At 32.6% G+C, this 272828-nt stretch overlaps 7 protein-coding genes across 13 annotated transcripts; 5 read left to right on the forward strand and 2 right to left on the reverse strand.

Moving 5' to 3' along the window:
* The first annotated feature begins 34431 nt into the window (after positions 1-34431).
* LOC143068903 (solute carrier organic anion transporter family member 4A1-like) lies at positions 34432-55083 on the forward strand. Its single transcript, XM_076243261.1, has 15 exons — positions 34432-34610; positions 37089-37175; positions 38268-38342; positions 40542-40591; positions 42945-43261; positions 43717-43914; positions 44365-44470; positions 45462-45583; positions 47201-47286; positions 48056-48194; positions 48635-48833; positions 49455-49590; positions 50215-50396; positions 52034-52098; positions 53053-55083. The coding sequence occupies exons 1-15, from the start codon at positions 34602-34604 to the stop codon at positions 53289-53291; spliced, it is 2010 nt and encodes a 669-aa protein (XP_076099376.1). The 5' UTR covers positions 34432-34601; the 3' UTR covers positions 53292-55083.
* On the reverse strand, positions 54983-74354 carry LOC143068902 (solute carrier organic anion transporter family member 4A1-like). The gene is made up of 14 exons (XM_076243260.1): positions 74284-74354; positions 67552-67593; positions 67302-67351; positions 66617-66933; positions 65101-65298; positions 63716-63818; positions 62725-62852; positions 62107-62231; positions 61420-61558; positions 60788-60992; positions 60210-60342; positions 59494-59654; positions 57979-58043; positions 54983-56718 (listed from the first exon to the last, which is right to left on the reverse strand). The coding sequence occupies exons 1-14, from the start codon at positions 74287-74289 to the stop codon at positions 56348-56350; spliced, it is 2043 nt and encodes a 680-aa protein (XP_076099375.1). The 5' UTR covers positions 74290-74354; the 3' UTR covers positions 54983-56347.
* Positions 74355-89060: 14706 nt separating this feature from the next.
* On the forward strand, positions 89061-102439 carry LOC143068904 (cholecystokinin receptor type A-like). 6 transcript variants are annotated; one of them, XM_076243267.1, is made up of 2 exons: positions 89061-89085; positions 101170-102439. In XM_076243267.1, exon 2 carries the CDS (start codon positions 101200-101202, stop codon positions 102379-102381), a length of 1182 nt encoding a protein of 393 aa, XP_076099382.1. In that variant the 5' UTR covers positions 89061-89085; positions 101170-101199; the 3' UTR covers positions 102382-102439. The 6 variants fall into 6 exon arrangements, with proteins under 6 accessions (XP_076099382.1, XP_076099378.1, XP_076099381.1 ...); XM_076243263.1 differs by lacking the exon at positions 89061-89085 and adding an exon at positions 89439-89581; XM_076243266.1 differs by lacking the exon at positions 89061-89085 and adding an exon at positions 90040-90125.
* Positions 102440-116380: 13941 nt separating this feature from the next.
* Positions 116381-120643, reverse strand: LOC143068905 (perlucin-like protein). The gene is made up of 5 exons (XM_076243269.1): positions 120501-120643; positions 119041-119129; positions 118436-118523; positions 117053-117254; positions 116381-116622 (listed from the first exon to the last, which is right to left on the reverse strand). The coding sequence occupies exons 1-5, from the start codon at positions 120547-120549 to the stop codon at positions 116523-116525; spliced, it is 528 nt and encodes a 175-aa protein (XP_076099384.1). The 5' UTR covers positions 120550-120643; the 3' UTR covers positions 116381-116522.
* Positions 120644-127599: 6956 nt separating this feature from the next.
* On the forward strand, positions 127600-133576 carry LOC143068906 (uncharacterized). Its single transcript, XM_076243270.1, has 4 exons — positions 127600-131861; positions 132276-132376; positions 132737-132871; positions 133331-133576. Exons 1-4 carry the CDS (start codon positions 127890-127892, stop codon positions 133509-133511), a joined length of 4389 nt encoding a protein of 1462 aa, XP_076099385.1. The 5' UTR covers positions 127600-127889; the 3' UTR covers positions 133512-133576.
* Positions 133577-157306: 23730 nt separating this feature from the next.
* Positions 157307-164134, forward strand: LOC143066797 (uncharacterized). The gene is made up of 9 exons (XM_076239605.1): positions 157307-157334; positions 157502-157768; positions 158872-158970; positions 159392-159526; positions 160683-160781; positions 161898-162015; positions 162691-162767; positions 163306-163492; positions 163981-164134. Coding segments are annotated over exons 1-9 (1011 nt in total). The 3' UTR covers positions 163982-164134.
* Positions 164135-177208: 13074 nt separating this feature from the next.
* LOC143066563 (interferon-induced protein 44-like) lies at positions 177209-207794 on the forward strand. 2 transcript variants are annotated; one of them, XM_076239450.1, is made up of 9 exons: positions 177209-177334; positions 181202-181284; positions 181762-181953; positions 190240-190534; positions 191478-191539; positions 195177-195386; positions 196692-196844; positions 199127-199292; positions 206221-207794. In XM_076239450.1, the coding sequence occupies exons 2-9, from the start codon at positions 181231-181233 to the stop codon at positions 206547-206549; spliced, it is 1461 nt and encodes a 486-aa protein (XP_076095565.1). In that variant the 5' UTR covers positions 177209-177334; positions 181202-181230; the 3' UTR covers positions 206550-207794. The 2 variants fall into 2 exon arrangements, with proteins under 2 accessions (XP_076095565.1, XP_076095566.1); XM_076239451.1 differs by lacking the exon at positions 177209-177334 and having other exon boundaries at positions 181182-181284.
* The last annotated feature ends 65034 nt before the right edge of the window (positions 207795-272828 follow it).

Consider the following 272828-nt stretch of genomic DNA (forward strand, 5'->3'; position numbering starts at 1 on the left):
CTCAATACAGTTTATTTATACTTGTAAATAAAAGAAAGTTTAGGTTTTTTTTTATTTATTGTCAACGGTAATGTATACTCATTTTCAAAAGTTAGCCTTAAATCTGTGCTTTTATTTACAAACAGCGGAACGAATAAATAAAATGACTGAAAAGACAGAGATGTTCTAGAAACCTCATCAAGACTTATGAATATAAAGGGTAAATAGCTTTTTAAAATCTGACGCCATTATGATATGAAAAAAGATGTGGCATGGTTGCCAATGAGAAAAATCCCTATTGGAGAGAAAACGACACAGAAATTAACAACTATAGGGTCACTGTGTCATGTACGACTTCATGCAAAAGTGTTTTTTGGGCTTTAAGAAAAGTACTGTTTCTATAATAATATCAATTCGATTTATATTTGAATAACATGTGATTGATTTTCTTAAAACTGTAATCTCCTCCTCTTTTATGATACTAAACGTTAAATCTGATTCTTTTTTAAACCGAGAGGGAGCTAATATCAAAGATATAAACAATTCATCATCATTTTGTTAGAACTAGTGATATCAGGATGTAGTTATTGTGTGGTGTGTTGACGACAGACAGACGGTCAGACAACGGCAAACCACAATTCGTCCCGTCTAAATCACAGTCGTATAAAAAGATGTCGAAGTTTCGATTCCAGAAACGTGTCCTCCAAGTGACATCTTGGGAGGAGGGGGGTTCGTGGGTTTTGGAAGATCAATGAATATGGATGGGACATATCGCTGGACCCCCTTTTAAAAACAACTGGATCTGCCCCTCCCCTTTTACACATTTTATCAACAGTTCAACCACCGTATAACAGCAATGGAGACTTATAAACTGTCAGATATGTTTTATTCCATCAAAATAAGTTATCTTGGATATTTAACACAATTTTTATAAAGAGCAACTCGAAGAAAGATAGAAATAACGTCAGATCCTTGTTTTCTTATTCTCTACATTACTTAATATTTGGTTAATGCTTGTATTATGTTGTTTGAATCTAGATATTTAATAATATTCAGTGGATTAGCAAACTTGGTCAATATAACCGAAAGCCTGAGTATTAAAATCATTTCGTCACTGTAACTTACAATTCAGGATTGCACTTTTTAAAAAAGGTTTTGAAATATTTTCTCTGTGATTTATATAAAACATATGTTTACAAGTTTTCATACTTATAGGAGACTCTAAAGATTAAACGTACAGATAATATACTGAAAAGTACACCAAAAGTCGGAAAGAGAAGTTATTTCATATTTTAAGCAGACTCAACGACGAAGTCGCTATTTAAATAAGACATCAACATAGTTTTTCTTCAAAGAAAGTTAGTCAAATAGATTCTTATATTCTTCATATATGGATTATAGCTTCACGTCATTGTAACGAATATTCTATAGCAAATCAGAGCGAAAATATTATATTACAATAGAAGAGTTTAGAACCCTCTTATATGTCATACTTTCTACAAAGTAAACAATTGAGAACGTGCGTATCCACCCAACGTTCAGCTAGCTGACACTGCTGACCCATAGTGGGACAGCCAAGCTTTAATCTACACTTAAGTTTTCAGTCTTGTTGCACAAAAAATAAATCACGTTAATATATCGATAACATAGTAAATCGTAAAAAGTTGACTTAATTCCAAGATGAGATCTTTATGAAAATTCATTTAACCATAATTTCAACTGATGACATCAATTTTAATGTTTGCCAACCCATTGCAGCTGTTTAAGTCTGTTCACAAAACAGGCTACTTCCTATTAAGCAGTACAATCAAAACTATCAACTTTGATCGATTAACCTAATTCAAGTCATTTACTGCATACACATGCTATCATGGACCCTTTTAGTGCAACTACATTACCTTTTGCATTTAATGACAAAGAAAAAGCAGAAGTGTCATCCCTTGACAAGACATTTATCAGCTGAAAAATGAACCTCATACACATCGAGAAAGGAGACAACGATTGTATATCTTTGTGTATAAAATGAGCCCAGTGATCATCCAGAGATAGTTAAACACACAATTGAAAAAAATACATTCAAGATTTGAAGTTTCATCTCAAAACATATATATGGCCATGGTGGGAGTTGCAAAGACATACAACAATTTTGCAAATTAAAATCCGAATATTCTGAGCAGTTCAATGCCCCGTTGATTGGCACGTATTGAAAACGTGATTGGTTGATTGTTTGTTGCTTAACGTCCAGTGGCAAATATTTCATGCATATTCGGGACGAGAACAACTTCACAATAAATACAATAGGTAGGTCTTGTCATAACCGAGGCCATTAGGGATGATGGTCGGGGAAATTTGTACTGCCACTGGAAAATGAGGGTATATTGGATAGGGACAGTAAATTTGCCTTGCAACAGGCCACCTACGGGCCCTCAAAGCGTTGTTGCAAGGGTTCTTAACGTGCAAAGAGCGTGGCACTCGCTTTACACGAGACATCGGACTTAACGTCCCCATTCTGACCTGACGTGACTGCGAACTTAGTACATACCGCACAGTCAAACGGACGCTACACTTCGGCAAGCATTTTACTGCCGGTCGAAAGAAGACCAAGTGACCATATTTCTATTCCTCAGTCACCCAACACAACCTGTTATAAACTTTAAAATATATTTTGATGCTGGCCACCGTGAAATTGCTAAAATTACACATACAGAAGATGGTCTGCTTTATATTTTACAAAAATGTACAAACTTGAGGAAGAACCATACTTTTCTAATGCATGACTGGGAAAATTTCAACAGATTAGAATTAACACTTCTAATGCAGGCCACAAAATAGTGTTTTATTGGTGGATTAATTTCTTATCAAACACAATGCAACTTAACATACGATAGCTGAACTTTATAATAAATATGAAAATATTAGGGGAATACAAGTCGGTGTATTGGTTATGGATGATGATTATGGCAATCTTTCACAAGTAAAGGATGACTGGGACATCCATTGGAAAAGTTGAGTGACATTATCCATTCATGGAAATCGGTTGGAAGCTCAATGTACAATACACTTCAGAAGAAACACAAAACTTTAACTTCTGCTGTCAAAAAATGTTTCAATATAAATGCTTTTCATATACAACATTTCAAACTTAAACCAAGAATATTATAGCTTCAAATCCATTCCTTGTGGAAAACCTTTATCTGGTGTCCATCTTTAAGAAGATGTTGGGTCCCTCAGTGGTATGTTTGCGTCAAAAGCACAAAGAAGAATACGTGATAGTGCCAGTGAGAATTAAGACAACAGAGTCGCTACAGTCGCACAGAAAAACATTGTAACTATGATCAACTACTATTATTAAGTTGTAGTTGGTGACGTGAAGTATTATGATATTCTGAATAAGCTTAAATCAGAATATGATAATGCACAAGATTGGGTTTTGTCATACCACGTCTTATGATATCCCAATTAAGCTTAAATCAGAACCTATATTGGGGTTTGCCATACCCAGGAGATTTGCATATTTTGAGGGAAAAAAACCCGCTACCAGTGTTAGTTAAAATATACTATGATGGTTGCATGAAAGAGCTAGCTGTCAAATTTCTCCATGGGACCACTATAAAGATAATGATATTCCAAATTAAGCTTAGATCAGAATTTGATAATACCCTAGATTTGGGTTTGCCATACCCTGGAGATTTGCATATTTTGAAACACCTGCTACACGTGTTTATAAATATATACTATGATGCTGGCATGACAGAACTAGCTGTGAAGTTTCACCATGGGACCACTCTAGAGATAATGATATTCCCAAATAAGCTTAGATCAGAATTTGATAATACCCTAGATTTGGGTTTGCCATACCCTGGAGATTTGCATATTTTGAAACACCTGCTACACGTGTTTATAAATATATACTATAATGCTGGCACGACAGAACTAGCTGTGAAGTTTCACCATGGGACCACTCTAGAAGGTATAAACAGAGTGCACTAGATTACCCATGACCATCAGTTTTATCACGTTTGGGTAGACCTGTTAAGATATAAGGTGGAATCTTTCGTGAGGTCTCGCAGGTTGCTAGGTGTTGCTAGTTTTAATCATGTCAGTCATTTTGGAAAGTGCTGACAGTTCAGTTGGAAGTGACTGTACTGGAAATCTTGAAGGTGATATTGGTATGGTCTTCTGTTTTGGAAGAGAAGGATCGGTTTTCTTTTATGATGCATGGTGTTCAGGTCGAATTCAATGAATAAGGATAGCAATCAGGCGAACAAAACGAGACTTTCGTTTTTAAGATATTTTCATTCATGACTTCATAGCTGTCGCAAATCACGAAGAAGGTGATACACGGTTACATGCGTCTCAGGCAGCTGCCAGTAGTTATTATTTAATATCCAGACACTGACAGTTTGATCATTGCCCGATTGTTAAGTCAGTTTTTGTATAGACAAAGGAAACTCTCTGTATAAGAAGACTTTTGAAGATATACAGAGATTCCTTTCACTTTTTTCTCTCTCTGCAAGGTATGCATGACCTTGAATCATGCATTCAGATGTTGTATAATTGCTGTGGTTGTAATTTTTCTGTCATTCGTTCATGGTTGTAGTAAGATAGGATGTTTAGCTAACTTTAACCAGAATGCAAAATGCAGAACATAAAACAATTCAAAAGAGAAAACCAACGGCATAAATAATGAACAAAACATGTAAAATGAATGAAAAAATGTGTAACACAGCAACAAACGACAAACACTGAATAAACAGTTTCTGATTAGCAACCTGCATTTACATAGTACATAATGTGGCGGAGTTTGACATGTTAGTGGAAGGCCAAGCCTCCCCTAAACTGGGCCAGTGATGGTGTAGTAAAACATTAAACCAAACAAACAATCAGTTGGAAAAACGAATACAGATGAAAATACATTGGACAAAAATATCCAGTCGACGTGGCGTGGTACTTGTTCATCCCAACAACAAAAAGACAGATCCGAGAAAACTGGCAGTTACTAACAACTTGTTCGAAGCCAATCATTGCAATAGCATTCCGTATGAAATAAGTTTTGTACAGGTCCAACTTTAGGTGCAGAAGGTAATAAGGCACGAGGGTTATTTGAGTGAGATGTGTGCACAGATGAAAGGCAAAATTAAATCCAGACCTTTAAATTTCTGATTTTTGAATTTGACGACTGTCATCAAAGTGAGAGGGTTAGCGCTATAAAATCAGGTTTAATCCACCATTTTCTACATTTGAAAATGCCTGAACCAAGTCAGGAATATGACGGTTCTTGTCCATTCGTTTTTAATGTGTTTTGTTATTTGATTTTGCCATGTGATTATGTACTTTCCAAATTGATTTTCCTCTGAATTCAGCATTTTTGTGAATTTACTTTTTAAAGTTTAAATAATTGGTTCTTCACACCAAAAAAAAAAAAATCTATCCCAAATTTGTATTTATATGTAATGAAAAAGGCGACTATGCCACAACAATTGATGGTGGCAACTCTTCAACTACTAACAGTACTAATATTTCTTATTTTAAATAACATGCAGAATATGAATTAATATATTGTTAAAAAGATATGATGGTCAATTAAACAAAGCTTGAAATCTGAGACACAATACAGTAATTAAAGAGTTCATCAATTCTAGGTTATCATGCCTTTAACACAAAACATGGGCAAAGATTTATTTCAGTGTTTTGTTTTTGTTTATTTAATCAATCATGTAATTTATGTTTAATATTTATCATTTTCTCTCAAATTTCAGAAATTTGAAGAAATGAAAAAAATATCGCTTGCTACAAAAGAAATTTATTCAAGCCAAAGAAATGAAATGGACTGAGGTGGTACTATGATTCTTCGATGGAAATGATGAGGAAGCAGAGAACTCTCTTCATCCTTACCAAAGGTAATACCATAAATAGTAGTGAACTTTTCTCTTGATGATTTTTTTAAAATAAATTAAAGAAAGTTATAATCATATTTGTTTACGGGTCAGATGTTAGGTTAGTTTTTTTTTCTAGTTTAAATAAAATGCTGCCTCCAGTTAATTAATCACTATTAATTCTTATTCAATTTGGGTTGTTTGTACCAAAATTTGATATATTAGCTTTAAACATATTAGAAATCTCTTCTAATTATTTATTTCAAAATGACATCTCATAGATATCTATTTATTCATTGTATTTAATTTGTTTTTTAATGAACTAGATACTTATTTGGGTAATTTATCAAGAGTTGAAGCTTGAGAAATAGCACGGTGACCCATACTTTATATCAATTTTTTGAAAAAAACATGGAAAATATTCATTTAGGCAAAATATAACCAAATTCTATCTTAGGAAATATATTGTTGATCCACCTTAACATTTGTTATACAATGTTTGTGTTAGCACATACATTTTTCATAACCTCAATCACTCGTGGTCACACTAGTCAATCAAAATCAGCATTACAAATGATGTAGAATAAGAATTAATATCCATTTAGAGTAACGTTTTCGTATAGTACAGGCAGAAAGTTTAAAAAAAATTATAAAACAATTATGTCATATTTATGATATAAAATATTTCATCTTGTCGCAGTCATTGGAGTTTGTCAAGATCATTAAAAAACTGAATGGACAGTGATGAGAAGAGAAGCTGTGTAAGTTTGTGGCAGTTAAAGAAAAAAGAGCGGCTGATTTTATCTTCCTGGCAGAAGATGAGGTAAATCCTTGGAAAAATAGTTTACAATCCGGACTACTATTAAACACAAAAGTCCCCAATAACAGTAGAAAATTCAATAAAAAAAAAAAATCGGGAAAATTTCCCGAATTTTTCATTGTACTAATGAACTCAAAATCGTTCAATTTTTTTTATGTCATGTTTTGAAATCCCGGACCTGCGCAGAAATGTACAATGTACTTCCTTTTTCCGGTCTCGTTTGTATGAAACTTTGAGTAAAATATATATTTATCAGTCTAGTATAAAATAGGAAGGAATGCGCAATACCAATTTCATTTTTAATAATTCCTTGATATGAAAAAACGTTACCTGATGATAGCGTTTCTTTGTTTACATCAATCTCCCATACAGACAGAGTTATCGTCCTTTCCTCCAGGAGGAAAGAACGATAACTCTGTCTGTATGGGAGATTGTGTTTACATTGCATATGACGTCATAACTTAAATAACGTCACAACTAAAATCCCTAACAAAAGAACCAAAATCGGAAACGTTACGGTATTTCCGTTTCTTTTTCTTAACAAATATATAAATGTAAGTTACAAAAAAATAATTCATACAGACTTCGTCCCCATTTACAGGTAATGCCTGCCTCATATTAGAATTGGGAAAGGAAATGGGGAATGTGTCAAAGCGACAACAGCCGAAGTAGCCACCAAGATATGTTAAACTAAACTGCAATTAAATAGTTAAAGAAGATTTCAAATTTAGAAAAATGTTCTCAACAAGTGACCAAACAAATCATTAATTCATGAATGTGCATATCAGTCAAGAGTTGAATATTTTTCTATATTTGAATTCTTCGAGTAGGTATTCTTTTCATTACTTCATTACGGTTGACAAAATCAAGGAAGAACCTTCGCGTTCACATTTTGTTCAGATGCGACGTCACCAATAATTATCTTATCAAGCAGATCGTGTTAGTGCTCTAATTACAATCTTGAAAATCATACAAATTCAAACAACGGTTTCTGTTTGTGTTACATTTTAGTGTTGTGTCGTTGTTCTCCTCTTATATTTAATGCGTTTCCCCGAGTTTTAGTTTGTTACCCCAATTTTGTTTTTTCTTCATAGATTCGAGTTTTGAACAGCGGTATACTACTGTTGCCTATAATTCAAAAACGCACGCAGTTAAAGTATTTACGCAGATGCGCATCTGGAAGGAAATAGTTGTCAAAGGTACCAGGATTATAATTTAGTACGCCAGACGCGCGTTTCGTCTTCATAAGACTCATCAGTGACGCTCATATCAAAATATTTATAAAGCCAAACAAGTACAAAGTTGAAGAGCATAGAGAATCCAAAATTCCAAAAAGTTGTGCCAAATACGGCTAAGGTAATCTATGCCTGGGATAAGAAAATCCTCAGTTTTTCGAAAAATTCAATGTTTTGTAACAGGAAACCCAGTCGCTGCTATGATTAGCACCCGTAGATTTGATACTCAACATCGACAATTATTTTTGTGTTTTTAAACTTTTGAAAGTTATTTCAGGGTGGAAATTAACTATCTAAAATACTAAACCTCCGAGGAAAAGTCGTAACGGAAAGTCCCTAAACAAATGACAACATCACATCAAACGAATGGAAAACTGCCATATTCCCGACTTGGTACAGGTATTTTCAAATGTAGAAAATGTGGAATCACTTTGAAGTCGATTTTACAGAAATACTTACGACTATGATTGATCGTAAATTTACTGAATTGTCCATGACTACGCGACAAAGAGTCGTAAGTTTCAAGTTTTAGTGTAACCGATTCCTGCTGTTAAAACCTTTTGACCTTTCACTTTAAAATAAAATAAGGTAAAAAGGAATATAACTAAAATACTGAACTCCCGAGTAAAATTCAAACTGAAAGTCCCTAATCAAATGGCAAATTCAAATTATAAAACTCATCCAACAAACTAATATTCCTAACTTAATACAGACATTTTCTAATATTCAAAATGGTGGATTAAACCTGGTTTTAAAGCTATCTAAACCTCTCACTTGTGACAGAATAGTACACACGACACAACATAGAAACCTACAGACTAAGCAAGACGAACCCAACCAAAAACTGAGGTGATCTCGGGTGGAGTAAGCAGATCCTGCTCTTCGTGTGGCATCCGTCGTTTTGCGTGTGTTATTACACACCTGTTAAATAGTCTAATTTGGTAGGTCACATCTGTGGTGAAAGGGAAGTCGATCGTAGCTACGACATAAACAACATATCCGATATCATCTGTGAAACGGTTATTCCATAACGGTCAACCAACTCGTGATGGCGTCCGTAAAATTTACGAAGGAATGAGTTGTAAACAGAACAATAGAAAAATTAGGTAAAAATATTAAAAATAGGGGTACAGCAGAGCCACGTCATTTGTAAGAAACTGATAGGTATCCCTTGTGGGGCGTCCGATTGTCTGTTCGGGATGCCTCTAGAACGCAGCCAAACCTGGTCGGGTTGGCGACCATCAATTTGATGCTTCGTGTAGACAGAGTGCCAAACTATCTGCACGTTAAGAATCCTTCTTTATTTCATCGAGGGTTCTTTAGGTGGCCTTTTGTAAAGCATAATGTCCGTCACTATCCATTTTACCCTCATTTTTTAGCTGTGGTTTAAAATTTCTCTTTAAAGATTTTCTATGGAAAAAAACACAAATTTTACAATGTTGCACGTTTCTTTTCATTAGAGGAAGATAAATGGGGTCACTACAGATCTTCATCGAACCAGTGGTAAAATTCTTGCCAAATAAAAGCGCTCTTTTTGTATGTGCTGGATACACAAGTAGTTTATTTTCTATCTATGAGTTTGATTCTCCTTCTGGTATGTTTCGTCCCTCTTTTTTGACCATGTCCAGCTTATAATTTCTGTTCTGATATAATTTAGCCTCATAATCTAGTGGCAGTCTAAATCAAGGCAACAGTAGAAGTATAAGAAATGACAGGTGTAGCTTTATTTTTGAAGTAATTGGGTATAGTTTTTTGTACAGATTTTTGATAGAAAATATTGCTAATATTTCCAGCATCTAAACCTTTATTGGCGAATTCTACCTTAAAAAAATAACGTTTTTCCTCATTATTGGATGTAGTCGATACGGGTTTGAATAGTCTATGGTTAGCAATGTCCATTATTATTGCAACTTATCTATACAGAACGAGAATCAGTAACGGAAGTTGTTTGGGCCTCTTGAAATAGTAAAGAAAGTTTTGACAATAGAATGGAGTATAATTTAGTTCTGATATGATGAATTCCTAAAGGTTTTTGAACGGACGTTAACAGACTATCAATTGTCACGGTGTGTACAGCAGGTGATATATATTTTCTGTGACCATGACTTCTATTTCGTCGAGTAGAAGTATTAAATAATTGTAATGTATTGACAGTACTACACATGGGACTAGACAAAATACCCACATCATCAATTTTGTCATTACATTCATAGGGAATAGCTGTTCCCAAATCTTATCCAAAAGTCTTCTCTTTGTAAACGATATGGTGTACTCAATATGGGGTCATTTGTTGAATGACATTTTCTCTATAATCCGGAATTTCATTGAAACCATAGAATGGTCAGGCTGATTGAAATGTTTACAGAGAAATTTCCCTGACGTGGATCAATCCACAAAGAGTACATTAAATACCGTGCACACTATTGGAAGTGGTGCAATTCAAATCCTCATTACTGTGTGTATTGTAACTTTTTGTGGTTAAATCACTTTGAAAGTGGGTATCAGTTATTAGTACATCACAGGTTTTACAATTTTTGCGGCTACATTTGGAAATCGAGCAATATTGGTGGTTGTCATTAAAATCCAAAATATCTGAAAGTTAAACAGTACAGGGCCGAATGTATACAAAAGTGTCTGAATTTTTATAGTACAATGAGGATTCTAAAATTTCCATGAACTTCAACCGTGACTTTTACGACATACCTCTTGTATTAATTGTCAATTTGTTATCATCATAACAAGCAAAACATATAAACTGAACGTTTAGCAACCATCATTTCTTCCAAAATATAAAGAGTGGCGAAAGGTATCAAATGAATATTTAGATTATAAAAACTAAAACAAACGGACAGTGCAATGGTCAAAACTACAAAAAAAAAAACAGTCGGCTAAACACAACTTATTATTCTAGAAACTCATTTTAAAACCGTGGATTATCAGTTCCATTTATTAATGCTGTGTATCTATTTTGAGTGGCTCTGTACTATCACTTTTGGAATAATGTTGGTTTTCTTGTCTTGCATCTTTTCTAATTTCCTTTGTCTTCATGCCCTTTTGTGTTTCAATGTTACACATGCCGTGGCTCTGTACTTATTCATCCCGCATAGTGCTTAGGTATAGTTTGTACTCGCGTCATTCGTTTGTGATAATGTGCGTTATCCACATGCCTTCTTATTTTTCTTTGATACATATTTGTTTGTTTTATCGTAGCACAGTGTTGAGTACTGTCTTGGTCTTTAGATTTCTATGTTGTGTCTTCTGTACTACTATTTGTCTGTTTGTCTAATTATTTGTAACCATGGCGTTGTCAATTTATTTTCGATCTATAGTTTGACTATCCCTCTGGTATCTTTCGTCCCTCTTTTCTGTACAAATATGTTTGCCTATTGTGTCTTTGATTTGTTCCCACATCGTTGTCCATATTTGATGAGTTATATTTTTTGATTTTATTATTTGATAACAGACTTCTGTTTATGAATTTTCCTCGTGAGGTCGGTATTTTTTGTTGTTCAGTTTTCCTTATGTTTAAAACGCGAACGCTAAATCCAATTTTAAGTATATTCTATACTCTTTATTTCACCTGACGGTGGAGTGAAATCTATATTTGTACATGAATTCGTCCAGTAGAGCGGGTAATTACATTTTAATGTTGTGTCTTTGTTCTCCTCTTATATTTTGCAGGTATATTTGTGCTCCTATTTTTTTATTGTAATTTGGTTCCCTTGACAGAGCCAATTACATTGGGGAAGCCTGCTTTTTCGTAGAAACCAGTTTTTGTTGCATTCACCTTATCGGGCGTACTAGTGTAAGACAATTTAATAATCTGGTCCCTCTCTGCAATTAACGCATCGGTAAATTTAGTTAAGACCCTCGACAAAGTAGCGTTGTCATGGCCCATTGTGTTGACTATTACGTGGAGATGTGAGCCACTGAAAAAGTAACTGAGAGAAATCATCACCTGCTCCTCAAACCTCATTGCTGTGCACCTTATAAGTCGTGCTTTGTAGATTATCTCTGATCAAGTCTGAAATGTATTCAATGCTCTCCCTTCCAAAACTTAATCTTTGGCGCAACTGCTCATCCGAAAAACATATTTGTAGGGGATCTGCTACACATAGGTTCTAAATTCAATTAGACAACATCTGCCATGTTGTAATAAATGAGGTGATTAATATTTAACGCAACGATAATAGGTGTTTTAGTTTAATTACAATGAAGTCAAATGATTAAGTTAATCACAAGTTAAAATTCCGAAAAGTTATGCCAAATACGGCTAAGGTAATCTATGCCTGGGATAAGAAAATCCTTAGTTTTTTCAAATATAATCTCAATAAGATAAATTTTAGTTAACTGAATAAGTTTCTAAAACGTCAAAAATTGACTTGCTTTCTTTCCAAATTTTTGCAAGGATTCGTTCCTTTAAAAATTTTATCTCGTCTAATGAGTGCCAAAAATCATTTAAAAAACTGAAGGAAGTTTTTTTGAATTCAGAAATTATGGGATGTCCTTTAGGCAAGGTTTTTTCTTTATCTAGATACAGATGCAAGTGATTTTGCAATTACTGCAGTTTTGAGCCAAATATTAAGCTATAGCTATAAGCCCCGAAAAGTCAAATGTAAAACTATTCAAACATGAAAATATTAAGTCGGTTGGATAGTTACACGATCCCTCGCATACAAGATTGCTTGGATAATTTGAATGGATCCACCAGTTTTAGTACTAGCGGGTTAATCGGATCCATGTGAAGAAAGAATGCATCCACAGGACTTGAGTTCGTGACTAAGAATGGTATGTTTGAATATAAAACTCTCGCCTTTGTTATTTGTAATTGACCTTCCACCTGTCAAAGACTCATGGAACTAGTATTAAATGATTTACCGTGCCAACTTGCCTGATTTACTTAGACGACTTCATAGTCTTTTCTCTTCAACTTTGTACTTGTTTGGCTTTATACATATTTTGATATGATGAGTCTTATATAGACAAAACACGCGTCTGACGTACGAAGCATGATTAAGTTTAATCACATGATAACAAAAATTTAACGCAGTGTTAGTAGTCGAACACCAGAACCATGAATTTATGCACATGGGTTACAATCAAGAAAATTAAAGGACTTTTAACCTCTTAATGCCAAGGCGACATAAGTCGTTCTAGCGTTAATGCCAAAGCGACATATATGTCGTGCGGGAGTTTGATGCCAAGGCGACAATAATGTATACCTATAATACTAACCATGTGTCAATTCAGTATACGTTGATGTAGTGACGTAATAATTACAGCGAAAATTGGGTGTGCAGTTTCTGAAACTGTCGTTTACAGAAGACGGCAACCGTGATGTTGATATGTCTGACTTAAATGACACGGATGTTGGAGATTTCGAAAACGAAATTAATTTTTTATTTTTTATTCATGAAATGCACATTTATACCCCTGGGGGTTGAAGGCATATACAAACAATACAATACAATATACACAATGGAAAAATGAACATATTAAACATCATATATAAATGATAAAACAGTAATATTTATGCAGGCGTTGTGTCCACTCCCCTCAGTGCAAATGACTTTTTAATGAACGAAACAGTAAGCTGCATAATATCAAATGAAGATAGAATTAATTGTAATCTATCTGTTTCAGACAATGTAAAGTATTCTGGACATATATTATTTATATCTTTTTCGAGCTGATTACGTAAAGATTTATTAATTTTACATTTTAAGAAAAAGTGGGTTTCATCTTCAACCGCATTTATATTACAATGTTTACATATTCTATTTTCTCTTTGAATTCTTTTATATCTACCCCTCTCTATTTCCAAGAAATGGTCACTTACTCGCATTTTACATAATAATTTTCTATTTTCAAAACTATTTTTAGAAATGTATTTGTCTATTTCATATTTTGTTTTTATTTTACTGTACAAGAATATTTTACTGGTTTCATTAGTTAATTTTAATTTTTCAAAGAAAATATTTTCAAAGCTATCTTTTAGTTCTTTTTTAATATTTTTTGAGAATGAACTCTTCTCTTGTTTATAGTTTATATCCTGTATTTTATTTATGTCTAATTTATTTACATTGGCTATATTTTCTACATATGAGAACCATGAAAATATACCGTTAGTGCTAAGCCATTTAGATAAACAGAAAGCATCATATAATAAAGGGTTATTTTCATCACTAGAAATTCTTGCTAAGTACTTCAATGATTGTACTTTAATAAAGACATCTATGGGATACTGAGCTAGTTCTGCTCTTGCAGCTATATTGACAGATTGTTTACTAAGCCCCAGTACATTATAGACCGGGGTTTACAGTTATAGAGCCAAATTCTTTCAGTCTAGATGATGGTCCTGTTGGCTTCTGGACAAATTTACCCCCCCCCCCCCCCCCTCAAATGAATATTGATTCATGAAGATGATATAATAGTTTTTTTTTAAGTTAAAGTGGAAGAAACAAATATGTATGCTACTAGCACATTACACGCTAGTGCTATAATTCTACAAGCAAGAGAAAACCAGTTTCCAAGCAGAAAATAAGTGCTTTGATTGGTTTAATGTTAGCAATGGAATTGTAAGGCAACCTTCCTATACATCGTATTGGGCAAACGGAAATTTTGAGGATTCTGAATTGCAATGACAATGGTTAAGGTTTAGCAGTTGAGAGAAGCCAAGCTGGATAGTACCCACAGTTGCTAATAATGTTTTAACAGAACGTTTTAGGAAAATTACACTAAAGAAAATTATAATTCATCCAATCAATGTACGTTTTGAGATTTCTTTGACAAAATATTGCACATACGTCTTCAGAATTGTTTGATTTTAAAGTAGATTGGCTTTGACTAGCTGTCAGTAACTGTGAATACTCTCATATCTGTACTATAAATGTTACAGTAATTCGCCACATCCACGCTGTGTTTTTTCTTATATGTATTTCTATTTGAATCTATCTGTTCTTGTGGTATACCGTTACACCACTGTCCCAGGTTAGAGGAGGATTGGTCACCCGCTCAAATGTTTAATCCTGCCACATTTTTTATGTTCCTGTCCCAAGTCCAAGGCCTGTAATTAAGTGTTTGCCGTTTGTTGCTGTTTTACATATTTGTTTTACGTTCATTATTTTTAAGTTATAGGTCGTTTATTTTCTCATAATAATTGTTTTACAATTGTCATTTCGGGGCCTTATATAGCAAACTATGCGGTATTGGCTTTGCTTATTGTTGAAGGCTGAACGGTGACCTAGTTGTTAATGTCGATGTCTTTGGCCTGTTGTGGGTTGTTGTCTTAGTGGCAATCATACCAAATCTTCTTTTTTTATATCAATACTTTCAAAATAAACATTTTGTTGTGAATATGAAAATCTTATAAAAAAATAAATATCCCTGTAAACTTTATGGAAAAACTTTCTTTTATGTATTGGTTGACATGTGTAAAGATAGTTATTATGTATCCCTTATTGAGAGGCCACATAAATACTGTAATTGCGTGAAATCGTTCTTGTCATTAGCCAGTGAAACACCAAATAACATTTTTTTTAAATTATTTAAAATGTCTGTATGTTCCAAGAAAAACAAATTAATATACAGTAACTATTGATATACATCACAAAACGACATACAAGCTTACTTTTTAATCAAATTGTCCCTCCTCCCCACCCTCACATAAAAAAACCAACATGTGCATGTTTTGATTATCAGCAGGCCAAGTTTACGAGCATATTCCATCTACGCCAGGGACTTACAAACTTACGACTTTTAAAGGTGCGCCAGAGGGTTGCATCCTGTTCTGCAAATCATGTTCTGCTAAATTTAGATACATTTATTTATATAGCCAAAACGAAATAGTAAATGTTGAAATTCCTAGATACGTATGTCGTTTGAAGGCATCCATTTATTTTAAAATAAAACAAGTAGAGAATAAGCATTAAATTACAATCCGGCACATAAAGAATAGAATTTAGAAAGTAAAAATACATAACAATTTGCAAATTCAGTTAAATATTCATAATCGAAAAATAGAGGAAATAAACAAGTAAAGTCAAGAAAGTTGTTTTGATATCCTTTTCACTCTTCATAGTTCGTACTATTACCATTTTTACAATTCATTGGTAATCCTTTAAAAAAGGTAAAATAAAGTAAATGTAAAGTAACATTGTTATCATTGGCAATTATCAAAAGGCATGCATTATACACAAAAAACATGTAGTGCTAGATATGAAAACTTTATGTGTCTTTAAATGTTGTGTCGCTCCATTCTTTTGGTTTTGTTCTCTGTTTATCTGTGTTGATCTCCTGAATCTTTGAACTACTAGACACACAATTTATGTTCTTGATCAAATTCTAATTGCAAATCTTGAAGAAGCAACAATATATATATTTTTTTAATTTAATATAAGGGTAACGTATACTCCTTTGAACAAAAAAGACATTATTAATGTCTTTTTGTTCTGGGGATGTATAAGTACCCGTCTACGTCCTCTCTGTGTTTTTGTCCGATGTATTTCTATTTATATCCATCTGATGAGTTTAGCCTTTTTCGACTGATTTTTATAATTTATTTTAATGGTGTACTATTAACGCACTGCCACAGGTTAGGGGAGAGGGTTGGCGCCTACAAACTAGTTTAGTTCCGCCACACTCTGAATGTGTCTGTCAGAAGATTGTAATTAAGTAGTAGTGCCGTGTTATATATTTGTGTTCCGTTCATCATTTTGTAAACAAATTAGGCCGTTAGTTTTCGCGATTAGATTGTTTTACATTTGTAATTTCGGGTCCTTATATAGCTGACTATGCGATACGGGCTTTGCTTATTGTTTATGACCATATGGTGACCTGTAGTTGTTAATTTCTGCGACATTGGTCTCTTATGGGGAGTTGTTTCATTGGCAATCACGCCACAATCTCTCTTTTTTTTTTAATTTATATCATAACAGCGTCAGATCTTTAAAAAGCTATTTACCTTTTATATCCGTAAGACTTGATGAGTTTTCTAGCACATCCCTGACTATGGCAATCTGGTGGTGAAGGTGTTCGGCTCTTTTATTCATACGTTGAGCTGTTTGTAAAAAAAATACAGATTTAAAGCTAAATGAGTATACATTACTATTAAGGGGAGTGGACAGCCTGCATAAATATTACTGTTTTACCACTTTATATATGATGTTTAATATGTTCATTTTTCCATTGTGTATATTGTATTGTATTGTTTGTATATGCCTTCAACCCCCAGGGGAATAAATGTGCATTTCATGAATAAATAAATTAACAATAAATATGAAGGATCATGTACATCTGTACGTACAGAGTGCTAATAGATAAGCAACATGCATTTTCCATCTAATAAAAAATCTAACTTTTCTTTTAAATTTTTTTATAGACATATAAATCGTATAGAGATTTTCACAGAAGACACCAATTTTATGATATACATACAGAACATTTCCGTCAGTTTTAAGAACTTTTGGTAACTATATCTAATGTTTAAACATTCCAAAATCTTTACATCAAAAACATATTAAACAAGTTAAATAAAGGATTAGAAATTTGATATTGTCATTCAAAAATGAACCAAAGAAAGATACATTTTCCATGAATTTTATATTGGCAAATACTTCAACAAAGCAATGACAAAAATACCAACACTTCCCAGCGTATAGCCCAGTTCGTTGTATTTTTGTAACTGAAGGATTGTTCGTCCTTATTAAACAGTGCTTTGTTTAATGTTCTGAGTTTTCCTGTGTTGTCAGTTATTGTAGTTTTTCCACATGTCAATTTCCTCTGCTAACTTATTTTCAGCGTCATGTCTTGCATCTTGTTTATGATAAATTCGCTCTAAATCTTGTAGTATTTTTAGAATTCTGATGGTACTTTTTTTAAAGTCGCCAAATTAGAGCTACAAGTTTAAGCAGAAGGTTGACAGAATATAAAATATTAAAAGAGTGTTTATATATATATATATATCTTTATTCTCACAAACCAAATTACAAAGGTATAGAGATTACGACGTTCCTAAGTTTGTACATTACCATTGGCGACGTTGGCGACTTCGGTGACGTCGCCGTGGGCTCTTTGAGTTGTTATTAAAAGTTATGGCTGAACAGACGTATTTGTTATATTAGCGAAAATATCCTACTTTTAACCTCCACATTTATGGTACCGTGACCAATGGATTTAAGCAAGCTCAAATCGATAAGATCCGGGAACAGAAGTGCTATTACAAAACTTCTTCGGAAGATAGATGCAGCAAAGCAAGATACAGATTTCGATCCAGAAGAATTGACCGCAACATTTGAAAACCTTCTTCAGAAGCAAAAGATACTGAACAATTTGAATGAACAGATACTCAACCTAGCGGAAGCAGAAGATATTGAAAGTGAAATTCTAGACTCAGATGAGTATTGTATTACGTTAGAAACAAAAATAAGACACATAAGAAATGTTATTCAAGATACTCCTACCACATCAAAGACACGTCAGAGTGAAACTTCATCGCAAATATTAAATGTTGAACATCAACCGTTCGTCTCAGCAAACCACACAGAAAACTCATGCACGCAGTCGTCCCAAAATCAGTTCTCTCAAGCTAGTAACACAGTGAGTACTAATATAAATTCGTATACATCAGCAAGCAGTCATAATCACTACTTACCCAAACTCTCACTTCCGATATTCACAGGGAATATATTAGAGTGCCAAACTTTCTGGGATTCGTATGAATGCGCCATACATTTAAACCCTTCATTGACCGATGTCCAGAAATTTAATTACCTCAAAGCCCAATTACAGAATGAAGCATTACGCACCATAGCAGGTTTTGCGCTCACTAATGCAAACTATGCGGACGCCATTATTTTATTGAAGGAGAGATTCGGACAAACACACAAAATCACGCAAGCATACATTCAAGCATTATTAGAAATTCCATCACCACGAAACCATCTTATCAGTTTGAGACAATTCTATGATCAAATGGAAACTTACGTCAGAGGGCTAGAATCTTTGGGCCAGTCACAAGACTCGTATGGAACATTACTTGTACCAATTATTTTGAAAAAATTACCGGGAGAAATTAAAAAAAACCTTGCCTGTGAACATGGAACAGAAAACTGGTTATTACGAGACCTCCGGAAAAGTATTTGCAATGAAATAAACATAATTGATGCAGGACAAGACACTGAAACTTATAACAATTTACCAAGTACATCATCTTTCTTTACCGGAACTAAATCAACAAAACCCCGCCAAAATCAAGCTCTAAAAACAAGAAATGTACGCTACAATTTGGACACTAAACCTTGTGTATTTTGCCACGATGTACACGCACCAGCGCATTGCGCGAACGTATCTGATCCAGCATCACGCATGAACATTGTAAAACGGGAGAAATTGTGTTTCAACTGCCTTGGAACACATCGTATAAATGAATGTAAGTCAAAACATTTATGCCGAAATTGCAACAAAAGACACCACACAAGTCTGTGTACTGTACGCCAATTTAACAACAAGAACCACGATAATGACACTAGGAGTAGACAAAGCGTGCAAAATACAAATTACAACCAACAGCATATGAATTTTCATGGTAGCAATGGACAAGCTAATCAGACATCTGTACATTTGGTAAATTACACGAATCAGAAGGAAGAGGACACGTCAATTTTATACTCATCGTCAGTCGAGGTACGTACAAATGTTCTTTTAAAAACTGCAGTAGCACCTGTATGGTCAGACCACTCATGTAGATACACCCATATACTTTTTGACGAGGGAGCACAGAGATCATTTGTGACCGAAGATTTAGCAAGAAAACTTAATTTACATTCAGAGGGAACTGAAATTCTACAGTTATCATCATTTGGAGATAGAAACAAAAACGCAAGACATTTAGATAAATCGACAGTGTTCGTAGAAACAGATGCAGGACAGAAAATACCGATACACGTTCTAATTGTATCAATGATTGCCGTACCGTTGCAGAACAATATTCGCAACATCAACAGAGGACTGAATTATTTACGGGGACTTAAGTTAGCACACCCGGTAACACAGGAAGAGTCTTTTGAAATACCGTTATTGATCGGAGCTGACTACTACTGGGACTTAGTCGAGGATGAAGTCATACGGGGAAATGGTCCAACAGCCGTGAGGTCAAAGTTAGGTTTCTTACTTTCCGGTCCAGTAAGCGACAAGAGGGATAACTCGTTGATGGGTACTAGCATTTTTAATATTCTTGTTTCTCATAAAACGGAGGAGCATGATATAGAAACATTTTGGAGATTGGAATCGATTGGTATTAACTCGAAGGAAACAGACGAAGACGATACGGATTTTTTGGAAACATATCAAGACACTTCGATTGAACTCAGAGGTAACAAATACTTTGCAAAATTGCCATGGAAACAGGAACATTACGAAATACCATCAAACTATACAGTTACAAGAAGAAGAACAGAGAACGTTATTAGGAAACTTAGTCAAGATCCTAAACTACTAAAGAAGTATGGAGATATAATCGCCGAACAGGAACGCAGAGGATTTGTTGGGACAGTAGATGAAAAAGAACAAAAAGGCGGGAAAATTCATTACATTCCACACCACCCTATACACAAAGAATCTAGCACAACTCCTATACGAATAGTATACGACAGGAGTTGTGGTCAATCACCAAGTCATCCAAGTCTAAATGATTGTCTGATGGACACACCACCAAAATTAAATGATTTGACAAAACTCCTAGTACATTGTAGAGCCAACCAGTTTGCTACATGTACTGATATTGAGAAAGCTTTCTTGCATGTTGGATTGAGCGAAGAAGATAGAGACGTTACCCGATTTGTATGGCTTAGTGACCCTACAAACCCAGGAAGTCAGCTGAAAACTTATAGGTTCAAAGCAGTGTTATTTGGAGCGACGTCTTCGCCCTTTATACTCAACGCCACAATACAGAAACATTTGAAACAATTCGGAAACAGTGAAACAGCTAAAATTCTAGAAAGAGATATTTACGTTGATAACATATTGTCTAGTATGAACAAAAAGGAAGATTTACTTACGTATTTCAAAGTAGCAAGGAGCTTGATGGCTGTAGTTGGGATTCAACTTGAGATCATGGAGTTCAAACAGTGCTAAATTACTAAAATTAGCTAAAGAGGAAAACGTCCTAGATACGGATAAGTATACAAAAATACTTGGAATGTTGTGGAACAGTCGAAGCGACGAGATCTTTTACCCTAAGCGTGATATTCCTACACCGGAACTACTTCAACATGTTACTAAACGATAAGTTTTGAAATATTCTTCAAAGATTTATGATCCACTCGGCTTACTTAGTCCGGTTACAATTAGAACGAAAATCCTGATACAAGAGTTATGGAAATGTGGATTAGATTGGGACGAACTTATACCAGATAATTTAAAGACTACGTGGATAGATTTGACCAAAGATTTAGAAAAGGCAATACAATTCACTATTCCTCGATATTATTTTAGCAAGCCATCAGCATCAACAGAATTAGTACTTCATGTATTTACAGACGCAAGTCCAAAGGCGTACGGCGCAGCAGCTTATTTGAGTAACGAAAACGAAACAACTTTAGTAATGGCGAAAACCAGAGTAGCACCAGTCAAATGTTTAACCCTCCCACAACTTAAACTTATGGCAGCAATCATCGGCGCACGACTAGCTGCACATCTTCATTCAACACTTAATTATCCAAAAATTGTATTTTGGTCAGATAGCAGCATTGTTCTTCATTGGCTAACATCTACGAAGACTTTGAAACGTTTTATAGCTAATCGAGTGAAGGAAATAACAGAATTGAAGCATCCATACAAATGGCGGTATTGCCCTACTGATAACAACCCGGCAGATCTTCTTACAAGAGGACTTACAATTGAACAATTTGACCAGAGTATACTTTGGCGGAAAGGACCAAATTGGTTAACAGATAGTACAAAATGGCCAGAACTAAACAGCGCAAAAAACACCGTTTTGACGTCACTGGTAGATGACAGAGAAAAGGAAGAGGAATTGGACAACTTGGATATGACACACCAAAAAAGTCTAGGCAGTATAACAAACATATTGGATATTTCGAACTATGGATCTTACATGAAATTATTACGTATTACCGCCTATGTCATCCGTTTTATCCGCAACTGTAGACGGGATAGGATTTCCAGAAAAAGCGGACCACTGGAGGTCAATGAAATTCAAACAGCAGTAAATACTTGGATTCTTGATTGTCAGGAGTCTACGTATACAGATGAAATGTCATATTTGAGAGGAGCACAACACAGAAACACAAATAAAGTACCCAGAGTCCGACAATTGGGACTTTTCTTAGACGAATCCGGTCTTATCAGATGTAACGGGAGAATACACAACGCACCAATACCAGAATCAGCGAAATTTCCGTACCTTATACCGGCAAATCATCCGTTAACTAGACTAATTGTATTGGACGCACACGAAAAATTACTTCATAGTGGAATGAATGCTACAGTCACCTATATTAGACAAACGTTTTGGATACCAACTATTCGACAGTATGCAAAGAAATTACTCCGCAAATGCGTTATTTGCCGCAAAGTGAATGGAAAATCGTACGTTGCACCAGTCCCACCACCTTTACCAAAAATCAGATTACAGGAAGCACCCCCCTTTACAGTCACTGGAGTGGACTTTACAGGAGCATTACTTGTAAGAGACGAAAATAGAATTTTAACAAAAGCATATATATGCCTGTTTACCTGCGCTTCTACCAGAGCCGTTCATCTAGAGGTGGTACCGAACCTAACCGAACATTCGTTTGTTCAAGCTTTTATGCGTTTCGTAAGCCGCAAATCAATACAGGTCTAAGACACTCATATCAGATAATGCAACTACTTTCATTGCAGGAGCAGAGGAACTTAAAAGATTATGTGAATCGGCAACACTAAAAGAAACGTTGTCTATACGAGGAATAGTATGGTTCATACCAAAACGCGCACCTTGGTATGGTGGATTCTGGGAGAGACTTATTGCGCTAACAAAGACAAGCTTGAAAAAGACACTTGGACGAACTCAAGTTAGTATGGAAACTACAGACTGTCGTGACAGAAATAGAAAGAATTTTAAATGACAGGCCACTTACATATTTTTCATCAGATATCAGAGATTGCGAGACGTTAACCCCCGCTCATCTTTTGTATGGTAGAAGAATATCAGCGCTGCCATATCCACAAATAGACATAGAGGAATTCAACGATCCAACCTATATGAATCATAAAGAACTCAACAAATGTGCACACAGACAAACTTTATTAATACAACACTTCTGGACAAGATGGAAGTCCGAATACTTAACTTCATTGCGCGAATTTCACAAAACTTTAGGAAAAAACGGAACAATCTATTCAAATTGGGGACATAGTTCAAATACACAATGAATCGCCTAGAGTTAATTGGAAACTAGGTATAGTAAATGAACTTATTAGAGGCAATGATGGGCATGTACGAGCAGCACGGATACAAACAAGCAATAGTGAGACATCCCGACCGATCGTTAAACTATTTCCGTTGGAGGTATCGGGGACACATTCGAATGCTACAAGCGATCACACTGACGAGCAACATGAAGACACAACGCAAAGAAGTGCTAGACCGAAACGAAATGCGAGCATCAAGGCCCGGGAGAAAATACGAAAGTGGATAACCAATGTAGACGAAAATGATGAAGAAGACTAGAACTTTAACAATTTTAAAAAGGACTTTCGAAGTTAATTCAATTTTTCATTTATGTGAACAAGAACTTAGTTAATTCAATTTAGTTCATTCATGGAGATAGAGAGTTTTTCAATTTGATTTATTTACAAATATGGACAGTTAATGTGAAATTTAAGATAATTTGCACTTTTTGCGGCCCCCAGTATGTCGAGATTACCGCGGGATTATATATATATATCTTTACTCTCACAAACCAAATTACAAAGGTATAGAGATTACGACGTTCCTAAGTTTGTACATTACCATTGGCGACGTTGGCGACTTCAGTGACGTCGCCGTGGGCTCTTTGAGTTGTTATTAAGAGTTATGGCTGAACAGGCTATTTGTTATATTAGCGAAAATATCCTACTTTTAACCTCCACAAAGAGTTATAAAAATGTGATTGTTTCCCACATGTCTTTTGCAATACTTAAACACTTACCAGTTTAATGGCGAGTCAACCATTGAAATATTTATTCATATTCATATATTCATGAAGCTCTCTCCAACTAACTATTTAACGTTTTAAAATTCGTTTACAAAAGGCGTAAGGAGAACGTATATGCAAATTCATTGTGTGCATGTACCAAATCCTATTACAGCTAAGCATGGTTTTGCACATTGATAACGGCCTTTCGGTGACCTACAATTGTCCAAATCCACGTCAGTTGGTCTATGGTGGATAGTTGTCTCACTAAGAATCATACGCTCATGACTACAAACTTAAATGTAGCACGCTTAACTTTTGTTGAATCTAAATTTAGAGGAAAATGTGTGAGACCACAACTATAAAAAAAAAAAAAAAAAAAAAAAAAGATATTGTATGATTGCCAATAAGAAAACTCTTCACAAGAGACAAATGGACACAAAAATAAACAACTATAGGTCACCGTACGGCCTTCAACACTGATCAAAGCCCATACTGCATATTCAGCTATAATGTATCTGTTTTGTATGTTTTACCTGATAACTTTATATTCATTTCGTCAATAGATTCATCAATTTGCCATTGTCCACGTTTTTGTCACTTTGTGTAAAACTCTCATTTCTACAAATAAATCAAATTAAAACAACTTCAAAGTAATTGTCTTTTGATATTACTGCACGATATCTTTGACCGATGTAGTTTTGTTATTCGTTAAAAAAGATAATACTCCGCAACACCGCATCTTAGTTTGTTTTTTCAAATGTTAAAATGTTGACATGTAGCCGATAATTCCATGTATTAATACAGGTACTAGGTTTACAATTATAAAACTATATTCTAGCCATACAAACCTTTCAGTAACTTTTAGAGGATCAACTGTTCCTTTATGAGGTTAAATATAAAATATGTGGCCAGGATGCAGAGCACATATTGTAATTTGCCAAAAACACCGAAGCTGTAGAACAGAAATGGAAAATGTAAAAAACAAAAACAAAAATAATACGCAAAGCTACACAATATAATGGTTTGTTTTTCTTCAATCTTGGTTTTTCAAAATTCAATTACTACTATTTATCAAGAAAAATTAGTAAAAGTCATGTATCTTTAATTTATATTGATCAAGAAAACTTAACTAATATACCGTAACAAGATTAAGATTTTTTCCCATTTTCAAATACTTAAAATTAGAAACTCATTATTACTTCAATTCATTCACAGTATTATATCAATAAATTGGTAGAAATGTATGTATTCACAACATATTAAATTATTTCAGACTTTCGCAAAATGTTTGCATTGATGAAAGAATGATTTGTTTCAAAGGCAGTACATTGCTAACAAAAGAGCACAGATGGGGTGTGAAAGCATGGGTTCTTGCTGAATCAGGCAGTGGAAACACACACATCAATTAGAAATACACAAAGGCATCTCGTCATCCTGATGGACAAGGGTATGATGTTGAAATTATATTACTATATTATTATATTTCCGAAGGATAATTCAAGTCTTCAAACGATTGACTTGGGCATTCGTATTTTTGTTTACATGTACCATCATGTCAACACCAGTCAAGCTTTTTCTCGAAAGCTACACGTAGCATACAGAGAGTCGAATCATCTTATATCGCACTCCGGTTTTCAAAGAAATAAATAAACTAACAAACACACGAATATATAATTATCCTTTACATCTTAAAAATTTGTGACAATTTAATTTCAATTTAATCTTTAGTAATATTAAGTCCGTTGCAGATTTATGAGGAACAAAAACACTATAACCAGCTGATCTATCCTGGATAAAACGGGCAAGAAATAATACATAGGAATTACATGATGAGTTCTTTTCGTTCTTTATTTGAATTTATAACTTCTTATATGAAACAAGATGTGAAATCTTTTGTTAATCTACAAATATACAACAGCTTATCTTGACTTACATCTAGAAATTGACAATGAGGTTCGGTTGAAAACAAAACTACGACAAAAGAGATGATTTCAGCTTCCCAATTGTGAACTTTCCATTTCAATGTAGCAACTTTCCAGCAACGCCTGCATACGGAGTGTATATCTCCCAATTGATACGATATTCCCGGGCTTGTATTTCCTATCATGATTTCCTTGATAGAGGATTGCTGCTCACCAGGAGGCTTATTAAACCAAAAATTCCAAATGGTGAAGTTGAAATCATCCCTTCGTAAATTTTACGGACGCCATCACGAGGTGGTTGACCGTTATGAATAACCGTTTCATAGATGATATCGAATATGCTCCTTACGTCGTAACTGCAATACACTTCCATTTTCACGATTGTAACCTACCGTACTAAACTTTTTACCGGATTTGTGATAACATAAGCAACACGACGGGTGCCACATGTGGAGCACCCGCGATCATCCCCAGTTTTTGGTGGCGTTCGTGTTGCTTCGTCTTTAGTTTTCTATGTTTTGTCTTCTGTACTATTATTTGTCTGTTTGTCTTTTCATTTTTAACCTTGGCGTTGTCAGTTTATTTCCAATCTATGAGTTTGACTGTCCCTCTGATATCTTTCGTCCCTCCTCAATTCTCAGCAATAAAAATATCTACTGGTAAGAATTGTCACTTCTTTTATCAATGAATATGGCTACGCAACTTTCTAAATAAATTTTTAAAAAACCTTGGAAACAACTACATTAAAAGAATTCCTCACTGGCGACTTCAAAATGTTAAAACCTATTATTATGCAATATCTCTTGTAACGTTCATTTTGATTGGATAACGTTACAAAAATATGCGAGACGACGTAAGGCATATTTTAAATGTATGATTTTACGTTGTTTTCTGTCAGTTTCATTGTTGGTTGACCGTTATGGAATAACTGTTTCACAGATGATATTGGAAATGTTCCTTACGTCGTAACTACAATCCCCTTCCCTTTCATAAATGTGACCTACCGAATTAGACGATTTACCGGATTTGTTATAACAAGAGCAACACGACGGGTGCCTCATGTGGAGCAATATCTGCTTACCCTTCCGGAGTTCTTGAGATCATCCCTAGTTTTATTTTTGGTTGGGTTCGTGTTGCTTATCCTTTAGTTTTCTGTGTTGTGTCATGTGTACTATTATTTGTTTGTCTTTTTTCATTTTTAGCCATGGCGTTGTCAGTTTTTTTTTCGATTTATGAGTTTGACTGTCCCTGTTGCATTAGAATGGAGATAACAATATTGTATGTTTAGCTACGACGGCATCAATTGGTGATTTGATGGTCGAAAATACCTGTTTACTGTCTCCGCTAACGCGTCGTCAGAAAACTTAATTTGCGACCATCAAATCACCAATTGATGCCGTCGGAGCTTAAAATACAGTTATCACCTTACGTCATAACGTTGATTATTTTTTAATCTGGCATCAACAGGGTTAGGTTTTTTCTTTCGTCAGTAAAGAGAGGATACCATATTTTGAAATTTTTGATTAATTTTAATTTGCTACGAATGTGATGTTAATGTTTGGGAAATTTAAGGAAGCGTGACCAAGTTTGACTAATTAACCCTTTTCGAAGATAAATAAGATAAATAGAATATCTACATATTCTAGTTTTTTTTTAATTAATCAACTAAATAAACTCATCATAGATACCAGGATTCAAATTTTATATATACGCAAGACGCGCTTTTCGTCTACAAAAGACACATCAGTGACGCTCGAATGAAAAAATGTTAAAAAGGCCAAATAAAGTAGAAGTTGAAGAGTATTGAAGACCGGAAATTCCTAAAAGTTTTGTCAAATATAGCTAAGGTAATCTATTCCTGAGGTATAAAAGCCTTATTATTTAAAGAAAAAAAAAGGGCTGATGATACCTCGGTAAATGATATATATCTCCATCAAGCTAGTGCAAAGGACATTATGCACTATGCACATGTGAAAATTGATCAAGCTTTTACATGAAACTAACCTTAACCGAATATACGCACATTTAAATAAATGAAAACTCGGGTTTCAGTCGCTCTGAAAACATGCACTATTCACTATTCAGATCACCAATAACGACATAACCTACCTGTTTTTATATAGGGTAGATTCTAATTTTTACTAGTTTAAAAAAAATACATTTCAACAGAATTGAACTTAAGCTGTTTACCAATGAATTAATCATGCACATGTCACGATGGTTATATTTCAAATTTAAATATTAACCTGAATTACATCCCCAGTAATTAAATCCATAGGTATAGAGTAAAAATCTACCTTGATGTATATGATAATATATGTATCTGAAATGTATCGGGGTATGTCGGGTGAATAACCTGTTCATATACATATAATATGAACAGTTCGAAATAAGTTCAAGGATTTACATATTTAATGCAATTCACAACTTTGTATAATTTATGTTAAAGAGATGATGACTTTTCTTGATTGTCTCGTCGGCTTTGTTTTGATTGGGGGACATATTTTTGAAACATAAAAATGTTTTACAGTCTAGAAATTTTCTCAAGTCGCTTGGGTATGTCAGACATATAAATATAAATGCATGAATCTTCTTTATAACTATTGATTTTAGTTAGCTAACATCCTGGTGGTTATTGGTAGACATATACTAGACATACAGGAGATATACCAATTATCCAGCATTTGTTTGACTAATCTGGTCAATGTTTGAAAGTTGAATAATCTTATTGTATTCTAAACTCAAACAGCTTATACAATAAAAATTGTTTTTTTGTTGTTGTTTTTTTTCATATATCCGTGATGTTTCAACGATATTTTGGTGCTCCTCTATATATAGTTATATTACAGAATGGTACTGAAGGCGATTGTTTCACAATATTGCTAAGAATTATCGTAAAAAAACCATAAAATACTTGTATTCTAAAAACATTTTAGTGATGACACAAATTTGCAGAATTCCGTCCTGCCTCAATTTTTAATAATTATCATTTGTGTAACATCTGTACACAGATGAACCTGTCATACCTTTAAATTCAGGAGAAATTGGACCTATCTTTTAAATCAAATATATCGGCTAGCTCAGTTCTGGAAAAAAAGGTTTACGAGTAAGAAGTACCTGAATTGGCAAAGGTATAATCAAAAGCTCAAACCAATGGATAACAACTGTCATATTCCTGACTTGGTACATACATTGTCTTATGTAGAAAATGATGGATTAAACATGGTTTTATAGGCAAAACCTTTGATTGGAATGTCAGTCGCATACAATTCCATAATATTGACAACGATACGTGAACAAAAGAAACAGACATCATAGATAAAATGTCAAAAATAGGAGTAAAGCAGTCATCATTGTGGTATAAACTTAATCACTACAAAAAACAAGCAAATATGTAACAAAGACAAACAAAAAAGCTTAGAGATATAGCATACTAGCAAAAATGTATGACAATACAAAAACTTTTACCATAAGACAACACAATGACGGGATGTACAAGTACCGAGCCACGTCAAATAGGTCTTGCCGAAAATAGGCTTAAGAAGTAAAAGTTATAATTTACAAAGAAAAATAAAAGAATACCATAACACGTTATTAAAATAATAAACAACGTCATGGTAGCTGGAATCTATACTTCAAGAACATCGTGTATTATTTATTAGGTTGATACGGAGTATTAATAAACAAGGTGTTGGTATCTTCCGATGAACTTTTATAGACATACCCTGTGTTCATCAACGTTTCTACTCAAGACACTGGTGACGTTTAACCAAGTCTGAGAAGAAGTTACAAGAAGGTTAAAATGGTATTTTGCTACTAAGGTGGGGGAAATGGATAATTTCAAAATTATAATTGTCTCGTTTGTCATAGATTATAGTACTGAGACGGCCGCTTATGTCAAATTCGAAGTACAATTCAAAAAAAGAGGCAGATGAAGAAGCCATGTTGTTTCTATAAATTCTAGTTTAGGAGGAATTATCAATGTAACCCAATCAGAAAAGTTTGGATTGTTAGTGGTAAGAACATCATCAATATATCTGAAATGTGAAATTTAAAGATCTGGATTCTTTGATATCTTGTTTTTTGACAAGTGTCTGAAGAAACTCTGACTCGCGGGAAAATAAGAAGAGGTCGGCAAGTGAAGGCGTACATTTCATTACCTTGGGAAAGCCGACATTTTGTTGAAAAAGTCCACCTCCTAATTCAACAATTATGTTGTCAGTAAGAAACTTCAGCATATTGAGAACTTCCTACTATGTGTAGCAAGTTTAACCTTTGTGTTCACCAAAGTAACACATTTATAGCGTATGCTACCATTTTCATGGTGAAAAGCATTGTGGTCATTGTGGATTATTTCTTTTTGACAATTTTTTAATTTCACATAGGGAATGGTGATATACAGTGTTACAAAACCAAAAGTTTTGACAGAACTAGTTTCGGAAAAAGATTGAGATTTAAGATTTCTTTACAATTTTTTCGGAATCCATAAATGGTTAGAAACGTCGCACGATACTGGTGTTATTTTAGTGAAATTGCGGACAAGACACATTCAAGTCATTAATTAATAAACATTAAAAGTGATCTTCTAAAGTGTTATATATTATTTTAAAGCTTTTAAATTCTACTTTCAGAATATTGCAATTTTGTATATGTAACAGACTTTTTTCATTAAGTGAAAATCAATTAAACCTTCATTTTTTAATATTATTTCCTTGTCCCGCGTGACACTTTAAGTTTTGGGAAATTCAGAATATTGTGAAAAGCATATAAAAGATTCCACCAAACGATATAAAAGTCTGTCTAGAACAAGCACGACATAATTGGTCGATGATGTAATGTCGATTTTTTCTTTGAAAAGACGGAATTTCGAGAAAAAAGGATCTAGATGATACAAATTATGTGTCACATGTACAAAAAATTGCCGTCATTTTTCTAAATTGTCCAATTAAAAAGAGACACCAGAGCAATCACCATGTCGTAAGTAAATTAATATTATACTAGTATTTTGTACAAAGCTCACACTTTTGCCTCATGCAATAATAAGGGATTTTAATAACAAATTCTTTTTATGCGAGTCGAATATCAATGTCCGACAATTTGTCCCCTTCAAACCCAATTGACGTAGGGTTACGTTTTTCTGTTTTCGTGATATTTATGTAATACAGTGCTATTCGCTACATAAAATAAAATATAAGGGTAAAAAGTACAAAAAGTTATCTCTGTTTTGATAGTAAATTCTCATAAATTTAATCTAAAATACGAGATATCGGATAAAACTATAATGTCCGATACAATGTCCCCACATACGATTTTAACGTTATGTAACAAAATATACAAAATTTACGTCAATTGTCATTATTGCGGTTTTCACAGACGTTTCAGAATACGGGTAATTTTTGTTGCTTGTTGAGAAAACTTCAAATGTTTTAAGTAAAAGCTTAATACCGATTCATGGGAGGAGGCAATAATTCCTCGCGGAACTGCATGAAGAGTTTTCCGGAATTTATAATGATCGACAGGACGATCCGCTACAATACAAAATCATAGAAAAGAAAGCAGCTATTGTTCCCGCTGATTCCTTTGTAAATTGTATATATTTGTGCAGAACTTAATGGCACTGTCATGCTATATATACCGTAGACCATTCGCCTCGACATTCTGCAGTGTATAAATGAGTGCTTTATCCATGTTAGCAGTGCGTAGTGATTTAAAAAAAAAATCGATTGCTTTTGTAATTAAAATGTTTATCAAACAAATAGTTTCAATTCAATTTTTATTTGTTGATAAAAAGCTTAGTATAGTATCTAAGAAAACACGAATCTAAAGTTCATAAATTTCGCTCATAATATCCGTTAATTTTAGAAAGCCATCTGAAAAGCGTGCCTTCTAACGTTTTTATTTTGGTTAACGTCTTCCAGTGTGTAACGTAAGGTGACACCAGTATCTTGCGACGTTTCAAAATACCACACCACGAGTAAACAGTTTCACATTATTTCTAAAGACCCTTTTCCACTGCGGACTAGTTTAACTAAACTCTTCTTAAACGTGGGATGGGAATTTAAGGTTCTTTTTTCGAGAACGCGTTTGCATGTTTATATATTGCGCGAATACGGGTGAACAGTTTTCGTAATGTTTGAATTTGAAACTCCAACTGCCACAAGACCACTTTCGAGTTGTATCATTTATCGGAATAGGTTGTCTATTATGCGCCTCCATGTTCATCAACATGCAGGATAAACTATAATCGATACCACTGCTAGTGGAGTTTTATTTTCCCGAGGGTATCACCGGCCCAGCAGTCAGCACTTCTTTGTTGACATGAATAATCATTGATATGGTCATATAGTTGTTATTGGATTTGAACTAGCTGTCACTTAACTGCGAGTACTTTCAGATCTGTTCCTAGCGTCTTTTTGTTGTTGGAATGTATAAGTACCCGACCACATCCACTTGTATTTTTGTCAAATCTGATGAGTTAAGCCTTTTTCAACTGATTTTAATATTTCGTTCTTATTTTGTACTGTTATACCACTGTCCCAGGTTAGGGGGAGGGTTGGGATCCCGCTAACATGTTTAACCCCGCCACATTATGCATGTATGTGCCTATTCCAAGTCAGGAGCCTGTAATTCAGTGGTTGTTTGTTTATGTGTTACATATTTGATTTTCGATCATTTTTTTTTATGTAAATAAGGCCCGTTAGTTTTCTCGATTGAATTGTTTTACATTGTCATTTCGGGGCCTTTTATAGCTGACTATGCGGTTTGGGCTTTGTTCATTGTTGAAGGCCGTATGGTGACCTATAGTTAATTTCTGTGTCATTTTGATCTCTTGTGTAGAGTTGTCTCATTGGCAATCATACCACATCTTCTTTTTTATATAACTATAAATTAACTGTTTACAAAAGTAGAATTTTTGAAATACTAAGGATTTTCTTCCTCATGAATAGATTACATAAGCTAAATAGGCAAAACTTTAAGGAATTTTTTTGTCCTTAATGCTCAAACTTACTTCGTAATTTAATTGGCCTTTTTGTTCTTTTTTATTCGACCGTCACTAATGAGTCTGGCATAAATACAAATCCTAATGACAGCATTGCTGATAATCAATTATGTATAAGAATTTAATTTGTTGAATAATTCTTGCAATATTGCTTTACATTTATTAACCGCTCGCTTAACAAGGGTATGACGTAACAATGCTTCCTAAATGCGCGAATGATGTTAAAACATAAATCTGGTCTATTAAATCGTACAAAATGGAATCTGTAAAACCCACTTAATATGGAAAAGGAAAATCATTTATGACAATTTTAAAGGGCTTAAACGCTTCATGCAAAATGTGCCTCTTACGACGCTTTTACACTGCAATAACACTTCAAATAGAATCATTCAATTCTAAATAAACTCATTAAAGATACCTGAATTAAAAAAATATTTGATAGACGCGCGATTTGTCCACAAAACGCCCACCATGGACGCTTTCATTGAAAGCGTTTAAAAAAACAAATTTAGTACATGTGTTCTAAGTTGAAGTGCATTGAGGACCAAAAAAAATCCAAAACTACACGAACCACACTCAACCATATTAACCTTTATTCTGCAATGTTTTCTTTCACATATTTTGAGTTGGCCCTAATTGTATTGACTTTAGTAGTTCATTTTGATTTGACATTCTTTCTTTTTCTAGTTTGTCCAAGGTATTCTTTGTTCTTTGTCGACATAATTTAATACATATATTTTCAACTATTGATTTAAAAATTCGAATATCACATGAAATATGAATATTTGTATCAGAAAACAAGATTTAAATTTTACAGTTTAACATTAAACCTCAAAATTAAAATATATACCAATAAAACGTATTTTTGAACTATACTACCGAATTAGACTATTTACCGGATTTGTAATCACATAAGCAACACGACGGGTGCCACATGTGGAGCAGGATCGGCTTACCCTTCCGGAGCACCTGAGATCACCCCTAGTTTTTGGTGGGGTTCGTGTTGTTTATTCTTTAGTTTTCTATGTTGTGTCATGTGTACTATTGTTTTTCTGTTTGTCTTTTTCATTTTTAGCCAATGCGTTGTCAGTTTGTTTTAGATTTATGAGTTTGACTGTCCCTTTGGTATCTTTCGTCCCTCTTTTCTAAAATAGAACAAAGTCTCTTAAATTCTTTAAAAACTTGTATCTTTTTTCTACAGATCATTACTATCCACTCTAAAGCAAATACAACAGTACAATGAACTCTTAAAAAAAACTAAATTAGTTTAAATGTTTAAAAATAAATTTATTTCATTTAAATTCTGAGGTCATGACACTTTTTACCTGACGGTTTCATTTACCATGTCTTACTTATAATTTTCTTTCATAACAAAACATCTTTGTACACCTGGTTTACGAACAATCGACATCAAACTTATCACACCTCGGTATATATATAATAATATGATCACTTTAAATTTCTCACAATGTGGTCAGAAGTAGTAACTCTGGACAAGTAAACATTAAGGTCTTATAAGGTCAAAAGTCTGGTAAATAAAATATATAGAATTCACCGAGGCGTGACGAGTCTGTACCGATACACAGTAGCTATGAAACAGGTAAGAGATATTTTATTTATCCCGTTATTTCTGATATGTATAATTATAGATATCAATTCATCACAACATCTGACAAAGAAATCACACAAAAATGCTTTTTAATAAAGAATATTTTTTATAATGTATATGTAAAAGTATTCTATATTATGATTTGTATGATGCTTTTCGGTATTGGTGTGCATGTACTGCTAACACAGGGAGGTCTGCCATAAACCATGCACGTATTGAAATTTTAGGGATATATGAATCAAATGGAAAAAATAAACAAGAATGTGAATATTTACACATGTAGGTAAAAAAAAGTGTTATAAGTTGAACTGCATCAATGAGACATATAATATTAATATTTAAGTGGTGATACTTTATTCATGATGAATAACCATGCAGCTCATCTTTTTGGTTTTAAATGTACATGTATGTACGTCTCATTGCAAATACCGATTTGTTCCATTTACATAAAATAATGATGACTTGACATTTTTAAAGATGCTAAGAGAGTGGTTAGTAAGCGGTAAATCGGAAAATGACGGACGTAAGGCCAATTTCCCCCTATTTTGTTTCACTCACAGGATTTAAGGTAAAAGTTGCCAATTGCTTTTATGGAATTGGAATATTAAAGAGGCTACAAATAAAACTTAAAATATTTTCATTAAATTCCCATAATTTAAAATTTTATCATTGCTTCATGTTGGAGTTTTTGGTGGGTTCGTTTTGCTCTTTCTTTAATTTTTAACGTTGTTACATGTATATAACTGTTGTTTGTCTTTTGTTATTTTTCTTTTTTGACTTGGATTTGATTTTCGACAATTTAGACACATTAGAAAAACTGTGTGAAATGAATTAGGGGAGGGTCGTTTGATCATGACGGTTGGATAAATGCGAAGACACGTTTATCCGAAATATAATTATTAAATCCGATGCTTTGTGTAGGAAGGAAGTCACGATCTCTGTATGTTAAAAAACCACGAGAACTTCTGACATTGTGCATTTTTTTAAATTCATTTCCAATCCCAAAGTTTACTAGGGATCAGAAATATAACAACATTGTATATGTCGGTTTAATGAGTTCGGAGCATCGAGTTTCACATAGAAAGAACATCAAGAAGTATGTTAGATAACTCTAGTAACAAACAGTAAGAAGAAAAACCCCATTTACAATTCAATTCATTTTGAGTCATTCAATCTATTTCATCCGCCAGCCAGGATGACTGGATAATAGAAATATGGTCACTACAGGTCTTTCTTCGACCGTCAGTGAAACCCTTGTCAAAGTGGGGCTTCCGTTTGGCTGTGCGAAATGTATAATTACGCATTTTGGTGGTCTGTTACCAGGCTATACTTCTCTCTCTATCCAAAATACCCTAATTTTCCCGTGGTAGTCGAATATTCCCGACTTGCAACCAAACTGACCTCTATTACCGGACCTACCTATCATATTCATAGCTAATTTGTTTTCGTCCTGAACATGCATGAAATATTTGCCACTGTAATACAATATCTACAAAATTAGTTAAAGATGTTACTTCAAGAACATAACAAATGGAATGTTACATTATACCGAAATATTTCGAATATCATGGTAAACAACGAAACCTTGTATTATGAATCTAAGAAAAGAAATGGGTGATTTTATACATTGTTATATACGAGGTCGTTAATTTCAATCTCGAAATACTGATAATTTTAAATATCTAAATATACATCATTTTATGGATTGCAACACATATCTGTACTTGTTGATATTTGATAGACGGGAACGTGAATTATAATTTACTGTATTATTAGACCGAGCAGATTTGAAAGAAAAAAAAAGCGGTTGATAAAGTTTGTAAAGGATGAAGAAAAAACAGCATTAATGTCATGTAGATGAAAGTTACGTAGGTAGTGCAAGTTCAAGGCACAACTTTTGTATTTATGGAATATATGGGTTAAATAATGATAGTTTTGATGTAAATACTACCTGTAGAAAAGCAAATACATAGCGCATATATTTATTGGTAAAATTAGAAGTCCTTTTCTAGGACATGGACTTTTAATAATAATTACAGCTATTAGATATTGTATATATATATAGCATTATGTTGAGTGAGTTAACGGTTCTTGAATACACATATCTACAGGTCAGCGGAGTAAACTTGGGCTGTTTTCTGCTCTTTATCGTTTTTTTCTCTCTTTGATACATTCCCGTTTCTATTCTTTTATCATTATACAAAAGTCAGAATTCTGTTTGAAAATACTCCCAAAAACAGTGTCCAATTGTAGCGCCCCAAAGAAGAATTCCTTCATGTGAATAGGTATATACACATTACTAAAAATGATAAACAATGTAACAATACTTATTCTTCTTATAAATAAGTGGGAATTTGCCGATCATATCACGATTTTGCAGGTTGCTGTCAATGTACTGAAATCAAAGCGTGTTTATTACAATGAACGGAGAAGATTTGATAGCTGGTGAAAATTTCTTTTGTATTTCAGTCAAATGGAAATGACAATAAAGCTTTTGAAAGTGGTGTCGGATGTAATGATGTCACGGTGGAGGTAAAAACAGATACCAACAAAAAGGTAAAAATATAAACGAATAAAAAATGCTATGAAAATGAAAACAAAATATATTTGAAAAAATGAAGAATGGGGATAATCGAAATTTCAGAGACAATAAATAATCAAAACTATTTAAACTTATGCACGAAGACGTACTGACAAAGACATAAACAAAATCCAGAACGACAAAAGAAAAAAGAAAAAAGGGGTTCCTATAAAAACAGATTTTAAAACTAATCATGATGTTTTTTCTCACATTGATGGTTGTCCATACAACTTATATAATTATGTTCACAATACGTGTAAACCTGATCTACATTTTGGATAAAGACCATTATTTCAATAATGGTATAGTTTGGTGTCACCCTTCAATGATAATTTTGTAAAAAGATTTCAACCCATTTCTATTTCAACAAACACCATGATCATCCTTACTTTTAATTCCATAACTTACACAATTGGGCAATTACGAAATGTGATAGCATAAAAATTTGAAAAACCGGGTGGGAAAGAATTTGTTTTTTATGTTTTATTTAAATCGTGCAAGATTTTATTACTGGTTTTATTACTGCTTCCAAGGTCATGTAAAGTTTAAAATGTTTTGAAAAATAGTATCATTAATACAGTAACACAGCAGTGCTACAGAGTTCCAAACAGTTTACAACTGAGTGAAAATAATATCGAAGATTCATGCAATAAGAACTTTTAATTCTCTCAATATCAACTGATCCACACACAGGCAATTTGTTTGAAAATTAATGCGCGGGATATACAAGTACGTAACCACGTTTAAGGATAATTCTATACTTGTACCTGAGACTACTATGTGTTATAGTAGTCTCAGCTTATACACTCAATTTGGAACCACTCTTTTAGGGGTTCGTAGATGGCCAGCTGCAATAAAAAAAATCTCTGATTTGTTTGATCTGGTATATTGAGAGGTGACGCGCACTAGAATATATAATCTCCTCATGCATTATAATAATGGAATCAACCACATTTAGGTATCTTATAGACCTCACTCTCATTTCACATGAAATTCTGTAATTTCAATGCTAAAAAAAAAAGAATGATATGATTTTGTGTAATTGAAATGTTTATCTGATATTGCAGAATGGAATTCCTTCACATGACAATGGAACGCTTTCAACTTATACCAGCAAATCGGAAAACATGAAAAGTGATAAGGTATTCATGTTGATAATTTCCGTGTTAATTAAAAGTACTAAAGTCTTGTGAACTTTAAGTTCAAGAGAGTACTCTATGGTCAGCGGTGGTCAGTGCTTCGGTACGGACATGATTTATCACATATATTTCCAAAACTTCCTGTTTATAAATTACGAAATACGTCGAGACTAAGGTTTCACCTCCCTCAGGCAATGTTGACCTTAGATGATTTGAAAATTCTTTGTATATACCTCTTGTTCGTATGACTCCTAACGGTTGTATATATTTATACATCGATACCTAGATTTCAATCATTTTGGTTTTAGCGTTCGATGCTGTAAATCTAGAAAAGTGTGCACGAAATTCATAGTGTATTTCATGAAATGATTGATCCGAAGATAACATATGAAAAGGTAAAAATAAACAATGAGTAAGTTTTATTATTTGAATTATGAAAGATTTTGGACACTTTTTAAACACTTCAGTGTGTATTTCAATTGATTCAATTAGTTTATGTGAAAGATTTTAACTAATTTAGTCATTAAAAACGCTCCGATTCAATCTTAAATATAATAAATCTATCAAATGTGCCAAAAAATGTCACTTTTCAGATGGTTTTTGTCAAAAATGAGTGGCCACATTCGTGTTCATCCTCAATCTTTATATATATATATATATGTGATTAATTATCATCAAATAAACTTACATTTTAATATTAAGAATGAACACAAATGCGACCACTTTCATTTAAGACGAAAACCATCTAAAACTGAACTCAAATGCTAAAATTGTGAAGATTTCAGTAATTTAGCATGACTTAATGATGCTAGTACGCGATATATGTGCATTGTATTGTCAAAAACAGCCCATATTTATGTAGAAGAAGCATTCTACTTTCCAATAAATAACTAAATATTTATACATTTTAACAATTTTGTAAAAGTGCTATACTTTTGGGCCAATAAAGGGGTCTTACTGAACCTACTCCTTTATATTGCAAAAAATGATGACAAAAGTCGGCACTTAATTTCGAAAATGAGAATAAGGTATTCAAAAATCTGCAGAGGCATTCAAAATTTTAAGCAGACTATTTTAAGTTTAAAAGTTTAAAGTTCTAGTATCGATTTTTGAATTTTTGGATGAAAATGCTATTTTTTAAATAACAAAAAATCCAAAAAATGTTTTTCGTGTTTTTGTATTTAGTTAAATCAATGGGTTTCATGAGAAAACACTTAAAATATAGGACAGACGGACGGACGGGTCAAACACATTATACCCTCCGCAACTTAATTAAACTAAATTACAGCAACTATATACCTAGGTACAGTGTATTCAATGTCATTATATATGGAAAATATATCGCCTTGTATCGTTTAATTTGTTGACTGGTATATATATAGAAACGATTAACCACACTACACATATCAATATGACTAGAACACACCCGTGAAATCATATACAGCTTATGAACTGTTGTATAGGATGATTTTTTTGTAAAAGATATTATGTATGGAGAATTTCATAAAAGGTATCAAAAGCCCTCTCCGTTTTTCCAAAGTCCGGTATTTGTTTTCTTTCTGTTAAATTCAATTATTTTTCGTGTTTTTGGCCTCAGACCACAATTATTCTTCTCCTTTGCTACAATGTATCTTTTGGTAAAAGTCAAATTGAATTAAAAATTTGCACCGTTCCAAACATGAAATAAATGTAACTGCTTATATATAGACCATTATTAGTCGATAGAAGAGCAGCTTTAGCATTGTTTTCATTGTCGTCTATGTATGAGTACTATGAGCCCAAAAGATTAGCATTGCCATACCCTAATTGAAGCTTCAAATTGCTTTATATTTTTGAACGGAGGAAATAAAATGGTGCAGATTAAAGTACATGATACACTATCGCTGAATAAGCCAAATCAGATGACTGTTGACCGCATATACAATTATTATAGATTAGATATGGTATGACTGTCAATCAGACTACGACCCTCAAGAGACCAAAAGAACGTAGATGAAAGCAACAATAGCTGCCAAGTATCTATCAGAAGATAACTTAGATCTAGAAATTAGTAGTTGTGAAGTTAATAAAAATTAAAATGTAATTATTATTTAGAAAATATGAAATGATTTACAGTTGTTCTTAAAAGTTGTAAACATTCCTTCATTTTATTATATTATTATTAAATTTAAAGCTATTTTGATTTAAAATTTTGTATTTTAGGATGATATCAGTGAAGATCTGGCTTGGGGTTATGGTCCATTTAGGCCTAGGTACATTTTAATATATTATGTTTGGCGAGACGACAGTATTATCTATTACTATATCTTGTGATTGAGTTATGAAAACTATTCAATATACAAATATTTTTATTTCCATTAAAAAACACACTCTCATATATATGTTCCGGACCATATGAGTATTCGCACCATACGCGTATGGACCATATGCGTATAATCATATGGTCCGACCATACGCGTATGGTCCGACCGTACGCGTATGGTCGGACCATATGAGTATAATACTCGTTTGGTTATTAACGGGCCAGACCATATGAGTATTTGGACCATAAAGTTTCAATAATACAAAAACTTTATCTAAAAAAAACAATGATGGTTAAATGACAATGTATTATTTTATAATTCAAATACTACGTAAAAATTAAATATTGATGTCATTGTTAGTTTACATCGCTAATTACATTCTTGCATGTAGGCTTGGGGTGACATTTACTTCCACACGGTATCATAGCTTTTTTGCAGTCGCAAGTCTTGGTTGTGCATGATCCTTTTCATTTACATCTTTTGTGTACGAGTGAAAAGCTAGCATTTTTATAGCTGTGAACAGTGATACCGAGGTCTTGGGCCATTCCGATATGTCAACGGTGTTTTTAAGAAGCTCTAGATCTCAAATATCGTTACATTACTGCAATACACCATATTCACAAGACAACTTAAATAAACTATGTTACTTTTCAGTGACCAATTGTGTATAGTTCATTAAGAAATTTTTGGAATCTATTTCTTTAAGTCGACATATTGCTATTCACCCGTAATAACAAATCGGTAATGACCATCGATAATGACCATCGGTAATGACCATTTGTAATGACCATCGGTATAAAATATGTTTATTATAGTTTTGACAAGTAAGTAAATTTAACTATGTGAAACTTCTAATTTTTATTTAACTCATCTTTTTATTATAATATAATAATAAAATTACCTCTATGATAGCGTCTTTTTGATATGAAGAGTTTAGAAGTATTAAAAGTAAACTGTAACAGAGTGTTAATTACCCCGACCATACGCGTATGGTCGGACCATTTAAGAATTGAATGTTTCTTTTTGTAACTTCATTGGGGTGTAAAAACGTTGACCGAAGTACATTTTGTATGAAGCGCGGAAGCGCTTCATTCTAAAAATGTGCGCACGGTCAACGCTTTTACAACCCTATGAAGTTACAAAAAGAAGCATTGAATTCTTATAATTACATTTAGCTATGATCATGAAAACACGAATTTTATAAATTTTCTTATTTAATTCAACTGTGCACATTATTGTGGGACCACGTGTTATCATGAATGAAATTGCTTAAGGAATGACACGTGATGTGCAGTTAGCTAATCAGAATAAAGTATTATAATGAAACATACATCTAATGTAATTATATGAGAATATACCCATATGGTCATGACCATACGCGTGGTGTTCAAATATTCATATGGTCCGGAACATATATATATTTCTTTAACCAAGAAAAGGAAATAACTAAAATATCAGAGACGTAATTAAAAAGACGTTACTTTTTTTTAAATTCTGTAATTCAGCTACTTTCGAGAAATGACAAATATGTCCAGAAACTTGGAACTAGACACAAATAGAAAGTAACGACAAAATTCCTATTAAGGTAGCACAATACAAATATTTTTCATCCCCAATCAGACATCTCTAAACTGATGTAATTCCACTCATCTTTCTTTAAATTTTATAAATGAGGTACCAAAAGACAGAAGAAGGATTAATCTTTCAAATTGTGATAATTTCATTATGACATAATTATTACATAATTAATTGTTATGTAATTAGTTGCCATATTGTGATGTCCATACTTGAATGAATTTAGCTTCTTTGTTATTCATATCATCCCTAAATATTTTATAGATTCTTGCACAACACAGTTTGACCTCCAAAACCATGTCTCAGATTTTTCCTATTGTATTTCATTCTCTCATAAATCTTCAATGAAGTTTGCAACACCAATTCAAAAGAGACCACTAAATTCAATTGGGTATAAATTTGTTCTATTGATGTTTTTGGAAATCTGAGACAAGCAAGTGGCTACTAATTTGAGTCTGATCAATATCTATGATATTTCATTTCAACATAGAACCTTAAGCTTTCGACAACGCAAAGGTTAAACTATAACTTGAAAATAATTGTTGAATAGTTCTTGTAACACAATGGTCTTCTTTGTCATCATCTTGTCTATATTGTCATTACGAAAATGGATACGACTACACGCTAGATATTTTAGTTTTAACTTGACGACCAAGAATTTAATGTACAAAATGACTTATGGTTTCTAATTATTGCAGCTCGTTACTAGAAAAATGTTTTATTTCAGGTGTTTCCAAGTATTCAACAAAATGCATTTTTATATTCTCTTCGTCTCCATTATGTGCTTCATAGAAGGATTTGCAGTAAATGGGATAGCGAACTCGGCCATACCATCATTAGAGAGACAATTTAAACTTCCGTCAACCAAGTCTGCACTCATCCCTAGCTCCATGGACATAGGATCATTGATAGTGGTGTTGTTTGTAACTTTCATTGGCGGACGATATAATAAGGCGGCAATAGTAGCAGGCGGGACTGTTGTCATGGCACTGGGCTCTTTTGTATTTTTGATTCCACATTTTATAGACCAATACACTTATGTTGGTAAATACTTGTAACTGTCAGTCCTCTAAAAATTATAAAATTGTTGTAACGGTCACAAGACGAATCATACCAAATAACGATAACAAACATTTCTTTTCATTCAAACTCAAAATTAAATGTATGCACAGTCATGATAGATGTAGTAAATAGTTGTACTGGTATGCATTTTTATGTCTTGTTTTACTTTTAAAGACACATGTAGATAAACTTTCTGTTTTGCTCTGCGGAATTTATGAATACAATCAATGATGAATTTACTAATTTTTACTTGCAAAAGAGAAGACAATGTTCGGGAAAACAAAATTCTTACTGTAACTTGTTCCTCTATCTGTTTTATCGCCAGCTTATTTATGAAAACCTACAAATCGAATAATATGAAAATAGCTGAACCTTTTATCGATTATTTTCCATTTTTTTCGATGTCAAAGGTATCTGATACTATTGTTATCTTGTAGATTATGCTACTGAGTACACATACAACTGTTCTGCCGGAAGTTCCTGGTCATCAGAATGTGACCCCGTTGGCAAATCGTATTTAGCTATATTTATGATAGCTAATATGCTTCATGGAGTTGGATTTACAACAATGTTTACATTAGGATCAGCATACATAGACGACAACGAAGATAATGCTAAAGCTGCACTACATATTGGTATGTGTAGTTTGGTTTATATATGTTTTTAAAAAAATCATTATTGCTTTTCAATATAAAGTTATTAACAAAAATACCAAACTTTAAGGTAAATTCTAAAAGATGGAATAAATAGCAACACTTCTGTTATACTCGACTTGGTGCAGGCATTTTCCAAAAAAATATTAATTCATATTTGTTGATAACCAATCGCTTCTTTACCGCTGTGAGCCAGAGCAAAATTTAACAACCATGCAACATTTGAAAAAACCTAAATCTGTAAAGCAATTCCTTATTTTTCATGTTAAATGTAACCAGTTTCGAAATAACATGATGCCAAATCGACACACTTATCTGATATATCCATAAATAAATTAAATAAAAAGGTTAAAATTTTAATTTTTATGATTGATAAAAAAATGTTTTAAGAAAGCAAATATACAGTGTCTATAATCTTATGTTTCATTTCAGGTTTGACGTTTTCTGCATCAGCAGTGGGGACTGCAGTCGGATTTTTATCTGGTGGAGAAATATCACAAAATTACTATGTAGAATTCGACAGGGTTGATGCAGACAGGTAATACCAACATGTACCATTATCTTTTTCATTAATTATACTCTGAGATTTTGATGCATATCTTTTTAAGTTAGCAATTTTGAGGCAATTTTTAAAGTTAATTTTGACTGGTCTATTAATTTTGGATTTTAAAACTAGCGATCATATCGTTCCTGATTAGAAACACGCGTGAAACAACTAAATTTAATAAATTACAGTGCATTTCTTTCTAACACATACGATGCAAACGGCTAAGCGCGCACATGTTTTGATCATTTGTTTCTAACATATATATACACTTTGACAAACTATGCACTCGCTAAGCGTCAACAGTTTGTCGTTCATCGTTTGTTAGTACAAACGCTACATTTGTTTCTAACTTCAACTTTGATTAAATGATTCTTTGTTTCTACTTTTGTAATACGTCTGTTTACCAACAACATGTGCATGCATTATTCAAAGTTCAAACAGGGTCAGTAAACACTGATTAAACTATGTATTTGTTTCTACTTTTGTAGCGTTTAGAAAACATTAACAAACGCCACACAACGTCTCCAAAGTTTAGTTAGAAAGAAATGCACTCTTATTTGTACAGAATAATGCCAGATGTATGAATCATTAATCTATATGCTTTGATTTACTACTTTAAAAAAAAGGAGATTAAGATTGGTTGGTTGTTGGCTACTAAACATCCAGTGGCACATATTATGTCGATATACCGGACGTAACATGTTGAATAACAAAAGTACCGAACTCCGAGAAAAATTCAAAATAGAAAGTCCCTAATCAAATGGCAAATATCAAAAGCTCATATACATCAAACGAATGGATAACAACTGTCATATTCCTGTCTTGGAACAGGCATTTTTTTATGTAAAAGGTGGTGGATTAAACTTAGTTTTATAGGTAGCTAAACCTTACTTGCATGACAATCGAAAGGGTTGAAAAAAAAACATGCTTATTTAATGCATGGAATAAAAAAAAAAAAAAAAAAAAACTCTGTTATTTTCAGTATCGGCATAACGTATATTGATCCACGGTGGGTAGGAGCCTGGTGGTTAGGGTTTGCGATCTCTATAGTAGCATTTGCTATCATAGCTGTACCTCTCTTTGGATTTCCTAAAAGACTTCCAGGTAATACATTATAATGTTTACTTAAATTTATTATAATCAGATTATATGAGTTCGTATGTGTTTAATGGAAATTGTGACGTCACAATGCATTCCTAATAGCACGAAAACCCATGAGACGAGGATATATTTTCCTGAAATGTTTTCTTATATACGCTTCTATAAAATTTAAAGTCCATAGAATGGTTTAGTTATTTGGATTATTACTGTATGAAACATTCGGAACACATTCACAAAATCATAGTTGCTTATAAGGAATCTATGTTACATACTGAATCTGTTTTCTGCGATGTAATGTTGATTTTGTTTATTTACCTTTGAACTTTTTTTTATTCATAATGTAATCAATGAAATCCAGCGGACTGTCACGGTGTTATGTATCATTCATATGGGAACCAACCGTTTTCTTCTTCGTAATAAGTTGTTTCTTTGTTCCTATGAGGAAGAATCAGACAGGATACATAAAACGATGATGTGATTGTCCTTAACTTCCATATATATGATGTCCTCCTTTTGTTGTACACATCAATCCGATCGAACTTGAATTACAGAATTCTTTGTATACAGATATTTAAAGTGTGCCTCAAAATAAGGGTCGGTTTAGAATGAAAAAAATAAGACAAAAGGGATGATTTCAGCTTTTCAATCGTGAACCTTCCATTTTTCTATATTAATATGTAGCAAAATTTAAGCAGCGATTGTATATGGAGTTAATGTAACCCAATTTATCAGATACTTCAGATTTTGCGTTTGTATACGTCCGTTTACGGGACGTATTATGGTATACCGTTGTCAGTCCGTCTGTCTGTCCGTCGTCAACATGTCGGACATTAACTAAATAAAAATTAACCAATTTGAATAAAACTTTGTTGGATTGTTTATATCTATTGATGTAAACTCTCTTTCGTTTTTTTTTTTTTAATTTTAGATTTTACATTTTTGAGTTCTGGGATTATATTCATTAAAAAATGAGGTGATTTTCCAGTTTTCGGACAATAACTCAAAAATTCTTGCAGCAGTCCTCATGAAACTTCAGTGAATTGTTTATATCTATTGACGTAAGCTCTCTTTCAATTTTCATGAATTTCTGATATGACATTGAGAAGGGATTGAACGTTATTCTTCGAAAACGCGACGGGTGTATCATGCGCTCTTGGTGCAGCTGTTTATTTAGCATGGTTTTTTTTTGTTAGAATGTTACTGCTTAAGCTATTGTACCAAGGTTTACCGAACGTCATCACGATTTGGTTGACCGTTGTTGAAAATGTGTCGCAGATTATTACGGATATAAAGGTTATGTTGTTGTTTCAACAACAACAAAAAAAAAACCCAAAAAAAAGAGTTCTAATTTAGCATTTCGTTGAACAAAAAACGTTACGAGCAAAATTGACCAGTAATAGACACTTCCTTTAATTCGTACAAATTTGTGTCTGTTGCAGTTCATTGTTTCTGTTGTTCAGTTATTTCCCCTTATAGTCGATGTGTTTCCCTTGGTTTTAGTTGCAAAACCAGATTTGTTTTCTCTTGATTTATGTCTTTTGAACGCCGGTATAATACTTTTGCCTTTCTTCTAAGAAAATAGAAAGCAATAAAATGTATAACATAATAATTATTTAACAGGTGTTGCTAAGCGGATAGTTGGAAAAGAATGCGAAAACTCTTTCATGTTCAATGTGAAGAAATTTTTTGTTGTTCTGATTAAACAGGTTAGTCAAATTGTTTCCTTTTTTTCTGAAACATGCTGCTATCAAATATAACAAAAGATTTCAGCAGCACCAGTAAAAGAAGTTGAATTAATGTCATTACCAATTAAAAAAAAAGCCTTCACAAGGACATGTATTAAATTGTGTTTGTCCTCTCTAAAACATATTAATAATGCATGCTGCAGAATGTCTATATATTATTCGGAAGTGACACCTGTTTCAATATTTACTAGATACACAGTATGGAGTACCGTGTGGTTGTTTAGATAAAAACGTGAAAGGGTTTTTTTTTGTGGAAAATCTATTTCTCTCTTTTAACAACATACACGAAATACAACTAGTGACTTTATAATAACATTGGCCATCGCTCTTGTAATATACTTTATCAAGAGTTCTGAATTTGTAATGGTAAAATATAACGCAAAGTATCAAACATAAATGGAAATAACTGAGTTTGTTTTCTTGTGCTTTAAAATAATTGCAACTTCGATAAAAAAAAAATATTTACTAATAGTCTATCAGTTCACAAAACGCTACAATAGTTGGTAAATGTATACAGTATACTGACAAGTACTTAAAAGTAAAATCCCAAAAATACTGAACTCCAACGAAAATTCAAAACGGGAAATCCCTGATCAAACGATTAAACAACAACTGTCATATTCCTGACTTTGGTACAGGCATTTTCAAATGTAGAAAATGGTGCGTTTTTAATTAAACTTTCAGATTAACATCATAAGATCCAGAGTATAGTAAAACATATCTTTTACAGATTAAGAACCCTATATTTATGATGGTAACGTTTGCTGGAGCTGCTAATACACTTGTTGTATCAGGTGTCGGATCATTTGCTTACAAGTTTTTAATGGAGCAATACAATCTAGATTACAAAACAGCTGGATATCTCTTAGGTAATGTTCCTGATTTAGCTATGTTATGTGGTGGACATCTTAATTGTTTGATTGATTGGTCGACACTTAACATTCATTGCCAAGTATTGCTTACCGAGTTTGATTGGCAGACAACAATCACGACGTGATCCACCATTAATCACGTTTTATTTCCCAATAAAATGCAATATTGCTTGTGATTTCCATGACAATGTGTAAACAATGGCCTTCGGCTGTTGTCTGCTCTATTGTCGGGTTGTTGTCGCTTTGACACATTCCCCATTTCCATTTTCAATTTTATTAAAAATAGACCAAAGTGGGTAATTAATTGGTATCTTCTATGATAAATTCTAAAAAAAAAAATCATAAATGTTTTTCCGAATTTTATGTTGCTTTGTTAATCTTATAATTCATCGATCTGCATTTTTTTTACTTAATCCTTTCTTGTTTATGTGTTGTAGCCGGTATGATTTCAATTGGTGTTGTTGGCACGTTCGGTGGGGGTGTAATTATAAGAATATTTAACCTTGAACTACGTGGAATGCTAAGACTAGCTTTTGTAAGTTGCTTGATATCATCTTTAATGGGCATCAGTTTCATAGCCGGCTGTCCAGATGTGAAGCTAGCTGGGCTTGAAGTTCCCTATCACAACAACCAAGAGTAAGTATTAAGTAAGATTACTTATGAAAAGAATGACACGGAATGTTTTAACAAATCCAAACACCACTTCCTTACTTCGTAACTACAATACCCTTCCCTTTCATAAATGTGACCTACCGAATTAGACTATTTACCGGATTTGTTATCTCATAAGCAACACGACAGGTGCCACATGTGGAGCAGCATCTGCTTACCCTTCCGGAGCACCTGAGATCACCCTTAGTTTTTTGGTGGGGTTCGTGTTATTTATTCTTTAGTTTTCTATGTTGTGTCATGTGTACTATTGTTTGTCTGTTTGTCCTTTTCATTTTTTGCCATGGCAATGTCAGTTTATTTATGAGTTTGACTGTCCCTTTGGTATCTTTCGTCCCTCTTTCAAGGCTGTTTGACATATTAATTGGATTGACAATTTTTATTTGAATTGAAGTATATCTCTTACGAATATTTATATTTAAAATTTATGACTTTTTTTAGAATTGTAACCATAATTGTAAAATTATTATTGCTGTCTTATTGACTTATTATATACCAAACATATCTTTTTATACAGCCACTAGATGATATGCAAGCAAATACCGATAAATATTTTTATTTTTATTGATATTGTACATTGTTTTTCAGCATGACAAATGGATACTCAGACGCCTGTCAGACACCATGCAAGTGTCAGTACGAAACTTTTACTCCTGTTTGTGGTATAGATAATGTGGTGTATTATTCCCCTTGTCATGCTGGATGTACAGACGTTGCAGGAATGGTAAGTATCACAATAATACATTTCTTTTTATCTTTCCTGTCTCATACAATTTAAAAGAAAGCAACTCGATCTTCGTCGTTATTATTTTAAGAATTTTATTTGTAGTGTAGATTTTATTTGCTGCAACAATACCAGCATGCCAAGAAAGATTTTAATCGATACTTTGGTAATACAATTTTGGGGCAATTTCCAAATCATAATGGGTTAAAAAATATATATTTCTTCTGAAACATGCTTATTTACTATGTGTTTTTTTTATTCCACATTGGTTGAGCTAGAGGGAACGGGTTGAAAACTCGCATCACATGTTTAACCCTTTCGTATTTTTACGCATGTATTAAGTCTGGAACCTCTAGCATTTGTTATCTTTGTGTGTTTTGGTTCATTTGAATGTTTCAGTTGGGTTTCTATTTCCATATACATTTTTGTTTAGGCCGGCATCAGGGTGCGGGATTTTGCTCGGTATTTTGGCGGAACTTTTGGTTACTTTGGATGGAAATCTACTCTTTGGTCGGGTTGTTGTTTCTTTGTTACATTCCTCATTTTAGTTCTCTTTTCTCTTTTCTAAATTATTTTATACTTCCTTTTAAATTATTTAAAAAAAGAAACATATTATTATTACAGGGTGTATGGGGCAACTGTAGTTGCATTGCGCAGAACTTGAATGTAAGCCAGGCCGATGCTGGGGCCTTTTATGGACGGTGTGATGATAACTGCGATAAACTATACTACGTCGCACCATGCATATTTTTGGCAATCATCTTTGTACTAATATCAACTACACCAAACTCAATGTGTATCATGAGGTAATTGTTAATTAAATAGAAAACAAAGATGGCATCTGGTTGTAGATGCTTACATAAGTTATCTGTGCTCACGTATGACAACGCATAATTCCATTGATAAGCGTATCGAAGTTGGACTGAACAGAAATGGTTAGATGTTGTTGTCTTAATTTTTTATACCGTGTTAAGTTATTCCAAGGTAAATTAAAAAATGTAAAGTCAATAAAAACGGATCAAATCAAACGTTTTCATTTGAACGAGTTTATGATAAGTATAATATTAAAGGAAATTATTGAACCACTGCATAAATATATATAAGACTAACTCATGTATAAATGTTTTAAGAATTTAATACGAACCCACAACGTATAATCGACAAAAACAATATTTCATTCAGTGATTGATTATCGCAAACTAATTTTCGGTTTTGATGCCAGACTTAGACTTTGATAAACACTCATCCCAGAACCATGGAATACGTAAAAAGTATGTGAGTTGATAGGTGGTAAAATTTTATTTCATATTTGCCATTCGTTTCTTTTTGTTTGTCGAACATTGTCACAACAGTTGTTCAATGATTTGGTAAGAAGATTCAAGGGGGTATCCTATCTTTTACAGGTCAATATATTTGATTGAATATTCTTAAACAAATTCATTGCACCAAAATAACAACATTTGAAAATTATCATTTTTATTTTATTATTTTGTATGATCTCGAAATCTGATAACTAATGAATATATTTGTTCTGTTTCCAATAAGTAAAGGTATTGAGGGTCCTTTCAGATAATCATGGGTAAAGGTTAAACAGCAACATTCAGTATTATGAAAATTAATGAAATTTGTACGACAGGATTTTTTCAATTGTTTCTACAAAATATGAAAAAAATGCGATTTTTACATATGTGTGAGTGGAAAAAAGTACAACAAAATGAAAAAATAAATGGAATTTTACTACAGAAAAAAATATTCAAGTGGTATTTCCATAAGCGGGTCCAGGAAATAAAATGACTCAAATCTATTTGCTAGTCATGAAAATAACTCGGAATTTTCCATCACCGCACAACAAATTATATTATGGCATTATGGAAAGCAATTTACCTGGGTTTTGTTGTTGTTGCTTAAACAACTCAACTTGAAAACGGAAATAAATATTGATCAAAATTTTAACTTCATTGCAAGTAAATAATGATAATGCCGATATTGTACATTGTTTTTTATTGGGATCGATATAATTTATCGTAGAAAAAACTCATGAAAGATACCAATCGTTTAACATGCAAAACTTGATGCGCAGTTCGTCTTACAAGACTCGTCAGTGGTGCTTAAAATCAAGCACAAAATTGAAGTGCATTACAAGCAAAACAATCCAAAAAAGTGTGTCGCAAACTTCTAATGACATGTCTTGGTATAACATAACTTTTCTGAACAGAAAAAAATATCATTAACAGAATTCATTGAAAATTACTTAGATATAAGAAGATGTGGCAATGAAACAACTCTCCATCAGAGACACAATTTGTAAAAGAAACCATTATAGGTTGGAAATACAATAAATTAGCAACAGTCTTTGACTAAAGAGTTGGTTTTGGCTTTTTTATTCATTATATTTTAAACATTATGTTTGTGTCTTTTAATGAACGATTTAAAACCATTACAGAGTTGTAGATGAGGACGTTAAACCATTTGCTTTGGGTGTGGAGTGGGTTTTTATAAGGCTTCTTGGTAAGTGTGATTTAATCATTGACAGTATGCAAACTATCTTTCAATTGAAAAATTATTCTGATAATCAAATTTCTTTTTTTCTTATCGCTCTTACTTCGCTTTGAATACACAGCCATATTCAAATACCAGTTAAGCATGGCGTTCGCGTCTTTGGAGAAACAATATGGTTTTCAACTTCAGTTCAGTTTTTTTTATCGACCCTTAAAATCATTATGAATATTTCTACGAGAGAATCTCGTCATGAATTTTATTAAATCTTTATTTATTGCATTGTAAAATGATTATATTTCCAGAACTTTTATACTTTATCAAATCATAATGGTTGCCTTTTGAAAGTGTCCTGTATGACCGCTTCGAGCAAGATAAAGTTCTGAATTTTCAAATTAAAATTAAAAGAATTCTCTTAAATCTTGCTGTATACTCTTTTTTTTTACAAGGATGGGCATTGCATTTGACCTTTAGTTTACACATCTCTTACTCTATTTACAAATATTATGACGGCTACCAAAAAGAGCATTATATAAAAGAAATTAATTCATTGAAATGATTGACGTTTTAAAATATTGCGGTAAAATAAAAGCTGGATCGAATTTAAACGACTCGAAGAAGAATTCACACTAGTATGCCCAGTCCTTGATTTTTCGCTATTGCAAACATAATCTATTTTGACGAAGCCCTCGTAGATCACTGTACATCCCTTTTTCACTGCAACATCAATATAGAAAGCATATCACTTTTATTTAATACATGTTATTGTATACCAAAGGAAATGAACTATAGTTAACGTCGTTTGGATTGGTTTTGTAATTGTAGTTATACAACCGGTTCAATTCCCAACAGTCGAATAATGGTGGTTAAGAGAACATATAGCTGCTTACTCTTGTATCAACCATGTCTGTTTCAGTTTGGATGTCTTGATAAAAGTGATGTATACCTTGTAATTGTATTTTTCAGGAACCATTCCAGGTCCACTTCTGGTTGGTTGGGTTTTGGATAACGCATGTTTGATATTTTTAGACGGAACTTGTGGTAATAAAGGGAACTGTTTGTTGTACAGCCATGATGATATGGCTTCAGGGATATTGATTTGGTGGTTGATTGTGTCATTGCTATCGGCAGTATTTTACCTGTTGGCAATTTTGTTTGAAACCAGAACTGGGAAAAGTGATTCGTTCGAAGTAACGTCAAATTAGATATATGCTTCGAAACTTGGGATTAATGTAAAAGCTGCATTTGTGATAATCATATGTGACCTTTTTAAAAAAGAAAACTGATTTAATGTTAGTAATCAAACGGGCCTAACTTCTAATTCTTTATTTTGTTATATTCAATTAAATACTCGTATGCGAGTGAGTCGGGTATATTTAAAAACACTGCATACTACTGTAATACTAATTATGACATTTTTATAAGGAACATTGGATGGATATAAAACATCATTCCGTTGGTATACTGTTGTATAACCTTATTTGAAAAGGATGATTTTATTGATTTTTCAACAAACCTAATTTTTAGCTCACTTGGCCACAATCATCATTGGGGTATTTAGTTTTAAAAATGTGTCCGGTGACCCGGCCAACCGACCAAGATAGCCGCCATGGCTAAAAATAGAACATAGGGGTAAAATGCAGTTTTTGGCTTATAACTCAAAAACCAAAGCATTTAGAGCAAATCTGACAAGGGGTAAAATTGTTTATCAGGTCAAAATCTATCTGCCCTGAAATTTTCAGATGAATCGGACAACCTGTTCTTGGATTGCTGTCCCTGAATTGGTAATTTTAAGGAAATTTTGCTGTTCTTGGTTATTATCTTGAATATTCTTATAGATAGAGATAAACTGTAAACAGCAATAATGTTTAGCAAAGTTATATTTACAAATAAGTCAACATGACCGAAATGGTCAGTTGACCCCTTTAGGAGTTATTGCCCTTTATAGTAAAGTTTTAAGCATTTTTCGTAAATCTTAGTATTTTTTTACAAAAATCTTCTCTCTAACTACTGGGACAAATTAATCCAAACTTGGCCACAATCATCTTTGGGGTATCTAGTGTAAAAAATGTGTCCGATGACCCGGCCATCTAACCAAGATGGCCGCCACGGCTAAAAATAGAAAATAGGGGTAAAATGCAGTTTTCGGCTTATAACTCAAAAACCAGGTGAAGATCTATCTGCCCTGAAATTTCAGATGGATCAGACAACCCGTTGGTTTCAAGGAAATTTTCCGTTTTTTGTTATTATCTTGAATATTGTTATAGATAGAGATAAACTGTAAACAGGTATAATGTACAGCAAAGTAAGACCTGAAAATAAGTCAACATGACCACGATGGTCAATTGACCCCCTAAGGAGTTATTGTCCTTTATAGTCAATTTTTAACAATTTTCATAAAACTTCGATGAAAGCAACATGAACCAATTGAAAACTCTTGAAGAGTAAAATTCTTTATTTTTTGTGATACAGGTAATATATGTTGAACTACAACTATTTGGTGAATAGTAAGTGGTTAAAATGGTTATCAAGCATATACTTATTATCTATATATTTGACAACAAAATTTGGTTTGCAAACGAGGACTTTTTATTAACAAAATATGGTGCTATAGTGACTAATTCCATAAAATTTCGAAAGATAAACAATAACCATTGTTATGCTCTGAGAATATTTATCTTTCCTTTCAATATTCTAATGACATTCTATTTGCAATTATACAAAACAAATCAAATCTAATTACTATTAGCATCATGTATCACAAAGAAGTATCATATATCATATCACAGAGAAGTATCATGTACTGTATATATTATTGATATATGTATGTTGTCCTTGCCTTTTGTCATGTTACATGTAAGTGTTTATAGTGCCATATGTACATTTATTTATTACATTGTTTCATTTTTTATTTCAATACTTATACAATGTACATGTATCCTCATATATTTATTATGCATATATTTACAAGAATGAATAAAATTCAACAATTCTTTATTTGATAGTGCTCCAACAATATAGTATTTACTCTAAAAAAAAAAGGACGGAATTATATAGACCAATTTCGAGTTATTTCCTACACCGGAAAAGTTCGTCAATTATGTACTCAATCATAATTCCATAATGACAGCAGTGCTGATCTAATCGAAGAATTTAATTTGCCGAATAATTCGTGCAATTTTCCATCATATTTCGCTCGCTCAACATTGAAAGGAAGTGACGATGCACCTAAATGCATGAACGATGTTCATAAAAACGAAAGTGGATTTTTTTTTACGGAAATGCAACAAACCCTTAGGTGTTCTAATTAAAAAAAAAGATATATGAATATGCTTGTTGAATAACAATAAAATCACGTGACTAGACAATAAAATAAAGCACAGAATGAAAACAAAAAAGTACACATATCTGGTTATGTTTCGTCACATGGTATATAATAACAAGCCAAAAGGTTACATCATGTACTATTATACTTCTAGAATTGCGCCATCTTCTAGCAATGATTTAGAAAATGATTTAAAACAAGTGATTGTTTTTACATTGTCGAATTATTGGGCCATTTCGTGGCAGTCAGTTTTTTATTGGTGGCGAAGGGATGCCCTGAAAGAACCACTGACCCGCAGTAGGACCAATAATTATGCGTTTACACGTTAACTATAACTCAATGCTGACTATGAACTATGTTTTGTTTTTGTAATAAAAGTTTTATCTACAAAATTCTTAATTTTTGCTAATACAGACACAAATTTAAAAAAAAAGATGTAATTATAAAACCTTGGAATTAAAATTTTAAAAATAACCGATACGTTATCTTTGATAATTTCCCCCGGTAAATTTAAAATTTTGTAAGAAACAGGGTATATTTTGTCTCGATTGAACAGTCATTTGAGGTCTACATTTTTGACAGTTATCCACAGATTTAAGTATTCAAAAAAGAAGTTGTTCTTCATTTATCAAAAAAAAAATCAGGGAACACTGTACGAATTCCCATCCGATTACCCCAATGATGTCGAATTACACAAAAATCGCTGGACACTAACAACGGATGTTGTTTAGTTAATCGAATGGAAAATTGTATCGTATCGTAGAAGCTGACTACGATTTACCTGGTCGATGGTATCAAATATGAAGGAAATTCGTATCGCCTAAACGCACCTTTATAATGCTTGTTATGAATAAATTAGGTAGAAGTAACATGCAATCAAATTAATCACAGCTTTTGCTCGTAGATAATGCATACATTAAAAGCATTAAGTATTGCTCATATATGTGTCGACAGGATAACATTATTATTGGAGGTAGATGGTGGCGCTTCACTTGACAAATATGCCATGTTATCATACGGCTTCTTGTGTTTAAAGTTGACGTCATAATCGCCATTAGGTACATTGTTTGTTTCAATTGGCGGTTTTATGTCCAAGGTGGTCCGTGCAGGCGCCTTGTATAATTTACCACCAATAAAGAATCCAATTGAACTTGCTACTTTCACAGCGCACCACCAGACAAAAAGTTTCCAACTCATGTCCATTCGATCATAAACCCAACAGGAACCTTTGGTGCCACACGTGTCTTGCCAGACTTCACAAGAAGTATCCAGTACAGAACCAGTCAAGACAGGTCCAGGAATTGTTCCTTAAAAATAAACAGTTCAATCATGAAAATAATATCATGTTGATTTTTGAAAACATAGATCAGGACCATATAAACATTTTCGAATTTTAATAGAATCAGAATTGAGTTTGCAGTTAAATAGTTTCAGTTTTTTCTACATTATTAGTTGACAGATGTAAGAATTTCGATTTCACACTAAATTGGTTAATATTATAAAGGTTAATTTGTTTCAAACGTGACATCTGTACAAAAAAGAGCAGATACTATCAACCCTTCACACATACATAATACAAATCAACACCATATTTCTATTAGATTGTGATTTTCGAATATATTGACCTAAATCTTCACTAATTAGACGTTAATTGTCGAAGTACACATCTGGGGCCTTAAAAATTGAACTGTTTATTTCGACAAGAAGCTTATTATAAATCCCGATTTCGGAAATAAAACATGTTTTGACATTTTTTCTTACACGGCATAGTACTAGTAGTTTAGGGTTTCCGTTACGAAAAGATTTAAACTAATACACATAATTTTTCACAGACATAAAGATGACCAAAACGTTTGATTTTACGTCCAAGATCAGATTTTGGCTAACAGTCTCAATGGTTTGACTCCGAGCCGAAATGCTTTTAATAACTTCCTCATGTTGCGTTCTTTTCCGGAAGACAGAGGTATCCTTTGGTATTACCCGGTATGCGAACTCACGGACTAGGTTAAGAGAAATCGAACCAAGTATGTTTCAATTGGGACTACCGAATCTCGTGACACTTTTAACACCCACTCAAACAATAACATTAATAATGAGACAACCTCCATTTTAAAATAAAAGCAGATGTACGGTACGCAAAAAAAGAGACATACATAAAAATCCAAATCAACCTCTTTAGAACTAACAATTGGTAAATGTCAACAAAGTATGGCAAACCAATCCTTTAAAGGAAGTCGTTACAACTTTTTATAGGTCAAAACAGCACAAATAAATTTTTGGTTTTACCATATACACTTGTTCTAAGGGTATTTTAAATATATTATTGTGAACAGATTTGAAGCATATTATAAAGACCGTACAGTGACCTATAATTTCTTACATCCACTTAATTTAGACTGGAATGGATATTTGTTTCATTGGCAATACTATCACATTTCCTTATGTTTATGTAAATGTTGGAATCAAGGTCACATCCGATGTAAGAATACATCTAGAGTACAACTTATCAAACCATAGTACATATTTAAAGATATCACTATATTCATTTTTTATTCGTTACTGCTTACCTAAAAGTCTCAGTAAAACCCACTGTAAACCAAGACCAACTGCTCTATGTTCATCAGGTACACACCTGTGGTACAAATAAAAGAATGTAAAGGTGCATCAATATTTGTGTCAACAATGCGGAAAAGACGAAAGGTTAAGCTAGCTATAAAACCTGGTTTAAGCCCCCATTTTCAACGTAAGAAAATGCCTGTACCAAGTCAGGAGTAATAGTTGTTGTCCAGTTGTTGTCCATTCGTTTGATGTGTTTGAGCTTTTGATTTTGCCATTTGATAAGGGACTTTCCGTTTTGAGTTTTCCGAGGAGTTCAGTATTTTTGTGATTTTACTTTTTCACATAGATACTAAAGGACATACCATTGAATACATTTCTGAACGAATTCACGTAATTCATTACTTGCTCGAACTTCACTTTTTGATTTCTTGGCTGTTTTCCCTTTTTTTTTTTTGTTCTTTGTCAAATTTTTTTTAACAATGATTGTGTCTTTCTTTAATCTATGAATAGTGTAGTTATCCGTTGGTATATGTTTAACCTTTTGTAAGCTAGAACAATACGTGTTAATTTTGTAGATGATATGCACTTTGAAGCTACTTGACAAATTAATCCTTCGTCTATTTCAACATTCTTTTACTGTGGTTAAGACTATAACATAATGTTGACTGCTGTACATAGTTATCAAAGATACCAAGTTCATAATTTTATACGCCAGATGCGCGTTTCGTCTACATAAGACTCGTCAGTGACGCTCAGATCAAAATAGTTAGAAAACTAAACAAGTACAAAGTTGAAGAGCATTGAGGACCCAAAATTCCAAAAAGTTGTGTGAAATACGGCTGAGGTAATCCCTATTTTTGAAATTTGTACCTTTCATGTCTGTTTGTTCTGTTCACACATTGTTGTCAATAAATTTGAAGCAACTTTCATACAAGGGAAAGGTTTAGCGAGCTATAAAGCCTAGTTTTATCCACCAGTTTCTACATGAAGAAATGCCTGTACAAAATCAGGGTCAAAATAGGAATAGGACAGTTGTTTTCCATTCGTTTGATGAGTTTGAGGTTTGTTTTTTTTTATAAGTGACTTTACCCGTCACTTCATTTTAAATTACCTTTGGAGTTCGGTATTTTCATTATTTGGTTTATACTGTAATTTTCAAACAGAAATCGTTCGTTCTGTAGTACTACATATAGTTAAAAATCAGGTAGACAAAAGATAAAATGTTTTAAGTAAAGTAGAAAACCATGTCAACGACGAGCACATTTCCAAATAAACATTGTCAAAGCGTGTCACTATGAAAGCATAAACTGCAAATCCTTTCGAAGCATCGCGCTCACGTGGAAAAGGGATGAATGTTGTACATTTAGGTTTCCATGTTTAGGTTGTTTTGTAGACTTTATTTTCCTTTTCAGCTTTTTTTTTACCATGGTGTATGAACTTTTCGAATGTTTTTTATTTTTTTATTTTTTTAAATTAAACCCGTGGTATCTCTTTACTAGTGTGATCAGTATATAGTTACAAACCTCAAAATAGCCATGGATGCAGGGGTAACCGTCGTAAATGTAAATAGCATGGCAAAAAATAAAAGAATAATAAACACTATGTAGATATTACAACTACTTCCACATTCTCCAGTTATCGCTGTACCATTACCATATATTCCAACGCAGCCACATTGTGAAAACTAAAATTATGTATGAGAGTTATTTGACTGATATGTTAAAACATTTTAAAAATACCGTATTTTAACTTTTGTCCCCGAGTTTCTGGCAACCATTATTTACGTTTCATAAATTTTGAAACCAGTACCATATTTTTCATTTATTTTGATGAAGTGATCAATATCAATAAAATTTGGATTCACCTCTCTTTGAAAACTGGTTTTATCGGTTATAGGGTCCAGAGTTATGGGATGTTCGTATTGCTCTATCTCAAGTTTCTCTCTTTTTATAAAATCAACCGTTAGTACTACGATAGATGATTATTGCGGGAACCCTTGATGATAATAATTAGTCATGTGTCTTCCATGACTTTATTCATTATAAAAATACGTGCATGAAATTGTAAATTCTACCCTTTTAATAAAAACTAATTGCAGTGAAGTTATTGGACTACATATACATGTATAATGTCGAATAGAAAAGGTTTAACATATACTTTTAAAGGCATCAAAATCCGATTCAAAGAGTTAATTCATAGCAATATTGTTTGTGTTGCTAGCTATAATAATTATATTTACATCTGTATCACTAATATAACACCCAGCATGACAGGCTGAAAAGTAAGTAACGGAATCTGATCCACATACAGGTTCAAATGCCGAAGTTGTACATCCACAATCCGCATTACAAGTTGATATGATATTACCTACACTAATATGGAAAACAAGGATATATGATTAAATTGTTTGAATATGTATTTTTTATTGAGAATATTCAAAATAAAAACAATTGATTCTACAAAAGCGACACTTTAAAGGGCTATGAACTTCAAGGATTATTTCCCATCTTATTCAGTGTTGGGAAGTGGTGTTTTTTGTTCTCAAGAAGAACGAAGAGAAGCCAGGTCTCTCCTTAGTTTAAGGAAATTGCAAAATTACAGTGGTAATATATGTAATGCTAAAAAGGTTGGAAGTATATCACATCTTTAACGTCATTAGTTTTAGCACTCCACAAATTAGTGTGCCTGTCCCAATTCAGAAACCTGATCAGTGGTATATTTTATTTTTACATGTTATGTTTTTAACATTTCTGAGACCCTACATATAATTCTTTTATAAATGTTTTAAAATAGCTAATACGTTTATATGACAATTACCCTAAACTTCCGTCTGAATAGGAAGATGATAAACCAGCAAACGATTTTTCTTCACAGTTGATAAAAAATCCTGCTCCGATTGCTAGTGATAATAAAGCCATCAAACAGCACAACCTTGTCATGCCACGCACTTGCAGTTTAAAGCATTTAATTAAAACACCGCCGAATACCATACCACCTGCCCCACCTAACAATGTCACCGCACCTGTAAATCAAAGTTGTTTTCTATTAGAGTGGTATCGTCTATGGCGTAAACAAATAGACATTCGAAACCATTATACAACTGTTAAAGAACGACCATTAATCTTCCAGAGGAAGGGTGTTTTTGAGTTTGGTTGATGGTTTTAGACATTTGTTTTTTATAAGAAAAAAATAATCTTAATCTTAGTTTTAACTATTCCAGAGTCTTTGTGTTAATGATAACTGTCAAAAAAATATATTTTAAGGTTTTGTCAAGTTCTGTTACATCATATCAAAGATGTTCGTCAACAGTTAAGAGGTAGTTTTTGTCTTCACTAATTTTTGGGACAAATAGAGAAAACTCCTAGATAAAAAAGCAAAGGCTAATAATTAAACAGCATTTCACACAATAAAGATAAAATAAAATTGCAATAAAAATAATTGTGTTTTACCCATTATAAGTCCGGCATCACTGGGAACGACATCAAACTTCTCCTCCAAGATTTTTGGTGCAAACGCTGCCAGACCTCCTATGATCAATGTCTCGGCACATGCAGCCAAAGTAATAATAACAAAGCATGGTATTTTAATCTGAAGAAGAAAAAAAAACAGCTTAATTAATAGATGAGAAATTTTGGTTATATAATTTGTACATGTAGCAACCGAACATAACTTGATTCAAAGGAATACAAATTTAGAACTTAACATGTGCATACAGTTTTTGGTAAAATTTAATTTAAAAATAAGGAGATGTTGTAACGTTTTCAGTGGGACAACTTGTTCACATATACCAAACGAAATGCACGTATCATCATGAATGTAACATTTCATTTTGGTATGATTCAAGGTTAATTTTTGAATGACGCGCGACTATTGTTAGCCAATACAACCAACGGTTCTCGTAAAACATGCATGTAATGTTATTATATAAACTTATAGTGGATTCGTGAAGTGTTAATTTCGGGACTAACAATGTCAGTTGTTTATAATTAAACGGAACATGAAAAATGTTTTTTTTTTAATATGGGAAAATGTTCAGACTTGTCTATAGTTATCAGTTTGAAAAAAACTCAAACGCCGCCAGCGTGAAAAATTGCGGAGATAGTACAATACTTTTCGGCACGAATCCTAATACTTACAAGAATAAATATTGCTTTTGGAAAATCTAGTATCTTTAATTTTAGAGGTCTTGTGTCATTCTTTTGCTTTGATATTCTGACTCTATCTTCCTCAGTCAAACGTGCAGCTCTTATAGCAGCGCTTCCTGCAATGAAATGGTATAAATTTAGGCTGAAACTCAATCGTTTAATCTACACAGGAAAATTTTAATTGGAAGGAAATTCACTTTGCAATTTCATCGATAACTAAAAACCCAATTATAAATAAACAGTAATCAAATTTAAGTTTAGATTTTTGTTTAAAGAAAAATTTAACGTTTGCAAATTTGCTATTTTGCCTAAATCTCCATATCAAAACATATTTAGATACATGTATATAATAAATTAAAAAAAAGGATCAAACGTTTGTTTTTTTTTTTTTTTTTCTTTCCCTGTATAAATAAATTTCAGTTGTGTTGGAAAAAACTGATCATAATTTGCAATTATAATTTTAAATTATGTGTTTACTTGTTTAAATAAATTTCCGTTACAATTATGTTTGCCCATGTGAAAGGTTGGTACATATTTTCTTTGATAATTTATAAGGAAAGTCCATTTCAAAATATAATATTGAACATATAGCAACTAAGTTTATATTACCTGGCAAGTTTTTCGGGTAGGCAAACATTGGTATAGCTGACAGGAAGAAAGTTACACAGGTTATGATAAAACCAACCCACCAAGCTCCTACCCATATTGGATCCATTGGTGTGAAGTTGTCATAAATACTGCAAACATAAACAAATTTTGTTATTTAAAAAAAAATTTGGTTTTGTGAACAGTATGCAGTCTGGATGAGGGAAGGTATCCTTTCTGTAGAAGTAAATATGTATTCCTAAATGCTAATATTCTCAATTCTTTATATTTTAGCTCCACATTTCATATCTTTTACTTATTGGTATTTTCTTAGTATATTTTTCTGTTATCTATATGTCTTAGTATATTTTTCTCTTCTTTATTTCTTGGTGTATTTTGTTTTGTTTTCCTTATTTCTAGATATGTTTTTTTCTGTTTTCTATATTTCGTGGTATGTTTTTTTTCTGGTTTTATTTTTGTATTTATTTGTTTATTTTGTGTTTTCTTGAATATTAGTCTTTTTTCTGTTTTCTTTATTTGTTGGTATTTTTTTCTCTTTTCTATATTTCGAGGTAGTTTTTTTTTTCGTTTTTTTTTTTGTATTTATTTGTTTATTTTGCGTTTTCTTTTATTTCTTGGTAAATTTTCTGTTTTCTTGAATATCAGTCTTTTTCTGTTTTCTTTATTTATTGGTATTTTTTCTGTTTTCTATATTTCGTGGTAGTTTTTTTCCGTTGTTTTTTGTTTTTTTGTATTTATTTGTTTAATTTGTGTTTTCTTTATTTATTGGTATATTTTCTGTTTTCTTAAATATTAGTCTTTTTTCTGTTTTCTTTATGTCTTGGTCTTTTTTCTGATTTCTTTTCTTCTTCATTACAATGCAAACCCCTCAAGCATGTTCAAAACATAATATGTAATTTTGTCAGAATTAAAAAAAAAGTTGAAATTTAAATTACACTGTCTCAAACGCATGCGTTTATATATTTTCAAGGAAGGCATTGAATTTAAAACATACTACGTGGTATCCACTCTTTCAAAATCTACCCAAAGTGATAGAAACTGTCCACCGCCCATGTATCCAGCGGCAACGCCTAATGCTGTCAGTGCATAGATCAAACCTATAAAATATAAATATGTGATATAAAAGTAAAATAACAAAAAACACCGAACTGCAAGGAAAATTCAAAACGGGAAGTTCTTTATCAAATGGCAAAATTAAAAGTTTAAACACATCAAATGAATAGAAAACAACTGTCATATTCCTTACTTGGTACAGGCATTTCCTAATGAAGAAAATGGTAGATTGAACAGAAGCCAACACAGTGGACCATTATCTTTTATTTGCGTATTATGTTCTCTAGTTCAAGAGTTGAGTAACGATATAAAAAGAAAGGTTAAAACTTAAAAACCAAGATAATTAGCATTATAAGATGTTACATTCGTTCATATTGAATGTTTTATTTCGTTGATTTAAGGGGAGTGATAAGTAAATGTTAAAGAGACAGCATCCGAAAGAAAGAAAAATAACCAAAAGACACATACATACATGTAGTCTTCATCAATATATATGATTGATTGATTGTTGGTTACTAAACGTCCACAATAGATTTGTGTCTATACATAAAGCATTGTTATTTGGTAAAACTTTTCTGAATTTCCGGGTTCTTTTGTGCTTTTGGATTTTATATTTGATTTGACCTTCCAACAGTTTTGATTCGAATGACACTGATGAGTCTTATGTAAAAGCTTCGTATCTTTCATGAATGTTTACATGTATGTGTCGATACTTAAAGGCAATAAATATTTCAAAGTTTATGTGATGAATAGCTGTCATAAAACGCACTTAAGTTTTAACCTGTTGAACCCTAAAAAGTGCTTCTATCTATATATATTGTATAACTCTTTTCATAAATCAACAGACTTGAAGTTCTTTCAAGGTTGTTTTTTATACAGAAGTTTGCATACATGTTGAATATTTAATTTCTTTTATAGACGATATTTTTTTATTCGATGCACTTCGTCTAGTGCCTTCAATTCCGACTCAACGTGTTGGTCTATAATATGTACTTTACATTAAAATATTATATAAGCCAAGAGAACGCATTTCGAAAGTCATCTGCTAAGCAAATGTTTAATTGTTTTTTTTTAATTTGTAAGTTGGCTTTACCACAAACAACAATGTCATTTTGTCTTATTTGACCTACAGTATTAAACTTATCATTAGGGTTGTACTTAACAAAGCAACACGAGACGGGTGTCACAAGTGAAGCAGGAGATGCTGCGTAAACCTTTCTGAACACAACATTCACACAAACACACACAAAGCAATTAGCGTTTTATTGCGTATCAGAAATATGTAATTTTTAGGTTCTCATTTTATATAAGTTATATGTATATTACCCAGATAAATAGCTGTTGATTCTGTTTTAGCATTATCATCTACGTATGCTGTTCCAAGTGTAAACATTGGTGTGAATCCAATACCATGTACAAACTGAGCCAACATGAAAACGTATAAAAAGCCACTACCAGACTGTGATGGTGCGGTACATGTGTCATCCCCGCCGATCTCACATATCTGACTCGTTGAATTGACATCTATAAATGTTTAACATTAAAAATAAAATTAGCATTTATTTATACATTGCGAATAATTTGGAATCTAATGAACAAAAACGAATAAATGCTTTTTCTTCATTTGTTAATAAAATACTAACCGATAGATATCAATTATAGTTTAACACGAGATGCTTACACATTGGGAACATCCAGGTACACCCCGCCATGAATTTATTATTTTTTCAGTATTTATTTTCTGCGTAGTGTTTTTCTTCGGTTTATGGGTTTTAACCGCTCCCATTGTATCTTCTCCCTTTGTTTCCAAGAGAAAGTTCTTAGACTATTAAAAACATTGTAAACGTTGCCTATTTTCATTAAATTAGTCTTTCTTACATGAAGTAACTTAAATTTATATTCAGCAAGAATTTCAAGGTCAATGTTAATCTGATTTTATTGATCATAGTGTTTTACTTAGCTTTAAAAAAAACAATTATGATATTGAAAACTGTGTGCTAAATTCAAGTCAGTTACGGTGTCAACGTATATTTGTTCCACCTAACAGAAGTTCCACTGGAAACTTTGTTATAAACAATGTCATAACACCTATTCCTGTTGGAACAAATATTCTATATTGGTACCCATCCGGAGCACCTGAGATCACCCCTAGTTTTTTGGTGGGGTTCGTGTTGTTTATTCTTTAGTTTTCTATGTTGTGTCGTGTGTGCTGTTGTTTGTTTGTCTTTTTCATTTTTAGCCATGGCGTTGTCAGTGTGTTTTAGATTTGTGAGTTTGACTGTTCCTTTGGTATCTTTCGTCGTCTCTTTTCTATACCATTTATTCCGTTAGGAACTTGTACTGTAATATTTATTCCTGTGGAAATAATATTCCAGAATATTTCTTACTTTTGGAACTTATATTATGAAGGAACTTCTATTCTGTGACAACACAGGTAACTAGCTCTGCATAGTTATTACATATTTACGAAATAAGAAATCTAAACCTGTCTTAAATTGTCCGTTTTAGAACAGATAAATTTAAAAAAAATAAGAAACTTAGGTTTCAACTCCTTCCGTTAAAGTTGACTTGGATGGTTTTGACTTTTATTCTTATATCTATTTTGGTATATATAAAGCTATTTAACTGTTTCGGTTCTTTAACATTTTTGGCTTTTAAATATTCGGCTTTTGGTGTTTCTGAAGAAGGTAAATTCAGACAAGTGCATCGGACACATGACACTTTTTTTAAAAGTGTTGTTTTCATTATTGAAATTTTTTTTACAAATCTGTTTAAAACATCTTCTTTATATAATTAACGTGAACAAAGCATATTAATGTATGTAAAAAGATATATCACTCACTTGCTCCTTGATAATCGTACGTGTCTGATGCAAAATGTGGAATCAGAAAAAGGAAGGAACCGAGTGACATTATTAATGTTCCCAAACCTACAACGACAGCACGGTTCTTCTTGGCACCATAGAAACTAACAAACAGTACAAATATAACAGCACCAATATCTGTTGAACTGACGATCAGGGCTGACTGGGAGCTTGGTAAACTAAAACGTCTCTCTAATGTAGTTAACACTATATTGGTGACTCCATTGACTGCAGCTCCCTCTATGAAGCCGATCACACACAACCAGAAAACTATCCATTTTATATTTAAACAGCCCCTGAAAAAAATGAAAATATTATACTTAATTTTTCGTAGTGTTTTTTATTCGAACTAAAATTTTGTTTTTACCTCAATTAATGGAGCAAAGTTTTATAAAGATTTGAAGCTTGACTGAAAGAAAACGTCAATGATTCCAAATGTTGTGCGTGCGAATTTTCTTTTGAAACAAAGTGAACATGTCTCTGTTACGAAATTAAGTATACATGTCTCTGCTATGATTTTTTTTTTTCTATCTTTGAATGCTTGGATATTTATTTCACAATAAGTTATTGTAACGTTTTTATATATTTATCTGAAACCAGTGTTATCTTTTATTATAAGTAACTAAATAAAAGCAAAAAAAGCGAAAATCAACAACTAACTTACTTTGGTCCAAATCGACACTTCAAATTGCTTTCATCTTCTACCTCGGTAACCTGTATTTAGAAAAAAATGTTACGGCGCAAGAACTGGAATAAGAAAAACTTGAGGAAATTTATGGATATTTGTCAAATAACAAATCTATACAATTGTGTGTCGAAAGAGCAAAGTGTGAGCATGTAGATTTCTTTACTCAGGAAAAAACATTTTAGTGACATTTGCATGATAGCAGATAAATAAAAGCATTTATACTAACCGAATATTCTTTCTGTTTGTATGCATCTCCGTTCCGAGTGCCCTGGAATTATAAAAATTCTCATTGAATAAATTGTGGAAGTTATTTCAAAATTAGAAGACCATATAACGTAACGCAATGATATTTTATGTTATAAGAAGTTATATAACAGTTTCTTAAAACTGCCTTTGAATTGAACCTAGCAATTGTTTCTTCTTCATTCCAGTCCTGATTTTTGGTAGTTTTATGTTATAAGAAGTTATATAGCAGTGTCTTAAAATTGCTTTTGAATTGAAACTGCTATATAACTTTCTATAACATAAAACTACCAAAAATAAAAACTGGAATTAAAAAGAAACAGTTGCTAGTTTCAATTCAAAGGCATTTTACAGAAATTGTTATATACAGTTTCTTAAAAATGCTTTTGAATTGAAACTAGAAAAAGTGTCTTCTTAATTCTAGTTTTGATTTTTGGTAGTTTTATGTGATAAGAAGTTATATAACAGTTTCTTAAAATTCCTTTGAATAAAAACAAGCAACTGTTTCTTTTTAATTACAGTTTTGATTTTTGGTAGTTATTTAAGTTATATATGCATTCGTGATAAACGGTGCACATGTGTTGCATCAAAGACATATGTAACAAATAATTTCATTATTTTAATCTGGCTGCATATAATGTTTAGACCTATATCGACTGTTATGTCATGCCATCTCAATGTTCAATGAATATTCCAAAGGTTGTCACCGTCAATATAGTTAACATTGGTCTACTTATTTTACTGCGATCTCGTCTTGTTTTAGGATCTGTGAAAACAGTTTTATTGATGCATTACACAATATCAGCAATTTAGTCTTCTTTAATTGTCTTTTTATTTGCCGATCTATGATAGATCTCAAAGTTTTATTGTTGAAATACTTACTTTCAAGTAGTATTATATAATTGAAACGCACAACGCGTATATAAGAACCTTCACAAGGACAAAAATAATTGCGTGGTCGTTATATATCAATGCTACGGTGGCAGAATGAGGGACCGAGATAACTATCTTGTGGGAACGACATAGTATCTTGAGGGAACGACATAGCATCTTGAGGGAATGAGATAACTATCTTGTGGGAACGAAATAGCATCTTGAGGGAACGACATAGTATCTTGAGGGAACAACATATTTTTTTTTTCTTTCATGGCCGCATTCTGCCACCGTACAATGCACCAAAAAAAAAACAAATGAACTGTAAATACACACTTGATTACGGTTGAAATTTATAAATGAAATTAATGACTTTTTACAGAAATAAAGAGAGTGGTATGATTGCCAATGAGACAACTATTCACCAGAAGTCAAATGAAGTGCATGTAAGCAATTAACGTTATCCGAAAGGCCTTCAACAGTGAGTAGATCTATGAAAAGTAGTATCACAGTGCACAGTTGAAATTGGTCTTATCGTCCTTCCCTCCGCCTATATCACCCTGCTTTGTTGCTCCGTAATTCTCGTATCAAGACTTCAAAACGAGACCAGGCATTATCAGCGACGTCACAATGTGAGAGGAGAAGTTATCAGCGACGTCACAATGCGAGAGGAGACGTTATCAAGCTTGCTTTTGTCAAGTGTAAAACTGTCTAAGGGAGAATGAAACGACCAGCGATAGAACGATAAAAAGATAATCGGGTTTTCTTCGTATAGACACAATACTCTCACTCGCCAAAAAGGTTCACATAGTGGCTCGCGGCTGATATTTTACAATATCAATGTGTAGAAACCCCGATAATCTATACGTATCAAATTTTCTGGCGTTCCAATAATCGCGATTCCGAGTCGATCTATTATAACCTAATGGAGTTCACAGAATTATGAATACTAGTATAGAAAAAGAATTTGTGAAAAACACGACTTTTCTTAAGATGGTGGTGTGGAATACCATCAATAAATTCGAAAAGCAGACAAAATTTCGCACATTATGCTTGAAAATAAATAAATACAAATATAATAGCAAACAAACTTTGGTATTCAGAAGGGTTAGCAATGTTGATCAGTGACAAATCCTTCTGTCAACCTGTAACTGCACAACACTAGCTATAACACACTTAAATATCATTATTGGAAAATGAAAATTATATGTAACCTAAAATTTATAAGTCATGTTGTATATTGCATTATTTTTCTGCATTTACCCCTCGATACAATTGTCAGGTGGTAGTGTATGGGATATGTAAATTCCTAACTATTGAAAAACAAATACAAGATCATAAAAGAACACCTTCAAAGACACATATATTACAAGAAACAGTGACCATAAAAACTATAATCAATCATTGGAATAATATTAAAAATATTCCATTGAATGATTCTGTGCTGACATGTAAGCCTTTGATACAGTCATTTACTGTAAATTTACTGTTACTAAAACTTAAAGCCATTCAACATATTGACATTTCTACACTCAAGTAATGGACGAGCTTTTGTCATTTAAAAATGTATGGCTTTCAATAGACTTAATTGATTTAACATTCCAACTGTTTTAAATTGAGCGCCACTAATAAGTCCTTTGAAAGCGCGTCTGGTAAATAAGGTTAAAAGCAGGGTATTTTTGATGTGATATCGAAATATATGTATATATAATTAAATGTTGATGTAACGCGTCTTCTGATTGACTGAGGTTATTTTGTTATGAGCCCATAGACATAATTTAGTCATGTGACTGTGACGTCATCAACGTTTTTTCATGGTTTTCTACGGTTTAAAATGGAATTTAGAATTAAATTATAAGAAATGACTGTAATATTTTTTCTGTCTATTCGAAATAACATAAAAAATGTGGTGCACACTGTTAATAACCCGCTACGCGCGTTATTCAGTGTGCACCAAATTTTTTATGTTATTTCTTCATAGACAGAAAAAATATTACAGTCATTCCTTAAATATGCATGATCATATGCAGACCATATCCTTCCTGCATGGTATAATGATATTCAGTCTGGTTAAAGAATTGTTTACTTATATATAAAACAACACATAGAAGTACCAAGTTTATTTACTTTAAAATAATTACTATGTACAGAAGATGTCACTCCTTACTAGATTTAACGTTACCTTAAAGTAGACAGTCAAGTTTATTGCAAACAAAATTCTGTACAAGAACAGAGCACAAGTTAGAACGATCAAATTTATGGAGAATAACAATTAAATTTGAATAAAAGGAAAAGTTGAAATTCAAATTTACTATATCCGATAATGAACAAATACTATCTACTATATAAACACAACAGTAATTAAAAGGTACTAAAATATGCAAGGTAAATACAGATTTAGTCATGAAAATGTGTCCCATGCCTAAATATAAACATAATATTTTAGGTAGATTTATTGACTGTTTATTGCTTAGCATTCAGTGGCAAATGTTACATGCATAATCATAGCAAGAGAACACTAAATACGCGCCTTCTATAGATTTGTATCAGGGATTGATAAGCCTCATCCAGTCTGTTTAATTCTAGTGTTAAGATTATGGATAATAAGTCCGTGTAACTGGGAACATGACTGCTATTTGTAGTAACAACCAAAAATCTGTGATCAAATTTAATGTTATCAATAAAATGGCAGTTTGATTCTTAGTCATATTTCTATAGCATTTACTTTTACTTTTAGTTGTTGTCTATCTTTAGTCATCTAATATTTAGTAATAACTAAAATTGAGAATCGAAATGTGGGAATATGTCAAAGAGACAACAACCCGAACAAAGAGCAAAAAACAACTGAAGGCCACTAACGGGTCTTCAACACAGCGAGAAAATTTAAGACCCGAAGGCTTACTTCATCTGGCTCCCAAACAAAAATGTGAACTAGTTCAGTAATAAAATAGGCTATACTAAACTCAAAACCATATAAATAAACTAAAATTAAAAGCCAATGTATGGAATAAACTTTATATGCCAATAGTTGAAAGGACATTATCACAAAATAAATCGACGACTAACATACACGTCAACTGTTTTCATTTGTATAATTAAAACATTTTCTAGACTTTGTTTTACGATTTAATTTATGTACGAACTCTTTTATTTTATTCATTTCAAACATTTAGTTTCGTATAGTAATTGTAGGTGTTAAACAACGTTACAGTGCTATGTCTTGCTTTATTGATAAACACCTTTTATCAAATGTCGTGGGCCCATATCTCAAACCACTGGTATCGGTAGCCATTGAAATATATACGTAGAATAAATGTTCTTATTTTATCTAAATATATTTACACATGTAAAAAAAATCTGAAATTAATTTTGAGAAAACTTATATCAAATAATACAAGTATATATTAAGTCTGATCTGAAATTATCTTCTGTTTCTTTTTGCAGCGAGACATTGTCGTGGGCGTTGAAAGATCTTCACCTTTACTTTTAATCTATTATAGTATTCATAGATAGTACTATATGACCATCGACTTAAAGCAAGAGGGTTTCACTATCAAGCGGAAACTAAACATATCCTTGCAGCTGTATTGACAGTGATTATTATCAAACTGAAATATTATTAAGCCTTAGCAAGTAGATACTACAAAAACAGTCAATTTATGAAGGTTTTTTTTCGAATTAATTTTACTGTTTTCGAGAAAATTGCTTTATAAATTAATCGATTCAAACTTTTGAAGAACGTATAAATGTCAAGAGATATGATTTAAAAATAATTTTGAATTACAAACAAATTAACAATTAAATAGTAAACTTAGATTAACTGGATATGTATAGAATATGGTAAGAATGGGGACGTCAGATCATATACCTCGAGAAGAGCTAGTGTCATGCTCACTGAACCTTATGATCCTTTACAACAGCACGTACTTGTGATTGTAAGTGACCTGTTGCAAGTCTATCCATATCCAATATACCATCATTGTCTAATGTCGAGCCAAATTCCACCACCTTAATTTGATCAAAGAACATACATATTATCTGTATTCGTTAGGACTATGCATGAAATATTCGCTACTGGACGTAAGGCAAACAATAATCAATCGATACTATTTCTATGCAACGTAATCATTCATAAATAATGTGGCATTATTCTATAATTATATAGTCATTATTTTGAAAATTCGGATTGGTTCAGGTTTTTTTTCCGGTTATCCTTAGAATGGAGATATAACTTGAGAGGATAAAAGTTGATTTTCTGAATTAATTTGACTCTGATTTCTTTAAAATGATTATATTTTAACTTTTTATTTTTATGAATTTCGCCTGTAGCTTTTTTGCAGATAGGTCAGTGTGACCTTAAAACCACTTCAAGCATACACAGCGGTCACACACATCTTCGAAGATAGCTTTTATATACAGAAGCAATGACCATGTCATTGTTTAAATATTCAACATTGTGATAGTAAGGCACATATAGATTGATAATTGCTCTTGAACATAAGTGGTACTATCATTTATGATTAATCTTTATTTATGATATACTTAAAAATGATGCTTTGAAAGTTATTTAAAAAGAGTTTGTCAGAATAGAAGAAGGGGTCACTAGTATGACAAATGAAACTGTGCTGGATAGTTATCTCATTGGCAAGCATTTCACATCTCCTTATTTTTAAATTGACAATAGCAGATAATTATACAAAAAAATACATCTGTTGCATTTGCAAGCCCTATTTGATCTAATCTTTTCTGTGAAATATTTATACTTCTTTATTGTGAGGTCTCTCTCATAAACGTCACATGTAAAACTAAGAAAATGTGGTATGAATGCCATTGAGACAACTCTTTACCAGAGACCAAGTGACATCGAAGTTTACAACTTTATTTCACCATAGGACCTTCAACAATAAGTAAAACCCATACTACATAGTCAGTTATAAAAGGCATCGAAATAACAAATGTAAAACAATTTAAACGCGAAAATATATCAATGTATAGCAGAGAAAAAAGTACTTTTAGCAGGAACACAGGTAAATTGGACCAAAAAGAATATAAATCCAAATTGATAAATTATCATCTTATTATTCCAACGGTTTTGTCACAAGTATTTAATATTTGTAATTGATAATTATAACAGACTACTAACACAAAGGTTTTTGGTTCAATCGCCGATCCGGGTAGTAATTTCAGGGACTGAATTTTTGGCTCTCCGTTGGCACAATTTGCAAGAATGGTCTTGAGAAGCGATGATAGTCCGTTAGAAGGGGACGATGAATGGCTGACCCGTGTTTAAAGAGAGCCATGTCTCTTGCACGTAAAAGACATCCTTGTAGATTTCGAAAAAGAGCAGGCTCATTCAGATACAATTCAGAACTCGAACACGCAAAGGGGAAAGGGATCAATATAAGTTGCAATTACTTGTCTCCCAATCCAGTATAAATATATATTTTAACCTCATTATAAAATTTTAAAAATGAGGAGATGCAGCTAAGCTAAATTTGTGTGTCCTTAAACACACTAGAGTTGTAAAATTGAACAAAAATAGGACAATTAGTAAAGAATATCTGATTTTAATTTTATGAAAAAAGCATGTTATTTCATCAATCATAAAAGCTGTTCTAAACTAAAATTATGTAATTAAATGTTAAAGATAAAACGCATTACTTGAGTCATTTTCTTTTTAGTATCATACCATTAAGTTATTTTTTCCTAATTTTTAGGGCGCATTAAATCTTTAGTAAAATAATTCCGAATTTCCAATGTAATTCTATATTTTTTTATCCGGATATGTAAACATAAGAAATATCTGATGCTCTTCAATTTTTGTAAGAAAAATAGGTCTTACCTTCATCGTGACGTTTCAAATTACTATTTGCCAGGTATCACAGGTGAACCTTGTAAGTTGCCTCATTTGCATACTTATACAAAATTCAAAAGGTACAAAATAGATAAATACTTATACGGTCTTTAGTATATTTGTACAAATATTTTATTTTCATCATTTAATTACAAACCGATGTCTTTAGGAATAGCCTAAGTCCATAAAAACTTTAATTCCAAAGTAAGATTGTCAATATTTGATTATCTACGTTTAATATGCACTGTAGCATTTTAAGTGGACAAACAATTTGGTTTGTTGACAAAATATAATTAAATGCCCATATGATTTTGGGAGGCATTTATATTCCAACAAATAAAAATCTTTATTATACAGATTCTAAAATTCCTTTATATACTCAGGAATCTGATTCTCTCAAAATAAACACTAGTCAAAAATAGCTATATATACATGTATATATAGGTCAGAAATGTTTGATATTACTCGTTTTCATTTTATATTTTCCTGCTTTATTTGAATTTTGTGGCATTTCAAATATTAAAGTTATACATTAATATTATTATATGAATTTATGACATCTTCAAGGATAGACTAATTGCTTTAGTGTTCTTTTCACTTTAAGCACATCATTGGCTTTAAAAGTTTTGACTTTGAGCGTTCCTGGTGAAAGTAGATCCAGAAAAGCGCTTCGGAGACATACAACTGATTTAGTGTTAATTTCATTTTTAGCCAATATTCATATTCAGTTTCACTTGTGCTGGAATTCGATAAAAAAAAAACATACAGATAAACAGTTGGATACATAATATGCTGCATTCGTAATTTTCGAGAGGATTATTCATTCAATGTTAGATGATTCGTTATAAGCTAATAAACAGTATTTGCTCAACGAGTCAAAAAAGGATGAGGCACAAGTTTATGACTGTCATACAAGTGAGAGGTTTATCGCTATAAAACCAGGTTCAATCCACCATTTTCTACAATTGAAAATGCCTGTACCAAGTAAGGAATATGACAGTTGTTGTTCATTCGTTTGATGTATTTTATTATTAGATTTTGTCATTTGATTAGGGACTTTCCGCTTTGAATTTTCCTCGGAGTTCAGTATTTTTGTGATTTTTCTTTTTTTCATCTGTAAACATAATATGGCAATGACAATCATTTAACAAATGGAACAGAGGATAAGCAGTTGTGTAGGTATATATCAAACCGGGAGAAAAACACACAATGCGAAAAATCAAGAGTAAAATGAAATAAAGAAATAGGTTTCTTTGCACGGGGATCATTTTTGCTTTTATTTTTATCGGCTATAAATTAAGAATTTTCATAATTTGGTTTTAATTTAAGGTTATGCACTTTATGTCCAGTGGCATATGTTTCATTTCTATTTAAGACAAAAAAACAAATATTGTTACAAAAAAGGTAGGATCTGAAAAGTAGTTTAACCGGGAAGAACGCCTTGAAATTTGGACAGCAACTAGAAAAGTAGATGTTGCTGGATTAAATCTGCAATCTTACCTCGCTTCGCCCCCCTTAGAGAGTTATTGTAAGTGTCATTTGACGTGTAGAGAGCATGGTACGCACTCGATGCGAAACATTGATTTTCAAGTAGTTCCAGTTTACGCAGATTATGACTGTGTATTTATACCCTTGAGTACAGCCTAAGTTAGTAAGGATATTCCGCGGGACAGCTAAATTCCAAGAATACCTATCTTTTTATACCCCCAGTCAACCCTTCATGTTTGAATGAATTTATACTGACCTTAATTGTTCGACTTGATATGATTAAGAGCTTAATACATTATATTGACACCTGTCTATTGTGGAAGACTGTATAAATCTGTATCTACAGGTAACCTGGTTTTGGGGTGTCGTTGTTTTGCTCTCACTGTGACATTTAATTCCATTCTTGTGTTCCTGTGGTTTATTATATGTTGGTCTTACATATTTTTCTATTTGCTTTGGTCTTTGGTTATGCTAATGATTTTTTGGCATGTTGAATTGTGAATTTAATACAATATATCAGAATTTTAAGTAGGTCCTGTTGTAACAATACAAACAACACCATGTTTCAGGATACTTGATATTGTCATTTGAATAGTGTCTGTGAAGAAAGTATACGGATACTCAAAGTTGCCAACACTCACTGGGGTAAATGTGATCTCCGTAACTGCAGTTACGTATATCCAAAGATGGCGGACGTTGTTTCTTGTCGCTATTTCTTTTGTCAATTCTGTAAAAAATCTGTATACTTCTTCGTTATTTCGTGTCTTAATGAAAGTATTACTAAGTTTAAAACTGAAATACAAAGCTCCTTTTTCTAGTTCAACCGCTAAATGGAGATATCATGACTTCAAAAAATCACGAGGATGTGGGTAACTGTTTAGACTGATATCCGTAACTGTAATAAACGTTTAGAGAAGGATATCCGTAACTGTTGAGTTGCGTTGTTTCTGCTTCATTCATTATCTTCGATTTAATAGTTCGGGCCATCATTTTTTTCGGAAATAAAACTGTCATAAATTCGTCAAGATAAATGAAATCATATATAAGGATAAAAAAAAGTATGCCCAAAATGTTATAACAACATTTGAAAAATTCCACTGTTTATGACATCTTCACACTAAATCATTCGGATGTTGGATGTGTAATAACTGATAACTAAGTCTTAGATGCATGATTTGTTTTTTATAAGTTTTTATTGGCTTTGAACTAGCTTTCATGGTACTTGCGTTACTCTCCAATCAGTATTTAGTGTCTGTGTGTTTAGGGATGTACAAGTACCCTCCCACGTTTACTTTGTGTAAAATATATTTTTATTTGTATCCATCTGTTGAGTTAAGCCTTTTCAAATGATTTTTAATCTGTTCTTATATTGTACTGTTACACTACTGTCGCAGGAAAGAGAAGGGTTGGGCGCCAGGTAACATGTTTACTTCGCCACATTCTGTATTTGCCTAAATCAGGAGTCTGCAATTCTGTGGTTGTCGTTTCATGCTGTGTTACATATTTGTTTTTCGTTATTTTTATTTTTTTGTACCTAAATAAGACCACTAGTTGACTTGCTTGAATTGTGTTACATTTGTCTTATCGGGCCTTTAATTACAGACCATACCGTATAGACATGGCTCACTGTTAAGGACATGGGTGACACACAAACGTTAATTTCTGTGTCATTTGGTCTCTTGTGGAGATATGTCTCATTGACACTCGTACCACCTCTCTTTTTATTATGTATATGTTCAGGACGAGAAAAAGTTAGTAAAAAACATAGATACAGTAGATAAGTCCTGCATCAGATAAAGGTCGAAAAAATTGGACTGCCACAGGAATGGCAGATTTGATAGGGACGGAAATTTTTCTTTGCAACATGCCATCTATGGACCTTTCAAAGAGTTGTTACAAGGGTTAATAATAAGAGAAAACAAACGACACAACGGAAACACAACGTTAAAATGTAACAAACACAGAAATGAACTATAATATAACAATGGCCATATTCCTGACTTGGTACAGGACATTTTTAAAAGAAAAAATGGTGGGTTGAACCTGGTTTTGTGGCATGCCAAACCTCCCTCTTTTATGGCCATGTGAAATACAACATTAAAATGACAACACAACATTACAAGACTACAATATAAATAAAAAGGAGAACACAATTTACAAAGAAACACACGAATAATAGCTAACAAAAGGCAACAAGTTTAAATCTTTTTTAATACGCCAGAAGTGCATTTTGTCCACAAAAGACTTACTAGTGATGCCCAGATACAAAAGTTTGAAAGCCGAAACAAGATTTAAGTTGAACAGCATCGAGGACCAAATTAAAGTTGATTATTGGTGCGTGCCGGTTTGTTTTTTTTTTTTTTTTATTTCCTATAAGCCCCTCATTGATTTGTCTATGGATTGTGATTTTCAAATATTTCTGTCTCAAGCATCAACTAAGGTAAAATAATCGTCCTAATGCGCATCTGGTGCAGTAACATTAGTACCGTGAAATTATTACATACACAACGTTGCGCTTTCATATAAATTGAATGATAACACAAAACCCACCGAAACATATACCTTTATAATGGTTAAAAGTACGTCTGAACTAGTGACAATTCTACAACAGATTCATCCATCGGATCACCAGCAGTGATGGTGATACATGGCTGTGTACATTCCGTATATACAACTCGTCTAAACATCAACCAAACAATGTTAAATCTCTAAATTTGCTTTCGCAAATTTTTTGTTCTTCCCTCGCCGGATTCGAACCCATGCTACTGAGATATCGTGACACCAAATCGCCTGCACTGTAACAAGTGCGCTAGACCACACGACCACATTGGCTTCATAAAAATGAAGCTTTCTTCAAAACTAATGCTGGAGTAAATACATTTTATGAACATTACTAGTGCTGTAGTGTTGCCATAGTAGAATATGCAATTACCTTTAAACTAGCATGGTACAATAACATTTTTAACGTAAATATTGTTTTCAATTTTTTTACATCACTGGGTCGATACCTCTGCTGGTGGACTATCAGTCCCCGAGGGTATCATCAACTCAGTAGTCAGTACTTCGGTACTGACATGATTAAACAAACTTTTCTGAAATTGTCGGTTTATAAATTTTGAAATTATTAAGAAACTAAGGTTTTAATTCCCTCAGGCAAAGTTGACTTTTAGATAAATTTGGCTATCAATTTTAGGTATTTTTGTCATATAGCTCTTCAACGGTTTCGGTACTTATACATTCTCGGATTTCAAATGTTTGGCTTTGAGCGTTCCTAATGAAGGTACATCCAGAAAAGCGCTTCGGACGCATTGAAATTATTAAACGTGTTGTTTTTAATTTTAAAAAAAAAATAAATTCAACTATAAATTAAACTACATCCAAGACTTAGATAACTTTAGACAGTTTTTAACGTTTCTGATTATTCCTCATTTAATTTTGGGTAGTGTACTCTACCGTTTTTTGGTTTGTTTCCGCGGCCAAATTGGTCTTGAGCTTACTTGGTTAACATAAAAACAACCGTGCATATCCCAATGGCCTGTCCCGAACTAGGAGACTGTTGTTCTTGATTGTCGTTTGATTGCTCTTTGTCACCATATTAGTTTTTATGTTATGAACTTAAGCCACTCCGTTAGCTATCACGTTAGAATTGTATTTCGACAAAACATGTCGTTATAACGACATCGCTACGTCGTAATTACGACATAATTTTTTTTTTTTTTTTTTTTTTGAATGGCCCTCATCGGCTTCCGTAGTAGATACCATAAGTGACATACAAAATTCAAATTTAGGCGACAGCCAAATAGTTTTTTACATCCTCGTTCTTTGTTTATGGTGGGACTGTTTGACGAGATAACCACACCTTTCTATTATACGTATCGTGCGCAACGAAAATATCAGTATTACACCTTCACTTTATAAATAGTGTTTGCAGTCCAGAATTTGACTTTTCCACTTTTCAGAATTTCTCTCAAAAACAACAGCTACTGTTCAGTTGGAACTAATATTTTAATTGTTTCAAAATCTGAAACTATCACTATGTAAATAGTATTTTTGGTAAATACAATTTTCGGTAACAAGTACGGACATTTTTTGTTTAAATTGCATGGGTTCAAACGAGAAAAAAACTCTTCTTAAACTTCGTGCGTCCGAAGCGCTTATCTTAGTATCGGTCATCTTAGACTACCTGGCAATATTTAGGATCGCTCAAACTAATTCATATGAGATCAAAGACGAAGATAAAAGTAAACTCTACAGCAAGCTGCAGAATATTACCATACATGTAGATATCGATTTGAGGTTAACTTAACCTAGGTACTGTAACCTTATTAAGTCATATCCAAGTAATTAACTGATTGCACAATCCAAAAAAACAGTCGTTGTTATACGAGTTGAAATATAATTTTGAAATAAATCAAATAATAACCAAATACTAACAAACTTTAATTTTAGGAAAAAAAATTACAATAATTACCTCTGTGTTCTCTTCATCAGTTGGACGAACTTGGGATGAGGACATTTCGATGATATATGTGAATTGTATCGACAAGCATAAACCACATATAAATGATTTTATTGTGACGACCACATCAATATAATTTTATGAAAGAATTATATGAAGTGTTGACAGGTTCAAGGGATCACTGACCTGTTTGCACATTCTTTTCAAATTGCGAATTCTAGATCTGTCTTTCCCTCCCTCTCTTTGGAAAAATAATGATCTATGTTTGAAACAGATACCTGCATTGCAACGGTGCAATAATGACTTTATTGTAATTCTTCTGCCAATATGGTATTTGTTATTTTTTGTACATAAAGTTTTATTCATAAAAATCAAACAAAAAATCTGATTGATAGAATATAATCGTAAAATAAAATTAGCAACAAAACTTTGTAGACGACAAAAAAAATACCCGTTATGAAGAGAAGAGTGGAATGGCAATTATATTCCATAATAAATTAGATTTAAAAACTCCACAAGAGATATATAAATGAATTACTGTATGGGACCGACACTTTTTACAGGGTGAATGTTCAAAGGCTTCAATCTATAGATTTTTTTTTAACAGAAAGATGCTGGTTAAAGAGGGAACACAGTCACATTGGGCCATTCCAGTTAATTTCTGACAGGTGGGGATGGATGGGGAGAGTTTTTTTTATACGTTTCAGAAGAAAACATCATGAAAAACTACCTATCAGATTTAAAAATTAAGACCTATCAGATGTATAGTGTCTGTTCATATTGGGTGGATGGGCTTTCATGGGAAAAAATTACCTATCAGATTTTTAATACAATACCAGATAATGCATGATACGAAACCGTCTACATTTCAAAGCACCCCTATGGTCTAACATAGCCATTTTTGTAACCCCTAAGATGTAATTATTTTTAGATATTTACTGCTGCAAGACCCCCAGAAGTTTTCACCCCTAAGATATATTAAATTTACACCCCTCAGAAAGAACCATCCATCCCTCTTGAGCAGAACTGGAATGGCCCATTTCTCGACTGCTAGAATTAAAACTATATATTTGCTATCAAAATACATGTACTTGCCTATTAATATTCTGCTATTATATAAACATGAATATCTCTTTGAAACATTTGCTATTCAAATTATTGTACACGTATGAGGGTGGGGAGGGGGTCCTTCATTTCTTTATTCTTTTATTATTTTTTATGCCATTTTTCTCTATATTTTAAATTTAAGCACTTCTTTATTCTCTTTTCTTTATTTTATTGGTTCATTTTTCTCTATTCATTATTTTATATCCATTTATGTCTATTCTGTAACCCCCCTCTCCCCCCTACACACACACACACACACGCACATACACCCACACCCAAAAACCCTGAAAACGGAAAGTGGAATTAACTTCATGTAGGAAGGTAATCAAATGAAATATTTCGGAGCATCAAAATCGTAAAGGACATAAACAGAACTACCAAAAATCTTCGAAGGTCAACTTTGAGTGCGGACGTACGTTTCAAACTGAATAGAAATATTTTAGCCTATATTAAAGAACAATATCACTTGTACCTTTTAAAATATGTGAACATTTATAACGGTAGCAGAAATTTTTGAATTTCTATTTTTGAATTTAATTTCTCTAAAGCAAACAGTTATGCGCATTGTTTGTTATCATAAGTAGGAGTGATTTTATTTCTCCTTGTGACAAGAGCACTAGGACACATCTCCTGACACTTTTATTGTTCTTATGTTTATGCAGTAGCTAGACACAGAAGATAATGTATATTTTAATACGTACTATAAAGATAATACACAAACATTTATTATCATAACTTTTAAATAGGCAAATGATAATTGGAATTTAGTAGAACAACGTACGTGATTTCGAACTTGTATATCAAATTATCAAACGAAACTAAAACACCAACCAAATGCATCCGTACACAGGAATAATCTACCAATGCCGTGTTCTATTAATCTTGGGAGAAGATCCGTATATTGCTGCAGCCAAGGAAGAGATGGGATGTTTACCGTTCGTTTTTGGATATACACATGTGTGAACTAAATATCATAGACCATTCATGCTACAATGCATAAGGTATAACAAATGTACTAAACATCAAGGTTACTTTTCTTAAAAAAAATGTCTTTTATGTGCTGATTTTATAAAAGTCATCCAAAGTTACTTATTGTGAGAATATAAAAAAGAAGATGCGACCATGGTATGATTGCCAATGAGACAACACTACAAATGACACAGAAGTTTACAACTTTAGGTCACCGTAACGCCTTCAGCAGTTAGTTATTAACAAAGTCCGGATTTAGTACATTTACTACCAAATGAAAGTGTTTTGTTGTACCACATTACACAGTGCACAAAACCTATCACTTGAAATACTGCAATTTATGTTCAAAATAATTATGCTTTCCTTATGAATCTATGTTCTCAATGCGGCGTTGCTGTGTTTTTAAACATCCAACAACTCAAAACGAATCTCCTCAACAACTATAGCAAAACATATGCATGTCGAACACTTTCACATTTGTATATTATTAGACATCATACATCATTTGGTTTTCTGGAAGTCTTTTTGTGTCACTGAGTTGCTGCCACATTAAAGTTTTTTATTCATAAATGACATTCTGAACTCTTATATAAGTTCTGTGACGAATTCCGAGCTTTGAAATACTATGCTTCCAGATAAGAGCTATTTTCGAAAAAAAAAATATGCGCAAGAAATATAATGTTCCTCATAATATTAGCTTGGATCACAAGTTAAAAGAAAACACATCGAAATTTCAAAACATCTATGTATAGGATTTGCGTATGGCACTTGATGCCAGGACCCTTGATTGTGAACTACAAATATCCCAACTACATGCACTTGAACCTAATATTAAATTACGGGTAAGCACATAATTGCATTTATCTAGAGCGGTTATGGGGAGATATTTTTGGTGACTTTAAAAGATTGAAGTCAATATATTAATATTTTTGATAATTTACAGCTTCCGAGTTCTAGTTCTAAATTGTTGTACATTAAAATAAACATTTAAGCTTACTATACGTTACTAATTTTGTTTATTGTTGATTTTAATAGTTGTTCAAATGCTTGTCACACATGAAGTATGAACAATTTTAGTGTTTGTAAATTATGTTTGACTCAGATACCTGTATGATGCAAGGGAGAAAAACTATATACAAAAACATGCCACAAAACAAGGATCAACCCGACATTTTTTTGTTAAAATGCCTGTACCAAGTCAGGAAAATGGCCATAGTTATATTATAGTTCGTTTCTGTGTGCGTTACATTTTAATGTTGTGTTTCTGTTGTATCGTAGTTCTCTTATATTTGATACGTTTCCATCAGTTTTAGTTTGTAACCCGGATTTGTTTTTTCTCTATCGATTTATGAATTTCGAACAGCGATATACTACTGTTGCCTTTATTTAAGAGCATTTCAAAAAAAGCAATATAAAGATCCCCTTAGCGCATTTAAAAAGAGGAAACAAATGATTACTTATATCATCACATACGAATAAAAGTCACAAGAAATAACGTTTTAGGAACAAAAGATACAGAAAAAATCGTGACATGGTCACATGAATAAAAAATTACAGAAAAATATCATAATTACAGTTTTTAATTTTTTCAATAATAATATCAAGTAGAAAATCTATAAAAAAAATTATGACAATCGTACAAGCCTACATGTACATGTAATAATTTTAGCTAAATAAGACAGAGGAAAAGTATCAGTAATATTTGAGTCGCCCTTTAAATAACGCTTTGTAACTGAAAAATTCTGACCGAGAACAGATAACAGAATTGTGGTATTTGAAAGATATGTGGCATTTTTGGATGATTTTTACCAGATCTGAGAAAGCAAATTTCCTGAAGATGCCTTAACAGGAGTATAGCTATGGATAACAAACTAGTAGAAAACATACAATACTCATAAAGTTACTCAGTAAAATAATGTAATCACAAGTTGAAGCTCGAATGTAAACAAGCCTCGGTGTAGAGTGACTCTAATCGCTCTTTTGCTCAATAGCATGCTCTGAAGACATTTATATCAGGAAAGACCAAGAAGGGGTGACCTAAAAGTCTTTTGATAATGGGTATATGCCGTTTGGTAAGTTAATACACTCTCTGTTGAATTATAACTAATGAATGCGTTGCATTTCTGGCCATCTGAATCTTAGCACATTGTAGATATTGATCAGCCATATATGGAGCTTCATTAATCTTATACTAAATGACATTGATACTAAAAACTATAAGTATGCCATTGATTAGATTTTTTATTTTTATTTCCGCATATGATAAGTTTAAGCGTGTGAAATAAACTCAATTGTTTTCATTGAACATTATTTCCTGTAAAAATACATAACAGTATACCCTACCAACCAATGTCTATGCGAAGTTCAGACATACATTGCTAAATGTTGTTGGTGGAGTTCAGATGGTGTATAATGTGGAGTGAGTGAAAAAAATCAAATAAAAAGCCTGTTTTTGATTTTAAGAATAGTGATATTAAAATATGAAGTATGATATCTGTGAATTGTCTTATATGAATGATTGTATAGTTTTTATGGATTATGGAGAGTGATTCAGAGCCTGAAATGCTGTATCGAAAGTTTTTTTGAAGACCGCATGTTAACCATCTGAATTTATGTGTCGTTGGACACCTGTCATATTGACACATGAATACGTCTCTTTTTGTTCCTATAACCCACTTCAATTCATATCAATTCGTATCCCCACAAGGGTGACTGTGAAATAAAAGTATGGTCACTTGATCTTCTTCCGACCGGCAGTAAAACGCTTGCCAAAGTGGGACGTTCGTTTATGGTGTGCGGGATGTACAAGTTTGCAACCACGTCCGGTCAGAATGGGGACGTTAAATCCAATGCCACGTTATTTTCAACAACTCTTTGAGTGTTCCGTAGGTGGCCTGTTGCAAGGCAAAATGTATGTTCCTTCATCCAGGATGGCCTCTATTACAAGACCTACCCATTGTATTTATTGTTAACTTATTCTCGTCCTGAACATGCATGAAATATTTGCCACTGGACGTTAACCAACCAATAATCAATCAATTCATATCTAGATAGTGTTATAAATGAGAACAGTCGAGGTGGATGCAACATGGACAAAGGGAGACAATTCTATATTTTTTTTTACCATTGTAATCGTAATGGTAGAGTGGTAAATTAAATGCATCTTCCTGAAACCTAAGGCTTCTAAATTTGTAATAGACAGCCACGTTTAACCGTAAACGTGCTAGTTAACAAGATAGCAGTTCAAAAGGAAGTCATGTGACATATTTAACCGATTATAAACAAAAAAGTTAAATAATTTTTTTACCGAACTGCATACGTATCACATAACCTACACCTAAAAAGAATTACTAAAATAAGCATAAAAAAGAAATATGACACATAAGTAATATACAACTTCTTTAATGCAAAAGCATAAAATGGATATGGTCTTTTCGAGTTTAGTTATTTTTATACGATTTATATCTTCCTGGTAACTTGTTTCAGTTTTCTAAGTTTTGGTGTAGAATAAAGGTCATCTAGAGTGTACCCAACACGAAATAGAAAATCTCCTTTTCAAACAGGAAGGACCAAGTACTGCATGCCTTATCCCACTATCTTCCACAATTTAATTGTCGTCCAAAGATTATAACTTTAGTTTCAATAAGAACATGCTCTTCTTGGTAGAATTGCATGGGTTTGACTTTTGAATTTTTTTCTCATACATACTATAAAGCGTATGCAATTTATTTCTTAATATATTTTTCCTTCAACTACGGCAACTTTTGTTGATTTTGTCTTGTTTATTTCTTCAAACAAAGCTGTCTCATGAATGTCAATGTCTTGTAAATAAGGATTCTCCGTCATGTCATTTTAAACACTATTGATTTCAGCCCTAAAATGTTATTAAAAACCCACCACATTTGTCTAGTATTCGAAAAAAACATCTTCTAGAAACTTGTTAATTTGGTGCTTCCGAAAACTCCCTGTTCAAGCTAACAATTAAAGGAGTGATGATTCATAATCCCATTATCTTCCACAATAGTATTGGAGCCCAAAGGTGTACTTTATGTAAGTAGAAGTTAGTTTTTACTTTGAAATATTTTCTCAGTCTCTGACCGTTTTAAGACAGTCTTGGTGTAGTCTTTTGTCGTATAATTCTGACTATTTGAATGTTTGCAACACATTTGGGACCATCTATACGAAAAACAATGTTCCTTATACATGAATTGTCAGTTTCTTGTGCTAATGTTTTGACAGAATATTCAGCATTTTTGTTTTCTGTCTCTGAAATCTCCTCTGGAGTAGTTTTGTTCAATCTCATTTTGTTCAGATTCATTGAATCTGTTGATTACATCACCTGGATCCTGTCTTCCCATTCTTCAGACTCATTGCTGTCAAAATTGTAAATACATTCTTTCATTTTTTAGGCCTCATCTTTGGATTAACATGTTTATTTCGTACATGTTTCTGGAGATTCTTGCGTATCGGTAATGAAAAAAGTCTTTTCATCTTTCAAAATATCTTTGTACTTACCTTACACTTAAAACAGTGACGTGTTTGTTTTTTTGTTTTTTTTTGGTAAATGAAAACTTACAACACACACATTCTCTTTGCTCCGAGATCCTTTTCATTGCCTTTCTACCTTCAAATAAATGAAAATACTAATACATGTACATAATATAAAGCCTACGCAATTTATTTGTTAATATATTAACAACGCCTTTCATGACTAACAAAGCTATCTCATTAATGTAAATGTCTTGGCATTAAGGAATCTCTGTCGGATAATTTTTAAAACTATTGTTGACAGTGCCCCTGACTACTTTAGTATATGCAGACTCTCTGTATTCTGTCTACTGTTTTCTTTGAAATGTTTACTATTTAAGGGGTCATACCAGTTGCATATAAATTAAAATAAGTAAAACATGTGGAAACAAGAATGTATAAAAAAAAAAAAGATGTGGTATGATTGCCAATGAGACAACTGTCCAAAAGAGACACAGACATTAACAACTATAGGTCACTGTACGGCTTTCAACAATGAGCAAAGCCCATACCGTAAAGTCAGCTATAAAAGTCCCTGCGTTATATGTGTCCATAATGCACGCATGTCACATTGACACTATATTTACTTAGTTTCGAATTGATTGGACTTCAACTTCATCAATAAACTACCTCGGCCAAAATCTTTAACCTGAAGCAGGACAGACGGACGGACGAACCATCGAACGAACGCACGGATGCACGGACTAGAACACATTATGCCCATAAATGGGGCATACAAATTTATTTTTGAAAGTTAAAGTAATAATTTAGCAAAAACGAAAGTCCTGGTAGAGATTAGAGGGAGGCAGGACCTTTTTCGGGACGTCGGGGTGAGGTGTTTTTAAGCTCGGGATTTAGGGATTGATCCTTACGTGATCCGTGAGTATATTTTTCGATTTCGGGATAGGAATTTCTTTAAATTCTGCATTTCATGTTTTTAAGCTTGGGATTTCGGGATCAGAACCCCTCCGACCAACCCTCAAATTAGCCTTAGTATGTCTTAGTCATTTATATAAGATTCATATCCTACCATTGGCATGATAAGGCTCCCAAAAGAAAAAAGCAGTGATGGATTGTCCTAGAAGCATATATCATTAGAATAATAATGGTCTATATATAAGCAGTTACATTTATGTCATGTTTGAAGCGGTGCAAATTTTTTATTTAATTTGACTTTTACCAAAAGATGCATTGTAGTAATGGAGAAGAAAATTTGTGGTCTGAGGCCAGCAACACGAAATAATTGAATTTAACAGAAAGGAAACAAATATCGGACTTTGGAAGAAGGGAGAGGGCTTTTGATACCTTTTTTTGAAATTCTCCATTCATATATTATCTTTTACAAAAAATCATCCTACAACAGTTCACAAGCTGTATATGCCTGTGATTTCGCGGGTGTGTTCTAGTACAAAATTAAACTACTAATTGATCCGAATGTTGAAGTTATCTCTTCCTATGTTTTCGGCAAAGGATTTATTGGGGTTTAGAATTATGGTTATCCATTGAACTCTCCTTATTCGGCAGTTAAGCCCATGCTAAAGTGCTGCTTCCGTTTTATTGTACCATGGTACAATAAAATGTCCAGGATGTATATCATCTAGTTTTGTCAAATCAAACAGTTTCGCCAAACCGGTTACTCGAATAATCTTTCGACCAATTAACCGGTTGTTATGTCGACGTTTAAAGGCCTTATTTATAATTACAACACACGTGTACATTTTTATCCCCCACCTAGGGCCAATATGTTTTTTCGGTCTTTGCGTCTGTCTCTGGTCAATCAAGTTTTTGTTGAAGTCGAATTCCAATCAACTTGAAACTTAGTACACATGTTTCCTATGATTTGAGTACCAAATTGTGTTTTATCCCAATTTCACGAACCACTGAACAAAGTAAATGGTAGTGCGAGTGGGGCATCCGTGTACTATCGACACATTCTTGTTTTGTATACAATAGATTGAAGTTTATCCTTGGGCAGTATAAAGCATCCATTGTGATCATTTACTTTTAATTACGTCATGAATTGTTTGACCATTCTGGAGTTATCGTCAATGATGACAGAAATGTTCGATTTTTGGTGCACATTGACTTAGCTACAATCTCGGTGCTGTTTTTTCTCGTTGATAACGTAACCGAGTGCAATTTTTTAAGCGGGGTTCCTTGGCATAACAGATAAAAGAAGGATCTGTATATCTTTTTTGGAGTACCTGTGTTTACCACCCCCATCTGCATGATATGTAAAGGTTCGTTTTGTTCAATCTTATTTATCCGGTGTTGTGTGTTGCGAATTTGTATTAGTCTTTGTTTTTCTTTAGACCGTAGTGTTTGCTGTCTTTCGTCGTATTATGTTTGACCGATCAAAAACAAAAACAAAATGACAGATAAGATGTGTAAAAACCCAAATAACACTTATAAGAATTACGTACACTCCTGGTGACCTGTATCGACTTTAAACTAGATTACATTAAAACCGAACCGATTTTTAATTTAAAAATCAATTTTAATCAAAATAATGAAGTTAACCTTTATCGAAGTCTGGACCGTGCATTTGTATGCAATGTTTTTTTTTTTTTTTTTTGTTTCTCTTCCTGTAGAAAAAAACAAACTAGGTCACACAAATCAAAGTGTGAATGTACGATGTCTTGCTCGCCAAGTATTTACGGAAATATAATATTGAACGTAGTATCCGGTGAATGTCGTCAAAACATGGGTTGATGAATCTAAACAAAGTAAACAGGGGTAAGTGGGGTAGTTTAAAATTTAGAAAATCTTCTGTACTTATGAATTAAATGAGGTATATAATCTGCATTCAAAATACTGTGAACGAAATATTAATTTCGATAAACAAATAAACTCTTGCAATAAAATTTCATTCTAACGGAAATCGGATGATACACGGGTTTATTTTTTTACTGTATATGTTCGTAATTAGTATAAAAACAATGGACCTATCACGAAACAATTGTTTCCGGTCGCGCTATAATGATCCTTAAATAGATACCAATTCATTCATACCAATTCATTCATAAAACAAAAATACGCCTGTATACGTTGACAATTTAAACAAGGACAAAGAACCTTACACAAACAAAATTACAATTGGTCAAAATAATTCTATTCATAAACTTACAATACATGTCAAACTTAGTAAAGACGTCAAAAAATGTAACGTATTATCTTGCATTCATATCTCAATAACAAAACTTTTGTGTACTAAACCGAGACTGGTTACATGTACATGTATTAATAGATTATAAACAAATATGGTATATCTCATATACAGGTTGGTCTTTATTTAATATGTTTAACTTCTTTACATTTTGCTCTTTCTATCTTCATAGTTTAGATTGAGATTAAACCATCTTGACTTTTTCGAACGAAAAGAGGCCATCCGAATGTAAAATATAAGTATTAGATATAACTTAAGTCAAATATCTTATGTTTTGGTCGAAATTAAAGCTACACAAATTCGAAACCATGGTTGTTTCCAAATTTAGCTTTTTTAATATTTTAGGTACAATACTTATGAATTAAAATGAATAATAATAATAAAACAAAATGGTGACACTTTTGACATATACAGTACACAAGATAATTTAAGTACATAATACTTGTATAAGGTCCAAAGTACGCGTTGGTCGTTATTCGAAGGAACAGTGTAACCTAGCCCTTTAAAAAAGAAATTAGATTGTCGAAATTCTCAGAAAAAAATCGAAAGGGGGTGACTATATTTCATAAGAATAAAAGAATGGGATACGTTTTTTTATATAGTATTGTAACAGTATTAACTAACCCATAACTACGATAGCTAAATGCGTAGGTGATTAATAACAGGGTTTTGATTGTTGTTAAAATATTTTTTGGATTTCTTTTGTGTAACAATGTATAAAGTTTCTTTAATTTATTTGGTCTTTCGAATCTGATCGCTAACTTTTCTTGGAATTGGTGTGGTCTCGGAGATATTAAAGCAAGACGTAATTTAAATATTGGCTTAAAACGATATTTAGAAAAAAATACAGTCAAATTTGAAAAATATATAATAAATGCCTTTCAGAATTTAGGGAACCAATCATCGTCGAGTGAGTATAGTCATTCTATCAATATAAGGGTTCGAAGATTGACGAAAGCCCCTGCAACTGGAAGAAGAATAAAAATTTGCAGTGTTGTAAATCTTACAGGAATAACAAGCGATGAGAAAAGAAACACACACAATAGCTGTTTTCTCATTATAAATACCATTCGTCTCAACTCGGCCGATTCCGTACCCTCATCTAAGGAGGAGGTTAGCGGATTCTACCGAGGATTGCCGAATGTATAAATACGAGCTAAATGTGTAGAGCTTCTATTTAGATATTTCTTTCTAAGGTATTAAAGGTTGTCTATTACAATTTATCTAACTTCTTTTTTTTTCAAATCTGATATTAAACGATACATCCGGATTCAGTGTGTAACTAGAGGTCTTATTAATATTATGAAACCCCAAGTATGGCTTTAATAGTGTTATCATAATAACTTTATATACAAATGACATAAAGAGACAAAGCATTTGTCGTTTTTAGTTCAAGAAAAAGATTCACTGGAAGCAGGAGAGTCATAAATTACTGAATTCGACCCAATATTTTAACAAAATTGAAAAGTTTATATGAATTGCGACTTTCTAAAGTTTTGCCTGACACTGGTGACACGTTTGACATATACACTAGAAAATATAATTTAAATACATAATACTTGTGTAAGGTCCAAAGTACGCATTGGTCGACATTCGAAGGAACAGTGTTATTAAGTTCGTTAAAAAGAAGTGGATCGACCAAATTCTCAGAAAAAAAATCGACAGGGGGGGGGGGGGGGGGGGGGGGGTGACTATGTATTATACGAATAAAAGAATGGAATACTTTTTTATATATATATAGTATTGTATTAAATAACCCATAACATGGGATACTTTTTTTTATATATATACTAGTCAACAAAAGAAACGATACAAGACTTTTTTCAAATTAAAGGTAAAGTTTTCCGTATATAGGACCAATATTGAAGGAAGTAATAATTATCATTATGGAAATATAAATCCGTTTGAAATAAAATATATTTTTGCTTTCGTGACGTTTTTGGCGATTTTTTTTTTTTACAAAATTTACATAAAACGACAATTTCAAAAACAAAAGTTCCAACTAATGATGCCAACCTCTCATTTGAAGGTAAAGACAATGTTTGCCATCAATTTGTTTCTAAAAATCATACAGTTTCTTCGTTTATTTGTTAAGCAAAGTTCGGCCCCACGAGAAATCGTTAAAATGTATATATTATCAACTGATTTACCATAGACAGTATGTGTAAAGTGATATTAAAAAAGCGGTAACAATCTTAAAACTTATCCGAAAGGCAAATTGCAAAAAACACTTTTTCCCCAAAAATTAAAAAAAAACCAATATTTCAACCAATAATTTACAACATGAACATAACTTGATTAGCATATTGAATATTTTTAAACAAATTTGAAATTTTATTTAGTACTTAGTAAATTGTATGTCGATTTTTTATTCAACTTTCCGCAAAACTAATTTGCACCCTATGTTCGTTTACACAGAATTTAGATACTTCCGACAAGTTTTGATTTTCATTACCACATGTGCATATGTTCCAGACCGTATGAGTATTTGGACCGTACGCGTACGGTCTGGACCGTATGCGTACTTTTTCAAAATACTCATACGGTCGGACCGTACGCGTACGGTCTGACTAATATTAAGAAGTTGGTGAAGTTTATTAAATACAAATGCATATAACAGATCAACATAACGTAACTCTCAAATTGTTATAAAAAAAGTGCAATTGTAATTGAAATAAAAACTTTATATTTTAACTATTTAACAGATTCACACTATTTAAATCTGTTAATCTCTTGTATAAAGTATGTCGATCAGTAATAGTTAACATGAATTGAATAAGATCACTGAAATTGAAGATATCGGAAGTAAACATAATGTGAGAGAACAACTGTTTTCGAATATTTAGCAACTTTACCAAAAAATGTAAATGCAAAGGAAAATGCATAAACTGCAAACATTTAAATGTAAAAAATTTACGTTACTTGTGGAAGCAAGCGTCACCTTGGGTGAGAGTCCCAAAATATATAGGATTCAGATATACAATTAAAAAACTATTTAATTTCAATAGTTCGTTTGTTCATTTAATCCATCTAATTGTAATAATAACAATTTGTAAAACTAAAAAAAAAAAAAGATTGTGATAAACGTTTGTTTAAATTTAACCCATATGATGACATGTATGGTTAGCTCGTACTGGACCATACGCCGTAATACTCATACGGTCCGACCGTACGCGTATGGTCGGACCGTACGCGTATACGTATATGGTCCGGACCGTACGCGTACGGTCCAAATACTCATATGGTCTGGAACACATACATTACCAATGACAGCTTTTTAAAATAGTGTATCTCATTTTGTTTTATATTTAATAATTTTGGAAAAATTTTATTTCAAAGTCGTGTATCGTTTCTTTTGTTGACTAGTATAGTATTGTATTAAATAAGCCATTTTTTATATATATAGTATTGTATTAAATAACCCATAACTACAGTAGCTATAAATGCGTAGGTGATTAAAACACGGTTTGATTAATGTTAAAATATTTTTGGATTTCTTTTGTGTTACAATATTAATGTATTGAGTTTCTTCAATTAATTTCGTGGAAGGAATCCGATCGCTAACTTTTCTTGGAATTGGTGCGGTTTATGAGATTTTTAAACAAAGTATTTGCTAACTTAAATACAATCAAATTTGAAAAATATATAATCATCGACTTTCTAAATTTAAGGAACCAATCATCAACATCGAGTGTCTATAGTCATTCTATCAATATCAGAGTTCGCAGATTGACGAAATCCCTTGCAAATCTTACAGGAATAACAAGCGATAAGAAAAGAAACCCACACAATAGCTGTTTTCTCATTATAAATACGAGCTAAATGTGTAGAGCTTCTACTTAGATATTTCTTTCTAAGGTAAGGTTTTCTATTAAAATTTATCTAACTTCTTTTTTTTCAAATCTGATATTAAACGATACATCCGGATTCGGTGTGTAACTAGAGGTCTTAATATTATGAAACCCCAAGTATGGCTTTAATAGTGTTATCATAATAACTTTATATACAAATGACATAAAGAGACAAAGCATTTGTCGTTTTTAGTTCAAGAAAAAGATTCACTGGAAGCAGGAGAGTCATTAATGACTGAATTTGACCCAATATTTTAACAAAATTATTTTTTTTTATATGAAGTGCGACTTTCTCAAGTTTTGCCTGACATAATAAAGGTAATAAGTTCATTTTGGTATTCTATTAACTGTTTTCCTTCACATAAATTTTATATGAATCTATTAATAAAAGAAAAAAAGGTCATGTTTTCTTATACACACGTGACACTAGTCTACATGTCTGGTTTGTATGGTGTACCTCAACGTATCAGTCCTTTACATGTTTTATTAAGGAATCGTTAGAAAGTAATTACAGTGTAAGTGTATTTGTGTTGCAACGAAATGGAATGACCTAATGCCGCCTCCCTCAGGCAATAGTTGACCTCTAATGAATTTGGCCTTTCTGTATACATGGTATAGGTCGTATATTATCAACCGTTGCTACGTACATTTGTATTTAAGCAGGCTTTAAACTATTCTGGTTTTTGCGTTCCAGATGGCAAGAGCTTCAATCGCGCGAAATTTAAAAACTATACATACAATAATATCTAAACTGCATAATACACACTTTCTGTATTCTCTTTCCTTGTTAAAACGAAGTTTTAATGGGAAATTTAATGTTGAGATATAGAAATTTTACAAATAAAGATATCTGATTGTGATCCATAATACTGAAATATTTCTTAAACTTCAAATCATCCTAATAACAAGCAGTAATTATAATTTAATGCTATACACATTGTTGATTCCTGTATGCTTGTAAGCCAATTTTATTTGAATTGATCTATAAATTTCTGTTTGAGGATTACATGTAACCATGTTTCGTTAACAAAGAATATGATTTTCCAAAGTTAGCATAAAACTAGCCACACGTGTATAATTCTTACCCTATAAGCATTGACTAAATTACATAAAATAACGGGTAACTTGTCGGGGTTTCAAATAACTAACTTAAACCACTAATAAATCACACGTTACGGTAATTTGATTGAAAGTTCTAATGGATATCTACCCAAATTCACACAGAGCAATTCACCATAAACCATTAAATGCGGGTAAGACTTTTAGTCTGCAAACAACTTTAAAAATTTTATGTGAACCCTTTCGATGAAAGAATTATTTTTAAAGACCACAAAATTCACACCCTTGCAGTACAATTGGTTGTGTTAGACATACATTTTCTTGCGATCGACGGACAATAAAGTTGGCCTTAAAAGTTTGTTTTTTTTCAAATATGTACTCACCTTAAACGATTTCAATGAATTATTGAAATCCAAAAGACTCAATTTCGCTAATATAATAAAATTGAGAATGGAAATTGGAATATGTCAAAAAGACAACCTCCCGAACAAAGAGCAGCAGAAAACAGCCGATGGAACACGTTTGAACAAGTGGAGGTCCTAAGTGAAGGTTTTAAATGCGCATTTTAAATAAAGTTATTTTGTTAATTATGTTTACGAGTAGACATTGCATCATCTGTTCGCTACATACGTAAACACTACGTTGACCTCTGATTATGTGCCAATTTATACGTCATTTGGTTTCTGGTTGAAAGTTGACACATTGGCAATCATACCGCATCTTCTTATTTTCTGTGGCTAATTGCTGTAAATAGAAATAAACCGGTGAAAATTCTATTATTAACAGCAAAAAGAAAACAACCATATGATGCAATATATGATAAAAAATCACGACTTATTTCTATTTTATAAATAAAACGGAAACATATACTTTTAACATCCTAAGTTTGATCATGCAGACTATACACAAACTGAGGTTACGATCAAAATCGAAGCCGGCGTTTCCTTTTATTGAAACTGTTGTTTGATATCAAGATTTCTTTAAAATAGATTACAATTTCCATAATGATGTTTAAAATTTTATTTTCTATCAAGTTTTAAAAATGCTGTAATCGGCGGAACCTTCGGCTAAAAGACTTATATAAACATATAAAAATAAAAACACAATGTTTATTTCAAATTACATCGGACATAAATAGTAGAAGCAGTTTATAAATACAGGTAGCTTGATTTCCCCCTGTCCGCCATTGTTATACTTCCTAAATGGACAAATGTGTCAAGGGGAAACATTAGCTTTGTGTGCAATTGGAGGGTGGTATTGGCCTGATACAGGTTTCCCCCATCACAATGAGGTGGAAGAGTAGGATCATGCCAAATTTTTCAGTGAAAAAAGTTGAATCGACCCAGTCCCCCCCCCCCCTCCCCGGAAAAATTGGCATGGGGAAAGAATGGCTATAGGACACCAGCCCTTATTTGAAATGCATGAAAATATTGTCGAAGCACGATTCCTTATATCGTGTAAAAAGATTTGAAAGTTTTGGTCAAGCGACACGTAAAGTGTACCCGAAACTAGAAATATACATTCCTCATATCATGAAGGGGAGAAGTTTTAAGGGTAGAAGTCCTCGTCGTTAAAAAAAACTTTATTTCAAAATATTTCCCTGTGCTTTGCAACAACTCACTGAACAGCCCCATGTAATCTTTCACAAAGCGAAGTCTTTGACCTTCGAAAATGATGGGGGATTCTAAGTTACCCGGCCTTTCATCGACTTTATCGACTTTAACAAGATAAATAAAATGTTGTTTTCAAATAGTTTAAACATATTTATTTATAGCGGATTGGGAAACAAGTTATTGCAACTTATATTAATCCCGTTCCACGTTGCGGGTACGAGTGCTGCCTTGTATAGCGGCATCAGCATTCAATTTTTCGAAATCTACAAGGGTGTCTTTTAAGTGCAAGAGATATGTCTCTCTCTTAACACGGGTCAGCCATTTATCGTCCCCTTCCGACGGACTATGATCGTTCCTCAAGACCATACTCGCAAATGGTGTCGAGGGAGAGCCGAAAATTCGGTCACTGAAATTTTCTCACCGGAACGGGGATCGAACCAGGAACCTTTGTGTTAGTAGTCCGATGCCTTAACCACGGCTCTCCTCTTCTCTTTTCAAATGCGTACATTACACCAAAACGTCATTCAATCGATCCTGTACTCTGCATTTCAAATACACAAGTGGTTACAGTATCCATCGTGAACTAAAATGGAAGATATCAGAAACCGACATCTTTAATTACAAAGCTTTATTTTTTTGAAGTGTCGAAGTATTTTAAGTATATTTTACTTATATCTTAAACATGAAGATTCTTCCTTTCAGTTGCATCCCGATACAACACAAACTGTACTTGTACAAGTAGGTTGTTTGCTTAAAATATAACAGAATATTAATTTTACTTATTTTGTATAAAATTATACGCAGGAACATGACAGTTGTTTTCCTTTCGTTTGATGTGTTAAGGCTTTTGATATTGTCATTTGATAAGGGACTTTCCGATTTAAATTTTTATTTGAGTTCTGTATTTTTGGTATTTTACTTTTCTAAAGGGTATAAAAATGAAGAATAAATTATCAGGTGTAAGCATATTTTCATGCATACATGTGAGATTCACGAACATTATGAAAAAATGTTTAATATTCAAAATTTTACGGCAACATTTTTTTTCGCAGAAATAATCAGTGGAAAATGTAACTTTATATTCGAAATTTATCAACCAAATGTCTAATTATTGATTATATATACAGCCGAAGATTGTGGTAAAGTTTACAATTATATATCCATCTGTTGCTTCTAGATGTATACATATATGTTACTTTCTATGTGGAAGAACCTAACATTATGTATAGTATGAAATTCAAAACAGTGTAGCTGTGGCCATTGATTGACCCATCAAAATCATCCATTGACTGGGACAATTTACGTGAACGTTTGTCTGTAACAACCACTGTTCATGACGTACCTACGATAGACATTTAAACTGTGGGGTCAACAAAGGTTTCTTAACGCCTTTAATTATAAAATAATTCGAAAAATTAATCAGGAATAACCTTTGTGTTTTGATTTATATAATTGATATAAATCAAAATATCGTGTTATTTCTGATTAATTTTTCGAATTACTTTATTTAGGTGTTGAGAACCTTTGGTGACCCCATAGTTTAAGTGTCTTTAAAAAGTACATAGTGAGCATTGGTCGTTACATACAAACGTTCACCTAAATTGTCCCAGTCAATGAATGATTTTAATGTGTCAATCAATGGCCACAGCTACACTGTTTTGAATTTCATACTATACGTATAAACAATTAAGAGTGTATAGGTTAAGTAGGTTAAGTACATGTAATTCAAGCTTGTTATTAGCTGCAAGCGTTCTTTGATCCGGTTCAATGTATATTACTGTTTGTTTGTTCTTATGGTTTTGTTAAATCTATTACAATATTGCTACTATACAAAAAATGAAAACAACTCGTTATAATTCCATGCGTCCGAAGTGTTTTTCTGAGTGAACATTCATAAGAAACGCTAAAAGCCAAATATTTAAAAGCCATGGATGTACAAAATTACATATGTAACACTTTTCCCGTTTTTAATTTGTTTGAGAATTTTTATGCCCCACAGTCGGCATTAAGTGTTATCATTGAACGTCCTTCCGTCCGTCTTTCTGTCCTTCCTACTCTCATTTCCGCACTTTTACTTAAATTGCCTCCTACACAATGTCAACAACCATTAACCTTGCAATTTATTTTTATTTTGTTTTCGCAAACTTTTTTTAAGTTTAAATCGCTAACATGTTATGGCATTCATACGCAATGCTGAGAAACTAATACTAGCAGAGTTCGAATTTCGTTTACGAGTCTTTTACCGTTTTAGAGTTATGCCCCTTTTCAAGTTAATGGATTGCAAAGCTCGAGCGAGAATTTTCGTGTCCTAGGATATATTTTTTTTTATCTTATGTAACATTTGCATGTTAAGGGTGAAAAATACACACACTCACGCAAACACTTTTGTGTTCCCAGGGGCGGATCCAGCCATTTTAAAAAGGGGGGTCAACCATATGCTCTCATTCAAATGCATAGATCGTCCAAAAAAAGGGGGTTCAACCCCCGGACCCCTCCTCCCCTGGATCCGCCACTGGTTCCTATCCTAATAAGTCAGGAAACACGACAGTTATTGTCTAATATTATATCTTAACTTTTCTAGTCTTTAACAGAACTTGTAATTGATCGAATATATTTGATTGTCTCTGATATATATTTTTTTGCATCTATTTTTCCCGAATCATAGTGATTTAAGGATGTTCGCTTGTCATATTTTCGGAATCCTCTCAGGTTTATCCATTTGAATGCCTTAAAAAAATTTGCCCATTGACCCCAATTATTTTATAAATCTTTTATATGTATAAATATAAGCCATCTGTAAAAGTTTTATAAAATCCTTGTTAATTTTTAATAGTTTTTGAGAACTTTAAGTTCTCAATGATAAAGCAATTGGAAAATCAAGAGAAAACATTTTCCCGCCAAAATTGCAATGGCTAATATCTCGACCTATATATTATTTTTTTTGCATTTTTGGTTCCTTTATTAAACCCCTTTCAATATATACTAGACGAAGTGTTAAGAAAAGCTTGTTATTTTGAAACTGAGTAGCGAACTTCCTAAAGGCTTGACATAGACGAAATGTCTTTTGGCTAGTTGTCCCGTCTCTTTAACGTATACACTGCATGCTGTTGTTATTCATATATAATATTTTAAAACTGTTCGACTGGTTAATTACTCTATACGCTAAGAATGTTTTTTTCAAAGGTTATGTAAATAACAGTCGATACTTAGAAAAGATAAGTCTGTAAAGGAACGTGTTGATTGCTTGTTTACTTTCTGAAACTCAGTAACTCTTAATATATGCACAAACTACAGTTCAACGTGTGCACGGACATTCAATGATTTTGTAATTAACACTTATACTAACACCGATACTTAAAACACATACATCTGTACAGAAACGTGTTGGTTGTATGCTTGTTAACTCTGTGGTTCTTTTGAGCAGTTCGTTTGCACTCTGAAACTCATTGCACAAACTACAGTCCGTACTTTGATCTATAATGGTTTACTTTTATAAATTGTGACTTGGATGGAGAGTTGTCTCATCGGCACTCTTACCACATCTTCTTATAACTACAAACTACAGTTCAACGTGTGCACGGACATTCAATGATCCCATCTACTTAAAGTATAGGTACATTTATATGAGTGTCTCCAAGCCCAGGACATCCGAGATAGTCTGACGTTTGTCCGAATAGCAAAATAATGAATCAGAACACAATTAGACAGGGACATCTATATACCAAAAGCAATGTAAACTTGTGAAGGGATAGAATGCACACTTCCTGTTTAGAAGTGACTAAAGTGTTTTACTTCATATAATACTGTGTTTCCTTTTTCCCGAGTATTATTCATTTTATTTTAGTCAGTGAAGTGTGTATCACTTACAATATCGTGCTTATAAATTTGTTGGATACTTATCAATATTTGTTACTGCCTTTTTTTAACGTAAGTATTCACATAAAATGTGCAATTTAACAAATTTCAACATACTAATTATACGAAATTCCTAATGAATAAAGTAATTAATGTGTATTTTTAAATGCAAATTTAACGTTGTTTTATTTTTAACTTCCTATGTTGCATAAACTGTCATCTTGTTGTCAAGGAAACAAACTTAGTTTAACAATGACTACTTAAATGAATGAATATGAGAATTTTTATCTGATGCCATAATATTCCTTTGAACACATTTTATTGTACTTGATTATGAAAAATGATGATGTTTCAAATACCATGGGAATAATTCTTTGCGTTTTCCTGCTTTAAACAGGAAATTACTAATTCTGATTCCATTTAAAAATCTCATACTTTTGTGTTTGATTTTACCAATTCAACCAATGGTAAATAAAGTCATCTCCAAATCAATAAAGAAATGGTGAGGGCCTGTTTGGGGTTAACAGAAAGTCAGAATAGAGAATAATGGACAAAAAGTGCACAATAAAGAGAAGGAAAAATAGAGAAAAATACGCAAAAATATAAAGAAAAGAGAATGAGGGTGCTAAAAATATAAAGAATAGAAAAAAGTAAAAAAAGTAAAGGAATAGAAAAAATGGGATAAAAAATTTAAAAATAATGAAAAATGTAAGAGACACAACAATGGAGACCCTCACATATGCTACATGTTACTGATGTCATTACTATGTATCTTTTCAGAGTGAGGATGAATAAACCTTAGCAAGAAATATGAATTTTGATATGAATAGTTCTTTAGACAGTAATTTCACTATAACAACTCCGGATGAGGTGGGAACATGTCGGATATCTAACTGGTTGATAGCTAAAGCAGAGAACGATAAACAGCCATTAATTTCTGTGATATGTGCCATTGGTGTTCTGCTACTAACTGGCATGATTGGGAATGGATTAGTGATATATGTGTATTCTCGGAAGCCAAAAACAACAACAAACCGTATTTTTATTTTAGCTTTAGCAATTCTAGACTTTTTAAGCTGTACAGTAGTAATACCATTTGAGATCTATGATTTGGGGCACACGTTTACATTCACACGGACGATTTTATGTAAACTTGGTCGATTTAGTGAATTTATGTTAATATTAGGAGCAGGATTTACATTAGTGGCGATTTCAATAGACCGATATGTACATTTATGTCGTTATAAATCTCGTTTGCTTCTAACAGCTAGCCGTGCCAAGAAAGTCTGTGGATTTTGCGTGTTCCTTGGTTTATGTTTTGCCGTACCTCTATTGAGCTTTGCTGGACTTGAGAAGATACCGTTGTATGTCAATGAAACAAACGTGACAGCATGTGGTTGTACAACATTTAAAGACCCAAATGCAAAAAGCGGGAAAATTTACACCTACTTACTGATGTCTGTTTTTCTATCAGCTCTGGTTACAATGTTAGTTTCTTATTGTTTTATTGGTGCGACCTTATATGGACGGCGTCAAGGAAAAACAAGGAATGGTTTAACATTTATAACTAATACCGAAGAAACAAAACGTCTGCATAAAACTAAAGCGTTCCCGGAAATGAGGAAAAAGGAAAGTTTTGCCATTGGAAAGTCGACGTCATTTAGTTTAAATGGGTCAACTTTTATTTTTTTAACAGTGACTGTTGTGTTTGTGATAGGATTTGTACCACATTTAAGTGTACGTGTCTTCCGCTTTCTCCACCTCGCATTTAATGACGATACCTCTATGGATTTATTGTATAATTTCTTAGTTCGATCATATTTGATAAACAGTGTCTCTAATCCGTTTATATATAGTATTATACACAAGAGATTTAGAGATGAATTGATAAAAACTATAAAATCTATTATTTGTTGTAAAAGGAAATCATCATTATCAAAATCACAAAGGTCAAGAACCAACTCGACAAACAATGAAACTTCATTCACATAATAATCTTCTTTATTTTTTATTGATTCATAATTGCATAAATAAAAAAAATTAAACACACTTTTTTCATGTTTTTTTAATACGCAAAAACTTTTTGCTAGTTAGCACACTCAACTGACATTTAAGGTAGCACAATACAAAGACCGTGTCTCAGATTTCTAAAAACATCAATAGAACAAATTTTATACCCAATTAATTTAGTGGTCTCTTATGAATTGATGTTACAACATCATTGAAGATTTATGAGAGAATGAAATACAATAGGAAAAAAATAAGACACAGTTTTGGAGGTTAAACTGTGTTGTGCAAGAATCTATAAAATATTTTGGGATGCTATGAACAACAAAGAAGCTAAATTCATTCAAGTATGGACATCACAATATGGCAACTAATTACATAACAATTAATTATGTAATAATTATGTCATAATGAAGTTATCACAATTTGAAGATTAATCCTTCTTCTTTCTTTTGGTACCTCAGTTATAAAATTTAAAGAAAGATGAGTGGAATTACATCAGTTTACAGATGTCTGATTGGGGATTAAAAATCTTTGTATTGTAATACTAAAATAAGAAGATGGCTGCAAATGTGACGACTATCCACCAAAGATCAAAGGAAAAGATGGTAAACTGCACACAGATTACCTGGTTTCCATCGTGTGTTACTTTTCTTGTAAAACTTATCTACTATGTAAATATTTATCTGAATCATCCTTTAGGTGTTAATTACAATTTTATTCTACAGTGTCACAGAATACCTGAAACATATGGTGTTTTTATAATTATAAAGCATAAATAAATCCAGGTTGTTCCAATCACATAGACCTTGATTATTGCTATTTTCCAATCCGGATTATTTCTGAAATAACGCAGCTTTTCATGACATCTCAAACTAGTCACGTGTAACTAACTATATATGTGTCAGACCACCAGATCAAAATCCCTATCTATTCGGAAGTATGCCATTTGCGCCGATTTTGAAAATTTTCATTCTTTCATTTGCGACGATGTCATTTTTTCATTTGTGCCTATTTTATATTTTTTCCTTATTTGATTTACAGGTAAGTTACAGGTAAGTTAATACTTTTACATTGGCTGAGCACAGAGTATAAAGACAAATCAAGTGACATTGCAATGGTAAATGGCTATACCAATGTTTCGGGTAACTATTCCTTTCCCTAAATGAAATCGATGACTGCTTCACGTTTGACATTGTCTGACACTCCGCTCCTTCTGATGACAAATGTCATACATTCTTAGACAACGTACAAGTACACATTCCATAACGGTCAACCAATTCGTGATGGTGTCCATAAAATTAACGAAGGGATGATTTCAACTTCACCATTTGGAACTCTTGTTTTAATAGCTTCCTTGTGAGAAAATGTGAACTCTAGAAATGCCCCCACCAGTACGTATGCCAGACAAAGAAAAGATGGCCTTCGTTATCGACAATTACGCCAAATATAGAAGAGACGAAATCATAAGAAAGGAATATATTAGATGTGTTGCCTATACATACTCGGCAAGAACAGATTTATGATTTGAATGTATTCCGTTTTTATGGATTTGAATGCTGTACATATATTTTTAATTCGTCATTTTAGTATAAACAAAGTGCTTTTATCTTAGGTTTTTACTTCTTGAGACAGGAGACAACAGTTATATACATGTTATGATTGACAATTCATAACATATGTACAACTGGCTAACGGAAGAGGTCTTTAATGATAAAGGAAAATAACATTACTGGTATGAAGAGTTGTCTCATTGGTACTCATACCACATCTTCTTATATCATTTCACCTGTAATTTACCTGTTATTTACCTGTAAAAAAATCGGCGCAAATGAAAGAAAAAATCGGCTCAAATGAAATGCAGATCGGCGCAAATGCAAAACGCCGATCTATTCATTCAAATTGTGCAATTTTTCACAGCTTTTTAAATACTTGACCTTTAGTTTAACTTCATAGAAACCAGGTATTTCCTGAATTGTACATGTATAACATTTATTCATGCCAATTTTCAATACATTTACAGTCTTCTAAGAAAAAAATGCCTTTCGAATGAAAAGTACTACAAAAAATAATCCATGGTTTTCTGGATACTGTAACAATTCTAACAATATGAAATGTTTTTAATTTTCGCTTTCTTAAATTGTACTTTAGCAGCTCAATACTAATTGACCTTTGTTTTCGCAACATTTTACCCCAAGAAGCTTTAAAATTAATTGGTTTTTTCCGGATTGCACGTAATAGGTATAAGGTCTTTTGGGGGCATTATAGGATAAAAGCTGCGTAACTGATTATCAATCTTCCGGGAAAAAATGAACATTGTCAAGTCTAAAAATAACATAACTATCATAAACTTACTTTTACTCTTACTACCGTTATTAAAAGAAAATTCAGAAGACGGAATCAAAAGGATATGACACAAGCGATTAAAAAGCTAAATAGCAGGCGAAGGGACATGCAATAATTGATTGTAAACCAAGAAGTTATTAATTCACTCATAACATACAATAACCAGAAAAAAATGGGTAATTTGAATAAATCTGCAACATGGAGATTAGGACTAGGAACTTAGCCCTACAACTTACCTCCTCTACTTCCTGATTTTTTTCCTTGTCTGCTTATTGGAAAAAATTTTGAGCTTGCATTAATTATTAATTGCGAACATTCTCCAATGCGACTATGCCATGTTTTTGTACTTAATTTTATATGATTTTTAATTTGTATCCAAAAAGCCAGAATCTGATCTGGTTTTTTAATATATATAGTATGTTCTTCTTTGAATCTTTAGTTATTCGTCGTATCAAGTTTAAACGGATGGGCTCATATCTAAAATTTATTTAATACCGCCTCTTATACAAATGCCTCCTACAACTCAGGAACACTGTCAGTAGTTATGTTCAGTTATTCATTTATATTTTTGCTGGGAATTTGATATTGGTAATGGCTCTTTGGTACGCTTATTAACATTTATGCACAACCTTTTTTCGAGATTGTAGGCGATTTAAAGAATGGCATGTTGCATAAACACATACTGAATGTTGTCTTTTGCTGAAAGCATTGTGTTGGTTATAGATTTCTTTAACAACCAAAGCTTCTGTAAATCGCATTTCCAGAGAATCACTTTTGAAATGTTGTTGTGTATATTATCAACCGAATAGTTTTCAAAGGTACCAGGATTATAGTTTAGTACGTTTCGCCAGACGCGCGTTTCGTCTACATAAGACTCATTAGTGACGCTCATATCAAAATAATGTAAAGCAAAACAAGTACAAAGTTGAAGAGCATTGAGGATCCAAAATTCCAAAAGGTTGTGCCAAATACGACTAAGGTAATCTATTCCTGGGATTAGAAAATCCTTAGTTTTTCGAAAAATTCAAAGTTTTGTAAACAGGACATTTATGAAAATGACCACATAATTGATATTCATGTCAACACCGATGTGCTGACTACTGTGCTAGTGAAAACCCTCGGGGACGAAACGTCCACCAGCAGTGGCATCGACCCAGTGGTGTAAATAGTTATCAAAGGTACCAGGATTATACTTAGTACGCCAGACGCGAGTTTCGTCTACATAGGACTCATCTATACACATTTAAATAGGAAAGACGACCAGTGATCATGACCGACGGGGTATGTCAGGAACTGTTGGTCATTTCCATACTCATGTGACAGCTGTCAAATTCATTTCACATGAATTATTTTAACAGATGAAACCAACTTGCTACTAGTATATACATTGCATGCATCCGAAGCCTTTTTCTGGATTTACTTTCATCAGGAACGCTCAAAGCCAAATATTTGAAAGTCAAGGATTTATAAGAACCAAAAACAATGGAAGAGCTATATAATCAAAAATAACAAAATACAATAGCAAATCCATGTAAGGTCAACTTTGCATGAGGGAGATGACACCTTAGTGTATTTATAATTTCAAAATTCATGAACGGACAATTTAAGAAAGGATTGTTATAAATGATGTCAAAACCGAAGTACTGATTACTTAGCTGATGATACCCTTGAGAATTACTTTATAACGATAACAATGTATGTTATTTTTTCTTTTGTTTTTACAAAAAAGCATTAATAAACGTTCGAAGTATTCACAAAGGTTATATCTACCGCATAATCCAGACTTTTTTTGGCGACATATATTAAGCTTCAATTTTTGATATACATATTGAATCCACTGTTAAATGTTACATTCTAGTAATTTTATTTTTCAAGAATAATGATGTTACCGTTGTCCATACATTGAAGGCAATTATTTATTAGTCAGTGTCCTGTGCATAAATGTTGCACAAGAGAATTCCGGCAAATGATTGTTTAGTTCCGGTTTTGAGGTTATGCTGAAGACAATATAATAAATTCATGTCAGTATAAAACAAATGACCGTTAAATAAAAATAAGAGGGATTTTTTTATTTGTCATTTTCATATGATTCTATTTCAAATTTCACCAAGAGAGAAACACCTACGCACATTAAAATGTTTATATGTTATCTTAAATTGTGCAACAAAACAACGAAAAGTATTTAATAAAATGAAGTTTCCTACACAAAATATAAAATTGAGAATAGAAATGGGGAATGTGTCAATACATTGATTTTGGTCATTTTTAAAGGTCTTACTGTTATCTTATTTTTTACCATTAGTATCTTATAGTACATACAACATCATGTCACATTTCTTAATTTTTATACCCATACGTTTATTGACTAAAATTATCAATTTGGCCATTTAGAAATTGTTTATAATAACATCATAAGTTAACCGATTTACTTAAACCCCCACTTGAGGGTGTCATCAGCCTGGTAGTCTGCTCTCCTGTGTTGACACGAATTGAAATTGTCTGCCCTAGTAATAGATTATTTTAGCGGTATTACACAAAATCATTCCTAAATTAGAGTCCTAAATGCTCCCCAACTTCGTACTCTTTTTGACCATTTTAACTTTTTTTTTTCGAATTGCACTGTTGATTCTTTTGCACAAGAACATAAAATTATAGACAGTTGCTTTATACGAATAATTTAGTACCATTAGCGTTTATCTTTGTTGCACTTCAGTGTTCTTCTCGTTCCGGTTATTTCGCTCGGTTTTAGTTTGCAATCTGGATTTGTTTTTACTCAATCGATTTTTTACTTTTGATCAGCGAAATATTACTGTTGCCTTTATTTAGATAGTCATTCACAGTAATCTTGTTATTCCATTAAACGTTATTTAACAGGTATTTGTGGTTATGAAATTTCAATGTTTACCGGATAGACAATACTTGCTTCTTTGAAAAGGTTCTAGGGATTCCAATTGTTTTCGATACGATGTATGCTTGTATTTATATCTACACAATTTTTACTAACACGACTTAATATATTTAAATGAATATTGATACAGTTCTTGCATCATAATAGATTGATCAGCTAAATTTCACGGTAATCGATAATCATTCCGCACCATTCTAGAAGGTTATTAAAGGTTATTCATTTGCCAATTTCATAAATAAATGTACCTTCATACTCGCTTTTCACATATATTGTTTTGCTCTTTAATATATAACACAGTGTTCCAAAGTCCAGAATACCTCATCTCCCCGCAGTATAGATTGCGAATCTAGTTTCATCAAAATGTGTTATTCTAATCGTGACGTTGAACTAGATTTGTCAGAGCATTCTGGGACATCGAGACAGATTTTACAAAACCTGATATTTCTGCCAGACTCTCCCCCTTTCTAGATACAGGTATTGCGTATGGATTGAAAAGACCCGGGCATTCGTCATGTCAGGTGAGGACTACTGAATGTTTCATAAACACTTTTCTCATTCTCTTCCTTCTTTTCTGTTTTATCACTTTCTCATGGTTCTTCTTTTCTGTTTTATCACTTTCTCATGGTTCTTCTTTTCTGTTTTATCACTTTCTCATGTTTCTTCTTTCCTGGTGCTGCTGTTTCGGTGAAGCCGAATTTCCTTAAATCCATTTTTCCTTGACTCCGTCTCGTTAGTTAACAATCAATACGTGTGAAAGAAGGCCTTGTGAATTCCTATTGATTAAACTTGTGATTTTCTCAGCATTTTTAACAATGAAAATATATTTCGTACGAATGAAGCGTTCATGTTTAAGGCATTGAATGTTTGATATGTTTGAAGGCCGTACGGTGACCTATAGTTGTTAATTTCTGTGTCATTTTGGTCTCTTGTGGAGTGTTGTCTCATTGTCAATCATACCACATCTTCTTTTTTTTATATTTATATCATTGATTTTTCACTTTTACCATCGGACTACTAATACGGCGATTCTCATATAGAAACTTATAGAAAATTGACGTTTCAATGATATTTCATGTCAAAGCAAAATTGCTGAACGATTGGCTGGTGGTACTACGGGAACGACATCATAACCTGTATGAAGTAATGATTTTTTGGAAACAGCGTTTTTACCGATGTTCAAATCTCATAATTCTTTTAAGGAGCATTCGTAACGAGATTTAAAAACAATGAATATTATTTTTGTTTGGTTCAATCATTAATGGAAGTGAAATAGTGAAATAATAATTCGCTATTAGCAGCAATATTTTATCAAAAATATAGTAAGAAACATCGCTAAGGAATTATTTCACTTGTAAGTGAATAATTCTACCTCAATGAATCCGGATTCATTTGACCTTCTATTTAACCCATGAAGTAGAGATTGGTTAAAGTAAAGACAATGTTTGCCATCAATTTGTTTTTAAAAATCATACAGTTTCTTTGTTTATTTGTTAAGCAAAGTTCGGCCCCACGAGAAATCGTTAAAATGTATACATTATCAACTGATTTACCATAGACAGTATGTGTAAAGTGATATTCAAAAAGCGGTAAAAATCTTAAAACTAATCCGAAAGGTTCCAAATTTACTGTGTGTTGTTTTCATATCTAAAGCATTGATTTGAGACGAAAATAAAAAAAACATTTTTTTGCATTTTTTATGATTTCAAAAAACATTTTTTTCCCAAAAATTTGAAAAAAAAAACAATATTTCAACCCATTAATTACAACATGAACTTAACTTGATTAGCATATTGAATATTTTTAAACAAACTTGAAATTTTATTTAGTACTTAGAAAATTATCTGTCGATTTTTTATTCAACTTTCCGCAAAACTAATTTGCAACCTCTGCTCGTTTACACGGAATTTAGATACTTTCCGACAAGTTTTGATTTTCATTATCACATGTGCATACATTGCAAATGAAAGCTTTTTAAAATAGTATATCTCATTTTGTTTTATATTTAATACTTTTTGATAAATTTTATTTCAAAGTCGTGTATCGTTTCTTTTGTTGACTAGTATATATTGAGTGATGGCATGTTAAAGGATAATAGTTTTTTTTTCAGAAAAGAATATACCGCCCCCTTTTTTATGGAGCAAAATAATCGGTCAATAAACGTATTTTCTTCAATACATTGACATGAATAGTATTTTGGACAATGCTGAAAGTAAAGAAATGATGATACCGACGTTTATATTTCAATTAAAAAAGACAGGAAATATGTAAACAAAAATCAAATCTCATCAAAAGATAAAAACCCTATCAACTCACCAATGCACGATTGATCCTATAAATAAAAAGTGTTCGTGTAACACATGTCCAAATAAGCAGCAACTTTTGAAGAAAATGATTCTAACTTATCTTATGTCCTCAATTTTGGACGGTAGGCTGCGATTGGATCATATAGTAACACGTGTTTAATGAATCGCGATCAACACTTGCAGAGACGAGCATGAATTAAAAAAAAAGTATTTGTCTTAATATATACAACTAGAACACACCTGTGATATCGCGGGTCCGTGACTGACTTAAAGTATATAACTATGCGCAAGCCTTATTTTAGTATTAGTATTGTCATCTGAAAAAGTCATGCCGATTATAAGATACACAGTTTCTCTGATTTCAAATCTTTCTGTTTGAACCCGTCGAACTGGAACTTATCAATTATTGATAATATTAATTATTTGGAAAACAAAAGGTCCTGGAATGGAGTATTTTTTAATCAACAGCATTGTCCTATATTAGTTATAAATAAAGTTGAATTCTTTGATTCGCTGTTTTACGTCATGCCCGCTAACAAATTGAAAACTGTACCTATACGCCTTATTTTTAGTCACATATTTTTAGTATTCGTATTGTTATCTTACAAAGTCTTACTGATTAAAATACTACAACAGGTAACAATTTGACAATTTAGTAGTGTCAACCCTGTGATTATGACCCGTGTTTATAGCATATTAATCCTGGATACACCGTTTGGTGGTGCGCCTGTCAGATGCGGAACGTACAGATAAGGTATTAGGTAACAGGTGAATATACTATTGGTATCGGTATCGGACTCGACCCGGAACTTCTTAATTATTGGCAATATTAATTACATGGAAAACAGAAGGGCCTGGAGTGGTGTAATTTTTAATCTACACCTTTGTACTATATTAGTTATATATAAAGTTGAATTCTTTGATTCGTCGTTTTTACGTGATGACGGCTGACAAATTGGACCTCGTTATTTTAGTATTATAGATAACAAGACAAAATCCTTTTTTTATAACATTTCATTCACTAATAAAGTAGAAAATTCATTCTTTTGATACATTTAAATAATGTTATTGAATTTATATATAAGTTGAATTCAAATCTATCAGGGGCGGATCAAGCCATTTTAAGAAATGGTTCCTAACCCAGGAAAAAAAGTGGGTTCCAACTATATGTCCCCATTCAAAAGCATTGATCGTCCACAAAAAGGAGTTACAACCCCCGGAACCCCCCTCCCCCCACTGAATATTGAATTCATGTATTTGGCAGCAAATGTGCGATTTTTACGAATATTTTAAAGGGGCGAACTTGGAGGGGGATGAACTTGAATGGCACATCCTGTATTTTTTCATCAAAATAAAGATGACAGTCTGTCTATTTGAAATCGATTTAGGCCCCCTTCCCGCTTTCCGTTTCACCCATCAAAATAAAACATTAGCTTAATACCAGACTTACCACTAAAATATTTCTTTAATTATATAACTTTTTTACGAAGTTGCATTTTTGCATTTTAAAAAGTCTCAAATGTGATAACATTCATCTTTTACTTGAAATGGTTCTTTTTTTTTATCAAATTATTAGAGACCTAATTTTTTTTTTAAGAAAAAAACCCTCGGTTGAACATGTTGAAGGGAAATGAAAAAAAAAAACTTGTTTATAATATAACTTACAATTACTGCTTTGAGGACATTTAAGTTTCTTAAATGGTCAGTCTTGCAAAATTTAGTACTTATTCCTTGAAACGTCGTACAAGTCAGATACAAAACAAAGGTAACAAAAACATAGGCCGGAAACAACCTGCCGTATAGTTTTTCTGCACTTGTAGTCAGGTTAAGGTCCTCAGACCTTGACCTGACTACTCGTGCAGAAAAACTATCCGGCAACGGTTGTTACCGGCCTGTTTCTTTGTTACCTTTGTATTGTATCTAATACATACTCAACTGTTGAAATATAAAGACAGCAAAACAAAATAATTTCAAGGACTGAAACATGTAATAAATACAATACTGATTCCTCTCTTAAGTAAAAACAAATTACAATCGCCCACAAGTTTTAGATTTTTAAACATTGTCATTATAAGATATATAATTGCAAGTAGCTATTTTGTATTTTATTTCAACAATCAATGTTATTTGGTGTCGTAAAAAGTCTAACATTTGGTGATCATGGTATTAGCAAATTTAACAAATATTTGCCATATAAATTATGTAGATTGTCAACTTTGACATATAAATAAAAGGCCTTATTTTTTTATTTAGGAGGCTGACCATTGGTTAAGTGTTTTAATTTTGATTTAAATAATATATCCTTTATATCATATATGAAAATTGAAATGGAATTTTCTACATTTTAAAATGCCTGTACAATGCCAGGAATATGACAGTTGTCCATTAAGTTAATGTGTTTTATTATTTGATTTTGCCATTTGATTAGGGACTTTCCGTTTTGAATTTTCCTCGGAGTTCAGTATTTTTGTGATTTTACTTTTTACACATACAGAAAAATATAGTTTTAATTGAATTTTTACTAATATGTAGGACGATATTTGTTATGAGTAAGCATGATAAATTTTCATAATCATTTGAAATATGTATTGATATTTTATCTTATGAATCAATATAGTAATTACTGGCCACAAACCATTGTCAGATTTATCTACAATCATGTTTCCTACGTTTCAAATAGATTAACATTTGACAAATTTTCCTATTTCCTATTTTCGAGGAATTTGTCGCCTAGTTTCATTGTATCCCTTCTCTTCCTTTTTCCTTTACGAGATTTGAACATCATTATTTACTGTCGGCTTAATTTGTGATACAATCTTAGTTTTTTTCCCCAATATGCAAATAACATGTACTAAATCTTTGTCAATTTCCCTATAAATCATTTTCCTGATGTTCAAATTTGAACTTCTACATTATGAAAACAAATATTGCTTCATTGATAACATTGCTGTCTAAATTTCCTAGTTTTCACTAATTATTTTTTCTAAAGAAAAAACCCAATGAGATGAGGTTTTACCAAAATCATCATTCACAACTATTAACTTGTCGACTTTTAGTACTAGAATATCATCAAACATGATGACATCCTGAAAATGTACAAATTCAAGTAGTTTATGTTACGATTTTATTGATGTTTAAGTCTTTCGTGTATAGACCATATAAGCCACCAGCCTCCGATTCACAGTATTGTTTTCCAGGGAAAAGTAAAATACAATATTTATAATATTTGCTTTAAAAAGAAATGTACGTCGTGTTATCTAGTGACTAGTAAAATATTATAAAGATTTTTTTTAAAGTCATTCCTTGAATCATATTCATGTATATTATGTATTGTTTATAGTGTATAAAATTAACAGATTGTACTCGAATCTATGTATTGCCACTTAGGTATGACTTATATGGTAACAAAAACCCAAAATTTCATTCTCCGAAAAGCCCCTTTTATCCAATTAAAAGGACGAAAAGGATTCAAAGTGTAAGTGAAACATTAGTCTTAGATACATTTTTGTATTTAAAGAATGACTGTTATATTTTTTCTGTCTATGAAGAAATAACATAAAAAATGTGGTGCACATAACCCGCGTTGATGTTCTTTCAAATAGACAGAACATTTTTTACAGTCATTCCTTATGATATAAACCCTGACACGTTCTGTCTATTTTTCTTTGTATAGATTTTGTGATTTTGAGCACGCAGCCCACAAACATTTTTTATGTACACCACATGTTTACTCGTCTGTCCTAAGTCAGGAGCCAGTTGTTAAGTAGTTATCGTTGGTTCATTTCTTTAAAATTTTAATCCGTCAATTGTTTTGTAATAAATAATGCCGTTAGTTTTGTCAATTGAATTGTTTCATATTTTCATCTCAATTTTGTCTCATTGGCAATCATAACACATCTCCTTATTTTTATATTGCAAAATACTTAGGATCTGATTTTTTTTAAAAAAAGTAATAAAGGAACCGATATTTCTAATGATCTGTAGGATCATATTCTAAAGGGTATCTCCATTCACACTAATACAGAGAGACACTTGTTATTATGGTAAACAAAAGAACTTACCAAGATTCAGAATTTCAGAATGGAAATGATTATGATAGATTTGATATCATATTTTTCATTTAAACGCTCAGTTCTAATACTAATACCAACAAAAATGTCCTTCAGCGAACGTGTCAGACATGAAGAGTTTTTTAGTAAGGGCCAACGACTCAGTTGTGTCTCATGTACTTTTATATGTCCGGTTGTCTTTTTCTTTTTTAGTTATGACGTTGTCAGTTTATTTTCGATCTATAAGTTTAATGTCCCTCTCACACCTCATTTACTAGTTTTCCCAGTGTATAAACACCGCAAATGATGATCTTATCAATAGTTATCAAAGGTACCAGGATTATATTTTAATACACCAGACGCGCGTTTCGTCTACATAAGTCTCATCAGTGACGCTCAGATCAAAATAGTTATTATGCCAAACAAGTACAAAGTTAAAGAGCATTAAGGACCCAAAATTGCAAAAGGTTGTACAGCTTAGATAATCTATTCCTGGGATAAGAAAATCCTGAGTTTTCGAAAAAACCAAAGTTTTTTCAACAGGAAATTATTAAAAAATAAAATGACCATATAGTTGATTTTCATGTCAACACATAGGTGCTGGCTACTGGGCTGGTGATACTCTCGAAGACGAAACGTCCACCAGCAGTGGCATCCACCCAGTGGTGTAAATAGTTATCAAATGTACCAGGATTATAATTTAGTACGCCAGACGCGCGTTTCGTCTACATAAGACTCATCAGTGAGTGACAGTGACGCTCAGATCAAAAAAGTAATAAAGCCAAACAAGTGGAATATCGTCCTTTAAGGGCAATACCTACTCATATAAATCAAATTATGATTTTAATCGGGTAGACTATTTTGTATGTAAAATTGTGTTGACCACTGTGCCCTATACAATTGCTCTCTTTCTATGATAATAGTTTCTGATAAAATGAGTATTTTGTACCGTGTTTCAAGAGCTATGACTTCTATTGGGGGTCTGTTGACAATATCTGTCATGCATACTGATTTGGAAACAGTTGGCCATTTTCAATTGTTTCGTTGTCCGATGGCTTTTGCTTTTGACAGTTTATGGCCTTTCCCTTTTTTAATTTGTCTTGTAGTTAAGTATTTATTATATTCCTCTTCATTAAATTTAAACATCCGACACCCTGATTACGCATAATTTTTTGTACTAACGTATCCGTTAACAATGCACCTGTTATCACTACGTTAACATAAACGTTTTAAACATTAGCGTTAAATTCTAACGACATATTCATTAACGTTTCCGTTAAGTAAATGGATCCATTAGGTAAAAAATGCTTTGTGAAGAGTAGACTCACAAAAATACTGAACTTTGAGGAAAATTTACAACGGAAAGTCCCTCATCAAATAGCAAAATCCAAAGCTCAAACAATCAAACGAATGGACAACAACTGTGATTTCCTGACTTGGTATAGGTATTTTATAATATAGAAAATGGCGGATTAAACCTGGTTTTATAGCTAAATAAACCTCTCACTTGTATCACAGTCGTATCAAACTCCATTACCGGCATTAAGAAGTCACAAGCTCTAAATGTTTGTAATTATATACTACGTATCATGGTCACTGAAATAGGTTCCGTAAAATTACATTCTAAACCAGGCAAAATAAACTTAAAGATGAATGTATTATAAGTATTAGGTAAAATCTCATGAAATATAACAAGTTTATAAGTTTGTGAGTGATTTTGTCTGCATAAGACTCACCAGTGAAACTTGATATCATAAGAAGTAAACGGCCATATCAAATATGAGGTGCGAGAATATTAAAAACTGACAGATCACAAAAACTGCATAATAACTCTAAGGCACATGTAATGTTAGTTCATGTAAACAAAAAAGGCTGACTACTAAGCTGATGATAACATCGGTAACGACACGTCCATCAGCAGTGTCATTCACAAAGTGGTTGTTAAAATTCATAAAAGATATCAGGCTTATAATTTTGATCACCATACGCGGAAACATCATAACTGTGCGTGTTGTATGTGTCGTACTCGCAAATATAAATATATGTCCCCAGTTTACTGGAGTTATGAGCGTTCAAAAAAAATTTATACACCGTCAAACTCTTCTGTTTAAAACTGAAAACCTGTAACCCAGTGGTTGTCACAGGTTGGTGTATGTCATATAGTTAAGTGTTTCCTTTCATTGTTATTGTAGAAATCAGCCTGTCATCTCTTTTTTGAATTATTTCAAGTTTTGCCATTGAAGGACATGTTAAAGCTTTCTATAAAGGGCTTGTTTTAGTCATTGTTTAAGGTCGTATTGTGATGTTGATGGTTGTCTCATATCTCCTTATATCCATACTCAAAACATTCATATAGTTAAAAAAAAGAACCATATACATACATTTTGCATAAAAATGATTGCGATTTTTTTAATTTGAGGTGATTGAAATGAGGGAACAGTTCATTTAGAATCATTTTTGTAAATATAATGTAAACAAACAAATATTTTTTTGTCGGTTTTTTGTTGTTATTCAAATTATTCATTTCCATAGAAAATCATACTGTTCTGTCGTCGTTGTAGCATCTGCCGATGTAGGATCTCCCGACGTAGTATCAACAGTTCCAGAGTCGGATGCTTCCCTGCAACATAGTGATATATCATAATAATTATTATATTGATAAAGTGTATTATCTAATATCAAAATTACTCCAAGCGACTTACACAAGAAAAATGATCATATCAATGAAAAACTAAAACATGGTACAAAAGGGGAGATAGCAATTGGATAAAAAAAATCAACGTAGGAAGATACTGTACAGTTATCTATATGAAATAAGGGTTTTCATTTTATCTTTTAAGATAACATTAATGAAAAGTTAAGGACAAATAGTATCACGGGTCAAATATTTTGTTTGTTAAACATTAACGTTTATTAACACCAGTTATTGAAAGACAGAAATGTAGAGACTTAAAAGTGAGATGTATTTGTTACATAAATACCAACAGACGATTTTAACGTACGACTCATTCACATATTAAACCATTCAATTTATGAACCTCTTTACTCACTTTTCACATATGTAGTACTGATTTTTATAACATGACACATCGTTCCAAAGTCCAGAATATCTCATTTCTGCACAGTCTTCCGCTCCTCTGGAATCGTTCGGTTCTCCCGGCCAGAAGTTATCATACTCCATGGCGGTTCCTGTGACCCATTTAAACGTACCTTCATCAATCGTGTCAGACAGCCCAATATGGTGCCAGTTCCCTAGAAAATGATTTCAAAAATTAAAAAAGCACAAGATTGCAATAAATCTACATTTGAGATAACAAATACAAAGAATTTCCTGCAATAGTTTTCCCCGGGATTTATTCAAGAAATATATATTTCACTGATTGGTGATTGGATAAATGCTATAGAATAAAAAAAAAAAAGGATAAAAGTTATCCATTCCTGACACAAAACCAAATTGTGCCTGAATATGGTTGAACATTTGTTATTCTATAAAACTTATGCAAAAATTGCTATTAAAAGAGGAAGGTGTGACAAGATAGGTATAATTTATTGATGGGTTTATATACTATAGACGGATACTTTTGTGCTGAAAGATCACGTGTGTTGTCACTATGGCGTGTTGATATTTATATACTTGTATTTTGATAAAAAAAAATCGTATTTTAACACATATGTCTTGGACAAAATAGATTTTTACGTTAACAGATATTTAACGTAAAATTATATGGTTATAAAATAACAGAATTATCTTTTATGTAAAGCTTTTGTACATATTTATAAGTTATGACAAGATCTGAACATGAAACTGTTTCGACAAAAAGTGTTGATCTTTTATGATAAAAGTGTAAGACAAAACGAAGAAATATAGATTCCTACACTGCAACAAGTGTATTACGATATTTCTCCACTCGAGACAGTTAAATTTTATTATTTAAAGCGCGAGACTTGCCGAGCTCTTTAAATAACTAAAATTTAACTGTCGAGATTGGAGAAATATCGTAATACACGAGTTATAGTGTAGGAATCTGTTTCTCTAATGATTTTTATCCTTCTTTCAAAGATTTTCAGAAACTTGTGTTCTTTATATGCGACGTCATCAGGCATGGTCGCCTTTTTTCATGACGTCACAATAGGAAAATTCAGAAGAAAACAAAACATTTAGACGTCATAATCAAATTTCGACTAATCATTTGCCGAGAACAGATTTTTCACTAGTGAGGAGAAATATTTTTCTCACACCGGTCAGGAAATGTGAAAATAGCACAAAAATTAGAGAACTATTAATATATACTGATATATGTCATACCAATGTTTAATCTAGAAACACCTGAAGGATTGTATTTATTAACGTATAATTTTGTGCATGTCTTAAACATTGTCGTCTGTTATACCGAACATATGGAGTGAAGCTTTATCTGAATAGTATTACTTACAGTAATCGTGAAGATTTGAATGTATAAATTCGTTTTCCTCAGCGTCTACAATATCTACTAAGTGTCCTCCTCTTCTGACACAATCTGCCTAAAATATAAAACGTATCATACATTTTACATGTTTTACCATTATATAGTAGAATGTTTACGCAAATACCTTGGTCAGCCTAAACATTGACAAAATTATTTTAAATTGTATGTGCAAAACTGTAACAGCAAGCACCCTAGCATTTGCAAAGATAAAAGGACAATCACAGCATTTAGTTTATAAATGACTTTAAATTTTCAAGATAGCGAAATTTCAATTAGAATTTCATGTATAGTATGAACATTTCGTTCTCGGCGATAGTACTTAAAATCGAATACTGCATCAAGATATATATAACAAGGACGGAACAGTTAATTTTACATAGACAAATAAACTTAAACATAAGTCTATATCAATTCATCAGACATACAAAGCTTGTCTGTGAAACAGAAATTCAATAACTGTCACCTAGCTCGTGATTGTGACTGTAAATCTTTCGAAGGAATTGCGTCGGCTTCGTGTTTCAATGGATCAAATCGATGAGTTGAGTTAGAACTTTGTGGATAATATGTCTTACCTGTGAGTCATACCAATCCATAAAGTTATCAACAAACAAGTAGCAAGAATCTTTGAAACTTTTCCAGCCATATCCACAATCAGCTCGTGCTTTGAATTAAACATGATAAAAAAACAATATAAAAATCATTCTCAGCTACTTATAGGTTAATGATTAAGATATAATTGTTAAACAGTAGAACATGTAGAAGATAGCAACTTCTGGGATTTTTTAAGCTAAGGTCAGTTTAAATTGTTATTATCAAATAAAAAATAGAAATGAAACCAATATACTTGCATAAAAAGATTTAACAACCTAATCGCGAACCTTCATCAAAATCTTGAATGATACTAAGTACTCAGACCGGGCAAGTAAGGTATATATTTCGGCTCCTATACTTACCAAACAATGCCTTCAAGTAAACAGTAAGTCAAAATGATAAATAAACATGTGAATACTAAAATAATGAACAACAACAACTGGAAGCGTTGAAATGATTACATATCAACACACGGAAACTGTGAAATTGTATTTTATAAATTGAGTATGAAAATAATTTTTAACAACCGAAGTGCTTTTTTGAATTACCTAAATCAAGAACCTCGTTGTTATCAAAATAGTTGAAAGCCATTAATATATGAACAAGTAGAATCAATTGTTAGATTTGAAAATATGTGGTATGAGTGCCCATGAGAAAACTCTCCATCCATGTCACAATTTGTAAAAGTTAACCCTTATAGTTCAAAGTACGGCCTTCAACACAGAACAATGGCTCACACTGAACAGCAAGATATCAAGGGCACCAAAAATTACTAGTGTAAAACCAATCAACAGGAAAACCAACGGTCTTTGCTATATAAAAACGAAAAGCACGTATGAACCACATTAACAACCTATATACTATTAACCAAAAGAGTTCTTCATTTCTTAGTACATGTAATAAAATAATAACCCCTTTCTTCGTGATTTAGTACGAGCGTTAGCAGGAAGAAAGGGATTGGAATTTCCTTACAAATGATTAAATAGTGGTATACAAGTACTACTGTTGCCTTATTTAGAATAATGTTAAGTGTTTGAGGCTAAAAGGAAGAGGAGCGAAAGATACCAGAGAGACAATCAAACTCATAGATCCAAAATAAACTGACAAAGCCATGGCTAAAAAAGAAAAGACAAACAGACAAATAATAGTACACAGGACACAACATAGAAAATTAAAGACAAAGCAACACCAACCCCACCACCAACTGGGTTGATTTCAGGGGCTCAGGAATGGTTAGCATATCCTGCTCCACATGTGGTACCTGTTGTGTTGCTCTTGTTATCAAACAATTCCTTGATTGACTTTATTCAAGAATTTGTTATTGCAATGTTTATATTAAATGCATGACTTTATTTTAATGAATTTCCTTAATATTTTGAATAATGTTTTTTTTTTTTATTATTTAACAGAAAATCAACAATAAGAGCTTTAAGATACTCACTTGAAGACACAAACAGACAACAGAAAAGGAGCGCTCCTAGACGAATCATTTCAATGACTGGAACAGCAAATTCACGTGTGCTTCCTTACTCAATTTATAAGATTATATAAAAAGACCGCAAGTTTTATAGAATTAAAACACAGTCTACATTATATATAATTACAAATTGCTATTTTCTATTATAGTTTGAATAATTGGAGTAATTTGTAGTCGTTTAAAACTTTTAAAACTGATATTGCCATGTGCTTGCAGCAAATTAAACAATCGTTTGCTGTATTAATTGTGTGAATATAACTTTTGACATATCAGGAAAGCAATTTATTGAATATAGGTGGAGGCTGATAATTGTAATCATTAATTTTATTTTAAATTATAAAATGTTTTGACATGAAAACCAAATTCCACTGACAAATTCACAGAAAACCAGTTTCAACAGAAGATTAAAGTAAAACTATGTAGGAGGGAATTCATTATGGGCTAATATATACTAAAACTATTTTGAATTATGCATCGTGTACAATTATGTGAATAGCCTTCATTGGAAAGACCGAGACATGCACATGGTGCGGGGTTTAACTATTATTTCTATGATGTTAACTCTTCCGCGTTTGCTATCTCGATCAGTAGACCAACAACATATTTCCCAATTCCATTCTCAATTTTAGAGTTAAAACATACAAATTAAAATGAAACAGCAATAGTACTTTAAAATTCTTTTATAACAAGATAAGCAAAATATACCACATAAAGGCAACAGAAGTATACTGCTGTTCAATATATGTAAGTGGAGCGGGATGTTTGGCTAGCAATAAAATCAGGTTCAACATATCATGTCCTTTAGATCGAAATTTTAAGGACATTCAAACTTACTGATCGAACACAAAAGAGGGGCAAAAGATACAAGATAGGGACATTCAAACTCATACATCGAAAATAAACGGACAACGACATGTCTAAAGAGAAAAGACAAACAGACAAATAATAGTACACCAACATATAAAACTAAAGACTAAGTGACACGAATCTTACCAAAAATTGGGGGTTGGTGATCACAGGTGCTCTGGGAAGGTAAGCAAATCCTGCTCAACTCGTGGAAATCAACGGAACAACAGAAGCACTGAACTTGAAGCGCTATATTCTTTACTTTGTACATGATATTATGAGAACAAAATGTTGGGTTGAACCTGTTTTTATGGCTAGCAAAAACTCCCGCTAAAATAGCGATGTTAAAATTACCGCTAAATGACAACACTATGTGACATAAAACAGTACATACAAACGCTAGAATACTCAGCATAGTACACTACAAAATGATTACATTTCATTTATGTTTCATTGAAATAAGTTATTTTGATTGGCAATATATCGTCATTTTGAAATTTACCCTTATTTCAAAATAAAATGCAACATTCATGACGACACGAGCTTCCGCAATAAAGTGCACTGGTAAATAAAAGAAAAACTTGATAGAAATTATGTTTTCCATTTATTATTATCAATTATTGAATGTTTCATTTAGTTTTTTTATAAGGTTGTGAAAGGATTGACCGCAGGCACATTTTATACTAAATCGCTTCTACTCTTTATACAAAATGTTCGGTTTACGCTATTACATCACAATAAATTTACAAAAAGAAGCTTTCAATTATCAAATGAAAACAGCATGATAACAAAGGTCACCTCCTATGAATTTATTTATCTCTGGATTTCGAATCGGGATAGCTGGGATGTTTATTTTCACTGTAAAAAAATCCAATAAAAAATACGGAAAAATTAAAATAAAGATTTCAAAATTTGAATCTCAATACCGTCTTATGGTTATAAAATAACAACTTCTGTCCATATTTCATAAATTCCATAAAGATATGAATAGTTTATTGTTGTCTACAAACTTTAACCTCTAACTCAACCTTGATGTTAACATTACCGACGAAGATGGAATCTAGTATCGCGTTGTCTCCTTTTCGCGATATACATGTCGCAGGTTAAAAAAAAATTATAAATAGATCAATTTGAAGATTACGCATTAGAAAATATTTTTGTTAATTTAAATGTCAAAATAAAGCTATGTTTATTAATCAAACTATACGATAAAGGCGTTTCCTTGAGTTTTATCACAATGCTTCAGTTCATGGTTTTGTTACGATAACTATTTCTGTTATACATGTAGACCCTTGGCTTTCAAATATTTGGTTTAAGCGTTATTGATGAAGTAAATCCAGAAAAGCGTCTTGGATGCATGACAATTATAACGTCTTCGTTTCATTTTTCAAGGGTCGCAATTTCTTAAAATCGTTTTAAAAGGATTTTATCATCATCCTCATAATTGTATGGGACATTATTATTACTTTTACTCAAATATATATTTACATATGTAAAAAAAACCACATCAACTATCAAAGGAAAAAAACGAGACAACAGAAATAATAGAAACACTGAACTGTTACCTTGGTTGGCTATAATAAATTATTGGCAAGACTGTTAATTTTATACTCTATTTCACTGAAATGTCATTCTTGTAAAGTCCTTTGAATCGTTTAAAAAATGCAGTTTTTCAGATTTATAAAATAACTAATTCAAATATAGAAAAATATTAAATGAGTTATCGAATTACACATTAACTCGAGTAAAAATTGCTTTGTATTATCAGTTTGTTTTGTCATGAGTTGAATATTTTAGATATTTGCATTCTTTTTGGGAATTGATATTTATTTTAATACATTGGTCAGGTGATTTTAAAAAATAATATATAAAAAATATAAAGTAAAAGGCACTTTACCTTATATTATTCTCCGCATTCCCAATCCATTTTGAAGCAACGTAGATAATTATAAAACCCGAACTCTTTTTGCTGAAATTAAACTCATCATAAATACCTGAAGTCGATTTTAGACTTAAGACTAAGATTGGTCGTCAGTCATGAACAATTCAGTATACTTATGGCCAATCTTAGTCGTACGTTTTTTTGTGAAACCGACTCCAGGAATACATTTGGTATTTACGCCAGACGCGCGTTTCGTCTACAAAAGACTCATCAGTGACGCTCGAATCCAAAAAAGTTATAAAGGTAAAATAAATTACGAAGTTGAAGAGAATTGAGCACAAAAATTCCTAAAAGTTTTGCCAAATACAGCTAAGGTAATCTATTTCTGAGGTAGAAAATCCTTTGTATTTCAAGTCAACCCTATTATTACATGATTAAAGTTAAAATGTTAACAAACAGGGCCATTTTGACACTAAATTAAAAAAAAATAATTGATAGTTTTAGTTTTGATAATTAAGTTAAAAGTTTGAATATTGGCACACTAATAATTCTTATAGGATTTGTATATTACAGATTTCATTTATATGATTGATCGACAGGGCTTCATGTATAAAGTGGCTTTAAAAATTATTTACTTTCCAATAGACGACGTTGACAAAACTACTTCAAGCTAAAATATATATGATAAAAGAGGGGCGAAAGATACCAGAGAGACAGTCAAATTCATAGACTCAATAAACTGACAACGCCATGGCTAAAAAATAAAAAGACAAACAGACAAATAATAGTACACAAGACCCAACATAGAAAACTGAAGACTAAGCAACACGAACCTTACCAAAAACTTGGGGTGATCTCAGCAGATCCTACTCAATATGTGGTACCCGTCGTGTTGCTCATGTAATTACAAACCCGGTAAATAGTTTAATTCGGTAGGTCACATACGACATGAGGAACATATCCGATATAATCTGTGAAACGGTTATTACATAACGGTCAACCAACTCGTGATGGCGTTTCCGTAAAACTTTAAAAGGAATGATTTCAACTTCACTATTTGGAACTCTTGGTTAAATAGCTTCCCTCTGAGCAGCAACTCTCTAAATAGGAAATCATGATAGGATATACAAGCCCTTGAATATCGTATCAATTGGGAGATATATACTCCGTATGCAGGCGATGCTAAAATGTTGCTACATAGAATGAAAAGTTCACAATTGGGAAGCTGAAATCATATCTGCTGTCGTTAAGTTTTCAACCGACTCTCATTGTCAATTTCTAGATGTAGGTCAATGTATGAGGCAGAATTAACTGTATCTGGTGTATCCTTTATCTCTAGTTCGATTGGAAAGATGCTTTCAACCTAATCACCAAATTTTGAGTTATTCAGTGAGAGAACATCATCTTTATAACGGTAAATAAAGTTAAACGATATTGCTTACTTCTTATCTTCCTTCCTAAGTTTCTGTATGAAGTCAGTCTCATAATAATAAAGAAACAAGTCGGCAAGCGGAGGGGCACAATTAGAACGCCGATAGTCTGTTGAAAAACAAGTCATCCAAACGTAACAAATATGTTGTCAATCAAGAAATAAAGCATCTTGATAATGTCAGTTTTAGAGAAATTTTTTTTTGAATCAGGGTGATTCTTTACAAAGTAGGATTTATCCCTCTCCAAGACAAGATACTTGTATCTATTTTTCGCTATTCTTTTTAATAAAACATCTCAAGCAAATCTATGTTCATTTATATTATCAAACTAGGGATGGTATACAATTGGTTATTGTACAAAACTGACGAATTCTTGTATATAAAAATATTAGTCCACAAAAATATGTATCGTGGGATTTGAGACACATACCAAAATTCGTGAAGGTGACCGTTAAACATGTGGAATGTCAATTTTAGTCAGTTGTCCTCAAATCAGCTGGAGCTGTTCTTGCATCAGGAGCTTCCCAACATTTAAGTAAAATCCGTGAAAGGAGAATATCCACATGCGTAACGACTCCATTGGTGGGACAAAGGGTATTTTACTGCAAAGAAATGGAAAATAGACAATGATTATATGAAGTATAAAATTCTCTCGTTGACCTTAGATCCTAGTTTGAAGTCGTACACCGACAAATCTAAATAAGAATCAGACTCGCTTTCTTAATTTCATGTTCATTGGGATATATGAAATACACGCACTCATTGAAGTTACTGGACTTTGAGGCTTGTTCATTTTGTCTATGTTTTTATTAATTCTGCTTTATAGTACAAAAATCAGTCAATAAAGATTCATAATAATACCCATATAAGACATTTTTTTTGTTGACATATCGATCCTCCAATCAAACAAACATCAATTGGCAATCATACCGCATCTTCTTTTCATATTCTAGTCGTTTCTGTGATACCGTATTAGGTGTAATTGTGGTTGTAGTTTTTCACAAAGTAATAGTTTAAGAGACCTAAAATATTGGTTTTAATATTCTGATGCTATTGAAGTGTAAAGTATTTTTTTTAATTATTTAATCGCATTTTCTTTATTATCGGACAACAAATTTAGAAACTGTTGATTCATTTATTTTCGTGGGTAACAATTTTCTTGGATTGTGAAAAATATATATTTTCATTGATACTTAAATTCGTGATTTAGCAAAAGTTTGCACATAAGTGTATAAAATATTTGTAATTTGTTGACATTTAAATTCGTGGTTCAGCTATACGAAAATGCATACCCTACGAATAATAATGAATCCACAGTTATGAAATGTAATTTCAAAGAAAGCAGCAAAATTCGTAAATGTTGAAGCTTCGGAGCTGCAAGGCATGACTGTCGTACAAGTGAGAGATTTAGCTAGCTATGAAACCAGTTTTAATCAACCATTTACTACATAACGAAATGCTTGTTTCAAGCACGAATATGACAGTTGATTTCAATTCGATTTTAATATTTGACTTGCCGTTTTGAATATCCTTGGAGTTCGTTTTGTTTTGTAATTTTACTTTTTGATACGTTTTGTTTTATTATAATCCTATCAAGACAAGAACTGTTGTTAATTTTCGTTCTTTTGAAACTCGATGTTGTATGTTTTCCTTTTTTTTTTAATGGTGAAGTTCAATTCATTCCATCGAAAATGTTACGTACGCCATCACGAGTTGGTAAACAGTTAAGGAATATATCCGCTTCACAGATGACGACGATGTGTTCAAATTGTCGTTACCCAGCGCAATCCCTTCCTCTCTTCATCGAATAAGATAAAGCCGTATGACCGGATTTGTACTGACAATGTGCAACACGACGGCTGCCACATGTGGATCAGAATATGCTCATCCTTCTTGAACACAGGAGATCAACTCCGGTATTGTGTGTGGTTTGTGTTACTAGACCTCAGTTTTCTTTGTTTTAATTTGTTTACTCTTCGTATTTTCGTCGTTTTCCTGAGTTTTTTCACATGATATTGTCAATGGGATAAAATACGTGTTGCAAAATGAGAACATTGTGGCAGTATGTTAAGGTTTTTTTCACAAATGCAAGAAGTTTGAAAACAAAAGCAATTACGTAAGACGAAATTTAAATACATAATCACGGTTTCTTTAAGAGATAAAGGCTTTGTGAATATAGAACGAACACATATTCCTTTATTTTTTTGAAACTTTGTGATTTCATCAAAATTATTTCTTCATACCGTCAAAAGAATGTTCAATAAAGAAAACAATATGTGGATGTAAAAAGAAAACTACAAAACGAACAAAAACTACGATTAGAAGAAAAAAGAAAACACCATATACACCATATACATGTATATTAGAGAAGAAAGACGGGAACGTATTTTATTGACCTCATCTTTCATGAATGCAAACTACTGTTTAAAGACCTATATAAAGGGGGGTTGGAGCTGAACGACAGGAAAACTATGCACATGAAAAATAGTTATATTTACATAATTCTCAACATTCTCATAAAACTTCGAGATACTACCCTCACTGGGGTAAAGCTGATGACCGTAACTGCATTCACGGTCATCCCAAGATGTCAGCTGAAAAATTAGGTCAGTATTTTTATTGTCTGTTAAAGTGTTTCTATATCATTTTCTTTACAAATCATACATTGAAACGATGTAAATTTATAAAAGAATCACTCGAAAATCACTAATTACTTCCGAGAAATGTGCATGAAACGGGAAATTCGATTTGAAAAAATCGTTAAGATGACCGTAAATCATAATCAAAATATTTTCAAGATGACCGTAACATAAAACAAGGATGACCGTAATTGGTAAAATGATGACCGTAATTTCGAAAGGATGACCGTAATTACGAAAGGATGACCGTACCTTTAATAGTATAACCGTCATTTCTAAGAAATATCCGTATTTGTATTACCTTTTTTGAATCAAATAATTAATCGTATTGGTGTAAGACGTATTTATAAGACAACATTATCCTAAAGGTAGACAAAAATAAGACGTGCTTCAAATACATGGTTCGTCATATGTAGCATCCAACTACAAGCCAAAGGATTTTTTTTATTTCTGAGATTCCTATTAATTTTATATAATAAATACAGCTTTTTAAAAATGCCAAAAAGGCAACGGATGAACACCCATTTATATTATATCGTTTCAACTACCATTGCAGATGGTTTTTTTTTTTATTTCAGATACGTACATGTGTTATCAATTTTCCACTTGCAAGTTCACCTCATCTAGTGTAGACAGCATTTTAATACACACTATAGACAATCATGTTGGTCCACAAACATTTAGTTTTAGGAAGAAAGTTTTGGATGAAAACACTGGTCATACTGCATATCGGTCCGTACATTTCGGAGTTGAAGTCACAAAACTTAAAATGATGTTAGGAAAAGGTTATAAGCCAAATATAAATTTAGAAGAACAAACCATATCTTTCAAAAGGTGTTCCTCAAATTTGAAAGTGAGTGACGATTATATCGAAGAAGGGTGTCAAACGGAATTAAACAATGAACTTTATGATATATTGCCAAATATTGAAGCAAAACTAAAAGAGATTGGGAGATACGAAGACTTCATTTCCGTATTGAAATCCATATCTAATGGAATATTAACTGAAAATATTGCTTTTCATTTGTTACTGGATGTCGGAAGATTCTATTCCCAGTCAACAATATACTCTACAAGATATGTTCCAGAAACGCTGGCATTCTGGATTACTATTAAAAAACTATTCAAGGGTAAAGGAGTTAACTTTTTTAGAGGTTATAAAGCACAAGGAATATCCGCTGAAAACACACCAGTCAAACCAACTGAATGCAAAATAAATTTTGCAGTTCCATCGGATCCAGTATTGTCAAGAGAATGTGTTAGTTTTCTGGCAGATGCCGAAAAAACTGAAATGTTACATACATCACTGGATGCCTTCACAAAGAATAAAACTGGTCAAGATGTCAAACTGTCGATAGATGGTAAAAAGTTGGCATGTGGTTTAGGTGTACTTGGTGATGAAGATTTGTGCGGGTTTGAAAATCCCCCAACTCTGTCTGACCGTAAAACAAATCTTGAAATAGAACTAAACACTCTGAAAGAAGTAAAAGACATCACAGAAACAAACTCAATAGATAACACAATAAATATTACTGATTTAGACAAGGACAATATTTTAACAATGAAACAAGCAATTCTTATATCGATCACAAACCTAAGCATCCGCATTAAAGACTTAAGGGAGCTAATTGTGAAAAAGAAGTTAGGATTGACAAACCTGATGAAACAAGTAGAAGGTGACTGGAAAGATAGTAAACTCGCACCAGCGATAAGTTTTTGCAAGACAAAAATTATTCACTCACAGTCAACAATAAAGGATCTGTTAAACTGTATTGACAATCTTGGCTTTGTTGTTGCGTGCATTAATGGCACAGCTGCAGACTATGTAATAGGATGTGGGACAAAAGTTCATCTAGATAATCAAACTAATTATATATGTTTGAAGCATCTTACAACAGACCTCGAGATAAATGCCGAAACGTCAGACAGCATAAAACAAAGAAGTGATAACTGGAAAAACTTGAGAGCAGGTAGTCGAGTAACTGGTAGTACATTGTTCCGTGCTATAGGATTGGGCACTCTGAAAGAACAGCAAACACATTACGACAAAGTGTATCGTGGTGTTGAAGTTCCGGTGTCTTCAAAACTGCAGCAGCTTTTCGATTACGGTACAGCCCAGGAAATAAATGCAATAGGAACACTAGTTGGGAAGATCATACCTGTCTACTTTCCTCAGTTGCAATATAGGGAAGATGGTTGTAAGATTCTTCCGATTGGAGATTCCTATGCCATAATTAGTGGTGATGGCAGTGGTATTGATCATATGGGTGAAAATAAAGTAGCATTTGAAATTAAATGTCCGATTCCAAATAAGGAAAGAACTACTGATTTACACTACGAGATACCCGTGTACTACTCAACTCAAGTTTTAAGTCAACTGAAAGCCAAACAAAGTTTAAAGTTCTGTTACTTGAGTTACAATCCAGGAAGCACAACCTTCATTGAAGGCACTATGAATGATGATTTATGGGGTAAGGTATGGGATTCTACTTCGGAACTGTATGGTAAAGTGGATGCAACAAGGCCTACGAGAAATAAACCAGAACAGAAAGAGTTGCTAGCCGATTTGAAAGAGTATGCAACAACATCTTCATTCGTTGCCGAGTTTCCTTCGTTGTTAAGCGTCCAGTGTAGTTGTGAGTCTACTGATGATTATGATAATGTATACGGATATCACACTAAAGACGACAGTATGACGACGTTGCCGTCATTGAACACTTCTTTGGACACACTTACAATTGTAGTGGATAAAACGTGTACTGCGTTGAATGATGCCTACCAAACTTTGCGCAAGCCAGCAAAAGAGATTTTGCTGACTGTTGTTTCCGATCTTGAACGCAAGACCTCTGATGACTTTGACACAGCAAATTATGCAGTTCCTATCCAATATGCTCTTTCTGGATACAGTCTTTCAATGTGTTGTGTTCGAAAATTACTAGACATGTCGTTGGTAGAATGTTCAAATCGAAATTTAAATGTTAAGGCAATCGCCTTCGATGGGCAATTTCTTGAGTTGGCGGTTTCCGACGACTGTGGCCGACCTCTTACAATCTGTCGTTTCATGAAGCAGTTCTGGGATCAGGTAAAAAGGACCGACAAAGCTATTAAATTGACTACTTTATTGAACCTGAACAAGTTGCCGTCTATATCAACGTCTAAAGATCTGTTTGAACATTTTGATATTCATAAATCTGCAAACTCAATGATAACAATAAGTAAGAAAGAAGAAGTAACAAAAACTCTATCTGGGAAGAATATCAGCAAAGTAATTCAGGCTTCACAGTCAAAAGTCAAGAATGTCGAAACAGAAATAGCATCAGATGATAACCTAAAGACTGCCCACCTGGATATTTTGCAATACATTCCGATTGAGATTGTATCCGAATTGGATGAGTCCATGCTCGAAATTCTTAGACAACCATGTAAAGCTGTAACAGATGATGCAAATAACAATGAGATATCACTTGCAAATGAAACTGACTACAAACCAGAGGATATTGACTTTGAAACGTTAATAATATCGCTGATTGCATCATCAGATGAGGGGACAAAATGGGTGCAAGTCTCGTTTGAATGTTTCAAGCAATGCTTTGCAAATGCAGAGACTATAAAAAAATCCTTTACGTCAGCAGAATTGAAAGTAATTGCAGGTGTTACCGAGACTCTGGTGTTATATTCAAAGATGTTGAAACCAGCATTAGTAAAATTAGTGTGCAAGCTATATGGCGATGGGTCCAATACATCTCCTGTTAGAACAACCAATCCGAAATCATTAAAGGCACTCGTTATGTACAAGATAAAGAAATGGCCAATTTCAGCAGTTAATGTTGCATTTGCACAATTAAACTTTCGAAGTGCACTAAATGAATGGGAAAGTGAAAACCCTTTTAATGGGTCATGGAATATGGAAACGGAAAATGGACTACAATATGAAATTCATCGATGGTACGCACAACCGATGATAGCAAAGGGCCAAATGATCCAGCCTATTATAGATCCTCATCATCTGTTTGTCAATAACAGGGCAAGATGTTGTTCTAAAGGTATTTCTGGTATGGGAGTCAGCAGTGAAGCTTGGTGGAAAGTAGCTGGGAATTGCACAGAAAACGGCACAGGTCTATCATTGGAGATAGCTAAGGAACTTCGTGACAGACAAAAAAATTCCTATGCGCAGACCACTTTCAGCGAAAAAGTACAATTTGAAATGATAAAAAATGGAGATTATACAGAGGCTGAATGGTGTAGACTGATTCGAAATTGGTATGCAGCTATCGATGAGGGTGGTATGTGTATAGAGAAACGTATTGAATGCTTGCTAGCGATGAGGGATAAATTACTGCCATATTTACATGTTGGACACTTTCCGCCGCCAGGAGCATATGTAGCCTCTCTTCCAATGGCCCAGTTTGAAGGGATACTGAGCAACATTGACAGGCGATTGCAGCTGTATGGAATGGTACAAGAAGGAAGTTATAACCAAAGATCTGTTACCAGCCTGGACTCAGAAACATTTTTTTCAGGGTTTCAGGTAAATATGAAAATTATGTTTAACTGACATTAAAAATTAAAATTCATGACAACTGCCATTGATCATACATTGAAAAATGAACAGAAAACATTGTTATGGACTATATATATGGCTAACTTTAATTATTGTGTACGATGATTTGAAAATGAGCCGTTGATCATGAGACATGTAATCTTTAGTCAAGTTTGACGAATTTGCTATTTTGGATTATAGCTTGAAAATATTATAAAAACAGACTGTTCAATATTCGATTGGTTAATATTGAAATGATCAGCGTACGGTTAGTATTTGGATAAGTATTGTGTAACCATTTACTGAAGATTTCAATAATTATAAATATCATATAAAAGTACTTCGTTATATTTAGATAATTGTTTTTAATGGACAACTTAATACAAAATTATATTTTTTTAGGACTATGATCCAAAGGGGACTGGTGTGTTGAGACCAGATGATATACCAACAGCTTTAGGTGCAGCAGTGTGTTTGTTCAGTCAACGAATGGATTCTAACAGGTGATCTAAACGCTATAATGTGCTCAGTTTTATCGTCAAATGCACTATTGTCTCATATATCTCAATGATGAAATAATTTTGTATATTTTTATTTAACCATTTATAAATTTTTCTCTGTTGATAGATTTATTAGACCATGCTTGTCGTTAATCTCTCTAAATGTTCAACTATTCAGTGCTTATTATGTACATTATACTAAATATCATATTTGAATTATTTAAATTGTAAATTATAGGAAGATCTACTCTCAGGCACATGATTGTCTTATCTTCATTTTGGTGTATATTTTGATAGTTGTTAATTGTATTTGCAATACTATGAACAGCATTCCCTGTCATTATATTTAACATTTCATTGTAGAAAATTTTATATGAAGACCTCCAAGAAAACAAGAGTTTATCCAGAACAAAGTCTCAGTCAAAACTGTAGCGCCGATGGAGAAATGGAAGAAACTGAGTTTTACAACTGTTTCAATACTCGTACCATTAAAATAAAGTAAGTCAGGTATATGACAGGAGTTATCCATTCGTTTGATATTCTTGAGCTTCTGATTTTGCCATTTGATTAGAGACTTTCTGGTTTAAAAAACCTCAGAGGTTTTTTGTGATTTTCCTTTTACTACATTTCCGTATAAACTATCCGTATGATGTGTTATGTATGACAATGTATGCAGTCCAAAGTTAAAACACAAAATCGATGTCAAGTGTACAGTAATTGATTGCAATGATATTCATAGGCAAAATTGAGAACTAAAAAGTTTTGAAGTTTTTGAACTTCATTAGTCATTAACAGAATTGTGTACAAGCGGATAACATTTTGTCAGCTGGTGATCGGATTTACTTATTTTCTATTGAAATGGGTATTAATAATACTGCCATTAAACTATATGATTGATGTAATCGAATGAAATAATATTTATCCCTCAAATGTATGATGTTTTTATGTATATTACAGATCAAACCATTTTGATCTCCCTGAAAGAAAATCTGTTAATCCCAAAAGAAAATGTGGAAGAATTTCTTCATTTGGTGTCCCTAGTAGAGGCGCAGAAGAAGCACGATCTCACCACAAGACAAATGAGGAAAAGATATTAGCGCATAGACGATATGGAATTTCTGATGACAATATAGATTAAAAAAAATTAATTGCTGCTGTCCAATTGAATCTGGAATGAAAATTAAAAAAAAAACACACATGTCAATTTCGTTATCTGTTATTTAATGCATATTTTATGTACATTATTTAATGTTTTTTTGTCATGTGTCTCTTATAATTGGATCTGTATTTATATGAAATGTTACAGATTATACACACTAAACACTTGGCCATGTGTTCTGCCTGTTCATGTCTTCTTAAAGATCTTTTATAAGAAAAGCTGGTTCCACACTCCTTGCATGCAAATTTCTGTTGTAAGTGTTTTGCCTTGATGTGTATCTGTAGGTCCTTTTTGTGGACATAGTCCTTTCCACAATCCGCACACTTGTATTGCTTCTCCTGAAATAAATGAACAGAAAAATAAATTCAATATACAATGACAAATAAGACGATAAATACAATGTGGTTTGTTGTCGAGCATGCAATTTTGGTTGCAGAAAGCTCGGTATAGGGATAGTGATCCTGTGGCGGCTACGGCGGCATTAGCTCAATTCTTAAAAGTTATATATTTTAGAAGTTGGAAAACTTTGATGCTAAATACTTTGTATATAGATGCCTCATGTTACGACGTTATCGTCTCACATGTCCGTGGTCCTTTATCTCATTTTCATGGTTTAGTGACTATTTTAAAAAAAAAGTTAGGAATGTTTGTAATGTTAATTTTCTTTCTTATTATGGTCAACACGATAACTATATTTGGTATGTGCATACCTTGTAAGGTCCTCATACCCGTCAGACAGTTTTCACTTGACATTGACCTCATTTTATGTATCAGTGAATAAGGTAAAGTTCCATATTTCAGATACAATAAGCTATAAGTCTAGTATATTCGGTGTATGGAAGGACTGTAAGGTGTACATGTCTACTGGCAGGGGTCATAAGACCTTGACCTCATTTTCATAGTTCAGTGGTTATAGTTAAGTTTTTGTCTGTTTTTCTTATACTGTATGCACTAGATCTCCTATATTTGGTGTATGGGATGATTGTAAGGTGTACATGTCTAGCTGGTAGGTGTCATTTGACCTTGACCTAATTTTCATGGTTCATTGGTTAAGTTATGTTTTTTTTTATCCAATGCTATATGCAATAGGTCAACTTTATTTGGTGCATAGAAATATTTAGGATGTACATGACAGTCTCGCAGGTATTTGCCTTGATCTCATTTTCACAGTTCATTGCTCAGTGTTAAGTTTTGTGTTTTGGTCTGTTTTTCTTTAATTATATGCATTTGGTCAAATATATTTGTTGTATTGAGGTATCAAGCTATACATGTCCACCTGGCATGATTCATCTGACCCTGACCTCATTTTCAGGATTCATAAGTCAGTAATTAGTTTTCATGGTTAAGTCTGTTTCTTAGAAAGTATAAGCAATAAGAAAACTATATTCTATGTATTGAATGGTTGTGAGGTGTACATGCATATCTTGTTTGGATTATATGACCTTGACCTCGTTTTCTTGGATCATATTAAGTTGATGTGATAGTTGTAATAAAGTTTTGTATTTAGTATAATATCAATGAAGAGTAAAGAAAGTGAGACATTTCAGCGTGTGCACTCTTGTGATAATAATATATGAATTTCGTCGTAAAGACATTACAATAAGGATTAATGTCACAAGTACTGTGCTCCGTTTTCTAGTTCGAAGTTCCAAGGTTTTGCTAACTATTGGTAGCCGCTTTGTGTCTTACGTAAGTTTCCATGTTCATTTTATTTCATGTCGTTTAGGTTCCAATAGTTTGCATTTTCTATACACTCAGATGAAATTAATTTGTTCAATGTGAGATTTAATTAATCATATAAAGTTTACCTGCACATGATTCAAAACATGAGATCGAAACAGAGTCCTCGATACATATTTTTTAGGACATTGTGCACAACTGAAAGGAGGTTCCTCATGTTCTCTTTTCTTATGGACTCTTAAACCCTGCGTGGTTTGGTATGTTTTCCCACATTTGTCACATTGTTGAGTCGCTGAAATAACAAAATATTGATTTATTTTTTATATAACTTTAATTGTTATTAAAAATATTCTGGATTGACCACTTATGCAATACTGAAGAGTTATCAGTCAAAATTTGAATATTTCGTATTCACAAAACCCTTGATTGGTTATACTTTAAGTTATAAAGATGTCTGTTGTCATCAAATAATTTATATATTTCTTTTAACTCGGGATTGTTTTAACATTGAAGTGAACGGACGTTGACAACGACCTTGCTGAAAAAAATCTTGAGAGTTCAATTTCAGTTTGTCTTTTACTTTTACTATTTTTTATTGCTTTCTATGTAATGTATTGCACGATTGTTTGTTGTTTGCTCCATGTCCAGTGGGAACTATCTAAAGCATTATCCGGACAAGTATATTATTGTTATTTGACAGTTTCCAAATACACCTTACCAGTGACCGTTTTTTCCAAAGGGGTACTTGCACTCTGGGTTTCAGGGTCAATAATAAGAATTGACCCGTCGTGACCTGATATATCCTTTCCTGTAATATATAAATGATAACTAAGTCATAGCTGCAACAATGAAAGAATCAAGAAAAAGATAATCATGAGATTTTTAATAAAGTTCCAGATTTTTATTTTTCAACAATAGATTTATCATTTTTAAGTTGTGATCAGAGACCTTAACATTCTCATTACTTTCAGCAAAAAAAAAAAAAAAAAAAAAAAAGTAATTTGATTTGAAATTTTCCTTAGATGAATATTAAAAGTAATCGATTATGTTATTTAGTTTCATCAGAAATATCAATTATGGACTATGTTTTCTTAACAAACGAAACAAACAAAACAAAACAAAACTCAAGAATAATGAATAAAAAACAACATTAAGGTAGCCAGAGGGTCACTTACCATGTTGCAAATGTTATACCCTTGGACTACCTAAAGTACATTTCCATATAAAATCCAGATGATTTTAAATTATAGTCTGACTGAATAACACAGTTGTTTGTTGTTCAGGGGTGAACGAATTTCTAGAAAAAACATATTTGAAAATTTGAAAACTTTTCAGGTAATGGAACGATCATTTGATTCTGAGTTGAGTGCCAGGCCAGGCAGATTCGATCATGTCAAAATGTTTATTTAAACAATTTTACGGTTCAGAAAATATATTTCAAATACTGCAAAACAATACCCATTTTTACTTAAAAAATACACGGAGATAAGAAACGATAAGCCTGAAATTCATTTTCAAATTTATCGAGGTTAGAAAAAATTTATGAAAAAGCTGTCAGCCCTACAACCCCCAACCCCCAACCCTTTCCCCTGGAGTTTTACCAAGAAATGTACTTTTCAAGAACAATGAAAATACAAATAGAACATAACTCATAAATGAATCTGTCTCGGGCACTTTCGCTATGACATGCATGAATCAAGGTTAATTCAAATCGTATCAACCGTATCATATAGGTTGACATATACGCATCTGCAGATTTGCCAATACACATTATGTGATCCCGAGCTTTAATTGTATATACTTTCAATTATGCAAATGGGCAACTTATTAATTTCTAATGCTAGTATTTAATTTTGTAGCTGTCTTAATTGTTGGAAAAGAGGGGCGAAAGATACCAGAGGAACATAGTGAAAACATATAATAGTCGTAAGCTCGGGATCACATAACAGTTTTTAGTATATCTGCAGATGCGTATACATACGTCAACGTTTATGATACGATTGATACATTTTTAAATGACCGACCTCTAATAGAAAACCAACAGAGTGATTCAAAATAATCACTTAAATCATGAAGTTTACATCATTAGAGTAATAACAATTGATAGCTAAAATAAAATTACTAAAATTATGAATGGATCATGTGTTCATAAGTGTAAGTGCCCAGACTATATATATACCATCAATACTGTCCAACGATATATCCTTAAAAAGTAAAATCATTTCATTGAAATAGAACAAATTTTTAAAAAGAAAAAAGAAAGTCAATTGATTAGTTGTGATCCATTGCATGTTATTTACAACTTAATATATAGAGAATTAATAATTTAAAAAGAACATCAAACATGTAAATATATTTCAATAAAATATTAACAAAAAAAAAGAAGGTTTTACTTACCACATCCATTGTCTCTGTTGATTGGTCTTCCATTTTATCTTGTAAGTAAAATAACAGAAAATGTTTTAAAAATACTCCGACCAAACTAGTGAAGGTGAGCTCCAGCAAAATAGATCTTAAAATAGTCTTGTATGAATAGCGAATTTCAAAGGGGAGCCTTGTAAATTGTATAAACAGAAAACAGAATTGTTTTTTTATATATCAAGACAAATCAAGATTTTATTCTGCTCCTCTGGAACCATACACATGGGCTCAATTACCGGATATTCATAATGTTTAAGGTTCATCTGAGGGAATTGAAAAATATGGCCGTTTTTACACACACATCTCTATCATAGTAAGAGAACAGACAAACTGATGCATCTAGGAAAGTATTAAAGCATGACAGGACCTTTAGATATGTAAAAGTTATATAAAGTCTATCATGCGGTTTGAGAAAAAACTAACTTAACTGGTTTTTGAGTTGCATTCTTTTTAAATATACAGAAGATAGCAAAATAAACAGACATACGAGTTTCATTTGATACGGTCCACTCAGTTACACAGTTAAAATCACCTATTGTTTGCAGGTGTCTATTGTCCATCTATTGTCCATTTAAATCAAAACTACTCACAACATCGATTAAACAAGTTACTATCATTTTCATATAAACTCAAAATACGCCAAATAGTTAAAAAGAACTTATAACCGAGCCCCTATTGCGACAAACTCAACAAAAAACAATGCATACAAATATGGATATTTTTTCCAATTGACGGTCATCCTTTTAAATTTAGTCATTCTTTATAAATTACGGTCATCCTTAACAATTTACGGTCATCATTTAACCAATTACGGTCAGCCTTGTTATGAATCGCTAATCCTGTTACGGTCATCTCGATTACGATTTACGGTCATCCTAGCGAATTTTTCAAATCCAAATTCCCGTTTTATACACGTTCCTCGGTAGAGATTTGTGAATTCCGTGTGAATCTTTTATAAATTTACATCGCATCAAAGTATGCTTTGTAAAGAAAATGATGTAGAAACACCTTAACAGACAATAAAATACTGACCTAATTTTTCAGCTGACATCTTGGGATGACCGTGAATGCAGTTACGGTCATCAGCTTTACCCCAGTGACCCTCTTCCATATTATATGTCATTACCATTGCATTAAGTGATTAGTGGTTTTGATTATCTAATTTAACTACGAACCCTTTAATATCTCTGTTTTTTCGAAGATATTAAGCATGTTAAGTGATTAGTTTTATAGGTTGCAGTTCTGTAAATTATATTGACAATGCATTTTCCGATAGGAACTCCCTTTGCGACTTACACTGTACCACTTTTACTATTAAGTTATGAAAAAATCATATCCTAGAATGGAAAGTTCATATGCACTACTATTTTTTCAAAGGTCAAAATATAAAGCTGTGTGGCATATTTTAAAGGTTTATATACCCGAACCTCTAAAAGTTTAAACTAACACTAAATTTCATAACTAACCCTACCTCAACTGTAGGGTTACCACATATTTCAATATCAACAATATTCACACTTATATTTACTGGTAACATTCCCAAGTTATGTCTCTATGAGATGTAACCTACAGATGAGAACTGGGAACCAGTATGTAAACAAAATTAATTATCTATGAATAATCTGAAATATTCCCAAAAGAGGCTTGGGTTGAGAAACAGCTGTATTTACAAAGTGCAACATAATGAGTTTGTAAATTTAGATAATAATTTGTATTATGATGAAGTTCTTTCTGTATAATGAAAGTGCAGGGTGTAACACTTTGTTAAGATGATATCGTTTTCAGCTTAAGGTCACTTTAAAATAACAATTAGCTTAGAGCATCACCGAAGAGACATTCATTCTCAACATTCTTTAAAAAAAATACAAGATACTAACCTCCTACATACCAGATGTCATTACCGTTGGGTTAAGTGATTGGTTTTAGAGTTTGTAAATTTAGATAATAATTTTTATTATGATAAATTTGTTTCTGTATAATGAAAGTGCAGGGTATAACACTTTGTTAAGATTATAGTGTGTATAGCTTAAGGTCACTTTAAAATTATTTTGTCCTCGAGCATCACCAAAGTGACATTCATTGCAAATCTGGTGCAGTAAACATATTACCGTTTCTGTTACCGGTATTTCATGACGTGACACTAACAATCTTATCAATTTCCTGCATTTTAAATTTCATTTTGTTAAAAGTCTCTACATATATGGCAATCATTAATTATAATGTGAAAGTGACTGATACGTCGTGTATTTCGCAACAGGTATCATCAAAAATAAAATGAATAAGTGAATTAAATTAAATTGCCTAACAGCTTATTGGTTATGTAGGTACAAATACTAAATGACGAAGGCGTGATAAAATCTTTCAAACAGATAGAATATAGAAAAGTTCTTGTATTACGTTTGTTAAATACATTTTCATAATCTAGTGTTTTTTTCTAACAAAATGAAGTCCTCAACAAAAACAACTTGTTATAATTAACTTACCAAGAATACATCTGTCATATTCCTGACTTGGTAAAAGCATTTCATTATGATGAAAATGGTAGATAAAACCCGGTTTTATAGCTAGCTGAACCTCTCAGTTGTATAACAGTCGCATTAAATTCCGATATTTAATATTTTAAAATATATCTTAAAAACTCCAAAATGAATTTAATTATACAATAGTGCATATACATTGTTTAGCTTATTTAGAATGACAGCTTCTCTGCAAATCTAGTAAAACTGTCCTTTGTGAGCGTGTTAAAGACCGACGCAATTCTTGTTGAACCGCTCAAGGCAGCCATGAAAAATGACGGACGCCGCAATGTGCCTGTCGGTTTTGCTCACCAAACAATTTTACTCTACAATGTATCATTTGGATGTAAAACTATTTTTGAGTGACTTTCATTCTTCTTGTGAAAGGATTATTTATCCTCGAAATATATATGTTTTCGTCAAAAATTTGTGACTGAAACAATAAATGTTGTATTAAGTTGTCTGGTAAGAGTATCACATTTCCGTCCTTTACTAATGTAAACGTTTCAACCTAGTAGTTAAAATACGCAACTTTCGATACATCAATTTTCACGAACTTTGTTTATACAACTCAACAGAACCTCAAAGATTTTGAAATTTTGAGTCAAGCTAATCAAAAGTTTGAATTATTTCACCTAAAGAAAATTCGGTGGTAATGTGAATAACTTCTTTCATTGTTCAATGCAAAAGTGATAATGATTAAGGTAAGCGCGCAAATAAATTTACAGAAGTTCTTCTTAAGGGCATACGATACAGTTTTGAACCTGTATTTACAAGTTGATGAAAATTTGCATATAGGCTATTTTTTACCTGATTAAATCAAATATGTCATAAAAAATATACCTTCATGTGCTACTTTTTGAGTAAAATGAGGTCGAAATTTTGTATATTTGCTCAAAATTCAGATTTGTGTCCGTATTTTCTTTTTCGAAAGAACGACGTAACTTTTTTGCTTTAAAAGATAAACACAAATTGTTTTTTATTAAATAATCGGTAATTTCTGTATTTTATAACTATCATTAAAAATTATGCAATTTTTATTCCGAAATAACTCTATATTTATCAAATGTTCATGAATAGAGGAAAAAACGTCATTTTTTGCTGCATGTTTATTAAAATTAAAAAAATTGCGCTATTTACAGTTTTATAAAATTTGGGTCACATAATCTCCTTGCAAAATGAAACAAATTGCTATTTTAAAAAATAGGGGTCCATGCACTCGTTTTCAAATTAAATCAGTTTGAATGATAAAAATCAGTCGAAAAATGCATCTTTTCCCGATATGTCATAGTTTGACGTCGCGAAAATAACATTTTACGTTAGCAACGTCATTACCTTCCCTGTAACTGTATCGTATGCCCTTAACGTCGAACTATTGTACGGAAGCCGGTTATAGTGTCAGGGTGGAGTTTTATTCTTAAGTCGTTATAACGACTTAGCTAACTTGTTATAACAACTTAGCTAAGTTTTTAAAACGACTAAGCATATTTATCTTGTTATACCAACTTAGCTAACTTGTTTTAACGTTTAAGCTTACTCGTTTAAACACCTAAGCTAACTAGAAGGGTCTCTCTTCTATGGAAGCTTATAGGGGTCTTCCATATGTCTAACAAAATTATTTAGCACTGTACTTTAAGTGGACGTTTTTAAATACAATTATATGGCCAAATTTTGAAGCTATCGTTGCTCATAGATCAGAATAATATGAGGATGTTCTATACATCATTCCTAAAAAAGTACATTTAATTGATTTCGCATTTTCAAAACACTTATTTCCTATATTTCAACCGATCAGTTACAAAATTGACTGATACTTTCGTATTTTTTGTAAAAATGGCGCAAAATAGGAAATTGTAACGGTCACCACACACCTTTATTTTATAAGTAGAAGTCAAAATGCAACGTACATGTACATATACGGAGAAGATTTGTATTGTTTTCCAATTTATAAACAGAGTATGCGGTTGCAGTTCGGAAAACTTCAGGAACTGGCGAAATTTTCTATCGAACCAGCAACAAACAATTCCTGTCCACTTTGGTGTCAATATAGGAGTTCGAGTGCATGCGAATCTTACATTTAATATAGGGACCTATAGTTGTTAATTTCTGTGTCATTTATACTCTGTTGGAGAGTTGTTTCATTGGCAGTCACACCACATGTTCTTATTTTTAACCGGATTTTTGTGACAAAAATGTCGGTTATTGATTTGGGGATGTACGGCGGACAGTCGGTCGGGCGGGCGGCAACCAAATGCTGTCCGTGCATTTACTCATGAACCGTTCATCCAAAGCTTTTAAAATTTTAATATGTTGTTACTGACAACAAAATGAAGGTCAAGTTCAAGAATGACAATTTTGACTTTTACCGTTCAGGAGTTCTTGAAAGATTGAAAAATGGCTTTTCCAGTCGTGTCCGTGCATTTACGCATGAATTGTTCAACCAAAGCTCCCAAATTTCAATATGTTGTTACTGATGAAAAAATGGAGGTCAAGTTCAACAATGACGATTTGGACTTTTACCGTTCAGGAGTTATGGTTCTTGAAAGATTGAAAAATGGCGTTTCCAGTCGTGTCCGTGCATTTACACATGAACTGTTCAATCAAAGCTTCCCAAATTTTAATATGTTGTTACTGATGACATAATGGAGGTCAAGTTCAAGAATGACGATTTTGACTTTTACCGTTCAGGAGTTATGGTTCTTGAAAGATTGAAAAATGGCGTTTCCAGTCGTGTCCATGCATTTACTCATGAACTGTTCAACCAAAGCTTTTCAAATTTTGATATGTTGTTACTGATGACAAAATGGAGGTCAATTTCAATAATGTCGATTTTGACTTTTACCGTTCAGGAGTTATGGTTCTTGAAAGATAAAAAAAAAATGGCGTTTCCATTCATGTTGTTGCATTTACTCATGAACCATTCAACCTAAGCTCTTTCAAATTTTAATATGTTGATACTGATGACAGAATGCAGGTCAAATTTGATATTGACGTTTTTCACTTTCACCGTTCATCAGTTATGGTTCTTGTGATATTGCCAGGACACAAATAAATGTTAATAATCAGGTTTGCTGTCGTTGTGACAGCCTCTTGTTGTTTTGTAGTTCAAGATGCAGTTTACTTGATATAAAAATATAATTGATTCTGACGGAACAAAGAGCAAACATGTGAAAACGTTGATGCTCTCTTACAAATGTTTTATATATATGGCAATATTTGGACGTTGTCTGAAAACATAGAGTCAAAATAATTCCGAAAATGCACGAATCGTCTATATATTTCTACCCTTTGGAATACTCCAAACATTTGAATTGACTGTACAAATTTTATTTTACATTTATAGCTATTATAGCTGCATATGAGAAAAACACTCTCCCAATGGTCTACGATATAGTTTTCTATAGCTATAAGTGACATAAGTATAATTATTAGTGAATATTGGCTATGGAACTATAAACAACTTGCACACCAGGTGTAGTTTAAGCTAGCCATAAAAATCAGGTTTTACCCACCATTTTCTTCACAAAATGCATGTGCCAAGGCAGAAATATGACAGCTGTTTTCAATTGGACTTCCACTTTTTGAGTTTACCTTGCTCTTCGGTATTTCCAAAAAAAATTTACACATGGTAATTATATCAGAATAAAAGTATTTACACATGGTAATTATATCAGAATAAAAGTATTTACACATGGTAATTATATCAGAATAAAAGTATGTCTTATAGTTTTACGATAATGCATTTCTTCCATTGATCATTATTGTATTCATTCATAACATATCCTTTTCCATAATAGAACAATTTTTTTCAACAACATTATGCACAATTGGAACCAAGTTTACAAAATACAATTTGATCAAAAATATTTTCTCTTACAAAATAGCATTTAAGAGGGTAGTAATGCACTGTAACGTCAGGCGTCAAACAGTCGTTTTCGGAAACCGTTAGCGTCAAATAGAATAAAATTTTACCGTGATTCGTCAGAGGTCTCAAATATTTGTCGTTACCGTAATTTTTGGAAAAAAATAACGTGATTCGTCAAAATCATTCGTTTTTTATAGACTCAGAGAAAGTGTTCATTTTATCGTCATACAACAAAACTTCGCAAAAAAATCAAAAATTGATATTATGTCCATTCTATATACAAATGCTCAAATTTATAGATATTAGAGTTTTATTCCGCTAGATAAGAGATCACCATCGATTTTAAATTTAAACTATCAATTCTCTGCGTTCCGCCATTTTGTCGTCTTCCCCGATTAAAAATCACGATATGTCTATAAACCACAAAGGACCAAAACTACAGTAACCGATGTAGTCGTAATTGCGTGTCGATATCTTGTCAATCGTACGGTTGTTTTATCTGACAAACTAACTTGATACGGAAAATGTTCATATTTTTTTTTAATTACCATGGTCTGTTGTTTTTAAACTGTTAATATTGGAATTAGTTAAAAAGTCAAAGTTTAAATCATAAATAAGTGTTCCGTGAAAACTGTTTTCGTAAATCTAATTCGTTTATAATTCTTTAAAGTAATAAATTTTATTCAAATAAATTCGAATCTTCCCTCATCTGATCACCAGCATGACTAAAGGTATTACTCCCAAAGGTATTGTGAGGGGTGTGAGGTGACACGTCCAGGTATTCAAGCGATTTCCTGTCGGGCTTGCAAGTTCATGCATCGTTTCACTTCTGTAGGTATTGATCAGTGTACACGGCCGATAACTTTTAACTCTCCATTTTGAACTATCAGGTGTAAAATATACATCTCTGTCTTGCGTGTCCGAAAGTGATATGATATACTAGTCATTACTAAACTCAGACGCTTGTTTATAAATAACATTACTGGTGTAAAGAATATTATTTATAAAAATATAAATAATACCAAAAAAAAAAAGATTTGATAAAATAAAAATCTATTTACATTTTTTTTCCAAGGTTTAATTTGGGAAAATGTAATATATACTCGTTGTCAATAGTAAAGGACAGATTGGAACATACCAGAAATATTGATTTAAAAAAATGTACGCACTTGTCGACGATTCATTTCTACGCCTGGATAGAAAGTTACGGAGCTATAATAATATCGCAATTTAAAATATATACATGTATACATTGAACATAAGAAAGAAACATACATTTTGTGTAAATTGGGGTAACAGTTTTGTAAATAGACTAGTCCACGTATGCCAACAATATGTAATCATCGAATTCGATAGACTATTGTATACCAAAAGAAGAAGAAGAAAAAGAAGATGAAGAAGAAGAAGAGGACCAATTTGATTTAAATACAGGTCGATATAATAACTTGCTTCGGTTCATCGAAGTTATGAACATAGTAAAATCACAAATTTATATATCAATTAGATCGTTCTCCAATAAAGGAAGAAATTCGACATCATCACAATTGTTCCGACATTCATGTAAAACATATGCAACTGGACGTACGCTAATAAACCCCAAGGGATGTGAATATTTTCTAGGAAAACTTTTGAGTTTTAAAGTTTCAAATTGATTTCGGGATTTATTTTCTTTCTTGATATTCAATGACAGCAATTTAAAGAATAAACTGCTTGTCCGCTTTAGGGGTATTCTTGCCAGTTGAACAGACTTATAATTACGTTCAAAAATAGGGAAATTAAGATGACATTAAATTCGTTGTCTTTAAACATCGTTGGTCAAATAGCTTAAGTATTATTCGTTGTGAGAAGAAGACTATTTTAATATAAGGACGCTCCCGATTATGAATAAATTTGGTTGACGTTTTTCACACTTGAAAAGAAATTCTATTCGTAATTTTTCGATTCCATTCCAAGAGGATCCTTAAATTTCCTGTCAATTTTTTAAAACATCTTTTTTTTCAAATAGCTGAAGTATTCATGCATGCGTTGTGAGATTTAAAATATTTTGATGAGAACATTAATTTCTAAATAGGTAAATAAAGATCGCTTTGGATGGACTAAATTATATAATTGCAATCTGTTTGAAATATTAAAGGTTGGCGATTTTAATTTAAAAAAGTACAATTTTTAGTTCATACACTCGTGTTTAGAAGGCTTTTTTTATTTATAAATTTATTCAATTAAAATTATTCAGTATTTTATCGTTACAAAACTAATCAGAAGTCATAATTCATTTAAAAGTGAGCTTATGCAAAATATATAAAAATATACAACAGCTATCCAGTTATTGTGCGACCTTATTTCTCCCGTAAATTCATTTTAATTCTTTTTCTTACATTTCTGTGTCTATAACTATAACTGACTCCCGTATATCATTCATACGAAATGTTGTTTACGCCTGAAATGCTGAACCGTGACGCCTAGGTGTCACTGAATGAAGATCAAAAGATTAGAATTACATAATGCTAATCTTTTAATTACCTTGAGTTTAACTACGCATTCAGCATTCACTAAGTGTCACAAATTAATACACATTTAATTTCCACAGTACAAGCAAGTGAAAATGTTTTCTGGAATGAAGCAAAAAGTTCAGAATACAAACATGTATTTTTTAATACACTATCGATCGTGTCAGTTTCATATGTTTGTTTAAAGTATTTGAAGAAAAAAAATCGTAAAAATGTTCTATTGTATTATTTACTTTAATTACTAGAATTCGTATAAAAAATCCACACATGAATCCTACAATCTAATTTAAAAAGTTGCATACAATCCAGTCTAAAGTGAAACTTTAATAAAAAAAAATGCCCTCACGACATGAATGTGTCAGCGGTTTTTGTATTAATTGTAAACTATTATATGTATTTTTAGATACAATATATACTAAGTTTTTTTTTTAAATCCCTCGTAAATCTCAATGGCATTTGATGAAGAAGGTACTGAGTTTTATACTGCACTCGTTCTATTTGAGCAGTCAAAATGCGTTGACTGTATATTTCTATGTCATATACAGTCACTGACCCGATATCACTTTTCCTCATGAATATTTAAATAGAAGTTGCCGAAATAATATTTAATTATTCATACGACCTCTTCAACCTGTTCTTGTTTCCAATGCATACAACGATGCATGGAACGACTCAACCTTGTTTCTTTTTCAATTATTGGACAAACATATTTCATTTGTTAATATTTTTTGTTTGCAACCTATAAATTATTATGTTTTATGCTTATGGTTGATATTTTAGTCCTCAAACGATTTCGTTCACCATCGAGTGTTGTGTTTTATATTTCTCCGCGAGCATGATATGAGGCCTTTCTAAAGGGGATTTTCCCCAATATTTAAATCAAATAAATAACCTTAACACATTAAACAACAATTGAAAATGTTTTTTCTAGATTGCAGTATAGAGGATATATCAAGGATATAACAATAATAGGGCATTGACTTGACATATCAAGGATATAAGGATTCGGCCCGAAACGGGGAAATAGCTCGGCACAGCCTCGCATTTCCCCGTTTCTAAGCCTCATCCTTATATCGTTGATATGTCAAGTCAATGCCCTATTATTGTCTATATAAATAAACTGCAATTTTTAGCTCATGTGACAATTTTTGGGGAAAGACGGCTTCAAGCCGTCAATTCCCTAATGGGGTTGGCCAGAGTATCATTCCCTCGCGTCAATCATTTTGTTTTGATAGTTTGGGAACCCCCTCAAAATGTCATACTGAAATTGATGACAAGGAGAACAGATTGACTTTAAATACATTTTTTACACATTTCCCTTCTGTTTCTCGTGAAATTATCGTATATTGAGCTTTCCCTTACACTATATACGTTTCTTTTACAGTCCGGAAAAATCAGTATTACAAAATATTCTAAATATATCTAACCTAGTGACGTCATTGTTGGAATGCCACACAGGGATATCCTTTATTCATTATAAAAATCATTCACAGTATTTGTATACTAATTTAAAATCCGTATTTGTTAAATGTAAACCTAATGATGTTTGCTGTAGCGTAGATGATTCACACACCAACATGCAATGCTTTAATCTGAGGCTATAATCAGATAATTTGTAGGTCAACTTTCGCGGTAAACAATGTCAATGGGGATACATGAGATTGGGGAGAGAAACGATAGTTTTCATTGTTTCTGTAAAGTTCTGTTTTTAGAATCTTCCTCCAATTCAGGAGCACCTCCATTGATGAGTAATTATACACTAAAATCAAAGTAAATGTTTCTGAACACTTAAAATGTGACATTTAGTATATGATAAGTAGTCTTCTATATAAATTTTTTTTTGTGTACCAACATAATTATTGAAATGGTAAAAAAAAAATAAAAAAAATTAAATGTTGCTTTTTGTAGTTTATACCTATTGAGATTGGGGAGAGTAACTGCAGTTTTCATTCTTTCTGTAAAGTTATGTTTTTAGAATCTTTCTCCAATTAAGGAGCACCTCAATTGATGAGTAATTACCCACTAAAATGAAAGTTAATTTATCTGAACATTAAAAATGTCACATTAAGTATATATATGATAAGTAGTCATCAATTAAAAAATAATTTTGCGTACCAACATAATTATTGTAGTGGTCATTATTTTTTTCATTTTTTTTTTAAATATTGCTTTTTGTAGTTTAAAGCTATTTATTCATGAATTTTACAGATATATCAAAATGTGGGATCTGGAAACAAACTTCACACAGCTTATATCAATCATATTTGATTTTATAAGTACATGTATCCCTGTGATGAGAGTTGTAACTGGGAACTTTATCAATGGAAAATTAAAACTGAATAGATTTTTCAGTCCTCACTTTCTTGAGAATACTGTCACAAAAAATTGAGAATGGTCTTAGCCTGCCGTTCAGTTGTACATAATTAAAATTCTAAAATATATTGTAGTAGTTGTTAAATTCAATTGAATTTTAGATAATTAACTCCCAACTTTAATCAAATGTTTTGATTTAGAAGGTGCAGATCTCATTGGTCCAAATTGTCTCTATGATGAATTCTTGACTAAGGAAATGAAATAACAATAAACAACAATTAGTTTCATTATTGTTAGCCTTTCTATATGTTCTAGCTGTTCTTTTGCTCATTCTTTGTATGTAGACTATCAAAAGATACCCCCCTAAAAATTGAAACAATGGCCGTCTTTTCCCTCAGAGCTCTTCAGCTCTTTGATTAAACAATCACATGAAAACACCCCTTTTAAGCAATACTCCTACGTAACATTTGTAACACTTATTTAGTTAAAAAACACATATTTGATAAAAAATGTGAAACGTTCCAAAATGTATACTCTTTTCTTTTGAACGTACGACATAACTGCTCAGTAAAAACAAAAAGACATTACTGTTCAGTAGAAACCAAAAGACATTACTTGTTAATTGTTTGATAGTAGAGATTGGTCAATTTGTTATTGTTTAACGTCCAGTAATTTGTATTTCACAGATACATTTCCATTATAAGTTTACATGCAACTTATGAATACCACCCAATAGACGAACAATCTTGACTGCTGCTGGATAAGAGATAAGCGTGCAATAGTTGGTCTTATATCATGACTTACATCTACATATTGACAATGAGGGTCGGTTGAAAACAAAACTTTACGGCAAAAGAGATGATGTCAGCTTTCCAATTGTAAACTTTCCATTTCTAAGTAGCAAAATTCCAGCAGCACCTGCATACGTGGTATATATCTCCCAAATGGTACGATATTCCCGTGTTTTCATTTCCTATCATGATTTTCTAGATAGAGGGTTGCTGCTCACAAGGAAGCTATTAAACCAAGAGTCCCAAATGGTGACGTTGAAATCATCCCTTCGTAAATTTTACGGACGTCATCACGAGTTAACTGACCGTTATGGAATAACCGTTTTACAGATGATATCAGATATGTTCCTTACGTCGTAACTACAATCCCCTTCCCTTTCATGAATGTGACCTACCGAATTAGACTATTTACCGGATTTGTTATAACGTGAGCAACACGACGGGTGCCACATGTGGAGCAGTATCTGCTTACCCTTCCGGAGCACCTGAGATCACCCCTCGTTTTTGGTGTGGTTCGTGTTTCTTATTCTTTAGTTTTCTATGTTGTGTCACGTGTATTATTGTTCGTCTGTTTGTCTTTTTCATTTTTAGCCATAGCGTTGTCAGTTTATTTTCGATTTATGAGTTTGACTTCTGATATCTTTCGTCCCTCTTCTTCAATGATATACTCCTGTTTTTCAAGCAAAAAGGGAATTATTTCTGGAATATACTGTATATTGGGTTCTTTTCGCTGGGTGCAAATTTAAACCTATTTTCGCGGATATAACGAAATCACCAAAATAAATTCGGCCAATTTTAAACGGGACCTGCAAAAAATTTGATAAAAGTTTTGAATCCGCCAAAATGAAAATCGCAAAATTTTACAACAGCGAAAAAAAAACACGCTATACGGTACACCAACAGATGAGAAAAACGTGGGTTTTAACACACCAGCAGACATGTATGAAAAAAGTTGGCAGATAAAGATGTTGAACGTCAAGATTCGACACGAGGGACACATTCCACCAAAGGTCAACGCAATAGTTTGTTACTATTATTATTAATGTATATTGATAATGAAACTATAAACATCTGTTATATTAGTAAGAGGTTTATACTAGCTATAAAACCAGGTTTAACTAACCGTTTTCTTAAAAAAAAAAACGCCTGAACCAAGTCATCCTATTTGAATTTTCCTTGGAGCTCGATATTTATGTGATAAATCTGAATAAAATAAAATTGAGAAAAGAAATGGGGAATGTGTCAAAGTGACAACAACTCGACCATAGAGCAGACAACAGCCGAAGGCCACCATTGGGTCTTCAATGAAGCGAGAATTCCCGCACCCGTAGGTGTCCTTCAATTGGCCCCTAAAAAACTTGTATACTAGTACAGTGATTATGGACGACATACTAAACTCTATGGCACGCCTGAACCACTTTATGTAATCACATAAGCAACACGACGGGTGCCACATGTGGAGTAGGATCTGCTTACCCTTCCGGAGCACCTGAGATCACCCCTAGTTTTTGGTGGGGTTCGTGTTGTTTATTCTTAAGTTTTCTATGTTGTGTCATGTGTACTATTGTTTTTCTGTTTGTCTTTTTCATTTTTAGCCATGGCGTTGTCAATTTGTTTTAGATTTATGAGTTTGACTGTCCCTTTGGTATCTTTCGTCCCTCTTTTATTAATTAATCTTAGATTATCTCAGATAAACTAGGTTTATCTGAGATAATCCCGGTTTATCTCAGATAAACTAAGATTATCTCAGCTTAAGTCAAATTTGAAAAAATCCTAGTTTATCTCAAAAAATACATAAAATTCATTATCTGGAGAAAATCCCGGTTTATTTTAAAATATTAAGAAAATCTAAGTTTATCTGAACGATTTTCAGATAATCCTACTTTATCTCCAGATAATTAATTATCTGAATTTCAGATAATTCATTATCTCATTTTCCAGATAATGTAGGTTTAAATATACCAAAGAACAATGTAACGAGTGATATAATTGGACGACAATCGTTTGCCAGATACCGTCAGATAATTCATTATCTCAATTCCAGATAATTCATTATCTCATTTTGCAGATAATTTATATAAAAAAATACCGTCAGATAATTCATTATCTAATTTTGCAGATAATTTATATAAAAAATACCGTTAGATTTTTGTTGTGACTTGGATGGGGAATTGTCTCATTGGCACTCAAACCTCATTTTCTTATATCTATAGGGAACTGTACGTCCTTCAAAAAGGAATCATTGAGCAATTAAAGGTCACGACATGACACATATAAAACAATTATTATACACTAAAAACTAACTTAAAACAAAAAAATCTGAACAACAAATATTTAAGACATAAACCAACGACAACCACTATACTACAGGCACATAAAATATTTGGCTGGGTTTAACATGTTTGTGAGCGCTTAATCTTCCTCTAATCTGAGACAATGGTGTAACAGCACAACATAAAAACATAATGCCAATTTATTTTGTATATTTTTCACTCCAGGTGTAAAACAAATGAATTTGTTGACAAACTTTTACAGAGTCCAAATTATAATACTTTAACAGTTGGCATTTATACTTCTTTATTTTGTCCATTGTTGAAGACTGAGTGTTGCCCTATATATATATTTCGTTTAGTTTTCTTTGTCGTTCGGTTCTTATTCAAGTATACTCGCATGTCATTTATCAATATGCATTTACACATGTATAAGTGTAAGTACAGCAATTTGTTATTCTATTATTCATTAAAAGTGGACATCGATATGAGAAGACTACTATAAATCGGACGTTGTTTTTGGCAATACATGACGGCACATTGTCATTGGTCGTCGATTTGAGTATCAAACAATTGGACGTCGAATTTAAAAGAATTTAATCACCACTCTGTATATCTAACAACACTTTGTATATCTACAATCACTCTGTATATCTATCACCACGCTATATATACCCCGTGACACCCCTAATTATTTTTCTATAGAGGCTATGAAAAAAAAAATCCCATTTTTTCATATTTTTTTTTTAAATAGTGCCACTCGATACCTTGCGCAAAAGATGCGCCTGTTTCTCCTCTACAAGACCTAAATAGTCATACCCGGTGACTTCCCTCATTGTTTTTCTCAAGAAGCAATAAAATAGGCCAAGAAAATAGCGCCAATCGATTCCTTGCGCAAAAGATGTTGTTCAATAGTCTAATATGAAGTTGGGCTATTGGAAGTATTCCGTTTAGGATGATGATAGTAACATCTGCTACACAAGTTGGTAATGAGAGTATAAGCTTAGAGGTAGTTTTTTCTAGAATTTTTCGATTAATTCTAGTGAATTTGTTTTCGTAGTGTTAGCTCTTATCCATAGATAAGTACTAGAGATACGTAACACGAATGATTGAATGACACATGAAATGGTTGAATGACACATGAAATGATTGAATGACACATGAAATGATTGAATGACACATGAAATGACCGAATGACACATGCAATTTTAATCTTAAGTTAGTTTAAAAAGTATTTATTAATGAAAATTTTTACAAGATTAAGTATTACAATATGTTATATGAAGTTTTAATCTTAATTAGCATAAATTGGTGACTTTTAAACATTGATTTATAAATAGTATTGTGTATTAAAAATGATTTATTAAAGCAGGAAAGTACATAAAATGTTATTATAATTTTGTGGATACATCTGTTCCTGATTGCATATATACGATTGCCCAATGTGTTCAATCTGGACTACCAAAGTTGGGCTCTCATTTGTAAAATAAATTAAAACTCACTGACACTCCATGAATTTACATGTATTTCATTTAACAGTAAAAAAAATATTTTAAGTAATAATTTTCCAGAAAGTCTTAAAACCGCCCAGGACCTCCTGATTGCACTGAGTATGAAAGGTTTTCTTAGAACAAAAATAAAAATACAAGCTGCAAAAAAATAGATCTAATTCAATGCAAAATGTGGCGATCAAGCACCCGTGTTAACAGCGTTTGTTTAATGGTTAACAATGCACTGGGCACGTGTCGTTAAATAACAAACTAATAAACAATATAATAGAGTTGTAAGGTAATAAATATTTCAGGTATTGGGTATTTGTCATCATCATGATTAGATTATCTAATTAACAAAAAACACTTAAAACTGTATATTTCAATTTACTAATAAAATACAAAATGTAAGTACAAAACGTACTAAAATGTAACATTAAGCAATAAAATGTATGATACCATATTTCACTGTTTTAATAGAGAAAATTACGGAAAGAAAAATGGAACGTGATATCTTTATTAATTAAGATTATAACTTTCTAAAAGGAAACCCTTTAGGACTTCTAAATAGTGTATTTCATCTGTGCTAAACTTATTTCAACATTAAAGTTATTTGTCCTAGTTAATTGTGCGGATGTCAGATTTATGTAACATATTTCGCTATCTTCATAAGGAAAAATACGGATATTACATTCAAATTCTCTTAAAAGAAACTCTCAAGACAACTTCCCTCTGATCTTCATTAATATCGATATACAATGTACCTGTAATACATGTACATCCTAAATAAATCAATTGTTATTTTTTTTATAAAATTTAGAAAAATTAAACGTTCTAAAACGTTTCCCGTAAGATTCTTATCTTTCATTATTCTGTCTGTATAGATGCACCATGGTCTCTATATCTTATCCCTTATGACCATGAAATTATCTTCCAATGTGTCGTGACTTTCTATTGGCTCCTTTTTTTCAGATAATCAATTTTCTCAGAATTTTCAGATAATCCCGGATTTTCTCAGATAATCCCGGTTTATCTCAGATAAACTAGGATTATCTCAGCTTAATTCAAATTCGAGAAAATTCTAGTTTATCTGAGAAAATATAGAAAATTCATTATCTGGAGAAAATCCCTGTTTATCTGAAAATTCTGAGATAAACCCGCATTATCTGGAAAAAATCGAGATAATCCCGGTTTATCTGAGCTTCATGTAAAAAAGTGAGATAATCCTAGTTTATCTGAGAAAATCCTGGTTTATCTGAGATAATCTAGGATTATCTATAAAAGTGGTTCAGGCGTGCCATAAAACTCCGAATTATACACAAGAAACTAAAATTAAAAATCATACTAGACTAACAAAGACCAGAGGCTACTGACTTGGGACAAGCGCAACATTGCGGCGGAGTTAAACATGTTTAAGAAAACTCAACCCTCCCCCTATACCTCTAGCCAATGTAGAAAAGTAAACGCATAACAATACGCACATTAAAATTCATTTCAAGAAAAGTATGCATGTTAGTAATACGATAATCATGCATTTTATCCATTAATTAGAATAGTATTCACATACATGTTTAACACCTACTTTTCAATAAGTAAAAAACTTTTACTTTTCAACTACAATATGTATCAAAGAAACTTTATTTGCAAAATACTATTTGATTAGAAATATTTTCTATTACCAACTAAGATTAATATCTCTTAAAAATTTCATTTAACTTTGATTTTGTATGAAGATTATTTGTACCAAATTTTGGGGGTCTTATTGAACATATCATCGAGGAATCTTTTTAATCAGACAAATATACAGCAAAACATGCCCTTTTTTCTAAAATCATGACAATTTTATAAAAGTGATATATTTTTAAAAAATTGTTATACTATTTTGTGCTAACTTGTATAAATAAGATGATTCCAAATTTCTTTACAAAAATCCGCCTGTGTTTTTCTTTTACACAAAGGATAGAAATGTCAAAGTAACCAAAAAATAGAGTTAATGTGTAAAATTTCGACACAATTTATCTCTTAAAGTAGCACATGAAGGTATAATTCATGGTGTATCTGAACGGGTAGTCAAAAAGAGCTTGTATGCAAATTTTTGTTAAAAATTTACCTAGGGATATACGTTAGATAGATAGCGATTGATTTTGTCAGTTTTTATGGAGTTTTGAATTTGCATTTGAATTCGGTATTATTGTTAAAAACATTATCCTTTTTAAAGACATGCTTTTGTCAGCAGTTTCTGTATTTATTTTAAACTTTTACCCGCATTTTTAGATAAAGTACAAGTGCTTTATTAAAATCCCACTTAAATTTCAAGGTCAATTAACGAACAAGTAACTAAGCTATGAATAAACTGCAAATTTTAGCTCATGTGACCAACTTTTAATAACCACATCAGTTCACCGCTTTTGAACAGTACCTTTACGTATTAGGTGTAAGACTTATTTAGTTGGGGGAGTTCGCTTCTCAGTTTGAAAGTAATTAACTATTCAAAACACAAGTTTATTTAGATAGGGGATTAATAAAGGAATCCCATAGCGGTCAGATTTATGATATTGGTGTTTTTTCAGTTTGTTTCTGCCATTTGGATAATATAAGCTAATGATATATTTCTTTATAATTTATTTACTTTCAAAGCGCTTTTCTGGATTAACCTTCAAAGCACTGATCATTGATTTATTATGGGGGCACGGTTTTTTTTCAGTGAATCGTATATTTCGAGAACATAATTTATTGAAGAACGAAATAGAAAAATATGTAATGAGATCTGTTACCATTATAGTCTTCACCTAGTAATTAGTTCTAAATCAATTGGACCGTGCTGAATAAAGGATCAGTGCATACAAATGTAAGAAATCAAAACAGGAAACTTAATCCGGATGCTGCTAGACATTATTGATGATGTAATAAACAAAAGTCAGAATGTAACCAAAGAAACAAATGCACGGTCAATCCTGTCGAACGTAAAATTAATGTTAAAGCAACATGAACATATAGAAATACAAAGGTACCTACCAACAAAGAAAAAAACTGCATCAATATTAATCATATAGTTATAAGATGGAAACTTTCCTCTAGAACTTATAAATATTAAACAAAATCAAGAACTATTAATTCCTTTACTGTCTTAAAATATAATGAACATTACTTAATCAACTTCAATAAAATTCACAATATCAATTTTACTGCACAATATGCGCATTTCGATAATCATTGTCTTATCAGTGACACTCGAGTCCAAAACATTTGAAAGTCCAAACCGAATTCAAACATTTTAGAGTTGGTAAAATCAAAAAGGACCAAAAGTAACTCAAAAACCTGGACAAGGGATCAAAGCGAAACGAATTGGTTGTCTTTAACAGACCTCGTCCTCGATCAAACCAGCTATCTACCAGATTCTATAGATATAAGAAGATGTGGTATGAGTGTCAAAAGGACAACCCTCCATCCAAATCATTTTTTTTTTTATTTGTCAAAGTCAACCATTATAGGTCAAAGGACGGCCTTCAATACGGAGCTTTTGGCCCGCAACGAACATCAAGTTATGAAGGGCCCCAAAAATGATTAGTGTAAAACCATTCAAACAGGAAAGCCAACGGTCTAATCTATATAAAAAACGAGAAACTAGAAACACTTATGAACCACATCTACAAACAACAACTATTGAACAGCAGGTTCCTACGTCAGTATATAGCTGGCCGTAAAGTACATTGAAATATAAACAGAAGTTAAAGTACAGTCTTGAAACCCATTAAGTTCCTACACATAAATGTTGATACTAATTTCCACACGCTCTGATTGATCGGCCCACGTCTAGGGCATACAAAAAACAGGATGCAATAAAAGGGGAGATTCTGTCGTTCAGTAATATTTGTTGACAGACAGATCATGATGAAGGTCATTGTCATTTTTGCAGTCGTTATGCTGACCTGTTCCGAAGTTTTAGGGGGTAAGTATTAGAATCTTACAATGCATACCTTAATGAATCGTTATGACTAAATTCCGAGTGTTTCAAAACCAATGAAAGCGAAAGCCATGTACAATGTTATGAAATGATTTGAATGTTACTACTTAAATATTACTACTCGTCTATTTTCACAAATTTTATAATTTCAGGTGGTCTTTTTAAACGTAAACACAACACCAGACGAGTTCTCAAGACAGACGACATCAAACGTGTTCAACGTACAGAAAACACCAGACGTGAACTCCAGACAGCCAACACCAGACATGAACTCCAGACAGATAATATAGCAAAGCGTATAGTTTGCATACCCTCCGATTGCGAGTCATTTACATGTGAACCGATAAACGAATGTGACGGTGTCATAAAAAGGAATGGTGGCTTTTGCGGATGTTGTGATATTTGTGTGATACAACTCGGTAAGTTGAAATATATTTTTTTCATAATGTAGTACAAACAAAAGTCTATGAAGTGATCTTCCAAATACTGAAATTTTTGTCGATATTTTTTTAGCTAAAATCCTCTGGCAGAAAGCATTTTGATAACTGATGATTGTTACAATTAAAATGATCAAGCTTACAATTTGCCATTAAATATTCATCATTATATTTTTTTTCCAAAAGGCAGTTACTGAGGAGATAAAAAAAAAACTAACTAACAACATTTTGCAAAAATGCTTGACAAATTTCTCTCAAATCGCATGCAAAACAAGTGAATTCTGAGGCCAAAATACTACAAATTTCGCATAGCAAATTGTTGGGATATTTTTTATACAAAATGACTTCATTTTGACTCCTTAAGTATGCATCATTTGTGTTGTAATGTCAGTTTTTTAATAACTCTTAACAGTTTTTTATGATTTACTTTGGCCTAAACACAAGATCCAGAAAGTTTTTGTGTCTAGCGTTTCAATATGATCATAAGCATTTTTTGGTTACAAAACATTTTGGATCCTATGTTGCGGCCATTAGTTTCCTCAAGTTGTTATGTCCAAAAAATGCATAACGTACCTTGACCTATAATTGTTTACTTTAATACATTGTTATTTGGATGGAGAGTTGTCTCATTGGCACTCACACCACATCTTCCTATACCTATAAATTATCGTATTTTGACTATTCATTGAAAATGTGATGACTTTGAAGTCAAGAATATACTCTTGTATAGACGGGTTTTTTTTTTATAAGAAAGAAGTAAGACTTTTGAAAAAGATCCATTTAAGATGTTCAACCAGATTATGGCTATTTTGAAAGTTTTTGATAAAATTGAAATTTAAGGCCATATTTGCCTAAAGTAAACCTTCCTCGCCAAAAAAAAAATACTGCACGATACCAGAATAATGTAATATAGGATCTTTAAATTTTTTTTTTTAGTGACCTATATAATTGTCTTATATGTTCCGTTACTTTTAATTTGTTTCAAGATGTAGTTTAAAAAAACGTACATATACCATATGTTAACTATTTTATTTATCATGTCTGTTTAGTTCACGCATCATGTTTTACAAATGTTTCTTTTAAAGATGAAGGAGATACATGTCTGGACGTGCACCCACTTGGATTCATTCCTACATCAGAATGTGGACCTAGTCTTCACTGTGATAACGGAAGATGTGTATCGGGTAGGTTAATTACCGTTATTAGTTCAACAACTATTTACCAACATCATCCACAAAATATTTAAACCTTCTAAAAAAAATAAGGCCGCAATGATAGACAATATATTACTAATATTCAAAAAGAGCGGCGAAAGATACCAAAGGGACATTCAAACTCATAAGTCGAAAATCAAATAATAAACTAACAACGCCATGGAAAAAACAGGAAAAAAATCAAAAGACAAACAAATGTATGTCAAACACAATATAGAAAACCAAAGACTTAGCAACACGAACCTCCAAAAAAACCAAACGCGGGGTATCTTTAATTCAAGGTTTGACAATAACAACCACAATTAAACCAACAGAAAGGTTATGGACCAAAAGATCCGGTTAATTTGATTTCCTTACTGGTGCTATTATATGTATTGTTTTAAATTTACAGACACCCACCATATCCAGCCACTATGCCTAACGGTCTGTAACTTTGCTAAATGTGAGCCGATTAGTCATTGTGATGGGAAAATCATACCAAAGGGTACCGATTGTAATTGTTGTGATATATGCGAATCTACACATGGTGAGTGTCTTGCAATGTATTTTTTCACATTGTCACTGAGAATATCAATATTTCTGAATAATTTGATTTTGGATATAACGCGTCTTCTGATTGGCTGACGTTGTTTGTTTATCAGCTCATAGACATAATTTTGGCATGTGACCGTGACGTCATCAACGTTTTTTTTTAGGTTTACTACGGTTGAAAATAGAATTTGGAATTAAATTATAAGAAAAGACTGCAATATTTTTTCTGTCTATTCAAAATAACATAAAAAATGTGGTGCACACTTTAAAATAACCCACTACGCGGGTTATTCAGTGCACCACATTTTTAATGTTATTTCTTCATAGACAGAAACAAAGTTATAGCCATCCTTAAATGTAATGTTATTTATGCAAGAAATTATAATATCTTAACTGGTACATACATAGCTATTTATAATATTTTGTGTTTAATATAAAAAAAAAAAAAAAAAAAAAAAAAAAAACAAGACGTGTTGTCATTGCCAATGAGACAACTCTTTACAAGAGAACAAATCTCACAGAAAATATAGGTCACCCCACAGCCTTCAATAATGAGCAAAACCTTTACCGCATAGTCAGCCATAAAATGCCCCGAATTCGTTATGACAAATGTTAAACATTTCAAACGAGAAAACTGACGGCCAAATTTATGTACAAACGAATTAACGAACAACAAATGCCTAACAAAGTAAAACAACGAAAATCACTGAATTACAGGCCCCAGACTTAGGACAGGCACATACATGCAGAATGTGGTTAAGCATGTTAGCGGGTTTCCAACCCTCCCCTAACCTGGGACAATGTTGTAACAGTACAACATAAGAAAAAAATCAGTTGAAAAAGGATAAACTCATCAGTTGGATACAAATAGAAATACATCTAACAAAAAAACATAGTGAACGTGGCCGGGTACTTGTACATCGCAACAACAAAAAGTATATTTTTGAATGCATTATTTGAAAGAAAACATATTAACATTTTCTACGTTTCGTAAATAAATAATTTGTTTGTGCTTGACCGTTTTATTTCAAATGATAAATGACATTATGAAGTAATAATGGTGTTACGATCTTACTCTCATTGTCGACAAATATCTGACTGAATTTTAATTTTTTTTAACGTCATACATCATTTGAATTATTATTTTCTAGCTAACGATAAAGAATTGTGCTTTGTTCTATTGGTACATGGAACCCTTACATCACACTGCAAACCTGGTTTTATTTGTGTGAACAATATGTGTGAGCCTGGTAAGTTAACACGATTCCTATACTAGGAGCGTATATGTCGTACTCCACATTCGATCGATAAAAAATATTATATCATGTGTTTCACGATTTTTATGATTTTTTATAATACACCCGTCTAAAAATATTTCGCCTTGATTCGGCAGTATATAATCTGTTTCAGGGAACTCCGTCCCTTTTCAAACGTTCTGGATCCGCCATTGTATATCATCTATATACAGTGCTTCGGAAAAGAAGACAGCTCCTGTCACTCAAACGACATCTATTGTGCTTTGTACGCGACAGACATGCCAGTTATGTTGGACATCACAAGCCATAACTGTCTCTTTCTTCAAATCGTAAGAATTAGACAGCGGGTGGTACCTGTTCAGCGAATCGTGTGACGAGTTTAAACTTGATAAAACCACATTTAGTTTTAGCCTTTAAATATTCACTTGACGTGTACGTAGAACAAAGGTATTTCACGTTTAAGTTTGAATAACACTATATTTCGAAATAAACTTAATTTTACACACTCAGAGAAATTCATACTAATAAAGCGGATAGACTGCAAGGCGAATATGTCAATTTTTTTTTATTAATTTACGGAGATTAGAATAGGTACTTTTTGTTGTCATGGTTTCTTTGCCTCGGGGGTACCTATATCCGGTGTTGATGGTACCCAGTGATTATCTATAATCAGTAATGTAACTGATATGAATCATTCCTTTTTGCTAAAACATAGATGTGTTGCAATTTGCAGTACACTTTGTTTTAAACCTCATTAATTCAAGAATAACAGCATATAAGAATTACCGATAACAGAACAGGAATTTTTCAATCAACATTATCATACTGCTTTTAGACAATAATGTATTCTGATTAAAATGAATTATCAAATCTTTGAATTAAAGAGGCAATTTTCAGCACACCAATAGCAATACGCAGTACAACACAAGCAATATCTGATGTAAGAGGATACAGGCTGTCTTTTTTACACAATAAAAACTTATTTGGATTTTAAATTTAATGTTTCTGAATGTCACGAATTACTTGCATGAACCATTGAAATTTGTCTCCCCGAGTATTAGATATTCAATTATCGTTTTGTTCAAATGTACTTGTTTTGGTCTTTTAAAGTTTGTGAGTTAGAATTAAAACAAAGACACAAAGGATTTGTGGGTGGACCAACTATTAACTGTGACAGTGACGGGACGTTTGCCCCAACACAATGTGAAGGAGCATTTCTAGGATCAGAGTATGTATATAAAAAGTGTCTGTGGTAAGACTCGGTTACATATACATGACCCTATGCTACTTCCGAAGCAATATTGTAGGCTCTCCGAACTTTCCCGAAATTCTGCGTTTAACACCCGTGCCATCAGCCGAACGTACCAGTGACACATTTTTGAAAATCTTTTTTTAAAGCGGGGATATTATTATTAACAATAAATAAATATAGTTATATGTAAACAAGATTCTTTTTTTAATTTTGATTGAAATGTGTAATTTTCGTGACGAACAAACCAAATGACATAAAGAAAAATAAAACGTAACATAACTCAGATAACATTGATTGTGCATTTTGATAAAGGTCGAATATATTCCTATAAGTAAATAAGACATTCTTAGCAATTTGGATCTTATGATTAATTTTATTTTTACTTAACTCCTGGACATCTCTTTATCGGAAAAAATGTTGATTGTAACGTTTTATTATTTTACTTTCTAACTTAAAATTATAATATGGTGTTTTCAAATTCCTAACCGGTGCATGAACCTATAGCAAGCAGTGAGTCACATCAAAACGATACAACATAAAACCAGATGTAAAGAAGGTATGTACAAGGTACATTCATAAATCGTAAAGAATATAAAGTAATCTACAGATGTCAACATAAGTGGAAAGTAACATTTTGATCTATATTTATAGGTGTTACTGTGTTATGAAGGACGGATCTGAAATACCGAACTATGCAGAAACAGACAACACTACAGATATGAACTGTAGTAAGCTCAATTACTTTATTATGTAACCATGATAACGTACATTGGGTGTATCATGCAAAGTAAAAGAAACTATATTTTGTGGAGTGTTAATGAATCGACGAGTTTTCTTAAATATTGATGTGACAGTTCCTTCGTAACTTAGAAAAAAGAAACAACAACCGTTTTTTCTCTTTCTCAGCCAAGTAGACTGTAATTTTATCTGCTTGTGAAAAAAACCCAACTCGTGCTGCATCGTATAAGGCTTAGTGTTTAAGATATGTAAAAGCATGCTGCATTGTACCAATTCTAATATAAATATAAGTAATGTTCAGTATTGGTGGTCATACGCTTACTTCTAAATCAAGGAAGCAATGCACGATCTGTTCCGATATGGTGTATGAATGTTAACATCAGTATCCCATAATATCATTTATTCACTAATTTATTTCGAAGAAATGTAGAAGAGCCAGAGAAAGAATTGTGATATATTCGAATGATAAAAGGAAACAATCCTTAAGTTAATTGCAAAAACATAAAGGCATAATATCATTTTTTGTAGAATGTGCACGTGACAAGGCAGAATATGAGAAGACCAAAATGGTAGGGAAAATGTTTTCCTGCTCAAAAAATGGAAACTATGAACCTATACAATGTACTGGTTCTGTATGTTACTGTGTTGATGAAAATGGTAATCAAAAAGGCGACAACGGCGTGCCTATAGGCGACACTGATAGTTTGAATTGTTGGTACGTATTATACTTTATATTGACTTCATTGTACTGTGTCACGGGGGAGATGGGAGTGCCCTATAAATATACAAGGTGATATGACGTGCCGCTAGAATAGGTCTGGAAAAATATCCGAGATATATATGATAAGGTCAATAAAGTTCCCATAACTTTCTTTGTGTTCCGGGCTGTGTTTTTATCAACCAATTGTTTTTCTCTTTCGACACTTTGATATTCCAGTCTTACATTACACACCAAATGAAACTTGATTAAAAACTTTGCAGAATCTCGGATTTCATATCAAATGCCTATTTGCTGTCTTTGTTTATAATGGAAACAGTTCTCCAATTTGAAAACATGATATTGAACAATAAGTTACATTTAAGACATAAATTTAACTAGTGTTATCTAACCCCAGCACCAAAACAGAAATAAATACAATAATGTTTCTTGTACATTTTTTTTTTTAAACTTTTTTTGATAATGGTTTGGTTTTTTTATTTCAGAGAAAGAGGATGACCATGACGAGGAACTACCATTCTAAGTTAACTTAGATTTACAAGATATAACAATAATATCAATATTTGTGTACATATACTATTGTAGATAATATAATATATAATAATATATTGATAGATTGCAACAAAAAATGCATACTTTACTTACATTGTATATTTATTGTACGCGCATAGGTATGTGCATTAGAACAGTGAAATATATACTAGAACGTAACACTAAACAAAATATACATTAATTAGATAATCGAGATTTTTTTAAATCAGTTTACTAACTGCATATTCAAAAACATTTTTTCTCAATTTATAGATAGTCTATCGTACTAATAAAATATTATCGACTTGTTGTCTTCGATGTTGTATTTATTTGTTTTACGTCAGGGCTAAATGTGGTAAGTACCTCGCCAAAGTGATCAATGCATATCCAAGTTTTTAAATTGATCCTAATTAATCTTTATAAATTGAAAATTTACATATATCATTCATCGAAATAGAACTGATGCCTCACATTTTGGAACATTCAAAACATAGGAACAAGCGGCTTACTTTGGACCTTTCACATAGCATTGTTAACAAACAATGTAAATGCGCACTAAATGTCGGATGAAACCACCTTACTATTTAATCCTTCTTTGAAAAATCGTAATGAATTTTATTTGTTTTTTCATTTTCTTACAATTTAATTTTGATAGCAGTGGATCATATACTTAATAATTAACCGACAAGCATCCTACAAATTGGCAGTACTTAGTGATGTAAGCATATTTTCTTGATACATCCCTATTCAAAGGATCAACATGTTCCAGTCATCAGAAAGAGTCACCATTTATAAAGCTTTTCTCAACAAAAGTTTCTTCCATATCATATTTTTATTGATTTTGTCAGTGTTTGGCAGTAGCCCACCCCTTAAAGAAAAGGATTCTTCTCTCTCGAGTTGCATTCTTTAGTAATTTTTAACTCCTAATAAATTGGTCCTAATCCCTATCTTCTTCGTAAAACAGTAATTGTAAATCCCACTGAGCAATCATGAGCACAATCGATAATTCTTGTCTTTCACTTTTGTCAATGTGCTTTGTCTATATGGCTTTTTGTGCCTCTTTATTACATATCTGTTTGTTTTTATAGTGATTATGATTATAACTCAATATTGACTCCTGTATCCTTATTTTTGACATTTTTTTACTTATTTTGTCTGTTTGTTTTGTAACACAATGTTGTAAATGTAATGGAATTTGGTGCGACTTTCATCTAAGTGAGAGGTTTAACTGGCTATAAAACCAGGTTTAGTCCACTATTTTCTACATAAGAAAATATGTGTACCAAGTCAGAAATATGACAATTGTTATTAATTCGTTTGATGTGTTTGAGCTTTTGATTTTGCCATTTGATTAGGGAATTTCCGTTTTGAATTTTTGAGTTCAGTACTTTTGTGGTTTTAATTTTTTCTTACATGATACTTGAAGTCATAAATTTGCATCTTTGTATAGACAGTACGTACTATCAAAAGTTATTGAATAGAGATAAATATGATTAAAATGTTTGTACGCATTACATTTATCCACCCTATTTTAGAATCCTGCTCTGCAAAACTCTACCACATTTTAATTGGCATTTTTTTTTTAATAATACCAATTTTAATTTTGATTTATCTTGCCAAAAATGTAATTAGACAGCATTGTCATCCAATCAGCGGAGCATAAGTCTAAATACCTAATATTCCATGAAAACACTTCTAACATGGCGTTTTTAGTCAGGTATTCGTGTTCACTGTATTCTTCCTATAACTGTTATGTCCCCTCATGTCAATGACATAACGATTAGAACCTTTACCACTTACATTATATAATGAGCTGATGTTTAACGCCTTAAATTGCAGCTATACGAATAAGATAGCAAACAATGGATTAGTGTAAATGTACAAGAAGAGAGAATGGGTTAATCATCAGGTGTATAGTAGTGACCGCCACTGTTGAAAAATTAGTGTATAATGGATAGGGTAAGACAATCGAGACTTGTCACCGGCCACCTTATCACACTAAGCTTTGTTACAATGTCCCATTACACGGTGTTAAAATATTTTTAAAATTTCTCAAACGTTTCAAATTCGTTATTCAGATTTTTAACCCACTTTTTTTTTAAATGTCCTGTATCACGTCAAGAAAATGATCTTATAGTTCGTTTCTGTGTGTGTCGTTTGTTTTTTGTTACACTTCAGTGTTTCTGATGTTTGGTTGTTTTCCTCTTATAGTTGATGTGTTTCCTTCGGTTTTAGTTTGTAACTAGCTTACAGATTAAGGTAAATTTTAATTAAAACAGGAATACATCATTTTTTTCCAGCATCTCATCTACAATTTACAATTCTTCAAATTATAAAAAAAATGTTCATTAGTTTAAACAATATTTATTCAGATAAATCAACATTAAACATATTATACAATGAAATAATATTAAGGATTCAGAAACAAGCAATTTGCTTTTACAAATCTGTCTCCCTTTACAGACATAATACACTTATTGAACAATACATAAATATAAATACTGGCATGCTCTGTAATAAATATATGAATATGAAAAAGGTGAAAAAGGAAGAAAAAAAAATATTCATGAGAAAAATAAAATAAAAATAATAAATAAACGTGAATTATTGTAATGTATACAGTGTGAAATGCTTGGGTTCCTATTGAGTGATGAGGCATTAACATCAAGGGTTAAAACGTTTACTTTTAATAATATATTTTTGCACCAAACTGAATAAAATACTATTTTGCTCATCTGAGAGTACCGTTGATCCAAAAAGCAAAGTTTTTGTGTTTACTTGGACAGGAAGAACTGAACTAGAATCTAATAGTTCATGTCTTAAATTAGTGTATATAGGACAAGATAACAGAAAGTGAGTATTTGTTTCTATATCACCACAACGACAATTTGGAGAGTCTACTAAATTACGAACGAAAAGGTGAGAATTCAAAGAACTTGAATCCATTCTTAAGCGAGCGTGAAGAATTTGACCAAGACGATGTCCTATATAATAATACGTTGGGACCTTACTATTTTGGGTACTAATTTGTTTTTTGAATAATGACAGAGATTCACATTTTCTTATGTTTAAGTTAAGAGTGTTCCATAGTTTTGTTGTTGCAGGGATGACATATTCAGAATATAAACGGGTCCGTGTGTTGACTTGGGTAATATTATTTCTTTGTCTTGTATTATGATCATGCCTACTTCCTACTGAATCAGGCAATAAGTCTCTTCAAATACTCTGGAGTTTTATTATTCAAAATTTTGTGATAATGAATTAGTCTATGATTGCGTCGTCTTTCAGACAATTTTTCCCATCGAGTTTCAACATATAAATTGTTTATACTAGTAAGTTTAGTACCCCCCGTGTCAATACGCGCTACGTCAATCTGAATATTTTCAAGTTTAGCAATCAAATTCTGATTTTTGAAAATATTCATTGATAATAAATAAGATAAAAATAACTTACGTTATTATAATAACTTGGGATGTGGATGAGTACTCGAGTATACCTCGGTAGTACCGAGTATCGACTACCAAAATGATACTCGACTAATCGGTTTTGCTGTTGCTTTCTAAAGTAAAATAAAAATGTTGAAAGCGGAAATTATATATTAATCAAAATTAAAATACGATTCTAATGTTTGTCATTTAAAATTCATTCAAACGGAGGTACATATAGGATATAAGAACATGAGCATTTACCCAAATCTTACACTTTTAGTTAATCTAAGCACTCCTCCTCCCCCATATATGTACCGTCAGATATTTTTCATCAGCAGGTTAATGACATCAGTAAGTTCTAATTTTAACCCCTTTGTTGATCATTAGTTGCGTTTTTTACGGCTCCAAAATAATATTCTTTGAGTAATATTTTTTCTATAGATATTAATCATTTACAGATTAGATTATTACCAGTGTACATAATTACCGGTAGTACATGTAGTAAATGAAATATATTTATGGTTTAAAATTCCTTGGACTATAAGCTAGGTAATAATGTTGAGGGATTTGCAAGCCCAAGCTAGACAAAGATCTACAATACATAATATGGTATTAATTTTGTGTTTCCATTTTAAAAATGTTTTACCGAGCGAGTACTCGAGTATCGCTCGGTAAGTCCAACGAGTAATCGATTAAAATCTACACCGAGTTGACATCTCTATTTTTTTAATATTATACCATATCTTACACAATATCCTTTAACTCTACTTTCCGCTATATAGATGACGTTCTTTCACTAAACAATTCAAAATTTGGTGACTATGTGGAACGCATCTATCCCATCGAATTGGAGATAAAGGATACTACAGATACAGTTAATTCGGCTTCATATCTTGACTTACATCTAGAAATTGACAATGAGGGTCGGTTGAAAACATAACTTTACGACAAAAGAGATGATTTCAGCTTTCCAATTGTGAACTTTCCATTTCTAAGTAGCAACATTCCAGAAGCACCTGCATACGGGGTATATATCTCCAAATTGATACGATATTCCCGTGCTTGCATTTCCTATCATGATTTTCTTGATAGAGGGTTACTGCTCACGAGGAAGCTATTAAACCAAGAGTTCCAAATGGTGAAGTTGAAATCATCCCTTCGTAAATTTTACGGACGCCATCACGAGTTGGTTGACCGTTATGGAATAATCGTTTCACAAATGATATCGGATATGTTCCTTACGTCGTAACTACAATCCCCTTCCCTTGCATGAATGTGACCTACCGAATTAGACTATTTACCGGATTTGTAATCACATAAGCAACACGACGGGTGCCACATGTGGAGCAGGATCTGCTTACCCTTCCGGAGCACCTGAGATCACCCCTAGTTTTTGGTGGGGTTCGTGTTGTTTATTCTTTAGTTTTCTATGTTGTGTCATGTGTACTATTGTTTTTCTGTTTGTCTTTTTCATTTTTAGCCATGGCGTTGTCAGTTTGTTTTAGATTTACGAGTTTGACTGTCCCTTTGGTATCTTTCGTCCCTCTTTTACATAAATAGAAGGTAAATTATCTTGACTTGTATTGTCTCAATGACATTGTTTTACACTCTGTAGCCATAATCAGCTGTCAAGATCATTGCTGTGTATTAATATATTAATAGATGTATTCATATATTGAGCTGGTAAACAAAACAATATTGGGCTACATAATGCTCTTCAAACTTTCACCAACGACTAAATTCTACCACTACGTATATACAAGCGAGTTGCCAACTCAACCTGAATGTTGACATTAACGACGACGATGGAATCTAGTATCGCTATGTCTCGTGTTCGCGATATACATGTCGCAGCTAGGTTAAGAATATAATTTAAAATAAATCAATTCAAAGAATACGCAATAGAAAATATTTGTTTTAAATTTTAAAGTCAAAATAATATGTTTACTAATCAACCTAACTATATAACAAAGGCGTTTCCTTCAGTTTTATCACAATGCTTCAGTTTATGTTTTTGTTACGATAACTATTTCTGTTATATAAGTACACCAATGGCTTTCAAATATTTAGTTTAAGCGTTCAATAGAGGAAAGCGTTTTGGACGCAAAACAATTATAGCTTGTTATTTTCAATTTTTATGGTTCAAAGGTCCTGGTTTCCTAAATTCGTTTTAAAGGCTTTTATTAACATTCTCATCATTGTATGGGACATTATTATCATGTTTACTTTAATATATTTACATATCTAAAGTAAAATGCAAATCATTGTCACTTAGAACATGAAAAGTATGTAGTATGAAACTTAGATAAAGGAACATTCAAGAATTTGAAAGTTGTTAGTATCTGCGTTGATTAAATTCGACAAAACTCAATAAGTCAATTACCTGAAGACAATGGAAGATACGACAATTATTTAAATTAACTATGTAAGACTTTTTATTCGTTAATTATTCGATAAAGATACACCTTACTACTACAGTTATAAAAAAGGACTTTAATGGCCATAGTAGTATATCGCTGTTCAATGGTCATAAATCGATTTAAAGGGAGAAAAATACGAGGGTAAACACATCAACTATAATAGAAAAAAAATAACAGAAACACTAAACTGTTACTTTGGTTGACCATAGTAAGTTAGTGTCTAGACCGTGTAGTTTGTATTCTATTTCACACATGCGTGTCATTTTGTCAACATCTTTCAATCGTTTCCAAATGTAGTAAATCTGATTACTACAAAATAAATAAGCCAAAATTCAAAAGCGGAAAAATATTCAGCGAATGAACAATTAACACATCAATTTTAATTCGCTTAGGAAATGAAGTTATTATCATTATTGTTTGAATACGATTTGAATATTTTCGATAATTGATTTTTTTTCCTTGGGCTTTTTAATGGAATAAATTTTTTTTGTTAAAAAGCACATGCCTGTATATTTTTTCTCCGTTCTTCCAATTCGTTTTGAAGCAACATATATAATTGACAATGTAGTAACTCAAATGATCAGTACTGTAAGACTTTATAGACAACACGATGGCTGTACATAAAGCCAAAGTGGTTATGTTTACTTTTGGATATTTTCTCTAGAATTTTTTTTATTGAACATGAATAAAAAAGCAATTCAGAGACTTTTATCCTCGACACATTATTTGTGTAATTGGTGCAACTATTATACGTTGGTTGCTTTCAGACATAAATGTTTTTCGTTCATTGTTTTGTTCCTGAATGAGCCAGTTGGGTTTTTTTTCTGTTTGAATGATTTCACGTTTCTTTGTATACACGATATGAGTTTTGCTCTTTGTTAAATGCTTCTGTTGGCAAATAGATGTTCACATCAGCGTCATAGAGACTCTGATGGATAGTCGTCTCTTTGTTAATCATATGCATTTTCCTATATAATATAGGTTCAAAATGGAACTGCAAATCAAAGTTGGGTGTAGGAACACTGAATAACATTTTGATGGTTCTGGTTAAGTTATTAATTAATTAATATAGAATTACTTTAGGTCACTCCAATTCATAAGGAATTAAAATTTATGAATTTTATCTTAGTGGGTTAAACAAATGTAAGCAATCCGAGAAGGTAAACGTCTTGCTAGATCGTGTATCACATACATTCTACTCGAAATGTTATTTCGGAATGTTTTGTTTGAAAAAAATAGGAGGACGATTCAAAAAGAAATATCAAGACGCACAAGTCGAAAGACAGACGGACAAAACATAGCAAAACCATTGAAATGACAAAAACGCTACATGAAAGCAAAACACTAAGCAAATGGAACCAAACCGAAAACTTAATTTGATCACAGGTGCTGCGAAAGGTTTGATAAGCTACTGCCTTAAACTTGACACCCTTTATGTTTTCCGTGGTGAGTACTTACTCAATGATAAGTATTATTTATTGGTGTCAAAATCTAGAACAGTTTATGTTTTGAGAAATAAATTACTAGCAATTATTTCAGGGCCAATGAATGTAGCATTAACAAATGAAATACCTCAAAAATACTAGTATAACAAAGGTGTTATCCAATGTAATATAAGCATTATTAAATTATAAAAACCTTGTTAGAAAAAAAAAATTGGCAAAGACTTTCGGAAATTTCGGATTCTCTATAATCTTCACTTTCGTACTTTACTTGCTACTGAGCTTTTCAACTTTTTTAATTCAAGAGTCACTAATGAGTCTTTTGTAGACGAGCGCGCGTCTGGCGCACTAGATATTGAAACATGGTATACATGATGAGTTTATTTCCTTACAAGGGAGGTATAAATATACAACTGTACAAAAGATACATTAACATCCAAATTGTTTGTATTGTAAATCGTTATTCGACTGCAATTTCTACCTTAAAGTGTCATTTCTATAAAATAAAATTCAGACTAGTAATATACCGCTGTTCTATAGTCATAAGTCAATTTAACTGAAACAAATCCAGGTCACAAACTAAAACTGAGAGCAACACATCAACAATCATCTTTTGTGGAAAAAGCTAAGGATGTTTTGGGTTGTCTTTCTTTTTACATTTTTTTACAAATAAAATAAATTAAAATAAGGGTAAATCATGTTTATCTATATCGAATAAAACTTATTTAAACCCTATTGATGGTCTTGAGCTGTTTTCTGCTCTTAGATTGGGTTGATGTCTCTTTGACAATTTTCTCCGTTCCCATGTTCAATTTTATTCAATTAATTGTAGATATAACATCTTTCTAAATTTAGTTAATTGAGTAAGGATTTCGGACGAGGAAGATAATTATAGTTATAAATATAGTAATATAGGTATAGGAAGATGTGATATGAGTGCCAAAGAGACAACTCTCCATCCAAGTCACAATTTATAAAAGTAAACCCTTATGACTGTGTTGTTTAGTATCTCATACTATATAGTACCAATTGCTACTAATTGTTACCATATATGGACTATCACTTCCCCGTTGTTAGTTAACAATGGTAGATAAGGACATTTGTAGAAAGTTTTCAGGTCATTGAAAATAATTTGTTGTAAACCATTTTTTTTAAAGTCTTGAACAAAAATGAATACTTTATTTACACTGAATCGTCATTTTGCGCGAATATGTGTGTGCATTAACACATTGAAAGAATTATTTAACAAATACTAGTTAGACCAGACAAAATACACATTTGATAGTTTATCCAGATTTCTTTTTGTAACCAGTTTATACTAGCTGAACATTCAAAAAAATATTTCTCAATTTAGTCCAGTGTATCAATTAAGCATCATCAAATTATCGTGACTCTTGACTTCGTTGTTGAAATTATTAGTTTTAAATCTTGGCTAACTGCGGTTAGTGCCGTCCTAATGAAATCAATGCATACCCAAGTGAAGTTTTACGTTTGAACCTTATTAACCGTTTTAAATTGAAAATTTTCATATATCATTCATAGAAAATAGAAATGATGCCCGACATGTTGGAACATTCAAAACATGGTAACAAGCAGCATACTTTTGCATTTCACATGGCTGTGTTAACAAACATGTAAATGCGCACCAAATGACGGATGGAACAACCTTATTTATTTTATCTACTTTGAAAATTTTCAAATCTACTCATTGACGTAGTCGCAGTCATGGTCATCGTCATTATACATCACCTACTTTGCATGATGTTTCTTTACTGGCTTGCTGCCATTTATACGAAAGCCGTTAGGTATTTATCACATTCGCAAGAAACTTTAGTCATTACCCCTTTCAAAACTTCATTCTATGTTCAATTTATGTTTGGAAACCACTAATACAAACCCTTATTCAAACCAATACAAACTTACAGTAATCATTTTGGATATTAAAATAAAACTCATCATAGATACCAGGACTAAATTTTATATATACGCCAGACGCGCGTTTCGTCTACAAAGACTCATCATTGACGCTCGAATCCAAAAACGCATATTGGAAGTCACAGACATTTTAAACCAGTTCGCATTGGAAAAGATGAAAAGAGAGAAAAGATCTTTTCTTAAATTTTCCTTTGCCAATAAAAGTCTCGATGGCGTCAACTTAGGCAATATCCTTCATCATAAATTAGTTGAGTCGAAAATATCTCCTTATTTTAAAGATCAGTCTGTACCAATAATTTCTTATACCTATACCAAACCAATTGAAACTAAAATTTTCAATTACAAACACATTTTTCAGGATCTCAACATTGACGACTTCAAGTTTAAACCTCCTGATTGCACCTGTGCTAGTTCCCAATTCACATATAATCCGGCTAGCCACGTTAGTACCAGAGACCTTAGAATTGTTAATAACACTTCTCTACAAAATTTGTAATCCAAAGGTCCAAAATATCGTTAGCCTAAATCCATCAATTGGAAATACAACTTCAAAATACTGATGGAGTCAGTCGAGGATTATGACAGGCAATTGGCTAAACGCGAGAAAGAAGACGCAGATAATCTGTCCGAAAGAATTAAGGCTGTGAGGTCGTTAATAAAAATCCGAATTAAGAAACTTAATTGGTCTATCAATACCCACGCTACTTCAAGACTCACAAGTTGCAAAACACTTGTCCTTCCTCTATGACAAATATGTTGCTGTCCCCGCAACGGTATATTGCTGGGTCTTCCGAGTGCTCCACGAAACCTTTCTAAATTATTATTAACATCTATTTTATCAGCAATCAAAGCCGGGCTCCAAAGTTATTGTAAAACTGCCGTTTCTAGAGGTGGCGTGAATCAGATATGGATACTAAAAAAAATCCAAAGACCTTTTTAGAGTACATGCAGTCTAAGAATCCCTCATCTTGCAATAATATGAAAACATCTGACTTTTCTACACTTTACACCAGTATTCCCCATTCCAAACTAAAAGACAAATTGAAAGCGTTGGTATTAATTTGTTTCATTAAAAAGAATGGCGAACGTAGATACAAGTATCTTGTCTTGAAGAGGGATACATCCTACTTTGAAAAGAATCACTCTGATTCAAACCAAAAAATCTTTGAAACTGACATTATCAAGATGCTTGATTTCTTGATTGACAACATATTTGTTACGTTTGGAGGACTGTCGTGATTCCAATGGGAACTAATTGTGCTCCTCTTTTTGTCGACTCGTTTCTTCATTATTATGAGGCTGACTTCATACAGGAACTTCTTAGGAAGAAAGATAAGAAGTTAGCAATATCCTTTAACTTTACTTTCCGCTATATAGATGACGTTTTCTCACTAAATCATTCAAAATTTGGTGACTATGTTGAACACATCTATCCAATCGAACTAGAGATAAAGGATACACCAGATACAGTTAAGTCGGCCTCATCTCTTGACTTACATCTAGAAATTGACAATGAGGGTCGGTTGAAAAACAACTTTACGACAAAAGAGATGATTTCAGCTTTCCAATTGTGAACTTTCCATTTTTAAGTAGCAACATACCAGCAACGCCTGCATATGGAGTATATATCTCCCAATTGATACGATATTCCCGGACTTGTATTTCCTATCATGATTTCCTTAATAGAGAATTACTACGCACAAGGAAGCTATTAAACCAAGAGTTCCAAATGATGAAGTTAAAATCATCCCTTCGTAAATTTTACGGACGCCATCACGAGTTGGTTGACCGCTATGGAATAACTGTTTCACAGATGATATCGGATATGTTCCTTATGTCGTAACTACAATACTCACGAATGTGACCTACCGAATTAGACTATTTACCTGATTTGTAATAACATAAGCAACACAACGGGTGCCACATGTGGAGCAGGATCTGCTTATCCTTTCGGAGCACCTGAGATCAACCCAAGTTTTTGGTGTGGTTCGTGCTGCTTAGTCTTTAGTCTTAAGTTTTCTATGCTGTGTCTTCTGTACTATTATTTGTCTGTTTGTCTTTTTATTTTTAGCCATGGCATTGTCAGTTTGTTTTCTATCTATGAGTTTGACTATCTCTCTGGTATCTTTCGTCCCTCTTTTGAAAATTAAAATGGGGTTTTTTGGGGGTTTTTTTATTTTATTTTCATACAATTTAAATACTGACAGCATTATTTACCAATCAGTGGTTCATATTTACCGGACAGCTCTCCAAAGAACTGACAGATCTTACTGTTGAATACGTATTTACTGGATTTATCCATGTATATAGGAGCAAAATTGCCCAGTCATCAAAGGGAGTCATCATTTGTCATGTTTATAATCAAGTTCAAGTTTCAAGTTTATTCCGTAAAACCTTTTTGGATACAATGGTATAACAGAAAACAATAACAACAAAGTAACCCTCTGTCACAGCGATGGTGAAACAAGAAGTTTTCATAGAAACATTTATACATTATAATCAGAGGAGCATATGTCTTCAAAGTAGTTGAAAAACTATCCTGTAATGTGAGATAGGCGTATTTACGTATTCCTCTTTAAACCATTATATCTAATCAAATCAAGGCCAACATGACCAATACCCTTACCGCTTAGATTAAAGAATGGATTAATGTTAAATGCCGAACATTGCAGCTATAGGAATAAGAATAAGTCATCAAACATTGAATTGATACTAATGTATAAGAAGGGGGAATGAGATAGGATAATAGGATGTTAATTGTGACTGCCAATGGAAAAGGAGGGCATAATTGATAGGATAGGACCATTCTGACTTTCAAGGGGCAATCTACATGTAGGGTGACTTAAGATAAACTTTGTTTCATTGATTTCTTTAACCTGCGATAAGAGTCACCCAGGACAAGCACAGGCTTGTACGCGTCTCCATTCGACGGACGTTGGTTTCTTATTTGCACACTCTGCACAACCGCGGACGCTTCTGTACGATGGATTGTGTTGATTCTTTTTTTTTTCATCCTCGCGTTCTCTTGTGGAATTTACATCTTTATGTATTCTATTATGTAGCCATTTAAAAATATTTAATCGGCATTACAATGGTCACCAATGTACAGCTTACACGCTGATTTGGTTTTGCACTCATATGAGGCTTATTTAATCTATGGCTTTCTACAACAGAAGATATAACATTTCGCAAAGTCCTTTAATCTCACCTGTCGATGAATAAATGACGTATTGTCACGGAACAATTAACGATTATGTGGCTAATTTCATCTCATATATCCACAACGAGAAAACGTACACATTTATATCTTGACCTACTTCTACAAATAAATGAATGATCAAATCTACTAACCAAACAATGTGTTAAATGCAATATCTTTTCCTTCCGGATAGTTTAGAAAACAGATTTTTGTCATGAATTATATTCTCGGCTACAATGTTGGTGACTGTCTGTTGTTGACTATGCACATAGAAACGGAGCCTCTACTTTGGATTCGCATCTAGCAACCTATTCATCACATCATATATTTTAACTTTTGTGATTTTACTTTTAACTTTTTATTCATGAAATACGGGTTTTAACTGTTCTTGAAAGTACAACATCTTCTCGCATTCAATACTTTGTGCTATAAATTACATTTAACATTTCGTTCATCATGTTCATTAGAGAATTTATCCAACACATGAAATTTAAAATTGCAATTTTCTTTTTTAAACTTTTAAACAATTGTTAGAAAACATTTGTTAAAATGGCCTGTAGATTGAATTATCAGCACCTGACATTTACATCCTAAATCATAATCATATCTAAATTCTTTAAAAAAAATCAACAGTTCTTTCGTTGTGTTTAAAACAAAACACGATACATCATAAATTTTCCATATATTATATGACAGGATATCATGCGTTTTATATAACTATAAGTTATTTAAATACTCCAGGTATAATATTTTCAGTTGTTTGAATTTTAATCGTACAGTTAAAAGAATGAATTCCAAAAAAGTGAGTGAAATCGAAAGTAGGAAAATTATCTCAAATTTTCCTTAGAGGCACGAGGCAGGCATCTAAAGTGTGAAACCATCTGGTAAGCAAAAACTGTTACTGAGTTATGGATGTGTATAAATTGAACTAATGGGGAAAATGTGTGGTAAATGAATTGATGATTTAGATGAAAACACAATGGTAAACATTGGATACATATGCAATACGTGCTTAACCTAAACAATTCAATTCAATTCAAATATTTATTGCCATATAAACTTAAAACATTTAGTTTGTGACAAATACAAAATAAGTAGACAATATAACTAAAATTCACATACAAAAAAATAACAGTAAATAGTGTAGTGTTTCCTGTCCTCGATTCTAATACCATTTGATGTAAGATCCCAATTTGTTTACTTATGATGATGTTGATTGATTATATAAATCACCCTTTTTTCCTCAGAAAAATCTTTAAAAGAAAAGTTTACTTCAAAATTGTCAAAAAATGTTATTGCTTATTTCCTTTTTAATTTACATTCTAATATAAAAAATTGTTTTTTGTCTTCTCATATATAACATTAAAAGCATAATATCTGTTCTCTGTGAATATTATAATGTTTTCCTTTTTCTTTATTTAAATAATGGTCACTGATTCTTAGTTTTGTTATTAATTTTCTGTAAGTAAAGGTTGATTTTCTTAAAAAGTGTCTTAAATAAATTTTGTTTAAGGTTCTTATCTCAAATTTTCAAAGCAGTTGTTAGAGCTTGTTTTATGTGACCTTTAAATGACTATTTTATTTATAAGTCTGAACTAGAATCTTGTTGTATTTGTGTTATATCTATATTAAGTTTACCTAAAATATTTGTTTACATAGGTAAACTAGGAATATACTCCTTCTGTGTTTATTTGTTTGCTAAGCATGTATGCTTCTTTCAAAAGAGGTCAAAGCATCAGTAGTCGATTTCACAAAACAAAAACACATAACATGTATCGCAAGTATCCTGGTAGGTAAACATACTACTGAAAATGAATGGAGTATTGATATGAAATGTTAAACTGCCCAAGATTGTTAATGGATGTTATAATTATTTCTATTTAGAAAAAATCCTTTTTTTTTTATTAAGGAATAAGATCATTCCAAAATTTGCTATTTAATGAAATATGCTAACCGCAAAAATGACCAGAATTGTAGTCAAAAGGAAAAACTTCAAATAAAATAAGTAGTCCTTTGTCATGCATTATGAATAGACAGGAAAAATTGATAAAAATTCGAAAATAATTGGAACGAAAAGAAAAAAATACGAGATTTTGTGAAAAAGAGGGATGACTAAACGATTATCCGGTCCCTAAGTGCATATGAACGAGGCTAGGTAAGTTCTGGTTTTAATCAATATTACAATGTTGTCTAGAAAACTTATTTCGTTTTCTTATTGAATACATGCGTTAACCTAACCAGTTGTTTTATTTACACTGTATACTTTAAACGACATTTTAATGTCGCTTTTATTTATTATAGTTTGTACATTTAAATAAAGGCAACAGTAGTATACCGCTGTTCAAAACTCATAAATCCATGGACAAAAAAACAAAATCGGGGTAACAAACTAAAACCGAGGGAAACGCATTAAATATAAGAGAACAACAACATAACACCGAAACGGACCAAGCATCAGACAAAACACCACGAGAATAACAAATATAACATGAAAACCAAATACATGAATTTGGGATAGACAAGTACCGTGCCACGTCTTATCTCAATTTCTCAAAAATAAGAGGAAACACAAACGACTCAACGGTAAAATGCAACACACACAGAAACGAACAATAATATAACAATGGCCATCTTCCTGACTTGGTACAGGACACTTTTAAAGGGGAATAAAAGTGGTGGGTTGAACCTGGTTTTGTGGCATGCCAAACCTCGCACTTTAATGGCAAAGTTAAATATAACATTGAAATGACAACATAATATTACAGGACTACAATACAAATTAATAGAACATCTTAGACAAAGAAAAACATGATTAATAGATAACAAAAAGCATCAGGTTTAAAATTCAATACGCCAAAAACCCGCCTTGTCCACACAAGACTTACAAGTGACGCCCAGATATAAAAGATCGAAAGTGAAAAAAGTACAAAGTTGTACAACACTGAAGATCAAAAGTTGAAAAGGTTTCGCCAAATACGGCATTGTTTTTATGCCCGGGATAAGAACATTCTTATTATATAAAACAATTCATGCTATTGCAAACAGTAAATTTTATCAAATGAATATGAAAGAGATATACATAAAGAAACTGAAGTATTAACTAATTACAGAAAACTAAACCCGAATACATAACGCCCAGATATAAAAGATCGAAAGTGAAAAAGGTACAAAGTTGTACAGCACTGAAGATAAAAAGTTGAAAATGTTTTGCCAAATACGGCATTGTTTTTATGCCCGGGATAAGAACATCCTTATTATATAGAACAATTCATGCTATTGCAAACAGTAAATTTTAACAAATGAATATGAAAGAGATATACATAATGAAACTGAAGTATTAACTAATTACAGAAAACTAAACCCGAATACATAATGCTATTAAAGTTTAACACAGAATAGACACACCCGAATCAGTCCAGGCGTCAACGTAATTAAAAAAATGTGACGTCACATACGATGGCGAAAAGGCACAAACGTTATGCCACATTTGAATTTATGAAATTTAGAAACAGCATGACGTCACATATGAAAAACTATCAAAGTGAGATAAAATTAGGATTGATTTAAGATTATATTAGAACTAAATACTGATAATTCATTTAAACAAAATGCATATTGCAATACTTATTAATAACAATTAACTGTAATATATATATGTCCAGTTTGTTATGAATCCAACTTCAAACGTAAATAATCGTACAAAATTTAATATAATTAATAAAGGCGGTGATTATTTTTTCTATCCGTAACACCTAAATATAATAAAAAGACGTCAACACATTTGACAAAATCCGATGAGAATTACAAATATAACATTAAACATGTAAACTAAATACATGAATTTGGGATCAACAAGTACAGAAACACGTCTTATAGTAATGCGAATTCACATTCAGCAAAACAGTCACAATCGGGAATAAGTCACGTTTGGTAATTAAAAGATTAGACGACATAATGACAAACCACAATCTACTATGTGATAAAAATGTCCTTAGCTAGTTTGGTTAAAGAGACATCATATGGATCCACCAATTCGTGATGGTGTCCATAAAATTTACGGAGTGTCAATTTTAATCTGTCCTCCTCATAACTTTGTTGGAGCAGTTTCTGCGTAAGGAGCACACTCCTGTATATGAAGTCCGTATAGTGTGAACAAGCACGTGAATAACGTATCAATTGTGATATGTAAACACCATACGAAGGGACAGAGGGTATGTTACTGCTGAGAAATGGGAAATTGATAATTGGGAAGTTGAAATCGTCCCGTTTATCATAGATTTTCGTGTGAAGTCGTCCATCTACGTCAATATTGAGGAAAAGATCAAGGTATGAAGCAGTCCTTCTAGTATCAGTAGTATCCTTAATTTCAAGTTCACTGGGATATATGAGATGTAAGTATTGGCTGAAGTATGGGTTGTTCAATGATAAAACATCATCAATATATCGGAAAGTAAAATTAAAGAATTTCGCAAGGTGCTTTTTCTTTTTGTCTTTTAGAAGGTTCTGAATAAATAGACAATGACAGATGAAGAAGATTATTGTCTCACTTTTAGCTATATATAATAATACCATATAGTGTTTAATATTGATTTACGCAAACCAACCTGTAATTTTGATTTAAATTTATGGTTTTAAATTACATATTTTATTGTAGATCAAATTTCTAACATTTAATAAGAGCAATTAATGCAGTTTTTAAGGGTTACATTATGCAAAAACGTGATACATGAATTGGACTTATTTCTGTATAGGATAGTAAAACGCACAGCACATTTGTGAGATGAATTTTGATGACAGCTTTAAGTGTATTGGCGCTATAATCAAAGAGGTTGAGGTACGTTGACACACAATGTTATTATTAAAAGAAACATGAATTTATTTAAAATAAAGTAGCTCCTGGTGAAGCTGCAAATATTTTATGAAAGTCTCATCTCTCTACAACTTCAAGTTCACAATACATAATTATAAATTGTAAATCTATACCACGTAAAATGAGAACTATCGATACAGATTTATAAGAGACTTTTAAGTTGTAAAGATATTCAGTACTACATTAAACAAAATTAGATGCATTTACAGTGTATTAGGTATTTACGTCTTCATAAATTTAAATTACAAGTTTTGTAACACTCACGTATTTGATAATAAAAACATCAGCTTTTAATTGTCATCTAAGTTATTAACATTTTCATTACTATTTTCAGCTACATGATGCAACTTGTTTCTTAAATAATAACAACGGAGTCATTACAATAATGTCTATTTAATTCATATGTGGTTATTCTTTTGATAGACTGACTATCTATTTCAGACATTGAGTAGAACTGCAGAGAAACACGTTGGTGCTCTTCGTCAATTTTTTTATATAGCAGAGAGTCAGATCGATCCTCAAGATCTATTATCAACAAAAGAAACAAGCGAACAAAAGACAGCACCCGATACCTCAAATTTTCAAAACAATCTTGATCTTGCACGTAAGGACACTTTGAAAACATTGATGAAGGTTAGTAAAAGAAAAAAAGGTCTGATAAGCTATTTGTTCATAGATTTTAGATTATATCATAATTTTAAGTTTGTCTCGTTTTTGTCATATTTCTTCACAGTCAAGTAAAATTTCCTAAAACGGCACGTTTTTAAAATTTGAAAACAACACATTAAAAGATTTGGTTTGCTCTCACAGCCAGTCGAAGAGACATTATGTGCTACCCTCGTCTATCCGTACATCCGTAAGTATGTCCGAAATTTGTTTCCGTTCCCTAAATATAGTTTACCAAAATCAAATGTTTGAAACTAATACACAATAACCAATCACCATGACAATCAGATCAAAATCGGTTGGCGTCATATATAGAGTTTTCTAGTAATTTTCTTTTATAACTTAATATGGGCTTCTATATGATTGGTAATCGGCTTATATAGTAGTTGAAATATTCACCAAAGACACCAAGTTTATCATTTGGTACGACAGACGCTTGTTTTGTCTTCAAAATGACCCATCAGTGACGCACGAATAAAAAAAATGATAACTAGTATCTCAATTGTTTGTAAAACAATTGAAAGGTCTTTCCTGTAAAATTGATGTTTTAGTAATGTACTTTATACGACCTTTCGTTTGATATACGACAAGCATACCTTCTGAAACTTTTCGCTTTTTACACTTAATGACCTCATCCGCCTACATTTTTGAGATCGGAAGTATGATATATGTAACACAGGGTAGATGAGCTTTCATTTAATATGCGATAACGCCATGTTCTAAAAAGTTTGATTTTTGTACTTAATAACCCCATCCAACTAATTTTTGGAGGTCGGGAATTTGATATTTCAAATGTACACATCATGACCTTTCATTTGATATACAACAACTCTATCGTAAAAGAAATTTATTTTTTGTACTCAATGACCTCATCCAACCAATTTTTGGGGGACGTCAATTTGAAATTTGAAATGTACGCTTTATGTTCTTTCATTTGATATGCGACAACCTTACCATCTGAGAAATTTGAATTTTTGCACTAAATGACCCCACCTTTCCACCTGGGATGAAAAAGAGGTTTACATTTTTCATTTTTGAGTAGAGTTTATTGAGACCTTCAATTTGATATATCAGATGACCCAATTTGACAAAGTGCCAAAAATGATGCAATATCAACTATATAAATAGAAGTTATGAAACTTACAAAGTCAATGCAAAACATGAAAATTTCAAAATGATTTTTTGGTGTTTTTTTCCATGGAATGTTTTTGGTATTTGGTCAAACATATAACTATGTTAACCTCTTCAAATTCTTAAACATTTTAAGTGGTTAGATGTTGTTGATTCAGAAATACACGCCGCGGCTCCCAAAATTTCAAACTGCATCATCTCTAAAACGACAATAGATATCTCAAATCTGTTAAATGGTAAATGATCTGCAGTTAAAGGACAACATTATAGAAAAAGAATTGGGACAATTTCGAAGTTCACCAAGGTCACAATTAATCATCAAATATATGATGCAATACCAAACTTGAGAACCGGAAGTCGTTGAGACATGGGACTATCACCATTCAACTCAAGACCACTTGACCTTTCAAATATCACAAGGTCAAGGTCATAGTATAATGTGAAGGTCAAGGTGAAATTTCATCATGACCTGACATTGACCTCAAATTGAAGGTCTTGAATTACTGATCATCTTTGCAGTTTGTAGTAGGTTAATATCTGTGACCTTTAAAAAGATATACACAAAATACAATACTTTTAAGAATCATCCCGTTGTAATTTTTGAACAGACGGTCGGACATTTTTGGGCTTATTATATAAAATGTAGAGCTCATGAAGAGGAACATTTTATACGCTGTATGTATGCAGCAAAGTCTTATCGTTTTTCTAATATGTAAGCTTGAAATTGCAGCGTAATTTTATTTTGCACTCTGTGACCTTTGACCTTGGGTGCAAATTAAAGGTCACATGAATTAAAGATTATTGGTGAAGGTCCAAAGTCTTTACGACTTCCGGTTCTGGAAATACAATTTTTCTAAAATTGTACACACTTTTTCAAGGGGAATAACTCCTTATAAGGGTTAATAACAAAATGATTGTATATGTTCATTAACATTGCCATCTGTTCCTGTACATGTTGCCGTTTTCAAATCAATTCTATCTCTTATACTTTTTGAGAAAAATGCAAAGAAAAGAAATTGTTTTAAGGGGATATAACTCTCATAGGGGACGATGAAATCCTATTCAAACTCATATGGTAATAAATCATGATGAGATCTACCTATTGTCTAAATAATGTCATGATATCTTTAAAAACAACGATGGGGTGCAGTGTTGAAAAAAATCAATAAAAGGGAGATAACTTCTAAAGGGGATGATGAAATCCTTAACAGGGTCATTTGGTAAAACTGCATGATGGGGTCTATCAATGGTCCATATTTGGTCTTGGTAACTTTAACAGAAAGAAGGGGCGGGCATGTCAAAAAAATGTTGGAAGAAAAAAAAGAAAAAAAAGAAAAAAAAAAAAACATTAGAAAAACAATAAGGTCTTTCCCATGTAGGGGAAAGACCTTAATAAACTTCGAAGTTGATGAGCATTGAGGACCCAAAATGCCAAAAGGTTTGTGTGTGGACATTACCTTATTATGAGAAAGCTCATTTTTTGTTTTTTAAAAACACGTCAACCAAACCTAATGACCTTTATAACAGTGTCCTCGGTCGTAAAACGTTTGTTAGTTGTTACTTGTTTGTCAACGGCTATGATTTTATGTTCACTCTGTCTATCAGAAGCCTTCCTGTGGGGATTGAACTAATCACTTGTTACACATTTCGATACATAAAATGAAACTTTCTTTTCACAAAGCTTTAATGGAATTTGTTTTACATATTTATACAATGTAATAAAATTACTTACAACAGTATTATTTTTTAAGACTAATAATGTTCAGAGCTGATACCATTAAATAACAATAAAAAAAAATAAGTTTAAATTATTCTACGTTATGATCATTTAAGAGTGGCCTACTATTTATTCAATGCATATACATGTGGGTTTTGTGTAAGAAGAGTTCTGGATTATTAAATAAAATTATTTGTTTGTTTTATTCCGTAAATAGATTCATATTTGTCAGTTTGTCTTAGCTTCAAGTCCAACACTATTGTCACGAATTTTGTATATTTCTTACAAAACTTATATTCTTGTGATGTATTCTTTTGTTGAAGATAAATGAAACACCCTTTTTTATTTTTTTTGTCGTTTTGTTTCTCAAAAGTTGCTAAGACAGGGCTGTGAATCAATCAAATTAAGGTCATAACTCAAGAAATTTTACGGTCGCCATCATGAACTGATTGGCCATTTTGACAAAAGTGTGTCAGAAATCATATCTGATATTCTTCCTCAGTTATAATAACCTCCCATCATTACCGAACTTAACAAATAAATAACACGACGGGTGCCGTATACGGTGCAGGAAATGCTTACCATTCACCTGATTTCACTTCGGGTTTTTAGTTGAGTTCGTGTTGTTTCTTATTTATTATGTATAACTGTTGATGTAAATGTCTTTTGGTTTTGTGGTTCCTTGTTTACTCCTTGGTTTTGATTGTTATTGTCTTGTGTCTCCTTGTTGTATAAGACAACCTGACTACCCCTTTTTTCATATTTTAAAGTATATGAGATTGCATCAATAAAAATTCATGACACAAAATAACAAAACTTTCTATATACACAAAATTTTACATTTAACCAAAACAATAACGTAAAAACATATTTCACAAGGTTTAATCTAGATGGCTTTTTTATTTTCCAATAACTTGAAAGTACGAAAAAGACAGGGCAGAATTATATTCTGTTTATACTTTGTATTTGCACAACTTTTGAAAGTGAATTATGCATTCGTTATAAAATAAAATTTTAGACTAGATAAAAGTTAAAAGATGATATAATTCGACAACCGCAATTGTTAAATCGCTTTAACGTCCCAAAACAGATAATCAATCAACACATGCATTTTTACTTTTAAAGCCAATTAAGTCAGTTTTTTTTCTGAAATAACGTGCGATATCATATTAGGAAAGTTGATTGACAAAACATAATAAAAACATAAGTTAAGAAGTTTAAAAATTAAATATAAATCAAATCACAAAGGTAATTCCTGATTAATATTTCGAATTATTTTATTTATGCTTTGAGAACCTTTGGTGACCTCACAGTCTAAATATCTATTTAAGTACATCACATAATCTGTCCGAGTCAATGGGAGATTATAGAGCGCCAATGAATGGCCGTAGCTACACTGATATGAATTTCATTCTAAATCCAGCATCTATATTATGTCAATAATTTTGGTTGAATTGGGAGTGGTTTATAATAAACTATGATTTATCCCTTTCCAAAACAAGAAATATTTGTATACGTTGATCATTTTTACAATTGAATTATGGTTGGAAAGAATATATCTCCTTCCCCCTCATGCATAGCTCTGATTCATTAATCGTATGTTGAAACACTGTAGGCCATTTTGTCTTATCAATTCTGAAGGGGTAGTTTTAGATTTATCTGGCGCACTATCATTTATGTTATTGGAAATTTTTCTACATTTTACTTTATTTTATTTAAAAAGTGTAAATAAAATACACTTCGATTGCATGTACTCGAACAAACCTTTTGCATTTTGAAGAATCTATTTCTTATCCACACAGTCAAATACAGTAGTTAGTTTCACAGTAGACTTTTGGTGTCGTTCAGGCAGTTTTCGAAACTTGTAACTTCTATCCTTGGCTTTCAAATATTTGGCTTTGAGAAATCCAGATGAAGGTAAATCCAGGAAAGCGCTTTGAATGCATGACATTTGTATACGTGCTGTTTTCTTTTTTTTTTTCCATTATTTTATTGATCTATACAACTCAGACAGTAATCAATTGTATATTATCACTTCAAAAATACATGTTAAAACATACAAAAATGTATAAAAGATACAGAAAATTTGAAATTAATTAATCAATCATTAGGGGGAATACCTAGGGGACAAACAAGTTCGAGCGAAACATTCACGCTATGGAAAATGGAAAGCCACAAAAAGTATACAAAACACTATTTAAAAAAAAAGACTGAAATCCATTCGGGGAAATTGAAAAATTTGGTTTTTACTACGCTTTTGTTTCGAGGTATAGATGATTTGAACAACTTACTTTGTCTAGACAAAGATTAAATATAGTTAAATTGTTTTATTGTTAGCAATATCCAAATACAAACAAAATAAATCAACTGCTCTTATCATTTTATTAGGAAAGTACTTATTTTCTAGTTTAAACATATTTTATTGTTCAAAATGACAAATGGATTAGACACAGGTTTTACAACTTAGTGACGTCCTCTCCAAATTATTTTTTGTGCAGTGACATGCAAGTTTTGATACAATTAAACAGCTATTCATAACCTCAAAGAATGAAGTTGGTTGTTTCTCGAATGTTCAACACTTACTATAGATATAAATTAATTTATTGGAGAAGAAATGCTAATTAGCATTTAACCTTGGAATTGAAAAAAAATATCAACTTAAGTTAAGGCGACTGTGGTATACCGAAATACAACCTCGCAAATCGATTAGAAAGAGAAAAAGCAAGGTAACAAAAACATGAGGGATTCATATAAACCCGAAAAAAATTGAGACCGGGTGCTTCGAAAGGGTAAGTGCATTCATCGCAAGTTATGCAAATTCGCACTCATCCAAAAGGTTACAAACAGAGATAGGACACAATCTTTAAAATTACAGATGAGATATATAGACGTTTATTTTCGCTGAACTAGTCCATTTTTAAGTGACCAGCTGAAGTCCGCCTCCGGGTACGGGATTTTTTTATTGTGTTGAAGACTCATTAGTGGCCTGAGTCTGTTTATTGTTCTTTGGTCGGGTTGTTGTCTCTTTGACATAATTCCAATTTTGATTCAAAATTTTAAAATACAAGAACTTGCAAACATAACGCTAGTTAGATAGACACCATCACATCGTATCGGTCATCCTAATCGTAACTGTAACAGTAAATATAAACTAGAAGCTCTCAATTGCCTGTGTCGTTCACCTGTGTCAATTGTGGTTTTGGAAATCATGTAATAAAGGGGCGAAAGATACCAGAGGGACACGAATGATACCATAGGGACAGTAAAATAGGGTTAAATCATAGTGTCAGATACCCCAATAATGATTGAGACCAAATTTGGTTTAATTTGGCCCAGATGTTTAATTGACGTCAGATCATCCCATTGTAGTCTTGCCATAGTTACTGAAGACCCCTTATCATTGTTAAAATGGGTTTTCAAGTTGTGACTCTTTGAAATTGGTTTTTTTTTTTCAATTTTCACATGGACTTGTATAGAGGTAACTATGTTCTATTTTTAACCATTGCGGTCATCTTGGTTAATAGCCGGTGTCATCAGACACATTTTGTTAAACAAGATACCCTAAGTATGAGTTAGATAAAATTTGGTGTTATTTGATCCAGTAGTTTCTTATGAGAAGGTTTTTGTAAAAGATTGCAAAACATTACTTTGCTGAACAAATTTGCTGTTTACAGTTTATATCTATATTTAATAGCACCTGTGATCACCCCAAGTAGGTGGGGTTCGTGTTGCTTAGTCTTTAGTTTTCTATGTTTCTTCTGTACTATTATTTGTCTGTTTGTCTTTTATTTTTAGCCATGGCGTTGTCAGTTTATTTTCTATCTATGAGTTTGACTCTCCGTCTGGTATCTTTCGTCCCTCTTTTATAATATTCACGATAATGACCAAAAACTTCAAACTAACAACGTTTCAGAGATATACGTCAAAAACAGCATTTTACCCTATGTTCTTTTTTTAAGCCATGGTGGCTATCTTGGTTGATGGACCGGGTAATAGAAAACAGTTTTAATACTTAATACCTTAGCAATGATCCAGGCTAAGTTTGGTTTATTTGGCCCAGTAGTTTAAAGGAGAAGATTTTTGTTAATGTAAACAGATGACAGCGGACGTCAAGTTATGAGAAAAGCTCACCCGGCCCTTTTGGGCCAGGTGAGATAAAAAGAAGATTTGGTAAGATTGTCAATGAAAAAACTCTTCACAAGCTAAGAGACCAAATAACAAATGTAAATCAATTCAAACGAGAAAACTAACAGCTTACCTTACCTGTATTTGGTAAAACTTTTAGGAATTTTGTTCCTAAATGCTCTTCAAACCCGTACTTTATTTGACCTTTTTTTACTTTTTTGAATTCGAGCTTCACTAATGAGTCTTTTGAAGACGAAACGCGCGTCTGGCGTAATTTCAAAATTCAATCCTGGAATCTATGACGAGTTTATTTACAACCACTGGGTCAATGCCACTGCTGGTGGAGTTTTTATTCCCCGAGGGTATTACCAGTCCAGTAGTCAGTTCTGTGCTGACATAAATTATCATTGATATGGTCATATTTATAAATAAACTTTACACAAAACTTTTTTTTAATACTAAGGCTTTTCTAACTGAGAAATAAATTCCCTTAGCTGTATTTTGCAAAACTTTTTGGAATTTTGTTCCTCAATGCTCCTCAAAACCGTACTTTATTTGACCTTTTTAAACTTTTTTTGGATTCGAGCGTCACTGATGAGTCTTTTGTAGACGAAACGCGCATCTGTCGTAATTACAAAATTTAATCCAGGTATCTATGATGAGTTCATTTAAATAAAAAAAAAATTAAAAAAAACGCCACCCTCTTCCCCTTGAATTGAGACAATGGTGTAAAAGTACAAAATAAGAATAACGACAGTATGCTGAAATATCAATCCACTAAACTCAACCACAAATATGTTGTCAATAGAAACGTCTATCATTTTGATGTCGTCATCTTACATGTAAAAGTTGTGTACACTCGAGACTCCTTAAACCGTCAGACATTATGCATATTCCATAATTTCACAGAAATTTGGTTTTGCTTCTATCAATTTAATGAAAACCGAACATTGCTTTTGGGACTGGTGATAGAAAGGTCTGTTTCGATTCTTTTTTATTTATTGTTTCAGAGTGATGGTGTTTAATCGTCAGTTTTAATGCAGTTTTCAAGATTTCAATTACAAAACTCCATTTTGCATATAAAAAAATTACTTCAATCTGCTGCTTACACTATTGTTAGGATTTATCAAAAAGTCTACTTGGATTTTGAAATAGTGATTAGTCGTTCTAGATAATGAGATATAATCTGTGACAGCCAAAATCATATATAAGGATATGCTTTCCAAATGTTCATAACATTTGATATTGTTTAAAACAATCAATGTTCAATTTATTTTCAGTTTTTCGAAAATTCCGGAATAAAACGAGTTATAGATCTCGGAGAAAATATTCATGATTTAAAACTAAAAATGAAAACTTTAAAAAGAAAAATGGCGGAGATTACTGAAATTCATTCCTTAACATCCATGACGCAAGGCGATGACGAAAAAGAAAACAGATGTGTAACAATTAAAACTGAAAATAAAAGCAAGGATTCAAGGTGCAAAACAGCAGACATCACAGGATCTAATAACAATGATGGAACAGATCATATAGAATTGAAGGACGCGAATTCGTATGACGAATTCGTTTTGGGTAAGTTTTCTTTTTGCATCGTTTAAAAGTTTCATGTGAATGAGTACACAATAGTTATACAGAGAATTATATTGCAATTCGCATAATCAATACAAAATTTACCATTAACGCAGCCATCATTTATTTTCTGTCCTTGTCGGTAATACACTTGGACATGCTGATTACCGTAAACTCATTAAAGCGATTCGGAAGCAGACATCCCGTGGAAGATTTACACTTTTGATGCACTGTGTAAATAAGATAAACTTCATAGTTTAGAACAGTTTATTTTATTATGTTGGCTGTATATTTGCCTAAAATAAAATACCTTTGTTCATTTGAGTGTGTTAGAAGTCTAAATAGTGTATTCATCTTCGTGATTTCTGCCCACAGTCAATAATCTACCATCTACCCTATTAAACATTCGATTTCCTTCAATTTTTACATAAACCACTTCTCTAGATAATTTTTACAAATGCTTCATTCCATTTTGATAAGACTAGGAGGGATTGTTATTTACAATTAAATGTTTAATTTGGTTTTGTTTTCTTCGTATCAACTGACAAGGAAGTCATTTTAAAGGCAAGTCCAAATTGTTCGTATTCCTAAAACTTGGTCAAATCTATACTTTTCAGGAACAGATTCCAAAATTGTGGTTAAAGTACAGTTTCTTAAATGGTTGCCGGTAAATTTCGCACCATTGTTGTCAGTACTTTCTGATATGTAGTTAAAGAAATATAATATGGTGTAATTGCTGCCACATATGACGAAGGCAAGGTACATAGAGGTGTGTTAGGATTTGGACTGGTACAAATGTGTATGTACACTGCAAAATATATGACAGATATGATACTCTCGGGGACAACAAAACACAATTTGGTTTTATTTCTTGCTTTTTTATGAAATGATGTACATCAAAGAATTTTCTGAGTATTACAAACCTTTATTTGGCTTTTTTTTCCAGACATTGAGGACGACAAAATTGTCCCTGATATCACAACAGATATTAGGTCATGGAATAATCAAGTATGTGGTATTTCTTACAATTCTAGCGTGATTAAAATTCAAACATGATTCCATACAGTAATTTATGAAATGATTGATTGACTGTTGAACGTCCAGTGGCAAATATGTTATTGATTTTCAGAATGAGAACATATCATCAGGTCGGTCTAGTAATGGAGGCCGTCGGTGGTAAATGTTAGGGACTACCACCGAAAAATAAGGGACATATATTTCACCTTGCAACAGGCCACATATGGACCCTTCGGAGAGTTGAAGCAAGGGTTCTAAACGCACAGAGAACACTCTCTTAACACGGTAAATCACATTGTACGTCTCCAATGAGACCGGAAGGGGCTGCATAGCCAAACTGGACTCCCACTTTGGCAAGGTTTTTACTGCCAGTAGAGGACCAAAGTGACTATACTTCTATTTTCTAGTTGTCCTTGCGTAAATTTATGATTTGCAACTTATTATGAATTTTTATCAATAATAAAAATAAGCAAAATAGTTGATTAACTTGTCTAAACATCAAAACATTTTAGCATGTACGGCGAATAACACCATGTTCAACCCCGTTACAAATAAATCCGGAAGCGATATTTCAGACAACTTTCTTGTCAACAGTTTTGAATACATCTTTATACCTCTTTTTGTTAGTAAATCTTAAAACTGTTCATGTACATATTTTCTCCGGACATTTTTTAAGTTGATGCACTCTGCAGACTTTGTTTTTGACGTTTTGATAAAGCAACATGAATAAACACTTAAGGACAAAGTACAATATTGATCAATTTCGCCGCTTAACTATATTTAATACACTAACTTTTTTTACGAAAGAACACATAAAAAAACAATTATGCCATGCCTTCATAAACACTTCTATATTTCTTTAGATTAAGAATAGTCGGGATATCTTTTAAAAAAAATATTGGCATTCTATACCGTTTCAACTTTGCAACAAATAAGTCAAGTTCGTATCTTTTAATAAATGTTAACCTCCGAGTACGATTTTAAGAAATCACCGTAATGCCATTTTCATGTATAAAAGATGACATCAGCTACGTTTTAAAACTTTGAATTTTTCGAAAAACTCAGGATTTTCTTATCCCAAGAATAGATTACCTTAGCCGTATTTGGCACAACTTTTTTGGAATTTTGGGACCTCAATGCTTTTTAACTTTGTACTTACTTGGCTTTATAACTATTTTGGTCTGAGAGTCACTGATGAGTCTTATGTAAACGATTCGCGCGTCTGGTGTATTAAATTATAATCCTGGTACTTTTAATATACTATTTACTGCGTATACAGTATGTCAATAAATAATTTCTATAAAAAATAAGCATTTGCTAAGGAAGTTCTGGTAACGAGCAAGGTAAAACCGTGGACCCTTACTCTTTTTATTATAGTTAACTAACCATGTAAAGTCATCATATAAACCAACATTGTCTTCAAATAGTCACTTGTCAACATCTTTTATTTCATTTGATATTGCAATAACGTTTCATAGAGTTTTGCACAATGGTCTTCTAAAGCTTATGATTAAAACGTAATTTTCTGAAAAGTTATTGGATTGGTTGACAGATGATATAAATAATTGACATAAAATGGTTGTGATAGATTGATTTATTGTTGGTGTTTGAACGAAACTTTTTAATATAAATGTAATATCAGTATTACAAATCTAATCTTAAATCAATCCTAATTCTATCTTATTTTTGGGAAATATTTTTTACAAATTCAAATGTGACGTCACTTTGTGTGTTTTTTAGATTTGAAATGTGACATCACTTTGTGTGTTTTCTTAGAATTTCAAATGTGACGTCAATTTGTGCGTTGAAGCTTTGGCAAATTCGGCTGTGTATTTTGATGTGCTGGATTAAGTTGTTTTATGTAATGTATCTGTTTTTATTCTGTAGTGTTCGTCACCACTTCAGTTTCATCATGTATATCTATTATATAGTCATTTTTTATAAAATTTACTGTTTGATAAAGTATGAATTATTCTAAATCATAAGGATGTTATTGTACTAGGCAGAAAAACCTTGCCGTATTGGGCACAACCTTTTGGAACTTTCGGTCCTCAGTGCTCTTCAACTTTGTACTTCTTTTGGCTTTCGAACTTTTTTCATCCGAGCGTCACTGGTTAGTCTTGTGTGGACGAAACACACGTCTGGCGTATTAAATTTTAAATCTGGTACCTTTTGTTAGCTATTATTTGTGTGTTTCTCTGTCCTATATGTTCTCCCATTTATTTGTATTGTAGTCTTGTCATGTAATGGTGTCATTTTAATATTATATTTAACATTGCCATAAAAGCGGGAGGTTTGGCATGCCACAAAACCAGGTTCAACCCACCATTTTTTTTCTTAAAATGTCCTGTACAAAGTCAGGAAAATTGAAATATTATAATAGTTCGTTTCTGTGTGTGTTACATTTAAATGTTTTGTTTCTGTTGTGTCGTTGTTCTCTTCTTATATTTGATGCGTTTCCCTCAGTTGTAGTTTGTAATCCGGATTTGTTTTTATTTCTCTATCGATTTTTTGAGTTTCGAACAGCGGTATACTATTGTTGCCTTTATTTAGCGCCACATTTGGGCTATTTCGTGGCGGCCAGTTTATATTGGTGGAGGACGCCGGAAAAAACACCGACCTTCGATAGGAAAACTGATAATTCTAGCCAATTAAGATTGCATTCGAGTGCACCCGCACCAGCGATGTTTGAACTCACAACCACAATGTCGACTGGCTAGTGATTACAGTAGTAGAACTACTCCGACCCCTTGGCCAACCGGGCCCCCTTAAATGGATGTGTGAACAAAGAAGAGGCATATATAAATAATAAATTTGATAACCTGTATAATTTAGCTATATTTTGAAGTAGACAACACTTGTGGTACCATAGTGATATGCATCAATTAACCTAAGTACTATAGATAACCAGACGAAAGCTGTATTCAAAGAAAACTAATCTTTGATTATCTCACTTGCTGCTGTCCCTAGAAAGATCACAACATAATATTCAAAAATAAAATTTCGAATTTGTTTATAACCATCAAAACGTTTATGATGTTTTCATCTGATGGAAACAAGTCGATAAAAAAAACATAAGAAAATGATATCTTTTTAGAAAAAAAACACTTCTAAAGATAAATTAAATTTGAAGAATGTTGAGGTAGACCACAATCATGTTGATATATTTGAAAAATAATAGATATGTAAAGCAGTAAAGTTCAAACTGTTAACCTTTCATACACTATAAACCTTCTTCGATTTTAGCAGTGGAATTGTATTTGTAATTGAATTGTTCTACGGAAAAAAAGATTCGAAATGGATATTTTGACAAATATTTCTGAAAAAGAAATATTGAGTATTACAAACAAAAATTAATATTAAACGGATAGTAATATTTTAAAAGACCACTTGAAACATCGTGATAACATGTTCTATGTGTTTGCGGGAAAAACCAACATTTAAAATATATCAACATTACTTCATTATTGTATTAAAAATTATCATAAACAGGTTTTCTTAATTTTTCACTTTTTATAAACTAAACTTTAAGGTGTAGATGTTAATATTCTAAATATGTCATAACCTATCTTTTAAAATGATACAATTGTTTTATATTTTCATTGCTTCAGAGAGTTTTTCATTACAGACATTACATGGTATACTGAATGAAATAGAACACTTCCAACCACTTATCGGTATTACTCATACAGACGATGAAGAGACTGACATGGATGTTTTTGTCAACATCCTACTAGTGGGACCAAGGGAATCAGGCAAATCTAGTTTCGTAAACACTCTTGAATCTGTTTTCCGAGAACGGACAGTTATAAAATCACATGACAGGAGATCTAGATCGGTATGGTTGATTCCTCTTGATTCAATTTTAATCGTGGGGTACAATTTCTTTTAATTTCTTTGGTTAAGATGACCAACTAATTTAAATGTTAAACTGAATTCTTAGGCTTTTATGTAAACTTTGACAAAACACGTAATCAAATATCCACAAACACACAATCATTTCTAAATTCATGAAACCTGATTTCCACGAAAACATATGAATCTATAGTATACAAGTAGTGATGACTCTATAAACTGTATGACTGACATTTAGTTGATTATGTAAATTGCATGTTTTTGCCATCTTTATTTCTGTAATAGAAAAACCTTTTGAACAGCTGATATTTGTGACATCACCAAATGAGTCTTATCACCGGATATGTACTTACATTTGGAACACAAATGAGCTCACATGTGGAACAGAAAAAACTAACCCTTCCGGAGTATCAAAGTTCGTCCCTTGCTTTTGTTGGTACATGATAAATTTTTAGTTTCCTCTGTGGTGTAAAATAGAAATTGTTGATCCTTACGTCATTTTTGTTTGTTTTATTGCATGATGTTGTATATGGGTCTTTCATTACTATCTCATAAATATTGAACCCGATTCTCAATTCATACGCTAAATCGGCTTATTACTACAGTTTTTTTAATTCAATATTCAGAAATATTGAATGTACGAAGAATGAAGACGTTTATTGCATGTGAACTTTAGAGAAAAATATGATTTTCGATGCTTTTTACTATTTCACTTTGTTGTTTTCGTTGCAAAAGCAGTTTTTTTATATTCTGTTCTTTTTCAACAATGGAGGATGTGGTGATTAGAATCCTGATTCCTAATATTTGAATTTCTTTAAGGACACATATTCCCCTGGAAGGAGCTATGTTTGCTTAGTTTTTTATATTTTGTTTTGTTTCAAAATTTGAGAATCTAAGATTGAAAGATTCAATCTACTATTTTCAAAGCAGATTTTTGTTTTTTAAAACCTACGCCACGTATTAAGTGAACATTTTTTCTGATCTATTATATTTTTCACGTTTCTGTGTTATTGACGTAATCAAAAATGTTCACATTCTCCTTAGAAAAAAAAAAAAACAGAAACTCACTAGATATCATATTATGTCAAAAGCAAAAATTTATTGTAAAGATAAGAATCAGAGAGTGATCAAGATTTCGAATATGTATTTTAATTACCCCTCTCCTTATTTATCGAGGCTTGCCTCCTTCATCTTTGAAAATGAGTGGGGTCTACCACTTACTCATACTATTTTCTCCTCGAAAGTCTTCCAGTTCGTTTTCGTCTTTGTATTGTTGTCTCAACTGCAGGTTACATTCTATACCTTCAATGTTGGAAGAACGCGAAAGCAGCCAAAGTTCCGAATATGCATATATCGAAGACCAGACAATGAGAATGATGTGACCATAATGGAAGCCGACTTACAACATTTAATAAAAGGACACATCAAAAATGATTATGTGGTAATATTTCAAATTCTGTACTTTTTAACTTATTTTGTAGTTATACGCCAATTTACGGGATGTATTATAATAAACCGTTGTCCGTCTGTCCGTCTGTCCGTCTTCAATATGTTGTAAATTTTCTTAAAAACGCTTTAACCAATTGGATGAAATTTTTGTGAATTCTTTATATTTATTGACGTAAGCTCCCTTTCATTTTTTATTTTTAGATTTCACATTTTACATTTCAGAGATTTAGGGTTTTATTCATTACAAAAAGGGGGATTTTCTTGTTGTCTGACGATAACTCAAAAACGCTTTAACCCATTTGCAAGAAACTTTGGGGAATTGTTTGTATATATTGACAATTTACGTTTCCGAGTTATGGGGTTAAATTCATCACAAAAAGGGGGATTTTCCAGTTTTGGGACATAACTCAAAAAGGCTTTGAGGAGTTTTCCTGACATTTTAGAGAATTGTTTATATCTATCGTTGTAATCTCTCATTCGATTTTATAAGTTTTAGATTTCATGTTTCTGATTTATAGATTTTATTCCTAAAAAGTGGTGATTTTTAAGTTTTCGAATAATACCTCTAAAGTTCTATCAGCAGTTTTTGGTACCTTCCGATGAACTTTTTTAATTATTTGAAATTTTAGATGCAGAATAAAAAGAGACCCTATTTTTATTAAGAATTAAATAAATATTATCGAAATATAGCATATTTAATTTAGTATATATTTTTTCGACTTTAATATTTTGACTAAATGAGGATTCATATGGGGTCCGGGGGGGGGGGGGGTTGTTGCTTGTACAGTACGATCCACAGACCCTGTCCACACATCAAGTCCCTCTACTTTTCAGTTTATGCAATTTCTTCCTTTTTTTTTTGTTGGTTGCCTTGACTTTTATTTTTTTTCAATCGATTTTCGATATTAGAACATCAATGAATAACTGTCGCCTTAGTTAACAACTGTTACAGGGTGAACAATGTTAAACATTTTCCCCCAGTATGTCTGTTTGTTTTGTTCACACATTGTTATCTATATTGGAATCATATGCGACTGTTCTACTAGTGAGAGGTTTAGCTAGCTTTAACACCAGGTTTAATCCACCATTGTTTACATAAGGAAATGCCTGTACCAAGTCAAGAATATGAAAGTTGTTTGCCATTCGTTTGACGTGTTTGAGCATTTGACCTTGCCTTTAGATAAATAACTTCCCGTTTTGAACTGTCCTTGGAGTTCGGTATTTTGTTGTTTTTCGTTGTATGTGCAGTCAACTTAAATGGAAATAGAGACAACAAAGGGTAAATACAAAAAAATAAACGGACAGAAAAGATAAGAATATAGATTTCCAATTGAATAACTATAATAAAGCGGATATTTTATTTTTAAACACGAATGAAGCAAAATGGTATTTAACTTTAAATGAAATTGTTGAGTGAGCATTCTAAACATTGGTCAATAACTTGCCATACACTTGCATTTTACGTTATAAACGTTTTGTTCATCGTGTGGCAGCATACAAGTAACTGTTTGATGTAATTTATCTGGTTAGTGTACGGACGTTTAACTTAAAATACAGCCAGTTTTTGAATACTCTGATAGAAACACACACCTTCTATTACCTTACCTTGATTGTGATCTAGGAAGATATATTTTTCAATGTTAAGTACATATAAATTAATGAAAGATGCGTCAGAGACATGTACTATGTACACTTTAGTCAGTGTCAAACTTTATATAACAATTTCAAATTTTTGTATAAGAGAAATATGACAATCGAAATCATTTTTTCAGATTGAAATCAAATTATTATCAAATTATTTACTTTACTACATTGGTTAGAGGTATAGGGGGAGGGTTGAGATCTCACAAACATGTTTAACCCCGCCGCATTTTTGCGCCTGTCCCAAGTCAGGAGCCTCTGGCCTTTGTTAGTCTTGTATTATTTTAATTTTAGTTTCTTGTGTACAATTTGGAAATTAGTATGGCGTTCATTATCACTGGACTAGTATATATTTGTTTAGGGGCCAGCTGAAGGACGCCTCCGGGTGCGGGAATTTCTCGCTACATTGAAGACCTGTTGGTGACCCTCTGCTGTTGTTTTTTATTTGGTCGGGTTGTTGTCTCTTTGACACATTCCCCATTTCCATTCTCAATTTTATATATTATCTGAAGGTAAATTTAAACATCTTCAATTGTTTTGTTTTGAATTCTAATCAAGTGTCAACGTATTAATTTGTCATATACTTAGTGGTTGGTATAATACAATCCTTCATACTTTATGGGGTTTTTTTAGTTTACAGGGAATAACATTGCTGCAGATAATCCAAATTATAGGAAATATCCAAATATAAACGACAGAGTGCACTGTTTTGTTTTTGTGTTTGACTCTTGTCAGCCCTTAATCATGGAATCGTTTCTACAACAGACAGCTTCAGTTCGTGATTCTTTGAACGACGCAAGTATGTTAAAATCTACCTAAATCATATAGTTATTATTTGGAAACCGGTGAAAAAAATCTACATACGTATGTGCCTGTCCCAAGTCAGGAGCCTGTAATTCAGTGGTGGTCATTTGTTTATGTGTTGCATTTTTGTTTTTTGTTCTTTTTTTTTTTTTTTTTTTTTACATAAATCAGGCCGTTAGTTTTCTCGTTTGAATTGTTTTACATTGTCTTATCGGGGCATTTTATAGCTGACTATGCGGTATTGGCTTTGCTCATTGTTGAAGGCAGTACGGTGACCTATAGTTGTTAATGTCTGTGTCATTTTGGTCTTTTGTGGATAGTTGTCTCATTGGCAATCATACCACATCTTCTTTTTATATATATACGATGATCAAAATTACTTTCAATTCAAGCCACAAATTTTGTGTTCTCAACTAAAATTTGTAATTCTCATATGCTTAAAGAGAATTTTTTGACAATTTTTGAATTTTTAAGGTAAAATTATGTTGTATTCTAATAAATTTTTCAATGTCCAGAAAAATGTTACGGCCATGTTCCATATTCAGAATATTTCTACTATATTGCATTTGTTTAAGTATCAACATATGCTCATTTTACCAAAAATCATAAAGATTCATTTATTTCTATGAATAGTAGATGCTACATAATGAATTTTATTGGGTCTTAAAGATTATGGATGCTCTCTCGATTATATTAACAACTTTTGTAGTTGTGAAATTGTTTTGTATAAAAAGCACTTCTTATTTCTGTACATAGCATATTTCAAAAATGTGTCTGCGGATAATGAAGAAAACGATTAAAATTGCATATTCGCCTTTGATAGATGCTGATGTAATTCTTTTAATTTCATATTGAATACCTCAACGTTTGGATGCTGGCTTCCAATTATTTATAGATTCTAGCATCCCAAAATATCCGGATGCTGGCATCCCAATATATCTGGATGCTGGCATCCCAAAATATCCGGATGCTGGCATCCCAATACTTTTGGATGCTGGCATCCCAAAATATCCGGATGCTGGCATCCCAATATATCTGGATGCTGGCATCTCAATATATTTGGATGCTGGCATCCCAAAATATTCGGATGCGGGCATCCCAAAATATCTGGATGCTTGCATCCCAAAATATTCGGATGCTGGCATCCCAAAATATCGGGATGCTGGCATCTCAATATATCTGGCATCACAACCTTGCAGACATGTACCATTTTTCATTATGACACGAATTTAAATGCTGCTTTCTAATCAATTGGATTTTAGTATTAATCCACCAATATATCACGCAGTACATTTCCTAAGGTTTTGATGTGTGTTGAATGCATATGAAAACAATCAAGTAAACATAAAAAAAAAAGCTACTGATGAATGCCGGGAAGATTATATTTTTAGTCTTTGTTCATGGCCAGTGGCCAGTTTAATGCATATTGAGAATGTGACATCATAGGTCAGAGTGTGAAATGTATACTTGACCAACAAACTGAGTCTGAATTGTAAAGTGCTAGTTGACCATGTGAATGCTGATGTCAACAATTTGATATTTATAAAACTATGTCAATGTACTACCGGTAAGTTTCCAATAATTAGCCAATTTTAATGTTATTTTTCTGAATTTGATTACCATTATGTAAGACATGAGGTATACATGTTATTAAAAACATGCTGCTCATCTTGTATGGCATTTTATCAATCAAATGAATTTGCCCAATGACCATCAACCTTGGGAATTTCTGATGAACTAAGTCATCCAGGACAAACACTCTACAAAACGGATTGGTGACTGTACCTTTATTAAAATGCTAAATATGAGGTGCGTTATATTTAAACCTGCATAATAATTTTGTTTTGTGTCTATGAGAAACCCCATTGGCATCCAATGTATAAATTAAGGAGATTTGTTTCCCGCAATTGCCTGTATACAATAAAACGTGTACCACAATGCAATATTTAAAAATAATCTATTATTGATACTAGTACACAGTGTCTATGATCTGTACGTACTGGATATTGTCAGTATCTCTGGACTTGCTGTATACATCTTCCAATGAGTCAGTACATCATGTCAGGATCTTCTAGTACTTGAGCCTTTCATTTTATTAACAAAACTTACATTTTCTTTATTACAATCATTATTAAACTTGTATCTTTTTTCTGTATTTTAAAATTTCAATATTTGTTAATCATTTAATCAAATCAGTTACACGAACTGGAACTTTCAAACTTTCTATTATCATGTATTGCTAGTGATCTGAAATCAGCTTGAATCACAAAAGATCTGGTGCTGTTTGGATGATTCGTTGTCTGAGTTTAACCTGTCCAATAACTATAAAGTGTTGCGATACATTAATACACAACACATGAATAGTAACCAGAAAGGTGAAGCCACTTCTTTACAAATGCTGAAAAGAGAAATAAATAATTATATGAAATATTATCAACAATAAATTTTCGTTGTAACATCACACCACTAGGGAACGAAAAAACGCATTAATATTCGAAGAAAACCTTCATTTAAACTTCTTTTAAATTAAGTGTTCCACACAAATATATGCCTGTTGTTACTATTCAAAACACATACATTTGACATATGAACCACTAGTTCAATTGATTTTTTTTATGGAACAACATCCAGGTCTATACTGTACATTATGAAAGGGAGAAAAGTGTTTTTTTTTAGAAATACATCCTACATGTATTAAGCGACTTTCGTGAAATTTAATCCATCTAAGGGTGTATTCGGTTAACACCTTTTTTGAATTTGTGTGTTTTTTATTTTATTTTAGCCTAGTCCTGGAACACAAAATTCTTGTAGCGATATTTACATTTTCCTTAATTTTCGTATTTTCTTTTCATTTATTTTGCAAATTTGCTATATATATGCATTGCTTTTATTATCAAGCTTCCACCGAACTTCGTTTAAAAAAAAAGAAATAAATCACGAAAATATCAGCTTAAAATCATTTATGAAAAGATGACTCCGAGGCATATTTGTAAGACTAACTTGACCCATAAAACTATACATGTAACCTATTATTATTAATTCCTGCCAGTAAGCTAAGTACAAAATTTATATTTATCATATATTTAGTACAAAATACAGCTATTTTGTGTATCTAATAAAGGTTCGTTTTTCCAGTCTGTATCACCTACCCTGTATCGCATACCCCGTATCGCATAGCTAAACCCGTATCGCATACCCCGTATCGCATGGTAAAACCCGTATCGCATACCTTTTTTTTTTTTTTTTTTTTTTTTTTCATAGTCAGTTTTTTGGGGTTTTTTTGCTTAAGAAAAAAAAATTCCTCAAAATAGATCAAATTTTTTAATGACGTCATTGTTTGGTATGTAACGTCACGAACGTCAAGTTTTCATATTGTATGTGACGTCACGAACATCAAGTTTTCATATTTTTTGGCACACTAAATGCAACTATAGAAAATACAAAACACTCAAATAAATACAATAATAATCAAAATATTTTTAAAACAACAGTTCGCAAATTGTAAGGTAACCCAGGTGCTTCGTATAAATAATTGAGCAGTTATTTTAAAAGGCTTTGAAACAAGACATAAGCAGAACTGAAGGTAACCCCGTGCTATGGATCAGAAAACAGTTCATATAATATAATACTCTTCTGTTGAAATATATGATAAAGCGTATAATACATGGCAAAATCCGTATCACATGCCGTATCACCCTCGACCAATATCATCCCTCGGGCCTAAAGCCCTTGGGCTGATATTGATGTCTCGGGATGATACGACATATGATACGGATTTTGCCATGTATTATTCTCTATATATTAGAGTAAATTTATTTTGAAATGGGTAAATCTGTTATGTATGATAAGCGTTTCTTTCTTTTAAAACATAGTATTTCAAATTTTACATTCAATCTGATTCATATATGACTATGCAGTATGAGTTTTGTTCATTGTTGGAGGCCATATGCCAACATTTAATTGTAAACTGCTTAGTCATATTGGTGCTATATTATTTGGTCTCAGTCCGGTGGAGAGTTGTCTCGTTAGCAATCATACCATTACTCAAATATTACTCGGACTCCAAACGGCTGTTTTGCAAGACAAGCTAGGCCCATGAGCGTAGGAAGTCAAGACTCCGAGTAATCTTGGACGGGCACAAGTTAACTGGTTTTAGACCCTTGCAAAAAAAAGGCAAACACATTCAATTTTCTAGACCGAAAATCAATCTGAAATTAAGTTTTTCATACTTTATTTTTCTTGAACTCAAAGGACTCTTACCAGTGATGCATTTTAATGGTTTTCTTATAGGTTGTCTAGGGGTAAACAAATTAATTTTGCGGACCCAATATTTTTACTGGCCATGGCCATATTGATAGTGGTTAATCGTCTCGGTGGGGTTTATGTCGATAATATTTTTGTCAAAACTATTCATAACTTCATGAAAAAGTACATATTTCCATAATGCAAAATAAAAAAAATATATGTGTATTTCCTATTTCCATACCTACCCTATAAAAATAGAAATAGTCTTCCTTCAAGTTTTTTGGTAATTTGGCACTAAGCACTGTTACAGTCATAATTTCTCTCTCATAGACTCGATGTAAAAAAAATGGTAAAAACTCTCATAGTCATATTAAAGTATGTCCGTCTTGGAGGCTCATCGCTACCATAGGCGGATCCAGCCCCCCTCCTTTTTCGTGTGAAAAAAAATGGTTTATTATACAGACTGAGGGAAACACTAAAAGATGACTTTAGCGGGTCCCTTTGTTATGGCAGTCAGTGCCCTCCCCCCCCCCCCCCCCCCCCCCCCCCCCCCCCCCCAAATCCCATTTATAGAAAGTTCTGGATCACCATTGGCTACCACAAACGGATCGAAGTGCATCGGCCTCCCCGACAACATGGGAGAATCTGGCGACTGACATTAATCATTGTTGCCTAACCATTTAAGCCTGTAATTTTCCCTCTGGAAGTAATCAGAATTATATTATCCGGCTGGCGTATCAAGTCACTGAAATGCGTCCGAGATTGCTCGGACTTCAAACAGCTGTTTTGCAAGACAAGCTAGGCCCATGAGCGTAGGACGACAAGTAATCTCGGACGGGCACAAGTCAAATCGTCTCCTATAGAAAAATTCGACATCTGATAATATATATATGAAACCATTACAGACATACAGTTGTCGAGTTGAGTAGAATATTCCTTATGAATGGCTAAATCTGAGAAATCTCGGACTACGAAGTGCATGTAAAATATAAGAAAATCTACTTTGTCTTACCTGTATGAGTAGCGTTCTATTGCGTATATGTTTCTGTTATATCAAAATTATAATAAATTGCGGCATACTGGCCAAAGAAGTGTTTTTTGTCCTTCCCCTTGCAACCATGTCCACTTCGCCGATTTTAAACATTCTTTTTACATGACGTCATGCGGGTGGGATTTGCCGCAATAAGCGTAGGAAAATAGTGCAAGCGCTTTCAGTATTAAGCAAAAGAAAAAACTAACAAATAAGAGAATATTAAAAGGGTTACCTGTTTTTATTACTTTTCAAAAAATATTTATATCGGTATAAGTGATTCTTGAGATTTGATTTCTTATCATGTTTACTGTCTCTGCATGAATCTCTACGCATGATGGTAAAACACCTCTTACGTCATAATATCCCTGACGTCATTAGATAAAGTGTTGGGAGGAAAACATCAAACGGATTTTTGTTGTTGTTTTATTTTTTGCATTACACAAAATTATGCAATGGAGTACATCTATAGAAATTCGGCCAACAGTATATCAAACATAACTTGTAGGATTACTGCATTCGGATATTTTGCGATGTCTGCACTCCTACAGTTTTGGATGCCAGCATCCAGCTTTTTCGGGATGCCAGCATCCCAATATAACGGGATGCCAGCATCTCAATATAACGGGATGCCAGCATCCCAATAAAACGGGATGCCAGCATCCCAATATGACTGGATGCCAGCATCCCAATAAAACAAGATGCCAGCATCCCAAAATAACGGGATGCCAGCATCCCTATATGACTGGATGCCAGCATCTCAATAAAACGGGATGCCAGGATCCCAATATGACTGGATGCCAGCATCCCAATAAAACGAGATGCCAGCATCCCAATATGACTGGATGCCAGCATTTCAATATATAGGAAATCCAGCATCCCCAAAAAATAAAAAAATATTTAAAAAAAAATATATGCAAAACTAGCATCCTAGTAAAAGTAAGATGCTCCAGTACATTATTATTTTAACAACAGCATCTACATCAAATTTTAATGCTGGAAGCATATAAAATCAAACAGACAGCATATGTACCATAAAAAGATGCTACCTTATACAAAATATGAAAGCAATTAAAAAATTGAGAAATACTTTGACAAATAATTCAAAATAAGCATCTTTTCATTGACATATGCTATTTTCTAGTTATTTCACGGAATGTATGAAAAAAACTGTACATGAGAATTTGAAATTTTAGTTGAGAACGCATTAATATGTCAAATTCTCAAAAATTCAAAATTCACGAACAGATCATCTCCGGTCTACGATAATTGCAATAATGCGAGAGAAACCGGTTTTCTAGTAAATAGGGATGACGACACGATATTACACTTATACCATGATTTAAAAGAAATGTTCTGCCTCATAGCTTTAAAGGATATGAGACAATTTTTCCAAAATTTATTTCAAAGCTGCTCAATTTTATAATGTTTTTCAACCTGAACTAAAATCGTCAGTATTATTGCCGAATATGTGTTGTTTTTGTTTTTGTTGTTTTGTTGGTTGTTTTTCTTTAAATTTAAAACATTATTTGATTATGGAACAACTGTATAATTCTAGATTTCACAAAATAACAAACCGGTTACTGTGCTTATACAACTATCCACGGAAAAAATAGTATCTACTAAGCTAACACTTTTTTTTTTATAGAGATCCCTCAGCTTATACTTATGACAAAAATCGATAACCTGTCAAATCTGATACAGGACGATTTGTCAACGACATTTCACAGTAAATTTATACAGAATAAGATACAGCAATTTTCAGGATTGTTAAGACGACCATCATACAGCGTTCTGCCCATGAAGAACATTCAAATTGAGCACATACCCAGTACCAACTTGAAGATTCTTACATTGTATAATTTGAGGCATATGCTGATGACCACGGCTAAATACCTATCGGAAAATAAGGAAGAACTCCAACAGGACACGTATGATCGAGAATATTACGATTCCTGTACCTTTCAGTCTCTTTAGAAACAGACTTCTAAACGTTGCAAATAGTATTTGCAATAATTTTGTATTTATACGTACTTTGCGAACTTTTGTTTTGTAATGGTGTTTTAGTCCGTATTCCGAGACAAAAGAGCTGTGAACTGTCAATCATTTCTACACGATAAATATGTTTTGTTCCTGCGGACCAAGCTTCAAATGATATTGTTATTGTACGTAAATCGTACTACGACTAGTATCTTGTAAAAGAATCAGGAATAAATGAGCCTTGAGTTAATCCCAAATATAAAAACATATTTTATGGCAAGGATGAGATGTTTTCTATTCATAAGTCCTTTATGGCTATAATGAATATGGCATTTAACAGCCAATCCGGGAACTAACTTATTTGTAACGAATACAATATTTTTTCAAAATTCCGTACAAAAAACGGTACGCTGCCGGCTCATCTGCATGTTTTATAAAGGAATTGTCTTTTCGATTAACAAAAACTTTGTCAGCAGTAAAGAAGGTCTTCAGAAAACTGTGAAATTGTTAACTCGCGCATTGGTATGAACCAAACGTAGATTTAAAAAAAAAAACTTCTGGATAATTTTAAATATCGATCTTTCTCTAAAATTAACTCAATTAAAACCTTTGATTTTTCACCCCTTTATACACCATTCCCCACTTAAAATTGAAAAATCCTCTAAAAGAGATAACCAGCATTATCTTACCTGGGATACATTTGTAGGAATATGATGGTTAAAGGCGTCCGCGTTAAGACTTGATCATTTTGATAGGTCACTAGTCCCAATTTCACACGTTAAGATAGTCGGTAAGATAAATTCGTTTCATAGTGTGCTAGTAATGTAATACGGTATATATGAGGTCAAAATAGGGATTCGAGCTTCGCTCTCACTCCATATGGAATTGACTGACCCCATATATACCGTATAAGATCAGTAGCACACTATGTGACTAAATTTTAATGTTATCAATATCGAAATGGAAGCATACAATTGCTTAGTGATACGATACGGCATATTTTGTTTATAGTTAACTTCACGGAGGAACAAATGATCAGTTTGTTTGAGTTTCTTATTGACAACATATTATGGAATTTGAAAGAAGACTTTTTCAACAAATTGTCGGTATTCCTTTGAGTCTGGTCTTACTTTCAAATGAATCTGAGTTCCTTCAGACTTTTTTCAAAAACAAGATGAACGAATTTGAATTCAGATCTTTTAATAACACATTCAGATGTATTCAGTTTAAACGTTCTTTCGAAAAAAACCAAGACCTTGTTGGTAAATATTCCGCATCAACTTCACAACAATACATGATGGTCATGAAATATTGGATTCTAGGTACTGACGTTGTTTATCATTTTAGTTACTTGTTAAAGTTAGGTTTTTTTTTATCTGTCCTTGTATGTTTTTTACCTTTATTGTTAAATCCATTTTGAATATCTTTTTTGAAGTAACTCGGTATTTCTACATCCCGCCTATGTGTGTTTTTGCTGTTGTCATTTTGTGCATTCTTGCTTTCATTTTCGCTTATGTGCATTGTCTTCAGCGTTTTTATGCCATTGTATGTTTTTTGTTGTTGATATGGTAATTGTCTTTTTATTGATTAAGATAACAACACAATGTTAACAGCTGCACCCAGATGTTTTTTTCTTCATTTTTTAACTATAATGTCTGTTTGTTTTGTTCACACATTGTTAATAAAATTGAATTTTATGCGATCGTCATAAAAGTGGGAGTTTTAGCTACTAATTTTCCAACTTAATATTATTTTTAATCAAAGAGAAATACTGATAGAACACTTTTTTTATATTTTTTTCCTTTAAACATAAGGCGTAAACAGATATGTAACATAAATTTTGGACGTTTGAGTTTTATACAATCGTTAAAAACGTTTTATAACAGATTATTATTTGTTAATATTTAACATTACGAGTAGTTTCTGCTTAACACTCGCTTTGAATGCGGTAACAGTTCCAGGAAAAAGTAAAATGAATGAGCATAGCAAAACGGTTCTACAGTAATAAGTATATTAGTGCATGGCTGTTGAAAAGACTAATAATAACGAAAGGATTCCAAGAGGAAATTTATCAATATGGTCAAAGGTCCAATTCTAAAGGACCAGTTAACAAGTTTAAACGAACATTTTAAAAGTTATTTTATACTGCACTCGTTTTATTTGAGCAGTCAAAATTCGTTGAATGTATATTTAATTTACAATCTCAATCATTAAAACATTGTACCAACATAAAATACCTTTGATTTTTTAACCCTTTATGCCACTATTCCACATACTAAACTTAAAGCTCGACTGAAAGAACTCGTCAGCTTATGTTTCTTATTAACAAAAAGGGCATTAGTTTTGGGCAGGAATTCAGCTTACTTTGTGAAAAAATCATACTGAGTCAAGCAACCAATACACCGCAAAAGATATCACTGCCATGCTGGACTTTTTAATTGACAACATATTTGTTGAATTTGGAGGTTTGGTCTTCCAACAGACTATTGGAATCCCAATAACCATGTGCGTTCCTCTACTTGCAGATTTGTTTTTGTATTTCTATAAAGCAGAATTTATCCAAGGGAAAGTACAGAAAGGAGAAAAAGAAATTAGCACAGCCTTTTAATTTCACCTTTCTGTATATTCTTGATGTACTGTCTCTTAATTATAATAGATTCAGTGATCACTTACATTTTATATATCCAATTGAACTTGAAATTAACGATACTATCGACACAGATAAATCTGCTTCATATTAAGACTTTTTTCTCGAAATGACTACTGATGGTAGGTTAAATACCAAAATTTATGACAAACGCGATGATTTTAATTTTCCTATAGTGAACTTTTCATTCCTGTGTAGCATCATCCCAGCGACAACAGCATATGGAGTATATGTGTCTCAATTGATACGTTTCTCTAGAGCTAGCTCATTTGTTCATATTTTTGTTTGAAATCTATAAATCAATGCACTGTTAACGTTATTGTCTATATCGTTTTAATATTTTAGACAAGGATTCTCGTTACAATGTAAAAATGCAATGTCATTTTAAGTTTAATGTTGTTTTTTCCTAACGAATCCTGCAAAAAGCTAAAAATTGAACAAAAAGGTAAAATTCTTGAAGCCCGATACCCATTTTTAACTTTCAAACAAACAAAAAATAGTCAAAGATATTCAAACATATTTTGTACAAGACTTGTCTTGTTTTTGGTTTTATGAACATTTTGACTGTGTGTGAATTTGCTTAGCGGGTGATGTATGTTTAGCAGGAGACACTTACCATGTCAACGCAGCTGAACTCAATCCTGGGATTCCTTTAGTTTTTATTTCTTGGATATGTTTCCTCCTTGTCGATTTACAAGTTCAGTAATTTAGCATGACTTAATCAATGATTGATGCTTGTACCAAATACATGTGAATTGTGTTGTAAAAAAAAACAAGTAATAGACGATGATCTAGAAGTAAAGATTCTGTTCGTTTTTGCTCACACAATATAATAAAAGTTGATGCGACTGTCATATAAGTAAGAGATTTAGCTAGCTTTAAAACCAGGTTTAATCCACCATTTTCTACATCAGAAAATGCCTGTACCAAGTCAAGAATATGACAGTTGTTATCCGTTCGTTTGATGTGTTTGAGCTTTTTATTATCTTCCATTTGATTACTGGTTTTCCATTTTTAATTTTTCACGGAGATCAGTTTTTTTTGTGATTTTACATTTTTTATACTGAAACTCAAAATATGCCAAATAAATAATTCGACTAAAAATAATTGCCCGTGAACTATGGAACAAGGAAGTTAGACATTTTCAGCTTTTGCGTTTTAGGTAGTTTTCTTAATACCGTGATTGTTACAGTCAACACAGACACCAAACAAAATATACACTATGCATCTCGTGGTTTTTATCTCTCTCTCCAGTTTCCATTAGAAGTTTTCTCTGTTTTCTGCTCTTTGGTCGGGTTGTTGTCTCTTTGAAACATTCCATCCAATTCTCAATTTTATTCTTTGGTTGTTTTGAAATTTTTTAATATAAAGCAAAAATAAAGATGTGGATTCATTGCCGATTAAATTATATCCATAGATCTAAAAGATAAGAATATTAATGATGTCTTTAATGAGCACTCAAACGTATGTATGAATTGTTTTAGTGGCAGAACATCCAAGAAGTAAAAAAAATTGACAATCTACGTGCAGTATTCTTAAGAGTACAAAAAACTCATATTACACTGTATTTATATGCTATCACTTGATTTTTCAAAGGAAGGTTCAAATTGATAACCAATGTAGTCCAAGTAGTTGATGAGATAGTCGTTTGCTGCTATAAACATCTAACATAGATTCCACAAGGCCAGAATGGTTACGTTTGTGTTCAAATGTGCTATTTTTTTCAACTCGTTCCTTAACTTCTTGACCATGAAATTTTTATGACAAATCAGCCCTTAACGACTCGTACAGACCATCAATTTTGTTCATTAAAATCAACTGTGGGACACCTGAAAGCAATAAAATTGTAAAATTATCTTAAAGTTTTATAATCTATTTTAAAACACCCAGTCTCCCATAAAACCATGCAAAACAGTCCACAAGGGGGGTCATCAGATTTGATTGAAACTTTGTGTGCTTAAACATCATTATGAAAGAAGTTCATATTAAAAATGTTTCATCTGGTTCCCATGTCTTTCAGCTTGGAGATGCTGTAATGTACCGGGAACCAGTTTTCCCATGTTTGAGGTAGTATTTTTCTATGAAATTGACCAATTTCAACAACTGAAACTTATAAATGCGAAAAATAACGAGATAGAGAATGATGATTTATTGAATAATCAATTGTTAAAGCTTTAGAAACTCATCAGTACATACATTTTTCAAGAAACAGTTTGTGGATTATTACAAGGGAGATAATCCAGTAAAAAATATTTTCAGAAAATCATAAAAAGTATATATTTTTAAAGCTATCCAGCCTTTGGTCCATTAAAAATATTAAGATAACTCACTTTGTTTTATCAATTGGAATACTTAACTATGCATTTTAGCTAATACATTTGCTGGGGTCTCTTTCAAGTACATTGTAGAATTCTTCTCAAAAAATGCCTAAATTTACATTTTCTCCCTATAAATAAATGAATTTAAACTAGTATTTTGTGGATAATTTTGGGAATGTAAGTGTTTCTTTTTCAAAAGCAGTACAATAATTGACAAATTAATTCAAAGTAACAATGACCATAGTTCAATTACAATTTATGGTGCCATATATATTGAATTTATATGGTACAACGGGAGATAATCTAGTAAAAATGATTTAAAAAAAAAACCTTAAAATAACCTTTTTCAAACTTACCAATTCTCGGTACATTAAACATAAAAGTATATATCTATTTGGTTATATTAAGAGACATAGTTATTAACGCATTTAAGCATATACGATGGTTGGGCTCTTGTTTTAGTACCTTCTAAAATTCTTGAATACATGTAATATTGAAATTTGCCTTTCTCTGTAATCAATGAAATTAATATATCAATCCGTAGACAATTTTGTGAATGTATTTTTTTCTTTTTTCTAAACCATTATTATACCTAATAATGTAAGTATAACTAACAATGAAGACAATACAATCAACATAAATAATGCCATAAATTTTTAGTATCTATGGTACAAAGGGAGGTAATTCCGAGGAAAAATGCATTTTTCAAAAATCTGAAGAAAAAAAAAGATTTTTCTTCAAATTTAGTGTTCTGCTCTTGATAAAACTTAAGCCTTCAATACTTCCTTTCTTTTCATAAAGATAAATATAAAACAAAGCCTACAAAGGTGTATAAAGAGAATGTTAGACTAAAACAATCAGGATTTCTTGTACTATTCTGTTGAAAAATGTAAAAATTTGCAGTTGTTAATTGATAACAAACATTTATAGATAACAATCTGTATATCCATATAGTTACAAAGAATATTTTTAAAAGAAAAGAGAAATAATTTAACCAGGTGTAAATACCTAAAAAGAATTACAGAAAAAATTAACATTGATTTTTATATGACCAATTGGATAATACAAAGAAATCCTAGATTATAAAAACAGACTTCTAAACTAATGTGTGCTGTCATATTTTACTAGAGTTAACTCATCATTATAAAACAATCTAATGTATTTAAATGTTTCTTTTTATCAAATAATTATAAAACATTTGTTTCTTGCTTTTTAAAGTTGACATCTTTAGTTTGAAGTTTTCAAGATACTAGGCAAAAATTAGAAAAAAAAGAGGTTAAAAATCGTCATTATAAGGCTATAAGTCGTCTGACAATTTGAGCCATGCAGACCTTTTTGTAGTCCTTTGTTTTTTGCCCCTATAGTTTCTATTCACCTATATATTAAACTATTACAGTTTATCCCAATTCAAAATAATACGCAAACACGCAACTAAATGTTTAAAATCGCCATTGAAGGACACTTACACCAATAGGAAGTAAACTGGCAAGTTTAGCCCTTGAATTGTTATTACATCTTGTCATGCTGATAATTTATATCGATACTGCACTATTTAGGGACGACATCAAAAGTTCAATGAAGGATAAAAAACTTAATTCACATAGTTTTTTCACTGACCCCCCCACCCCCCTCTTAACTTAATTTGGGAAAAATCGATTGACCCATATAGATATATGTAAAAATCAATGTCGGATAACCAAATCTTGCAGCAGTTCAACCCCCCCACCCCCAAACTATTTGAATTAAGTTTTTTATCTTACATTGATCTTTTGATGTCGTCCCTTATGTTGCAAAAGTAAGATATAGCGATCCTATATTCTTTCGTTGGTTGCAGTGGCGTCAACATTTAGTTCTTTTTTTTTTAACACCAACAACTTTATCAAAACTTAGATTTTATGAAATTTGGACAGAGCTTGTTAATGTTAAGTTTTTTTTATGGTTAAGAGATAATGTCTGAAGCAAACTTTAGAAATACTTTATATATTTTTATGTCAAAATTACACTTTTACACTGACACGAACAATCACAGCCTTCATAACGAGGTCTTTTTCAGTTTTTTCCACCTTGCTTATATAAAATGCTTCGCTGAGCGCAGCCTGATACGACCGGAGATGTCGAACATTGAACAGTTGGGGCATTTTGGACACAATTATCATGCTTGATACTGTCTGAATTTGGATTTAAATCAAATTTTTGACATAATATATATAATTCTGACACAAAATAAATGTAGTCAAAGATCTTACAATTCTATTGTGCAATACTGTGCAATTGAATTCGAAATTTGTAAAATTTTGGAAAAAAAATATGAATCCCTTTAATGAATTGGGAAAAAAATCCCCCCCCTTTTACCTTTTTAAAACCCCTTTGGAGCAACAACCCCATAACACAATCCCAGCCTCTCCTTTGTATAACGTAATCTTGAATCTTGTAGTACTTTCCAGAGAGATCCATACATTTTAACACAAGTTAGGGTCTAGAAACCAGAAAAATACTTGTTTTTGGCCCTTTTTGACCCCTAATTCCTCCTTATTTAAGTTATTAACCCCAAACTCGATCCTAGCCTCAGAGAGATCCATACACTAACACACAAGTGATTGTCTGGAAACTATAAAAATGCTAGTTTTTGGTCCCTTTTTGGCCCTTTATTCCTAAACTGTTGGCCCCATAACCCCTAAAATGAATCCCAACCTTCTACTTGTAATATTACATTGTGGTACAATTTCAGAGCAATAGAAATACTAATACACAAGTAATTATCCTGAAACTAGAAAAATGCTTGTTTTTGGCCCCTTTGTGGCCCCTTATTCCTAAACGGTTGGAACCATCATACCTAAAATCGATACCAACCTTCTTTTTGTGGTATTGAACCTTTTTTATGGCCCCGCAACGAAGTTGTCGGTGCCATATAGTGTTACCCTTGTCCGAAATTCCGTCATTCCGAAAAAAAACCATTATACGGAGTTTTTTTTCTAAACGCCTTCAGATATTGGGCTGATTTTTGGTATGTGAGTTAACCATGATGAGTTACAGCTCAAGTTAAAGTTTTGTTCCGCTCCACTAATTTTTGCCGAAATTACGGGCTTTGGACTTTGATAAATTATTGAAAATCACAGTTATACGGACTTTTTTTCTAAACGCCTTCAGATATTGGGCTGATTTTTAGTATGTAAGTTAACCATGATGAGTTACTGGTCAAGTTTAAGTTTTGTTCCGCTCCACTAATTTATGACAAAATTACTACAGGCTTTGGACTTTGAGAAATTGTTGAAAATCACAGTTATACGGACTTTTTTTCTAAACGCCTTCAGATATTGAGCTGATTTTTGGTATGTGAGTTACAGATCACATTAAGTTTTGTTCCGCTCCACTAATTTATGACAAAATTACAGGCTTTGGACTTTGAGAAATTGTTGAAAATCACAGTTATACGGACTTTTTTCTAAACGCCTTCAGATATTGGGCTGATTTTTGGTAGGTGAGTTAACCATGATGAGTTACAAATCAAGTTTAAGTTTCGTTCCGCTCCTCTAATTTTTGCCAAAATAACATACAATGTACTTTGGACTTTGAGAAATTGTTGAAAATCACAGTTATACGGACTTTTTTTCTAAACGCCTTCAGAAATTGGGCTGATTTTTGGTATGTGAGTTAACCATGATGAGTTACAGATCAAGTTTAAGTTTCGTTCCGCTCCTCTAATTTTGCCAAAATAACATACAATGTACTTTGGACGTTGAGAAATTGTTGAAAATCAGTTATACGGACTTTTTTTCTAAACGCCTTCAGATATTGGGCTGATTTTTAGTATGTGAGTTAACCATGATGAGTTACTGGTCAAGTTTAAGTTTTGTTCCGCTCCACTAATTTATGAAAAATAACTACAGGCTTTGGACTTTGAGAAATTGTTGAAAATCACAGTTATACGGACTTTTTTTCTAAACGCCTTCAGATATTGAGCTGATTTTTGGTATGTGAGTTACAGATCACATTAAGTTTTGTTCCGCTCCACTAATTTATTACAAAATTACAGGCTTTGGACTTTGAGAAATTGTTGAAAATCACAGTTATACGGACTTTTTTTCTAAACGCCTTCAGATATTGAGCTGATTTTTGGTATGTGAGTTACAGATCACATTAAGTTTTGTTCCGCTCCACTAATTTATGACAAAATTACAGGCTTTGGACTTTGAGAAATTGTTGAAAATCACAATTATACGGATTTTTTTTCTAAACGCCTTCAGATATTGGGCTGATTTTTGGTATGTGAGTTAACCATGATGAGTTACAGATCAAGTTTAAGTTTCGTTCCGCTCCTCTAATTTTTGCCAAAATAACATACAATGTACTTTGGACTTTGAGAAATTGTTGAAAATCACAGTTATACGGACTTTTTTTCTAAACGCCTTCAGATATTGGGCTGATTTTTAGTATGTGAGTTAACCATGATGAGTTACTGGTCAAGTTTAAGTTTTGTTCCGCTCCACTAATTTATGAAAAATTACTACAGGCTTTGGACTTTGAGAAATTGTTGAAAATCACAGTTATACGGACTTTTTTTCTAAACGCCTTCAGAAATTGAGCTGATTTTTGGTATGTGAGTTACAGATCACATTAAGTTTTGTTCCGCTCCACTAATTTATGACAAAATTACTACAGGCTTTGGACTTTGAGAAATTGTTGAAAATCACAGTTATACGGACTTTTTTTCTAAACGCCTTCAGATGTTGAGCTGATTTTTGGTATGTGAGTTACAGATCACATTAAGTTTTGTTCCGCTCCACTAATTTATGACAAAATTACAGGCTTTGGACTTTGAGAAATTGTTGAAAATCAAAGTTATACGGACTTTTATTCTAAACGCCTTCAGATATTGGGCTGATTTTTAGTATGTGAGTTAACCATGATGAGTTACTGGTCAAGTTTAAGTTTTGTTCCGCTCCACTAATTTATGACAAAATTACTACAGGCTTTGGACTTTGAGAAATTGTTGAAAATCACAGTTATACGGACTTTTTTTCTAAACGCCTTCAGATATTGGGCTGATTTTTGGTATGTGAGTTAACCATGATGAGTTACAGATCAAGTTTAAGTTTCGTTCCGCTCCTCTAATTTTTGCCAAAATAACATACAATGTGCTTTGGACTTTGAGAAATTGTTGAAAATCACAGTTATACGGACTTTTTTCTAAACGCCTTCAGATATTGGGCTGATTTTTGGTATGTGAGTTACAGATCACATTAAGTTTTGTTCCGCTCCACTAATTTATGACAAAATTACTACAGGCTTTGGACTTTGAGAAATTGTTGAAAATCAAAGTTATACGGACTTTTATTCTAAACGCCTTCAGATATTGGGCTGATTTTTAGTATGTGAGTTAACCATGATGAGTTACTGGTCAAGTTTAAGTTTTGTTCCGCTCCACTAATTTATGAAAAATAACTACAGGCTTTGGACTTTGAGAAATTGTTGAAAATCACAGTTATACGGACTTTTTTTCTAAACGCCTTCAGATATTGAGCTGATTTTTGGTATGTGAGTTACAGATCACATTAAGTTTTGTTCCGCTCCACTAATTTATTACAAAATTACAGGCTTTGGACTTTGAGAAATTGTTGAAAATCACAGTTATACGGACTTTTTTTCTAAACGCCTTCAGATATTGAGCTGATTTTTGGTATGTGAGTTACAGATCACATTAAGTTTTGTTCCGCTCCACTAATTTATGACAAAATTACAGGCTTTGGACTTTGAGAAATTGTTGAAAATCACAATTATACGGATTTTTTTTCTAAACGCCTTCAGATATTGGGCTGATTTTTGGTATGTGAGTTAACCATGATGAGTTACAGATCAAGTTTAAGTTTCGTTCCGCTCCTCTAATTTTTGCCAAAATAACATACAATGTACTTTGGACTTTGAGAAATTGTTGAAAATCACAGTTATACGGACTTTTTTTCTAAACGCCTTCAGATATTGGGCTGATTTTTAGTATGTGAGTTAACCATGATGAGTTACTGGTCAAGTTTAAGTTTTGTTCCGCTCCACTAATTTATGAAAAATTACTACAGGCTTTGGACTTTGAGAAATTGTTGAAAATCACAGTTATACGGACTTTTTTTCTAAACGCCTTCAGAAATTGAGCTGATTTTTGGTATGTGAGTTACAGATCACATTAAGTTTTGTTCCGCTCCACTAATTTATGACAAAATTACTACAGGCTTTGGACTTTGAGAAATTGTTGAAAATCACAGTTATACGGACTTTTTTTCTAAACGCCTTCAGATGTTGAGCTGATTTTTGGTATGTGAGTTACAGATCACATTAAGTTTTGTTCCGCTCCACTAATTTATGACAAAATTACAGGCTTTGGACTTTGAGAAATTGTTGAAAATCAAAGTTATACGGACTTTTATTCTAAACGCCTTCAGATATTGGGCTGATTTTTAGTATGTGAGTTAACCATGATGAGTTACTGGTCAAGTTTAAGTTTTGTTCCGCTCCACTAATTTATGACAAAATTACTACAGGCTTTGGACTTTGAGAAATTGTTGAAAATCACAGTTATACGGACTTTTTTTCTAAACGCCTTCAGATATTGGGCTGATTTTTGGTATGTGAGTTAACCATGATGAGTTACAGATCAAGTTTAAGTTTCGTTCCGCTCCTCTAATTTTTGCCAAAATAACATACAATGTGCTTTGGACTTTGAGAAATTGTTGAAAATCACAGTTATACGGACTTTTTTCTAAACGCCTTCAGATATTGGGCTGATTTTTGGTATGTGAGTTACAGATCACATTAAGTTTTGTTCCGCTCCACTAATTTATGACAAAATTACTACAGGCTTTGGACTTTGAGAAATTGTTGAAAATCACAGTTATACGGACTTTTTTTCTAAACGCCTTCAGATATTGGGCTGATTTTTGGTATGTGAGTTAACCATGATGAGTTACAGATCAAGTTTAAGTTTCGTTCCGCTCCTCTAATTTTTGCCAAAATAACATACAATGTGCTTTGGACTTTGAGAAATTGTTGAAAATCACAGTTATACGGACTTTTTTCTAAACGCCTTCAGATATTGGGCTGATTTTTGGTATGTGAGTTAACCATGATGAGTTACAGCTCAAGTTTAAGTTTCGTTCCGCTCCATTAATTTTTGACGAAATTACGGGCTTTGGACTTTGATAAATTATTGAAAATCACAGTTATATGGATTTTTTTCTATACACCTCCAGATTTTGAGGTGATTTTTGATATGCGAGACTACCATCATGTTTGTGTCCACATGTGTTTATATTGAAATTGCAGATTTTCAACTTTTTGGGACGGGGCCAGTCGTGTCGCTATGACACATCTAGTTTTAAAATTATAGAGATCCATTCACTTAAACCAAATGTGTTTTTTTTTTTTTTGCAGTCGTATAAAAAGCATACAGTATAAAAGTAAGAAGATGTGGTACAATGTATTATAATAGGTTTTTCTTTATTTTTTAGAAATTTTACATTTTTCTTGGGCCTTTCAAACAACAGCCATTATTTATCAAATCTTCATTGTTTTATTAGTTATGATTTGGGAAATCTAACAAACTGACTAAAGAGACCTTCTATAAATTCAAGAATAATTGCAATATGAATAAAACAACCGATGTTCAATGTTCCCCCAACTTCTAATTGTTTAAACTGGGCTCATCTTCAGCCTTGACCATTTATCTTTAGAAAGCAATGGCATAAATTTAGATTAGATAACGATTAATTATACTAGATACTTTACAATACGAACCGATGATCGGATAGAAGAACGAACAACATTTATATATCCCCAGCTGCAATGTGATGCTGAGAGGGACAACAAGAATATATACTGGGTATATGTCAAGGATACAACATTTCATCTCAGAAGTTAAGCAGCCAAAACATTGTACACCCATTGGTCGCTACACGATCTGCAACAAACTGGGAAACCCGACACTCTATATGGCATAGGCTGTTATATAACCAAAGTTGCATTTTCATTTTTGTACAATATTCTGTTACAGTGTAATTTAAATTTGCTTCGATTAATCTCATATTTTTTACGGTCACCATGAATAAGCAATTATAATATTATTACAAACGTAAATTTCTGAATTTGCAGTATTTTAAGTTTTTGCATTAAGCTAAAATTCTACAATTTTTTTGAAAATTTAACTATTTCTCGTTAGAACTGTTTTAGTGAATCAAAACTAATGTCTTCCCTGTAGAGTCGAGGGGTTAGGACATGAGTGACATAATATATGGTACACTTAATTCGTCTAGTTATGATATACAATTATAAAAGTATGTAGTTTATAGGTGGGTATCTGAACAGTGTTTATAAGGGGAGCAAAAACATCATTGGTGTACTCTAAGGTCTGATTGAAAAAAATATATATGATTTAAGGTAGGAATATGAACATATTTCAAGCTATTTAACCATCAATTGTATGCATGGGGCAGGGCATGACCCCCATGATGAACTAGAAAGGCAATTAAGATTTAATATGGGTTACGAATTGGGTTCTGAACTTTTTTTAAAGATAAGTCTAAACAGTAACATCATTATATGAGGGAGCGGAACATGACCACAGGGAAAAACCCTTAGCTGTACTGCAAAGGTCTTGCCCGTTCTGTGGCCTATAAAATAAAATTGCTTACAACCACTCCATTTTAATTGTGATGTCTCATAAGCAATCAGTACACTTCTCTTTCATATTGACATGTCAAGACAGAATGTTGTGTTTTAGGCTGACATATAGAATTACCTATTTGACCTTGACCTTTTATTTGACCTAGAAGGTCAAATATCAAGATCATTATCCATGGTACACAACACATCATATTTAGGTGCTGACATTGTGCGTCAAGTATTAAAAAACTCTTCAAGGAAGAGAAAAATGTGTGCTCTAGTAAAACAAAACGGGGAAAAAATCAAATATTTTGACCTTGAGGTCAAAGGTCAAGGTCAACTGACAGTTTTCATTTTATGAGACATACTGTCTTATTGTAATACACCTTCATTCCAAATATCATGAGATAGTGTCATAAGGTAAATAAGTTTTCATGATTAAATACACAGATTATTTTGGAAAATATATGAAAATAACCCATTTTTATTCCGTTGCCATGGTAACGGTGTAAGAGACCCCAGCTCAAAAATCATAAAACTTGTAGTACACATGTAAACCTTTATAGAAATATTTAAAACATTTAAAAATTCAAAGTACTTTATGAGATTTCATGTCCTTTTGATGATCTTTTTACCAAGTATCCAAAATATGCCCAAAATGCCCTTTTTGGACCGGTCAGCCTCAAAATTTAGCAATACTCAAGCTTTAACATTTTGTCAAGTTTCCAAGGACGAATGGTGCTTGTTATAAAAATCAATTCAAATACCAGTAAAACATTACCTTATCTAGCATATTCAGAGCACAGGTACTTGTGGACAGGATACCCTTTGGGTGCCCTGAGTGGGAATATCCCGAATGACCCCCCATGTAGTTTAATTTTGATTTATTTTTATTAAACGTTTTTTTAAATTGTTTTCACTGGGAATATATGTCGATGTTACTGACAAACAGCATTTGAGATTTTTGCCAGTCGACTGATATGTATATAGAGATAAGGTAAGTCACTCTGGTTTTGTTTACTTGAGGTACCAATTAGTAATCACCTTAAAAATAATATTAATAAACGATCCTACCTTTCATGTCACTGACTTCTTTCCTTTCAATAATGAATTTGCTCTTTAGGGATACATATATTTATTAAATCGGAGCTCAAATAGTCCAGTAATTCATTGTTTTAATCGAACGATTCACAATTTTTATCGACATTTTGAAATGTTCAAAGCAGAAATGACGGAAGTGATGACGAACTGACATCTGGTGAGTAATCGGCGCAGCAACGACAACTCCTGTCTTTCTTCCGAGGACTTCCGAATTGCACTGAAATAAATAAAAAAAAGACAGAGAATGACTTAAAAAGGTACGGGAAAATTTAAGCGTTTTTCATGAAACTGAATAGTATCGAGAAACGACAAATATTTATTATGAGCCAAACAGGTGCTAATTCATTGTTTAACTGGTTAATAGAAAGTTTGGAAGAAACCACAGACACTGAATATGTTGACTTACTTGAAATAATGTCAAAATTTAAGTCTCCAGTAACTGGCCTTGCTGTGGGTAATTTCATGAAATTTTTTTTCCCCAACATGAAAGTAAAACAAGGTCGTTCAAAATATGAGTGGACAAAAAAACCAAACAGATATTATGGTATCAAGTGGAGAAATGAAAATCAGACTGAAATTGCTTTCAGGGAAATATTTAGTATTGTCCCTAGTGATTTTTTTATATTATCAAACCTCACAGATGCTTTAACACTAGGCCATTTCACTGGGAATATTATAAATGGTAGCAAAGTTCTAATTGAAATAATTTTGAAAAATGATATATCTGATTTGAGAAATAGTAAGTTCTTGGTACTTCCTTCTCAGAAACTTTTACAGTGGTATAATTATCGCATTCACCAGGAAGCAGGTATTAACAATGAAATGCTTCATTGGATGAAAAATGAGGCCAAACTTAAAAACATTCCTCCAGAGGGATATGACGGGGGGGGGGGGGGGGCTTATATTTGATGAAATGTCCATTCAAGCTGATTTACAGTTTTAAAAAAAAAGGATGGTGATATACAATTAATAGGTTTTGCTGAATGTTTACCAGAATCTTTAGTCTTTAATCAGATGGCAGCAAATAAAAAGCAACAGACTCTTGAAACGCATGCACTACAACTGATGTTCTTAGGGTTTACAGGATTAAGATTTCCCTTCGCTCACTTTCCTTCGACTACAGCATCAGGTCATGAACTTTATCTGTTACTTTGGGAATCTGTCAATATGCTTTCAAATTTTGGATTTAAAATACAATTTATAAGTACTGATGGGGCACAGTCCAACAGAGATTTGTTTAAACTTTTATTGCCAGAGTTTAGTTCCATGAGTCCTGTAACTTGTTCATTTAAAAACATTTATAGTTATGATAATCCCAAAATATTTTTCATCATGGACATTTCTCATGTTATTAAAAAAGTTCGAAACAATATATTGAAAAGTGGTACTGAAGCTCATTGTAAAAGACATTTAGTGCGTGGTGAAAAATACATTGAGTGGAGTCATTTCAAACAAGCCTATTTATGGGACATTTCTTCACATGCTTTTCCTGATTACCACAAATTAACACAGGAACATTTTTGTTTAACATCTGAAGCCAAAATGAGAAATTATTTGGCAGAAGAAGTCTTAAATTGTGATATGCTTCATTTAATGGAGCTTTACAGAAATAGTCTTGGTGATGGCGGATCATTAGATGCAACAATTGAACTATTAAAATGTACAAGCGTGCTTTTTAAGAACTGCAGGGATTCAAGGACTATTACTGATATAAGTGATGACCGACTGAAAGACAATCGTGATGCAATGGATTGGTTTGTTCATTGGGAAAATAGTGTAAAAATAATGCAACCATAAAAAATAAGGAAAAATGTTTGATATCACACCAAACAAGACAGGATATTATATCTGCTGTACTAGGTTTTGAGGAGCATTGTTTGTACAAGCTGAAAAAGTCAAATGATTCAATTATCCCTAACAGGATTAATAGTGATGTGATTGAAAACATTTTTTGCCAGCAAAGGACCTTACATAATGGTGCCAACAGCAACCCAACATACTTAGGATACTGTCATTCTATAAATTCTGTTATACTTGGCCAAGCATCTGTATCAAAGAAGTCAAATACTGGTGGAGTTGAAGAAATTCAGAAACAATACTGCCCATCCCAAAAGGTATGTTGTTATACTGGTTAATTGTTTGTAAAAGGGTAACAAAATTAAGATCATAACATGAAATTTTTATTCAACAAATTTATTTCATTTTTTGTAACTTCCATGTATTCTATTTAATTTATGTTACTTAATATTTTGTTCACTGATGTCAGAGTGAGTTTCTAAAATTCTAAATATATGCAATATTATGTAATTCCTCAAAGAACATACATATTTAGTTTCATATTTCACCAATTTTTTGTTAACAGTTTTATCAATGATGCTGTCTCCTTGATGTTTAATCCCAAACCAGTGGCAGATCCAGAAATTTTAATAAGGAAAAAAAGGGAGGACTGACTGCCCAAGAGGGGTGCTGCTCCATTCAAGCTTCAGTGATTCCCTAAATAATCAACCAAATTTTACCCACAAAAAAAGGGGGGGGTTAGCCCTATAAATCTTAAGTTTAAATGTGAGTTAATAAATAAGTTTAATCTACCTTATATTATTGGCAAAGGGGACAGGTAAATTGTTGATCTTCTTCTGTCAGACTTTTCCATTCATTGTCATCCGGAAGCTGAGCACAATTTCTGTGATACCAGAGGGAACATAAATCGCAACAGATCCAATCTTCTCCCTCACAATATGCTAAATTACAAACTGCACATTTTTCATCAGAGTCATCTGTTGTTTTCTTTTTCTGTCCTTTCCCCTTTCCTTTTCATTTCCCTTTCCCTTTTCCTTTTACTGATGTTCTTTTACTCTTTTTTCTTACAGGTTCAGACTGTACTGACGGACCGGGGTCAGATTCAGTCGAAACAGTAGATATCTGAAGAATACCACTTGGTCCAGCTTGTTCAGTGTCCATATGAGATTCCTCAGGTGTGTTGACATGTTGTGTTTCTAAAATTCCTTTAACAAGAACATGTATAATTCCATCTTTCTTTTGCTGAACATTTGCTTTAATTTTAAAATATTGACCAAGTGAAACCAGCTCCTTTTTAGAAAATGAATTGTCATTAAAAAAACTTTTCACTTTGCATCAGTTCAGATTTCAACCTTAAAAATGAGACTTCCTTATTTGTAGAATTATCTTCACTGAAGAACTTCATATTAAAAGATTTAGTTGCTTTTTGTGATTTTTGCATTACCCTTTTCCGCAATGCAACACCTTTTTCTTTTTTCAAAATTGTTAAATAATCTCTTCTAAATTGACTTAAATTGACTTTCAAAAATAAGGTGACCACTGACTGGAATATTTCAATGTATTTTTCACAAGCCATAACCATTGTTAATAATATATTAGAAATGTCTTCATTTTGGTCCTCTGTAGGCTGATTTCTTGAACTTACTACACATTTTATCCAGATTTCAAAAAGATCATAATTTCTAAGTACTTCTTCTTTTACACTGCTAAACAAATACTTTCCAGTAACCACTAATCTGCTATTAGTAAACTTTTCACGGCATACTATTTCCAGTTTTTGAAAGAAATTAAAGGTTACATCTGAAACATTTGTCAGACTTTCTCTTTCATTTTGCTTGCGTTTAGTTTCAAGTAAAGTATCACCCTCAGTAGTTGACATATTTAATTCGTCATACGAACAGGTTAAGGAGTTAAAAATATCCATTTCAAACTGATATCTGGCTAAATCTGTTTCCTTGCCTTTCACATATAAAGAGTTTCTGATTTTTTTGGATAAAGTGTATTTTAATTTTGCTAAAGCATACCCACTAATATATCTTAATTTTCCCTTTCCAGAGAAGTCCATTTCCTGATCAACAGTCATTTTCTTTTAAGGCTCAGGAGCTGCCAAATGAAGGTGAATTGAGAGATTTAAAAAAAAATCTTTCTCCAAATAAAACATGACAATGACTGAAGTCAAAAGTTGGAACTGTGGCCCATTAATTTTTTGACTATAATAATTCAGTAAAGTAATTAAACTATCTTCATATTCCTTTGAATTGATGTGCTTGTTAAATTTAATAAAATAATCATTTCTGTGTTTTTGTGAAAATTTCACTTCTCCTTCCGGAAAACAGTTCAAACCTATATCTTCCATTATAGAGCACTGTGCTTGGAACCAGTCATGAAAATGTTGATAATTTTTGGAAATTGCATCGCTGAAGACTAAAATATTTGCTTCCACTGGTGTGTCAGTAAATGTTTTGAGAACAGTGTCTAAAGCCAGTCTAGAACCTGACTTATCTGGAAGCAACTCCTGATCAGTACCCAGAATATTTTCAATAAATTCTAAATTGTCAATTTCAGATTCTGAGAAATCAGAGTCTACTTCAAGTCTATCAAAAATCACAGTTGAATCTGAATCATCACCACCCCTATCATCATTATCATTATCATCATCATCATCATGTTTGCTTTCATTATCAGAGGTTTCTACATTTAGTTTTCTGCAACAGGTTAAATCATTTCTTATATTACCAAGTGAAAAACTGTCATAAAAGTTGAATACATTGACTGGATGTTTTCTACACAAACTTTTCCTAAAATTTATTAATCTCAAACCTTGTATAGAAACTGCCCTCCCTATTGCTACTCCAAGTTGACCAGGTTGAATACTGTTATTACAATCAACAACAAGGTTTTCAATTGTCACCCCCTGTGCTTTATGGATGGTGATGGCAAACCCTACTTTTAAAGGCAGCTGAACTCTCTTAGCCAACACTATTTTTTCCACAGGATCAAAAGTTGTGAATACCTCTTTTGCTATTGTGACAGTCAATGTCTTATGTTCAAGTGTGAATTTTACTTCTACTGAATCAGTGTTAAGTTTTGTTACTGTACCACAAAGTCCATTAAATAATATGTCATTTAAATTTTTAATCAACATAACAGGACAACCAAGTTTTAGGTGCAAGACATTTGCTTAAATAATGTTGTGAACCCTCATCTTGAGACGCATACACTTTGAGATCTCCTTGAAGTGACTATTTTATTGTAATTAAATACATCTACATCATAATTTCTGGCAAAAAGGTGAACACATTTATTTAATCGCTCATTCTGTAATGGCCTATCAAGTGATTTCAAAAAAGCTACACTGTCATCTGAAATATCTCCAATTTCAAGTTCATTTATGCATTTGATAAGGCTTTGGTCATCTTGTCGATAAATAATATTTAAGTTAATTTTATGCGAAAAAAATGTATGAAACCATGCCGGTACAGTAAAACAGTGCTTGCCAGGATCTCCATACAGCTCATTGGAAACTGGTGGAAGTTGGAAAAAATCGACAACCAAAACAACTAGTATATTTCCAAATAGGTTTGTTGAATTTCTGGTATTTTTACACAAAACTTGTACCTGATTGAAAATTTTAGCACTGATCATATATGATTCATCTATGATTAATTTTTCAACTGTTTCAATATTGTGTTTGGCAACAGTAAACCTCTCATCTGTTTTAACAAAATGAATTATTTCTTCATTTAAGTGTCTGCCGTCCTCTACCCCGGACCATTTATGTAAGGTTTGTGCCCTTAGGTCTCCGTAATGAGTAGCTGCAATTCCGGTAGAACAAACAATGCTGACATTTTTCCCCTGCTTAAATATCATAAAGTGTACCAATTTCTTTACTAAAAATGTTTTCCCAGTTCCTGACTGCCCAGATATAACTAAATTATGACCACTCGTGGCTAATTCAAAGGCTAATTTCTGATCTTCATCCATAATCTGTTTACTTTGGGCTTTCCCGTACTTATTTTAGTAACTGTCTTTTTATTTGTTTACTTTCTGCTTTCCCGTACTTTTTTTAGTCATTCTCTGTCTTTTTTATTTATTTCAGTGCAATTCGGAAGTCCTCGGAAGAAAGACCGGAGTTGTCGTTGCTGCGCCGATTACTCGCCAGATGTCAGTTCTTCATCACTTCTGTCATTTCTGCTTTGAACATTTCAAAATGTCGATAAAAATTGTGAATCGTTCGATTAAAACAATGAATTACTGGACTATTTGAGCTCCGATTTAATAAATATATGTATCCCAAAAGAGCAAATTCATTATTGAAAGGAAAGAAGTCAGTGACATGAAAGGTAGGATCGTTTATTAATATTATTTTTAAGGTGATTACTAATTGGTACCTCAAGTAAACAAAACCAGAGTGACTTACCTTCTCTCTATATACATATCAGTCGACTGGCAAAAATCTCAAATGCTGTTTGTCAGTAACTTCGACATATATTCCTAGTGAAAACAATTTAAATAAACGTTTAATAAAAAATAAATCAAAATTAAACTACATGGGGGGTCATTCGGGATATTCCCACTCAGGGCACCTAAAGGGTATCCTGTCCACAAGTACCTGTGGTTAATTCAACCTTTCAAACGAAATACATTATAGTTCTAATAACATATTACTAATCCTTACCAACTTGTGGAGCAAGGTAGTTACTGTCGTGGCACAAACCAGTTCAAACATACAAACTGGTATATCACACAGTGATATCTATATGACAGCTTACAAATTCTGTAAACCAAAATTACAATGTTAAATAACGGATTTTAATGAAACGTATTTAAACATAGACCTAATTATAAAACATACAATATAAATAATGTCCTTGTGTATAAAATAAACATAACTCGGACAATACTTTAAATATGTGCAGAAACGTAGTTCGCTATCTAATATAACTTTGTTTATGTTTTCTATTTATAATCAATAAACAATGTTATTGTGTACGGACTAATTCACACAAATAATTACACGGTGGTATTTAAAATCTACTCATAACAAAGTCTTATCGAATACACCTCAAAGTATCGATCGGAATGTGTGTACTTTCTAAAGTGATTTACATATAGCTCTAACGAATGACTACCAGTACTTTATATAATAAAATAAGTGTATAGCTATATGCATTTTATGTAGCGATAATACTTTTTGGGATCATAGAGAAAAATTCATACCAAAAAATCATTCAATCTATGAAAATATATTAGAAATATTAATAAAGAAGTAGATAAAGAAAACTCACGTCAAAATGTCAAGTCTGTCAATGCAAATAGAATGCTGACTATACTTCTATACTTTCAAACTATTTCAATGGCTACTGGACATATACGTTTGTCCATTTCGACTCCATTAGTCTTTTTAACTCAAAGCAAAGAACCTCGGAACTAAGCTGTAAAACTTTATACTAACCAATCAAATCCAAGTAATCATGAATAATGTATGGAAACGTTTCAGTGTAATAAAAGTTTATATGAGACAATATGTTATGAAGTTTTATTTAATATTAACATAATTATACATCTTGATTTTACAATTAAAATATAACAAAATAAAGAGGCTACCACATTCTCCCCTGTGTTGGAAAAATGACTCCCACGTCATGCGACTCCTCCTCCCTCTGACGAAGAAATGACGTTCTCGGCATTCTAACTGGTATTTTACTATGGTGTTTCTTTCACAATCTGAATGATGGTACGTGTGATGTCCTTCTCCATTCCTCTAAACATTCCGTCTTTCAGTTGTCTTGTTAACCATTCTACTTTCTGCAGCCAAGATGATGTTTGTCCAATAGCTTGTTTGGTGATGTAATCATTCAAATATGCGGGTGGTTTTCTAATTCTTGTTCTTGATGGTAATTCTCTTGGTGGTGTAGGTAATATTCTACGTCGTCTGAGCCTTGCTGGTTGTTGCTGTGTGTTATCTTGAGCCGTTGTGTTATCTGTGTCTGCCTCGGTATCACCTGATGTGTCTGGGAGCGTACTGCCATCCTGCTCATCCTGTTTGTTAGAAGTATCACCTCTGTCAATCTGGTCAGTCGCTTCTTGACCTGTTGTCACATCAGCCCCAAGAGGTGGTTCACCAGTGTTTATCTGTACTGGAGGGATAACGTCTTGTCCAAAACCATTCTCTTGACTACCATCAACTAATAACTGATCGTCACCAGCCAAGTTGGCGGTTCCTTGTTGTCCATCTACCACAGGTACAGCATCACTGTTAGTATTGCTCTGTGCGTCTTCCTCCGGCAAATAAATTATAAAGCCCTGCTCTGACTCCTCGTCCGATTCTGTGTCAGTTTCCTCTTTGGTACTGTCGGAGTTCGTCTTCTTTTCTTCAAGGACTGTCTTTATAGGCGGTTTCCTTGGTGCAGGGTTTCTCTTAGGCTCTGCAGCCTTTTCAAAACCGGGCAGATGTCCAATTGTTAGAAGGAGGTTTCTATGCAGTGTTCTTTTGCGTCCTTCTCCATTTTCCTTCTGGACCACGTAAACAGGGATGTCCATGTTAGGCTGTCCAACAATTCTGTACGTATCCTCTTCCCATTTATCTGCTATCTTATGCTTCCCTTGAAAGACGACTACTTTAATAAGTACACGATCTCCAGGTTGCAAAATAGCTCCACGGGCTCTTTTATCGTATCCTTCTTTCTGTCGACTTTGTGCTGTCTTTGCTGAACGAGATGCAAGTTCATATGCTTTCTTCAGACGCTCCTTCATTGCTTCGGCATACTTTGTAGATGGTTCCTTAGTACCAGTATCATCAATCCCAAATGCTATGTCTACAGACAAACGTGGATGTCTACCAAACATCAAGAAATACGGAGAAAATCCAGTGGTTGTCTGTTTGGTACAGTTGTACGCATGTACAAGTCCAGCTACGTGGGACTTCCAGTCTTTCTTCTGCGTAGTCTGTAGAGTTCCAAGCATGTTCAATAATGTACGGTTGAATCTCTCTGTAAGTCCGTTACCCATAGGATGGTAAGGTGTTGTTCGAGACTTTTCCATTCCTGTAATGTTGCAGTGTTCTTTGATGATCTTGCTCTCAAAGTTAGCTTCTTGAATAGAATGAATACGACTAGGCAATCCAGAGTGTACAATGAAGTTGTTGAAAAACGCATCTGCTGTGGTTCGTGCGGTCTGATTCTTTGTAGGAACTGCTAAAGCATATCTGGAGAAGTGGTCTGTGATTACCAAAATGTTTTCATATCCACCTTTTGATCTTTCAAGTTTCAAGTAATCCATGCAAACCAGTTCTAAAGGTTGTGTTGTTTCTATGCTGATAAGTAGAGCTCTATCATTCGGAAGCTGTTTCCGACGAATACATCTTTCACAGTTGGTAATCCAGTTCTCGATGTCTCTGTTCAAACCATACCAGATGAAGCGGTCACGTACCAATGATAAGGTCTTGTCTCTTTCCTGCTGGCCCATATCATCATGTAAAGATGTGAGAACTGTGGATATGCAGTTTTCTGGGAGAACTAGTTGTCTTGAAGTTTCACCATCAGATTCTATCTCTCTGTACAACACTCTGTCTATAATCTTCAGCTTCTCATAGTTGTTAAGGAACCAGTTGTTGAGTGGTGAATAGCTCAGCTGTTGTTTATCTGGTTTGCGATGTTCGTTTATCCAATATATCCAGTCTTTGATAAATCTGTCTCTGCGTTGTTCAGCTTTAACATCAACTAACTTCTGATATGGTATTGAAGGATCCACAGATGCATCTGAAATAATCGATAAGCTCTGGTGATGAGGTTGAGCATGTTGCAGGTTACAGATGGCCTTCACTGACTCTGGTTGAATGGTTTCAGTACATCTAGATAATCCTTGAAGTCTAGATAATCCATCGACATCTGCATTAGCCTTTCCTGGTCTGTATACAATGTTGAAGTTGTAAGATGACAGAGCTGCTATCCATCTTTGTCCGGTAGCATCTAGTTTAGCTGACGTCAAGACGTAGGTGAGTGGGTTGTTATCCGTAACTACAGTGAAGGTGTTTCCAAATAGGTAGTCATGGAACTTTTCTGTCACTGCCGACTTTAAAGCCAAGAACTCCAATTTGTGGACAGGGTAATTCTTCTCGGATTTACTCAAACCTCTGCTGGCATAAGCAATGACTATCTTCTTCTCATTCTGTTCCTGGTACAACACAGCACCTAGTCCAAGCATCGATGCATCTGTATGAAGTTCAAAGGGCTTGGAGTACGATGGAAATCCAAGGATCGGGTGGCATGTGAGCTTTGACTTCAGTTGTTGAAATGTATCTTCTTGTGATTTGCCCCATATCCATTATGTATTAGCTGGTTGTAGTTTAGTCTTGCGCTTTCTCGTCTTCTTTGGTGGTGGCATAAGGTCAGTAAGCGGACTGGCAATCTTCGAAAAGTCTTTAATGAACTTCCGGTAATATCCAATGAAACCCAGGAACTGTCTTAACTCGTCTGCAGATGTTGGAGGTGGCCAGTTGACAACTTTCTCTATCTTCGCTGGGTCGGGTTGTATACCATCTCTAGATACTATATGACCAATGTAGTTCACCTTTTCCTGGAAAAATGCGCACTTCTTTGGTGAAAGCTTGAGTCCACTCTCTCTTAATCTCTGTAGAACTCTCTGTAGTTATCTAGGTGTTCTTCGTATGTATCTGAGAAGATAATCAGGTAATCAAGGTAGATGAAACAGATGTTCAGGTGCAAGTCTCCAAGGATTTCTTCATTCAAACGTTGATAAGTGGCTGGACTGTTGACAAGTCCGAATGGCAATCTGTTGAATTCATACAATCCAAGGGGTCCTACGGTGAACGCTGTCCGTTGTTTATGGGTTTCTTCTAGCTCTACCTGATGATATCCACTCTTCATGTCTAGTACTGTGTAAAAGTTGTTTCCTCCAAGTGCATCAAGTATTTCTTCGCTTCTCGGCAATGCGTAGGCGTCTTTATAGGTGTTCTGGTTCAATTGACGATAATCTATGCACATGCGCAGCTTTCCGTCCTTCTTGCGGCATAAAACAACGTTCGAAGACCATGGTGAATGAGAGCGGCGGATAATCCCAGCAGCTAATAACTGTTGAAGATGGTCACGTACTTCGTTGATCATGGCTGGAGGAATACGGCGATGTCTCTGCTTGAAAGGTCTTTCATCCATGAGATCAATGCGGTGATGAACTGCTGTACTATGGCCAATGTCTATGTCACTCTTGCTGAATACATCTCTAAACTGTTGGATCAAATTTTTTCCTTGCTGTAATTGCACATCTGACAAGTTCGTTGGCATGGTAACTCGATGTGTAGGATCATCATCTAACTCAGCATCTATCTCTATATCAGCTACTGACACTGGCTGTATCTCGCATAAGATGGCATTCGGCGAAATAGTAACTGTCCTAGTTGTGACGTTGCTTATATGAACAGGAATAGTGCTGTTGTTTCTGTAACTGTATGACAACAATGTAGGAGCTACATCTAAATCAGTTGAAGTAGCTGCTTTCTCAGTTGGTTGTAGCATAGCACATACTGTGTGGTACGGTAACTCGTGATCTGTGTAACCTTGGACAATTACATCTCTGTTTGGAAGAATCTTGATGGTCTTTCCTTCAGCTGATTTTACAAGTCCCAATCTGTTTGTCCTCTTCTGAAGTTCCTTCTCTCTCAATAGCAAACATCGAAAGGTTAGGTACCAGTTGGTATGCAGGTTGACATCTTGAAGAAACTTTGATCCAAAACGTAACTTGACATCTTCCATGATTTCCTTTAAGATGTTAGTACCAAGTAGTAGTGGAACCTCTCTGTTGTAATTGCTGTCAGGTACAACCAAAAATAAAAATAGGTGACGACTACCAGTTGTTGCTGCTCCTGGTAACTCTGTGCTAGCTGTGATGTATACTAAGTATGGCATATCTTTTCCATCAGCACATTTTATCTTGATAATCAGGTCCCATGGCTGAATAATCTGATCTTGAAGATATCTGTTGTAAAATGTCTCGCTAACTGTACTAACGGTTGATCCTGTATCAAGTAAAGCTGATGTTGTTATGTCGTTGATCTTTACTGAAACTTCATTTGGACTTCCAAGTAAGCCAGGTGATTCTTTAGATAATTGTTGTTGGTAAGAGGCAGAAGTACGGTCTTCAGCACCAATCTGTTGGAAGTTGTATGCCTTGCGAGAGTGATCTAGTATAATTCGACATCCTATAGCTATATGACCTTCATTTCCACATCTGTAGCATATGAAAGGCTTCTTCCTATTGTCAAAAGGTATGCATGGTTCATGTGGTAATTCCTGTTGCTGTGCTATATCATGTTACTGATCATACCAATACGGTTTTTTCTTCCTACGTGATCGTCTCTTTTTAGGTTGTTGGTTAAATAAGTTGAGATATTCTTCATATCTATCAAGGACGTGTCCAAGTCGTAACAACTCCTGCTTAAAATCCGAACTCGACATACTAATCTAAATAAATGTGAAAGTAGAAATATCAAACAAAAGTCTGAATGCGAATGAAATAATCTGTATTTAATCTAATGTTCTATTCAAAACTTTTAGAATTCAAATAAAATATCTAGATAAATCAGATATAAATCTGCAAAAGATAATAAGAATCAGTGCAAAGTGAAAAAAAAATCAATAAAGTATGACTTAATAATCAAATCTGAAACTAAATTCAATAATTAAAGTAAGATCCTGAAATTCAAAAGTAATTATTAGTATATGAAAATAATCAAAGCATATAATCAATATATCAATAAGAAATGTAAATATAATTTATGACAAATATGATTAATAAAATCTGAAAAAGAAATTTTATTAATAGAATCTCATGTAGCTAAACAATAATGTGAGAATTACAAAACTTTTACGTTTATAATCTCAAAACAAAGATTACAACAATACAAGTGTTACAATGTAAGTATGTTTAAACAATCACAACAATCACACGTATCAATCACAATCAATGTAATGTATGCACTATAGTTCAACAATATATATATCTATATCAATAAGTCAATAAAATTCAATTCAAGTTAAGTTTCCAAAAAAATAGAACGTTTTCAAGTTCCAAGATACTTCAAGTCTCAACTAAGTACAATCCTAGTATGCTCAATCATTGTTGAACAAGCTAACCTCCAATCTGACACAATACACAGTATGAACAACAGTTCTTCAAATCTCAAATGACCAAAGTGAAACTACAAACAACAAATCAAACCACAAATATCTCACTCGACTATAATAAACTATCAATGTATAAGTCGAATGTCTAAATAAAGTCAAAGGAAAATCAGTATAAGTATATAAGTATCAAATTAATCACTTATATTTAAATACTCAATCAGTCATGGGATATTATAACAATATAAATAAATTTGGTGTTTTTACTGTCTTCTGATTGGTTAAAATTATTAGTTTTATTTTCAATGTTGTCAATTTTGATGGCGACACGCCCACTCTGACGTTGTGTATTCATACGCCAACATGTGTGTACGTTGTTATTGTTAATATAAATAATATAAAAAGTTCTTAGAGCCTTATTTTTGATAGAAATTTATTTATAATGAATGGCAATAATTCATTTTGATTTTATTGAACCATAAAACTAATTTTTGACTCTTCACATTTTACATAATCCGCTTCGCGGATTATTCAATGTGAAGAGTCAAAAATTAGTTTTATGGTTCAATAAAATCAAAATGAATAATAGCCATTCATTAAATAGTTATCACATAAAACTAATGACAAGTTATTGCTATATCATAATACTACACCAACATTATATCACATTCTCTGTTATGTATAAAAACAATTTATAAAATAGTCATCAGTATGTACTCATGTGAACATGAACAATCACATCTATGTTTAAAAAAATATAATATACAAAATCGCATATTCAAATTCAAAATCTAAGTATTACCACATATTATGCAATAATATGACATGGTTCTGTGTTTCACAACCTCATGGCTACTTGTGAGTCAGCCAACATAGATATAATATACTATCCCTAGCCTGTATACCAAAAAATAAAAATGAAAGTCCTAAGTGTGTATGCAAGTGTTCTGTTTTTATTTCATCAATGCACAACTACAACTACTAAGTTCCAAGTATGAACTTCTATGTGTGTAGTATAAGTTGTGTATTGCAATAAATCAACTATGACTAAGTAATAACACTAAGTGATATTAAGTCATGTATGTATCAACCAAATATCTAAGTCATAATGTAAACAAGTATGAATGTAACTAAGTACGAATGTACGCAAGTATGAATGAACCTAAGTACATATGCACCTAATTTTGCACGGAAGTGTAAGTTAAATCGGGTATCAACTGTAGTGTAATGCTAATATTTGTATGTGTAATCGAGTATCAATGTTTCAATGTATGCTATCAACATATACTAAGTACTGTATGTATACTAGTGTATGTGAAAACTCAATTCAACTAAGTGTGTGTAATGTTCAAATCAGAAATAAAACATTAAAATGTATACAGGAATAATATATAAATGATTTACCTTCAATGTAATCTGCCAGTATATATGCACTAAGTATTCCACAGTACTAAGTTCAGATCAATGTTAAACAATGATATCAAAATCAAATAAATTTCAAATTCACAATCACAAAATAACTAAGTTCTATTTCCAAAATTGAAAATCTAAAAGTTCGATTACTATTTAAAGTAATTTCCGGAACATATATAATGAACTGTACTGTTGTCTTTCGGTGTAGAATGTAAACATCCGGTAACACGCACATGTAGTTCTTTTGTTGATAAACAACACGTGGTGGACATCTCATGTGATCGCAACAAACCATACTTCCGGTAACACGTGGTAACTATTGACATCGTAGGTAAAATCATAAGATTGCTCCTGGGGGTGATCTGTGCCATCAAACCCGGAAGTGGGCGCCAAATGTAATAGCTAGGCCTCAAGGAAAACTAAAGTCTGCTAGGGTTCAGGATATTTATTAATCAGTAACGTAAAACATCCTGTAATAACAATGATAAAGTTATACTAATTTTTAAAATCAAATATGAATTAGTAACACACATGATCCTCAATGCTCTTCTACTTTTTACTTGTTTGGCTTTATAAATATTTTGATATGAGCGTCACTGATGAGTCTTGTGTAGACGAAACGCGCGTCTGGCGTACTAAATTATATTCTTGATACCTTTGATAACTATGATAAGTATAATATTCTTTCATTACATATAATGGTATTATACAAAACATTACACTTTAAAAATATATTTAAGTTATGAACATAATGATATCAAATATTATGTTTAATCATCAAGTCATAGTATTAATGTCTTTACATATAATATTCAGTTGTTCAGATTAACGACATTGATAAACTAAACAAATATTAAAAGCATCTAAATTCAAGGGAAATAACTCTTTATCAAAACTATGTGCTTAACATACTCCATAGTTAATTCAACCTTTCAAACGAAATACATTATAGTTCTAATAACATATTACTAATAGTACTGCAACCAGAAAGAGGAAATCGTGTACAATAAGAAAAGTTGGGTCGTAAAAATCTAGAGTGGTCACATTTTTGTGAAATTGAGGTCAAAGGTCAAACCTAAAAATATCAATATTTCAACTACAAGGACAAAAAGGAGAAATTTTCTGATATTTATTCAATAGAATTCTACAAAAACGATCCAGTCATAAGCATATGATATAAACGATGTTAAAACGACAAATTTGACTACTTATATGAAGAGCTGCCATTACAAAATGGCGTTGATTTGGAACCTTCTGATTTTTATCCATTATGACATAGCAAAAGAAGAAGTGGCCTTGACCTTTTCACATCCATAAACTTTCATATTGTGTATAGTGTTTCACTACAGTATATAACAGAATTATTTTCTAAACTATAAAACACCAGTTTATCAAATTATTTCAATATTTTTTCTATCTTTGAAAATATCAAAATTCAAGCGCTGAAACAGTGTTTTTAATTTTGCATCTAAAAGGTTGTATTTTGTGAAAATTAGTATCTAGTTATAGATAAATACATATTGTGTATTTGCAAAGTCTTGACATATCAATTATAACACAAAATATACCATAGTCACCCAAAGGCAAATGCGAGGTTTAAACAAATTCCTTAGTGTTACTTGCCTTGATTAGGGGTTTGGTTGAGTGTAAAACAAACTTAAGTCAGTTTGGTGCATGAACATTGTCTTAGTGGGATAATCCTGGTAAAAAAGTAAACTCATCAATTTTTTAAGGGAAGGATGAAAAATTATACAATGCAATGCCAATTTTCTAATGTGACGTTGTAATTCAAAATCAGTAATGATCCTTATATAACTTTTAAAAGCGACACACAATAGCTCAAGTATTCATTAAATAGGGACATGAATCAATCTCTTAGTCATCATATGCGGATTCAGTACGCGTATGAGCATTATAACACACTTCCCTTTTCTTACAAGAACAAGTTCGGCGCAGGACAGAGTTTGTTCAAAGCAAACACAGTTTTTGAGTACAAATGCCATCTGGAGCGTAAATACCGTCTTGATTCGGTCAAACTCGTCAGATATAGTCTTACCTTTGCATAGGAAACACAAAGCAATGTGAGTACAAAGTTTCGATCAATGTTCGTGACCCATATTGCCATATGCATATGCATTATATATCTACACGGCCAATCCCAAATGTAATGGGGCGAATGTTTCTACAGAAACGATTGATTTTGTAATAGCCATATATTTACGAATTTTTGTTATCTTTAGGAACAATATACGGTTTAGAAGCGCCTTAGAGTTTGTCTTATTTTTAATCAATTAACTAACAAATGAACTTAAGTGCCTAGGCTCCGTGTTGAAGACCGGACCGTGACCTATAATAGTTTAATTTCATAAATTGTGACTTGGATGGTGTGTTGTATCATTGGCACTCATACCACATCTTCTTTTAGGTGTAATACCACCAAATCGTGGTACGTCACATCCGGTTGTATACGATGGTAGATCGAAAAAAATATTACCTTGAATTTGACAGTTGTATGTCATTAATCCTACATTTTATTGCAGTAAAACATTTCTGTGTCATAAACATATGTCTTGGGTATTTCAAAACACCATTATTTTTTATTTGGGATTTCTATAGATTGAAAAAATTTGTAATCTTGAGGTTACATGGTGACTAGACTTTGTACACAGATAAAATAAGGGGAGAAATTTGATTGGTTAACTTCCAATGATGGTTATTTTCTTATATCCAATGAAATGTTATGTGAAATTTTTTCTATAGTACTGGACAGGATAAAACTTTACTCATGCCAAATATTTCTTTATTTGAAACAAAGATAAATTCTGCACACTTTTTTCGAAAAGTGAAAATTTAACAAAGACTTATAGGGGAAAAGCAATGGTTGTATTACACCTATATCTATTAAGAAGCTATGCGGGCATCATTTCCATAGAAATACCCAAACGAGGACATAGCTTATAAGAGCACTGGCAGTAGGGTGAAGTGATTGTTCTTCTTTTAATGTATCCTTGATATTTTCAGACACACCTTGGTGTAATTCTGAAAGTCTTAACATTGACTTCAATTTTCCTGCAGCAGATAAGGCATCCCCTATATTGAGTTCAGAGCTAAACTCTACATTTCATATCCCTTGGCCCAACTGTGTATGAATTGTAAGGTATTGCAATATCTAGTTAGTTCTGGGGTTTGGCAGTTTGGTAAGCATCAGAGACAATCTTGGGTAAAAGTGATCGATAAATGTAGAGGATGTGCTACATGAGAAAGGCTTTTTCTTATGGAAGAACATATTATCACTAACAATCGTTATCAATGAACTGACAGCAAGTTCAAATTCTAATTTTTCACTAACTGTTTTACCTAATTGCACAGGTGTTGACTTCAATACGTACTTGGTAATGCATGGATAAATGACTACTCACATTAGTTAGCACAACTTAAAAAACTGTCAACACGTTTAGAGGACTCAGTTTTGTGTAGTTTTCTTTATTTTTTTAAAAGATTTTCCTGTTACACAAAAAACCTGTTTTCATATCCAAACTACAATGAAGAAACTGAGCGCGAGATCGTATAAAAGTGTCAGGTTGTGAGGATACATGTCGATCAGTTTGATCACATATATAGATTTCTGTTGTTTCTAATTTAAAAAGTATCCCAAGGGTGACTGGGGAAACGAAATATGGTCGCTTGGTCTTCTCCCGACCGGCTGTAAAACGAAGTGGGGCGTCCGTTTGGCTGTGCGGGATGTATCAAGTTCGCAGTCACGTCCGGTCAGAATGGAGACGTTAAATCTGATGCCTTGTGTAAAGAGAGTGCCACGTTCTTTGCACGTTAAGAACCCTTGCAACAACTCTTTTAGAGATCCGTAGGTGGCCTGTTGCAATGGAAAATTTCTGTCCCAATACCATCAATTTCCAGTGGCAGTCCAAATTTTCGCAACCATCATCCCGAATGGCTAATATTATGACAAGACCTACCTATTGTTTTATTGTTAACTTGTTCTCGTCCTGAACATGCATGAGATATTTGCCACTGGACGTTAAGCAACTAACAATCAATCTAATTTGAAGACGCAACAATTTTGCCTTCTGGTGCAAGTCTCATACATGTAATATCACTATGATTTGCCCAAGGAAAGCAGAATATTAAGAGAAGTTGGTTGTAGCATCACCTTGTTACACACCAAATCTCAAGAGTACTTTTTCCCCGACCTCTTGCATGCATAATAGTTGCTCTGAGGTTAAACATTGACATACAATGTATTTTCACACATTTATCAACTATAGTCATTATCCGGAAAAACCTCTTATCCGAAGGATTTGATTAACTTTTATAAAAAGTCAAAATTTTATTAACAAAAATATAACTTATTTACAGAAAATACACGTAAGAACTACTATATATATATATTCCAATCACTCAAAAATAAATTAACTTCTCCTTCAAAATCTACATAATCACATCGAAACTATCAAAATCATTGTGAAGGAAAAAATAAATGGTGAAGCTGATTGACGGATAGGAAATTTCCGTAATTTAAAAAGGTACAAATGATGTTTTTATTTTTGAGTTTTTGACAAAATTGTTTGGAATTTGCCCAACAAAATTTGCATGCAGTATCGCAATAATACGTCCTCTCAAATGTCAAATACTGTTTTTGAATCATATGTTTTCTCGTTTTCAAAGAAAACGCGTTAAATTTCTATCTAAAAAAACAGCCAACTTTAAGTTTGAAAGTTTGACTTGGAGATGGTATTTTATTTATGTCTTCATCATTCCGATGATTCTTGATAATATGTGCATAGAAAATATTTACGAAAATAGCGGGAAATTTAACCAAAAAATATATTTTTGGATTTTAAGGTAACTACCCAAAACCGTAAATTGAGGGGTACCCCCATTAAAGGGATAAAATACAAAAATGTGACCATAGAAACTTTTTACGACCAGACGGAAATTAAAATATAGATATTATTCTATCATTTAAAACAATTTGCAGCCGTGTGTTATTCCGGACCATTAAACTCGTTAACTAAGAGTCTTTTTCGATGTCAGTTGCAGTACTATAATCCTTACCAACTTGTGGAGCAAGGTAGTAACTGTCGTGGCATAAACCAATTCAAACACACATACTGGTATCAAGGGGGGAATCTACGTCATCACGCAGGGTGTCGTCGATTGAAATAGGACCACCATCTTGTCGCTTCAAGGTAAGAATTTTACTTATTATGCCAGTTATATGAGGGTTATGATTATACAAAATAGTCCACTAAAGACTATATAAAGTAGGAAAATAAATGAGCCATCGCTCAATATTATTGGTTATCTCAATTTTGCAAACACTTCGATACCAGTTTTAGGAATTGGGTCAACATGCAGGATATCGGCAAAATGTTTCATAACAACATCTTGATTATCAAGAACCGCCTACTTTATCAACAAATGAACATGTCCGAATTCTTTATTGTACTCGGGAAAATACTTGTTACTCACAAATATCCGTCATCATGTTTGAAAAACGTTTTATTTTTAAAAAATGGAAAAAGGATGTCGGCAACACACATCGAATATCGAAGGATGTCGGGGACACACTAATATATTAACAATGTAAGTGTCCTTTGATTATATCAACCATAATAAAGATACGATAAAAAAAAAAACCAGGATTAGTGTTCCTTGCTTGCTTCCATTTCTTGTACTCAGTTTCAGGATTCAATTTTTGTAAATATTCGAGAAAAAAAGTTTTAGAAGGTGAAAGTCAGATTTCGTTTCAGTTAAGCCAGGGGTCCCACAGGGGTCAACTATTGTACCAAGTCTTTTTATTTATAAATTAACTGTTTACAAAATTTTGAATTTTTTTAAATACTAAGGCTTATCTACTTCAGGCATAGATTACCTTAGCTGTATTTGGCAACACTTTTAGGAATTTTGGATCTCAATGCTCTTCAGCTTCGTACTTTATTTGGCTTTTTTAAAACTTTTTTGGATTCGAGCGTCACTGATGAGTCTTTTGTAGACGGAACGCGCGTCTGGCGTATATATAAAATTTAGTCCTGGTATCTATGATGAGTTTATTTTATACTATATATATATATATATATATATGACATTTCATCTTGCCCTACATCTACCGGGTGTTTAGTAAAGGCAACAGTAGTATACCGCAGTTCGAAATTCATAAATCGAGAAATAAAAACAAATCCGGGTTACAAACTTAAACTTAGGGAAACGCATCAAATATAAGAGGAAAACTACGACACAACAGAAATACAACATGAAAATGTAACAAACACAGAAACGAACTATTATATAACAATGGCAATTTTCCTGACTTGGTACAGGACATTTTAAGAAACAAAATGGTGGATTCAACCTGGTTTTGTGACATGCCAAACCTTTCACTTTAATGGCAATGATAAATTTAACATTAAAATGACAATATTACCTGACAGGATTATATTACAAAAAAATGGGAGAAAATATAGGACAGAGAAATACAATAATAATAGCTAACAAAAAGTATCAGGTTTAAAATTTTATACGCCAGACGTGCGTTTCGTTACATTTTTACTTGCAGATGATACCGTAGTTAATTTGGCTTTTTAATCGAACTTTCATGTCTCTACAGTACAAAAAGATCTCATGGGAAACTATGCAGGCAAAGGCATTCCACCCAGACAATTAAGCAATGTCATCCCAGACACCAGATTAAACAGCAATCTTATATAACTACACGTTGTTCAACCACACATTAGAATACGGAAGAACTGCAGGAGCAAGTGCTATCAATTCTTGCAGTTTGTCATTTTTTGGGGGATCCTTTATTTCATGTTCCATTTCATGTAACATGTCGTTTTGAAGTTGATCTACAAACAATCGTATGCATGGCCCTGTTGGTCCTCTATCGTGACATTTGCTCAAGTCTACTGGCGGTTTTGTTGAAATTTCTTCAGTAATTGACATTGGGGAAACTTAATATTTTTGCCAGGCGTTTTTATTTTGATGACAAATGAGGATTTGCATGGTTTTGATTTTTTTACGGGTGGCGATTTAGTGGGCGATCTGGTCGGCTGTTCAACATCAGATTGTATTCGCGATTGTTTCCGCCTGCACAAGTTTAAATTTGATTTGCGGCTTGTCATGACCATTAGTTTTAAATTAGATCTAGTCACATGTTGAATAACATATGTGTTAAAAATAGTATATATTAGTGTGTCCCCGACATCCTTTTTCCATTTTTTTTAAAATAAGATGTTTTTCAACCATAATGACGGATATTTGTGAGTAACAAGTATTTTCCCGAGTACAATAAAGAATTCGGACATGTTCATTTGTTGATAAAGTAGGCGGTTCTTGATAATCAAGATGTTGTTATGAAACATTTTGCCGATATCCTGCATGTTGACCCAATTCCTAAAACTGGTATCGAAGTGTTTGCAAAATTGAGATAACCAATAATATTGAACAATACAATATAAATAATGTCCTTGTGTATAAAATAAAACATAACTCGGACAAAACTTTAAATATGTGCAGAAACGTAGTTCGCTATCTAATATAACTTTGTTTATGTTTTCTATTTATAATCAATCAACAATGTTATTGTGTACGGACTAATTCACACAAATAATACACGGTGGTATTTAAAATCTACTCATAACAAAGTCTTATCGAATACACCTCAAAGTATCGATCGGAATGTGTGTACTTTCTAAAGTGATTTACATATAGCTCTAACGAATGACTACCAGTACTTTATATAATAAAATAAGTGTATAATTATATGCATTTTATGTACCGATAATACTTTTTGGGATCATAGAGAAAAATAACCATTCATATCAAAAAATCATTCAATCTCTGAAAATATATTAGAAATATTAATAAAAAGAAGTAGATAAAGAAAACTCACGTCAAAATGTCAAGTCTGTCAATGCAAATAGAATGCTGACTATACTTCTATACTTTCAAACTATTTCAATGGCTACTGGACATATACGTCTGTCCATTTCGACTCCATTAGTCCTTCTAACTCAAAACAAAGAACCTCGGAACTAAGCGGTAAAACTTTAAACTAACCAATCAAATCCAAGTAATCATGAATAATGTATGGAAACGTTTCAGTGTAATAAAAGTTTATATGAGACAATATGTTATGAAGTTTTATTTAATATTAACATAATTATACATCTTTATTTTACAATTAAAATATAACATAGTAAAGAGGCTACCACACATATGTGACCTAATAGACGTGTTTACACTCGTATGCAAATTTGTCAGTCATAATGACATTACTAAATATCGCTCACTTTGTTTTCAATAGACGACTTTCGAACTTGTCCACCACCGGTAAAAAAAACTCGTAAATTATGCGCGCCTTAATAACGACATTTACCAGATAAAGGGGATCTCCTGTATCCCTGCACTATTAACGTTCATCAAGCGTCTCAGTGATCGTCATTGTGCAGGATAAATAAAGGCAACAGTAGTATACCGCTGTTCAAAACTCATAAATCCATGGACAAAAAACAAAATCGGGGTAACAAACTACAACTGAGGGAAACGCATTAAATATAAGAGGAGAACAACGACACAACATTAAAATGTAACACACACAGAAACGGACTAAGCATTAGACAAAATCCTATGAGAATAACAAATATAACATCAAAACCAAATACATGAATTTGGGATAGATAAGAACCGTGACACGTCTTATCGTAATGTGAATTCACACTCAAAAATAAGAGAAAACAAACGATACATGCAACGGAAACACAACGTTAAAATGTAACGCACACAGAAACAAACTATAATATAACACTGGCCATATTCCTAGCTTGGTACAGGACATTATTAAAGGAAAAAATGGTGGGTTGAACCTGGTTTTGTGGCATGCCAAACCTCCCTCTTTTATGGCCATGTGAAATATAACATTAAAATGACAACACAACATTACAGGACTACAATATAAATAAATAGGAGAACATAATTGACAAAGAAACACTCGAATAATAGCTAACAAAAGGTAACAAGTTTAAAATTTTAATACGCCAGAAGTAAACTAGCAATAATGTTTGTTCTGTAGGTACTTTATCACAATTCCTTAATGACACAAGTGCTGATTGTCAATTATTAGAATTCATTTTGTCGAAGAATTTGTGCAATGAATAGCATCATAGTTTTACAACCACTCGCTCAACACGGAAACGCACAAGTGATGTTCAATAAAACAAAACTTTTTGACGGAAATGCATCGAACTCGAAAGTTTTCTATTGTGAAAAAAATACGTTATAATTAAAAAGTGATAGTTGAATGAATTCTGAAGCAGGTCTTGAATACTCTTAAAGTTAGAGTGCATTGATGCCAGGGTCGTTGCCTCTGCTGGTGGATATTTGCACACCGAGGGTATCAACAACCCATTAGTCAAAACGTCTGTGCTGACATAAATTTCATTGATACGGCCATTATTATAAATTAACTGTTTGTAAAACAGTACATGAATTTCACAAAATACCTAAGACATTCTTATGTTTGAGCGTCATTGATGAGTCTTTTGTAGATGAAACGCCAGGTTAGCGTAAAAAAAATTATCCTGGTTTGTATGATGAGTTTACTGATATCTTAAATGGATTATTGAAGTCCTAACCAAATATCAGCTTAAACATTGATGACAAGTTTGCTATATTTACACATACTCCTCGTTTTAATACCCATTGAAATATACCAGACGAAGTTTTAATAGGAATCATGAGTTAATAAAATTGAAACATTATTATAGTATGGGCAGTTTGAAATGCAATTATTTCGACCTTGTACATACTCAGTAGTTGTAAAATGTTGACACACATAATGCGTAACCATGTTAAATAACATGAATAATACCTTCAAGTCATGGTTTATGCTCTTTTTAACATGAGTAGGCATTATATTTGTCGATATTTTACAATGAGAGTTAGAAAATGTTTGGCTGTTCTTGTTTCCTCTCCGTTGAGTCTGTACACCTCATTTTGATATTTTATATTTTTATAAACTGAATTCAGGATAAATATATTTTTTTAGAAAGACAATATATAATAAATGTTATGTAAGCTGCTAAAATGTATATTATTTATCAGAATAACAATGAAAATAGCCAGAATATAAACAGTTAATTTGTGCGCATGAGTCAAACATTTTTGTGCTAATTAGAACACAGCTTTGTTTATAATGCGTAATAAGGACGTCATATTAGAATGTTATATTGTCAATTTTTAATGCATAATTACATTGATTGATAACATCGTGCGTTTTCGAAAACTAGGACGAAATGGACTTATATCATTTTGAACGACCATATGACTTTAATGAAGTATTTGAAGTTTGACTAAATACTTTGCGATATTTTAGGTCTTGGTTTTATTGTCGAATGCCTCATTTTAGTCTTTATTGTGGGAACTATTCTCCAATTTTGACACCGTGAGAATAAAAGCAGGCGACATTTTAAGTTGAAATGCTAATGTTTTTAAATGCTTATTTTCACCCTCTTTTAATAGACATACATGATTGCGACTTACACCTTTTTCCTCATAAACATTGACTATTAATAAAGGCAACAGTAGTATACCGCTGTTCGAAAGTCATAAAAAGTAAAATCACAAAAATACTGAACTCAGAGGAAAATCAAATCGGAAAGTCCATAATTACATGGCAAAATCAAATGACAAAACCCATCAAAAACGAATGGACAACAACTGTTTGAGAGAAAACATATCCTGTTTACAAACCAAAAACCGAAGGAAACGCATCAACTATATTTGCACTTACCTTTAAGATATAATTCAACGAGGCTAAGTATCATCTAAATCCAGCACAAACATAGAAATGAATACAATAATTATTTTGTTCTTTTTTAAATTTACTCGATAATGGGTTTGGTTTTCTTTATTTCAGAGAAAGAGAATGACTATGTCGAGAAACTACTATGCTAAATTAACTCAGATTTGTGTGAATATCGATATTTATGTACATATACTGTTGAAAAGAGGACAATTTACGCGTACATGTGTGTGCATTAGACCAGTGGTATTTACTAGATAATTTAAACTAGAAAAAATAAACATATTTCAATTGTTATATCAGATTTCTTTAAATTAATTATTCAAATGAGTATTTTTTAATTGCATATTAGAAAAAACCAATGTATCTCAATTAAAAAATAGTCCAATGTACCAATACACATTATAAAAATGTCGTGAGTTCTAGTCTTTGATGTGTATATTTTCGTTTTATTGAATCGCATAATACGATTATTACTGTCTCAAAGAAGTCAATGTATTCCCAAATAACTTTTGAATTTGTGCATAATTAATTTGTTAATATTGAAATCTTTCAGCGTTCATTGAAAAAGAAATGATGCCTCACATTTTAAACATCATAATATAGATTCTTACCTACAAACACGAGACAGATGGTTCAGTCTTCACAACGATTCGCATTTCTCATACTTTCCTCAACAATGTGTCTTCTATATCATGTTTCCTTGATTTTGCCAGTTTTTTGTGTTTTTTTTTCATAAGCCCATCTGATGAAAGAAAATGATCTATTCTCGATTTTTTTGTCATTCTCAACTTCTTTTGACCCAGGGTCGGTGCTTCAGTCAATGCATAATACTATGCCAGAAAATGTATTGTGAAGCAATGTGTTGGTGAAATACGAATATTAAAAAAAAACATTACATAACATCTGAAACAATGACCATTTGATCGATTTAAGCCATTTTACTCCATCATATTAAATTGATGTCCAAATACTGAAATTCTATTTTCTTGTATATCATATACTTAGTTTTATCTTGGTCTGGCGTGTTGTTGGATGAGTGCAGTAATGAATTTATCCATTGTTCTGTTCTGTTCATTCTTGACATAGAAAGGTTTCATGTTTTCCTTGTAAACGCATGTATCAACTAACCAGATACCAATGCTGTTATTCATAACTATTGCTCCGTAGCTAACATTGAACGGTTGTAAATTTGTAAAATATAGATATTGACTTTAAAAAATTTCTTCAAGAAAAAGTGCTGAAAGTGGAAAATAAAGGCAACAGTAGTATACCGCTGTTCGAAATTCATATATCGTTTGAGAAAACAACCAAATCCGGGTTACAAACTAAAACCGAGGGAAACACATCAAATATAAGTGGAGAACTACGACAAATTGTAATTTGGCAATTAATAAGACGTCACACAATAACGGTTCGGTTTTGCTATTCACAGCCAGCAATGTTTCTCCTTCATTGCACAGTTCCCACATCTAGGAATGGACATACATTCATCACGATAAAACAATAAAACTCTTCTCGTTTTACCATCAGCAGACATAACAATTACGTTAGACGAAAGCATGTATGTGACTTATATGTCATAAAGTGTATCAACATAAACGCCCTAAGGATTTTTCAGGATAGGATTTCATTAAAAGTCCTCACTAATTTCCGTTTCATATCGCTACTACTACGCTAGTGTTGTTTCACTCTCCCTATAGGCAACGTTCCGTCCTTGATATTTACAGATTTTAATGTCTGATCTTTAAGAAAAAACATTTCGGTTAAAATTTTTAGCCTGATATGAAAAGTCCGGAAAACGACCACATGCTCTGAAAAGAACTTATGAGTTGTGAAATTATAACTTCATACAAGAGTAATCTGCAAATAAAGGCAACAGTAGTATACCGCTGTTTGGCAGTCATATATCGATTGAGAGAAAACAAATCCGGTTAAAGCTTCGGTCACACCTTAACGGATAGCTCGAACGGATGCCTAACGGATAACTTTTTTTCAATCTGCTCATTTCCGTTAGACGTCCGTTCATATCCGTTTCATGTCCGTTTAGCATACGTTTTATCCGCCGACGTCCGTTCTGTTCGGTGGAAAATTTTGAACATGTTCAATACTCTGAACGGATGTCCAACGGGTAAAGTGTACGTTAAACGTCCGGTAGTCGTCCGTTTTGTACGATACTCGTCCGTTTCGTTTCCGTTGCGTATCCGTTACTTGCCCTTTATACATTCGTTGTAGGTCTGGTAGAGAAATTCACCAACGGACTTTTACCGGACGTTTAACGGATAAAACGGATATTGAACGAATATGAAACGGACTTCTACCGGACGTATAACGGACAAAACGGATCTGAAACGGAAATGCCAATTTAAATTTCGCGTCAGGAATGACAATTATTGGGATGTCAGATTTCTTGAGGTTCATGAAATCTTATTATTCATAATCGATCTTAAAGTAAGGGCACGTCTTCACTATCAAGCAGCTCTTATTCAAGCCAGACACTGCCCTTTGGCGGCATTTTGTAGAACAAACCAAAACCAGTATCACAGAAAGAAACATTTTGAATATTTATGCGATTTACATGTATTATTACTGTCGCATTTAATTTTTTCGTATATCTTGTCCATGCGTTGTATCCGGTCCGCTTCCGTTAGGTGTCCGTTTTATGCGGTACTCGTCCGATGGATGTACGTTCCACATCCGTTCTGTCCGGTACGTTTCCGTTTCTCGTACGTTGCATATCCGGTGTTTGTCCGTTATGCATTCGTTACTCGTCCGTGTTATTTGGTCAGTGCATCAACTGACTCCCAACGGATAACAATTTTGTCAACGGACAACTTTTATTTTCATCCGTTAGGCGTCCGTACATTGTATCCGATAAGGTGTGACCGAGGCTTAACAAACTAGAACGAAGCAACCTGCTAAAAGATTGAACGTCTAAAATAGCATTATTTGACATAGTTTATTCTAATTTGATAAAGATTAACATAACATTCCCATACACTTTCAGTTTTGGTAAATTCTGATTTTTTGCTATTGATAATGACGTACAAGGTCATCTTAGTACCAGAATTTTGTGGCAAACGAGACGACTTTGAATTTCAAATCCCCCTCCTTACTAGAAATATACAAACTTCACCTACATATGAATATACAGTTTCCAACTTATTCAAGAGCTAGCAGCTACTACCAAGACTATGAAATGTCACCAGTGTCTGAGCAGGAACTTGATGAACAAGTGGTATGTCAAAGAACGACTTGTGCTTTTTTTAAAGATTCAATCGGAAGATATCAAAAACTTGTTGATAACAATGGTATTGAAGTATAAAATCAGGGTACTGCCGTTGTTTAACGTCTTTTAATAGCGTGTTATAGATAAACTCATCATAGATTCTAGGATATCGATTTTGTATATATTCTTTTATTGTCTTTTGAATATATTTTTTAAATGTTTAGTCTAATTTTGGTGATATCCATTTAATGTGGCTCTGTACTTTTACAACCCATCATTGTGTTATTGTGCTGTGGTGAGTTTTTGTATTCTTGGTTTACAGCTTTGTTTTTGTGTTTTGTCTATATGCCATTTTGTGTTTCTTTGTTACATATTCGTTTGAGTTTTTTAAGTGATTTGAATTATAACACAATGTTGACTGTCCTACCACTATTTTGTCATTTTTACCCGTTATGTCTGTTTGTTTTGGTCACATATCGTTGTCAATATAATGGAATTGTATAAAAAGTAAAATCACAAAAATACTGAACTCAGAGGAAAATCAAATCGGAAAGTCCCTAATCACAGGGCAAAATCAAATGACAAAACACATCAAATACAGGCATTTTCAAATGTAGAAAATGGTGGATTAAACCTGGTTTTATAGCAATAAACCTCTCACTTTGCACGACAGTGTCTTCAAATTCCGATATATTTACAACAATCCGTTAACTAAACAGACATAATAAATAAAATAGTCAAAATAAAGGACAGGCAGTCGTCACCGTGTATGCGACTGTCATACAAATCAGAATTTTATCTGGCTATAAAAGCAGGTTAAATCCACCATTTCATACAAAAGAAAATGCATGTGCCGAGTCAGGAATTTGACAGTTGTTATCTGTTCGTTTGATGTGTTTGAGCTTTTAATTTTGACTTTGGATTAGGGACTTTCCGTTTTTAATTTTCATTGGAGTTCGGTACTTTTTTATAAGCTATCCTCTAGCAGACGAACAATATGATTCAAACCAACGTGATTTGCAATTGATTGATTGACTGTAACTGATCAGGTTAAAATGGATTAACAAAAGAGAGGCGAAAGATATCAAAGGTACATTCAAACTGATAAGTGACAACGCTAAGGCTAAAAATAAAGAGCAAAACAAACAAAAGACAAACAATAGTATTCAGAACCCAACAAAGTAAACTAAAGACTGAGCAATACAAACCCAATAAAGACTGGAGGTGATAAAAGTTACTTTGGAAGGATACACAGATCCTGATCAACCAGTGGCACCCGAAGTGTTGCACATGTTTGTACAAACCCGGTGATTAGTCTTATTCGTTAGGTAACATTTGTGGGAGAGGAATTGTAGTTACGACATTTGGAACATATCCGCCATCAACAAATATATCAATAAAGGTCAACCAACTCGTGATGGTGTCCAGAAATTTTACGAAGAGATGATTACAACTTCCCGAATTGGAACTCTTTGTTTAGTAGAATTTTGAACAAATGAATTCAAAGTTACTAAATTTTGAACTACAATGCACTAGTATTCTTACATTTTTTATAGCAGCAAAACAGCTTATTGTGCGTTGAAGTCTAAACTCCCATATAGTGAAAACTTGTTTGTTTTAAATAAAATTTGGCGCCAGCTTTTAATTTTCAATGATACTTCATATTTTAACTTATGAATCAAAGCATAGATATACAAATTCAAGCAAATTTTGAAGCGTTAGAAAAACGGAGATAAGAAAAATATCACAAACCTCATATTTGGGGTTCATGAAAAGTCTTTCAATCTACCAGTGTGGTGCGGGTACATTACCTCATAGCATAGAAAGCTATTAACTTATAAATACTATGTGCGTCTCAGTGATATTGGTGAACGGTCTGATGGTCCACAGAAAATTCTCAAGGGTGCTTTTGTAAAATGACAAAACTCTAACAAATATAGAAAATTCATGGTCTTATAAACTATCTGATTTATCAAAATGTATTTGATACCCTTAAACAAACATTGTAATTTTATTTTTAAACTGAAAGTAGAAGATTTCTACAAAAAAAAAATATATTTGAACCATCTAAAATAAAAGATGGAAACTGTGGTAAACTTTTACTTTTAGTAAAATTTAAAATAAATTTAAACAACAAGAATATTTAAACTTTAATGTTCCTAATCATCTCAGAAAAATATCATAAAAATTAAGAATAAGTACACACTAATTAGCAATAGAAACTTTTGGACTTACTTCACATGAAGGCGTTACAGAAAAAAAAATTAAAATAGCCTTTCTAGACGTCATAATTATTTGGACAAGGCTTGAGCCTGAAAGTTTAAGATAAATTGAAAATACTGTGTATCTGAAAGTGATCTGCAAACGAGTTTTATTTGCTGGTAAATGGGTACCAGTATATCAAATGAATGAATAATAACTATCATAACTGCAGAAATGATTTGATGTCTCTATAATGATGAAGATTTGAAGAAATGGTTTCTTTGACGTGACGATACAAAAATTTCAAAAAATTGGAGTTTGTTATATTATTTAGATAATTATATTATTACTAATTTAAATTGTGCTTGTCAACATATACTATTAAAGTTGATACACAGAATATCCTCATTTATCAATGTGCAGCCATATTTGCCTCAGTAGCAACAGAAGTGAAATCAGTGTCAAACGACTTGAAGATTGGATTACCAAAAAAAGCGGAATGCATTGATAAGTGTTGAGTAGTATGCGGATCGGAGCTTGAACTTCCGGGGAGTTTGGTTTTAACCTATTTAAATATGCAGCAAGAAAAAAAGTTCGGGTGACCCATACTTTTTATCATTTTATGGAAAAAAAACATGATGAAAGTACATTTTGACAAATCATTAAAAAAGTCTATGGATTTTTATTAAGACACCGGATCTCGTCAGCTTGCTCTCCCATATTTTTGATTGTTTTTAAACAACCGTACAAATACGCTGAATCGACGTACATTTTGGTATATGTTGCTTTTCCACACGCATGCATTACTTATGTGAATTCAATTCATTGTCCTTTAAATTGTTGATTACTCATTACTCTGCAGGACATTAAAAACAATAGGTAGTCTTACAAATTGCCACACAGGGCTACATTGACCGATTTTTACGCAAAAATACAAAAAGTTAAATGTCATGACCTTGATTACGAGGAATGATTACACATTAAGGTAATTAATATCAATACGTATAACTGTACTAGAATATTGAATAGTTTTTTGTTGTATTTGAAGCTAGAACTGTGAACAACTAGAAGGTAAAACCATTTAAATTTAGATTTTGTTATAAAATTGTGTAGTCTCGGAAAGTCGCCACTATCTAGAACTTCATTTGCCTTTTTAAATGAATTTTCATACATTTAAGAAAACTCTATTTGTAAGAGAAATCAGTTTTGCCTTTCTTGCTTTAAGATTTAGTAAACTAAGAATTGTTAAAAACACAAACTTTTTAAACAAGAAAAAGCAACCTTTTATTGTTAATAAAATGAAACGCATGAAAATCTTTTACCGTCCAGCGTTTTGGCTCAATAACAACAATTATAGTTTTGTTTTATTATGTTTTTTGTCCACTTGGGTGTATCGTTAAGATATTTTTTATTAACAAAAGAATACATGATCTTTAGCAAATATTACAACATCAAACGTGATCTCACTTAAGTAACTACTCGACAATTTCAATAAAATGAATTTGACAAGATTGATTTTCATAACATTTCAACAAAATATTAGTATTTACAAGTTGACAAAAATATTAAAGTCTCAAGAAAATTGGAGGAATTTTAAAAATGGACGACGTTCCAATTGAAACAGCAAACAATGTGTAAAATTGTAAATGCATCAAAGGTGTCTGAAAATTAACAGAAAGATGTATGGCTACGGGTCCGTGTAACTCTTATTAATTTAATGTTTTAAAAAGTTTTCAAATTTTAGATTTTTGGAATTTTGATCAAAGTTTTAAAATATCAAAATTCCAAATTGTATAAAAGTTTTGAAATTTTGAAATGTTAACCAAATATCTAAAATATTAAGATTCTAAATATTTTTATATTTGATAGTTTTAAAATTTGATCAAAATTTGAAATTTCTAAACCTAACATGCAAATTTGATTATATCACTTTTTGAAAGTTTGATTTTTTAATTTTTTATTAAGATATCAAGAATAGAAAAGGGGCAAAAAGAAGGATACCTGATTATAAATAATCTTAGTTAGGTATATAGCACGAAATATAGCAAATCATTTTTAATTACAAAATGAATAATTAAAAGAAGAAGTCGTGCTTTTATAAAAAAAATATGAGAGATCACTTGGTATAACAGTATCCTTAAATTTCAAGGTTGTGCATCTATTAAAAAAACCTATTTAAACCTGCATCAAATAAGTTGATTTCTTTTTTACGCTGAAATAGTTATCAAAGGTACCAGGATTATAATTTCATACGCCAGACGCGCGTTTCGTCTATATAAGACTCCTCAGTGACGCTCAGATCAAAATAGTTATAAAGCCAAACAAGTACAAAGGTGAAGAGCATTGAGAACCCAAAATTCCAAAAAGTTGTGCCAAATACGGCTAAGGTAATCTATTCCTTAGTTTTTCGAATAATTCAAAGTTTTGTAACAGGAAATTTATATAAATTAAGAGTGAGACAAAAATAAGTAGCTAATAAATTGAGAAAAGGGATTATTTTTGTATTAAGGGATCTCATTGTTCCGAAATTTTTATTTGTGCATTTTAAGGTTACTATATATTTAGTATCGTACGACAATCAACTTAGAGCAAAGTAAAAGAACACAAGTACGTCCAGTCAGAATGGGACGTGTAAAGAGAGTGCCACGTTGTCAGGTGCTACCTACGGAACGCTGAAAACTGAATACTTGAAAGTCAAGTAAATACAAGAACCGAAACAATTTGAAGCAGTGTTTAGCAAATTGAAGTTAAACATACCAAAGTCCATATATAAGGGCTACTTTGTCCGAGGAAATTGAATCATAAGTTTCTTTGTATTTTTTTTTTATCACAAATTGAATGTAAACTACCTATTTTAAATCATCGATCTTTGGTTGCCAGTGACAAATATTTCATGAATGTTCTGGAACAAATTAGCAATAAATACAAAAGGGATGGATTGTGCTTGTAATCAACATAATCTTTCAAATAGTTTAATTGAGGTCTGGAGTTGGCAGTAAAATCTAGCTTTATATATAGTAGTCCTTTGTTAATTTATAATCATTGTCATTTTGATTAGGTTCTTTTATTTCACATTCTGACATAGGGCTTACATTTCTTTAAAAGTGCGTATTACTGTGCGTATTAATGTGTGTTTGTTTATTCTACATTGGTTAGTGGTAAAGGAGGAGGGTTGTGATCGCACGAATTATTTTTAACCCCGCCGCATTTGTTCGTCTGTCCCACTTTAGAAGCCTCTGGCCTGTTTAGTCTTGTATGAATTTAATTTTAGTTCATTGTTATAGTTTGGAGTTAAGTATGACGTCTATAATCACTGAACTTGGCTATCACTAAACCATCACTGAACCAGTACACTTTTTTGTCTAAGGGTCAGCTGAAGCATGCCTATCACAACATTCATTGCGACACCATAAGTTAATTTTTTCTTCCGTATCATTACTTGGAACTGAAATCAATCATAAAAAGCAATATAGTGTCGTCATGCAATCGATAAAAAAGAAAACAAAACGTTTAAAGTTGCATGCGACCGAAGCGCTGTTTCTGAATTTACCTTCATATATGCATCAGGAACGTCAAGAACAATACTATTTGGCATACTGCGAGTTGGTCAGTTTTCACTGAGGACACCTAATAGATCTGAATTATTTATCTCAAACGATAACCGTATATTAGAGATTTAAATAAACTTGTTTGAAGCAGGTTTAAATAGGTGTTTCTTTTAATAGATGCACAACCTTAAAATTTCAGACTACTGTTTTCCCAAGTGATGTCTAATATGTTTGATAAAAACACGACTTCTTTTTTAATTATTCATTTGTAATTAAAAATGATTTGATATATTTCGTTCTATTTATTCCTAACTAAAAATGATTATAATCAGGAACCCCTCTTTTCGCCCCTTTTCTATTTTTTATATCTTGATAAAAAAATTCAAAAATCAAACTTTCAAAAAGTGAAATAATCAAGTTTGCACGTTAGGTTTAGAAATTTCAATTTTTGATCATATTTTAAAACTTTGTGTGCAATTATAATTCTATTTATTTTTGTACTTTCAAATTAAAACCAGAGGCACCTGTCTCAAAAAAAAAGTTCTATATACTTTAATATTACTTTATCTTTAATATTACTTTTACTACCTGAGATCACCCCTGGTTTTTGGTGGGGTTCGTGTTGTTTATTTTTTTAGTTTTCTATGTTATGTCATGTGAACTATTGATTTTTCTATTTGTCCTTTTCATTTTTAGCCATGGCGTTGTCAGTTTATTTTCGATTGATAAGTTTGACTGTCCCTCTGGTATCTTTCGTCCCTCTTTTATAGGTTTTTTAAACAAGTGTCTGTTTTGTATGCCCCACCTTCGATAGTAGAGGGGCATTATGTTTCCTGGTCTGTGCGTCCGTCCTTCCGTCTGTCCGTCAGTCCGTTCGTTCAGGTTAAAGTTTTTGGTCAAGGTAGTTTTTGATGAAGTTGAAGTCCAATCAACTTCAAACTTAGTACACATGTTTCCTATGATATGATCTTTCTAATTTAATTGCCAAATTAGACTTTTGATCCCAATTTCACGGTCCACTGAACATAGAAAATAATAGTGCAAGTTTCAGGTTAAAGTTTTTGGTCAAGGTAATTTTTGATGAAGTTGAAGTCCAATCAACTTCAAACTTAGTACACATGTTCCCTATGATATGATCTTTCTAATGTAATTGCCAAATTAGACTTTTGACCCCAATTTCATGGTCCACTGAACATAGAAAATAATAGTGCAAGTTTCAGGTTAAAGTTTTTGGTCAAGGTAATTTTTGATGAAGTTGAAGTCCAATCAACTTCAAACTTAGTACACATGTTCCCTATGATATGATCTTTCTAATGTAATTGCCAAATTAGACTTTTGACCCCAATTTCATGGTCCACTGAACATAGAAAATAATAGTGCAAGTTTCAGGTTAAAGTTTTTGGTCAAGGTAATTTTTGATGAAGTTGAAGTCCAATCAACTTCAAACTTAGTACACATGTTCCCTATGATATGATCTTTCTAATTTAATTGCCAAATTAGAGTTTTGGCCCCAATTTCACGGTCTACTGAACATAGAAAATGATAATGCGAGTGGGGCATCCGTGTACTATGGACACATTCTTGTTAACTGATATAACAACTAGGTAAGTATGGCTGGCTTTGGCCTAGTGTAGTGAAATAAAAGAGGACAAAAATTAAGGTAATTGAACATATTTACTGTATGCAAGTGTAACTTTGCTTAAATCTACTGAATCTACTTTTGACATTTATCTTTTAAACACTCGAAGTTTTGTTTGAACATGCAATGTTCAGCTACTTCCCCAAACATTCATCTACCTTTCATTATTGAAAGTAAGTAAACAAATATTTTAATTCCTTTTCAGAATGAAGCGTTTGGAAAGAGTGATAGCTTTGTTAATCATTGAAACTGTTATTCTTAGTGTTTTTGATTGCAAAATTACAAATGAAGAGGATTCATCATATGATATTTTTGAAACCAATGAAAGTTTCTATCGATTTAAAAGAAGTGGGGTTGAAAGCCAAGATTGTGAACATGAAATTAAAATCAGCGGTTTAACTTTGATTAACTTGGGCATAAACACGCTTGCCCCCACCATCATCATTCAAAATCGATTTTATTATGCAGTGAAGGAGCTGTATAACAAATTGTTGAAAAATGAAAAAATTTTGAAAGAAAAAGTTGAATATTACCTCGAATCTGAATTCCCAAATCTTACTTTAAAACTTAGATCAGAGAGCAATTTCCAGAAATCGTTTATATTTGCGTATACGACTGATTACGGCTTTAAAGAACTAAACAAGGCACTAAGGGATCACAACTGTGCGACTAAAATATTAACGAATAAGGAAAAATCACTTGCACCGTACGCAGCGGCTCTCATGGCGATACTAATGCACTGGGATGGACTTGAATCTACAACGAATATTACTTACCGTGGAAGTATAATCACTAATGCTGATCTGAACACTTACCGGAACAGTAAATCGCGCAGCATTGTTTGGCTGAATTTTGCATCATCGTCTACTGATTTTAAAGGAGCGTTTGACGGAAATGTAACATTTAACATAAACAACAAAAATTCTGGTTTCTCAAGGTGGAGGCCAAAACGTATATGTAAATGTTCAAACTACCCTGATGAATGTGAGGCTCTGTATCCACCAGGTTCGGCCTTCGACGTCGACGCAGTTACCTGGAATGGCAATAATTATGAAATAGACTTAACACTGAGACATAACTTCCTAATTGGACGCAAGCGACGTTCTGTATCAACTGATCCTGCAAGCAAAAGGGGGTTTTGCTACATAAATTCCGCTTTGTCATGCCAGATTAATATGTGGAACGTTTTGGTTCTTGGAATTCTTGGCAAATGTGTTTCAAATCTATTCTTCTGATTTTAAGAATTATTGAAATGTACAGCAGTGTTTTGGGGTCTCAATAATTATGATTTTGTAAAACTTATCAGAGAATAACTAAACTAACAAAGAAATACCGAATAAAGAGTAACACTAAAGTTTATAAATAACTTTGTATTTGAATACCAAATACGTTGTTATTGTACGCCGTTGTGTATTAAATGATTTATGTTTCTTTATTACATATGACTTGAGTCTGTACTTCCTGTCATTGTGTTATTGTTCTATTGTACAATTTTTTTATTCTTGTCTTTCATTTTGCTAATGAGCTTTGTCTATATGCCTTTTTGTGTTTCTTTGTACTAACATATTTGATTGTTTTATAGTGATTACATTGTAACTCAATGTTGACTGGTGTACCCATATTTTTGACATGTTTATCTATTGTGTCTCTTAGCTTACATATATCGTTGTTTTTATAATGAAATTTTATAGGACGGTCATACAAGTTAAGGGTCTTAATTAGTTATAGAAACAGGTTGAATCCACCATTTTCTACATAAGAAAATGCATGATCCAAGTCCGGAATATGACAGTTGTTAATCATTCGTCTGATGAGTTTGAGCTTTTGATTTTGCCATTTAAAAATGGACTTTTCGTTTTTAATTTTCTCGGAGTTCGGTATTTTTGTTATTCTAACTTTCTTTCATATGTATTATAAGTAGAATGAATATGGACTCAGTTAAAAAGTCAATTGGAAGTCTGCCAAATTAGACATTTTTTTTTTTGTGATACAATTCGGCATAAGTTCTACACTTTGAGCTTTAAAGTAAGGATTGGTTCTGAGTGATTGATTGTTATTAATTAACGCTCAGTGAGCAATATTTCAGTCACATTCCGCACGAGAATTGTTATAATACAAAGGTTTCGAAAATTTCACTTGCAATAGTCTAAGTACTGATTTTGGTTTTCAAAATGCAAAGAAAGTTGCACTTTCTAGGACATTGAACTTGGATTTAAGCATCTCCTTCCGATAGACATTAACAATATCAAATTAAGTTCTACAACTGTTGGATTCAAGACAAAAAAAACTTTGATAAAAAAAACCATTTCAGACTTTAATCGAATAGAAGGTATCCTTGGTTGGAAAACTTCCTTCAAATTTGATTGATTTATTGAGAAACAAAGTTATCAATAAATAAAATAGGTAGGTTTTGAAAAGTAGAAAAAATTGGCTTCTTCCTGAAAATGGTGAATGTTGAATAAAGACAGACATGTTGACTCGAAACAACTAGGACGAAATCAGTTTACAGATGTTAAATGTAACTTACTGACTGTCATCTCATATGATTACCATGTGCTTTTGGTGTCATAACTTTCCACACCTGACACAATGTTAGAGTCACCCAAACTTAATTTCGGAAATGGGTTTGCATGTCTCTTATTATTTGTCTCAATTGATGTATTACAACATTTATCATTTTCAACATGGTAAGACCACAGAGTTGCTATAGACTACATGTAAGTGTATGTCAAAATCTGCAAATGTTTATTCTAAACTGATTTTTCTTTCGACAATTTTATCTGTATTTTAATCTCATTTTTTCTTTAATAGTACAAAATAATGTCAACATAGTCTGAAATTGTAATTAGCTGTACATAATTTGAAAAAAATAAAACATTTTTGATTATATTTTATTAATGCTTTGTTAAAATTTTAAAATATTGTATCATACTTAATAATTGTAAGACGTACATGTTTTGTGTGTTTGGTTTATCTGATATTGGCCTAAAGTTCTTGGATCATGTCGAGTTCATGTGATACTTGTAGTTAAGAATATCAACATAAAATCTGTGGTTAGTAAAAAAGGCGAGACATTTTAGTGTGTGCACTCTTATTCTATAATTGTTTTATCCAAAATAGTGTGAACATGGTCAGTAGTTTAAATAAGCTGTAAATGATTTGAAAATAATAAAAACAAAATCATGGCTTAAACTTAAAAGAAACACATTACATTTCAATGATTTGTTAAAATTTAAAATACTTGACTTTTTTTGTATCCTTGAAAAGGTGAAACATGAATCTGTTTCAAATCAGAAAAACGAAATGAAAAGGAACTAATTTTAAAAGTTTTAGATTCAAAATTAGTAGCAACAGTAGTTTTCAATTAAGCAGATCTTGTTAAACTTATAAGAATAGACAAACCATGATAAACAAACAAGAATAAAACACCAGCAAATCGCATGAAATCTAAACGGAATAAAAGCGAAAGCGTCAACAGGGTTAGTGGTTCTTGTTTTGCATGTAGCAACAAGTGAATCAATAGTCAAATAATTAAGAGAGTATTGTACACAATCGGTTTATGTACAAAACTGACGGATTTTTTTTGTATATAAAGATCTTAGATAAAGTAAACATTTATTTTTGTATCTTGTGATTTGAATTAAGATACGTAAAACAATTTATTGTGGTGAGTGCTAAGGTTGTGTTGTGTCGACTTCAGTCAGCTTTTCTAAAAACCCTGCTTGAGTCTTCTTTGCGTTTTCACAACTCATCCCCTCCCCCTTTGACAATAAAAGTCCTAATAATATGATTTACACATTCGTAACGTGTCCATTGATATATGCAGATGGCGCAGAACGGGATAATGGGTATAAATTACTGAAATAATGGGAATTTAACACGGGTAAACCTTACATTTTCTGAACTCCTAGATTGAAGTCATTCAATTGTATAAATATCAATAAAAACATCCAATACGACGAAGGGCTCATAATTATGGAAATAAGCTTTATTTCAAGCTCACTCTGAATAAACTCATCAAAGATACCAGGATTGAAATTTTGTATTTGCGCCAGATGCGCGTTTTGTCTACAAAAGACTCATCAGTGACCCTCGAATATAAAAAAAAGTAAAAAAAGGCCAATGATATATAAGATGCAAGCACCTACTTGCATGTGGATTAATGATATCTTTAAATTATCTATTAGTGAAAAAAAGATGAAATTTAAGAGAGAGTTTTTTATTGTCTTTATTCTTCATGCATTCTTCCTTATATGAGTACCAAACCAAGTCGGTCAGTAGGACAGTAGGTACATATAATTAGTACTCATTGGAAACCCAATGGTAATCTGAATATCTGAATCCGCCAAACAAACTAGACAGACATGTATTCTAAAACGACGAATGGCATTGTTTAAAGTGTCGTATCCGGTGCAATTGTTGAATGAATCATTGCCGTTTTATCACAAAGCAAGATTTTAGTAACATAAAAGAAGAACAGAAGGGGGTTGTGTAAGTGTTAAAATTTTTATGCTGCAATTCAAGTTTAAGTAAAAATGACGAAGCAAACGCATATTCATAAGGAAACTTATCAAGAAAAATCCCCTGTACGAACCCGTGTCAAAGTCGTTCCGAGGGTTAGATGTAAAGAGCAATGCATGTTCCCTACATCATGTTTAACGACTGTCATCCGATTGGTCTTGACTGCGTATTTATACATCTCTCTTTATCGTTTATACTTTTTATTGGTAAATGGTTTTTTGAGGCAGTTGCCTTATTGTCTCAATAGAAGGAAGGATACTGATCATAATTATGCAAATTCATAAAGAATGTGTAAATGCTTTTCTTTACTACTGGTCAAAACAGAAAGTACAAATGAAAAGCTTTCGAAAGATTTATAATAAAGTTATATTAAGTGAGTGTATATTTTTGAATCAGAGCAAATTGAGTCAAAGTCTTTTATCATTTAAAGAAGTCCTTTCACGAAATGTATATTTAATTCATACATTCATTCAAACAAACAATAATATACTGTCATTACATACGTATGAGTCAAGGATGTAAACTAACCTGTTAAGTATTTCTGGAAATTTTGTGTCATAAGAACTGTGACAATAATCAAAACTGTTTTCCAAGTCTTTAATTCTTGGTTATTGAAAGGAGAGTATAGGGGGGGAGGAGATTAAATTCACCTAATATTTTTTTATTTATTATTCGTTAAAATTTATGTTAAAAAAATTGAAAACAACCCGTTTAATAATTTCATGCGTCCGAAGCGCTTTTCTGGATCTTTTTTTTTTTTTAAATCGTCATGATAACATGTTTGTGCTTATGTTACCAACAGCAATTATTTGTGTCATGAATTGTTTTCTATGATTGTCCTATTCATTATAAAAAGTCTTTGGTTATATCTCTGTGACGTAGCTCGGTAATTATGCATCCCATCATTGTGTTATGGTTAATTTTGTATTTTGTCTTTTTTTTTGGGCTAAATTGCTTTTTCTGTTTTTTCTGTGTTGACATATTTGTTTGTTTTTATAGTGACTTAGATAAGAACATAATGCTGACTGCTGTACCCGGCTTATTTTTAACATTTTTTACCAATTATATAAGTTTGTTCACACAATTTTGTCAATATAATTATATTTTGTGCGATTTTCATACACATGTGACGTTAAGCTAGCTATAAAACCAGGGTCAAACCATCATTTTTTGCATACGAAAATGACTGTACCAAGTCTGGACTAAAATAAAAGTTATTAATATCCATTAGTTTGATGATGTTTGTGCTTTTGATTTTGCCATTTTATTAAGGACTTTCAGTTTTGAATTTTCATCGGAGTTCGGTAATTTTGTTATTTTACTCTTTTTTTTCCATCTGTATCAAAAATAAAATAAAATTGGACTTAATTGAAAAGTCCTTTGGAAGTCTGCAAAAATAAATCAATGCAGTTTTATTAAGTTCTCTATCATTTTTTTACTATACTGAATTTTATTATTTTTCATATATGTCTATTTTGTGAAAGATAGTACTTACATAACAAATCTAGGACCATTTTTTGTTGTTGCTATCTGTAATTTACAGCATATGAAATTTTTCTTCTAGAAAGCAGACTACACAGTTATATACTAGTATTAAAACACCGATCGCAAATTATCAAGTTACGATGATGTACAAGTATGATATTTTAGAGAGATATCATGGTTTGGATTGTATTCTTAATTCAAAGATTAAGCATGATGTTCAAAGTGACAATGTTTTCTCATTTAGAGTAGGGTGAAATAGACATGTGTTTATATTTAGTTTCACATCACATTGATCATGTTTGTTTCTTTAGGAAGGGTAGTTAGTGACAGAGACTTGCCCTCATTATCCAAGCCAATCACAGTCCATTGTTCCGAAGGATTGCAAATGACAAAAATCATTTTCAATCCTGAAATTATAACATGGTATCACTAGATTTTTCGTAAATGGGTTCAAATTTATCACCAATGAATTCGTCCAAGTAGTTCACGACATAATCGTCTGCTGCTCTTAACATCTAACGCAAATTGTATAAGGCCAAAATGTTGACGTTTGTGTTAATCGTTGTTCTGTGTCAATGTGTCTCATTGGTAGAACTGTATAATGTGGTAATCTCAAAGATTGTGCTAGTTTTTCCACTCGTTCCTTGGCTTCCTGAATATGAAAAATTCTAGACAAATCTTTCCTTACTTACTCAGACAGACCGTCAATCTTATTCATTAAAATCAACTGTGGGACACCTGAAAACAATCAGATTGAACAATTATATTAAAGTATGTATATTAGAATTGTGTGGTTTAATAATCTATCAGACATTCCTCGACCTTTGGGTGTATCTCATTTACGGACTACAAAAAATATTTATGAAATGTTATCATGTACATGTGGGAGAAAGATAACCTACTTTGTTGTGCCTCTACTATACACTTCAAGGAAGGGTCACTTTTCAAACAGTTCATTTATTGAAAAAAGAATTAATAAGGGATATGTGTAGATCGTGTAACAACATATACACATGGAAAAAAGTATTGCAACACCTTGATTTGTTAAAACTTGAAAAATCAGCCTCTTTATTTGGATGAAATATCATAAAATATGTGTATAATATTATTGAAACATAGTTTATGATAACATTGGCATTGAAACGAACAAAAAATGTTTGAAAAAAAATGATTTATATAACCACAATTTTAATAACAAAATGAAGTGTTTTTTTGTACTAAAAAATGCATTTTACAACTTTTACTGTAGTCGAACTTTACAATGTCAGACATTTCAAAATTAATCTTCAGATGACTGTTTACATCATGGTTGATCTTTATATGCCAAAGAATTAGTACTTTGTGCGCAGCCTCCATTCAAACGGATAACCGCATCTTAACGTCTTCTGATTCCTGCCATAAATCGACTAATTTGTTGCTAAGGTAGCAGCAACCATTTCTGATGAAGGGCATTGTTTATTTCATGATGTGTTTGAACTGGGGTGTCCTTTCGCGCACTTTCCGCCCAATAGTGTCCCATATATGCTCGATATGGTTCAAAGTCGGGCTACGATCGGGCCAAGGAAGATGAACCAAATTCCATTTGAACATTGGATCTTCCTCCACGATGCTAATTTCCAACTTTGGCGAGCTCTGCACTACATTAGATACGGAAAACTGTGTGTCTGTTCGTTAGCAAAGGTCCCCGAAATGGTCTTATCGCACGATAACCAGTAGCGATGAGTTGATCTCGAACAGTTCTTGTTAAAAGGCTCCTGTATGGCCACCACTCTCTTTTTAGGATTGTCTTGTATGCAATGGGTTTCCTTCTGACCAACCTTCATTATGCTTGATTTTCTCTAGCAAATGGTATAGGGGGTCTTCATTCTTCATTATCTCGGAAGGTCTTTAACAGCGTTTATTGCCTGATTTTTATTCTCAAAACGACTAATAGTGGAATGGTGATGACCAACAATACGTGCAGTTGTTACAGCGACATCCCTGCTTCTCTTATGCTGATAATCTGCCATCTTGCTGCAGTTAAGAGTTGTCAGGGACCCATTACAAGGTGTCAATCACATAACTTTAAAAACATGGTTATTTAAAGTGTTGAAAACAATGAGGGTAAAAACATCTGTTTTGCTGTTTACGGGTACAGTAGCTGCATGTGCAGATAAAAACTTATCGAGTCGATATTTATTGATTAAACTCAGGTGATACTTAAATAATGTTTAACTAGTTCTATTTTACCAAATTATATCACAAAAAAATAAAGAGTGTTTTTTTTATTTCAATTTCAATTTGGTGTTGCAAATACTTTTTTCCATGTGTATATATAGATAAAGGAAAAGCATGAAATTCATTGTTTTCCTTCGACTATACTTTACCAGGATGGATCTCTTTAAAGAAATATTACTTATAGAAAATAAGAATAGAATTTTGATATGAGATGTGTGTAGTTCGTATAGCAACATATATTGACATAGGACTAAGAAGCATCCATAATTATGTACAAGGTCAACAAACAAGTGTATAAAAAAATTATATTCTTCCCATTACTATTTAAAAAATAAAAGATTGTACTATAAAATGCAATGCCATAATATTAAGCTTGTCTGGCAATAATAACAAAATCTAGTTTAAATAGTTAATGGGAATTTTTTCTTTCTTTTTTAAAGTTTTAAAATATGAATTGATCATGTCAAGAAGTACATGTGCAACTGTTTGGGTTGTTGTAAACCACTGTCATGAACCAGGCAAATATCTTTAACAAGTTAGAAAATTCTTAACTGCCTCCCGATTAAACTGGAAATATTTCTTGCTTTAGCATTTGTCGATGCTCATCAGTTATTTCAAAGTTAAAAAAAATCTTTTAAATGGAATTGTTTGTATTATCAAATATTGTACCTACCTTTTTGATTCCTCAGTTCCTGTGTTTTATTAATCTGTTCTTGCACATGCTCAGTCATGGGATAATCCGGGTCATTATTGGCGTCCCCGACGATGGCAACGCAGTGTATTCTGTCGAGCATTTTAGGGTCTCGTCTGTAGAATGGGCTTTCCTTTGTTATGTATGATTTATCTACTAACCATTATACTGATCTATGTATGAGTTTGACAATACCACGTTTCTGTACTGCATAAAAAGCATTAGACTTGCTCGAATTCTAAGCAAAGTAGATCATTTATGTGTTACATATTTGTTTTTCGTTCATTTTGTTACACAAATAAGACCGTTAGTTTTCTCGTTTGAATTGTTTTACAATGTCTTATCGAGGCCTTTTATAGCTGACTATGCGGTATGGGCTTTGCTCATTGTTGAAGGCCGTACGGTGACCTATAGTTGTTAATGTTTGTGTCATTTTGGTCTTTTGTGGATAGTTGTCTCATTGGCAATCATACCACATCTTCTTTTTTACAGTTCAGCAAAGAAAAGTTTTGTGGACATTTAATCTGAATTCAATAGCAGAAAGGCTCTTACAAAACGTTAAAATTCGGTCTATTTGATTTTAATTTCTGACAAACGTTCCATGAGAAAATACCTTTACATCCATGATCCTTATATTACATAATTTTTTATGTACTAGACGTTAACTTTTAAATCAATTATCAGATAAAATTAAACAAAAGCTTCAATCTTAAAAATTACCGTTCAAAGAGAAGGGGTTTTTTAACTTTTTTTTTAATTTAAAGATTGTTATTAAGATTTTTGAATTTAAAAGGCAGTTCAAATTGTTGATTCGTTAGATTAAAACAATAGTTTTTCACTGTTCAAAGAAGTAGGTCCGGTAAGAACCGATTTTGGCCTCAAATTTCATGTTCATCTGCCGAAAGATTTTGACCACTTTTTAAACACTTAAGTGTCTATTTCATTTCATTCAATTAGTTTATGAGAAAGTTTTTAACTGATTAGGCATTAAAAACGATCCTATTCAAGCTCAAATATGAAAAAATCTACCAAATATGCCGAAAAATGTTACTTTTCGGATGGTTTTTGTCAAAAATGAAAGTGGCCGCATCCGTGTTCATCCTCAACCTTTATATATGTTATGTATTATCATCAAATACAACTTACATTTTTATATTAAGGATGAACACGAATGCGGCCACTTTCGTTTTACACTGAAACCGTGTAAAATTTGACTAAAATGCTAGAATTGTGAAGATTTCAGTAATTTAGCATGACTTAATGGTGCTAGTATCCGATATAAGTGCATTGTGTTGTCAAAAACAGCCCATAATAATGTAGCAGAAGCATTCTACTGTCTAATAAATAACTAAAAGTTTACATTTTAACAATTTTGTAAAACTGCTTAATTTTGGGGCCAAAAAGGGGTCTTACTGGACCTACTCCTTTGGTTTAACGATTTTGGAGAGGGTGATCAAGGTGAAACAAAACTAGCGGAATCTATTTATTTAAATAGCCCATCCGAGCTCACCCATGAGCATGAATGTTAGGCCCGGTGTTTCTGCCGTGTTTGGGGAAAAGATCCCTGAGTCCGGCTTCATCAGTGGTCGACTCAATAAGTTGTATATTGGCGTATTATTTATGTTTTTTGTTTTATTTCGTATATTATATTGGACCATACACCGGTTGTCTTTGAATAACAAATAAGTTAATTATGATTTATTTTTTGTGAGATCAGTATTATATTGTGTTGTGAAAGGTTGAGCAGACTATACCCACTAATGCTTTGTATGTCTTTTATAAGCTATAATAGGCTGCCGATTAAATATGTTCAAACAATTAGGGTTTAATGAAATAAGGTTCCAGTGTTTTGTAATTATATTTTTTAGTTTCTGTATAGATGGGTTGAATTTTGTTAACATAACTAGTGGTTGTTCCCGTTTCGTTTGGCGTTGTATAAGCATGTTTTTCCTTTCTATATTTTGTGTTTGATTGAAAATTTCGTTGATTTCAGATATTTTATATCCTCGTTTGAGGAGACGTGTTTTAAAAGCTTCTAACTAGTTTTTTAAGTTCAGTTTTGCTACTGGTGTTTCTGATGTATCTCAATACTTCACCCTTGATAAATCCTTTGAAAACACTTTTGGGGTGTGAGCTGTATCTGTGTAGATATTGAAATGATTCAGTTGGTTTGAAATAGGTTTTAATGACTAGTATGCCTTCGTTAAAGAATCTTTCTCCTTTGTATATGACAGTGTCCAAGAATATTGTTTCATTACGGGAAAATTCGTAGGTGAACTTCAAGTGCGGGTGTGCAGTATTAGCTATTGTAAATAGTTCGTGTATTTCTTCTATAGGTCCAGAATATATAATCCAGCCATCATCCCTAAATCTGAAAGTCATTATCATTTTGTTTCTGTGCTGAAAGCACATGAACTCTAAAACCAGTTCTTGGACAAAGAATTTAAAAGCTTAATTTTCAATGCATGATTCATAAACAGCTATTTCCTGTTTCATTTATCTTTGCTAACTCATCATAACATATCTTGCCCAGATTATCTGTACTTACAGATTGTGTAAGACTTGTGTCAGAACTTCTCGCTCTGGCCTGAATAGATAGTCTGGGGCCAGCTGAAGGACACCTCTGGGTGCGGGAATTTCTCGCTACATTGAAGACCTGTTGGTGACCTTCTGCTGTTGTGTTTTCTCTATGGTCGGGTTGTTGTCTCTTTTACACATTCCCCATTTCCATTCTCAATTTTATTTCCCGGAAGAGGGAATTAAAGTGTTAAAGAAGCTTGATTTTCCAGCCCCTACTGGAACAAGTAGCAGTATTTTGATATATGGAATGACATCTTCAGAAACTCCCTTCTCTTTAAGTGGCCAGTATTCTTCTATATCTTTTTTCAATAAAATTAGCAACTGTAAAACACGAAAAGTGATACAATTTTATCTTTTACACTTATCAGTTGTTGTTAATTTCTGTGTCATTTGGTTTTATTGGCAATAATATCACATATTTTTTATATGTTTTCTTCATTGAATTATTTCTCATTTTTTATGTCGGTGCGATTTATACATAAACTATCCCATATCCCATCGAACTAGAGATAAAGGATACAACAGATACAGTTAAGCCTGCCTCATATCTTGACTTACATCTAGATATTGACCATGAGGGTCGGTTGAAAACAAAACTTTACGATCAAAGAGATGATTTCAGTTTTCAAATTGTGAACCTTCCATTTCTAAGTAGCAACATTCCAGCATCACCTGCATACGGTTTATATATCTCCAAATTGATACGATATTCCGTGCTTGCATTTCCTATCATGATTTTCTTGTTAGAGGATTGCTGCTTACAAGGAAGCTTTTCAAATGGTGAAGTTGAAATCATCACTTCGTAAATTTTACGGACGCCATCCGTTTCACAAATAATATCGGATATGTTCTTTACGTCGTAACTACAATCCCCTTCCCATTCATGAATGTGACCTACCGAATCAGACTGTTTACCGGATTTGTTATCACATAAGGCACATGTGGAGCAGGATCTGCTTACTCTTTCGGAGAACCTGAGATCCCCCCTAGTTTTTGGTGGGGTTCGTGTTGTTTATTCTTTAGTTTTCTATGTTGTGTCATGTGTACTATTGTTTGTCTGATTGTCTTTTTCATTTGTAGCCATGGCGTTGTCAGTTTATTTGGATTCATGAGTTTGACTGTCCCTCTGGTATCTTTCGTCCCTCTTTTATCATTGATATGGTCATATTTATAATTTAACTGTTATGAAAACTTTTGAATTTATACAGAAATTCTAAACCTTATCTACCTAGCTAGATTACCTTAGCTGTGTTTGGCAAAACATTTTGGAATTTGGTCCACAATGCTCTTCAACTTCGTACTTTTTTTGGCATTTTTAGCTTTCAGGATTCGAATTTCTCTGAAACTGAAATTATCAAGATGCTTGATTTTTTTATTGACAACATATTTGTTACGTTTGGAGAACGTGTTTTTCAACAGACTGTCGGCATTCCAATGGGAACAAACTGTGCCCATCTACTTGCCGACTTATTTCTTTATTATTATGAGGCTGACTTCATGCAGGATCTTCTTGGGAAGAAAGATAAGAAGTAAGCAATATCCTTTAACTCTACTTTCCGCTATATAGATGATGTTCTTTCACTAAATAATTCAAAATTTGGTGACTATGTGGAACGCATCTATCCAATTGAACTAGAGATAAAGGATACTACAGATACAGTTAAGTCGGCTTCATATCTTGACTTACATCTAAATATTGACCATGAGGGTCGGTTGAAAACAAAACTTTACGACAAAAGAGATGATTTCAGCTTTCCAATTGTGAACTTTCCATTTCTAAGTAGCAACATTCCATCAGCACCTGCATACGGGGTATATATCTCCCAATTGATACGATATTCCCGTGCTTGCATTTCCTATCATGATTTTCTTGATAGAGGGATGCTGCTCACAAGGAAGCTATTAAACCAAGAGTTTCAAATGGTGAAGTTGAAATCATCCCTTCGTAAATTTTACGGACGCCATCACAATTTGGTTGACCGTTATGGAATAACCGTTTCACAAATGATATCGGATATGTTCCTTACGTCGTTACTACAATCCCCTTCCCTTTCATGAATTTGACTACCGAATAAGACTATTTACCGGATTTGATATCACATAAGCAACACGACGGGTGCCACATGTGGAGCAGGATCTGCTTACCCTTCCGGAGCACCTGAGATCGCCCCTTGTTTTTGGTGGTGTTCGTGTTGTTTATTCTTTGGTTTTCTATGTTGTGTCATGTTTATTATTGTTTGTCTGTTTGTATTTTCATTTTTAGCCATGGCGTTGTCAGTTTGTTTTAGATTTATGAGTTTGACTGTCCCTTTGGTGTCTTTCGTCCCTCTTTTATTTAGAAAAGATATGAATAAAAAGATATGATGAGTTTACATTACCGAAACCTCGTTACAACTATTTAAAAAAAGACAAGAAAACACTCATGCGTAAGACGTCTCAAATCAGATCTTTTGCATGTTTGTGGTTATCAAACCGACAAAAACCATGGTGGAAGTCTGGTATCATAAAAATGGGAATATCCAAGATACAATGAAAATTCTTAAGTTTCTCAGACACAACTATCGCCAAAAAAACTATATGATATGAAAACAAGAGTGTTCTATTAGATCTAGTAACACAGTAACACAGTAATGTAACAAAAAAACCATAGAGCGAGCAACACGAACCCTACTTTCAAACTTGTTGCCTTTAAGATTTCGGTTTCTGTAAGAATTTTGAAATTTAATTAAATGGCAATTTTTAACTGGGAAATGTATGTGTGTGTAGGGTTGGGCGTCATGCCAAATATCACCAACATGAGACGAGAAGAAATTTTTAAAAACAGATTAGGTGTTTTATTCCTGCATGCACCTTCAACAGCATACACAACTAAATCTTCGGCGTCAAATTTTACGGCCGTCATTTCTGTAACTGTTTCTGCACTGATTTGATACGTTCCAGATTACATCACACTATTCAAGGGGAAGGAATCTGTACCCTTTATAATGCATCTTTAAGTGTTAGCAGATCTGGTCCTTTTCCAAATGTAGGTCCACAGTCTTTATTCATTTTCAGAGCATATTCTGGTGAATTGACCGTGAATTTATTCGGCTTTTGTCCCGATTTCCCTTTCAAGAAAAACAAAAAATCATACACGGAATCGCCACTTCCTGACATCCAACTGACTCGGGCATATCCTCCGTATACGTTCCCATAGACATTTTACATGAGAGTGACCGTTGGTCCTTTGTTGTCACAGTTTGTATGGAATGTTGTTGGATCACATCCATTATCTGCAGCAGATTTCAAAAGTGTATATCTCCTATCCATTGGTTTATTTTGTCTCTGTCTTGTTCACACAACATCTTAATTGACTCAATCTATAATAGGTATAAAAACGTATACTAAAAAGCTAGTGACAACATTTTTTTCTTTTATTGTTTTGTTTTATTTTGAAATACATAGGTTATGGCTCATTTCCAATAACTATTCAAATGAATGATCATGTATAAATATGATCAAAAAGTTATCGCTATTGATAAAAAAAGGATAACATTATACTAAGATATTTTATAAGTTAACGTTTATACATACTTCCACGTCTTAAACTGGGTTATAAAATTTTACTTTCTTTTTCTATTCATAGATCTTCATTTTCAAAAAATAAAATAATTATCCGACACTTCCAGGTATCAAATCTATTTTTAGTATCGGGAATCCAGATGAAATTTGTTAGTAATTTTAATCAAATCGAAAGTTAGTTAAGAAATCAATTGACGTAAATGTCGTTTTTTCGTCGCTCCTCTAGCACAATGGGTCAGTCTAACAACAATATGGAGACCACAACAGAGGCTCGTCTTGTCATAGAGCCTTTATGCAAGTATCCAAATATGCTTAAAACATGTTTAATTTGACAATATGATCGATAAGTGACGAGGAGTATATTCTTCTGATCAGATTATTTTTTTTTTCTTCCAATTTGTATAGAGCCTATTAATTCAGTTATCGATACAAATCAAACTCAAAAAAACTCAAAAGAGAGTTTGATCAGTCGTGTAAAATGCATATACATATATTGATATATATCTAAACATATGAACGTTTATAGATATAGGAATATGTGGTGTGAGTGTCAATGAGACAACTCTCCATCCAAATAACAATTTATAAAAGTAAACCATTATAGGTCAATGTGCGGCCTTCAACACGGAGCCTTGGCTCACATCGAACAAACGAATATTATATTTACCAAATGGCAAACTATTGGTTATGTGTGAAACACGATAGAAAGAATAAAATGCACTCG

This window comes from Mytilus galloprovincialis, chromosome 3, assembly GCF_965363235.1.
Source record: "Mytilus galloprovincialis chromosome 3, xbMytGall1.hap1.1, whole genome shotgun sequence".
NCBI lineage: Eukaryota > Metazoa > Mollusca > Bivalvia > Mytilida > Mytilidae > Mytilus > Mytilus galloprovincialis.

What these genes read in the sequence shown, in the direction of transcription:
- LOC143068904 (XM_076243267.1), top strand. Translation starts at nt 101,200, where the DNA reads ATGAATTTTGATATGAATAGTTCTTTAGACAGTAATTTCACTATAACA.
- LOC143066797 (XM_076239605.1), top strand. Translation starts at nt 157,307, where the DNA reads ATGCTGACCTGTTCCGAAGTTTTAGGGG. An exon ending in GAACAATATGTGTGAGCCTG is followed by an intron (nt 160,782 to 161,897) that starts GTAAGTTAACAC and finishes GGTCTTTTAAAG; the next exon opens with TTTGTGAGTTAGAATTAAAA. An exon ending in GGAGCATTTCTAGGATCAGA is followed by an intron (nt 162,016 to 162,690) that starts GTATGTATATAA and finishes CTATATTTATAG; the next exon opens with GTGTTACTGTGTTATGAAGG.
- LOC143068905 (XM_076243269.1), bottom strand. Translation starts at nt 120,549, where the DNA reads ATGATTCGTCTAGGAGCGCTCCTTTTCTGTTGTCTGTTTGTGTCTTCA. An exon ending in TTGTCTGTTTGTGTCTTCAA is followed by an intron (nt 119,130 to 120,500) that starts GTGAGTATCTTA and finishes TTTAATTCAAAG; the next exon opens with CACGAGCTGATTGTGGATAT. An exon ending in TTCAAATCTTCACGATTACT is followed by an intron (nt 117,255 to 118,435) that starts GTAAGTAATACT and finishes ATCATTTTCTAG; the next exon opens with GGAACTGGCACCATATTGGG.
- LOC143068903 (XM_076243261.1), top strand. An exon ending in AGACCAATACACTTATGTTG is followed by an intron (nt 43,262 to 43,716) that starts GTAAATACTTGT and finishes GTTATCTTGTAG; the next exon opens with ATTATGCTACTGAGTACACA. An exon ending in TAAAGCTGCACTACATATTG is followed by an intron (nt 43,915 to 44,364) that starts GTATGTGTAGTT and finishes GTTTCATTTCAG; the next exon opens with GTTTGACGTTTTCTGCATCA.
- LOC143066563 (XM_076239450.1), top strand. Translation starts at nt 181,231, where the DNA reads ATGAATTTTGATGACAGCTTTAAGTGTATTGGCGCTATAATCAAAGAG. An exon ending in GTATGACGAATTCGTTTTGG is followed by an intron (nt 190,535 to 191,477) that starts GTAAGTTTTCTT and finishes TTTTTTTTCCAG; the next exon opens with ACATTGAGGACGACAAAATT. An exon ending in ATGACAGGAGATCTAGATCG is followed by an intron (nt 195,387 to 196,691) that starts GTATGGTTGATT and finishes TCTCAACTGCAG; the next exon opens with GTTACATTCTATACCTTCAA.
- LOC143068906 (XM_076243270.1), top strand. Translation starts at nt 127,890, where the DNA reads ATGGTTTTTTTTTTTATTTCAGATACGTACATGTGTTATCAATTTTCC. An exon ending in CATTTTTTTCAGGGTTTCAG is followed by an intron (nt 131,862 to 132,275) that starts GTAAATATGAAA and finishes ATATTTTTTTAG; the next exon opens with GACTATGATCCAAAGGGGAC. An exon ending in ACTCGTACCATTAAAATAAA is followed by an intron (nt 132,872 to 133,330) that starts GTAAGTCAGGTA and finishes TGTATATTACAG; the next exon opens with ATCAAACCATTTTGATCTCC.
- LOC143068902 (XM_076243260.1), bottom strand. An exon ending in CAAAAGCAATATTTATTCTT is followed by an intron (nt 61,559 to 62,106) that starts GTAAGTATTAGG and finishes TTTCTTCTTCAG; the next exon opens with ATTAAAATACCATGCTTTGT. An exon ending in GTTATATTAGTGATACAGAT is followed by an intron (nt 59,655 to 60,209) that starts GTAAATATAATT and finishes ACATAATTTTAG; the next exon opens with TTTTCACAATGTGGCTGCGT.